The sequence below is a fragment of the Pan troglodytes genome, chromosome 10 (genome assembly GCF_028858775.2).
Source record: "Pan troglodytes isolate AG18354 chromosome 10, NHGRI_mPanTro3-v2.0_pri, whole genome shotgun sequence".
In the NCBI taxonomy this organism is placed as follows: Eukaryota; Metazoa; Chordata; class Mammalia; order Primates; family Hominidae; genus Pan; species Pan troglodytes.
In genome coordinates, this window is record NC_072408.2 from 29,759,636 (window position 1) to 30,034,670 (window position 275,035).

A 275,035-nucleotide genomic window follows, 5' to 3' on the forward strand; every position below is an offset into this window, starting at 1 on the left:
ACACCTAGCACAGATGAGTATTATTTAAGCTCTCCTTAAAAATGAATAAAACTTTATTTATTTATTTATGTATTTTTGAGATGGCATCTCACTCTGTTGCTCAGGCTGGAGTGCAGTGGTGCGATCTTCGCTCACTGCATCCTCTACCTCCTGGGTTCAAGCAAATCTCCTGCCTCAGCCTCCAGAGTAGCTGGGACTACAGGTGTGCACCACCACACCCGGCCAATGAATACGACTTTAAAATGTGAAAACAGAAGTGTTTCTAGTTAGAGTCAGAGTTGGAAATGGACAGAATGTATTTACAGAGAGGAAAATAATTTACTGTGGCTAAAACAGATGGTACACATAGGAGATAAGCCTGGAATATTATATGGGAGGCCAATCAGGAAGGCCCACTCCTAAGGGGTTTTGATCAACAGAAACTCTTAATTTTTTTTCTTTTATTTTCGGTAGAGATGGGGGTCTTGCTATGTTGCCCAGGCTGGTCTAGAACTTGTGGACTCAAGTGATTCTCCTGCCTCAGCCTCCCAAAGTGCTGGGATCACAGGCTACTGTACCCAGTGAAACTCTTAATTTTAATGCACTCAACTTTATCAGTTTATATTATCTAAAAGTCACCATCAAAAGAGTGAAAGGCAAGCCACAGAGCAGATATTTGCTGCACATAAAACCAATATGGGCCTTATAACCAGAATATACAAAGTACTTCTACAATTGGATATTCACGTGCAAAAAAACAAAGTTGAACACATATCAAAACATATACAAAAATTAATTCAAAATGGATCATAGACCTAAAAGTAAGAACTGAAAAAATTAAACTCAGAAAAAATCAGAGTCACTCTTAGATTAAGCACTGGTTGCTTTCATATATCAAAAATATAAATAACAAAAGAAAAATGGAGAAATTAGACTTAATCAAAATTTAGAACTTTTGTACTTCAATAGACATCAAGAAAATGAAGACAACTCATTGAAAACAAGATGTAGGGCCCCAACACAGACACTGAGTGGAATGACATCTTAGCAAAAAGGGCATCTTGCCCCCCAAGGAAAGTCTGAAAGAATTGGAAAACAAGGCAGAAGAGGAGCAGCGCATCCTCCAGCAGTCAGTGGTGAAAATGTATGAAGATATGACTTTGGAAGAGCTGGAGGATCATGAAGACAAATTTAATGAGGAGGATGAACATGCTATTGAAATGTACAGACAGCTGAGACTATCTGAGTGGAAAGCAACTAAACTGAAGAATAAATCTGGAGAAGTTTTGGAGATCTCAGGAAAGGATTATGTTCAAGAAGTTACCAAAGCTGGTGAGAGTTTGCGGGTAATCTTGCACCTTTAAAAACAAGGAATTTCCCCTCTGTGCCCTGATAAATCAGCACCTTGGTGGACTTGCCAGGAAGTTCCCTGGTGTCAAATTTATCAAAGCCATTTCAACAACCTGCATACCCAATTAACCTGTTAGGAATCTGCCCATGATATTTGTTTACCTGGAAGGAGATATCAAGGCTCAGTTTATCAGTCCTCTGGTGTTTGGCGGCATGAACCTGTCGAGAGATGAGTTGGAGTGGAAACTGAATCTAGAGCAACTAAGATAGACCTGGAGGCAAACCCTAAGAAACCGATTGAAGACATGTTGCTGTCCTCAGTGACGTGCTCTGTCCCCAGGAGGAAGGACAGCAATTCTGAGGGTGACTGAGGCTGCAGCTGCTGTAACTTGCCAAACTTTCTTGTGACAAATGGTCTGGATTTCTTTAAAAAGGAAAAAGCAAGAAGGAATGCTTTTGGGTTTTAGTTTTGTATAAATTATGTTTCATATCTTTTTATTTCAGAAATAATCATTGCTGGAAATGCTGTTAAATTTTTTGGAACTCTTCTTAAAAATTATAACATTTCCTTTTTTAAAAAAATTAAAGCCAGTTATTGGTATGGCACAAAAAGAAAAGAAAGAAAATGAAGACAACTCAGAAATATATTTTGTAAATTATGTATCAGATAAGAGACTAGTATTCAGAATATATAAAAAACTGTTACAACTAAACAATAAAAAGATAAACAACTCAATTTTTAAATGGCAAAGGATTTGAATAGGCATTTTTCCAAAGATGACATACAAATGAACAACAGTCATATAAAAAGATGTTCAGTGTCATTCATCAGGGAAATGTAAATCAAAACTACGAGATACCATTTCACACCCAAAAGTTGACTATACTTAAAAAAAAAACCAGAAAATAACAAATATTGGCAAGGATGTAGAGAAATTGGAACCCTCATACGTTGCTGATGGGGTTGCAAAAGGGTGCAACTGCTTTGAAAATAGTTAAGCAATTTCTCAAAATGTTAAATTTAGGGTTACCGTATGACTCAGCAATTCCACTCTGAGTTATATACCCAAGATAACTGAAAACATATCCATACAAAAATCTGTACATGAATGTTCATAGCAGTATTATTCATAATAGCCAAAATCTTTCACAAACAAGCTATGCAATGTTGAAGTCCCTGCAAACACCCCAAATACCCATCAACTGATAAGTAGATAAAGTGTTATATCCATACAATGGAATATTATTCAGCAATAAAAAGGAATGAAGTATTGATACATGCTACAACATGGATGAACTTTGAAAACATATTATGTGAAAGAAGACAATCACAAAAGACCACATATTGTATTAAACATTTATTTGAAACATCCAGAATAGGCAAATCTGTAGAGACAGGTAGTAGGTTAGTAGTTGGCTAGGGCTGAGGAGTGGGTATGGGGTAATACAAATAAAATAAAAATAAAAATTGATGGCTAGGCACAGTGGCTCACGCCTGTAATCCCAACACTTTGGAAGGCCGAGGCAGGCTGATCACTTGAGGTCAGGAGTTCGAGACCGGCCTGGCCAACATGGTGAAACCCTATCTCTACTAAAAATACAAAAAGTAGCTGGGTGTGGTGGCAGGCACCTGTAATCCCAGCTGCTCTGGAGGCTGAGGCAGGAGAATTGCTTGGCGGCATGCAGAGGCTGCAGTGAGCCAATACTGTGCCACTGTACTCCAGCATGGGTGACAGAGTAAGACTCTATCTCAAAATAAACAAACAAACAAAAACAAAAACAAAAATGGATTATAGTGGTGGTTGTACAACTCTGTGAGTATACTAGAAAGCATTGAATTGTAAACTTTAGTGAATTGTCCAGTGTGTGAATTGTATCTCAATAAAGCTGCTAAAAATTGAGGTTTTTTTGAAAAAAGAAATTGGTTATAATAAGAGTCATGTAATGTTTTCCTTTGGGGTGAATCTGGAGATTTTGATTAGAAAGGGACTTGTGAGACTTCTGAAATGTTAACAACATGCTATTTTGGGGTCTGAATGGTAGTTACATGGGTGGTTTTTTGTGTGTGATAATTTAAGCTGTACCTTCAAGCTTCTTGCAGCTTCTGTATGTATGTTTATTTCACAAGAAAACATTTATAAAAGTATACCAAAAAATATTGATTTTAAACAAATTTAAATTTAAAACAAATCTAAAGGAATGGGTTAATGATTTTATTTTGTCATTACTTGTCTACTATTTACCAGTGGCATGAACTGGGCAAGGCAGGCAACCTCTGAAAGCCTCAGTTTCTTCTCCCGTTAAACAGGAACCTATTATGTCTGTATAGTAGGCTGAACCTATAATTGTTAGTAAACCACCTTCCTTTTTGCCCAGAACATTATAGGCTTTTGACATGATCTAAAAATGTAAAAAGTTATCTGAGAAAATGCCCATTTTCTGGGCAGGAGGTGAACCTCCCTGGTCAGTGTGGCACAAAGAAAGGCTCAGTAGCATGGAGGAATGTTAGAAAAATCAAGTACAGGTGAATTTGGACACTGACAGAAAGGCAGCAAAATGGGGACAAGGAAGAACTGTCTTTGGTGGGTCCAGGTGTAGAGTCTTTTCAGCAGAGACCAAAGAGAGACCAGATTAGGGCTGGCAGTCAAGCACCAATGGGCATGCATCTACCTCTGAGACAACAGGAGAAATAGGTGTTCCCAAATCCTCGGGCCTTCGGGGATTGACCTATCTGGTAAGATCCAAATAAAATAACTCAGTCCTCCCTCTCATATAATTGCAGAAAGTCTAGTATCTCTACAATGTTTATCAGGGTACAGGGAGGGGGGAAGCTTTGTCTTTAGTGTTCATCACCTCCTACTGTGCTCAATTCTCCAACCCCACAGCTGTCTTGTTTCTTGTCTCTGCTGTCCTTTCTCTTTACCCTAAGCTAAGGCACAGCTCTCCCTCTTTCCCAAAGCACTGATAATGTAAACCTGCTCCATCTGGTGGTACCTAAGCCTTTTTCGAAGAGTTGGGGATAATGGGTCAAAGAAACTCAAAACAAGAAACTATTTAAATTACCATCAGGGAACAAACACTACCATTAAAATGCCTTTTCCTTCCTCAATGCAGGATAGCATATGAGTAGCCCCTTACTGGATGTGCCTCCTTGAATGAGTTACTTAACTGATTAGTCTTCGTTTCCTCCTTTGTAAAATGGTGATAATCCTAAATTTGCTTCTGGGATTCCTCTGAGGATCACATAAATAATGTATTTGAACACAGAATAGCTATTGATGTAGTAAATGATGCCAGTAGTAGTAGACGAAGGAAAATGAGTAATAGCATTAGATCTCTGACTTGGTGATATATTCTAGAGGCCCATTCCTTCCCACAGAGTCTGTTTTCACATCTAGTCTCTTCCCTGCATCTAGAATTACAAATCACAAGTTTCTTGGGCTGCAAAGGAAAATAGCTAACATTCCTGTTTCTTTATTATGTAGAACATTTTGGCTACCCTTTGCTCAATCCCATCTATCCAGCATAATCCAGGACCCTCTCTTTCCATTCCAAAACTTTCCTAAATACAGAACCCTGGGCCAGGCGCAATGACCCACACCTGTAATCCTAGAACCTTGGGAGTCCGAGGCAGGTGGATCACTTGAGCTCAGGAGTTCATGACCAACCTGGGAAACATGGAAAAACCCTGTCTCTACTAAAAATACAGAAAATTAGCCAGGCATGGTGGCGTGCACCTGTTATCCCAGCTACTTGGGAGGCTGAGGTGGGAGGATCACCTGAGCCTGGGAGGTCAAGGCTGCAGTGAGCCAAAACTATGCCACTGCACTCCAGCCTTTGCGATAGGAGTGAGACTCTGTCTAAACAAACAAACAAACAAACAAACAAACAAACAAAACATAGACTCTAGACCCTAGAGCTCTGCCTTGAAAGATTTAATAAAAACTGGCTGAGCACAGTGGCTCATGTTTGTAACCTCAGCACTTTGGGAGGCCAAGGCAGGTGGATCACCTGAGGTCAGGAGTTCAAGACCAGCCTGGCCAACATGGTGAAACGCTGCCTCTACTAAAAATACAAAAAAAATTAGCCGGGCCTTGTGATGCACGCCTGTAATCCCAGCTACTCAGAAGGCTGAGGCAGGAGAATCGCTTGAACCCAGGAGGCAGAAGTTGCAGTGAGCTGAGATCATGCCATTGCACTCCTACCTGGGCAACAAGAGCAAAACTCCATTTCGAAATTAAAAAAAAAAAAAGATTTAATAGAAACTGAAGATAGAGTTTTTTCTCTAAGCAGAACTCAAAGTCAGAGGACCTCTGCTCACCTTTCCCATAAGTCTCACTGGGAAGAAAGGCTGGCATACATTTGTTCTTTCTTTTGCCAGAACAACCCATCGGTGTGGCAGCTTAAATAGTTATTTATTCGTCCTTTAGCACATTCATATCATATCTGAGTTTATTTATTCAACAAATCTTTATTGAATGCTTATTTCATGCCTGACATTCTGCTAGGTACAGGTGAGCAGAGACACACCTGGAGCTCTCTTGGGGCTTTTAGCTGAGTCTGGGACACGGATATTCAATAATGACCAGAAACCCAATGCAAAGTGCAACAGTGATAAATGCTACAAAGGGGAAGTGTCTAGAGCTAACAGAGCACCTAAAACAGAGCTTTAACCTCATCTGAGAGGTCAAAGAAGGTTTTCTCAGAGGAAAGGATACAGCCCAAGCCTGAAGTCACCTTTCTGTTAATGTCCAGAAAAGAGGAAGAGTTCAGTGCATTGTGGGCAGGTGGAGCATTCCAGATAGAGGACACAGAAATGGCTTCCAACTATGTGGGAAACCCATGCTTTAGGGATTCATCATAGAACTCATGCAGATCATGATTGTTCCAAGAATTCTTTCCAGAATTGGCACAGATATGGGCAGAAAACCAAGGTGATGGCCAGGCGTGGTGGTTCACACCTGTAATCCCAGCACTCTGGGAGGCCGAGGTGGGCAGATCACCTGAGGTCAGGATTTCGAGACCAGCCTGGCCAACATAGTGAAATCCCATCTCTACTAAAAATACAAAAATTAGCTGGGTGTGGTGGCAGGCACCTGTAATCCCAGCTACTTGGGAGGCTGAGGCAGGAGAATCCCTTGAACCTGGGAGGTGGAGATTGCACTGAGCCGAGATCAAGCCACCACATTCCAGCCTGGGTGACAGAGTGAAACTCCATCTCAAAAAATAATAATAAAATAAAATAAAACCACGGTGAAGAAGCAAGGCCCTCCTCCACTTTACTGAATGTTGAGGTTGTGCCAAAGTAGTAAGAGTATCTCTAATACCAAAATCTCTATGCAGTATGCTCACACACACCGGGTTTACTTAATGTAGATGGAGTTTCCCTGACATACTCTGGAGAAATGGCTCAAGCCTATACACAGTCATTAGAAAGGGAGGCTTCTGTTATGTTTGCCCAAAGCTTACAGGAAATATCCCTTGCAACACACTCTGCCAGGAAACCATCTTTACGTAATTCCTCCCTGTGCTCCAATGGCACCTGTTGCATGTTCTGTCCATACACTTACCTCATGGTAGTTCATCATTTGTTGATATCTCTGTGTCTTAAAAGTTTGACAGGAAATATAGCTTAGTGTTTAACTATTTACTATGCTATGTTTAATGTTGCTAAGAACAATATTTTTCCTTAAAAACAGAAACTTAATACCTTGGCTGCTTTGGAGGCCCCTCAAGAATCTTGCATTTAAGGAAGTAACTGAAATATTAGAACATTTTGTCTGTGCTAAATGTCTTTGTATTGCATTTTAGTGGCTATTAATTACTAGTAAAATCACTTTCCCTCTCTTCAGCTCCCCTTATTAAAATCTCTGTGATATAAGGCAGATCAAGATGATCAGTAAGAATACATCATTAATTTTGCAACTGAAATTAAATGAAAATAAGTAGAAAAGAAATAAAGGTTTAGAACAGATATTTGGGATAATTTAGAAACATGTTTGAAATGAACTAATTAAATATTAACCTTATCTAAAGCTATTAAGCTAAAAATAGGAAAGCACCTTTCATATAAATTCAGTGATCTGAATTATTAATATGCAAAATTAAATGCCATGTTCAATTTCAGTTTTTTACACAAACATGAATATTGATATTATCCATAAAACCAGAAAGACCTTGCAATCATACGGTGCTTCGAGGCTTGTACAACATGGAGAATTTCAGTTTCCATTAAATAAACAACAAATTACTTTAAAAATTAAACAAAGCTGAATTTTTCAGAAAGTTGATTTGCTAAGTGCCTGCACTATTTCTTCCTGGAATGTAGAGAAAGTGACCCCTAGTGGAATTCTAATGAAGCATTCCTCCAGCTTTGTTCACTTATTTAGCCAATCAACAGATGCTGCCTGGCTGGGCTCTGGAGACAAAGACATGATTGAAAGTGAAGTTTAGGATGGTAGTTGAGAAGCAAGCATTTGTAGAAAAGATTGATCAGAGCTACGAGTGAGAGAGTGGAAGTAGTTAACTTGGCAATGGGCTGGAGGAGAGGGAGGTAGGGTGGCTGGACAGAGGAGGGTAGAAGTGAGAAAGGCCATTCACACAAAGAGCTTGAGCAGCTTGGTGCCTCCTGGAAACTGCCAGTGGTTTTATTTGGTGAGGAATGAGCACTTCCAGGAGAATTGATAGGGTTAGAAAAGTAGGCAAGGACCAAGCCATGACACGCGACAGGGTCTGGTCTTTAATCTGGTCTTTGGGGATAATGTCCCCCAAACACTGTTCGTGGATATTAATGGAGGTAACAAATACGCTCAAACCACAGTCAGAATGCTAGGATGAACCAGGCCTCCCATAGATACAAGAGACTGTATAAAAATGGGCTTCTTTAACTATTTGCAGCCCTCTGAAAGACCATGTCAGACAGACTAGAAGATTTTTTAAGTCAGGGAGCAAAGACAGAACTGGGAAGTGGCTTAGACACAAGAGGAACTAGAGAATAAGCAACAGTTTAAAATGTTGTGATTATGGATAGAAAGAAGAGCCAGTGGGCCCAAACATCTCTACAGCAAATACTCCCAGCTGACGGGACGTAGCACATGTGGTTGAGATCTTACGAATACCCAGCAGGGCTGGAGTGGCAGTTACCTTTAAATAACACCTCTGTTCACAGCAGCGGCGAGGTAAAACCCATTACCTTAATGACAAAAATCACAATTACTTCTGCACCAACCTAATAGAAGCCCAGAGAATGGCAGCCTCTGAGGAAACAGAGGAGGAAGAAATGAAGAAGGTAGAGGGGGAAGGGACAAAGCGGTAGAAATAGAATCAAGGGAGAGCCATCTCCTGGAATGGGAGGGAGAGAGAGAGAGACCTTCCAGAAAGTATTCAACAATATCAGATGCCGCAGAGAAATCAGGTGAGGTGAAGCCTAAATTTTGATCATTATGATTGGCAGCCAGGATGCCATGGATTTTCTGAGAGAGAGAAATGGTAATGGAGTGGAGGGCAAACCCTTTATGTAGGAGCTGAGGAACAAACAGGAAGTAAAAGAAGGAGCAAGCCAGCGCTTGCTTTATCAAAGAGCCTGGCTAAGAAGAAGCGGAAGTTACGTGAAGATATATGATGAAAGAAGGGGTTTTCCTCCTAAATATTGAAAAAGCTATGTTTATGTGTTCAGGAGAAGCAGACATGAAAAATAAGTGGCTGAAGATAAAGTAGGAAAGATGATTGATTGAATAAAGGACAGAAAAGGGATCAAGAGCATAGAAGAAAACATTTGGATTAGGCAAGAAGATAAGGACGGGAGGCGGGAGCGAGGAATGCATGTTCTGTGGATCTGTCCGTAAGCAAAAGCAGGAATGAAGAGTTAAGCCCAATACCTGCTATTTTTTTTCTCTGCAGTTGAAAGCAGAGGCAGTGCCTGAGAGCCAGAGGGATAGAAAAGGCAAGGAGGCTTGAAGAGAAGCCTTCTAACAACTGTTGTGGAGTAAGGGGTGATGGATGGCCTGGGACAAGCAAAAAGACCCCTAAGCAGCAGAAAGAAACTAACCCAAGGGGAACCCATGAATATGTAGTGGCATGTGTCTGCTGGGTGCTGTGGTGACTTTAACAGCACCCAGGCACAGAAACAGAAAACGCAGATCCCAGGGCCAGCATTTTGCAGATCAGATAAGGCAGAAAAGAAATAGGATGCTGCTAAAATAAAAAAAAAATTTTTAAATAAATAAATAAATAAAAATTAGGGACATAAAGCCTGAGGGTGGAGGTGAGGATGGTGTAATGATAAAGTAACAGAAAATGGAGACATGGAGGGGCCGGGGGTCTTGGTGTTGGAGGTCAGTTCTGATGGGGGCAACAGACTGAGAGCCCAGAGACAGGAGTTTGTGATTGAAGAGGAAAGCGCTAGCCATCTCTTGAGAACGTCTTATGTGCCTGGCACCATGCTAAGCACATCATCCATAGAATTTTATTTAATCCTTACAGAAAATCTATAAAGTTAATAGTATTCTCCTTACTTTACAGATGAAGAAATTGAAGCTCCAATACAGCAGCTAACTTGTGTGGTATCACACAGCTGGTTGACTTGCCCAAAACCTTCACATTTCCTTCCAGTGCTGAGAGGTGGAGCTATTGGGTGATGAAAAGGATAAGGGTGGCCTACAAGAGGGAACTGTTCTTCCAGAGTGGATTTCAAGGTCAGTAAAACAGAGAGCTAGTTTGTTTGCTTGTTTGCTTGCTTATTTTGCTTTGTTTTGTTTTTAGAGAACTAGTTTTGTACATCGCTGGCATGTTGATAATGGATGAGTAAACTATGGTAGCTGGGAGTGGGGATAAAGATACTAGCTAAGAGAGTAGATTGCATGTCCAGAAGCAAGGGTACTGAGCAGAGATGCAGAGGGTGAAATCACCAAATTGTATGAGCCCTAAAAGTGGTGACTGTTTTGTATGGGGCTGGGCAGCACTGCCTATGTAATTTGATGGGCGCTGTGCAAAACAAAAATGGGGGGCCTAAATATAGTGCCATTAAAGGTACTGAAATATGAAACCGTTTCCTTCTGCAGTCTTTCTCTCTCTTGACCTGTCATGGTGTTTTTATTTGATATTTCATTTCTTGTTTCCTCAGACATGGGGATATTTGCAGAGGGAGTGCAGAGACACCCAGTGGGGGCTCTGTCCCCTGACTCAGTGCATGGCCCACTGGCTTCTGAGTTCTACCTCCCCTGAAGTGCTGCACCCCAGCTGGAGACAGGGAGATCCACCTCCTCATTCCCACAGGCCACCGCCCCCACCCACAGCAGAAGGGGAAGAATCAAGGAGTGGCAACCTCCACATCAGGATGCCCTTGGGATCTGGATCAGTATTGGCAAGAGTCTGTCTGTTTTGAATGAAGTGTTTTGAGTTTTTCTAGCAACTTGGCTGGTAGCTACTGTTTCTAGCAGCCATCAGCAGACCAGACAGTAGCACATCAGTAGGGGATCCACTTGCATGCATCTCCTTGGGCTCACCATTAGGGGTTGCATGTAAGCTTCAATGACACAACCATCATGTGAAAGGTTAAGAGTTTTTAGTGCATACAAACCCTGGGGGGGTACACACCATGCCTGGAGGACACACACAGACACACACACACACACACACACACACACACACGACACGGTCAGCAAGCTCAGGCAGAGAGAGAAGGGACCCAGGGGCCAACGCCTTTACTGGGTACAGGGCATTATCCAAACAGATTTCCTGCAGGGAGTTTTAATTGGTGGGTTTAAAGCAAGCAGGTACTAGTTCCAGGAGGTCACGCTGTGACTGAAAGGTGGTCACTTTGAGTTCGAGGGCCAGTGTCTGAATGGTCTGTCATTTGCAGGAACATGAATAGAACTGGAAATCATTATGTTAAGTGAAATAAGCCAGGCACAGAATGACAAATATTGCATGTTCTCACTTATATGTGGGAGCTAAAATAGTTGATCTCATGGAGGTAGAGAGTAGAATGATGGTTCCCAGAAGCTGGGAAGGGGGTGCATGTGGGGAACAGGGTAGAGAAATAAAGAAAGATTGGTTAATGGGTACAAACATACAGTTAGATGGAAGGAATGAGTTCTGGCGTTCAATACCACAGTAGGGTAACAATGGTATATTGTATATTTCAAAATAGCGAGAAAATAGAGAATGTAGAATATTTGAAATATTCAATAGAGAATATTTGAAATATATGTATACAATGTGTGAATATTTGAAATACATGTATACAATGAATCATCACACATTGTATACCTGTATTAAAATATTACATGTATTCCATAAAATGTATAATATTATGTACCAGTAAAAAACAGAATGAATGTTTCGTTTAAAGAAAGCAGTGTGAAGGCTGGGAGCCCAGCTTGCTGGGTGAGAGATTCTTCCAGTTTTTATCTCTGGCTACCAGCTGGAGCCATTTGAGTGAGAAATAGTATTGGAAACTGTGTCAAGCATGACTGAGCCTTATTTCTGGAATGAAAAAGTTAAACTTGTATTTAACAATGGATGCTGAGGCAACATAAATTTACAAGCATTCACTACACTTAGCCCTGACAAGTTGCCCACAAACACAGTGTGGCACTGCCATCCTGGAGGGAAGATGGTGCTGCCATGCTCCACCCAAAGATGCCACCAAGGATGCTCACTTAACCTCTGCCCCACCTGCACCTGCATCCAGTCTCCCAACAGGAGCAGAGGGCAATGGCAGAACACAGGTGGGCTTGTTCCACTGACACGACCTGGTCACTGCCTGAGGATCTGACAGAAAGAGGCAGGCTGGACAGGACCCAGGGGGCAGGGAACAGGAGGCCAAGAACCTGACCTGGAGAGGTGGGGAGGCAGCAAGGGGCAGGAGCCCACATGAGCCAAGGCTTCGAGCCCCTGGTGCATGCCCCAGCATCCCATCAGACCTCACTGATAAAACACAAAATAAAAGGTAAAATTGTTGTATTCATTTTCTAGGGCCATCATAACAAAGTACCACAGGCTGGGTGGCTTAAACAGCAGAAATCTATTTCTGGAGGCTAGATGTCCGAGATCAAGGTTTTGTTTCTCCTGAGGCCTCTATCTTTGGTTTGTAAATGGCCATCTCCATCTGTCTTTACATGGTCTTACATGTGTCTGTCTGTGTCTTAACCTTTTCTTATAACGATATCAATCCTATTGGATTAGGGCCCACCCCAATGACCTTATTTAACCTTAATTGCCTCTTTAAAGGCCCAGTCTTCAAGTTAAGTCACTGTATTCTGAGGTACTGAGGGTTACAACCTTATAAGAATTTTGGAGGAGACATGAATTAGCCTATAATTGTTAAGAGTTTCAAGACGGTAACTGCAAAGTATGAAACCCCAAGCATGGGGCATCTGTGCACGAGGCCCTGTGTAACTGCACTGGACACATGCCCATGAGGCCGGCACTGTGAGATCAGTGGTGTAGGAGCAACAGTGTGGAGCTAGGAGGATCTGGCCCACTCCTCCCAGACCTAGAGGTGTTGGGCTCATGGAAGAATGAGCACCCTTTGCTGGGCAGAGTGGTAAAGGAAGCCAAGCAGTATCCTTGGATGAAAGCCGGGTTTTGTTAAGACAACAGAAATTGTCAATGCTGTTTTGTGTGTGTGTGTGTGTGTGTGTGTGCGTGTGTTTTGTTTTGTTTTGTTTTTGAGATGTAGTCCGACTCTATCTCCAAGGAGTGCAGTGGTGCGATCTCTGCTTACTGCAACCTCTGCCTCTCAGGTTCAAGTGATTCTCCTGCCTCATTCTCCCAAGTAGCTGGGATTACAGGCAGGCACCACCATGACCTGGCCAATTTTTGTATTTTTACTAGAGATGTAGTTTAGCCATGTTGGCCAGGCTGGTTTTGAACTCCTGACCTCAAGTGATCTGCCTGCCTCGGCCTCCCAAAGTGCTGGGATTACAGGCGAGAGTCACTGTGCTCGGCCAAAAAAAAGTCTTTAAATAGCTTGAGAATGATGTGGAGTTTCTTTGCAAGCAAGAGAACATTCCACTGGACAGAGTAAAAGTGTCTGGGAGGGAGGTCAGCAGCGAGTGAATGAACTCCAAAGGGAAGAGATGTATATGAGGATGAGAATAGAAGAGCATACACAGAACCAGTGGACTTTATATTTCATTACTTTTAACCACACTGGCTTTAAATTCCTTGAACTTAGAAATTAAATTAACACTTAATTGATCTTTAATTAAATGTTAACATTCCTTGATCTAACTGCTCCTGCACTTCACATACAAGCATAGTGTTCCTGATTGACCAGCAGAAGGACATTTCATGCTGATCTACCCTTGTTCTCTTGTGGTCTCTGTTCCAATCAATGCAACATTAGGAGAGGATGAACTATGAAGAGGTACCTTCTGTAGCTTTAGCATACTGCCTGTTCTTCCACATGGCAAACAAAATCATAATTGATATCACATTACAGTAGTACAAATTAAGCTTAGTCCGTTGAATATTTGCATAGGGGTCGTTATCTTCAATATCTTGTAATCACCTCTCCCAGAAAATAACAACAAAAGGCTTGTCTGCCTTTATATGAATAGAAATACAGGTGATTAATAAGTTTAAAGAAGTACAGCAGTAGAATATTACTACAGGAAATTAATAACATGTAAAGTGGAGATAAAACAACTTTCTTATACAGAGTTACATAAGGAAAATACTGATATATTGTTGCATATAGTTTTTGTTTCCTATTAAAATACCATTAAATAAGATTACAAAAATAAATTTTTCATCATACTAATGGCACCATTAAACAATTAAATAAATACACATTCATTGCAGAAACTTTAGAAAATACTAGTTGAGCATCCCCAGTCCAAAGATCTGAAATCTGAAATGCTCTAAAATCCAAAACTTTTTGAGTGCTGACATGCTCATTGAAGCCTTTCAGATTTTGGGTTTTCAGATAAGGGATACTCAACCTGTGTAGAAAAACAAAAGAGAATCCCAGCACTTTGGGAGACTGAGGCAGGAGGATCACTTGAGCCCAGGAATTCAAAACCAGCCTGGGCAACATAGGGAGACCCTGTCTCTACAAAAAAAATTTTTTTATAGCCTGGCATAGCAGTACATGCCTGTAGTCCCAGCTACTTGAGAGGCTGAGGTGAGAGGATCCCTTAAGCCCAGCATGTCGTGGCTGCAGGGAGCCATGATCACACTACTGCACTCCAGCCTGGGTGACAGAGAAAGACCTAGTCTCAAAAAAAAAGAAAAAAGAAAGAAAGAAGAAAGAAAAAGCAAGAAAGAAAGAAAGAGAGAGAGAAAGAAAGAAAGAAAGGAAGAAAGAAAGAGAAGAAAGAAAGAAAGAAAAGAAAAGAAAGAAAGAAAAAGAAAAAAGAAAAGAAAAAGAAAAAAAAAGGAGGACATCTTTATAATCCTAACACCACTTTCTTTTAGATATTTTTGTTTATTTTCTTCTAGTCTTTTTCCTATTATGTATCCATAAAGTTTCTGCCTGCAAAAAGTAGAATCCTATTTTACAGTGTTTAGTAATCTGCCTTTTACCACTTAACAATGTATGATGAACAATGTTGTGTGACATCACGTCAGTGACTGATTTTAGTTATAATTTATTTAACAAATTTCCTGTTGTTTGACATTTAGGTTTTTTTTTAAAAAAAAAAACTATTAACTGTCATAAACAATGCAGAAATGGACATCTATCTAGCTACAAACTTTTATACTTCTATGATAGTTTTCATAGGATAGATTCATAGAAGTGTCACTAGGGTATCAAAGTTTTTAAGCCTTTAAAAAAATGCTTTTAAACAGATAGAAAAGGTGAAGAACTAGTTTGAATAATTATTAAGCATTTCCATGTAGAACAGTATAATGGAAATAAGACCAGGACAAGTTGATTAGTCACTCAGCCCCTTTAAGCCTTGTCATTAATTAGGGTTGACAATGAGGTGTAAATGTAATTGTTCTTGGAGTTAAATTAGTTAAATTCTTACACAATAAATGTGACTAGAAACAAACCAGGTGGGTGTCCATGAATATATGAATGGGAATAATAGGAATTTAAATATGAATATAACAATCACCAGATATTTAGTGACATTTCTTTGGATCCTGGTTGGGCAGAGAGATGTTAGTTGACCACAACTGTACAGGAAATGGAGTGTGAGCAACCAAGTTGAAGGTGATCCTCTGGGACCTGTCCATGGAAGGTAGTCTTGGCTAACCAACCTCAAACATTATGGTTTCCTTAGAGGGCTTATTTCGCTAATGCAGGAGGTGGTCTCATGCTCCCTTTATTGAGAAATACTTAAGATCAAGTAATTCTTCTGTCCCATAGCATATCACTTGATATATAGCTTGCCTACAGGGAAATAATGCACTAATAGTTTGACTTGAGAATTTCAGTTGTCTGAAGAGTTGTATTTGTCATTAGAAAGCAGAAGTTTTAGTCCATTTGTGCTGCTATAACAAAATACCACAGACTGGGTAATATACAAACAATAAAAATTCATTTCTCACAGTTCTGGAGGCTGCGAAGTCCACAACCAAGGCACCAGCAGATTCAGTGTCTGGTGCAGACTACTCTCTGCTTTCAAGATGGCATCTTGTTGCTGTGTCCTCACGTGGTAAAAGGTGGAAGAGCAAAAAGCCTAGCTAGTTTCCTGGAGCCCTTTGATGAGGGCACCTCATCCCGTTCATGAGGCTGAAGCCATCACACTTAATCACATCTTAAGGACCCCACCTCTTAATACTATTGTAGTAGGGTTTCAATGTGAATTTTAGAGGGGACACAAACATTCAAACAATAGCAGTAGATAACGGGTACTCTGGTTTTTACCTATCTACGTGAACCTGGTCAATGCAAATCTACCATTGAGAGGTAAGCCCATTCCAATTCCAATAAAACAGAAATTCTGGCTTCTGAGATAGCAAGTGTAAGATGGACCCCACAAAACTCATCTAGGTGAATGCCACCTTGATAGAAGCCAGTCTGGGATGTCAGTCAGTACCATTGGGTGTGACCTGCTTTCATTAAACTACAGCAAACAGTGAACAAAATATTTCATCATGTTTTTCACTTTATTCAATAGATATTAATGGGTATCTAAGTCCATAGCCTGGGAGAGATAAAAGTTTTATCCCTGGAAAGAGACCCATAAATAATATGGTAGCGATAATGAAACAAAAGGCAAAATACTAAAGAAACATCAAAATTACTGAGGGAGAACAAGAGAGGGCGTGATTAATCACTTGGGGAAGTTTGGGAAGGATTCATGAAGGAAGTGGCATTTATGCTACATCAAGGATAGATCCATTTGTTTGGAGGTGAGGGTGGAGAGAGGAGGCATTCCAGGTAACTGGAACAGGTGTGCTAAGGCAGTGGTCCCCAAACTTTTTCACACCAGGGAACGGTTTCATGGAAGACAATCCTTCCACAGACTGAGAAGTGAGTGGTATAGTTTCAGGATGAAACCGTTCCACCTCAGGTCATCAGGCATTAGAATCTCATAAGGAGCACACAGCCTAGATCCCTCACATGTGCAGCTCACAATAAGGTTTGCACTCCTATGAGAATTTAATGAAGCCGCTGATCTGATAGGAGGCAGAGCTCAGGTGGTCATGCTCACTCACTAGCTGCTTACCTCCTGCTGTAACAAAATGACACAGACTGGGTAATATATACGGCCCAGTTCCTATAGGCCATGGACTGGTACTGGTCCGCAGCCCGGATGCTGGCGACTCCTATATAAGGCATGGAGATGAGGACCATGGCATGCTTTAAGAATCACAACACATTTAGTGAGACTAGAACAAAAGACACAAAGTCTGTGGGAAGGAAGTAGAAAGAAGATAGTGATGAAATATAAATGTTGGAAAGGTTGTTTGGGGCCAGTTTTTGAAGGTCCTTTAAGTGATTTAAAGGAATTTTGATCATATTTTATATTAAAGATAGAGAAATATATGTTGGAAAATGAGATGAAATCAGAGTTGCTTGAATTTATTTCGAAAGATTTTTTAATAATTGAAAAGATGTAAACCTGATAGAGACTATTTGGCAAAGGACTATGTGGTTCTGAAATTGCCTTTATCCTGTAGAGCACTTTTTAATCAACAATTTCGTGGATGATGAAAGCAGCTTTACCAAAGTGGTCAATGACACAAATCTGGAAGGAGGAGCCAAAAAAAATTTGGCTGATCAAATTAAGAATTTAAAAGACTATTTAATTCATGCATTCAAACAATGATTATTAAGCATCTATTATGTTTCAGGAAACTTTCCAAGTCCTTGGGGATCCAGTGGTGAAAAGTTAAAGACCTTGACTTCATAGATTTTATATTCTAAGGAAGAAGGCTGATGAAAATTAAGCAAATAAATATCTAATATAATGTCATGTCATGACAAAAGAAGTGAAGGAAATCACTATAATGAAAAAGACAACAGAGAGTAATAGCAGAGGGAGACATTCTGCAGGAAGAGAATTCCGGGCAGGGGACCAGCAAGCACAAATGTCCTGAGATGGGAACAAGCTTGGTCTGCGAGAAGGTGACTGTGGATAGAGCTGACTGGTCAAGGGGAAAGTGGTAGGAAATGGAGAGTTATCCAACTCGAGTTGGATCAATGAGTGAAAACAAACAAGACAGCATTGAAGTATGATGCAGATAAAATTGTTAAAAAATAATTGAGTAGTATTAAAACAATAAAAATGTAAGAGCTCTGTTTTAGTGTATAAAAATCAATTGCACAAGGAAAGGTTGAAGGAGATGTTACGAGCAGTTTATGTGAAAAAGACCCCAAGGCCTTGGTAGATCCACAAAGTCATAACTAGCACAGAATGATGGCTTCAACACACATACATGCACATGTGCATGCATGCATGCATCCACACTTACACAACCTTAGACTAAATTAACAGAACCCTACCCAAATTAAATAACATAATAAACGAGGATTCTTTTCATCTAGCATATTTAAGGTATTACATTGGATTTAGGATGACAAATGTTACTGGTTACTGATGAATTAAAAGTTTTCCCACTATTTTCTCAGGATGCAAGAAAAATAGAAAAAATAACCCTTTAAAATCATTGTAGGAATATACACAGGAGGAAAATTAGGCTTATTCTGAATGCCTCGGAGTGGAAGCGGATTAAGTCTAGTCTGAGAGAACTCTCAGCCAGGTAGATATAGCTGTTAATGCAGTGGGCTACCTGGGAAAGGTAATCACATCTCATCCACCTGCTTAGATTTCAAAGCAAAAGAGAATTAGACACGGGAGCCGGAAGAAAGCCTACCACGCTGCCGATAAAGGAGAACAATGACCTCAGCCGGGATCCAAACCTAAATGGGAGCTTCCGACAACCTCCCCTCCAGTCCAGCCTATGCTTTCTACACAGGTGAGGAGGCAGCAGGAAGTGAGGGGCAAGTAATCCCCAGGAGAGAGACTCAGAGCCTACCTATGCACCGGACCTGCCTCATCAGTATCCTGGTACTAACCCAGCCCCTGAAATGGCAGGCCTTCACCTTCTCACCATGAGGACATGCCACCTCTCCTCACAAAAGTAGGAAAGAAACTGCAGGAAAGCGGCAAAATGACTTCTTCCTCTCTTCTCAAAATAATGCTCTCCCTGGGACTTTTTCCAGCACATCCTGGATGAGAATTCATGAAAAGGCCTTCTAGAGAGGATATCTGCTTTCATCAAAAGGTGTACAAGGTTACTTTTATGTGCCTATCAATTCCTAATATTTTATTTAATTGATTAAAATGCTTAAGGCCTTCATCTCAGATAAAGTGTAAATTATTCAACCTGTTATTCAAAGGGCTCTGTGAAATACCAGATCTTATTTCTCCAAATTATTCTCTACTATTTTCTAACTGCCCTCCGTCAGTTCAGGCTCATTTACATGCTCGTCTGTGGTTTCTATGCTGTTCCATTCTGCCAAAGCCTACTTGGAATTTCCCTTGCCTTTCTTTCCATCTTTATGCCAGCAACATAATACCTATTGAATGCTTTGTGTTCATAGACTCCTCCCAAGAGCAGTAAGAAATACGAAGGCGTACAAGACAATACTTTTCAAAACAACTGGGTTCCAGATTCAGTGCCAGAAGCATTAAGTCTGGTGTAGGGGGTATTAGGTGGCCATGGCAACAGGGATGAAAGTTATGTGTGGGCTTTTCTGCATCGAAGTCTGATGTGGTTATCACTGTGGCCAAGTGCCTGAGCTGCCAACAGCAGAAGTCAATGTTGAGCCTTTAACTTGGCATCATTCCTCATGGGAACTGGCCTACTAGTTATTTGGTGACAGGTTGACTGCAGTGGGCCCTTCTAGCATGGAGGGAGCAGTGATTTGTCCTCACCAGATTTGATGCTTAGTCTGGATATGGATTTGCCTTTCCTGCCCACAGTGCCTCTGTCAGGACCTTATTTGGTAGGTTTATAGTATCCCTTTAAACACAGTTCTAATGCAGAACTCATTTTATAGTAAAATAAGTGAGGCAGCTGGGCTTGGTGGCTCACCCCTGTAATCCCAGCATTTTGAGAGGCCGAAGCAGGTGGATTGCTTGAGTCCAGGAGTTTGAGACTAGCCTGAGCAACAGAGGGAGACTCCTGTCTCTGCAAAAAAGTAAAAAATTTAAAAATTAAAAATTAGCTGGGTATGGTGGAATGCGCCTGTAGTCCCAGCTACTCAGGAGGCTAAGGTGGTAGGATCACTTGAACCAAGGAGGCAGAGGTTGCAGTGAGCTGAGATCACATCACTGCACTCTAGCCTGGGTGACAGACTGAGACCCTGTCTCAGAAAAAAATAAAAAATAAAACAGTAAAATATAGAGTAAAATAATAAGGCAATGAGGCTTGCACCCATGGAATTCTGCTGGTCTTACTGCATACTTCATAAAGCAGTTGGCTTTATGGAACTTTGAAATGGCCTGCTAAGAGCTCATCTATGCTGTCAGCTGGGGGACAACTCTGTGAGGCTTGATGACCACAGACTTTAAACCAAAGACCGATCCATGGTGTTCTTCTATTCACAGCCAGAATACAGAGGTCTGGCAACCAAAGGGTGAAGTCGAAATGGCTCTTCTCACTTTTACTTCTAGGTACCCAGTCATGTTTTGTTTTTGTTTTCTGTTTTTGACTTTCTATCTCTTCAACTCTCAGTTCTGCTAATTGAAAGGTCTTGGATCTCAAGTGAGAAATGATTCCATGTGGACACAATAGGGTTTATGCACCAGGGAGTTGAGACACTGTCATTTTGGGTTCTTCATGCCACTGAACCAAGAAGACAGAAAGAAGTCGTTCTATGGCTCTGGGTATTGATTGCAGGTATCAAGAGGAAATCAGATTTATGAACACAATGAGAGCAGGGAGGCTTAAGTCTGGAATCCAGGGACTTCTGGGTGCTAATGGTTCTGCAACCAGGAATGAATGTTGATGTAAAATCATAACACTCCAAAAAAGGCAGGATCACTAAGGACTTAGACCCTTCAGGAATGGAGGTGTGGTGCCTGCCATCAGGGAAGGAAGCCTAAACAACTGTAATGGTTAATTTTATATGTCAGCTTGACTTGGGTAGTAGGTAAACCATCATTTCTGGGTGTTTCCATGAGGGCGCCCCTGGAAGAGATTAGCATTTGAATTGGTGCACTGAGTAAAGAAGCCCTCGTCATGCAGGTGGCCATCAACCCAGCTCTTGAGGGCCCAGATAGAACAAGAAGGGAGAATTCACTTTCTCTCCTTGAGCTGGAACATCCAACATCTCCTGCCCTTGGACATCAGAGCTCTTGATCTCAGGCCTCTGGACTCTGAAACCAGTGCCCCAATACCCCCTTCCCAGGCCTTTGGACCAGGACAGAATTACCCCACTGGCTTTCCTGGCTCTTCAGTGTGCAGACGGCAGATTGTGAAACTTCTTAGCCTCTATAATTGTGGGAGCCAATTCCCATAATAAGTCTCCTCTTACCCATCTATATATATGCTATTGACTGTTTCTTTGGAGAACACTGATGGATCAGATAATAGGATCTTTATGAGGTCATAAAACATACTATTTTTGTTTATGGAAAAATATTATGATTTCTGATATGTAGCAGTTGCAGGTGATGATAGGGTCTAGAGTGTGGCCTTGGAAATAGAGGCTAAAGTGAAATGAAGTTGTAGTTTCACTGTAATTGATGAGACCTTTTAAACAGAAGGCAGTGATGCTACTTGGTTCATTCAACTGCTTTTGAAATTAGAAATGATAATGCTGGGATATGAGATAGAAAGAAAGATGGAGACATGTCAGAATATGTCTTCTAAAATACAGTGATCATTTTTCTATTAGGGAAATACATTTTAATGACCAAGATAGGCTATTCATAATCACATGAATTATTTCCCCTCTTCAAGCTGCTAGACAAATGCATAATGAAAATGTCAGAGATTGCTCTGCCGGCTGTCTCAAGTAATAGCCTTAGAGCTGTCAGCAGTGAGTTAATATAAACATGCATATTTGGCTTTGTAAGCATGCTAGAATCTTAAATTTTCCTCTAGGATATACAAAATTAAAACAATAAAAGGTCATAGATTCATATTTACCCTTGGCTGAAGTCATTGTGGCTGTTTTTTAAAATCCTGGGTTATAATCATAAGAAAAAGAAATATCATAAGACCCAGTATTTAATGGTCCAGCAACTGCACTATAATTAGCCTATACACATTTAGAATGACATGAAATTATAATTAGTGAATAATGGCATTAAGAACATTAAGAAGATTACTAGAGTAACCTCACTCTAATGTGCTGTTTAGAAATGATCCCATTTTACACTATATGTATTAGATTTCCTAAATTCTCTTTTGCTGAACTCTTTGCAGTGAGGGTACAGTTGTATCAGTCGGCATTTTCCTTCCAGAAAACACAAAGTAGCATCAAAATACTAATTTGGTATCATAAAAAAAATTGTGGCTCTTTTATGCTCTTAAAAACCAGCACTCATTTATCTTTTAGCTGGATCTGCCTAGGAAGTATGTTTTAAAATCATATTTACACACTTTCATAACTTAGTTGTGTGCACAAAACAGTCCCCCCAGCTAGAACTCAGAGTTGCTATTTTACCCTGGAGTATACTTTGCTATTTCCCTTTATAATTAATGCATTGTGAATCCCATTAGCATCGTTACACAGGTTCATCTCTATCTGCTGTAGAAAAACACTGTATTCAGTCACATTTCCTCTGCACTGTTGCAAGTTTTATTTTCAACTAAAACTACAGCAGGGTAAAAATTTTATGTAAACTAAAAATGGATAGTGGGGTACAAGTCTGGAGAATGAATACTTTGTGGTGGAAAATTTATCTCCGCAAAGATCTTCTCATTTAACTGCAGATAACTCCTTGAAGTAGGGATTTGTAAGTATAAATCTTATGGGTAATTTAAAAAAGATTTTAGCAAAATCAACTAATATTTAATTACAAAACACTCTCAGTTGTATACTGTGATCCGTATCTGCTTTTCTGTATTTCAGCTTATCTGGTTTTTGCCTCTTGCATTGCTTTGTCACATGCCTTCTCAAGACTTATTACTCAAGGGATACCAGACAAATCCATTTCGTAGCTTCAATTACTAAGGTAGGAAGATAAAAATAATAAAGAGCAGTGGAATAGAAGCATTATTACTAGTTGCTAGTTGCCACCAAGGGCACAACCAAGCAAAGAGCCAAGTAAATGTAGAAACGTAGAAAATGACTGGTTTTTTTTCAAAAACTTTATTCTTTTCTAATAAAAATGATATATGTTCATTATAAAAAGTTTCAAATACACAAGAGTCTGAAGAATGTAAAGATCACCCAAATACCACAGCCCAGAAAAAAAACATCCTTAACATTTGGTGAAGATCTCTCTATGAAACATACATTATCTTAAAATATTCAATGTTATAAATGAGCTCATATTCAACATATATTCTGTAGTCTGCTTTTTGATTCAATAATATTTTGGGAACATATATCCATAGCAATAAACATATATCTAAATATTTTTAAATGACAACTGCATGGAATTTATTTAATCCATCTTTTACTGAAGGATGTTTCAGTTGTTTCCAATGTTTTAATATCATAAACATCATGAAATATACCTTTGGGCTCATGTTTGAAGACCTGGACAACTTTTATTCATTAGGATAAATTCCTAAACAAACTGCTGGGTAAAGGTGTATCAACATTTAGGTTTTCATACATGTTGCCAAATTGCCTTCTAGAAAGGTTCTACCAATTTTCACTCCTGCCAGAAGTGAACAAGAATTCCATTTTTGTCAATTGCTTTATCTTTGCCAATATGGGAGGACAAAATTAATAATAATAAAATAAAATAACACATCTTTATTAGCTGTTTTCATGTTCAAATAGAGGATACTTTTAATTTTTAAGTTATTCTTTTTCAAGGCAGATATTTCCTGGACTTGAATAAAGTGTTTTTGGTTTGTATTCTCATTCCACCAGTAGTATGACTTAGGGCAAGAGCCAACTCCTTTATGCTTCATTTTTTTTTAATCTAATAGATCAAGGAAATGGAAACCGGCTCAATAGGTTGTTTAAAGCTTAAGAGATGTGTGAATGCACCTAGCACCTACTAGACACAACAATGAGCCTGCATTTCCGCAAGTAAGCCATTCCTACCTCCTTACCCCCCATTCCAATTAATGTTTGTCTATGAGTATTTTAAAATTCAAGAGCCAATGTAAAACTCTGTAAATATTATCTTGCTATTTATAGAGATGACCAGAAAAGTTTGCAATGATGCAGATGACATCCATAATGAGTCTCTTAAATGAAGGTTTGGCAGGCAATACAGGTCTTTTGAATAAAAATGTCTCCCAGGAAAATACTTGCAAGTCAAGCCCACAGACCATCAAGTATATATAAATGATTTGGAACGGGAAGACAGATACAAAACACAAAAAACATCAGTTTATTTCCTGCCAGAACACTGGTTTTTCATTGCTTAGACATGGTTTGGGAATATTTTCCACCATAGAGAAAATTTATAAGCAACACATACAACGACTAATCTTCTTTTCAAAGATATCTCAGATATTAGTATTTAAAATTAGTAGCTTTTATTCAAGAATGATGAAATGGAATAATTTAAGCAATGATTGATTATATTCTGAATACTAGAAAGATAAACTTCGGGTGCAATCTAGATGACAATCTTGATTCTGAAGATGCTTTGAAGGACTATTTGATTCATTCATTTTACAAATATTTGTTGAACCATATTATGCACCAGGTACTGTGCCAGCCATTAGGGATCCAAAAATGAGCAGGACATAGACCTTTCCCTCAGGGAACCTGCAGTTTTGTGGAAGAAGAAATATAATTTAACAGGCAACTCCAGTATCACGTGATAGTGACCTGAGGTTTGTGTAGGTGCCCCAGACCCCCGGAAGATGCCATCAGTATCCAAACAAATGCCCCAAAGAAACCACATACCAATAGAAGAATAGAATCTGTCACAATTGCCAGCCACAAAGCACACCATAAACTACTTAGTGCATATGAATAGCAAAGTGAGGTCCACCATGGGATTATCAGTTACACAACAGGACAAGGAGAAAACCTCTCTGAACCCATTTGGGAGAGCTGGCAGAGGAGCCAGGACCTATGACAGGAGAACCACCCTGAGATTTATTCACTCACATATAAGCTCCATGAGGGCAGTGAGCTTTGCTGGTTTCCATCTGCACTGTAGCCCCAGCTCCTAGAATAGTGCCTGATACAAAGGAAGCCATTGCTAAGTATTTATTCAATGAATGGAAGTTTGGATGGATGGATTCATTTAACTCATATCAAGTAACTGCAGTGGGTGCCTGTAGCAGAGAAGTTGTAGCAGAGGAGTAGGATAGTGAAAAAGGCAGGAGACATGGTACCTACTAAAAATCTGTGGAATCAACAAATGACTTTTCACATCCATCCCTTTTCATAGGAGCTTGAACTGGCAGTGACTCCATTGTGCAATTTGGAACACAAGAAAAAGCATGGATTTTGAAGTCAGACAAATGTGAGTTCAAATCCTGGCTCCTCCAGATCTGGAAGGACCTGATGGGAGGACTGGGAGGACTTGATTTTAGCAAGTTAGTTTCCTGACTCAGTGTCCTCACCTTATTATAAGATGGGATCCACACCTTCAGGGTGACTCTAAGGGTTAACCAGAAAAAAACATGCAAAGCTCTAGACCCAGTTCCCTTCACCCTTACCCCATTTTTCTGGCATTAGGGATGGTTGTGCACAGCTGCTGTGGATCCCCAATTCCTTGAATAGCCATCCTGAGTGCTTCGTCAGTGCTCTTTTCTATTTCTCTTAATTCCGTATCTCTTTTCAGAAACCTTCTCCAAGAAGCCTTCTTCATCCTCTCAAAAACGCATAGTAATCTATTCCTTCTTCTCGCCCTTTCAGCATTTACTTCGGTTGCATTGGTGTGTGGTTCAAATAACAGATGTCACTGAACTGTTGACTTGGGTAGATGCCCTGTCTTCCTTACTAAACTGTGTCTTACTTTGTACCTTAGTAGCTAATGCAGTGCTTTGCTTCTAGCAGATGCTTAATAAATGCTACTCATGATAAACCTCACTTCCTGTACTCATCAGTCCTCAGGTCATTAAAGTTGTTTTACACAGGGTGATGTGCCACCCTATAAAACTACAATATTATGCAGTGAGTCACAGATCATTACAACTCCCAAGAAGTCAATAAAATTGATTATGTCAGAAATCCCATACCTGTTTTCAAAAACAACAAAATGTTTTCTCCATGTGTTTGGGCATTATAAAATGGGACAAAAGCCTGAAGCTTAGTAAATAGGATCTGCCTGGAGGATTGCTCAGAGTGCATTACAAAAATGAGAGTAAATGAAATTATGAATTCATGTTTGCTGATCAGAGGGAACACCCGGAGACTCATTCTTGCTTTCTTATGTATCTTGGTCTCCACATCATGAAACTATAAAGGTATCCTCTTATTACCCATAGAAAGTTGCAACATTTAATTCATATCAACTAACGCTTATTAATACACCCACTAGAAGGCAAATCTAGTCAGGAAGACTGAATCACTCAACAGAAGATTTGGTACTTCCCAGCCACAGTGGCATCTGCTTACCACAACGTTAATCAGGTCACTGCCGGCTTATCTGACTTCATCTTTGAGGTGTCCAAAATAGTTATACTCTAGAAAGATGATCTAGTCAATAAGATGATTGGTCAACAATCTTTCTAGAGCTCCCACTCTGTGCTAACCAACATCCTATGTAATAGGATGAATGTAACAGAATGAAAAGAAAGGATCCTTTTCTCAAAAAACATACCAGTGATGGAAAGGTAGGATCTACCAATCTATAACAATTTAAGAGCACCTTAAGGCAGCGATTTTCACGGATGTGAAGAGCGGGCTTCACATCATTGGCATCAGCATCACCTGGGAACTCATTAGAAAGCAAAATTTCTAACCCCAGACCTATTGCATCAGAAGCTGGGTGGACCCAGCAATCTGCGTTTTTAACCAGCTTTCCAAGTCATTCTGATGCATACTACAGTTTGAGAAACCCTGCTTTAAGTCAGCTAAGCAAGTTCAAATCAACATAATACCAACAGATTATATGTGCGGAGTAACTGCATGGGCCTGGTGTTAATCAGAGCTTCCTTAATGACCCTTCATTGAATGTATTGGTGGGGGTCCATATTCTAAGTGAAAAACAGTTTAACACAGAGTCAATTCTTGATGATCTCTTTTGTGAATTATTAGTGGCAACTTCACATGATTCCAGGCTAAATTTCCCAATTCAGCCAATATAATCTCAGATTACATCTCTAAAATAAGCTAAATTGGGCTCAGAATGGTTTGCAATATGTAAACCAAATGTCAAAGACTTTTGCTGCTTCCTTTTATTAACATGTGTAATCAAGAGTTGCCAATCTAGCACAGGTCACAGGAATAAAAGTTATATGAAGTTTAGTCCAACCCTTTCATATGTGTGGTGATCAGATGGGGCAGAGAGCTCTGAGCAGCCAGATACTGCACAGAGCAGTGGTGGGCATGGGTTCTCCCAGCTGCTTACCAAGGGCCTGTATAAAGCCTGTCAATCAGACTAAGACTTACTGTGATTTTAATCTCACTTCGTGCTTTTTTGGAAAATTGTAACCCATGTTTCTGACCTTGGTCTGTTAATCTCACCCTGATTCCTGATGATTTTCTTCTTTGATTAGTTGTTCTTCAACATGGAATCTAATGTGAATATGATTAACCCAACCATACTGACTCACCAAGAAAATAAAATAAAACAAAAGACATGAGCCTATTCCTCTGCTGGACAAGAAACTAGAGGTTTACCCTTCTATTACAAGCTCCTTGGAGAGGAAGATTCAGTAAATCCTCTGAAAATTGTTTTCTTCAGTGTTTCTATCCATCATCATAAGGAGTCATTATCCTCCCTTTGTTAATTTATTCGGCAATGTTTATTATAGCTGAATTATTGATTATGTGGCTTCATAGGGGTAATTTAATTCAACTTAATTTATAAGGAAACACCTGCTCTGTGTAGGATGACACATTAGGCTCTGAAGAGATGGCCCTTACACACTCAGGGAGTATGACAGACAGAGTAATGGTCCCCCAAAGATGTCCATGTCCCAATTCCAGAAACCTGTGAATATGTTACTTTACACGAGAAAACGGACTTTGCAGGTGTAATTAAATTAAGGATCTGAGACACAGAGATTTTCCTGGCTTATATGAGTGGGCCCAGTGAAATCACAAAGGTCTTTATAAAAGACATGCAGAAGGGCCAGAATGAGAGGAAGAGGGTAGTGAAGATGCGGTGAGACAGAAAGAGAGAGGGAGATCTGAAATGTCACGTTGCTGGCTTTGAAGACGGAGGAAGAGGCCATGAGCCAAAGAAGGCAGGTGGCCTCTAGAAGCTGGAAAAGGCAAGGCAGTGAGTTCTCCCCAACAGCCTCCAGAAAGAATGCTAAGGAATTCTGACCTCCAGAACTGCAAAATAATTAATTTATGTTACTTTAAGTCACTAAATTTGTGATAATCTGTTACAAAAACAATAGAAAACTAATATAGGGAGTTTACAACCTAGTAAAAGAGATGAAGGCTGGGCGCGGTGGCTCACGCCTGTAATCCCAGCACTTTGGGAGGCCAGGCAGGTGGATTATGAGGTCAGGAGATCGAGACCATCTTGCCTAACATGGTGAAACCCCGTCTCTACTAAAAATACAAAAAATTAGCCGGGCGTAGTGGCGGGCGCCTGTAGTCCCAGCTACTCGGGAGGCTGAGGCAGGAGAATGGCGTGAACCCGGGAGGCAGACCCTGCGGTGAGCCGAGATTGTGCCACTGCACTCCAGCCTGGACGACAGAGCGAGACTCCATCTCAAAAAAAAAAAAAAAAAAAAAAGAGATAAGACAAGCAGCTTTGATATAATTCAGAAAGTGATAAATATAAAATAGAAATACAAAGAAATTGCTGTGGAAATACTGATAAAGGGAGTACTTCTGGTTGTAGAGATTAGGGAAGCTTCCAGGAGGTGGCTGTTTTGTAGAGCTCTGATGATTGGTAGGATTTCAAAAGAGGGAGATCCAAGAAACAGCAGGAATGAAGGCCCAGAGTTGAAAGGTGTAGATTAAACAAAAAGCTGACCTAGGCCCTTGACCAGCCATTTTCTCAGGAATAAAAATTACTTGATGGACATTTCACATAGTCTCCTTAAGATATAATAGGTCACTAAGTCTGTTTTTAAAAAGCTGTAATAATAGTCAATACAGGATAAACTGTCCTAAGAGTTTAGGATAGATCTTGGGAAGAAATCCCCTTTCAACACAGAGCATGCCGTAGCTAAGGGTGAACCTGGCTCATTTTCAGACAAGCAAGCTAGTCAGGGATTAACCAAAAAACAAGAGGGGTCAATCAGAATAACAAGGTGATTCTTTCCAAAGGTATCTATTAACATTTACAAATTAGACATTTCCTACAACCCTTGCAAGCAAGCTAAACCAAACGATGGAATCCAACTGAATGTTCTTGGCAGATGGAGGCTCTGAGGACTCACACTGAGGATGATGGAGAGGACATTACAATCCAGTCCCTTTCTGGTAGGTTTTGATTGTTTTGTTTGGCTGAAGTCAGAACCCATGATCTTAAGGAATTTTGAATGGCTCTAATTGAGCATGGATTTGGTCATGAGACAATTATCCTGATAAAACAATTTTTTAAGGCACTCTGTTTGAGGGTTTGGGAAAAAAGAAATGGAATTATCCAGATTGTTTATCTGCATCACCCAAACTCACTATTGATCATTCTCTTGGCATTGCTTATGGAGCCAATGTCTTCCCAAGGTCATACCTATGCTCAGGTGCCTATGCAATACTTGCTTTTTTCTTTATCTTCTGGTGGAATTTATTCTTTTTTGTACTGTTCATATTCATCCCAGGAAAATTTGGAGGAACAGCTGCTCTCCACTGGCCTGCTCCTGCAAGAATGCCCTGGAGCTTCTGAAGAAGGATCCATATTTACCTTATAGGGCCTTAAGTCCTGGGATGGAACTATATACTTTGGGAACCAACTTTCTTCACAAGAAGAACTGGGCATGTTGCAAGCTTCCTCATTTCTCTTGCTCTCTGGCTTTTTGTCCAAGCTCAGAAACATAACCTCAGACTGGCTGCATTCAAAAGGAGTTTTCTGAGTCATTCTGTCTATCCTCAGGCCTTCATCAGAAGGTAGTAAATTGTTATTCTGGCTTTCATCATCTTCCACTGGAATACTTGGTACATTCTCCAGGAATAGAGGAGAAGGACACCTGAAGGACTTTAGTGATGTGGGAGGATCTTCAGCAAAATACAAGCTGGCTTGAGTACTTTCAAGAGTATTTAAAACCTAATAACAAAGAAGCAAACAGACATTAAATTAAGTTTGAAAAATCTTTCCTTTTACCTTTTATCACTCTACCTATAAAGAATATTCTTTCATTTTCATGAAATTAGTTCAGCTATAGAATTTTGAATTAGAAGGGATCTTAAAGATTAGCTAACCCCCTTTATTTTGAGGAGTAAATTAAGTGACTTAAAACCAGGTATAAAAGAAACTACACTAAAGTAAATACCAAGAGACCTGACTTAAGCCTCAGATTTGCCACCAACTAGCTTTGTGAACTTGGGCAAGTCTCTACATTTTTTACTTCAACCATAATATGTGGAAGATTGGAAGGGAATAAGGAAATGGTGGGCCCAACCTGTAATTCTTAAATGCCAGTTTTTTGTTGTTGTTCTTGTTTTGTTTGTTTGTTTGTTTTGTTTTTTTTGAGATGGAGTCTCACTCTGTTGCCCAGGCTGTGGCGCAGTGGTGTAATCTCGGCTAACTGCAACCTACGCCTCCCAGGTTCAGGCAATCCTCCTGCCTTAGCCTCCCAAGTAGCTGGTATTACAGGCACGTGCCACCATGCCCGGCTAATTTTTGTATTTTTAGTAGAGATGGGGTTTCGCCATGTTGGCCAGGCTGGTTTCAAACTCCTGACCTCAGCTGATCCACCCACCTCAGACTCCCAAAGTGCTGGGATTACAGTCGTGAGCCAGGGCCCCTGACTAAATGCCAGAAGTTTTAGGGAGCTCTTTTAAAGTGCATATCCCTTGGTCCCAACATAGAGATTGTCATTCAAAAAATAAGGTGTTGAAGGTCCAGGAATCTGTATGTTAGAAGCTTCAGATGATTTGGATGTACAGCTAGATGTGAGAACCCTTGATGTAATTAATACACCATACAACATACCTTCATATACACACACACACGTAATTAAAAAAATACATATAGAGAGCTTTACAGTTTACAAAGTGCTTTCACATATATTATCTCATTTAACCTGTACAAACAACATTAATCATTCTCATTTTATAGATGATAAAGCCTGAGGCTCAGAAAAGGGAAGCAGTATCATTAGTCAGTAAGGTACAGACCTGCTGTTTGACACCACATCTCCGGGCTTCCAATTCTCTGTCCCTGCACAATATATGTCATAGCTCCTTCCTGAGCCCTTGGCTCCACACAAGTCTCACGGGTGGTGTCAGGCCTGGAATACAGCTCTCCTGCCTCGAAGGCCAGTGCTGTTTATATTCTGATTATGTCAACTCCTTGTTTAAAACCCTTGCATGGCTCTATGATAGACTCAGGATAAAATCCAAACTCCTAGAATGGAATTCATGTCCCTCTGTCATGGAAGCTTCTATTATTTTAACCACTCCAGGCTTTCCCTCACTGCTCCCCCTCCATGATGCTGAATTATCTGTGGTCTTAGCACCATGGGCTCCATCACCTTCGAGCCTTTGCAGGTATTCATTCTCTCTGCTTGGGATGTCTTTCCATCCTTACTGCTGCCTAAATCCAACCTGTTTTTCAGATCTTAGCTAAACCGTCACATCTATCAAAAAGCTTCCTTAACTTCCATGGGCTGGTGTGTATTCTGAATCCATGCTCCATGGCAACCTGGCCTTCTGTCTATCATCAGGTTTCTCTTGCTGGACCAACATTCTATGTTTACCGATCTGACTCCTCTTAACAGTGAGCTTGAGGGTAGTCATTGCATCTTGATCACTGATATATTCCCAGCACCCAATACAAAGTCTGGCACACACAGAGTAGGCATTAATTATTTGTTTATTTGTGCAAATAAACAAATAAATGAATGGGTGATTAAGTCTATGGATAGATTAATAAATTTTAGAAAATGGATAAGGAAAATATATGCTGCATTTATAATGAGCCAGATCTCTTAATGAAGACTGAACACTTTGGGAGGCCAAGGCGGGTGGATCACTTGAGGTCAGGAGTTTGAGACCAGCCTGGCCAACATGTGAAACCCCGCCTCTACTAAAAATACAAAAATTAGCCAGGCGTGGTGGCTCGTGCCTATAATCCCAGCTACTTGGGAGGCTGAGGCAGTAGAATCACTTGAACTGGGGAGGTGGAGGTTGCAGTGGGCCGAGATAGTGCCACTGCACTCCAGCCTGGGCAACAGAGTGAGACTCTGTCTCCAAAAAAAAAAAAGATTGAATAAAATATTCCCTGCAAACTGCTCATTTATGTCTTTACATTAAATTTTTTGTGGAGTCTTGGTTCCACCTAGAAATGACCTCTAACAGAGTACCAAATGATGTGGCTTTTTGACCTGGAAACACTATTATGTTGGAATTCTCTGTTGGAGGCTGGATTTGTCTCATTAACAAATAATTCACTTAGATACACAATTTATCTAGTTTAGATTTTCCATGGTTCTGTGGGCTCAGTTTTGAATAAAACCATGTATATACTCACTTCATCCATTGATGGTCTTAACTTTGCCCGCGTTGCAGCACACCAGCCTGCCAAACAGAAGAGCTTGGCAGAGAAATTCCGAGGGCAGGGAGGCACTTTCTTATCTAGAAATGAGAGACATGAATCCAGGCCTCTCTTCTCCATCAATTCTCTAAGGAGATCCCGCTTGGAAGAGAGGGAGACAATTTTATCACAGAGAACTTGATCAAAAAATGACCAAGAGATAGGTGCCAGGATGAAAACAATTCTTACCAGCTGGATATGTTTTGGATCATCTAACACTACTCTACATCCTGTTAGAACTTCCATTATTACCTACAAGGAATATATAGAAAGTCAGCTGTATATCTTAAAAATATACACACAATTTGTTGCAACTATTAACCATGACTATGAATATAGTTCATTCTGATTAACAACTTTATATTTTATTAATTGCTTGATTACACAAAATTAATATATAAGATGAGCTAACAGGAAATCAATGAGTCAAAAGTTAAAACTCTTTTAAAAATTCTTAGAATCTAGAACATTCTTGGCAATAAACTCTCCTCCTTTGTTAACTGGCAGTTGGTACTCACAATTCCAAAGCTGTAGACGTCTGTTTTAATGGAAAGTTTCCCCTGTCTGATGTACTCTTCTGGCATGTACCACAGATGTTTACTGCTGCTGCTGGTCATATTTATGGTACAACTCTGATGTTCTAGGTGGGACCGGAAGTGTGCCATGGCAAAATCAGTTAGTTTGGGTTGAAACTGATCATCCAAAAGGATGTTTGCACTAAAATTGTGATCAGGGACAAACAAGACAAAATATCATAAAGGCACTTCAGTGTAAACAAACATACTATAAACTCACCTTCTTCATATCTGGTTAATTCAAAACACTGTCAAAATAAAGCCAAACAAATTTCCATGAACTAGAGAACATTCTTTCATTTTTCTTAATGTACAAATCCAAGTGTTATCTGCAACCTAGAATAAAAACCTGACCTAGGAACAGTGGGCATTTCAAACTTAAAGATATATATGTGAAGTTGCTGGATAAAGCTGATGCTTTCTCACTAAGAGAAACTGAAGTTAACCAAAACAGCTTTCCTTGTGCTTTTCTTACACTTACGGAGAACATGAACTGAGTTTTAATCAGCTGATTATGTGTCTGTTATGTGCAAGAGCTGTGCTGCGAAATGCTTGGCTTATGAGCGCAGAGCCACTAACTTGGAATGATTTGAGGACTCTTTGGTAGTCCCTGCCCTCATGGCAGCCCTATCCCATGGTTTCATCTCTGTTTTTTGGTCTTTGAGTCTTATTTAAAATACAAATGTTTGCAGAGACAAAGGCAAAGTGCTTATAGTCAATATAAGCAGTTGTCACATTAAAAACCTTAAGAATCATCTGACATTTTGGCTGAGGGTAGGCATTGGCTTACTTTTACCTTCAAAGGGCTGTCAAAGCAGGAATGGGAAAGGATAAGCCAAGAGAGAGATCCATTTCCCACTGCATACAGCCAGGAGCTCTGCCTTTCCCTGGCTCCATGACCACCCACAGTTTCCTTCGCCATGTAAGCCTCAGTGCCCTCTCTCCTCTCATGTGAAATGAGGAGAACAGAACTCTGGCAGGGGGAAAACGAAGTGCATAGTGTACTCCCCAGCACTTGGTAATGCTCAAAAAATGGCAGCTAGGAGGAAGATTAGTAATCAATTCTAAGAGAACAGATGGATATTGAGAAGGAGGTGGGGCAGCCAACAGAAAGTCATGCAATTCCCAGCTTTGCTTAGGGCTCTTCAGAGCTTGCTCTTTATTTCCTGAAACCAAAGCATCTAATAGTACACCTGCCCATCCAAAATGCCAAGAGGCATATTTGTAGTACGACATGCTGTTACTAAAAGTGCTACAGCAACTGCCACGGGATATCAAGAAGTTCTTAATTCTGAACAAATTTTGGATCTTACAAAAGCTCCAGAAGTCTTTGCTATCCCTATACAGGTAGGTTAACGGGCAGGCCCCAGTTCCATAGGTCTGAACTGCAAGTGTTCTTACTGTTCAGAGGACTCAGAGTCCTACTTCTATTTAGAGAGTTTGGGGGAAACAGTTCAATGTATGAAGCTAAGGCCTTAAAGATTCTAGTCCAGACTTTGTCTAGGGCCGAGTTGACAACAGAAAAAACAAAGGCACTTCCGGTGGTCTTTTTTTTTTTTCGAGACAAAGTTTCATTCTTGTCCCCCAGGCTAGAGCGCATTGGCACGATCTCAGCTCACTGCAACCTCTGCCTCCCGGGTTCAAGTGAGTCTCCTGCCTCAGCCTCCTGAGTAGCTGGGATTACAGGCGCCTGCCACTACACTCGGCTAATTTTTAGTAGAGATGGAGTTTCACCATGTTGACCAGGCTGGTCTTGAACTTCTGACTTCAGGTGATCCACCCGCCTCGGCCTCCCGAAGTGCTGGGATTACAGGCATGAGCTACCGCGCCCAGACCCCGCGGTCTTTTAAGGATAAAGACACATTTTAAACTTTATTTCACTCCTCCTTCCGCTAAGGGTGGCAAGGGAATTGTAAAATCCAAAAAGCCCACCTTCTGAGCTCTAGGGCCTCTTATCAGCTGTGTGCTCTTAGCATTTATGGAAGGAAGGTCAGAGAGGCCTGGTTCCCAAGGCTCCTATCAATGAGCACAGTTGTCATTTCTCTCCTTGCCTTCTCCCTTCTCCCTGGAGAACCCAGCAGCTGCTAAAGCCAGCCTGGGCCTCGCACACCCCCATCTGTCACTCCTCACCCACTCTTACTTTCTCACTTGGAGAACTGTTGACTATCCTGACATACCTCAGATGAGGAACAGACTAGAGTCAGATCCGACTTCTCTCCAGCTCTAGATAAGAAGAGACTGTCAGTTCATAATCACTTCTTCCCTAGGTTGACTCTTCAATGGATCAGATCAAGTCTGAGGCTCCTGGAGATGCCCTGAGGGTTTCAGAGTCCTGGGGGCATTTGAATGCAGGCGTTTGCCGGTGGGCCAGGAGGCGAGGTGGGAAAAAAAGGTTCTCCAACCTTCATTGCCAGGACCCCACCTTCTGCCCTTCAACTTTGGAGTCACTTCTGCATGCCCCATTTCATTTCAGCACAGGGGGAGGGTGGGAATGTTCTGAATGGCAGATATTCAATGTCAAACACCTAAACATCTTCCTCTATCACAGCTCTAAAAAAAGGCATAGAATTATAATTGACAATGCCAGAATCATGAGACTGCAAAAGCTGAATTTTTGAAACACCAAAAAAAAAAAAAAAAAAAAAAAAAAATCCCTGAATCTTTTTTAAGTACAAAAAGGGACAAAAGAGCAACAGTAATAACAAAACCTTCAACCTAATTCATTTATTTGACCCATAGCAAAGCTGGTGGGATGCTTTCAGCAAATGGTGAGTCAGCTTCTGTGAAAGTTGGGCAGAAGGGAGTTGAGTAACCACAAACAATGCTTACACCATAAAACCCAGAGAGGACTTTGGGTCAGTGAAAGGCCATCAACAAGATGTGAAATTATTCTAGGGTACTGAATTTACAGTTTGAATAATGACAATCGGTGAAAAGATAAGTCGTTTTTCAGCTGACTTTAGTGTATAACATACATTTTGAGTCCAGTGATTTATTCTGTTCTAAATAAAGGTTAGCGGTAGCTGAGGAAGAAGGATGTTCTGTTTTAGGAAAGCGGAAATTGCAAAAGGCCCTTCAACGATCAATTTCTACCTTAATTCTTTTCCCCTGCTTCAACCTTAAATAGAATGTTCAAACACAAAGTGTCTTCAGCTTCCATGCAGGTCAGCTGAGTAAGTTAATCCTGTGGGGTGAAAATAAACTAACAAAATTAAGAACCTAACACAACTACAGTCATGGCAATATCATGCAAAAGGGCAGCCTGCAAGCAACTGTGGCCACCAAAGAGATAGATAAAAGACATCTTTGACCCATATCCATGGTTCATATCCTCAATTTCATGCTTCTACAATCGATTTGTTCTACTCTTTATCACAAGGCTATTTACCTTAACAGAGAGGCCATCCCCTCTCCAGATAATTCCTTTAACAGAATGATCATTGGTTGTACACTGAGGAAGTATGGAGAATCCTACACAGATGATGAGTTTGTAACCTGACTCTAGGATGTTACTTAATCTCTCTATTAGTAGGGGTCTCTAGGACAATTTTCGGGGGGACCTGAATCCCCCAAACAAATGCTACTTTGTAATGAGAATTGCTTTCTTTGCTCACCAGTTTATCTCCTAATTAAGTTCAATCCCTTGGACCTTAAACATAAGACAAGATGCTCCACCTAGATTATAATGCAGGATTTGAATTCAAGTGCAAATACCGTATTTGGCATGAAAGAGCATGATTGGTTTTTAAAGAGAGAGAGATATATATACCCACATATATATAATATATATACCGATATATTATATATATATATATATATGTGGGTATATATATAGTATATATATGGGTCCAGCAGTCCAGCGCCTGGGTGCCTGGAAACTCTCAGGAAAGGCCAGGACTCCACAGAAGGACCTAGGGAAGAGGGGGCAGGGAGCCACAGATTGGCTCCAGAGATAAAGAGGACCCAACGGCCCCTCTGGGACAGCCTGAGGCAACAGCACACATGTGCTGTCTGTATTACCGCTGTTGCAACACTGAGACACCCCTCACCAGATGCCCTGCCTCCCCTAACCAGATGAGGCAAGACTCAGTTTCTCCTAGAACCTGCAGGCTACTAAAACAGTTGTGCACCCCACCCCAACTTAAATGTGCACTGCATCCTGCCTGGAATGCTACAAATCTGAAACCCTTTATTCCCCTGTGGGACTGCGGAGCTTTCTCTTTCATCCCCGCTGAACCTAGGCAGGTCTGAGAGACACAGTATTCAAGCTTGTTTTTGCTTGTTGGTGCCTTCTGAGTCTAGGCACTCGGTGCAAAGGCCCAGTAAGGGGTGTTCCTCCTTTAATTGTGAAACTCCAAATCTACCCACAACTAGCACAACCCCCCTAAGCCTGTTTCCCTGTTGGTATAAAGATCTGATACTGCTTACTTCACGGGGTTCTTACCAGTATTAAATGAGAAAACGTAAGGAGTGACACTCACAGAGGGCTCAAAGTATGCTTTAAAGGATATAGGCTGGCCATTGTCCATCCTACATCCATTACCTTACCTTAAAATCCCAAAAGGCTTGGTTGCATGTCTCTAGAAGTCCAAAGACACCAACTCAAGGAACAAAAATACAGGGGGCTGTAGGATGTCCCTGGAGATCTGAGGACCCTTCAGTTAGTTAATGCCAACAAATTGGCTGAGTTTCAAATAGTTCCAGAGAAGTTCTGGGCAAACGTATTTTCCAGACATTTTAAGACAATGGAGAGACAGAAAAAAACTGGCATGTACCGTGCATACGTGTATGTATCTATGTGTATAAGTAAATGAATGTTGGGGATTAGAGTGGTGGCAAATAGAATTAATAGGGGAAATTTTAATTTATGTCATATTTAATTGTTTTGGCGTCCCTTAGAAAAAATCAAATTTGGATATTTTAGAAGAGGGGAGGCACTGGGGGAAAACAGGAAAAATCTGAGGAAAAAGAATTGTATATATCTAAAATTTTTCTGAAAGATAAAAATAGGCTTTTTGAGGGGGTTAAGAGGGAAAGGGAGGAGACTGATTAAAGAATCTTATCAGTCAAACAAAGAAAGAGACTTTGCATTCCCTGTAGGCTTTGACATGCCTGTTAAACACTGAGCTGGGCTCCAACCTTCCCGTCTGGGGATAAAGGCAGGAGGAGCCTGGGTCTTCAGGCAAGGGTGTCCTGGTCGCAGGGAGGGGCCAATCTGTGGCCCCCTATGCCCTCTTCCCAACCACTCAGTTTTTCTAGTCTTTTGGAAAGGAAATTACCCATGCACTCACTCACTCTGAACTTACATCTCTGATCAATTTCCATTAAAACAAAAAAAAAAAGTCCATTTTGAAGCAAATGGCTTCTTCTTTGTTTCTTTCCTAGACCATTTCCCTTGTATGAAAGACTGTTTCACTTGGCAGGAGACAAATGGCAATACTGATTAAAGAACATGATTTTATAGGAAACATTAGAAATGTTCACCAAGATTATCTCTTTGCTTTGGAAACATTAGCAGGAATGAAATGTCTGGGATGGAAAATGCTAAGGATAAAATGCATTTCCATTTAAAATAGTTCATAAATGTGAAAACAATTAAGCTCACTAAGGGCTAGGAGGGAAATAACAAGGAAATTTACTGCCTTCAGATGCTTTTAAGTGATCCTGTAAGTCAAAAACATCTTCGTTTCTCCAATAAAAATGTGAGGGTCTTTGGCCAAGAATATAGGCTGCAACTTTTCAAGATTCTTTTCTTTAAGTCCTTTCCTTCTCAAATTCCACCACCTGGAAGCAGGTTTTGTTTTTATAACATTCTCTTTGAAGAGTTCAAATTACTAAGACATTTTTTAGCTAAATAAACCCCCAGACTTGTTGAAAACACCTTGGAAACATGGGCATTGCTTCTCCTGTGGGTGTTTCTGAGCTGTGTCTTTGACAGCTTCTTCCTTAGAAAGCTATCTACTCTCACCGCTTTCCAGGCCCGATCTCCCCTTCAATGCCTGTTGCTTCTGCCAGGAGTCCAACGTCAGCATTTCCAGGTTTCTGCACACTAATTATGCTCTCCTCTCCTTCCCAATTTCCCTGTCTCTGCCGATGACACCAACATGCTTCCATTAATCCCAGACCTTTAATTCCTTAAAAAGTGCATGATGATTGGACTCACACAAACATGGAATGCAACCTCCCTTTTCCCTTCTACAGCCATGAGACAGAGGCCAGTCACTAATCTCTGTAAGCCTCAGCTTTCTCCTCTATCAAATGGAGATAATAACTATAATACCTGAACTCAGGCTTGCTGGGAGGATTGCTAACAAGTTATTCAGCAGGCGTTGATGCCAGGTGAAAAGTCTCTGGCTCTCATTGAGCTCTCTCATCTGACTGCAGTCTATCTGCTACCCTTAAGGTATTAGTACTTACTATGCAGTCAGGACAAACTATGCTTTCTGCTGTCTTGGCCTCTCCCCATTCTGTTCCCCTCATCTTGAAAATACTCTCCCCTGCTTTATTTTTATCTGAGTCCTCTCTGCAGCCACAAGATTCACTTCCTCCATAAACTTTTCACTTGACTGCTCCAAATTCCAGTGCTCCTCCTTTCTCCAAAATTCCTGCTGTACAGCTCCAACGACATTGTTTGACACCCACAGGGAGCCCACCTGATGTTGTTTACTTAAGCATAATGTTGAGTCTATAGAAGATACTAAGTAAATATTTGTTGATACAATAAATTATGTAAAGAGGATTTGAAACTGAGGGTAGCCCTAGACTACTCAGTATAGGAATGGTGAATATGTGGCTTAAATATTGCCATAACATTTATCCTCCCAAAACATCCTCCCATATTCTTGGCAAACATCAAAAATTTAGTTCAGAAAGCACCCACCATAGATTCTCTTTCAACCCTGCACGTGGGAAATCATTATCAATCAATCAGACATGGAACATGAGACAACGCTGACTTGTCATCACTGCTATAGAATCCTGCAGAGGAGGTGAATGAGGCCCACAGGGTTGACATGACTTGTTCCATGCAAAACCGCTTAATAGCAGGGCCAGAACTAACACCTAGCCCCACTATTTTTCTGTTTGGTGCTCTTTTGATTTACTACAGTTAACTGAGACATCTTTTTACTCAGCTACTCATGAAAGACTAAGAGACTATTGATTTCAAAGAGAAATGAAATGAGCTTTTATCTCCTTTTTCTTTAGCTGTATATAGATAATTCCAGCGGCAAATGGGCAAGTCACAGGATTTTAGCTCCACAGAAAGGAAGTCTGAATAATGAGAGCTGCACCCAAATGGAGCTGGACCCCCACAACATGCTGGGCCCACCATACAGCAAGGGTTCAAGTACAGGTTGGATGAAGCACTTTTCTCACATTGTGGGGGGATAATTACAGCTCATTGCCAGGCCTGGGTTGTGCTTTCAGTCTATCACCTCACTTCCTCCTCACAATGCTGGGAGAAGGTGGAGCACTGTCACCCCAGTTCCAGATGAGGTAAGAGACTGAGCCTCAGGGGATTAAGCGACTTGCCCAAGATCACAGTGCCAGAAAGTAGAGGAGTAGGGATTTGTACTGAGATCTATGTGACCCCAAAGGCCACACTCTTAACCAGTGATGAGAGACAGGGACAACAACGAGATCGCTAGGGTGGCTGGTAAAGAAGGGGAAGGACAGATGAAAGACTAGGGAGAGGGTGTTTCAGAAAAACAGGCATTTCAGAACTTTGACTAAAACCTGCTCCAGAGTGGGCAGGTGGCTGGAGGCACCTCCCTAAACATATCTGACCTCATTCTGATTTGGAAGCTGATCAGGGTAAAGTTTGGCCAGGATTTAAGAGAATACAGGGTCACGTTCTCCTGTAACAGTCCTAGACTCGTGAGTACAGAGCCCAGTACAAAAATAGGCAGGTGTAATGTCAAAGAATTTGACAGCAACAAGAGGTCACCTTAAGACTGTCTTGGTTGGCTCCGAATGTGCAAGTGTGAAAACTTCTGGCCACTCTCTGGCCACAGAAAGAGAAACAAGACCTGGGTCTGAACTCAGATTTCTTTTTCTTTTTCTTTTTTTTTAGACGGAGTCTTGCTCTGTCGCCCAGACTGTAGTGCAGTGATGCAATTTCAGCTCACTACAACCTCCACCTCCTGGGTTCAAGCAATTCTCCTGCCTCAGCCTCCAGACTAGCTGGGACTACAAGCACACGCCACTATGCCTGGTTAATTTTTTTTTTTTTTTTTTTTTTTTTTTTTTTTTGGTATTTTTAGTGGAGATGGGGTTTCAGCATGTTGGCCAGGCTGGTCTCAAACTCCTGACCTCAAGTGATCTGCCTATCTCAGCCTCCCAAAGTGCTAGGATTATAGGTGTGAGCCACCTCACCCGGCCTGAACCCAGACTTCTGGTGGTCTTCCCACATCCACATCCTCATCCTCCCTCCTCCCTGCTGAAGACATGAGAACCATTTCACTTTGCTTTAGACAAAAGATGTTATTCACACTGTGGGCACCAGGCTGCTGAATAATGATTTTCCAACTTTCATTTTAAAAACTATTTTAAAACCATAAAAATGACAGATTATCAAGCTTCTTTACTGATAAAATTAATTACAGAGAATGATTGAACTGATAAGGATTTCATTTAGTAACTTGAGACTGTCTTTTGGAACTTTTTCCAATTAATTGGTTTGAGACAGTAAGGTCTGACGCCAAGTTATTTTTGTCTAATAAATTTTATGTTATTGTTAGACTAGAACATACTTCTTTAAATACAATCTAAAGAACATAAAGAAGTAAAAAAATAAGCCATTGAAAAATAAGCTATAGGTTCTCCAACCAAACAAAACGTTGTTGATATTTCGGTATATTTTACTTTTAATATTTTTTTAATGCATGAATTTGTAGTTATACAAAGTTATAATTATATACTATACGCTACTTTAATTTGGTCTTTTCCACTTAATCTCACTTTATATACATTGTTTCATGCTATTTCATACTATTTAAAAACATAACTTAATAATATCGGCGCTGCTCCTCCGCTGCCGCCGGGAGAGTCGGCGACGCCGCCAGCTCCGCGCGCGAACTCCCGTCCATGGCACGCAGAGCGGCGGCTGCCCGAGCTGCTCGAGTCTCGCCCCGCGCCGCGCCGCACTTTTAGGCGAGTGCGGAGGTCGTGGGCGGAGGGGAAGTCAGCGCGGAGCTGCAGCCCCCGCCGGCCGCCGCCGCGCGGCGAGAGGGAGTTCCCAAAGCTGCCTCGGCCCCGGGCCCGGCCGGCCCCCTCCTTGCGTCCTCCCCCTCGCGGCGAGGCTGCCCCGCGCCCAGGCTGCCCCGCGCCCGCGCCCGCCGCCGCCGCCCGCAGCGATGATCTTCCCCAGCAGCAGTGGCAACCCCGGGGGCAGCAGCAACTGCCGGACGCCCTATCGCAAGCAGCAGTCTCTGGTCCCAGCCCACCCCATGGCCCCTCCCAGTCCCAGCACCACCAGCAGTAATAACAACAGTAGCAGCAGCAGCAACTCAGGATGGGATCAGCTCAGCAAAACGAACCTCTATATCCGAGGACTGCCTCCCCACACCACCGACCAGGACCTGGTGAAGCTCTGTCAACCATATGGGAAAATAGTCTCCACAAAGGCAATTTTGCATAAGACAACGAACAAATGCAAAGGTTATGGTTTTGTCGACTTTGACAGCCCTGCAGCAGCTCAAAAAGCTGTGTCTGCCCTGAAGGCCAGTGGGGTTCAAGCTCAAATGGCAAAGCAACAGGAACAAGATCCTACCAACCTCTACATTTCTAATTTGCCACTCTCCATGGATAAGCAAGAACTAGAAAATATGCTCAAACCATTTGGACAAGTTATTTCTACAAGGATACTATGTGATGCCAGTGGTACAAGTCGTGGTGTTGGCTTTGCTAGGACGGAATCAACAGAAAAATGTGAAGCTGTTACTGGTCATTTTAATGGAAAATTTATTAAGACACCACCAGGAGTTTCTGCCCCCACAGAACCTTTATTGTGTAAGTTTTCTGATGGAGGACAGAAAAAGAGACAGAACCCAAACAAATACATCCCTAATGGAAGACCATGGCATAGAGAAGGAGAGGTGAGACTTACTGGAATGACACTTACTTACGACCCAACTACAGCTGCTATACAAAACGGATTTTATCCTTCACCATACAGTATTGCTACAAACCGAATGATCACTCAAACTTCTATTACACCCTATATTGTATCTCCTGTATCTGCCTACCAGGTGCAAAGTCCTTCTTGGACGCAACCTCAACCATATATTCTACAGCACCCCGGTGCCGTGTTAACTCCCTCAATGGAGCACACCATGTCACTACAGCCCGCATCAATGATCAGCCCTCTGGCCCAGCAGATGAGTCATCTGTCACTAGGCAGCACGGGAACATACATGCCTGCAACGTCAGCTATGCAAGGAGCCTACTTGCCACAGTATGAACATATGCAGACGACAGCGGCTCCTGTTGAGGAGGCAAGTGGTCAACAGCAGGTGGCTGTCGAGACGTCTAATGACCATTCTCCATATACCTTTCAACCTAATAAGTAACTGTGAGATGTACAGAAAGGTGTTCTTACATGAATAAGGGTGTGAAGGCTGAACAATCATGGATTTTTCTGATCAATTGTGCTTTAGGAAATTATTGACAATTTTGCACAAGTTCTTGAAAACGTTATTTATAACGAAATCAACTAAAACTATTTTTGCTATAAGTTCTATAAGGTGCATAAAACCCTTAAATTCATCTAGTAGCTGTTCCCCCGAACAGGTTTATTTTAGTAAAATAAACAAACAAACAGATTTTTATCAAATGTTATGATGCAAAAAAAAAAAAAAAAAGAAAGAAAAGAAAACTTCAATTTTCTGGGTATGCACAAAGACCATGAAGACTTATCCAAGTGCATGACCGGATTTTTGTGGTTTTGTTCATTTTGTGTTTAATCTGTGTTTTTTTTTTCCAGCTGTATGAAATGGGCTTTCTGAAGTTTAACTAGTCCGACTTCACCCATGGTGTTCTGTGCTTGCAGTGCGAGTGTTGCTGTGATTCAGTGTTGCCGTCAGTGTCTCTCTTCTTAGCTTTCCGGCCTTTTTTTTTTCCGAGACGGAGTCTCGCTCTGTCGCCCAGGCTGGAGTGCAGTGGTGCAATCTCGGCTCACTGCAAGCTCCGCCTCCCGGGTTCACGCCAGTCTCCTGCCTCAGCCTCCCAAGTAGCTGGGACTACAGGCGCCCGCCACTATGCCCGGCTAATTTCTTGTATTTTTAGTAGAGACGGGGTTTCACCGTGTTAGCCAGGATGGTCTCGATCTGCTGACCTCGTGATCCGCCCGCCTCGTCCTCCCAAAGTGCTGGGATTACAGGCGTGAGCCACCGCGCCCGGCCTGTCTTTCTTTCAATGCAGTGTGAAGTGTCTTATCCTTTTCTATGAATTCCAATTTGCCTTAAGTCTTTTGATGCTGTAGCTGTTTCAGTAAAAGTTAGTTCAAACTAATGATGTAGAATGCTTTGACCAAATGAGCTGGTCTATTATGCCTTGTAAAACAGCAGCATAGGGCTTTTAAAAGGTAGTCAATAAAAGTTGCTGAAATTTTGGCTTTTTAAAAATAATAATAATAATAATAATATCAAAGGGTTAGGATAAAGTCTTTTGTGACTCATCACTCTGAAGCCCAAATACAGAAAAGAAAATAAAGGTAACAGCATCTTCCATTGTTCACTCCTCCAATAAAAACAGAGCCCTGAATTACTCAGGGAAAAGTCCACTGTTTAACACAGATTTTGAGATGTCCTTTTCTCAGCCAATTATCAAAGCCGTACAATAAAACTGCATCCCTCCTAGAAGCTATCTTCCCTTACATAGATTTAGAAAATTAATATGACAAAGGCAAAACAGGCAGGGATTTGGACAGCTCAGTCCTAAAAGCACTGAGCTACACACAGAGGGACCAACACTCAGGGAGGCCTAGGTTTAGAGCACAGTGGAGGATTCATTTAAAAGAGATTCAGGAGGGTAATCTAGGTCAGCCAATCACATCTGGCCGAGGCTGCTGGGGACTGACTGTCATTACCATCTGACAGGTGTTCAGTGGCCCAAATGAACTGAGTTAGTTTCATTCCAGCTTCTAGAGAACAGGTGTGCATATCACCAAACACGAGGGGGAAATCTACTGTTATAGTTGGCACTAATTAACATCTTTGCTGGCAGGCTCAGCAGAAAGGCCAAAAGTTCAATGGCTGTGGAAGGGACTGATTTGCTTTGGAACAGGCAGGGACACGTTGATGAGCCCTTGTGAAACCACAGTTCTCAAACAAATGCCCACAGCCATGGATCTCCATACCCTGACACATGCCTGGGTGGGCACATTCTATGGATGGGTTACATTGAAGTCCTTGAACTCTTTGGAACACTCAGAAAGGCAACAATTGTCAGCAGCCCCACCACCAAGTAAAATATAAAATACATTGCTAGATGCATTTCAAGCCTTGTCTCTTCCATAATATTCTTGTTTCTGATCAGATCTCTCTGGGTACTCTGTATCTTTGTTACCTGTTGGGCATTCTGTCTAGCAGTGTTGCTTAAATGATTTTTATAGTTCTGCACATCCAGACAAGTTCCTGGGATAGTGACCTGGAAGAACTGGCCTCCTGTTAAGTTGTGAGACCACCTAAGAGACTCTAGAACCTTTCCGTTTCCACCTATATCCTAGACAAGCTGCAGACTTTCACTAGAGCCCAGCTTGTCAAACCTAGTTCCTCAGCCTAGTCAGAATCCAAAGCTGCATTCCATCCCCTGCTCACCACAGTCCTCATTCTTCTGTAGTCTCACCTTATCTTATTCTCCAACCTTGTCCTTTCTTTTCCAACCAACTGATTTCTCTTGCTTTTACTATATACGTGGCAATTCTTTACTCTGTTCCTTTGAACAAATTATTGCCTCCACCAGGAATATTCTCTCCGCTTCTTTCAACCAATCCACTGCAATGACCCACTTTTTCCAAGACTTGGCTTGGAACTCTCTAACGAGAGGAAGCCTTCTCAGACCAACCACTCAGTGGGCATAGTTACCATTGCACTACACATTTTGTGTTTGTGTTATCTTTCTGATCACCAGGTTGAACCTTCAAGGACAAGACTATTATCATCACTGTCTCTCCCACTGTGGTCTAACACAATGCTCTGCACACAACAGATGTTCTATAAATATTTGTGAAGTAAGATGAATGGGATTGTCAAGATATTTAATAAACACTTTTTTTTTTAAAGTAGAGAATGGGGTTTCACCATGTTGGCCAAGCTGGTCTCGAACTCCTGGCTTCACGTAATTGGCCCACTTTGGCCTCCCAAAGTGCTGGGATTACGGATGTGAGCCACCACACCTGGCCAGTAAACATATTAACAGAGAAGTAATTTTTCTTAAACTAGAGCTTAGTCAGTGGGTCCACTTTTCAAACACTATAAATTGACGATAGAGGTAAGAGTGTTAAGTAAAAAGACTGATTGGTCACCACACTACTTGGCCTCTGTCACTGTGCCACTCCCACCACTTCTCAACCAGTCAGGACAGGAATTACCACTGAAGATGTATGTGCTCTTTGCCAAGGACCTTATGCCATTTAACCCTAGGAGATAGAAGCTATTATTCTACTACTAACATTTTGCAGAGAGGAAGATTGAGGCTTAGAGACATTAAGCAATTTGCTCAGAATCGCATTTTAAGTGGAAGGTCTCTCTGATTTAAACATTAGGGGACACTGAGCTAAGAGAAAAGGATGGGAGGAGGGTGGGGAGCAAACATGTGAAAAAGAAAAATCTTCGAGTCACATTTTTCAGAACTCTGTCCTGTCAAATCTTCCTTCATAGCTGTGGTGGCTGCCATGGTGCACTCTCCCACCATGACTCCACGCCGCCCCCCGACCCCTTCCTTCCCCACCTTGTCCTTCCCCACCCTACTTGGCTCCCTCCTTGGGTTCCAGGGAGGCTCTGGTTCCCCAGCAGTAAGAGTTGGCTAAAGATGGCTCACAGCTGAGCCACAGTCTGGGAACTGTCTTGGTAGAAGGGAGCTGCCTCACCCAGCCACATTACTGCTCCACAAGAGGGCTGGTCAGATGCAGGGGTGCAAAGCTCAGAGTGCCCTGCCTGCCTCTGGGATGTCTTTGATGCGCCACCCCAGCTTCAGTGCTTCCCCATGGCATGGACTGAGGCCTCTATGACAATAATATCCCAACTCAACCTCTCCAGCTGCCCAATCCTGCCTTTTTCCTTTCCTCGCTTCATTTGCTGTCCCTGAGAGCCCTCCCTTAAAAACCTCCTGCAGGTAAATCTGTGCTTCTGAGCCCGCTTCCTGGACCTACCTGAAGACACGAACCAACAGTGAGAAAGTGGAAATGAGGGCCCAAAGCCTGTGCTCTCACCAAATACCAGCAGAGAGACACTGTTAGGCACATCCAAATCACCTTGTCCAGTTTCAGCTGTGAAAAAGAACGGGACATGGGCAGAGCTTGCCTCTGCCTCCCTCCCTGCCCTGATGCTCCCTTTGCTTCAGTTAGTGACCCTCTGTCCCCATCTCCCATCAAGAGCCAAAACCCCAACACCTTCTCTTTTCTTTCTTCTTCAAACTCTGCATTCAGGAAAGGATTTGATGAACTCAGTCACACAAAAGGAAACTTAATAAAATTAATCTATTACTGCTTGGGGATTTAAAATAAGCTAATACTTATTTTAAGTTTAAACCAAAGGACAAATATGTTTAGCAACATTCCAGATATTTATTTACTCAGTAAAACATATATTTGAGCACTTAGTGTGCTCAGTGTTGGTTGCAAGCTGAGTGGAGGAGGGATTGTTTTAGGTTGTGGGTGGCCACCTCAGCCCTTTGAAAGCAATTCCAACGGATAACTCCACTGACTGAAGACCCTCATGGTCCCTCTATATTCAGGTCCCATAAGTGTGCATTAATTTTATGCTGATTCTACAAAGCCATTAGCAGTTGCTGGATTGCCACACTGCAACAGGCACAGACGTCTATGGGTAGGTCACCCCGCCCCTCTAGAACTAAGTAAAACCTAGAGTCTTTTCCTATGGAGTTCATTTCATCAGAAAAACAAGTAAGCAATCAGCTCCTTTTCTGCCCAAGTCAAAAGCATACTACAAGTTTTTTTCAAGATACTGGGAAATGGTTCAGAAGCAGCAGCAGCCTTTTAAATTCAGTCTTCCTTGATATTCAGCAAAGGTGTATTCATGTACTTTTGGACAGGTTGAAGATAAAGGGCAAATAGAAAAAAATTCACCGACGGGGGTATCTACTCTGGGTGAATGATTCTTTATGTCTAGAAGAAGAAATGTGGGAGATGTTGCTTCTAATTTTCTCATGTCTCAAAAATGAACATTGGGGTTGCTGCTTAGCTTGTCATAGGTTAATATATAAAGTTATGAGACAGCAGGCTCAGTAGGATGAGCAAGACACTGGAGACTCAAGGACAAACAATTTTTATTGCTATTTACTACTGCCAGCTTGCTAGGAATCCCCATTTAAGTTGCTTAATTTTTCTTTAAACTTCAGTTTTAAAAAAAGTAGATAAATACAGGTTCATTTCACAAAGTGCCATTAATAATTACTAAAATACAGATGCTTCTCAACTTATGAGGTTACATCCTGACAAACCCATGGTAAGTCGAAAATGCATTTAATACACCTAACCTACCGAACATCCCAGCTTAGCCCAGCCTATGTTAAATGTGCTCAGGACAATTATATTAGCCTACAGTTGGGTAAAATCATCTAGTGCTAAGGCTATTTTATAATAAAGTGTTGACTACCTCATGCAATTCATTGAATACTGTACTGAAAGTGAAAAACAGAATGATTGTATGGGGATACTCAAAGTATGATTTCTACATAATACATATCACTTTCGTGCCATTGTAAAGTAAAAAAAATCATTTTGTTGAATCATCATAAATTGGGACCATCTGTACACAGAATTGTCTATCCTACATTGTTCATTAATAATTACCAAAGATAATGTAAACTCTCTTTTTGGCAACATACATATAGCTTTTTAAATTTGGTAGACACATTTTCATTAATAAAAATATAGGATTTTTAAATACCTAGATGAGAATTCTTAACACACACACATACATACCAGGAGAACTACAGCAGAGAATAGTGTGAAGTATGACTCACATGTGAGGATAAAAGAAGCTTTCAGGTATAACCAAAAGCTCTGGAATAATTTACCTTGATATACTGCCACAGATGACCGAGCATGGTTGAACGTTGTGCAGGTAGTGAATGGCTTTGGATATTCCTATTAATATACTGATTCGAATGTGCCAAGGGAGTGGGGCCGTGTCACCCTAAAACGACAACAGCAATTGGTTTGGTTGCACTTTCTGAGTAAAAACTACCTATGTATTCATTACGCAGACATACACCAGAATAGAAGTAGATAGCAAGGTGGGGTGAGGTGGGTGAATCAACGTTTTGGTTTTCCAAAACCTATTTTTAATTCCAGATGGGTTTCCTTCTGCTACTGATGACAGTTCTAGGCCTCTTTTATAGACAACGAAAATACTCAATACTTCTCAATATTAGCTTAAACAAAACATAGCTAGTAAGGTAACACTGCTTAAAAGTTCATTAAATAAGATTTTTAAGTTACTTGTGGTACAACAGTATGAGTAATTGAGACAATCTGCTTTTATTCTCATCCTAACTGAAACAACCTATTTGGAATCAATTTTTAAACTTAACCTCCAAAGACATCTAACGAGGAATCATGACATTTATTCAACCTCCTTCTCTCTCCCCCTCTCTCTGTCTCTCTCTCTTTTTTTTTTTTTTTTTGAGACAAGGTCTCACTCCGTGTCACCCAAGCTGGAGTACAGTGGCAGAATCATAGCTCACTACAGCCTCCATGTCCCTGGGCTCAAGCAACTCTCCTGCCTCCGCCTCTGAAGTAGCTGGGACAGGTATGTGCCATCATGACCAGCAATTTATTTATTTATTTATTTATTTATTTATTTATTTATTTAAGACAGAGTTTCGCTCTGTCACCCAGGCTGGAGTGCAATGGTGCAATCTCGGCTCACTGCAACCTCCGTCTCCAAGGTTCAAGTGATTCTCCTGCCTCAGCCTCCTGATTAGCTGGGATCACAGCTGCCTGGCTAATTTTTGTATTTTTAGTAGAGATGGGGTTTCACCATGTTGTTCAGGCTGGTCCTGAACTCCTGACCTTGTGATTCGCCCAACTCGCCCTCCCAAAGTGCTGGGATTACAGGCGTGAGCCACTGCGCCCAGCCTATTTATTTTTTTAGTAGAGGCGAGAATCTGGCTATGTTGTCCAGGCTGCCTCTTTCTCTTTAGAGTCTGTGTCACTGCTACGGTGATCCTTTGTATTGAAGGATACTTTAATAAAGTTATACAAATTAAAATTATTTAAGGAATAAGAGTAGTTGATGCCAACTCACTGGAGGTACAGAATCAAATATAATATAACATGGTTGCCAAAAGATTTGCTGGGTTCTTACCATATAATGAGTAAGAACCCAACATGGTTACCAAAATGTTGCACAGAACACGTTAACTCAGGTATTTGCTCAGCCTTCTAAAAGTAAGAAATTAATCCAAGAAGTACTGCTTCCTTGGGAAACCCATTCTTGGCTTTCCCCTCATGCAAACACATCTTGCCTCCCAACTCTCCCAGACGGTTTCAGCAGCTCTCCCAGGGATTCAAGGGGTCAGAGGATCAGACAGAATAATAGATAGAACTTACTACACACTGCAATCTGTCAAAAAGTGTTCCATTTCTCATGTATGGATAAACCAGACAGAACTTCTCAGTCTCTGTAAAATATGCAGCCAACTCTAGTATGTTTGGGTGATGAAACCTTGAAACAAAAGATGTTTTAAAGCCATAAAATTGCTTATTCAGACAGGAAATGAACAACACACTGGTGTGGGGGTAGTAAGGTGGGATGGGGAATAGGCCTAAAGCAGAATATAAATTCGGCCGGACACATTGGGTACAGACACAGATTTGCTTTCCAAATTGGTCTAAAGAGTTCTAACGGCCAGGTGCAGTGGCTCAAACCTGTAATCCCAGCAATTTGGGAGGCAGAGGCTAGCTGATCACTTGAGGTCAGGAGTTTGAGACCAGCCTGGCCAACATGGTGAAACCCCGTTTCTACTAAAAATACAAAAATTAGCTGGGCATGGTGGTGAGCACCTGGTTATCCCAGCTACTCGGGAGGCTGAGGCAGGAGAATTGCTTGAACCGGAAGGCGGAGGTTGCCGTGAGCCAAGATCACACCACTACCCTCCAGCCTGTGCGACAAGAGCGAGACTCCACCTCAAAAAAGAAAAAAAAAAATTCTAACAAATACTAGTTACTGCTTTTGGCTGACTGTAATCATGTAAATATAAATAAAACATCCAAATATAAGGCGGAAAATTTCAAAAAATAAAGATTTTTAAAGATTTGTAATGTTGGAAAGTTTACAAAAGATAGACAACACCATTCAATATTAACTTATTTTTATCAGTATGAAAGACAACATGACTTATTAAGTAAAAACAGTGCAACTAAAATTGTTAGCTTGATTTATTTAAGTATATAAGTTTAAGTCACCAAAACATAAGAATAAAGACCATTTTCATTCATCCACTTATTGAGCACTACTATGTCAGCTACTGTGCTAGATACCAGCTACACAGCTGAAAAGAGATGTCAGTGTCTTCACAAAGCTTGCATTATTGTCTAAATCCATATGACTAGTAATGTTTGATGTTGAGAACATACCATTGATTTTAAATCACAGATTTCTATGTCAGTGTAGTATGTATTTCTCAGGCTTTTTTTTTCCTAATAATTATTTATTAGCTTATTAACAAAAACTCTATTCCTTGATTGTGTGTGCCATCACTATGAGCCCAGGTAACAACTATGAAATATAAAATGTGAAATTCACACATACTGTGAACTCGGTTTAATTCAAAAATTACTTATGGGACATCTACTGTGTTCTGGGCAGGCTTGGGGATATTAAAATAAATCTGTAAAAATGATTCTATTTATAAAAACCTATTATTCATTTCTGCAGTAGCAAAATTTTCCTATAAACACACACATTCCTACATATATTGTGTGTATGTGGCGGGGGAGGGGGATTCTGATTCCTTTTCTTCCTCTTACTTCAAGGAAGGAAGCGTGTGTGTGTGTGTATGTATACATACACACACACACAATACACACAGAGAAGTTTTTATTTTTAAATATATCAAAGTCTTCTGTGATACAATATCCCTACACCTATTATGATTCCAACTATATCTATGAAATGAAAAGCAGTGGATTGAAAGGAAATTGAGGTAGTGTATTTCACAGTCGGTGTATACCTGGTTGGTTCTCCTGCAACTTAAAACAATTCAGAGAGACAAATCTTTTGGAAGGCAGTAGATAGTGGACATCAGATAGACAGAGCCACGGCCTGGTGCTCTACTCTCTTGCTCAGAGAGGAGAAAAGAACATGTGTTTATTTTTAAGTATTACTGATCAAACAGAAAAACGGATACTTTAGAGGTTACCAAGGTATGGAACATGGAGATACCTTGGAGAAAGTTTGCTGGTTTTGTACCTATGGACCCATGCCACCCAACCTTTTGCTACAAATTTTTAAATCAGTAGGGTTTTAGATTATATACATCAGAAGGTTAGCAGATCTGATACCTTCTAAAATCACTTCAGCAAACGTTCTGAGTGCCTTGTTCAGACAAAATGATGCAGACCCCATGGTGTGGTAAACAGACTTGAACAACTAACCTGGGATTGAATCTCTGGTCTTTTTAACAGCTGTGTTAACTTGGGCAAGTTATTTAATCGCTCTGAGCCTGTTCCTTTAACTGTAATCAGTAATTAAAACATCTATTTCCAAGGTTCTTATGAAAATGAAATAAAAGGTTAAGCCAAAAGCCAGGTCCACAAAAATTATTAGCTTTTTCCCCTTCCCTCGAGAAAGGAGGGAAAAAAGGAATCAGAAGCCACATTCTATGGAGTTTACAATTCTGTTTAAGGTAATTCCCTTAATATTAAACTAAAGAAACCTCATCCTTCAGGTCTCAGCTTAGATATTATTTCTATCAAGAAACCTATTCTGCTGCTCATCCCCCAAGTTATCATTCCCTCCTCTGTGCTCTGTATTTCCTCATCTTATCACTTAAATTAGATTATTGAAATTGTCTGTTTACTTAGGGGCTTCTCTCCCAATCCCATTTCTGATAGTATATTCTAAGAGGAGAAAGCTGCATCTGCCTTAGTCACATCTGAGAAGATGATTTAGGAAATAACTTGGATCTTATAGAAAAGGTAAGATCTACCTCAGTTTCCTCATCTGCAAAATGGAGATAACAGGAGAATTTATCTCATTGGATGGTCATGAGGATTAATGAATTAACACATGTAAAGCACTTGAAACAGGGCCTAACACAAAATAAATATTAGCAAAATAAAAATGGTACCCCAGGAATAGCCAACATTATAAAATTATAAATCTCTCCAGATTAATCTATCAAGTTATTAAAATTGCATTAAAAATGCCGATAGAATTTTTGAAACCTAGACAAGCTGTTGTTGTAGTTCACAGAAAACACCTCACCAGACAAACAAATGGATCAGACAAATAAATGTAAAAAATGAAACCATGAAAGTACTGGGAAAAAATGGGAGAATTATTTTATTAGATTGGTGCAAAAATTACTGCGGTTTTTGCCCAGCTACTCGGGAGGCTGAGGCAGAAGAATGGCGTGAACCCAGGAGGAAGAGCTTGCAGTGAGCTGAGATGACATCACTGCACCCCAGCCTAGGTGACAGAGCAAGACTCCGTCTCAAAAAAAAAATAAAAATAAAAAAAAGTAATGTTTACTTTTAATGGCAAAAACCATGATAACTTTTTTTTTTTTTTTGAGACGGAGTCTCGCTCTGTTGCCCAGGCTGGAGTGCAGTGGCGTGAACTCGGCTCACTGCAAGCTCTGCCTCCTGGGTTCATGCCATTCTCCAGCCTCAGCCTCCCCAGTAGCTGGGACTACAGGCGCCCGTCACCACGCTTGGCTAATGTTTTGTATTTTTAGTAGAGACGGGGTTTCACAGTGTTAGCCAGGATGGTCTTGATCTCCTGACCTCATAATCCGCCTGCCTCGGCCTCCCAAAGTGCTGGGATTACAGGCGTGAGCCACCGCGCCTGGCCTCAAACCATGATAACTTTTAATGGCAAAAACTATAACATAAAATCTGGAATCTGCAAAAGAAAACATTGATAAACTTAACTGTCAGGCCTCTGAGCCCAAGTTAAGCTATTGCATCCCCTGTGACCTGCATGTATACATCCAGATGGCCTGAAGTAACTGAAGAATCACAAAAGAAGTGATATTTAAATGGCATGTTCCTGCCTTAACTGATGATATTCCACCACAAAAGAAGTGAAAATGGCCGGTCCTTGCCTTAACTGATGACATTACCTTATGAAATTCCTTCTCCTGGCTCATCCTGGCTCAAAAAGCTCCCCCACTGAGCACCTTGTGACACCCCACTCCTGCCCCCCAGAGAACAACCCCCCTTTGACTGTAATTTTCCTTTACCTACTCAAATCCTATAAAACGGCTCCACCCCATCTCCCTTCGCTGACTCTTTTTGGACTCAGCCCGCCTGCACCCAGGTGATTAAAAAGCTTTATTGCTCACACAAAGCCTGTTTGGTGGTCTCTTCACACGGACGCGAGTGAAATTACCTATATTAAAACCATTTCTACATGTCAAAACTATAATAAGCAAAGATGAAATGACAGTATGGTAAAAAATTATTTGCGTCTCATAACATAAAAATAGGCTGATTTTCTAATAGGAATTATAAAGTATTCCTTTGAACCATTAAAAAAAGCCTAATTTTAAAAAATAGGTAAGGAATATTATAAGCTACTTCATAGAAAATAAAATATATCTCTTAAATATATAAAAGGATTATTAATATCTCTCAGAAAAATTGATACTATGAGACTTGTTTTTTTGAGAGGCCTCAAATAAATAAAATATAAATGAAAGAGGCGACATTACAACCGATACCACAGAAACACTAAGGATCATAAGAGACTATTATGAACTATCGTATGCCAACAATCTGGAAAACTTAAAAGAAATAGATGGATTCCTAGAAACATACAATCCACCAAGACTGAATCATGAAGAAATAGAAAACCTAAACAGACCAATAACAACCAAGGAGATTGATTAAATAATCAAAAACCTCCCAACGAAGAAAAGTCCAGGACCATAGAGATTCTGGGTAAATTCTAACAAGCATTTAAAGAAGAATTAATACTAATCCCTGTCAAAATCTTTTAAAAAATTAAAGAGGAGGGAACACTGTCAAGCTTATTTTAGTAGGCCAGCATTACCCTCATATCAAAGCCAGATAAGAACACAATGAGAAAATGTTATATGCCAATATCCATGATGGCCATAGATACAAAAATCCTCAACAAATTTAGCAAGCTAAATTCAACAGAACATTTTTTGTTTGTTTGTTTGTTTGTTTTTGGAGATCGAGTCTTGCTCTGTTGCCCAGGCTAGAGTGTGGTGGCATGATCTCAGCTCACTGCAACCTCCGCCTCCCGGGTTCAAGCGATTCTTGTGCCTCAGCTTCCTGAATAGCTGGGATTGCAAGCGTGCACCACTACACCTGGCTAATTTTTATATTTTTAGTACAGATGGGGTTTCATCATGTTGGCCAGGCTGGTCTTGAACTCCTGACCTCAGGTAACCCACCTTCCTGGTCTCCCAAAGTGCTGGGATTACAGGCATGTGCCACTGTGCCCAGTCTTCAACAGAACATTAATAGGGAAATACCAGAGTCAAACAGGACTTATCCCTGAGAAGCAAGGATGGTTCAACATGTGCAAATATGTAAATGATACAACATATTAACAGACTGAAAAATAAAAATCACAAAACCATCTCAACAAATGCAAAAGCATTTGATAAAATTCAACATCCTTTCATGATAAAAACTCTCAACAAATTAGGTATAGAAGGAATGTATCTCAATGTAATAAATGCCATATATGACAAACCCACAGCTAACATCATACCTTAACAGTGAAAAGCTGAATGCTTTTCCTCTAAGTTCAGGAAAAAGATAAGTGTGCCCACCCTTTCCATTTCTATTCAAGATAGAGCTGGAAGTCCTAGCCAGAGCAATTAGGCAATAAAAAAGAAATAAAAGCATCCTAATTGGAAAGGTGGAAGTTAAAGGTGGCTCTGTCTGCAGATGACATGATGAAAACCCAAAAGACTCCACCAAAAAAACTGTTAGAACAATAAACAAATTCAGAAAAGTTGCATAATACAAAATCAACATATAAAAATCAACTATGTGTCTATATGCTAACAATGAACAATCTGAAAAGGAAATTAAGGAAATGATCCTATTTACAACAGCATTAAAAAGAATAAAACACTTAGGAATAAATTTAACCAAGGAGGTGAAAATTTTGTGCGTTAACAACTATAGGACACTGATGAAAGAAACTGAAGAAGACACAAATAAATGGAAAGATGCATTACATACCTGAATTGAAAGAATTAATATTGTTAAAATGTCCATACTACTCAAAGTGAGCTACACATTCAACACATTTCTATCAAAATTCCAATGCCGTTTTTCACAAAAATAGAAGAAAAATGCTAAAATTTATATAGAACCATGAAAGACCCAAAACAGTAAGTGAGTTTAAGAAAGAAGAACAAAGCCAGAGGCATTCACTTCCTGATTTCAAACTATATTACAGAGCTATAGTAATAAAAACAGTATGGCACCGGCATAAAAACAGACTCATTGACCAATGGAATAGAATTTAAAAAAAAATAACAGAAATAAACCTACATATATATCATCAACTAATCTTTGAAAAGGGCACCAAGAATATACAACAGAAGAAGAAAATTATCTTCAATAAATGGTGTTGGGAAAACTGAATACCCACATACAAAATAATAAAATTGGACCTTTGTCTTACACCATATACAAAAATTAACTCAAAATGGATTAAATACTTAAATGTAAGATCTGAAACCATACAAATCTGGAAGAAAACATAGGGAAAATTTACCTTGACACTGGTCTTGGCAATGATTTTTTGGCTATGACACCAAAAGCATAGGTGACAAAAGCAAAAATGAACAAGTGGAACTATATCAAACTAAAAAGCTTCTGCACAACAAAGGAAACAATCAACAAAATGAAACGGAAACCTATGGAATGGGAGAAAATATTTGCAAACCATATATCTAATAAGGTGTTAAGATACAAAATAGTGAGGAACTCATACAACTCAATAGCAAAAAAGCAAATAACCTGATAAAAATGGGCAAATGACCCAAAGAGATAGTTTTTCAAAGAAGACATACCAATGACTAAGAGGTATATGAAAAGATGCTTAACATCACTAATCATCAGAAAAATGCAAATCAAAACCACAATGAGATATCACCTCACACTTATTAGGATGGCTATTATCAAAAAGACAAGTGATACAAGAGTTGCTGAGGGTATGGAGAAAAAGAAGTCCTTGTATGCTGTTGGTTGGAATATAAAGTGGTACAGCCATAATGGAGGTTCCTTAAAAAACTGAAAATACAACTACCATAAGATCCAACAATCTCAGTTCTGGGTATGTATTAGTCCATTTTCATGCTGCTGATAAAGACATACCTGAGACTGGGCAATTTACAAAAGAAAGAGGTTTAATGGGCTTACAGTTCCATGTGGCTGGGGATGCCCCACAATCATGGTGGAAGATAAAAAGCACATCTCACATGGCGGCAGACAAAAGAACAGAGCATGTGCTGAGAAACTCCCCTTTTTAAAACCATCAGATCTTGTGAGACTTATTCACTATCACAAGAACAGTATGGGAGAAACTGCCCCCATGATTCAATAATCTCCGACCAGGTCCCTCTCACAACACATGGGAACTATGGGAGTATATTCACGATGAGATTTGGGTGGGGACACAGAACCAAACCATATCAGGGTACGTATGTAAAAGAAATAAAATCAGTATCTCAAAGAGATATCTGCACTCTCATGTTTAATGCAGCATTATTCACAGTAACCAAGACATAGACACAACTTAAATGTCCATTGACAGAGGAATGGATAAAGAATAAAGTGTGAGACACACACACACACACACACACACACATACATACACACACATGATGGAATATTATTCAGCCATAAAAAGAAGAAAATCCTGCCATTTCCAACAACATGGATGAACCTGGAAGACATTATGCTAAGTAAAATAAGCCAGACACAGAAGACAAATACTGCATGATCTCACTTATATGTGGAAGCTAAAAAAGTCAAAAGTAGAGAAGCAGAGAGTAGAAAAATAGTTACCAAGGGCTGGGGGTTGGGAAAAATAGACAGATGTTGGTCAAAGCAGGCAACCTTTCCATTGTACAATGAACACATTCTGGGGATCTAAAGTACAGCATGGGTGGTGATAGATGTATTAATTTGATTGTGGTGATCTTTAGACAATGTGTACATACTGTATATCAAATCACATTGTACACATTAATATATATAATTTTTATTTGTCAATTAAATATTTTTTCAAAAGCTACCCTGATAAACTATTTTCATCTATCAGATTGGCGAAAATTAAGAGGTAAGAATAAATACTAGGTTGGCAACAATGGAAAACCAGGCACTCTCATATGACTGCTTTGAAAGTAAATTGGTATAACTTATATTGGAGGACAATTTGGTATGATAAAATGCACATAACCATTTGATACTATAATTTTATTTATGAGAATTTATTTTACAGATATACTCAAATAAGTATGAAATAACATATATACAAGGTTTTCTTGTTGCAGCATTATTTCATATAATAAAATATTGGAACAAATCTAAGAAATTGTGAACAGTGGGTTACGTAAACTACTGTATAGAATATAATAGAATATGAAAATAAGCAATGTGTACAATGTGTTCATGTCACCTCTTGTGTTAAGGGAGAAAAATAAGAAAACAAAATACATATTTGCCTACACACAAAATATCTCTGGAAATATATACAAGGAACTGGTAATACTGTTACTTTGGAAAGATCAGCTGGGTGGCTGGATGATAATGGTGGGAGAAAATCTTTTCCTGGTCTATGCTTTTGTACTTTTGAAATTTTGCAATGTTTGAATCTTACTTTCATAAGCCAATAAATAAAACTCACATGTAAAAACTTTTTACTATTACAATTTTGGATTTCATTTTTTATTGACTAAGTGATATGTAAGCTTTGATGATTAGCCTCTACTATTTTGATTTCTGGTCTTCAGTATAAAAGAAAATGGATTCAGTATAATGCCTTCTCTCTTCAGCTTCCTCCCTGCTTCCCGACTTCACATCTTGGTTAAAAAAAAATCTGAAAAAGTTTCCTATTTGTAAAGGATGACAAGTGAACTCTACAGGGTTAGAGGCCTTCAATGAGGAAGGCTGCACAGCTGCAGATATGAATATGTATATGAAAACGAAGTCATTTCAATTTGTCTCCAAGGACTCTCAGACTCAGGAATGAATTCCAGAAAAATAATATGCACATCAAAAGCGCTTGATTTCTTTGTCTAAAACTCTCTTCCTGAATAGAGTTATACTGATGAAACAGCTTCTAGACTGGAATTTCTCTAAGGAAGGAGGAAATGGTGAAATATAGACCACTCTAATGTTCTAAGAATTACTATTCAGCCATGTTAGTCACACATGATTTAACCTACTTCCTTGTGACAGTTTCCTGTTAAAATATGTTCAAGTGAATTATGTAAATGATCTATTTTAAAATGTACTTTAAGGAATATACTAAAGCAGATATCAAAATTTATTCGAAGTTCTAACATCCAACCCAAATTTATTACATGTCACGCCAAGCTCTGTGCTGTAAAATAAAAAATGAACAGAGATGAAACCCAGGCACAAAGAGGAGGAAATTCCAGAGAAAACATACTCACAGTAGTAAAACTTCAAGCTCAGATAAAAACCTCTTCCAATGCTTCTTACACTGCATTTTTTTCTCCTACATATACAGAAAGACAAGAACAAAATTAAGGAAAGGATCTGTTTCTGGGATTCTTAACCCAGGGTCTATAGTCTCCCTAAATTAGATGAACTTTTTGGTGTAAACGCATATGAACACTTTTCTGGGGAGATGACATTTAGCTTTCAACAGATTTTCAACAATCCATTAGCCCCAAAAGAGATCTAGAACCAGTGTTCTTGAATTGAAAGTTTTTCATGCAGTGTATCGCCATGTTAACTCTTTCATCATATTTTGCACACATTTACATAAATTCAAAAACATTCTATGTATTCAAAGACAATCCCATGTCAGCTAGAACCTCCCCAACTTGATCTTATAAAGAATCCAACTTGTGTTATTTCTATTCTGCTGCAAAATTTCACTAATTTGGTGTTTATGACTTGGGTTATTTGGATATGTCAGTTCAAGTTTACCTTTGCCTTTTGAAAAGATGGGCTTACTAAGCAAATAAAAATATAACTCTTTACTTCCAAGAAGCTTTAGAAGATAGCCCAGAGCCTGACACATGAATATTTTAATGAGTTCGGTAACATTGTACTGAACACCTACTCTGTCCCTAGCACTGTTCTTGATGCCTTCATATATCTTAGGTCATTGCATGTCTCTGGATCTCAGGTTTCCAACTTCTACCAAAAGAGTTAAATTAAGTATGCTCCTAGGTGTCACCAGTTGTAACGTTCTATCATTTGCAAATTGCTAGAGAAGATGGAGTTTTGGAGTTCTGCCCTCAGGAATAAAGGGAGAGAAATTCAACAGGAATTTTGGAAACTATTTTCCAAGTTGAACTAGGAAGTCAGAAACAATAAATCAGGCTAAAAAATCATTTTCAAGGACCATTTTATCAGAATTTACATTTTACAAGACCATTGTCCTGGGAGCCAGATGGGTTGGATTTTCCGCCCATCTCTAACACTCGCTATTTGTGATTCTTTGTCAGTCACTTAACTTCCCTAAGGCCATAGTTTTCCAGTCTGAAAAATGAAGGAGTCGGTTTTTTTGTTTATGCTAATGTAGCACTCTAACACCCTGTTGCTTGAAATGTGGTCTATGACCAAAAAACCCCAGCTTCATTAGGAGCTGCTGAGAAATGGCAAATCCAGGGCTCCTGTCAGATCTGCTGAATCAGAATCTGCATTGTAAGATGATTCCCAGGTGATTAAAGTTAGAGAAGCACAGATCTAACACACCTAGTACAATTTCCCACCTCAGTCCCTCTAAGAAAAGTAATTGGTAATGAACCAATGTTACAAAACTGCATTTCTTTAACAATGTTCTGTGGCTAAGGCTTCATTAAATGCTCTCATTTTTTCCTGATGTGTGTGTGTGTGTGTGTGTTGGGGGGGGGGGGGCAGAGATAAAAGCCGAAGGGCAAAGTCCGGCCATACTTTCATTTACCACCTTAAGAGAAAGTTAAAATGTATGTAGAGACAGTAAGACTTTGTAAACACCTTGGTAATCTCAGGTATTTTTACTCGTAACAACTAGCAACTAAATTCTTGAAAAGGGTATGTATGCTTCATTCAATTTATCCAGCAAACATTTACTGAGCTACTATGGGCAAGGCCCTGTAATAAGGCACTAGGATACAAAGACAAATAAGAGCTCTTCAAAAAAAGCTGCCTAGTCCTTTGAGAGAGGTGGGTGAATAACGTAATGCTTTGATGCTATTGCTACACATAGGAGTGTCACCCAAACCACACTGGAGGGGTCAAAGACAATCCAGGAAATAACACCTTTCTTTAAGAAAGAAAGGGAAGGGGTTCTAGAAGCAATCAATACCATTCAGACTCATGGAAAGAAAACTCCCAAAAGGGAGTGTGATTTGGTGGCAGCTGCAGAGAGAGTAGGAAAGTAGACTGGACGGACCCTTTGCGGATGGGGTCCTGAGGCTCAACCATAAGACAATGTACAAATTGGGGCCAGGGACACATTGGCATTAAGAAACAGGCTTTAGCTTGGCCACCTCTAGAGCAACCACATTCTATTTGTTGAATAGTTGGGCCAGCTGATTGTTTCTTTAGCAGACCGTTCATCTTCTCAGTAATTTTAAGATGTCTATGTACAATTAAGTAGTACTAAATGCAATTTGGAGAAATGGAGAAATTAGGTAAATAATTTTTAAAACAGTACGGTAATGCAAGCTGCAAACTCGGAATCACCTTGAAACCCTCCTTCTTCCCCACTTCCCCAGTCCTATCCAACAGATAATCAGGTGTGGTCCACTTCACCTCGTCTCTTAGACATGCTTTCTCCTCTGCATCCTCACTGACTTTGCCCAGGCTAACAGCATTAACTCTCAACAGTGGCTACACATGTGAACCACCTTGGGACCTTTTAAAAAATACTGGTGACTACCATTTTTTTAAAAGTTCATTTTTTTAAAGGCCCATTTTTTTAAAAGTCAATTTTTTTAAAGGCTCATTTTTTAAAAAAGCTCCTAGATAATTCTAATATATAGTCAGGGTTGGGAACATGGGTTTATACCCTGTCCATTTCTTGGTTTGCACATCTGAAATATCCCTCTACCAGGTCTTTCTGCCTCCAGTCTGGTGGTTTTGTTTTGTTTTGTTTTGTTTTGTTTTTGATAGGGTCTTACTCTGTTGCCCAGACTGAAATGCAGTAGCGTGATCTTGGCTCACTGCAACCTCTGCCTCCTGGGTTCAAGCAATCCTCTCACCTCAGGCTCTTGAGTAGCTGGAACTACAGGCAGGCACCACCACACCCAGCTATTTTATTTTTATTTTTGTATTTCTTGGTAGAGACAGGGTTTCACCATGTTGGCCAGTCTGGTCTCGAACTCCTGACCTCAAGTGATCCGCCCACCTCAGCCTCCCAAAGTGCTGGGATTACAGGCATGAGCCACTACGCCCAGCCTGCCTCCAGCTAGCTCTTGCCATCTTTCCCCCAATTCTTCTGCCAACTTCCAATCCACTATCTAACCTAGAATCAAAGTCATATTTTAACAACACAAATCTTTCAGTCTCCTACTTAAAAATCACCCACAGACTTAATATCTTTCCAGCATCCTCTTCTCACTATCTTCCCTACGCCCAGTCCGCTGCACTGAATGAAATGCTATTCATGAGGAAGACCTACGTTTTCATACACACACCTCCAGGCCTCTGCAACTGCTGTTTGTTCCACTAGAAATGTAATTCCCCTCCTTTACTGCCTGCCAAAATTCTACTCATCCTTCAAAATCCAGCCGGATGGTTTCCCCATTTGTTTTTGAGAACTGTTTACTGAGTGGTTACTCTGGCCAGATACTCTTCTGGGTGCCAGACACAGCCCTCCTCTGGGAGAAGAGAGTCACTATCTTTTTTTTTTTTTTTAATTAGTACTTTATTTTTTAGAGCAGATTTAGATTTACAAAAAATTGAGAGGAAAGTAAGGCGTTCCCACACACATGCACACAGCTTCCCAATTATTAACATCTCACGCCAGTAAGGTACATTTGTTAAAATCAATGATCTTAAGTTGACATATCATTATTACCGTAGTTTACACTAGAGTTCACTCTTAGTGTGGTATATTCTATGGGTTTTGACAAATATATGATAATATGTATCCACCATTACAGTATCAGAGTAGTTTCACTGCCCTAAAAATCATCTGTGCTCTGCCTATTCATCTAACCCTTACCAAACACCCAGACACCATATTTTACTGTCTCAATTGTTCTTCCTTTTCCAAAGTGTCATATACTTGGAATCATATGGTATGTAACCTTTTCAGATAGACTTCTGATATGGTTTTGCTGTGTCCCCACCCAAATTCATCTTGAATTGTAGCTCCCACAATTCCCACGTGTTGTGGGAGGGGCCCAGTGGGAGTTAATTGAATCATGGGGGTGGGTCTTTCCAGTGCTGTTCTTGTGACAGTGAATAAGTCTCACAAGATCTGATGGTTTTAAAAACGGGAGTTTCCCTGCACAACTTCTCTCTTGTCTGCATCGTAAGGCGTGCCTTTCATCTTCTGCCATGATACTGAGGCCTCCCCAGCCATGTGAAACTGAGTCCATTAAACCTCTTTTTCTTTTTTTTTCTTTTTTCTTTATTTTTTAATTTTACTTTAAGCTCTGGACACATGTGCTGAACATGCAGGTTTGTTACATAGGTATACATGTGCCACGGTGGTTTGCTGCACCTATCAACCCATCATCTAGGTTTTAAGACCCGCATGCATTAGGTATTTGTCCTAATACTCTTCCTCCCATTTCCCCCAACCCCCCAACAGGCCCTGGGTGTGTGATGTTCCCCTCCCCTCTGTGTCCGTGTGTTCTTATTGTTCAACTCCCACTTACAAGTGAGAACATGCAGTGTTTGGTTTCCTGTTCCTGTGTTCGTTTGCTAAGGATGATGGTTTTCAGCTTCATTCATGTCCCTACAAAGGACATGAACTCATTCTTTTTTATGGCTGTGAGAGTTGCTATCTTTTATGTGCTTCTGTGATCTTTTGTACAATTCTCGCTAAAGTACCTCTTTTACAACAGTTTAATCTTTTGTTTACCTGGCTATTTCACCAGACAGACTGTGAGCTCCTTGAGGACAGAACTATGCCTTATTCATCTCTACATGCTCAGCACCCAGTCCATACAAGAGTTTAGTAAATGTTTACTTATTGTTGACCAACTATGAAGAAAACGAAGAGCAGCTCTTCTGTGTTTGTGTGTGGACCTATCTCTGACTGACTCCTGAGCTTGATCCTGGAATTCCCTTTCTGCTTCATTGGCTGCAGTCAATCAACTGTCTTCTGATCTCCTACTCTGTTTGTTGGTTTGTTGTTCCTACTCGAAAGCCTCCTCCTTCCACCCTTCTGAGTTGTGATAGAAGACAATTTATAAAGCAGTACCAAACGCCAAACTGTGGCTTAGCCTGTGAGGCTGCCTGGAGAGGACCCGGCTCATCCTAAAAATCCAAGAAAATCAGGGCAGGCTAGCACTACCTGACCCTCTTTAACAAAGTCCTGGAGACTTTTCAGAAGTCTTTTTTTTTTTTTGAGGTGGTGTCTCACTTTATCACCCAGGCTGGAGTGCAGTGGTGCAATCTTGGCTCACTGCAGCCTCTTCTTCCTGTGCTCAAGCGATTCTCCTGCCTCAGCCTCCCAAGTAGCTGGGACTACAGGAGCATACCACCACGCCCAGCTAAGTCTTGTGTTTTTAGTAGAGACAGGGTTTCACCCTGTCGATCAGGCTGGTCTCAAACTCCTGACCTCAAGTGATCCACCCACCTTGGGCTCCCAAAGTCCTGGGATTACAGGCGTGAGCCACCACACCCAGCCCAGAAAAGTCTTTCATGCTATAACATCTGGGGATGGAAAGCATTTAACTTCCTCATTCTTGCAAGACAGGTCTTTACTTCTCCAGTCATCTGAAATCATATCTCTTATTTCCACTTATAAAATTTTATTTTCAAATACCCCTTTCAATGTTGATGAAAAATGACATATTTTAATATGAAAGATGAACAAATAAGTGGAACTGATGTCCTGTGACAGTAATTCTTTCCATACCTGTTTAAATAATTTGACAGCATATGTTAGGTTTTGAATCTCCACTCTGTATACCTCAAAAATCTCTCCTTCTCCAATTAGGAAGTCTTTGTGGAAATTTCTAGTTCCTTCTATGATATTTTGAAAGCTGATGGAAGATTTAAGCAGTATTCCTTAGGAAGGAAAGTAGGGGGAAGATAAGTTAGCTAAGAATGAACATCACCATTATAACCAAAATTTCTATATTAGAAATAAATCAGAGTCCAGTGGAAGGTTAGTAGAGAAAGGCCCAGGAACCAAAGCCGAAGCCCACCATGTGCTCTCTGCACATTTACTTGGATCTAGTTCCCACCATTCCACAGAGCAAAGGGTTTCTTCGGACAGCAGCATTGTGATTTTTACCCCCTCTCAAAAGAGATCAGCCAAAGAGCTTAGTGGAAGAAATTCTTCCAAGATTCAGTTTTCTGGTCATTAGGTCAGTGTGTTGCTGTTGACCCATTATGAACCTAAAACTACTAAAAAATTATGGAAGTGGAAATATGGACATGACTAAGCAATATTCTCCAAGCATGACTGATAGAAACACTTCTCATGTGCCAAATCCTCTAACTGCCTAATTTACTTCCTCAGAGTAAATTAGAAAGATGATTCAGCCTTTTAAAAACTCACCCAAAGTGGAGATTGGGAGAAAACATGCAAACAGGAATCAAATACAAATTGAAAAGGGAAAGTTTGGCTATGTCCTTCAGAACCCAACTTTGGCTATATTTCCATAGCTAATACAAAATCCTCTCTGAAGACACTTAATGTTTGATTTAGACCTTACTGTTGAAGAACCAAAGCCTTATCTAACTTTCCTAATTCTTTTTTCAATGAAAGAAGCATCAGATCTAGTGGCAAAGACTAGGCAACGCAGCCTTAAATAGTCTTTAACATTTATCAGAATGATTCCAGGTGGAACTAAATTATTCTTCCTACTAATAAAGTAGGAAAGTTGATATGGAAGATAACTAGATTTTCATACTGACCTTCAGCATTGCTCTACAATCATCTTGAAAGATTTCTGTAATTGCTGTGAGCATTTCTAAAACTATATAAATCTCAACATAATTTAAAAAATGTTTTCCCATGACACACAAACATAGCAAATTTTACCAACAAAAAACTAAAACATCCCCCTGTGTGAAGAGACCACAATTTCATTCTTCATTAGCCAATGGAGCCTTAACATAGTCATATATCATCTATTAGAACTATAACTGTCAATCAAATTGAAGTTATTTTAATATCTATGAAATTTTATACCGAATCTGAATATAAATGATTATTGTGTTTATTGGGTATTTCTCCCTCTTAATTCACTTAAATGAAAGTATGATTTTAAAAAAATTGTTGGAAAAAAACTGGTTTTTTCATACCTTTTTCATTATGTTCAGGAATAAGAACATTATCCACGGTGACATTGGCTGTTTCCTAAGAGAAGAAATATATACTAAAGTAATTCCATTTCATACATCTAGAAAGAACAGAGCCTCAACACAAATCCAAAGCTCCCTGGGGACTATGCAGTGCAACAGAGTGCAACCTAATTTAAAAGAAAGCTAGCAGAAATCAAAGTTATTTCACTTTATTTAATAGCATTCATTGCCATATTTAAGGCTTTCACACCAACAGTAAAAACTCAAGTTTCAATGTCACAGTCAGTTAAAGTCAATTTTAAATTACTTTTAATGCTATAAAAATGATCACTGCTAGTTTGCTCTAATAAAAACTAACAGTGACATGCAAAACACCAACCAAAAAAGGAAAATTAAAAGCTGAGTTAAGACAAATGTATAAATCACAGCATCCTTAGTAGTTCTCAGTCTCATCTCTGACAGATCACTGAGAACAGAAAGCTCTTAATTTCTCAAATATTTATAAATCTCTAATTTCCTGAATCCTCAACTAGAGAATAATGAGAGAACCAAGGCATTTCTGATTTTTAAAAAGTGCCAGCAAATCCAGCATTTTTCTGCCTGCTAATTTCATTCCTTACACTCAATTATACATGCAACAAAGTTCAAGGCTCATTTTCTATGCACACATACTCTACCTTGAATAATATATTTGGAAATCCACCTTCCTGATAACTCTTCTCTGAAGGACTCAATACTGCTCCTGAAAGAGAAATACGGGAAGGTAGATACAAAAAAATTTTATGTCCCTAATGTTTTTCCTTTCTGAGACTCTGAAAATAAGTGTCTTGCTAGCCATTGTTCATTTCTAAAGTTTCATTCCCATGCAACATTACGATAAATTTGTGAAAGTATTATTTGTGAAGTATTATATTTGTGAAATAGCTTTCTAATTAACAAATGTTATACAAACATACTTTTGTTCACTTAAAACATAAGTAGTTGCCTTAATCTATTATTAACTTTAAATAATTTAAATAATTAAATAATAAACAAGTAATAAATAAGACAAATTATTGTTAGACATTAAAAATATTAAAGTACAAAGAAGAAAATTTTTAAAAAATTATCAGCCTTTTTTTTTTTTTTTTTTTGAGATGGACTCTCACTCTCGCCCAGGCTGTAGTACAGTGGCATGATCTCGGCTCATTGCAATCTCTGCCTCCACTTGAGAATGTCAAGTGATTCTCCTGCCTCAGCCTCCCAAGTAGCCAGGATTACAGGCACCTATCAGCATGCCCGGCTAATTTTTTTTGTATTTTTAGTAGAGATGGGGTTTTACCATGTTGGCCAGGCTAGTCTCGAACTCCTGGCCTCAAGAGATCTGCCTGCCTCGGCCTCCCAAAGTGCTGGGATTACAGGCATGAGCCACCCACCACACTGGGCCTTTTTTTTTTTTTTTTTGAGACAGAGTCTCGCTCTGTCACCCAGGCTGGAGTGCAGTGGTGCAATCTTGGCTCACTGCAACCTCCGCCTCCTGAGTTCAAGTGATTCTCCTGCCTCAGCCTCCTGAGTAGCTGGGATTACAAGCCCCTGCCACCATGCCCAGCTAATTTTTGTATTTTTAGTAGAGACAGGGTTTCACCATGTTGGCCAGGTTGGTCTCAAACTCCTGACCTCAAGTGATCCGTCTGCCTCAGCCTCCCAAAGTGCTAGGATTACAGGCATGAGCCACAGCGCCCAGCTGTGTTATCAGCATTTTTGCACATATATTTTTAAATGTTACAATTATGATATTATATCTTCCTGGGTTAGTTTATTTTTTTATATCATCTTGTGCCATAAAGTATTGGAGGTGGTGTGTGTGCGTGTGTGTGTGTGTGTTTGTGTGTGTGTGTGTGTGTGTGTATCAATGACAAATACTTACCACCCCAAATGTCGACTATAACTTCTATGTGGCAGAGTCTGGACTGAGGTAATTTATGTAGCTTCCTACAAAAGAGTAAAACCCTGCCATATTTTGCTGTCATTTCTAACATTTTGTCTCAGACTAGAAAACTTTCATTTTCTAGTCTAGCTTTCTTCTTTCTAGATTATCTTATAGTGTTTCTTAAATTATTTTGCTTAGAAAACTAGCAAGAAAGCATAACCAATCAATAACAAATTTCCTTGATAACACTATAAACCAGCTAGACTTAACAGACATCTATAGAACATTCCATCCAAAATCAAAATATACACATATTTCTCAAGTATACATTGAACATTTTCCAGAACAGACCTGACCTTAGGCAATTAAATGAACCTCAAATACATGTGTAAGGATTAAAATCATACAAAGTCTATTTTCTGATCATATTGAAATACAAGCAGAAATCAGCAGCAGAAGGAAATTTGGGAAATTCACAAGTATCTGGAAATTAAACAACAAAATCGTAAATAACAAATGAGTTAAAAAAGAAGTCATGAGAGAAATTAGAAAATACCTTGAGATGAATGAAAATGAAAACACAACATATCAAAAGTTATGAGATGCAGCAAAAGCCACGCTTAGAGGGAAATTTATGGCTGCAAATGCCTACCTTAAAAAAAGAAGAAAGGCATCAAATCAGTAAACTAAACTTTCACATTAAGGAACTAGAAAAAGAAGCACAACCTAAACTGAAGCAAGCAAAAGGAAGGAAATAATTAAGATTAGAAATAAATGAAATAGAGGAATTTTTTTTTGTTTTTTTTTCTTTTTTTTCTTTTTTTTTGGAGATGGAGTCTCACTTTGTCAACCAGGCTGGAGTGCAGTGGTGCGATCTCAGATCACTGCAACCTCCACCTCCCAGGTTCAAGCAATTCTCCTGCTTCAGCCTCCTGAATAGCTGCAACTACAGGTGAACGCTGCCACGCCCAGCTAATTTTTTTGTATTTTAGTAGAGATGGGGTTTCACCGTTTTGCCCAGGCTGGTCTCGAACTCCTCAGCTCAGGCAATCTGCCTGCCTCGGCCTCCCAAAGTGCCAGGATTACAGGCTTGAGCTACCTCGCCGGGCCGAAATAGAAGATTTTTTAAAAAGAAAACTCAATAGAACCAAAATTGTTTCTTTGAAAAGATCATTAAAATTGACAATCTTTTAGCTTAACTGACCAAGAAAGAGATTCAAATTACTAAAATCAAGAACAAAAGAGGGAACATCAATACTGACCTCACAGAAATAAATGGAATTATAAAGGAATATTATGAACAATGATATGCCAAAAAACTAGATAACTTAGATGACATGGACAGGTTTCTAGGAAGACACAAACTATTGAAACTAACTCAAGCAAAAATAAACAATATACATGGACTCATAACAAGAGATTGAGCTAGTACTTTAAAACGTCCCACAAAGAAAAGCCGAGGCTTAGATGGCTTCGCAGGTGAATTCTACCAAACATTTAAAGAAGATTAACACCAGTCCTTCACAAATTCTTCCAGAATAGAAAAAGATAGAACAATTCCCAAATCATTTTATGAGACCAGTATTATTGATATCAATGCCAGATAAAGACATTACAAGAAAACAACAGAACAATACCTCTTACAAATATAGATGCAAAAATCCTCAACAAAATACGGGCAAACTGAATCCAGAAGCATGTAAGGATTAGATACAATGACCAAATGGGATTTATCCCAGGAATCCAAGATTTGTTTAATATCTGAAAATCAATCAATGTAATACACCACATTAACAGAATGAAGGACAAAAAACACATGTTCATTTCAATAGATGACAAAAAAGCATCTGAAAAATCCAACACCCTATCATGATAAAAGCCCTACCAACAGAAGAAAATGTCCTCAATATGATAAGGGCCATCTACAAAAAACCGACAGTTAACATCACTAATCGTGAAAGACTGAATGTTTTACCCTTAAGGTCAGGAACAAGATAAGGATATCTGGTCTTGCCACTTCTACTCAACATGCTAAAGGTTCTAGCCAGGGCAACTAGGCAAGAAGAAAAAATAACAAACATACTGAATTTGTGTAGGAAAAAATGTGCAATCTGGGGGCTGTATGGGCACTAAAAGTCATTATTTCTTTTGCTGTTTGTGAAAAGAGAGATAATCCTTCATTGTCATATAAAATGGAAGATTGAAAATGGCTCTCTTAAGAAGAAGCCAGTAGAAAGCTGTGAATTTTGTGTCAAAACTGGAAAACAATTGCTGATCATTGAATTATAAATACAAAATGTGATACATAAGGACATGCATGCCAGAAATATAATAACAAAAAATAGAGATTCTAGTTTCTTGAGCAATTTTGTTATGTCCTGAGATCTGAGAGAATGCTTTACTGATGTGAAGAAACCACCTAGCAGCAGCAACCTGAATTGTAGGCATAGTACCTGGGAGGAAATAAAAGGCCCATTTCAATATGACTAGGAAAATCCAAATCTACAAAGTGATGCCTGGAAGCTGGAATATAAAAGCCCCAAATTCCTCTAAAATAAAATCAGTTCCACAAAACAGAACAAAATTGCAAGGAAAGGTGGGCAATAACTGATTATTTAGATAACTGATAAATCTGTCCACGGTGGCAGCATAGAAGGACTAAATCATTTTATGCATCTTTAGTTAGGAGCTCCAACTCCTAATTTAATGAGTAGCTATGATAGGAAACCCCTGTTGAGCAAGCTACACTTATGCTTCCAACAAATCATCACATCTCACTTTTAACAACTACATAATTAACTTTTTCAAAATTGTTATTTAATTTGAAACATCAACTCAATCAATTACAATTAAATAATGCTATTTTCTTTAGTAAAGAAGTAAGGTGCTATCCTCCTCTTCACTTCAGATTTACCTATCTCTTTGTACTAGGGCAGTAAAGTCTTTTTACCAATCGGCTACTCTCACATCAAAAAAAGAAAAATAAATGTTGCATGTGCAACAGACTAAGAGTTAACCAAGAATGTGGAATTTTTGTCTACTTACAGTCCACATTATTCTCTGCTGCACAAATAAACAACATAGAGAGTGAAAATATACCCTAAAATTTATTCCAGAACACTGAAGTATAAAACATACCTGTGTGTCCTATTAAAGTGGCGTAAGTTTGTATTGTGAACAGCAAGCCATGTGGGTGGTTTCAGTGGCTGGGAAAGGCTCAGATAATGAAAAGGCATTGCATTTACAGTTCCCAGGGACTCACTGAATTTCACTTGCTCAGTCAACTTCACAGTGAAGTATTCTGCTGCCCTAAACTAAGTGAAGAAACAATGTGCAAAAGACAAAGGGGATTAGCCAAGTTATATGAATAATATCATGGTGGAAGTCTATTAGGAACTAATATCCCAATAATAGGAAAGATCAAAATAAAAGTCAATGTGAAGCTACAGTTTTCTGGTACAAATCTCTCAAGATTCCGTGTGTGTGTGTGTGTGTGTGTGTGTGTGCAAGGGCTCATGCGCACTAAATATATTACCAAAGAACATGTGTGCAAATACACAAAACTAAAAATGCGATCTATGAAAAGAGCCAAAGAATAAAGGTGTTGATTCAAAAGAGTTTCCAATCTAAGAGCCTTGGGTCTATAACATAAGACCCAAGATCATTATTGTTGAAATGAATACATCTAAGTGGAACAAACAGAACAGGTGATGTTAGATTATTTCACTGACAAAGAATAAATGGAGAAAACTTCATGAGCTTTATTGATCATGTTGTTCTAAATATAAGGCATGACACAGACTCAGAAATAGAGAAGACAAAGGGAAGAATTAGGCTACTGTGGAATGGGTAGTAACAAGTAAGGCAGGGTTAAACGCTGTGGTGTAAAAACAGCAGTGAAGATAAAAGAAACATCCCCAGATTATTCTGGAGGTAGGTACAATATAAAATATTAAATATAGGGAGAAAATACAATTATATTTTTAACTTGTAATATATAGTAAAACAAAGAATAGCATGATCTGTATCTCAAATATTGTGATTCCAACTATGTTTATGACTCAAAGAGCTTCAGAGTTTTTGACAGAGAGCTGATTCTATTAACTGCTAAAAATGAAACATTTTTAAAAGTGTAGTTTGTAAGTAAAAGTAAGTTAAAAAAACAAAACTATAAAGTGATAGAAAGAAATATGTTGTATAAGTTAGGTGATAAGGGAAGAAAGTGTCACAAGAAAATGTGAAGCTGGAAAGTCCCTTCCAGATAAAAGCCACAGGTAAGGAAACACTGACACAGAGCATGAGTCAATGTCTTGGATAAAATGCAATATTCAAATTTACAAATTACAGTTCCTATTACAGATTAAGAGCCACATTATAAGAATCAGCATTTACCATAGTTTGTAATTAAATGAATAGCTCGACGATGTCCCATCTCCTGGAGGACCTGTAAAAGGTCACCGATGGTCTTGTTTTTCTGTGCCCAGGACCAAAGTAATTCTCTTGTTCCACTTTTACCTTGGTCTACATACTTTTCAATATGACGAACATCCAGCCAGCTGCTTGAAAGTCTCTCTGCTGTGGAAATTGCAATATAAACAAAGAATTGTTTACTGTACTTTTATCAAAATACTTGTTTTTGTGTACCTTATGTTTTATTTCCTCTTATTTATAACTTTAACTTTCCTCTTATTTATAACTTTTATTTTGAACTAATTTGGAATATACTCACCTGCCTTCTGCTAATGTTGACATCTTACTAACCACAATACAATGATCAGAATCAGTGATAACTGCAAACCTTATTCTAATTTCACTAGTTTTTCCACTAATGCCTCTTTTCTGTTCTAAGATCCTATCCAGTTTTCCATATTATATTTAATTGTTCCTTCTCCTTAATCTCCTCCAATCTATGATGGTCCCTCAGTCTTTCCTTGTCTTTCAGGACAGTGAAATGATATTGTCCTTCTCAGTGCATAATATCAAGAGGTTTAAGATAGCAATGTCTTATCAATAATAATGTTTATTTTTATCATGCAGTGAAGGGACTGTCTGCAGAGCTTCTCTACTATAAAATTATCTTTCTCTTTATAATTAATAAATATTTCGGGGAAGATACTTTGAGATTATGGAAATACTCTGCTTCTCCTCGGATTTGGGCCACTAATATTTGCATCCACCAGTGGATCTTATTTATCATAATTATTACTACAATATTTGCTTAATGGTGATTTTTCTATTTTCCCTTTTTCCTTCATGAACTGTTTGGTAAGAAACAGCTGTCCCTTCTCCTACATTTATTTATTTATTTATCCAGTTGTTTATTTATATCTATGGGCTCATGGATATTTATTTTACCCTACAGGTTAAAATCCAGTACTATCATTAATAATTTTGTTGCTAAAATTATTCTAGCTTTGTCCAATAGGTTGGTTGGCTCTTGTGTTCTTTTTTTTTTCCTTTTATTTTTATTTTATTTTATTTTTTTGAGACAAGATCTCACTCTGTCACCCAGGTTGGAGCACAGTGGGGCAATCTCAGCTCACTGCAGCCTCCATCTCCCAGGCTCAAGCAATCCTCCCACCTCAGCCTCCCAAGTAGCTGCAACTACAGGTGTGCACTGCACCACCATGCCCAGCACATTTTTGTATTTGTGTGGGTTTTTTTTTCTTTTTTGGTAGAGATGGGGTTTTGCCACACTGCCCCAGCTGGTCTCAAACTCCTAGGATCAAGCTCAAGCAATCTGCCCGCCTTGGCCTTCCAAAGTGCTGGGATTACATGTGAGAACTACCACGGCAGGCCTTTTGTGTTCTTTTGACAAGCCCTATCTTTTTGTGAGTATCTCCTTATTTTCTGGCTCTACAAGGTGCTCCAGGCTCATTTTGTATTTTCCCCTTTCCAGGACTGGAATTATTTGTCTAATGATCTCTGGTTTCTTTATTGGACAATGGTGTATAGAAGCTCAATCCTGGTGCCAGAATTGCTCATTGTGGCCAGGGTTCCATTGCTTCTAGGCCCTCCAAGAACACAGAGCAAGGAAATATAGGTATGTACACTCATCCGTGGATCTCTATTCCTCTATCAGTAGGCGCTTATATTAAATACCAAGAATTTATTCTGATGCTTCTGATTCTAATCCAACATCACAGGGTATATTTCAGTCCTTCCTCATTTGTAACTTTATTCTTGAACAGTAATATTATTGATAATATATTTACTCATTTGTTTAATTCTACAATGCACATAAAGTGCTTTCAGAATTGCCAACCCATACCCCTGTGAGACACACATTAGCAAAATCAGAACACAATAATTCTTTCTGTCCTTAGCATAAGCGCATCCAGTTAAGATGCTGTGTTCCAAAGTACTTAGATTAATTCTTTTCTTCCTCACCCCTTCAGTGTGGTTATCATTCATTCGTAATACAGTTAGATTCAGCTGTTGAAGGTTTGAGAAATGGTGTTTTGTTCCCCCCGTCTTCCCATTGAACACTTTTGAGCAATTAAAAGCTAATATCTGGGTAAAATCAGGGAAATGTTTTACTAGGATACTAGGCTTTAAATAATTCAATTAAGGTTTGGCATAAACATCTTAAAACTGTACAGAAAGTATATGAGTTTTTATGGTGCCCTGATTTAACAGGATTCTTCAAGCAAAAATTTATATTGCCTTTCTGCACAACTTCCAAATTTTAAAGTGTACTTTGAGGCAAAGCGGGGAGAAAGAAAGCAAATGACAGAAAAGGTGGTCTTGTTCCTATGATAATATTCCCAATCTGGAATATTGAGCACTAAAATTAACAATGTGTTTTGGGCTTTTGGTGGTGATGGCACCATCCTTTCATAACTTTACCTTCCAGAGAAACTAAAAAATTTAGGATCCTGGATGCAAGTCTGTGGATAAAATCCCACTGTTATCTGAAGGTGGTCATGGGGGACCCCCGACACACCACCATAACTGGCTTTAGGAGCTCAGCATCCTTTCATCCTGCCACACACCAATATGTGGAAGCTGCCCTCCAGCAGGAACCAAGGTGGTCTCATAGGAGATAGGACTCCCCTGTCCACCAACGGGAGACTTCAAAGGCAGATGTGCTTTTAAAAGGCAATGGTTGTTCAGATCTCAGAAAAATGATAAGTCTTGTGAAACTTTCTTCTGTTAAAAGTCTGTTTTGGGTCCAGGCGTGGTGGCTCACATCTGTAGTTCTAGCACTTTGAGAGGCCAAGGCGGGAGGATCACTCGAGGTCAGGAGTTTGAGACCAGCCTGGCCAACATGGTGAAACCCCATCTTGACTAAACACAAAAATACAAAAATTAACCAGGTGTGATGGCGTGCACTTGTAGTCCCAGCTACTCAGGAGGGTGAGGTGGGAGAATCACTTGAACCCAGGAGGCGGAGGTTGCAGTGAGCTGAGATCATGCCATTGCACTCCAGCCTAAGCAACAGAGTGAGACTCTGTTTCCACACACAAACACACAAAAGTCTGTTTTAGAGTCCAAACGTCATTAATTTCTTAGGGAGTTTCTACACCAGTTACAATATTTGAAATCAAGCCAGCAGAAAGGCAAATATCTTCTGCCTTAATATGGCATCCCCCCCATGCCCAATTTTTCGTTCTATTAGCCTTTGCTGGAATATTCAATTTACCTTAACTTTATGCTCCCACTGAGGCTGTGAGTAAATCCTGAAAATTGAAAGTGTTCACAATATGAAACCATGACTGGCCCTCTTTCTATGAGCTAAAAATTGACCTGGTAGACATTACTAGTGCTGCCAATACTTCCAACCCTCTATCCCATCATAGAGGATTCCATTTCCCTGCCCTTTCAGGTTAGGCATGCCTCTGTGTCTCTTCCAGCCAGAAACACTGAAGAACCAGGGCAGAATTCACTACGTGTTGACAGGGGGCTGCCTCAAGATCAAAGCAGCCTGAAATGCTGAGTCACTACCTGGAGGAGAGTTTGCTGGACTCTCAGTGTTCTTCCTGGGAGCAAAAAGTAAACCTCTGCTATGTTAAACCACTGAGATTTTTGGTGCTGCTTGTTACTGCAGCATAACTTAGTTTATCCTGACTGATATACACAAGGTCATATCTTGAATTTTGTTACTCTGTTACAACTTGTACCAGAACAGAGTTAAATAGAGTGGCAGCATTTGCAATTACATATCAAACAAGGGAAGATAAAGTTGAGATGTTCTATTTGAATGCATGTTTAGGCTGTAAGGAAAGAAAAATAACTAGAATAAAATGTCTGACATCATTGAGTTAGAATGTCTTTGCCCTTCCTCCATATTTCAAGTTCTGGCAAGAATATATTCATTCCTCATCTCTTTGAAGAGATGATGATTCACAGAGGCAAAGACTATCCAAATGCCAATATATGTTTTAGATAGCTTATCATTTTTAAAAGGAAGCCTTTAAAAAGCAAAAATATTAGCCAAATATAGTAATGTTATTTTAATATATTTCTTTCTGATGAGGTAATCTGCCTATATCATTGAGGCACATTTTTTATAAACACTTTATTTAGCTATTTCTAAAAACTCTTAAGAGAAATACTGCAAATCAGTGTAGTTCAAACATTTGTTGAGTATCTGCTATATGCCAGCAATACAGTAATTGTATGCACTAAGTGTGGGTTGAGCATGAAGACAGGCCTCTAACTAAAGATGAGAACAGCAGGGAAGGCTTTCTGGAGGGGTGGCTTCTGGAGCCTGAGCTATGCCATGTCTAAAACTGAGTACTTCCAAAGAGAGGCCAATTCTTAAAGAAGTATTGGATAGAGTACACTATCCTGGGGAGGAAAAAATAATCACTACAGTTTCAGATTGAAAACAAGACAAATGAATGAGTCTGAGCCCCGCAGACTATCCTGCTTTCCAAGGAAAAAAGTTCTTAGTGAAAACAGAGCATTCCCGTGGGCCTCTGGGTGAGTACAGGAACACATGTATTTAGTGGTGGCACTGCCATCGACCTATGACACAACTCCAGGCAAAACACAGCCTCACTGAACAATCTCAAACTTCTTAATAACAAATGTTCCTGTAGTCCCATCTAATACATATAATAAATCTTCTTGCTCTTCCCTGGCCTGTTAATTAATTATAACACTTCTTATCTTTAAAACACTTCCCACTCTCAAAATGAACATTCCAACAAGAGAACTCTAAATATCAAATTTCAGCAAAGGGAAAGTTTAGGTTTCCACATTTTCTATTAGAACATTAATCGAGGCTGGGTGCAGTGGCTCACGCCTGTAATCCCAGCACTTTGGGAGGCTAAGGCAAGAGCATCGCTTGAGCCCAGGAGTTTAAGACCAGTCTGGGCAACATGGCAAAACCCCATCTCTACAAAAAATTTAAAAATTAGCCAGGCTTGGTGGTGTGCATGCATCTATAGTCCTAACTACTCGGTGGCTGAGGTGGGAGGATAGCTTGAGCCCAGGAGGTTGAAGCTACAGTGAGCCAAGATTGCACCACTGCAGTCCAGCCTGGGTGACAGAGTGAGACTCTGCCTCCAAAAAACAAAAAAAAACAAAAAAAAAAAAAAAGGAGAAGGAAAAGAAAATTAATTGACTAATATTTACATAGTATTAGGCATCCTGTATCATATAAATTCATAGTAATGAATATTTAAATAATAGACTTCTTCATTTTTCTTTTGTAAACTAAAATCGTTCCTGCTACCCTTTGAAACTTTGGGATAAGACATATGCACATAATTTAACAAGACTGAAGGGAGAAAATGCTTTTGTGGACTACCACAGCCAGGAAAGGAAAGGAAGGGTAACCAAATACCACCTAGCTTTGCAATAGAAGTGTCGTGCCGTGGGGCAAGGTTTAACTAGGCTAAAGGAATAGAAAAGGGTATGTCAAATGGGGAATTGTTCCAGAAACAGTGAAGACGACACAAGAGGGCAGAGGGAAGGCCAGAATGCTTGGAGCAGAGTGTTCACGTTAAAGAAAAGGTGAACAAGCTCCATGAGGTCTCCATGTTACCTTGTATCTGCAGAAACATGCTTAGCCACATAGTACACGTTCAATATATTTTTGCTGATTGACAGACAGAGGCCCTGAGTGTTAGCATATGAACTTAACTTCATTCTGAAAGCAATGGGACCAATTCAGATTTCTGAGAAGGTGATGCAAAGATGGAAGCTTTACCTTTTGGAAGATGCATCGGGTGGCAATAGTAGCAGGAGTCTCAGATAAAATATTTATACATAAAAAGGTATAAACATGTTCTAGCTCACAACAATTGCCACAGTAGGAAAGGCACAGTTTATAGCTATTAAGGAAATCCAGAGTTAACATTTCAAGTCCCAGGGAATGTCAGCTTTTCATTCCATACTTTCCATAAATTCCATTCTCTGTTTGTTTTTTTTTGATTCCTGAATTTCCCTTTTAAAAGTGCAGCAGGCCATGACTCTGGGCTGTCCCGTCCTGTGACTTGGCTGAGAAACTGCTAATATCAGATGCTTTCCCTTAAGCACATTTCTGAGATTCAGCTGGAATATGAATGAATAGATGCCAAATGAGCTGGGGTTTTAAGTTCTCTAACATTGACCGGGGCATATAGTTCTGAGTTTGCACCACATCTAAGGAAAGCTAGATTAGACAAAGGCATTTTTTCTAATAGCAGAAGTTCATGGTAAAAAACTGATCCAGACTGTTAAAATGAATACTGCCTGCATGCATGGATTGCTTCCAGACTGGAAATGAAATATGTTTTCTCTTTTTCCAACTGGTGATTCACAATGCAACCTTAATAGCTTTTCTCTAATGATGATGCATTCTGAATAGAAACATTGCTAAAGAGTATTTTTAGCATCCATAAAATGTATACTTCATTTAGATCCAATTCTATAAAATAGCTCCAATCTGATACAACAGGAATGCAAACTCTCAACATGTTAATTACATTCTTCAATATTTATCATTTTCTTCAACTCTCCCTTACTTGTCCCCTTTCAGAATATAGGACTTTGTTTACTCGCAGTACATATCAAATAAAAATACAGAGAAAAGTTCTCAATGACTAATTATGTTGATAAAGTTAAAAGCATTCTAAACTGAAAATACAAATTAAGAAAAACATGCTGTTAGTTAAGCATTGTTTAAAACCATTTTTTGGAACACAAATCTTTGTTGAAAGTCGTATTGGAGTCACATAAGCCAAAAAGTCAACCTAAGAAGTTCAGAAATCAGATGCTCAAAGGTCCTTGAAGGCTGTTTTGAGAGTGCAGGACTGACTGTTTTCAGTTGCAGAAATCACGTCTCCATATGCAAATATGTCTCTGAAGGGGTTTTTTTCAAATAATGCAACACATCCGAGTTTGGAATCTTTGTATTTGCATACAACCACATGCCAAAACCCCTGCAAAATTAAGACTCCATTCTCACAAAGCTTGTTTTTAGACACTGTAAGGGAAAAAGGAAAGATGTCTCTTTCTTTCTACAAAGCATGCAAAAAATTAGACAATTTTTTAAAAGAACTTTTAAGGTTAAAGATACTTTTAATTCCAAAAGAGTAAAACAAAAGTCAAAATTACAAGTTAGATCTATTCGTCATACCAGACTGTAAGCATTAACACTTACTAGTTAATATATTTTATAAGAAATAGTTCTTATTCATACTTAAGCTCATGTGTATGTTTTACCCCTTGCCTGAGTAGGACTCATAACTGCGGAGGGCTGTGTGTGACTTCTCAGGTGCCCCTCTGTCTGTCCTGCTCTCTTAATCCTAGACACAGGTAAGAACCCAACATTAACTACCTCTGGGAGATAATTCACCCTCAACACCAAGGTTTCAGTCAGAAGCTATGTAATTTCATTCCCAGGTGAATATCAATACTATTTCCCCACACATTCTTCCCTTGTTAAACTTTTATAGGTCTGTTGTCTACACTAAATTGGAAAATTCTTACAAGCAAGGACTAGGACATTGTATTTACAGTGCTTTATCAAAGATTCTGCCCAACAAGGTTTTTAATAGACAACACAACAAGGTTTTTAATAGACATTTGTTGATTCATTAATTTATTCAGAACGTACATATTTACTGAGTGCCTGCTCTGTGCCAAGTACAATTTTCGATGCTAAGAGAGTCAGCAGGAAACAAAGGAAGGAAATATCCCTGCTCCCTTGAAGCTTATTTCTAGATGAAGAATAAACAAATAAACATATATATGTTTACATATATATATAGTTTATTTTATATATACATAGAGATACTTACATACATGAAGTATGTGAGAGGTGATAAATGATATAGAGAAAAATAAAGTGGAAAAGAGGCATAAGAGAGTGGTGGGGGGGTGTCAGTTTTAAAAGAGTGGCCACGGCCAGGTGTGGTGGCTCACACCTGTAATCCCAGCACTTTGGGAGGCCGAGGTGGGTGGATCACCTAAGGCCAGAAGTTCGAGACCAGCCTGGCCCACATAGTTAAACCCCGTCTCTACTAAAAATACAAAAAATTAGCCTGGTGTTGTGGTAGGTGCCTGTAATCCCACTCGGGATGCTGAGGCAGGAGAATCTCTTGAACCCGGGAGGTGGAGGTTGCAGAGAGCCAAGATTGCACCATTGCACTCCAGGCTGTGCAACAAAAGCGAAACTCCGTCTTAAAAAACAAAACAAAACAAAAGAGTGGTCAGAGTAGGTAATAGTTAAACAAAAACATGAAGGAAGTGAAGAAGCAAGCCTACAAGTTACTGGCAGGAAGAATGTTCCTTGCGTGTTCAAGGAACAAGGAGGCTAATGTGGTTGGAGTCAAGCAAACAAGAGGGAGAAGAAAGTGAGAAAAGCCACACAGGACTTCAGGGTTTGCTCTGACTGGCCTGGGAAGCCGCCAGAGGGTTCTGAATAGGGCAATGATAGCATATGCTTTACAGGCATCACAGGCTTGCCAACTGCTGGGCTGAAAAGACACTCAAGGAGGTCAAGGGCAGTAGCAGGGAGTCTGAGCCCAGTCAGCCAACTGCTAAAATAGTAGAGGTGGGAACTGATGGTGGTTGGTGCCAAGATGGCTATGGTGGCAGTGGTAGGAAATGGTCAGATTATTAGACAGATCCTGAAGGCACAGTCAGCAGCATCATTTACTGAGAGATAGGATGTGGTTTGTGAGAGAAAGTGACAAGTCACAAAAGGCTAATATATTTGGCCTGAACAAATGAAGAATGGAACTGCCATTACTGAGATGGGAAAACTTTGGGAGGGCTGGGGGAGCATTTCTGAGCTGTTAAGTTGGAGATGTCTGTCAAATAGGCAAATAGATGGATGAAGATGACATTCCAGAGGGAGACTTGGGCTAGAAATTTGGGAGTAGTATACAGATTGAATTTATGTGAATTTAGCAGATAAACAGAAGAGACAAGGTCCATGGACTAAGCCCAGGAGCACTCTAAGACATTGAGATAAATCTGTAAGAAGAGAAGAAATTAAGGAGCATGTAATTTTTTTTTTTTTTTTTTTTTTTTTTTTGAGAGGAGTCTCGCTCTGTCGCCAAGGCTGGAGTACGGTGGTGTGATCCCGGCTCACTGCAACCTTGGCCTCCCAGGTTCAAGGGATTCTCCTGCCTCAGCCTCCCAAGTAGCTGAGATTACAGGCACCCACCACCACGCCCAGCTAATCTTTTGCATTTTTAGTAGAGACGGGGTTTCACCATGTTGTCCAGGCTGGTCTCGGACTCCTGACCACAAGCAATCCACCCGCCTCAGCCTCCCAAAGTGCTGGGATTACAGGCGTGAACCACCGCGTCCGGCAGGGGCATGTAATGTTCTAGAGCGGAGAAAGCACTTCAAGAAGAAAGGAGAAAGGAGTGATCAACTATATCAAATAAGATCAAAACTTTGAACCAACCATTGGATTTAGCTGTAGTGACTTCAGATGACAGGACTTTCAATGGAGCGGTGGGAGGTGAAACCCTGACTGGAGGGGTTCAAGGAAGAATGGAGGACCTGGAGTATAAATAGCCCTTTTGAGGAATTTTACCATAAAGAGGAACAGAGCAGTGGGGTGTTAGCTTAGAGAAGTGAGAGCTAGACATAACATTGTCTAACTAACTTGTGACAGAAATAACACAGTGGTCAAAAAACCAGGCTTACCTGGGAGCGGTGGCTCACATCTGTAATCCCAGCACTTTGGGATGCTGAAGCAGGAGGATTGCTAGAGCCCAGGAGTTTGAGACCAGCCTGGCCCCATCCATACAAAAACTTCGCCAGGTGTGGTGGCATGTGCCTGCAGTCCCAGCTATTTGGGAGTCTGAGGTGGGAAGTATCACTTGAGCCTGGGAGGTCGAGGCTGCAGTGAGTTGTGATTGTGCCACTGCACTTCACCCTGGATGACAGAGTGAGATCCCATCTCCAAAACAACAACAGCAACACAAAAAAAGCAGGCTCTACTGCATATGGTGACTTCCTTCCAAAAAGTAAGAAACAGAAAGAGAGGGAAGTGAAGTAATTTTACAGGGCAGATATCTGACAGACGCCATCTCAGCCATGGTTAACATAAGCAGTGATAACTCCTGTAAATAGTACCGACCCTGGATACAGGTCAGTACTTTATGGTTTTCCTCCCCCAAATCCATAACCTCAGTCTGATCATGAGAAAAACATCAGACAAATCGCAGTTGAGGAACAGTCTACAAAATAGTGGATAAGTTCCAACCAATATTCCTCAAAACTGTCAAAGTCATCAAAAACAAGGAAAGTCTGAGAAACCATCACAGCCAAGAAGAGCCAGAGGATACGACAAATAAATGTAATGTGGTATCCTGAATGGGATCCTGGAACAGAGAAAGGACATCGGGTAAAAGCAAAGGAAGTCTGAATAAAGCATGGACTTTAGTTAATAATAATGTGTCAATATTGTAATGAATGCAGCACACTCATGCAAGATGTTAATAATGGGAAACTGGGTGCGGAGCGTACGAAGGATGTAGAGTATCCATGAACTCTTCCTACTATCTGCTAAACTTTTCCATAAATTTAAAACTGTTCTTAAAAAAATACATCTAGGCCAGGCGCGGTGGCTCACGCCTGTAATCCCAGCACTTTAGGAGGCTGAGGCAGGCAGATCACCTGAGGTCGGGAGTTCAAGACCAGCCTGACCAACATGGAGAAACCCTGTCTCTACTAAAAATACAAAAAAAAATTAAGCCGGGCATGGTGGTGCATGCCTGTAATCCCAGCTACTCGGGAGGCTGAGATAGGAGAATCATTTGAACCCGGGAGGCGGAGGTTGCGGTAAACTGAGATTGCGCCATTGCACTCCAGCCTAGGCAACAAGAGCGAAACTCCATCTAAAAAAAAAGATAATAATAACATAAAAAAACACATCTATTTAAAATTTAGAAAGAAAAGAAAAGAAAAAAAAGAACATAGAATATGCAGTCTGATCATCTGGTTAGAATCTTAGTGTGCCATTTAGAAGACTGTGACTCAAGGCAAGTTACTTAAATTCTCTGAGAATCAGTTCACCTATCTATAAAATGGAAATAGGAAGAGTGTCTACCTGATAGAACTGTTGTGATAAGTAAATGAGATAATCCATGTAAAATGCTTACCACACTGGCCAATAGTAAGCCTTGACAGGAGGTAGCTTTATTATTATTACTACTATTATTTTGAATCTTTATTGAATATACAAACGCACACTTAATGTGATTTTACATTTAATTTTTAAAGTAATTATTAATGATTTATATAATAATTTCCCTTTTCTTTCTTGAGAGGAAGAAAATTGAATACAGCCTATTATATATCATTTGCAAAAAGCGTTTCTCAGTACATCGTAAGTGTTGAGAGGTTTTACGGTGTCAGCTGCTCCAAATAATTTAATTTAAATACCAATCTATGGTAATGTAATCAGATGAGTTGTCTCCAGAGGTTCTGTATGTACTACCTTATCATGTCTGTAACGTAAACAACATATTTCATTTGGGCTTTTGGGCTCTTGCTTTCACTAAAAGCCATAAAGTCATCAATGATAACCACAGAATATATTATCTTGTGATTACATTATTTTTAATAACAATACTTGACAAAAGTGATTTGAAGAGTACTATGTAGAATATGTTTAAAAATAAAAGTAATTAAATGAAGTAATGAAAGAATGTAGTAAAATATCTGTTATATGAAGACACTATTAAAAAAGAGAATTTGGCCTAAGCAATGGCTTATCAATCAGGTTGTGCATCAGACTCACTCCTGGGGTTTGACAAAAAATGAAAGAAGGGGAACCCTCAACCCAGACTTACTGAATCAGCAGCTCTAGGAGTGGGACCTGCATCTGTGTATTTAAAAGACTGCATAGGTGATTTGTATTTGTGAATGATTGGCTTACCTTATCCTGCACACACTGGTCATATCATATAGGCTGCTATATGAGCTGCCTTTGTAAACATAACCTGACACTCACCGTCATCAAGAATCATGATCGGCTCGAGAGAGCTTTACTTAGTATATTACAGTTGTTTTCTACATTTAAGCTTGGGCTGTCAGCTGTCCTGAGCATACAAAGGACTGCCTCTTTGATTCAGTCCTCTGTCACTCTCCTTCCCCTCTCGAAGGTCAAGTTTTCCCTACCTGCACCTCTTCCCCTCTTTCTCCCTTCGCTGTGCCCACAGGAAAACTCGGCATGTTTAGCACAGGCAGTTGCCTCAACACCCTGAACTGGGCTAGCCTTGCCTTCTTGCTGAGCCAAGAACTTGTGCAGCACCTGGTCAGGGCCAGCTCAGTAGTCCAGGCAGTCAGTAGGCATGACCACCTGCACAATGAATTACAGCTGAAGTATCATGGAGTAAACATTTTAGACCCTTTCCCTGGGAGAGAATGAATACACCAAGGGACAACGGCCAGCTTATATATAAAAATAGAACTCTGCAGGCAATGTACATCAACCAGTCCAAGAAACCAACCTACTGTCTACAGTATCTAACAAGTTAAACTATCAGTAACTGGGTTAAACTGTAGCAACTAGCCCAGGCAGCCAAACAAGAACCCCTGTAGCAACCTGTCCCAAATGGCCAGGACTTGAATAATTACTGACCACTTCCTCAATTTTTGCTCCTACTTCCAACTTAGGGCCAACCAGAGAAAGCCAATTATGTACCCCTAAACAAACACACAAAATACCCCCTTTAGGTAGCTCAACTACAGCTTCCCCATATCAACAGCCTCCAATCAGGACATAGCTGAAGCCTTCTTCTCCCACCCTCCTCCATCCTCTGTCTGCTTTTGAGTTTCTGCCAAACACAAGCAATGGTGGCTGGCTCCCTTGCTTTGAAAAAATAGCTTTTGTTTGTTCTCATTTGGGGGGTCCTCATTCATTTTCACCACTAGGAAAATAGGGCTGCATGCTTGAAATGGATCACTGAATTGTTCTTTGATGCCAGAAATGTCTGTACTTTAGGGAGGCTGTTAGATGTGGCCAGAAAGAACACAGCAGTAAGGGGAGAAGTGTAGAGTGGCTGGGGTTAAGGACATAAGCCTTGGATCCAGACTACCATGGTTCAGATCCTGGCTCTTCCACTTCCAGCTGGTGAACCTGAACAAGTTACTTAACCAATTTGTACCACAGTTTCCTGACCTGTTAAAAAAACACTGGCGATGATAATGACTCACAGAGTAATTGGAGAAGTTATATGAGACAAGCCATGTAAAGCATGAATATCTGGATTTCAATGCTATCAACAGAAAGAGAGAGAATAATCTGCCTCACTAATTTACCACACCCACCTGGCCCCATTCACCAACATTAAACTGGACTAAAAACACTTTTCTTTCTCAAAGTCAGTAACTCTAGGAAATCAACGGGTATAAATACTGTCCACGCCAAAATCCATCTCAAAAAGATCTGATGGAGAAGTGACCTTATCCCTCAAAATCCCTCAAATGCACACTGGAAATCTCGTTTTCTAGAAATCAGACTTTTTTTTTTCTTAAGGGCCATAACTTAAAATTACAGAGCTTAAAATATATAAACATTTTTTGTATAACCAGAAGCCCATTGCTACAATTCAAAGACTGTGACCATACTGTTCATCAGTAACAAAGAAAACTCTCCTCTTAGGTCTTCTGCTAGTCCTGGTAAGAAAAATCCTATTTCAGACCATTAAAGCTATTTTGACATAATCATGATTCTTTTCAATAAACATTAAACATGACATTGTGGAATATCAAATCTAACCAAAAATGCCTGTACTTAACACAACAAAGATTTTTGTCCGAATTATCTCTGGCTACACTCAACACTTCCAGCAGGCAGTTGCTCAACTTTCCAATGTCTGCACAAAATACAGTTCTGAAGCCATTTTTTTAGATTAAAATAAAAAGCCACTCTTTAGCATAAACCTTCATTCAACGAAATTGGGTAAATAAGATTTAATTAAGAAAATTAGGAGCCGCGTTCATTGCAAACCGTAGTTTACTTTAGCATTTCACTTGTAATTAAGTTAGGGGCTTAGGGATGCATTGAAAACACCAAAGGATAAATATCTCAAAGTTCTAAAAATGTCTCAATACTAAAATGATGTTCTGGGGTGATTTTGCAAGGACCAGAAGACATCATACATTGCGAACCCAGTGAGGGTGGCATCGCGGACGAACAGAAGATGCTTTCACGCTGGTTATCTGTCTTTCCCAGGCCTCGGCTCCCTTGACATTGCAGCGATACCCAAAATTCTTTGAAAGAGAAGGGAGGGAAGGCATCTGGGTCTCAGGGAGTCTCTGCATCCTCCCCAGGAAAGGAAGGGGCCGGCTCCCTGGCGGGAACCTCCCGGAGGCCGCGCCAGCCCCGCGAGGGACCCCAGCCATGCAGGGCGACGCCGAGCGGGCCCCGCGGCGCGCTGGGCTCCCCCGCCGCCCCCGGCCGGTCCCCGCCGACTCACCCAGGCCGCGCCAGCCCAGCGCGCCGTCGCAGCTGTCCAGAACCGCGCAGAGCTCTCCGAGCAGCGCGGGCGGCAGGTCGAACAGCAGCGTGTGCGCCGACAGCGCGCCGCGGGCCCCACAGTTCCCCGCCATGGCTCGGTTGCCCGAGCCCCGGGGACGAGGCGGAGCCCAGGTCCCTGCACGCCTGCGACAGGCCGTTACACAACCGCGGAAATCCTGCTTCCACGACGGCAGCAGAGCCCTAGGAACACGCCGTTCTCCGGTCACTGCAGGGGCGGTGCCCACGTGACGCAAGGCGCGCCTCGCCCGAGATGCCCCTGCGTCCGCCTGGCCAGGCCTGGGGGTTACCCGACCCGGGTTCTCCCTTCTCTGGCTTTGCGCCCCTTCACACCTCTGCGGTGGGGACGGAGCTGCCGAGACAAGCAGAGTGAGAACTGGAGAAAGCCCAGAGCTCAGAGCTCCCAGGAGCCCACCGTGCCCCACGGCTAGGCGGTCTCCTGGTGTGGACGGCTAGAGGTGTCATTACTTCTTACAAAAGTTTATTTTTGAAAACTTCTCCCTTCCTTCCTTCTTCCCTTCCTTTCTTTTCTTCCTTTTTTCTTTGTTTTGAGTCAGGTTCTCACTCTGTCGCCCAGGCAGGAGCGCAGTGGCACTATCTCAGCTCACGGAGCCTCCACCTATTGGGCTCAAGCGATCCTCCCACCTCAGCCTCCCGAGTAGCTGGGACCACAGACGCACGCCACCAGGTCCGGCTAATTATTTTTTTTCGTTTTTCGTAGAGAGGGAGTGTCGTTATGCTGCCCAGGCTGGTTTCAAACTCCTGGCCTCAAGCGATCCTCCCACCTCCGGCTTCCCAAAGTGCTGAGATTCAGGGTGTTAGCCACTGTCCCCGGACTACTTCTTTTTTATCCTGTCAGAAAAGCTATCCATGTTCATCGAGGAACACGTGGAAAACCCAGAAAAAAAACTGAAAAAAGAAGATAATCACTCACAACCCCACTCAGCCCATCACACTCTAAATGTTTTGACACATTTTCCTCCCAACTTTTACTGAATTTAAACAGATAAAAATGTGCATATATGGGATTATTATTGGAAAAGATGAGTGTAGATACCAACAACAGAAAAACAGAAAAGACACCAAATCAGAGTAAAATTATGTTCGTTTTCTTCACGAGGCGGCCTCTCCTCCATACACCTACTTGGTTTTAATAAATTTTCTTCCTCATGGGCTTCCTTGATGAAATATCGTTCCATCACTTTTTCCTTCCTCAAAGTGCTTCACACAATCTTCCTTTTTGCCTTCAACATGGAGTTTAAGTAAAATTATTGTTTTGAAATCTTCACGGAGTTTAAGCAAAATTGTTGTTTCAAAATCTTCTAGGTCACATGAGGCATGCTACCAGTGACAAAAAGTTGTTTTGAAAGTGGTGAGAAAAATCTCAGCCTTAGTGACTGGAAGAGTGGGCAGTGGCCATCAAGTGAAAACACCAGAGGTGTTTTGAAACCTCTCAGATTGTAGTCTTTGGAATAGCTGCCCCTAGAGATCACGAGTGATGAAACACTATCATTTCATGCCCCTACCTGAATGGTCTTGTCAGTGAAAATACTCCATAAAAATGTATCTAAAAACTGGCAAAGCCCATACTGTGTGGGCAAGAATTTCAATATCCCGTTGTTCAAGGTTTTATTGTCAATCTGTACACACTATACACCTACCTACCTTCCTTCCTTCCTTTCTTCCTTCCCTCCTTTCTTTCTTATTTTTTTTTTTTTTAGTCGCTCTGATCGCCCAGGTTGGGGTGCAGTGGTGCGATCTCGGCTCACTGCAACCTCCACCCCCTGGGCTCAAGCCATCCTCCCACCTCAGCCTCCAGTGCAGCTGGGACTACAGGTGCATGCCACCATGCCTGGCTAACCTTTGTAGTTTTTGTAGAGACGGGGTTTTCCCATGTTGCTCAATCTGGTCTCAAACTCCTGGGCTCAAGTGATCCACCTCCCTAGGCCTCCCAAGGTTCTGGGATTACAGGCATAAGCCACCACACCCGGCCCTCTATACATCTCTTAAAGGGACTACCTGAACATGCTGAGCAACAGAGGCAAAAGGCCATTAATTATTTGGTAGCTTTTGAATTGCTACTCCAGGGAGGCAAACTCACTCAGAGGAAACAGGAAATCACTGCAGATGAGGGAAGCAATCAGAAAGGCCTGCTTTACCAGATCTTGTAATTTACCAAGAAGCAAGGATCCTAAGTGAAAGCTAGAGTATGTGAAATTTCCTGTATTTTCAGTGTTGGCAGTTGTTCTCAGACCATGTTCCCTTCCTATTCCTAAAACTGTCTTGAGTTTTGATTTTTATATCATCAGGTTGTATCATCATGGTTGCTATCAACTGCTGATCTCCCCGACTCCAATTCCTTCTCCTCGTTTTTAGACTCTCTAGCTCCTGGCTCATTGTTGCTCTCTCCAGTACTAATCCTGTCTTAGTTCTCAGTGATTTAAAATATATGTAGAATAACTATTCACAATAGCAAAGACATGGAATCAAGCCAAATGCCCATCAATGATAGACTGGATAAAGAAAACGTGGTATGTATACACCATGGAATACTATGCAGCCCTAAAAAGGAATGAGATCATGTCCTTTGCAGGGACAGGGATGGAGCTGGAGGCCATTATCCTCAGCAAACTAACACAGGAACAGAAAATCAAATACTGCATGTTCTCACTTATAAGTGGGAGCTGAACCATGAGAACACATGGACACTTGGTGGGGAACAATGCATACTGGGGCCTGTCAGGGGAGGGGGTGGGGGAGGCAGTGAATCAGAAGCAATAGCTAATAGATGCCGGGCTTAATACCTAGGTGGTGGGATCATCTGTGCAGCAAACCACAATGGCACATGTTTACCTATGTAACAAACTGCACATCCTGCACATGTACCCTAGAACTTAATAAAAGTTGATGAAACAAAATTAAAACACACACACAGACACACACACACACACATATATATATATGTAGAATAGATGGTGATCTTTCCAATGCCCTGGCCTCTCATTTCCTTGACTCCTCTTCTCTGGTGACATTGTACTCCACCCAATGCTCCATTTCAGACACTCACTCCCATGAGCGTCCCCTAGAATTTGTCATTATCAATAGCTGCATCCCATCTATAATTTCTTTCATGAATCCACTATCTGATCATACCTCCTGTCTTTCTAGCACATTCCCTCTAGTACTCTGACCCCAACAATCCTGTCCCTTCACCAGATATCCAATCCAAAATCTTGCTGCCTCTTTTCTGGCTCCACCTTCTTGACATCCTCACTTTTCTGCTTATCCATTAAGTCTGTGGTCAATTATTTTATTCACTCCTTTGCATATGCTCTACATTCCCTTGCTCCTCTCTCACTTTGTTGAGCTCTCTTGGCAAGTTTGCAATCCTGATTAAATCCAATTTTCTAAGTTGGCTCCGCACCCATGCACCTGAGTGTAGCTGGGGAACGGGGTGGAAAACCAAAATCCTGTTAATTGAACTCAATTTAAAATCAAGGCCAAGACTCTCAAGTGGGTCCTTTATGCCACTGGACAAGCATACTATGCACCTTTAGCCCATGCATTCTTCTGGTCTCCTTGAAAGCTATGCTATACTTTCTTTTTTCTCAACTCCCATCATCCTGTCTTCCACCAATTATCTTGAGAATATTTATTGAGAATACTGATGCATCAGGAAAAAACATCCACGGAATCTCACTACTACATCGAACTATCTACTAGCATCTGTGCCAACATACTCTTTCTTCTTGTTTTCCATGGATGAATTATCTAGGGTCCTATGTAAATCATTATACTTCGTTTGTGCACTGGATCCTATCCCTATTACCAATTCAAAGGCATCAAGGGCACATGCTTTCCCTGGTCCCTGTTACCTGATGTTTTTCACTCTTTACCACCTCAATTCCATCAGCATACAAATATGATGTTGTTTCTTTCAACTTAAACCAAAAAGTTTTTTTAATTTTATTATTATTATACTTTAAGTTTTAGGGTACATGTGCACAACGTGCAGGTTTGTTACATACGTATACATGTGCCATGTTGGTGTGCTGCACCCATTAACTCATCATTTAGCATTAGGTATATCTCCTAATGCTATCCCTCCCCACTCCCCCCACCCCACAACAGGCCCCGGTGTGTGATGTTCCCCTTCCTGTGTCCATGTGTTCTCATTGTTCAATTCCCACCTATGAGTGAGAACATGTGGTGTTTGGTTTTTTGTCCTTGCGATAGTTTGCTGAGAATAATGGTTTCCAGTTTCATCCATGTCCCTACAAAGGACATGAACTCATCATTTTTTATGGCTGCATAGTATTCCATGCAAACCAAAATTTTTGATGCCACTTCCCCCTTCTGTCTTTGGCCCCAATTCTTTGCTCCCCTTTGCAGTGTCAAGCTGAATATTCTCACTGTGTCCAATGTTCTCCTCCCATCTTCTCTTAAACCAACTCTAATTAGAAGCACCCCTCCCACTTTACTCCACTAAAACTATTCTCTTCAGGGTCACACATGTCCACATCATTGCTACGTAAAATAATTAATTTCCAGTCCTCACTTACTTGACCTATTGGTAGTTTTGATACAGTTGATCACCCCCTCCTTGGAAACTTTCTTCATTTGACTTCTAGGACACCACATTCTCTTATATTTTTCACTTACCTCATTGATCACCCCACAGCTTCCTTTGCTGTTCCTCCTCTTCTCCCTGAACTCTAAATGTTGGAGCACCCCAGGACTCAATCCATGGTTCTTCTCCATCTGCACCCACTGCCTTGCTGATCTTAATCAGTTTCAAGGCTTTAGGTACCATCTATATACATCTATATACCACAGACTACCAAATTTATGTTTTTAGTCCAGACCTCTCTCTTAAATTCTAGAGTCATGTCCAAAATTGAATTCTTGATCATGCCTCTTAAACCTACTCTTCCTGCATTCCTCCCTGTCTAGGTTAACAGCAACTCCACCAGCTGGGTACAGTGGCTCAGGCCTGTAATACAAGCACTTTGGGAGACTGAGGCAGGCAAACTGCTTGAGCCCAGAAGCTCAAGACCAGCCTGGGCAACATGGCAAAACCCTGTCTCTACAAAATAATAATAATAATAATAATAATAATAATAAATTATTAGTAGCTGGGTGTGATGTTACACGCCTGTAGTCCCAGCTACCTGGGAAGCTGAGGTGGGAGGATCACTTGATCCCAGGAAGCCAAAGCTGCAGTGAGCCATGATTGTGCCACTGCACTCTAGCCTAGGTGACAGAGTGAGACCCTGTCTCAAAACACACACACACACACCCCCTCCAAACAATGCTCCCCTGGCAACTCCACCCTTCCAGTTGCTTGAACTAAAAACTACGGAGTCATCCTTGACTCCTCTACTCATTTGCAGCTACCAGTGTGACCCCATGTTCAATCTACCAGCAAATCCTGTCAAGGCTATTCAAAATGTGTCTAGAGTCTAATCAATTTTCCTCACCTCCACTGCTGCCATTCTGGTTTGAGACACCATCAAATATTGTCTGGATTGTTACAGTAGCCTCTGAACTAAGGATAGCTTCCACTCTTGCTTCCAGCACTGCAGTGAGATTGACTCTTTTAAATCCTATCTGTGTCTCTCCTTTGTTCAGAAGCCAGCAATGGCTCCTAATTTCAGTCAATAAAAGTCAAACTCTTTATATAATCTGCATTCTTTCTCCCCTTCCCACTCTGCTGCTTTGCCCTCTGATTTTGTTTCCTTATTCATTGTTCATTCTGCTTTAGCCGCAGTATCTCCTTGCTGGTCTTTGAACACACAAGAGAGAGCCCCACATTGGAGCCTTTGCACTTGCCACTCCCTTGCCTGGTATGCTCTTCCCACATGGCTAAGGTCTACTCAGACCCCCATAATTAAAATTGCCATGGTCCATGCACTCAGATTGGGGCTGAGACATGATTGAAATTGGTCCAATAATGTATGAGTTGGGGAATCATATTTCATTCAGATCTTTTCTGGATCAGAATAAGAACATGTAGCAGCTCTGGTCATGGCAGGGAACCGTTTTGCAACCACATGGACATCAATATTAGAATGAAACAAGCCCTGGGAATCATGACAGGAAAAACCTAGTGAGAGGAAAAACCAAGTCCTTGCTAATGTCATTGAGCAGTTCATTCATTCTATGCCTGGAGCCTGTCCTACTTGTGGTCTTATAACTATATGAGATAAATTTCCTTTTTAAGCCAGGAATCTTGTGATTTGAAGCCAAACGCATCCTAGCTGACGCACTAAGTGGGCACTTGGTAATACTCTCTGGTTTGTTGAGCGCCTACAAAACCTATGGGAAGAAAACTAATCCCTGTCTAAACCTGGAGTTCAAATGTATACACTATATCTGGTGGGATGTGAGATGTATGTGAAAACCAGATTGCAGAGAGAGGCAGCTGAGACCCTGAGATAAAATAAATGTTGGGAAAGAATGATTCTGGCAGCATGGGCAGAAGCAGTCTGAAGTCCTAGAAGTTCATGAAACTGGACTAGAACCCATGTAGACCCAGACACTTCAACCCCATCCTACCTTCCCAATGCCAGCATACATATTATCCGGAAAAGAGAGGACTATGGTTAAGTCACAAAACTGTTCCACTATGTGACATAGCCCTTTGCTGTGGGATCCTCTCCAACATCCCCCGCCCCCAAGTTTTGGATACCAGAAGAATAAAGTGTTTTCATCCCAGCTGGAAAGAAGAGAGCAGTGAACTGCAAAGACTAACAAATGGAAATGCCAAGGAAATCCTGAAGGACATGGTGACAATGGCACAGATACACAGTAATATCAGTGGCCAAGCCCCAGCTAAGCACAGGCACAAATCCTCAGAAATCTAGAAACAGGTGAGGGAGAAATGAGGTGAGGCAGACAACAGCTCTTAATATACATGAGACAAGTATCTTGGTAGTAGCTATTTTTACAGCCACCCTTAGGCATGGATGTTCAAAAGACTCTCAAGCTTGTGGGACCGAGGATATTTCTGGTTTGGGAAGTAATTTCAAAACACAGATCAAGAACCTATCCCATATTTGAGCTTCATCACTTACCTATAACCTACGACCTTACCCTAGAAAGTTATATATACACTGGGGTTCAAGGATAGAGTAAAGATCAGGAATGGGGTGAAGACATTTGTGGTACACATTGCTTGGTTATTTTATTTTATTTACATTTTTTTTTTTTTTGGTAGAGATGGGGGTCTTGCTATGTTGCTCAAGCTGGTCTCAAACTCCTGGGCTCAAGCAATCCTTCCACCTTAGCCTCACAAAGTGCTGAGATTATAGGCATAAACCACTGCACCTGGCTACTTGGTAATTTAAAAAAATGAATTGAATGTTTCTTAGGCTTTCATCACAATGACCTCATGAAAATAACCTGTAGCCAGGAGCCATGGCTCACATCTCTAATCCCAGCAATTTGAGAGGCTAAGCCGGGAGGATCACTTGAGCACAGGAGTTCATGACCAGCCTGGGCAACGTGGAGAAACCCCGCCTCTACAAAAAAAAAATATATATACAAAAATTGGCTGAGCATGATGGTGTGTGCCTGTAGTCCCAGCTACTTCAGACGTTAAGGGGCGAGGATTGCTTGAGCCCAGGAGGTTGAGGCTACAGTGAGCCGTGATCATGCCACTGCACTCCAGCTTGGGTAACAGAGAGAGACCTTGTTTAAAAAAAAAAAAAGAAAGAAAGAAAAGAAAATAACATGTGCTCATTATTCCTCCAGTTCTATATGCATGTGTGTGTATATACATATTTACATATTATATACACAGATAATATATAATATTTTAAAATAACATTCGGTTTGTGTTCTCTTATAACTCAATCTTTTCCCATTTAATACATGAAAAACATTTTTCTAAAAATCGATTATGTCACAACATGATATATACTAAAATTTTAACAATTATCCTCTTAGGATTGATGGAGGAAAAGAGTATTCGGTACTTCATTTTCTTACTTGAGCTTTTTGTGTTTTCAAAACTTTCTACAGTTATTATGTATCATCTCTGTGATTAGAAAATCCTCAACTCTAAAAAATAATTTCCTCCAACACTTTGTGATTGATCTCATTTGATTGTTTTCTTTCTAAACCATTTTCATGGCATTTTTCAGTTTAGGGTATGTTGCTATGATAACATTTGCCTAGTCACCACTGACTTTTAAAAGTCTGATTTTTATGTTTGAATAACTTTCAGCCAAGGGCTTTTTATAATTCCAATATTAGCTAAAGTTTTTTTTTCTTTTCTTTTCTTTTTTTTTTTGAGACAGAGTCTTGCTCTGTTGCCCAGGCTGGAGTGCAGTGGCGCCATCTCAGCTCACTGCAAGCTCCACCTCCCGGGCTTACGCCATTCTCCTGCCTCAGCCTCCCAAGTAGCTGGGACTACAGGTGCCCGCCACCAAGCCTGGCTAATTTTTTTGTATTTTTAGTAGAGACGGGGTTTCACCATGTTAGCCAGAATGGTCTCAATCTCCTGACCTCATGATCCGCCCGCCTTGGCCTCCCAAAGTGCTGGGATTACAGGCGTAAGCCACCGCGCCCAGCCTAAAGTTTTGTTTTTGAAGCAAACATTTATTTACCCCTAGGAACCCCAGACATGTGGGAAAAAAAAATCTGAGATTATGGCTAAACATTTTCTCTTTCATTAAAATACTCAGATTGCTTACAATTTGAGACTGGAAAACGACTTAGAGGTCCTAGTCCAACTCCTACAGTTTACAAGTGACACAACTGCTGCTGGCCATAAGAACTCTGGGTGCAATATTTATTGGAAAAATACTTACAAAAATGTTTATACAATAAAAATATTATTTAAGATATCCAAAATTTCTTTGGCATATAATGAACATAAATCTTGTGTATTTTCACTCTGAAGGATTTGACTTTCTGTCCAGGTGTGGTGGCTCACGCCTATAATCTCAGCACTTTGCGAGGTTGAGGCAGGTGGATCACCTGAGGTCAGGAGTTTGAGACCAGCCTGACCAATATGGTGAAACCCTGTCTCTACTAAAAATACAAAAATTGGCCAGGCATGATGGCACACACCTGTAATTCCAGCTACTTGGGAGGCTGAGACAGGAGAATCGCTTGAACATGGGAGGTGGAGGTTGCAGTGAGCCGAGTTCGCGCCACTGCACTCTAGCCTGGGTGACAGAGCCAGAGTCCGTCTGGAAAAAAAAAAAAAAAAAAGATTTGACTTTCTTTTCCTTGTCACTGAATAAATCTGCCAAATAAACCCTATCTTAGTCCGCTCAGGCTGCCATAACAAAATCCCACAGACTGCATAGCCTAAAAAACAAACATTTATTTTCTCACAGTTCTGGAGACTGGAAGTCTAAAATCAAGGTGTTGGCAGGGTCCAATTTCTGGGAAGGCTCTCCTTCTGGCTTGTAGATGGCCCCCTTCTTGCTACACCCTCACAAGGTCTTTCCTTGATGCATGCATATGGCAAGTGTGAACTAGCTCTCTGATGTCTCTTCTTATGAAGACATTTCATATAAAGACACTAATCCTATAGGATCAGGGCCCTACCCTTATGACCTTATTTAACCTTAATTACTTCCATAGATGTCCCATCTCCACATACAGCCACTCCAGGGGTTTGGGCTTCCACATAAGAATTTGGGTTGGGTGATAGGGCTTGGGGGGGTGTTAGAAACATTCAGTCCATAACAAACTCTCTGTGCATAATTTCAAGAAATGATGTTACATCATCAGGTTTCAGAGTATACATCCTAACAACACTTGGTCATTCATTATCCACATCTTCCAGTCTTTCACAGCAGTTATTGTTCCTCTTGTTCTTCTTGTACAGAATTTATTACATTGTTCTGAAATTTTATGGAAGAGTAAAGCTTGGATGTAATCTGGTGCCTTTATAATGAAGACAACAACAAAGGTCTGTATGTACAAATATTCAGCATATTTAGGTTTAAAAATCCTAGTAATTTTTCAGATCAAATGTCCTCAAGACTCATTCTGACAATTTCACATTTACCCTCTCATTACATACCATCGTTCTTGAATTTTTGCCTTTTTTGTCCTCCATGATGATACTCAGTATTTTTTTTTCCTACATACTGACTGTTTCTTCTGTTTTCTTAACTAGCTCTTCTTCTGGCCTGTATAATGTACCCATAGGCTGAATTTGTTGATCTTCTTATTTTGTCTTAGAGGTTTCATATAATCTCATTCTTCATCTATCAATCTCTAAGTCAACTACTTTGATGTTTGTGTCATCAGCCCTAACCTGCCCTGCAGATTCTCTTCTCACCTCCTGCATTTATTAAACAATTTCATTTGGATTTCTTGCTTTCATCTCAAATCATCATGTCCCAAACTGAATATTTCCTAGAAAATCAACTTCCTTGTTTCTGGTCACATGGGCCAAGGTAACTCTGAGTAATTTTGACTGACTGATTAATACTATCTTCAGAAGGATTTACTGAGCACCTCGTAGTAGGTACCTATATCTAATAAGTCACCAAATCTTGTTCTTCTGTAGTATTTCTGATATGTGTCTGGGTCTTTTCCAATTTGTTTGTTAGTTCATGTTTGAGGTTTTGCAGTATCTCTTACCTGGTGAACCCCTACTTATCCTTTATTACTCAATTGAAAAGCCACCATTTCTGTGTTGCAGGTTGAATTGTTTACCCCCAAAATGTACGTTTAAGTCCTAATCCTGAGTACCTCTGAATGTGACCTTAATTGGAAATAGGGATGCTGCAAATGCAATCAAGTTAAGACAAGCTCATATTGGATTAGGGTAGCCCCTAATTCAATGACTAGTGACTTTATAAGAAGAGAGAAATTTGGACTTGGAGACACAGAGGAGGAAAAGGCCATGTAACAACTGAGGCAGAGATGGGAATGATGCAGCCACAGCCAAGGAACTCCAAAGATTGCTGGCAACCACCAGAAGCTGGGAGAGGTGTGGAACGGATTCTTCCTCAGAGCCTTTAGAAGGAATAAACCATACACAGACATCTTGATTTCAAACTCTGGCTTCCAGAACCGTGAGAGAAGAAACTTCTGTTGTTTCAAGTCACTCTTTGTGGTAACTGGTTACAGCAGCCCTAGGTAACTGAAACACTTTATAATCTCCATGAAACCATTTATAATCTCCCCAGAGTTAATCATTTCTTTCTAGGTTCCATAACATTCAGTACTACTTTCCATCAGAACTCTTTTTTTGGTATTGTTTTCCTGTGGGTTTGTGGAGCATTGGTGTGTAGCAGAGGAGTCAGTCATCTCTGTGTACTTTGCATGCTGCTTGGCACAGAGTAACTTCCCAATAAATGTCTAATCAATGAAAGAAGTGATGACCTTGCCTTCAGCCAATAATAATTACAACTACCATTTAGTGAGCACTCACCATTTGCTAGGCACCGTGTTACTACTTTACACGCTATGTTCTGACAACAATTCTCCAACACCAACTGGGTGTCCTGCAATTCATCCCAATTCTAACACTACTGACAGATTCCACAAGTTAAGGACAAGGTCCATAATTTCTAACACTAACTACCCAGAGTTAATGCAGACCCCACAAGTAAAGGTCTTAGTCCCATGAATCAGCCCCCACTTCAGATGCCAGCTGCAAGACTCAGGTATCTCTAATCTATCTGAATCTCTGCCTAGCTAAATACAAATTTGAGAGTCCCCATGATTCCCTCCAAGTTGGATAACTCACCAGAACAATTCACGGGATTCCAGAAAGTGCTATGCTTATTATTACCATTTTATTATAAAGGACACAAATGAACAGCAAGATAAAGAGATAGGGCAGCAAGGTCTGAAAGGGCACCCAGGACGCAGCTTCCATGCCCTTTCCAGATGCTCCACCCTCCCAGAGCATCAATGTGTTCTAGTTTATTTGGCTGTAAATGCCCTTGTTCTTTTTAAGTAATCCACGAGCCTTACAAATCTCCACTAATCTGGCCACTAAAGTTGAGCTGTAAATAAAATTTTTAAGATAAAACAATTTTAAAGATAATTGCAACTCACATCTCCAGGACCTTTAATGTTGAATGTAGGTTAATATCCAAAAGCCAAAAACAAAACCGTTTTGTGTTTTCTGGCAATCCAGAAATAAGGACAGAATTGTAGTTTGAGAATAGTCCAGAAGATGTTTTAGCTTGGGGTTTGAGAGCAAACACAAATGAAAAGGAGGTGAGAATGATGAAGAGATGGTTAGAGGGAAGAGGAAGCATGCAGATAGGTCTTTAAAAATCAATAAAATTTCCTTTGGATTAGTGATTTTATTTACAAAGCACTTTCCTTGAAATTATAGCTTTAAAAGAAATAGAGAAGCATTAGATTACTGAGTTATTAGATTTCATGTCTATAAGTAAATGCTTTATTTTCATAAGATAGCTTTCTTATCTAAACTGAGAAGGAGCAAATACTTTTTCACTTTTTTACGACAATTTTTAAAATTTAAGTATAAAATATACACAAATCCTAAGTATAAACAGCTTGCCTCATTATCAAGAAGTGAAAGTTATGTAATCAGCCAGGAAACAGAACATTACTGAAATCCTGGAATTCCTTCTAAGTACCTCCTCCTGATGATTATGCCTTCCTCGTCCCCAAAGATAAACAGTTTCCTGATATGTAAGACCATAGATTACTTTTGTTTGCTTTTCAGCTTTACATTATTCTTTATGCTATTCTATATATTCTTTGCATTTGATTTCTTTTGCTTAGCATTATGTTTGTAAGCTACATCCATGAACATGTCAATTTGTTCATTTTAATTGTATAAAGTATGTGATTATATGAATATAATTTATTCATTTTTTCCAATAGTGGACAATTTGAGTTGTTTCTAGTTTTTAGCAATTAAGAATAACGTGGCTATGTATATTCTTGGTTATGTCTTTTGTAAACTTGTGCATGCATTTCTATTGGACACATACTCTACTTAGGAGTAGAACTGCCAAGTCATAGAACTTGCAGTGTATGTTCACCTTTGGTAGATACTGCCAATTTTCTAAAGGAATTGCTTCATCTACATAATTTGTGGGGCCCAGCAAGAAGTAAAAATGTTGGACCTCTTGTTCAAAAAGCAGGAAAAAGCCCTATTAAAGATACTTAAATATTAAAGCTTTTTTGTTTCTTTTGCAATCTCTTGACTTGCCATGATGTTTTTTATTTGCTATTTAATGTAGTAAATAAAAAATCATTTAAAATTATTAGCACAAATTTTGCCATTGATATTTATATTTTGCAATGATAGTTTTTTTTTTTATTAAGCTCTTGGTATTTATTAGCTCATTTAGTCCTTATGGCACTCTGAGTTGGATATTATTTTCTTTACTTTTCTTTTTTTTTTTTTTTTTTTTTTGAGACGGAGTGTCGCTTTTGTTGCCCAGGCTGGAGTGCAATGGTGCGGTCTCGGCTCACTGCAACCTCCGCCCCCAGAGTTCAAGCGATTCTCCTGCCTCAGCCTCCAGAGTAGCTGGGACCACAGGCATGTGCCATTGCGCCTGGCTAATTTTGTGTTTTTTTGTTTTGTTTTGTTTTGTTTCTTTTTTTTCTTCTTTTTTTTTTTTTTTAGTATTTATTGATCATTCTTGGGTGTTTCTCATAGAGGGGGATGTGGCAGGGTCATAGGATAGTAGTGGAGAGAAGGTCAGCAGATAAACACGTGAATAAAGGTCTCTGGTTTTCCTAGGCAGAGGTCCCTGCGGCCTTCAGCCGTGTTTGTGTCCCTGGGTACTTGAGATGAGGGAGTGGTGATGACTCTTAACGAGCATGTGGCCTTCAAGCATCTGTTTAACAAAGCACATCTGCACCACCCTTAATCCATTTAACCCTGAGTTGACACAGCACATGTTTCAGAGAACACGGGTTTGGGGGTAAGGTTATAGATTAACAGCATCCCAAGGCAGAAGACTTTTTCTTAGTACAGAACAAAATGGTGTCTCCTATGTCTACTTCTTTCTACACAGACACGGTAACAATCTGATCTCTCTTTCTTTACCCCACATTTCCCCCTTTTCTTTAGGACAAAACCGCCATCATCATCATGGCCCATTCTTGATGGTGGCTGTCTCTTCGGAACTGTTGGGTACACTTCCCAGACCAGGCGGCTGGGCAGAGGCGCTCCTCACTTCCCAGACGGAGCGGCCGGCGGGGCAGAGGCGCATCTCACTTCCCAGAAGGGGTGGCGGCTGGGCAGAGGTGCTCCTCACCTCCCAGATGATGGGTGGCCAGGCAGAGGCGCTCCTCACCTCCCAGACGGGGTGGCCGGGCATAGACGCCCCTCACCTCCCAGACGGGGCGGCCGGGCAGAGGCACTCCCCACCTCCCAGACGAAGGGCGGCCGGGCAGAGGCGCTCCTCACTTCCCAGATGGGGCAGCCGGGCAGAGGGGCTCCCCACATCCCAGACGATAGGCGGCCAGGCAGAGATGCTCCCCAGTTCCCAGACGGGGTGGCGGCCAGGCAGAGGCTGTAATCTTAGCACTTTGGGAGGCCAAGGCAGGCGGCTGGAAGGTGGAGGTTGCAGCGAGCAGAGATCACGCCACTGCACTCCAGCCTGGGCAACACTGAGCACTGAGTGAGCGAGACTCCGTCTGCAATCCCAGCACCCTGGGAGGCCGAGGCGGGCAGACCACTCGAGGTCAGGAGCCGGAGACCAGCCCAGTCAACAGGGTGAAACCCCGTCTCCTCCAAAAATACAAAAACCAGTCAGGCGTGGCGGCACGCGCCCACAATCCCAGGCACTCGGCAGGCCGAGGCAGGAGAACCACGGGAGCCTGGGGCAGGGAGGCTGCAGCGAGCTGAGACCACGGCAGCACAGTCCAGCCTCGGCAACAGAGGGAGACCGAGGGCGAGGGCGAGGGCGAGGTAGGAGGGAGGCAATGATAGTTTTAAATACAAATTTAAAAGGGCGTTTAATGCATATCTGGAATCACCAAAATGACACAATTTGTATTTCATAGCTTGTACATATTTATTTCATTCTTATAAGAACTGTGGAAAATTCACACAAAATTAAATCAATTATTTTTATTTCACTTCTTGATACATGCAAACTATATCAACACTCTCTACCTTCAGCTTATTGCAAAGGATAGCCTGAAAAGAAAAGGAACTATGATTGCCATATCTTTCCCTTTCCTTCTGTGTCTTTGAGTGTAAGTGGTTGACATTTACAGGGAAAGAACACAAGTAAAAAACTATGTGGGCCGGGCACGGCGGCTCACGCCTGTAATCCCAGCACTTTGGGAACAGAGGCGGGCAGATCACGAGGTCAGGAGATCGAGACTATCCTGGCCGATATGGTGAAACTCCGTCTCTACTAAAATACAAAAAAATTAGCCAGGCATGGTGGCGGGTGCCTGTAGTCCCAGCTATTCGGGAGGCTGAGGCAGGGGAATCGCTTGAACCCAGGAGGTGGAGGTTGCAGTGAGCCGAGATCGCACCACTGCACTCCAGCCTGGCAATAGAGCAAGACTCTATCTCAAAAAAAAAAAAAAAAAAAAAGGATGTGACAGCCTGTAATCCCAGAGCTTTCGGAGGCCAAGGCTGGAGGATTGCTTGAGGCTAGGAGCTCAAGACCAGCCTGGGAAACACAGCAAGACCCTGTCTCATAAAATTGAAGAAATTAGGTCCAGGCACAGTGACTCACATCTGTAATCCCAGCACTTGGGAGGCTGAGGTGGACGGATCACCTGAGGTCAGGAGCTTGAGACCAGCCTGGCCAACATGGTGAAACCCCGTCTCTACAAAAAATACAAAAAAGTTAGCCGGGAGTGGTGGCAGATGCCTATAATCCCAGGTACTTGGGAGGCTGAGGCAGGAGAATCGCTTGAACCCGGGAGGCGGAGGTTGCAGTGAGCTGAGACCTGCGCCATTGCACTCTAGTTTGGACGACAAGAGGGAAACTCCATCTCGGAAAAAAAAAAAATTAGTTGGGCATGGTGGCATGCATCTGTAGTCTTAGCTACTAAGGATGCTAAGATGGGGTGAGCCCTTAAGCCCAGGAGTTTGCAGTGAGCTATGATTGCACCACTGCCCTCCAACCTGGGCAACAGAACAAGACCCTATTAAAAAAAAAAAAAAGGATGTGAAAAGATTCCTTGGTCATTCATGTTTCTTAAAACATCATTGCCTTCTTTCTGCATTCAAAGTAAGTTCTTCTCGGTAAGGAAAGCTAGGCCTCTTGGGGCTGTCAGTGCCTTCTCTTCTCTTCCCTTTACTAAGTCACAGGTGTGACATGCTTATCTTTTACTAGCTTTGAGTCTAGCTTAACTCCCATACATTGCAGGTCTAACAGAATTCTGTGCTCATGGGACATGCTAAATGCTTAAATGCAAATGATTGGCAGGAAACAGTGGACATCCACATTGTGCATACCTCTTCTATTCATGTTCATGTTCCATTGTACTTTCAGACTTCACTTACAAAACACATGTTCAAAGGCAAAATTACTAAGTATTTCAAAATGGTGACAGCTGAGCATTAAACCAAGTGCAGAGTACTTCGGAGTCCAGGGCTCTGTGCAATAGCATAGGTTGCACACCTTTTAAATCAGCACTTATTTGAGTTCTAGATAATCCAGTTTTGCCAACACTTGATATTATCAATCTCTTAATTTTAATCATTTGGTGGGTGCTTAGAGATATCTAATTTTGGCATTTATTTACATTTCTCTGATCAACTTTTCATATATTAGCCACTTGGCTGTGTGTGTGTGTGTGTGTGTGTTAGGTTCCTGTTTCAGTCTTTTTTCCTTCTTTTTTTTGTTTTTGAGATGGAGTTTCGCTCTTGTTGCCCAAGCCAGAGTGCAATGGTATGATCTCGGTTCACCACAACCTCCACCTCCCAGGTTCAAGCAATTCTCCTGCCTCAGCCTCCCGAGTAGCTGGGATTACAGGCATGTACCACCATGCCTGGCTAATTTTGTATTTTTAGTAGAGATGGGATTTCTCCACGCTGAGGCTGGTCTCGAACTCCTGACCTCAGGTGATCCACCCGCCTCAGCTTCCCAAAGTGTTGGAATTACAGGCATGAGCCACTGCGCCCGCCTCCAGTCTTTTGTCTATTTTTCTATTGACTGTCTTTTTTTGGTCTGGATTTGTAACAATTGTTTTTGTATTCTGAAAAGGAGTCTTAGGTAGGTTATATGTATAGCAGATATCTTCCCCTACTCTATGGCTTCCTTTTCACTCTCTTATGGTATATTTTGATTACTAGAAATTCCTAATTTTAATATAATTTAATTTGGCAATCTTTTCATTTGAAGTTAAGTGCTATTTTGTATCTGGTTTCAGAAATCTTTGCCTTCCTCCAATCATATTCTCCTGTATCATTTTCTTTTAAGTTTTATTGTTTTTGCCTTTCACATTTAGATCCACAATCTATCTGGAATTTATTTTTTTTGTAACTGGTAAGAGGTAAAGGATCAAACTTTGCTGATGCTGTTTTTTGTCAATACAAAGGTGGGTTCCCAATTTAGCTCCAGTTTGTCCTCTATAATAAATTCCATTATTACGGCAGGGCAGAGAAAGAGGGGATGGCTTCAGGTTAGGATGGGAGAGAAAATGGATTACATTCCCAGTGTCATCTGAAGTAAAACTTTTCTCAGATTTTTCTCAGCAAGCTTTTTAAGTCCTCTCACCTGGAGAGTGACTAAAGTGATAGAGGCCATATCCCATTCACCTATCCATTCAACAAACTAAAGTAAAACGAGGGGCCAGACACAGTGGCTCACGCCTGTGATCTCAGCACTTTGGGAGGTCGAGGTAGGGGGATCACTTGAGCCCAAGTTTGAGACCAGCATGGGCAACATGGCGAAATTCCTTCACTACAAAAAATACAAGAAATTACCTGGGGGTGGTCACCTGACCTCAGGAGGTCAAGGCTGCTGTGAGCCGAGATAGAGCCACCGCACTCCAGCCTGGGTGACAGACTGAGACTCTATCTCAAAACAAACCAACAAAAACAAATTAAAATGATATGCTTGTAAAATGTTTGTAAAATCATAAAAGATAAAGTGTTTTTTTGTTTTGTTTTGTTTTTCTTGTCATTGTGGAAGTGAGGTTAGTTCTTTTGGCAAAGGCTTCTGAGAACATCAAGTTTAAGGATTTAGTTTCGGAATAGACTCTTCCACAACTGTTCTGAATTCCACTTGCTAAGTGTTCGGGTGTTGTGGTTAAGGTGAAGACTGGGCGATGTGGGTAGATCAGAGTAAACTCATCAAAACAATTCCAAGGGACCCTAGGATGACACTACTCTGGGTATGTCTACACCTCTTTATATTGGAATGACAACAATATCATGAATATTCACTCTAATCCATTGTATTTGCCACCATCATCTCTCTCTTACAGTAATACAACTTTATCCCTTTTTCTCTGCCTTTGGTAATGGCCCTCTTCAATGTATTCTACTTCTGGCCTAGGATGATCTGGCCTTTGTTTATCTATCCAGCCTCATTCTTTGCCACCTGTCCCCTACACCAGCTGAGCTTCACCGTCTCCCTCTTTGCAGACGTTGGTCCCTTGAGGCCCAGCCTACATCGCTGCTCTTTCTCTGGTTGGCTCCTACTTGCCTTTCGGGATTAAATATTACTTCATTCAGAAAGCCTGGTTTATAGAAAGTGCTCAATAAATGTAGGTATTATTATTATTTTAAAATAATAGAAGTGAAAATGCATCCTCGGTGTGATTATTGAAAAAGTGGATGAATGAGATGGGTATTTGTTGAGTGGATGGGTGACTGGGACATGGGTTCTATCACTTTAGCAACTCTCCAGGTGAGAGGACTTAAAAAGTGTGTTCAGGCTGGGCGCGGTGGCTCACGCCTGTAATCTCAGCACTTTGGGAGGCCGAGGCGGGCGGATCACGAGGTCAGCAGATCGAGACCATCCTGGCTAACATGGTGAAACCTCGTCTCTGCTAAAAATACAAAAAAATTAGCCGGGTGTGGTGGCACATGCCTGTAATCCCAGCTACTTGGGAGGCTGAGGCAGGAGAACCGCTTGAACCCGGGAGGCGGAGGTTGCGGTGAGCCGAGATCGTGCCATTGCACTCCAGCCTGGGCAACAAGAGTGAAACTCCATCTCAAAAAAAAAAAAAAAAAAAAAAAAAAAAAAAAAAAAGTGTGTTGAGAAAAGTTTCACTTCAGATGACGCCGGGAATGTAAACCGTTTTCTCTTCCATTCTAACTCGGAGCCATGCCCGCTTTCTCCGCCCAGCTGGAATTTTTGAAGCGAGAAAATCGACTCGCTGGGGGTTCGCCCGCCGACGCCGCACGGCTTGCTGGGGCTGGGCTCTTCCTCGCGGAAGTGGGGAGGAGGCGGTTGCGGTTAGTCGACCGGGACCGGTAGGGGTGCTGTTGCCATCATGGCTGACCCCGACCCCCGGTACCCTCGCTCCTCGATCGAGGACGACTTCAACTATGGCAGCAGCGTGGCCTCCGCCAGCGTGCACATCCGAATGGGTACGTTGTCCCCTCTCCAGTGCCTCCCAGCCGCTCGTCTGCACTGCTCGGCCTCTAGAAGCCGACTTCCGGCTTCCGAGGGAGAGCGGCCATCTCCTGGGACTCACAAGGAATGCTCACTGAGCTCCCGGCCCTCCTTCTCCGGGTACCAGAGGACTGGCGCCCTCCTCAGGGAGTCGGGGAGGCGCTTCCTCCCCTCCTCGCGGGTGTGGGAGGGCGCCAGGCCCAGAAGGCTTGCGGCTGTCCTGTGTGCGCCCCGGCTACCCAGCGGGCGCCGCGGTGTAGGAAGGGACGGATGGAAACCGCCGCAGCCTGAATTTGGCATCTTGAAGTGAAAAGAAACGTGGTGGAAATGAGTCGGTTGATCACTGTGACGTACACACGAGTGGAATCCACGGCCTGATGTTTTTGTTCTGTGGGGTTTCGCGTTACAGGCTTATATTTACCGTCCTGTGCTAGGCTGGAAGCTCCCTGACGGCACTATTTCCTCTCCGCAGGGCCCAGAATGCAACAGGTCTTTGAGTATTATTGAGGAAGTTGCTCAACAAAGAAGCTTCCTAAGTCAGTCTAAATGGTGTTTTAAGTTATTACGTAGTAGCCAATGGGCAGAAATTTTTGAATTTAAAATGCTCAGCGTCATCTACGTGGAAGCCATTGCCTGCTCTAGTTTGGTCATTTGATCGCCGAAACAGCCCCAGACTTGCAGCCTGTTTAGGCAGCTGGAACTTGTTCTGGAAAAGGAAAGATGAAGATAGTTCTGATGTGCTAAGAATCTTAGTGCCTAGAACTTGTTCTGGAAAAGGAAAGATGAAGATAGTTCTGATGCACCAAGAATCTTGGTGCCTAGCATTTATATTTTTGGATTGAATTTTGAAATTATTTTGGCAAGTGAACTCAGCTTTTTAAAAAAAAAAATTAATTGTGGTAAAATACAGATAACAAAATTTACCGTCTTAACTATTTTTAAGTGTATAGTTCAGTAGTGTTAAGTTATTCACATGGTTGTGCACTGTTAAAAGAAAAACTTTAGACACATTAAATCTAACGGAGTTTGAGCACAGAATGATTTGCGAATTGGGCAGGTCCCGGAACCAGAATAGGTTCAGAGTGATGAGTCCTGCCGCTTGGTGGGAGAAAATTTATAGAGAGAGAAAGTAAAGTGAGGTACAGAAAATAGAAGTGAGGTACAGAAAGAGTTGATTGGTTACAGCTTGTTTTTTGCCCATTTGAACATGGTTTGAACACTTGGCCATCTTTGGCTGAAACTCAGTGATTGGTTCAAGCGTAGGTTACAGCCTGTTTACACATTCAGTTAGGTTATAGTTCACTATATACCGAGAACCCCTAGGCCGAACTTAAAATATCTAAAGGGATAGCTTTAGACTAAACTTATATACCATCCAATATCCAGAACTTTTTAATCTTGCAAAACTGAAACTCTATACCTATTAACTCCCCATTCCTTCCTTCCCCCAGTCCCTGGAACCACCATTTCACTTTCTCTCTCTGTGAATTTGGCTACTCTAGATACAATCAGTATTTGTTTTTTTGTGATTGGCTTTTTTCAATTAGCATAATGTCTTCAAATACATCCATATTGTGGCATATGTCAGAATTTCCTTTTTTTTTTTTTTTTTTTTTTTGAGACAGGGTCTCACTTTGCCACCCAGGCTGGAGTGCAGTGGTGAGATCACTGCTCACTGCAGCCTCTACCTTCTGGGCTCAGGTGATCCTCCCGCCTCAGCCTCTCGAGTAGTTGGGATTACAAATGCAGGTCACCATGCCTGGCTAATTTTTTTGTACTTTTGGTAGAGACGGGTTTCTCCATGTTGCCCCGTCCGATCTTGAACTCCTGGACTCAAGCGATCCTCCCACCTCAGCCTCCCAAAGTCCTGGGATTACAGGCATGAGCCACTGCACCTGGCTGCAGAATTTCCTTTTTAAGACAATAGTATTACTTTGTATGTATATACCAAATTTTGTTTATTCATCCATTGATGGACATTTGTGTTGCTTCTACCTCTTGACTACTTTGAATAGTGCTGTCATGAATATAGGTGTGCACATACCTCTTCAAGACCGTGCTTTAATTCTTTTGAATATATACCCAGAAGTGGAATTGCTGGATTGTGTGGTAGTTCTATTTTTAATTATTTAAGGAACGGCCATACTGTTTTTGATAGGGGCTACATCATTTTACATTCTCAGCAACAGTGCACAAGGGTTCACCTTTTTTCTACATCCTTGCCAACACATTCCGTTCTTTTCTTTCTTTTTTAAAATGAAAATAGCCATCAAATGAGTGTGAGGTGGTATGTCCTTTCGGTTTTGATTTGCATTTCTCTAATGATTTAATGATGTTGCACATTTTAAAAGTATGCGTGTGGGGCATTTATACATTTTCCTTGGAGAAATGTTATTCAAGTCCTTTGCCCAACTAATTTTTTAAAAGCAATTTTAGGTTCATAGCAAAATTTAGCAGAAAGAACAGAGTTCTTATATACCCTTTCTGCTTTTCCCCAAGCCTCTTGCACTAATAACGTTCTGTACCAGAGTGGTATGTTTGTTAGAATCAGTGAACCTAGACTGACACCTCATTATCACCCAAGACCAAGGTTTACGTTAAGGTTCGCTCTTAGTGTTGTATATTCTATGAGTTTGACAAATGTTTAATGACGTGTATCCACCATGATAGTATCATACAGAATAGTTTCACTGCCTTCCTCTGTGCTCTGCCTGTTCATCCCTCCCTTCCTGCTGATCTTTTATTGTCTCCATAGTTTTGTCTTTTCCCAAATGCTGTATAGTTGGAATCATCATGTAACCTTTCAAATTGGCCTTTTTCACTTATAATATGCGTTTAAGGTTTTCTACATGTCTTTGCATGGCTTGATAGCTCATTTTTCTTTAGTGCTGAATACTATTCCATTGTTTGGATGCATTACAGTTTATTCATTCACCTACTGAAGGAAATCTTGGCTGCTTCCAAGTTTTGTCAATAAAGCTGCTTTGTAAACATCCATGTGCAGGTTTTTGTGTGGACATAAGTTTTCAACTCATTTGGGTAAATACCAAGCAGCACAATTGCTGTGTTGTATAGTGAGAGAATGTTTAGTTTCATAAGACATCACCAAGCTGTCTTACAAAGTGGCTGTACTATTTTGCACTTCCACCAGCAATGAATGAGAGTTCTTGTTGGTTCCACATACTCGTCAGCATTTGATGATGTCAATGTTTTAGATTTTGACCATTTAATAGGTGTGTAGTGGCATCTCCTTGTTGCTTTAACTTGTAATTCTCTAATGACTTGTTGAGCATCTTTTCATATACTTATTTGCCATTTGTGTTTCTTCTTCCTTTTTCTTTTTCTTTCTTTTTTTTTTTTGAGACAAAGTATCACTCTGTCTCTCAGACTGGAGTGCAGTGGTACAATCACAACTCACTGCAGCCTCAATGTCCCAGGCTCAAGTGATCCTCCCACCTCGGCCTCCTGAGTAGCTGGAACTACAGGCACATGCCACCATGCCTAGCTAATTTTTTATATTTTTAGAAGAGACAGGTTTCGTCATGTTAGTCAGGCTGGTCTCAAACTCGTGGGCTCAAGTGATCCACCCACCTTGGCCTCCGAAAGTGCCGGGATTACAGGCATAAGCCACTGTGCCCAGCCAATCAAATGAGAAAAGGGCAGTCTCTTCAACAAATGGTGTTGGGAAAATTGAATATCCACATTCAAAAGAATGAAATTAGATGCTTACCTTAAACTGTATACAAAAATTACCTCAAAAAAGATCGAAGTCCTAAATGTAAGACCTAAAACTATAAAACTCTTAGATAAAAACATAGGAGGACATTGGATTTGGCAATGGATTTCTTGGGCATGACACCAAAAACAGGCAACAGAAGTAAAAATAGATGGATGACATCAAAATTTAAAACTTCTGTGTATCAAAGAACACATTCAACAGAGTGAAAAGGCCCATAAAATGGGTGAAAATATTTGCAAATCATATATCCTATAAGCGGCTAATATCCAGAATACATAAGGAAATCCTACCATTCAATAACAAAAAACAACCTGATTTTAAAGTGAAGAAAGTCAAGAAAATAAGATAGACTACATACTGGGAGAAAATATTTGCAAAAGATATATCTAATAAAGGACTGTTATCCAAAATATACAAAAGAACTCTAAACAATAAGAAGACAAATAGCCTGAATAAAATACAGCAAAAGACTTGAACACATACCCCACTAAAGAAGATTCACAAGGTTGGGTGCAGTGGTTCACGCCTGTAATCCTAACACTTTTGGAGGCCAAGGTGGGAGAATCACTTGAGCCTGGGAGGTCAAGGCTGCAGCAAGCTGTGATTGTGCCACCGCACTCCAGCCTAGGCAACAGAGTGAGACCATGTCTGAAAAAAAAAAAAAAAAAGGATCATATATACCAGGATTTATTATTGGAGCTCTGTTGTATTCCATTGGTCTGTATGTCTCTGTCTTTATGTTAGTACCACACTGTTTTGATTACTGTGGCTTTGTAATAAGTTTTGAAATCAGGAATGTGAGATCTCCAACTTTGTTGTTTTTTTTAGATATTGTTTTGGCAATTTGGGGTCCCTTGACATTCCACATATATTTTAGAATGGATTTTCTATTTCTGTGAAAGATGCCATTGGGATTTTGTTAGGGATTGCATTAAATCTACCCAAAGTAGGTTACTTTGGGTAGTATGAATATCGGTTTTCCAATGTATAATGATGGATGTGTTTCCATTTATTTGTGTCTTTAATTTCTTTCATCAGTGTTTTGTAGTTTTCAAATTTGTCTTCTTGGTTAGGTTTATTCCTAAGCATTTTATTCCTTTTGATGCTGTTGTAAATGGAATTGTTTTCTTAACTTTCTTTCCAACCTTCTCATTGTTAGTGTATAAAAATGTAACTAATTTTGCATGTTAATTTTGTATCTTGAATCTTTGCTGAATTCATTTATTCTAACAGTTTATGGAATCTTTAGGGTTTTCTACATGTAAGGTCCTGTTTATGAACAGAGATAATTTTACTCCTTTCTTTCCAATATGGATGGCTTTTATTTATTTTTCTTGCCCAATTGTTCTGGCGAGGACTTCCTGTACTATGTTGGATAGAAATGGCAAAAGCAAACGTCCTTGTCTTATTCCTGATCTTAGAGGAAAAGTTTTCAGCTTTTCACCACTGAGTAAGACATTAGTGCTGGGCTTTTCATATATGGCTGTGGAGGCCAAAGTAATTCCATCTTGGTTGCTAATCTGCCTTGTTGACTTCTGACTAACCCCAGTTCCAGGAAACCCTCTAAGATTTCCAATTTATCTGTGGTTCCTTGTATAAGAGCATGTACTTACCATAAATCCTGTCCTTAGGTCAAAACAACCTTGATGTTGTCTTCCTTCAGTTGTCCTACAATCCCTTCTGAATCACCCTTTCCCTCTGGTATATAAGCCCTAGGTCAGGGGATTTATGGCCTGTAGATCCACTATCTTTTCTCTGCCTGAGACAGAGACACAGAGATGGCTTCTGTTCTTATGTCCCTATTAAATGTTTTTTTCTAAGAAAATGGATTTGCCAGCCTCTCAGCTTTCTTGGAATTTGGGGGTAGGTTTGCATAGAACTACTACTGTGGAAAAATGGCCTTTAATATGTTGAGGTAGTTTCTTTCAATTCCTACTTTATTGAGAGTTTTTATCATGAAGGTTGTGGAATTTTGTCAAAAGCTTTTTCTGCATCAGTTGAGATGATCATGTTTCTTTTTCCCCCAACATTCTGTAAATGTGCTGATTACATTGATTAATTTTCATGTATTGAACCATCCTCACAGTCCAGGAATACTGGTTGGTGGTGATCTATAATCCTTTTAATGTGCTGTTGAATTCTGTTTGCTAGTATTTTGTCAAGGATTTTCACGTCAGTACTCATCAGGGACATTGCTCTGCAGTTTTCTTGTAGTGTCTTTGGCTTTGGTATCAGGGTAATGCAGGCTCCATAAAATGAGTTTGAAGGGTTCCCTCCTCTTCAGTTTTTTGGAAGAGTTTGAGGATTTGTGTTGAAGCTCAGCTTTCTAAAGTATATGTCTTTTAACCAATAAGACATTCTCAGATTCTGTCTGATAGGATTTGGCTCTGTGTCCGTATCCAAATCTCACCTTGAGTTGTCATTCCCATCATCCCCACGTGTTGTGGAAGGGACCAGGTCAGAGGTAATTTAATCACAGGGGCAGTTACCTTCATGCTGTTCTTGTGATAGTAAGTTCTCACAAGATCTGATGGTTTTATAAGGGCCCTTTCCCCCTTTTGCTTGGCATTTCCCCTTTCTGCCATCATGAGAAGAAGGACATGTTTGCTTCCCCTTCCACCATGATTGTAAGTTTCCTGTGGCCTTCCCCCGCTGTGGAAATGTGAGTCAATTAAACCTCTTTCCTTTATAAATTACCCAGTCTCGGGGAGTTCTTTATAGCAGTGTGAGAATGCACTAATACACCATCCATCTGTAAAATGAACAGTGACGATGTGATATATTAGAGTAATTAAGAACTAGTACTGCAAGAAATAGGAGTGCATGAGAACCATTTAACTCATAGATACCCCAAGGAGAAAGAGTCCCTGCTAGTCCCAGAAATAAGGAAGAGAGACAATGGGTCACTTCAGGGAAGGACAGGGATAGAATATGGCAGCCATTGAAGCAAGTTAAATGAGTAGAGGTGGTATCCGGTGTGTGAATAGAAGGCATTCATTAGAGAGGCCTTGGTGACTCAAGGTACCACCATTAAGGAAACATTTGAACCATTAACATACATTTAATAAATAAAAATATTTTTTGGACAACCCCTTTCTAATGTATGTAAAGACAGTGAGATAAATAAAAGTTTTGGAAGTCACAGTCACTGTTCTTAAGGCATTAGTTAGGTTGGCCACTAGCCAAACTATGATAGCAGCATAATTAAATTCTAAAGCGCCAAGTTTGGAGGGAGTCTGGGGAAGGAATCAAGAGTGTGTTGTTGAAAACAAAATAAAGAGACAAAGCTGTAAATTAAACATTTTGTTTGGGAATAACAAAATTGCAACTTGGGATATACGTGCAGATTGGGGTGGTCTGCAGTATGTCTGAAGAACAAAGAGAAGGTTGGGGATTTTATTAGAAAGAACAATGTTATGTATCACTTTGCAAGAACCTTCGTTGGCACTACAGAAGCGTTTGGGAACTGGCAAACAACTATTTTGATAGTCACAGCAGATTGTTTCAGCAGCTGCTAGGTAAAACCAGGCTATTCACCCCGAATGAGTTTTCCCCCGGCCCCTTGACTGTGATTTAGTTGGGTATGACATATAATCACTTTTACAGTGTGAACTGGAATAATCTAGGAGAGCTGTAAAAGGAAGTGAAATGCCAGTGGAGGGCTGAGTTTGCATACAGTTGTCCCTCTTTATCTGTGGCAAATGCATTCCATGTTGTGTTAATACAATAGCTATTAATAAGATAGAACAAATATAACAATATACTATAATAAAAGTTATATGAATTGGTCTTTCTCAGAATATCTCATTGTAGGTAATATTTCCAGACTGTAGTTGACTGTGGGGTAACTGAAACCTTGAAAAGCAAAACTGCAGACAAGAGAGATCTACTGTTTGTGAAGGGAATTCATGGGGTGGAGATGGGGGAGACAGAATTTGTGATGAGGCATGGAAAGGTGGGAATGGCATGCCATACATTATAGTGAGAAGAATGGCCTTTTTTTTTTAGTGATGTTAGGGAATAGTACAGTGTAGTAGAAAGAGCCCTGGATTTAAGGGTCTGAAAATTAAACACAGTCTTAGTTGACAGCAACGTAGAGAAGCAGGTTACTTTGCCTTTCTGATTCTTAGATTGCTTATCCGTAAAAGAGGCATAATTGGCTGTTCTTCCAACTATATCAAGTGGTTTTAACGGTCAAGCAATTATTTTATTTTAAATACTCCTCCAATGTTGGCCTCCCAAAGAGCTGTGATTACAGGCATGAGCTAATGCGCCTGGCCTATAGACTGTTTTAAGGAAAGAATTAATTTTATTCTTGATTTACTTCTACGTCCCTCACGTCACTACAAAAGCTGATTGCAATAGCAGATACTCAGTATTTGTTCACCACAAATATTTAAATTATGCAGGAGCATTTTATTAGGAGTCCTTATCACTAGGTTGGTAACTTAAGCTGACTACACCAGTACTAAATAAGTGGTTCTCATTTGTCTTCAGTGCGTTACTACTTAAAAGGTTAAAAATGCTCCACCAAAAAAAAAATAAATAAATAAAGTGGCTGGGTGTGGTGGCTCACGCCTGTAATTCTAGAACTTTGGGAGGCCAAGGCGAGCAGATTGCATAAGTTCGAGACTAGCCTATGCAACACGGTGAAACCCTGTCTCTACCTAAATACAAAAAATCAGCCAGGCGTGGTGGCATGTGTCTGTAATCCCAGCTACTCAGGAGGCTGAGACAGGAGAATCACTTGAAGCTGGGAGGCGGAGGTTGCAGTGAGCCGAGATTGCGCCACTACACTTCACCTTGGGCGACAGAGCAAGACTCCGTCTCAAAACAAAACAAAGCAAATTAGCTGCTTGTAATGTGTACATTTCCTGAAAGATACTTTTTGAATAATATACATCTAGAATGTCAAGGTTCATTGGTGGAAAACAACAAATCATGAAGCTACTAAAAAATTATGTGAGAAGGCCCGTCGGGCAAGTGAGGAACGCCTCTGCCCGGCCGCCGCCCTGTCTGGGAAGTGAGGAGTTCCTCTGCCCGGCTGCCCAACTGACAGGGATGTGAGGAGCGCCTCTGCCTGGCCGCCGCCCCGTCTGGGAAGTGAGCAGCGCCTCTGCCCGGCCTCCCGCATCGTCTGGGAAGTGATGAGGGCCTCTGCCCAGCCGCTGCCCTGTCTGGGAAGTGAGGAGTTCCTCTGCCCGGCCGTCCAACTGACTGGGATGTGAGGAGCGCATCCGACCCGCCGCCGCCCCGTCTGGGAAGTGAGCAGCGCCTCTGCCCACCCCCCACCCCCCCGCCCCACCGTCTGGGATGTTAGAAGCACCTCTGCCCGCCTGCCGCCCCATCTGGAATGTGAGGAGCGACTCTGCCCAGCTGCTGCCCTGTCTGGGAAGTGAGCAGCGCCTCTGCCCGGCCGCCACCCTGTCTGCGAGGTGAGCAGCGCCTCTGCCCGCCCCACCCCCTCACCGTCTGGGATGTTAGGAGCACCTCTGCCCGCCCGCCGCCCCATCTGGAATGTGAGGAGCGACTCTGCCAAGCTGCCGCCCTGTGTGGCAAGTGAGGAGCACCTCTGCCCGGCCGCCGCCCTGTCTGGGAAGTGAGGAGCGCCTCTGCTCGGCCACTGTGCAACCCTCCAAGTGTGAGGTAACAGCCTTGTGTGTGATCTTTCTGCCCTCCCCAAGTTTGCATTTTCGACATTAAAGTTTACTTTTTAATTAAAAAAAATTATGTGAGAATGAATTTCTGAGTATAGTCTCTTACTTGAGCACTTTTACAGTGCTGATTAAACTAGTATATATAACTAGTCTATTGTAATATATACGTGATATAGTCTGTTAAGCTAGTTTATTCTGCAGTATTTCATAGTTTCATAGTATGTATATACCATAATTTATTTAACCATCCCCACTTGATGATTGTTACCTTTTTTTTATTCCTTCAAATAGTGCCTCAGGGAACATCCTTCTATATCTTTGTAAATTTCTCCATTATGACTTTACTATAAATTTTTGGAAGTGAAATGATAGAGTCAAAAGAGTATGTGCATTTTAAATTTGATTGATTTAATCAGTTCTCCAGAGAGATTGTACCTTCAGCAAACAATATATGAGGATACCTTCTGCACCCTCAGCCACACTGAATATCATCAGACTTTTTCATCTCTGGCAATCTGGTAGATCAGGGATGGTGAACATTTTCTACAAAGGGCCAAGTAAGAAACATATTCAGCTTTCTGGGCCATAAGATATCTGTTGCAGCTCCTCAACTCTGCCATTGTGCAAAAGCAGTTGTAGAGGATATGTAAGTGAGTGTGATTGTGTCCCAATAAAACTTCAGTTACAAAACCAGGTAGTGGGCTGGCTTTGGCCCACGGGCCATACTTTGCTGACTCTTACGGTTGGTAAAAAATGTAATCATGTGTTAATTTCTATGTCTTTTAGCTATGTGAGTGAAGGTGAACATTTTCCTTTGTTTACAAAACTTGACTAGGCTGTGTCTTAGATGTTAGGGATCTAGTGGTGACCAGTGTCTCAATCCTCCATAGTGGTCATTTGGATGGGGCAGTAGGAAAGACAGACCCTAAAGAGGTAAGCAATAAATAACCCTCTAGCGCTGAAGAAAAGAAACAGGTGTGAGTAGAAACTAGCGTTTAGGGTGGCAACTATTTTAGTTAAGGAATGGCCAGAGGAAGAACTCTTAAGGGAGATGGCGGGTGGATTGTATGAGAAGGAGCTAGCCAGGCAGATTAGCTGTCTATTGCTTTGTAACAAATTGCCCCCAAATTTTGTAGCTTAACACAGCAAGTTATTTATTACACACAGTTTCTGAATGTCAGGAATTTGGGAGGGTCTTACCCAGGTAGTTCTGACTCAGGGTCTCTCATGAGGCTCCAATCAAGATGCTGGACTGGAGGCTCCAGTCAAGATGCTGGACTGGAGGCTCCAGTCAAGATGACTGCAGGACTGCAGTCACATGAAGGCTTGACTGGGCTGGAGGATCTGCTTTTGGGAAATTTCATTCCCATGGCTACTGACTGGAGGCCTCAGTTCCTTGCCACATGAACCTCTCCATAGGGCTGCTTGAGTGTCCTCATGACATGGCAGCTGACTTCCTCTGGAGCAAGCAATCCATGGGAGAACAAGGAAGAAGCCTCAGTGCCTTTTATGACCTAGTCATGGAATCACACACATCATTACATCTTCCTTATTCTGTTAATCAGAAGCCAGTCACTAAGTCCAGTCCATACTCAAGGGGAGGGGATTTAGGTTCCACCTTTTGAAGCTAGTGCCAAATAATCTGTAGCTGTATTTTAAACCACCACAGTCTTCCCTCTGGTCACAAATTATTTGTCTTCTATATGCAAATTAAGATCCTCCAAAATACCCCAGTATAGCATCATCTCAAAGTTCAGAATCTCATCATCTAAATCAACCCCAGGTGTTGTTGAAGCTCACTGGGTGTAGCTCCCTAGGTGTAGTTCCTTAAATACAGCCCCCCTCAAAGACTTTTAACCTAAAAAGACAAATGATCTGTACTGCCATAGTCAACATCCAGTGGTGGATAATATGAGGTGGTATTTTTGCCAATATAATTCTTCAGAAAACTTAGTGGGTGTCTTGTGATTCTCACTGGGTTTCATTCCATTCAATAAAAGCCACACCCAAAAGTGTCTTAGCATGATCTTTGGCTAAGACTGCTGAGTGACAACTTCCTTAAGCTTCTCAAAAGTTCTATTGTTTGAATTTTTTTTTTTTTTTTTTTTTTTGAGACAGAGTCTTGCTCTGTCACCAGGCTGCAGTGCAGTGGTGTGATCTCGGCTCACTGCAAGCTCTGACTCCCTCCGACTCCCTGGTTCAAGCGATTCTCCTGCCTCAGCCTGAGTAGCTGGGATTGCAGGCACACGCCACCACACCCAGCTAATTTTTGTATTTTTAGTAGAGACAGGGTTTCACCATGTTGGTCAGGATGGTCTTGATCTCCTGACCTCGTGATCTGCCCGCCTTGGCCTCCCAAAGTGCTGGGATTACAGGCATGAGCCACTGCACCTGGCCTGAATGTTTTTTTGAGGCACAATTTTGGATATTTGTGAGGTCTTAACTAAGGATTTTACAATTATACTCTTTATGTATTTTTTGATTACCTGAGTCAGAAGCCTTTCTTTTTTTTTTTTTTTTTGTGAGACGGAGTCTCACTCTGTTGCCCAGGCTGGAGTGCAGTGGTGCAATCTCGGCTCACTGCAAGCTCCGCCTCCCGGGTTCACGCCATTCTCCTGCCTCAGCCTCCCGAGTAGCTGGGACTACAGGCGCCTGCCACCACGCCCGGCTAAGTTTTTGTATTTTTAGTAGGCACGGGGTTTCACCGTGTTAGCCAGGATGGTCTCGATCTCCTTACCTCGTGATGTGCCCACCTTGGCCTCCCAAAGTGCTGGGATTACAGGCATGAGCCACCATGCCCGGCCCATCTTTTTAACATTTCTTCCTTTAGCTCTGTATCTCTTCTATTTTAGTATAAACAGCAAGAAGCCAGCAGGTACATTCAACACTCTGGGAGTCTCCTTAGTTTGATCACCTACTTCATTAAGCACATTTTCTACTTTTGATGTTACCATAACTAACACTGTTGCTCAACTTTTTCTGAGTATATAAGCATTCTCTTTCCTCCAGTTTGCATATAATTTTACCCACTTTCCTTTAAGCCCTCACCTGCAGCAGTCTCAAAGGCATTAACTTTCTACAAACAGTTTCTTCAAGGCTCTTTTAGCCTTCATCTCACAGATCTGCCAGCTTTCATCTATTGCCTGATTCCAAAGGCTCTCTCCCATATTTTAGGTGTTTGGTATGGCAGCGCCCCACTTCCAAGTACCAAGATATATATTCTGTTTGTGTCACAAATTACCCTAAACCTTAGTGGTTTAAAAGAATAAACATTATCTCAGTTTCTGAGAGTCAGGAATATGGGTAGTTTTAGTTTAGAGTTTGTCCTAGGTTGTGGTCAAGATATTGGCTAGTGCTGGTCATCTGGAGGCTTGACTGGGGATGAAGGATATGCCCCCAGACAGGCTACTCACAGGGCTATTCATAGGAGTCCCTAGTTTCTCGCTGGCTGTTGGCAGGAGACCTCACTTTCCTCCCACATGTGTTTTTCCATAGGGTGCCCTTAGTTTCCTCACAACATAGCTGGCCTTCCCTGAGTATGCATTCTTAATGGGGTGCTATTGACCCCATTAGATGATAGTTGGATGTAAAGATCTAAAAAAACTTAAGATTTTATAATGGTGTATATCCTTCCAAAGGGCGATGGTGCAACAGATATATAGTATATTTGTGGCATTAAAATTTTATTGAGGGGGCTATTAGGAAAAAAGTACCTAGAAGGCTACTTAGGCGGGGAATAATGAAAACAAGGTTGAGAAACACTGTCCCAGAGGAAATGATCCAAGAAAGAGCAGGAGGAAGCCATAATGCCTTTTATGACTTGGTCTTAGAAGTAGCACCCTGCCACTTTTGCATCATTCTTTTTGTTAGGACTCACTTGAAGGGAGTGTCAAAGAACTGTGACTTACCTTAAACCACTACTTCATGTAAAGAAGGATAAGGGCATTCCAAGTAGAGGAAAGAGCAAGTGCAAAGGCCCTGAAGCAGGAAAGTGACTAATGTGGGTAAAGCATGGTGAGGAAGAGAGAGAGTGCTGAGATGAGATTGGAAAGGTTCTACATCATGTAGGACCTTGTAGGTCCTATAAAATCTTTCACATTTTATTTTAAGTGGAACGATTATTTAAGTATTTAAGCAGAGTCACATGATATGGTTTACTTTACATAAAAATCACTTTGACAGTGTGTGTAGAGAAATAGGTGGGACAAGAGTGAAAGCATGGGGACCAATTAGAAGGTTCCTCCAGTGGTCCAGGTGAGAGATTAGGCACACTTTGACTAGGGAGGTAACAGAGGAGACCAAAAGAGGCAGATACGTTGTACTTTCAAAGGTAGAACTACAGTAGTTGCTGATAGATTGGGAACAGGGAGGGGGTAATCAAAGATGACTTCTATGTTTTTGGCTTGGAGGATGTTGGTGCTGGTTATCGATGAGAAGACTGGGAGAACAGCAAATTTGGATAAATGAAGAGCTCCAATTTTGGCCATGTTAAGTTTTGAGATGTCAAATAGAAGGGAAGAAATCAGGACTCAACAAAAATTGGAAAATCTTGCTGTTTGACTAGTATTCTTTTCATATTGAATCTTTTATATTTTCCTGAAAGCTGTATATGCATGTCCTTTGCTACTTTTTATATTATTCACAATGGGTGTCAATACTGCTTTTGCCTGGGATTTGGCTCATGATACTAAAGCATAGAAAAAGTTATGGTCTGGAATATCTGCATAAGGAGAATTTTTTAGTATGAACTTAAAGGCTTAGCACAAGTTTCTTTAAAATGTTTTTAATTGCAATAGTAATACATACTGCTGGTATCTAAAAAATACAGATTAGTAAAGAACTGAATATGAAAATTATCCTTAGTAATACTGCCCAGGGTATACGAACACCTGGATGTATATTATTCTAGTCTTTTATTACATATGCACTTGTGTACATATACACATATACAAATAAACATTAGATCTTAATGTGCACATTGTTTTGAACTGTAAATCAGTTTTACAAAATGGTAAGAAATAACACTAATTTCCACTGCTTGAGAGAATATATATCATATGGATTGGGTTTGAGTTATATGAGGTACATAATAGGGTATCAAAAGTAAAGAATACATTCCAGGGCCAGTCACGGTGGCTCCTGCCTGTAATCCCAACACTTTGGGAGGCCAAGGTGGGTGGATCACTTGAGCCCAGGGGTTCAAGACCAGCCTGGGAATGTGGTAAAACCCCATCTCTACAAAAAAATTAGCTGGGCGTAGTGGCATGCAGCTGTAGTACTAGCTACTGGGCAGGCTGAGTTAGGAGAATTGCTTGAGCCCTGGAGATTGGGGCTGCAGTGAATCATGATCATGCCACTGCACTTAAGCCTGGGTGACAGAGTGAGACCCTGCCTCTCTCTCTCTCTCTCTCACACGTGCGCACACACACCCCATCCTGGTGTGGGCCTGTATTCCCAGCTACTTGGGAGGCTGAGTCTAGAGGATGGCTTGAATCCAGGACATGGAGGCTGTAGTGTAAAGAATATGATTTTTTTTCTCATAGCCCAGAAAATCCCTTGCAGGTGTAATGGCTTGACCTTTGGTTTAATAATTAAATTTGCAGAAAGATAGCCCAAATAACATTGTCCATGCCAGTAGTATATTCTTTACTCTGCTTTTATGAAAAAGATAGAAATGACCTCCCAAAGCATTCAGACATCAGGGCCTTTTTAAGAAAGTAAGTCATAGATCTGTTGTGGAGTTGAGAACTGTTTATCTCTAAGCCAAAATACAATGGACACTCAGTGTTCTTATGAGTCAGTGGTTAAATCATATGCCCAGTAAAATCTGTTTAGGACATCAGGAAAAACTCACTCTAGATTTTGGAAAGAGTGCCAGAGGGAAAAATTAAGATTTAATATTTGGGCATTTTGATTATTAAATCCTTAGTATTCATGAAAATTCCCTTATTCCTGTGAAAGATTTTGTTTTTTTTTAACTTGATATTTGGCTGACATGCCATCAAAGCACTTCACCCTTCCTTGGAAAGCCAGGTCTTTAGTAGGAATGTTTTTCAAAAGGAACATCCACCATCTAATGCTCATCTACCATGAGCATTGCCATGATAGGCAAGAGACAACATCACATTTTCTTTTGTTGGGTAAAAGTCATTCAACATGATTTTTATTGCCTGCCTAAGCACAGTCCTCTAAGCAGTGGCTCCATTATTCTGTTTCATTTCAGAATAATACTTTTTCTCTTCCCTGACTAGTAAAATTTACCCTTCATTAATTTAATAAAAATTTATTTAAAAGCAAATAAAATTTAACGACTGTTTATTCAATGCCATCCACTAGGCTGAGTGGTGGGGGTAAGGAAATGAATTAGGCTTCTTCCCGATTATTAGGGAGCTTTTGGTCTTTACAGTCTAATGGGGGTGAAGGACAAGTAGACTTATCAATTATAAAGTGATTAATGGTATGTTTAGGGTTCCTCAGGAACATGAAGGAGAAACATCTAATTCAGAATGGGGAACTGAGAAAGGCTGCATCTTGAAAGATGATTTGTAGTTAGCCGGAAGTGTGAAGGGAGAGGGATATCACAGAGAGAAGGTGGGAACTGTTATTAATGTTTTATTTCTGAAGGTGGTAATGAGTTCTTGGAAGTTCATTGTATTATTTGTATCACTGTATATCAGAAGACTTTAATAATAAGCATTGAATCATTAAGCCTTAGAGGTGATTTCTGGGTATTGATAACAAAATATGAAAGGATTTTCTATTGTATAGAAACTAGAGTCAGGGGTACTATAAATGAGAAATAATAATAGATGAGTGAAAGTAAGTTTATATATTACTTGCCTTTTCAGGATAAGTTTCATTTGGGGGAAATAGTTTTACTATTTTTGAAATTAAGACATAAAAAAACTTACATTTATATGCTTTCTATTTCTCCTTTTCAGATTCAAGATATAATCATTCTTTTAAAATGTTCTGCTTTTAGTCTTTTGCTATGTTGTATCCTGCTGTGTACAACTAGGCATTTAATACATTTTTCATTTTGATGAAAACATTTACATTTTGGCCCACTAATTTTTTTTAGGCTCATGCTTTTTGGAGAGAGGTTTAGATATCTCTTACAATTTTTAAATTATTTTGGAAGCTTTGTATTCTTGTCTAGTTTTAGTTATACATTACATTATTAGGAGGAAAATTAGGAAAGAATACATGTAAAAAACAATTTTTTAAAGAGGAAATTTGATTTTACTGTTCTATGATAAATGCTTAAGAAAATAGTAATGTATTTTTTTTTCTCTTTTAGCCTTTCTGAGAAAAGTCTACAGCATTCTTTCTCTGCAGGTTCTCTTAACTACAGTGACTTCAACAGTTTTTTTATACTTTGAGTCTATACGGACATTTGTACATGAGAGGTAAGGTAATGAGATGGTAATGAATAATTTTCAGACATTGCATATGATCAAAAAGGCATATTATAAACAAAATCCACTTTTTTTCTATTAACTTTTGAGGTTAAAATGTAAAAAAGGTTCATTTACTCTTATAAGCCTGATTAGTTTTGTTTTGATGAAGAAAAATACTCCACAACATGGTATTTACCTCTGAACTTTTTAGCTTCAGTTTCTTAGGGTTAAACCCTCAGTAAAAATTAAGAATTTTTACTGCATGCCATTTTTAAAAGTCTTAATTTTTAAAAACTTTATTAGACTATATTCCCTGTGCTCAAAGCCTAAGACAGTACTTGAAAAATAAATGTGCATTCATTTTAGTTTTGGCTCATGACTAGCATAATTTCACCAAGAAGTTTTCAAAAGAGCGCCACATGATTCATCTCTGATCTTTAATCAGGGATGAATCATAATTATTTCCATGATACAGTTTCGTTATATTAAAGGAAAGGAGAACTAATGAATATTTTCATAGAAGTAGAGAATTTCTGTCCTCCCTTCCCTTCTCCCCACCAAAGGGGAGTCTTGAACTATTAGTTTGCTATGTGAGGTAAAATTCTTTAATTTAAATTACAACCATATGGCAAATATCCTAAGAAAGTAGTTGTTATTTTTAAATTTCTTTATTGTATAATATTAGTATACTAATTGCAAACATTATTCAAATATGATAGAAGTTTATATGGTAAAAAGAAAAAGTTACCCCCATTCATTTTGGGCTCTTTTCTTTGTCTTGAGGCTCCTTTCTACCTTGTACTCCTCAAATTTTCCAGATATAAAATAATTTGATAGTTTGGTGTGGATTATTCCAGATTTTTTTCCCTGTACTTTCGTAAACATATAAAATAGATAAATTTTATTAAATTGGATAATACTGCTCATGCTATTTTTTCTTTAACTTGAAACACTTAATATTATATCTTTCAGTCCTGCCTTAATTTTGCTGTTTGCCCTCGGATCTCTGGGTTTGATTTTTGCGTTGACTTTAAACAGACATAAGTATCCCCTTAACCTGTACCTACTTTTTGGATTTGTGAGTACTCTGACTTTCTCTATTCCCTTAACAATTATTCCTGAGTTTTAAATAAATGCATATATAATACATATATAACAATGGCAGAACAAAATTAATGAGTTTTTTTTAGAGTACTTTAGGAAATTACTTGTAATTTTATAGTCTTTTAAAACTTTTAACAGTTTATTAGTTTCAAAGGTTTTTCTATTAATATTAGTATGTAGTGGAAAAAATGCTGAATTGGAATCAGATGACCTGGCTTTGCTGCTATCTGATTATGTGACACTTGGCAAGGCATTTATCCTTTCTGTGCCTAAGTTTTTTCATATGTAAAATGAGAATTTTAAAGTAGATAAATCCTTGTGATACCTTCTACCTCTAATATTCTATTATTTTCTTGGGAGAAAATTATGTTGTGGCTTTAATTTCATAAAATTCAAATTCTTAATTATTAACTCTTCTTTGTTATTATCTTATCACTCTGGTCTTTTAAAGAACCATTTTGCTCAAATTATGTGCATTAGTAACTTTTTTCAAAATTATAGTTGGGAGAACCCAACTTTAAGTCATGTATGTTGAGATATTTGTGAAAATTAAAACCCAAACTACCACTTATGAAAATTCAGTTTAGAATATGACCAGAATAAGGGGATAAGCCTCAAGTTATGTGTCTAAAAAATTATTTTGCCTCTTCTCATCCAGTATGACTAGATTCTAACCTAAAAATTTACTTCAGAACATTCCAAACTAATATTAAGAATACTTGGGTGGGTGCAGTGGCTCATGCCTGTAATCCCAGCACTCTGGAAGGCTGAGGTGGGCAGATTGCTGGAGTCCAAGAGTCTGAGACCAGCCTGGGCAACATAGTGAGACCCCATCTCTACAAAAAAATACAGAAATTAGCTGGGCATGGTAGTGTGCACCTGTAGTCCCAGCTAGTTGGGAGGCTGAGGTGGGAGGATCACTGTAACGGGGTTGCGGGGTGGAGGCTGCAGTGAGCTGAGATCATGTGACTAAACTCCAGCCTGAGTGACAGAGTGAGACCCCATCTCAAACAAACAAAAAAAGAATACTTGTAGTCAAATACGAGTGAGAAAAGCTATTGATTAGATTAAAATGCTTTAAACTAAAAACGTTTATGAATTCTGATAATGAGTTTGTGTTAAAATGAAAAGCTGATGACTTTGAAAGTTTCAGTAATAGGAAAGATTATTCATTTAAATCTTAAGTTCTTTTGTTTGCAAGATTGTCAATTCTAACTCAAGTTATCGCAAATAACAAGGAGTTTAAGGATGTAAAAGCTTGAGAACCCACCAACCCAAATCCTCTTCAAGAAGATGAACTGGAGAACTGGAGGAAGATTCCAGAAATGATGATATCATAGGAAATTCAGTGACAAATGTTTGTGTTCCCCTCTCCCTCGTTCTATTACATCTCTTCTCTACCTCAGTTGTCCTTATACATTGTTTTCCCTTTTTCTATCTTTAATTTTTATATGACCCATTGTTTGCCCCCAGAGTCATTTAACTTTAGCTCCCACTGCCATTGCTTCAATCTCTGAGTTCAGATTCCTGAGTCAGAAAGAATCTGGTCCAGGCGTGGTGGCTCACGCCTGTGTGATCCCCGCACTTTGGGAGGCCGGGGCAGGCATATTGCTTGAGTTTAGGAGTTCGAGACCAGCCCGGGCAACATAGTGAGACCTTGTCTCTGCAAAAAATACAAAAATTAGCCAGATGTTCTGGCACGTGCTTGTAGTCCCACTACTTGGGAGGCTGAGGCAGGAGGATCACTTAAACCTGGAGGTGGAGGTTGCAGTGAGCTGAGATTGTGCCACTGCCCTCCAGCCTCAGTGACAGAGTGAGACCCTGTCTTAAAAAGAAAGAGCGGGGTGGGAGGGAGGAAGAAAGGAAAAGGAAGGAAGGAAGGAAGAAAGGAGAGAGAAAGAATCTGATTGGTACACTTGGTTGTTGGCACAGGTCACATTGTAGGCTGTTAGTCAATATATGGGTTGCCAGGCCTTGGGTAAGAGCCAACTCCTGGCCTAGTCAGCTATGTCTCAGGAAAGAGGAAGTATAAAAAAAAAAGGCGGCCATATAGAATTCCTCTTCGCATCTACATGTAGCCTCCTCTCAGAAAGACTGATTTCTGTGTGGGAAGAGGGTGTGGTTCAACTTTTGCCCAGCAGGGAGAGGTACCACTAGAAAAGCATCAACCAAATGCTTATAGGCAAGATAGTCGCTGATTGTTAAATCTATTCATCATGCCCATAGCTAAAAATGGTTTAACAAATAAGTATGTACAATACATTTCCTTAAATTACTCAGGGACCTTTAACGTTAGGAGTTTTTTGGTCCTGATCCACCAAGATAAGAAAGGAGGTGAATCTTATCTTCCCCTAGTAGGAGTGTGTGTGTGTGTGTATGCATGCACATAGACAGACAGACAGACAGATAGATAGTCCTCAACTTAGAATCATTCACCTTAATGTTTTCCACTTTTATGATGGTGTCAAAGCAATATGCAACCACGAAATTTCAGACTTCAAGCATTGGTGATTCTTTAACCAAAGACACTCTGAGCTACATTTTTGACTTACGATATTTTCAGCTTACAGTGGGGTGTATTGGCATGTAACCCCAATGTAACTCGAGGAGCATGTGTGTATATGTTTTAAAGGGGCATTATCATGTTTTCCTAGTCTTATCTTAACGCCTATTTATACCATCCTGTTTCCTTAGATACTTGAATGTGTATGGGATTTCTTTCCTAAAATCTTGTCATAAATAGCAAGAATATAGTATAATCATGTTGCCCCCCCCAAAAAAAATTTCTTTCTTTCTTTCTTTCTTTTTTTTTGGAGACAGGGTCTCTCTCTGTCACCCAGGCTGGAGTGCAGTGGCACGAACTTGGCTCACTGCAACCTCTGCCTCCTGGGCTTAAGCGATCCTCCCACCTCCGAGCCTCCCAAGTAGCTGGGACTACAGGTGCACGTCACCATCCTTGGCTAATTTTTTTGTGTTTTTAGTAGAGAGGGGGTTTTGCTGTGTCACCCAGGCTGGTCTCAAACTCCTGGACTCAAGCAATCCACCTGCCTCGGCCTCCCAGAGTACTGGGATTACAGGTGTGAGCCACCATGCCCAGCCCAGAAAAAAATTTCTATCATCTTTTGCTACCATTTTTGCTGGCACTACTAAAAGCATTAAAATGTGACAGCAGTTCCATTGCCTCCACGTCTATGTACAATTTCTAATACCATTTTTGCTCTGGTGCTGATGGTTTCCTGATATCAGATAGGGTGGAGTACAGGGATGCTTCTACCAGGAGTATGATTATACAGCCACTGCCTTTATTTCTGGCTTTGCCTTTGTGATATGGTCTATCAGATAATTGATAAAATCTATCTAGAGTAAGGATATAAGACAAAATAAAGATACTGTAATTAAGGGGAAAGAGAGGCTAGAGGACATGGCTCAGTATCCCCAAGTCTTTTATTTAGGATATGGGTTCAGCTACTTCTGACTTGACTTAAACAGTGACAAAATAACAATGGCTTAAACAAGATAGTTTATTTCTCTTCATGTAAAAATTTGAATGACAATTTAGTGAAGGTGACAAGGGCCCACGCTTCTGCTAAGGTCCAGGCATTCCTAGAGTGGTATATGATAGATCATATGGTATAAGATAGATCACTTCCATAGCCACAGAGTATCCAGTTATTAATACAAACAAATGAGAAGAGGAAGGGGAGAGCAAGTCTGTCTTTGTTTTTAGAGCACAATCCAGAAGTTGAATTCCTATCTTAGTCACATTAAATTGGCTAGAGTATCGTTACGTAGTCAGACCTAGCTGCAAAGGAGACTGAAAAAATGCAGTTTAATCTGAACAGCCATGTGTCCAGGTAAAAATTCTGTTATTAGGGAAGAAAGAGAGAATGAATATTGGGAAACACTTTCAAGACTCCCACACCAAAGTACTACCTAAATATTTTATTCTTCCTATGTTTGTGTGAGGTATTTTTTATAAATGTGCACATAATTTTGCAATTGTATTTTTATTTATATTACACAGTAAGAAAAACAGAATGTTCTATATTTATAGTCTTCCTGTCACAAATATGCGATTAGAGCTTAAAGAGTCATAGTATCACAATTAGAATGTAAATATTCCCACTCAATATATTGAGGTCTCATTTTCATTATGGTGGGTTTACTAACTGCCCCATATACTTCGCAGGGCTGCTTTGAAGCTAAAATGAGATCATTCATATGATCACATTAAGCTGCTAGAAATTAGAAAATGTACATGAGATAGTATAAATTTTACAGTCATTAATTTAAGTTTCTTTTCATTAGACGCTGTTGGAAGCTCTGACTGTGGCAGTTGTTGGTAAGCCGTAATTGCATTTCTATATGTTATAATAACTTTTTAATGTAGATAAATCTTTCAGGTAAAAAGGTATTTGGGGCTAAAGTTTAACATCATGGAATATCATATTTCAGAAATATAGCATAGGACGAAAAATTCCTAAAGTATAAGCAAAAGTTAGATATTTATCGTTTACATATTTCAGCTGAGCTTAGAAGTGGAAAAGAAAAAGGAATGGAGAACAGTATTTCATTTGTTTACCCATTTAGAAAAATAAGACAACTATAGCTAATCTTTTCCCTAATTTAAAGTTATCCTCAAGTAACTGAGAACATGTGTTTTGAGCCACGTACTTTGATCATATGTATGAGCTTAACTCCTTTAACTGGCCTGTGCCGAACTGAACTGTGCTTTAACATTATATCCTCATATTTTATCAAATGGCACTGCAAGAAACAGTGGTAATTTCTGCTCTGTATTTCATGTTAAATATGTGTTTGAAGGCCGTTTCTGTTATAATTACTTGATGTACCCTATGTAATGCCTCAAATAAAAAATTTCAGTAAATTAAGAATAGAAATTCTGATTGTCTCAAAATGGTTAACCTTGAGTACCAAAAAGGTCAGAGTTAATTATTACTCTCCATAATAGCAAGTTGTTTATCCTTATAGTTAATATATTTAACTCTTCCTACTTTGTCATTAGTTTTTTTAACCTTTCTATGCCAGTTTTGTTTAATCTGTATGTTTTTGTAATCTCTTTTTAAAAGAATCAATATAAATAAATAGTAATAAATAATAAATAGGATTGAAGCTTCTTAACATAGAAAGGAAGTATTATTAATATTTACTTATTATTAATGTTACTTACTATTAAGGTTATCAAATCCATCTCTCCCTTCTCCAACCCCTACTATGTAAAAAGAATGTAGGAGACAGATTCATTTCAGGATTATTGGAATTGGGGGTAGAAAAACATAGATGAGGTAATCTGAGAACATTATTTTCCTCAGTAATTGCAATATCTTTTCAACCTAATCGTATACTTAAATTACTGACAAGAAGCAAAATGGACTTCATGTCTTATCTTTTCCATGTTCACCTTCCTAATCCTGTAATGGCATAAACAGAGAAATTCCAATCATGTAGCATTTAATGATAGAAAGAACATGAATAATTACTCCCTGAAAAATTAAAAATTACTTAAATGGCTTTGGGTTCAAAGCAGTTAACCTCCAAGAGGTTATAACTTTGCAATTTATTAAAATGTTAAGGAGTTTTATTACAATAGCCATAATTGACTGGATGATTATTCTAAAATTACAGAAAGGAATTTGGCATATATTCAGTAAACCCCAAAATAATGTACTCCAAGATAATACACATTTGGATATAAAGCAGTTAGTGGTTGGTTTCTGTCCTCTGCAGGGTAAGTGAATGGTAGGCAACCCCAGACAGCCCCAATATTTTTCTTTCCCAATTTCCTTGATTTGGGCTGATAAACCAAGTATAACTAACTAGATGATTGCTGGAATTGCTGCTACTGTCCCGGAATTCCCAGCCAGGCAGGAGACCCAGAATCATCCTTATTGATATTTAAACCATAATGGACAATCACCACAGATGGTGGTAAACTGTGCCTGGGACAGAGATGGCTGAGAATCACTCTGCCATACCTGTAAAACTCCAAACTGACTACAGGTGTAATAGCTCTCCAGCCATTTCATTAACTTGGTAATAATGTGACCTCTGATTTTGTATGAATGAATTTTTTTGAGACTGTTAATTGCATTATGGGTGTGGTTTCACTGTACCCATGTAGTCAAGGATGGATAAGAAATCTTTTCTAATTGTTTTTATTGGCATAAAGTACAGGAGAAAATGAAGCATTTCTGTAAAATGCCAGAAAAAGCTGTTTTGTATTGAGCATGTTTATATGCATGTTAATCAGTGTTTTAATTTTACAGTTACTTTCTATGATGTATATATTATTCTGCAAGCTTTCATACTGACTACTACAGTATTTTTTGGTTTGACTGTGTATACTCTACAATCTAAGAAGGATTTCAGCAAATTTGGAGCAGGGTAAGTTGTATATATTCTTGCATATAATAGATAGATGTCTTTAATTATTATAGGTGGTTTTGAGGAATGTGCTACACTGTTATTTTTGGGTACTGTCTTTTAAAATGGAGGATAATAAGAGATCATCTCTTTGAGTACTAGGGCCAGGTCCTACTCCCAGAACATACACAGAAATGGAAAGTGGCTTTGACTTATTTGCTTCTCTCCTATAGTGAAAGGGAAGTGAATTAAAAAAAAAAAAGCTTTCCAGAGAGTTTAAGCTTGTATGCTTTATTAACATTATGGAATTTACTGAAATTATTTCAGTCTTTGTCTTAGCATAAATGTTACCAAGACCATCCACGTCTTCGTGGAAAAAGTACTGTAATTAGTACAGGTACTGAAAGGGTCTGCATGAACTTTAAGACCTTTTGATCCATCTAGATTAACCTGTATCCTTCCTCAAACAAATATACGGAATGATCCTTTTTATATTAGGATTATGGTACAGCATTGCCCTCACCTGGTAGGAATGCATAGACTCTTTTCTAAGCTCACAGTGGCTTCCTGTTGGCACAGTCACCCAACCATTTTCTTTTTCCTGTTACAACACTATTTACAAAACTCTGCTCTTGCTAAACTTTCTTTCCTCCCCCACCCCTTTTATTCTGGTAATCCAGAACACCAGAAGTCTCTATTGAGATAAAATATAGTTGGTCAGCCAACACTGACAATTGCGCGAGCTGCTTAAATAGTTTCATTAGAATGGAGTTTGATTTAGGGAGAGGTAACATTTTCTATTTTCTTTTCCTTCTTTGGAAGGATGTTTCATACATATTTGTGTGGCATATATGATGAAAGGTTTGTTCTACTTCCTCTTCTCAACCCAGTCTCCAACTGTTCCCTCCCTTTCATTAATTCCAGTATCATCTCTCTTAAATCCTTTTCTGGTAAATCTGCCTTATATTTCAGCCTCTTCATAATAAATTTACATTGATTGATAAAAATGGTATTACAGTGATCATATATAGATCTGAGACCAGATATTTCTGAAGTGCGTCTGTCTGTGTCTGCTGTTTCTGATAATTCTTATGATATTTTCTTTCTTTAAGTGTTCAGTTATTTTCAACTATGTAATTGTCCTTGAAAAATTATTTGTTGAATTTCTTTGAGGCCTTGGTTGAAGGTGCATTTTCCATACAGTATTTGGGTTTTCGCCTAGCATCTGGGAAAACTATTGGATTGGGTCCACTTGAAACTAAATTCATGGCTTACGATGTTTTCCCAACCACACAGGTGTTCTTCAGTTAGACTACAAATCAGCAAAGGGATAGCTTGTGGTGACAGTTTCCCAGGGATGGTTCTTCTCTGCCCCCACCCCGCAATTTACCCCTGCTTAGTGCATTGATGACTTTTCTTGTAGTTGGGCAAATTCAGCTACAGTACTATGATTACTTCTTTGGGTTTCCACTTTTACCTAGATTTTGACTTGATAATTCCATTCTACCTTGACAGTTATTTGATGTTTTTAAGAAGGTATTCTTTGTTTTCTCTTTTATGCATCATTTCAGTAGTTTCTCGGGGTGGGACAGGGGCAGTAATTAGTCTGGAATAGTTCTTACTTGCTGTAGTACTGGAAACGGAACCCTTTCAAAATTGCCTCTTACCTGTATTACTACAACCAGCCTCTCTATTCTCCAGTCTTAACAGTTTCCAGCCTCTTTTCCACCAAGCAGTTGGGTGATACAAAAATGGAAACTTGATTACAGTATACCTATTTAAAACCCTAACACTTCACTACTGCTCTTGGTATACAGCCCAGTTCTCCATTGAATCACATCTACTGCTATTAGTTACTGGATATTGCCATGTAATGACTCTCTAGCAAAATCCTAATAATAATTATACTTTGGTCAGTATGCCATAGATTCAGCTACTTAAGAGTAGCACTTTATTGCATTTTAAATAAAACTTAATGGCACTACTACTGTAACGCCTCAAAGCCAAAGTGGTTGTGGAAGCTGAGTGCCAAAATGGATATAAAGACCGAGGGAAAAGATTTTCTGTGAAAACATTTTCTAAAAAGTGTATAGGCTGTTCCTTCTGACCTGTTTATGGGACATAATAGGGACTGAAGAAGTGTGTTAAATGTTTGGATGTATGGTAGTATCAGGCAATGGTGGCAGTGCTTCATAGATTGACTTAAAGCTGTGATGTTTTTACAACATCATTATCCTGTGGTAATTCTGCCACAAAAGGAATTAAATCTCAGAACTACATATGATAACTATGGCAACTGGTCATTGGTGTGCTAGAGTTGCCTTGTGCCAGCTTATGAGGCATCTTGCAAGTCAGTTGTTAAACTGCTGGAAGCTTAAAGTAGGCCATGGAGGATGTATGTACACCACAGAAATTAAGAAGCACTACAAATCAGGGCTCATTTTCTTTCCTAGAAAGTCAGTTTACTGGTACATCACTGTTTGTAAGTTATTTTTTATTCTGTGCTTCTTGTTGAGAGGGAAGAGGGTAGGATTTGTCAGTCCTCTAGATGGAGTTGTTAGAATAGCAAAATCAGCACTATGTCCATGGTATATCTTATCTATATTCTCAGAAAATTTGCTCTCTTTGATGCTTAAATATTTAATGAGATGTGAGTCAGAGTAGAGTGAACTAACAACTTAGGCAGAATATTTGTAGGACATGACTTTCAAATCTTTACCTGTTACAGTATCTACAGAGAATGCTGTCATAAACTGACAAGTCTTAGGCTGAATTTCTTACCAGAAACTTACCAAATGGAGCCTGTGACCCTAAATAACCGTTTTAGTGTGTGTACACTTAGGTTGCTGGGTGGGGCATGCTGCTTAACCAGGGAGCCTAAGTGTGTCAGATTTCAACTTGGGTGTTGTAGTGGAGAAAAGGTATCTGTTTTAATATGTATTGTCAATAGTGTCTGATCAGGCTCAAATGTAGGATCTTGTCCAGTAAGTGAATAAGAGTAAATTAATGTCCAGTGACCTCTGGCAGCCCAATCCTAATGTCTTATTAGAAGCCCACAAGAATTGGAGAGGATTTTTCATGGGTCTCTTGTGTTTCTGAATGTCTTGTGAATGATGTGCTGACTGCTCTTTGTTCCAGACAATCTTTTTAAGGGTTTTTTTTTTTTCCAATAGTGAACAGCCTGGAAAGATAGAAATAGTGCTCACTAGAGCAGAGGGCAAGCATGTTTACTTTCCATTATAAAAAAGACTTGCTTCCCTAAATTCAAGGTTCCTCTCTTGTAACACAACCCACTGTGTGTGTAGGTGTCATGTGGCCCTCTTAGCATCACCTGGGCCCTGTCATAAAAATGCTGATACTACTGTTATTACTGTAAACTGTCCTTTATCTCAGACCTAGGAGCTTGATGCATCCATGAAACTGTGCCAGGCTAACTTGTTCGCCTGCAAGTAGGGTAATATCTCGGATGCTGTAAGTTCTTAATATCACCTTCCCCATACCCCATGGTGCAGGAACTTTGGAATTTCCCTAGGCTTTAAGAATGAAAAAGCAAATCCTAAGTCCCTTTCAGTCCTGAAGGATCTATATTGTGAGGTAGCATGATACCTCATTCTCACTTAGGTATGCCAGATGTATCCTGAGAAATTTTAGGGCCATTTCAGAGAGACAGCTGAGGACTAGATTCTCATCATGCCTTCATTTCACCAAATGGCATTACAATAAATAACTCTGTTATTGTAAGAGAACTTATTTTGTATGAGTTCAGTCCTTTTGCATTTATTTATTTATTTTTTAATGGTATCTTGGTAAATGTTCTTTGTGCACTAGACAAGAATGTGTATTTTGCTGCTGCTGTCGGATGATTTGATAAATGTCAATTAGGTAAAGTTGGTTCACAATGTTAAGTCTTCTATTTGCTTACTAATTTTCTGCCTACTTGTTTTATCAATTAATGTGAGAGGGGTGTTGAAATTTCCAACTACAAGTATGGATTGGTCTATTTCTTATGTAAATTGTATAATTTTGCATCATATTATTTTAAACTTCATTTTTAGATGCAGAAACATTTAGGATTGTTATGTACTCTTGGTGAACTGACCCCTTTATCATTATGAAGTGACCTTCTTTAGCTCTAGTAATATCATTGCCCTAAAATCTATTTTGTTATTAATATAGCAACCCCAGCTTTCTTCTTAATTTGTGTTAGCATGTTAGCATCGTCTATCTTTTTCTATCCTTTTATTTTTAATGTATTTGTGTCTTTATATTTACAAGGTTTTTTTTTAGAAATCATAGTTGGATCTTGGTTTTAAAAAATCTAATCTGAACACCTCTGCTTTTAGTTAGTGTATTTAGTCCATTTACATTTATTGTGATTATTAAGATGGTTGTGTTTATCTTCTTTATTGGCTTATTAGCTATAGTTCTTTTAATTAGAGGTTGCTCTAGGTTTTATAATACATGACTTTAAATTATTAGTCTATTCTCAAATAATATACCATTTCATGTATACTTGTATCTCCTTTTCCCTACCTTTGTGCCATTGTTGCCATAACTTTTAGTTCTACATGTTATAAACTCCATAATACATTATTATTTTTGCACTAAAAATTATATTATCTTTTAAAGGGATTTTAAAAATAGAAGTCCTTTTATGTTCACCAATGTATTTGCCATTTCTACTCTTCTTCATCTCTTCATGTACATCTAAATTTCCACCTAATATCATTTGACTAAGGGACTTCTTTTTAACATTTCTTATTGTCTGTTGGTCATCTTTTGTGTCTGAAAAAGACCTTTGTCTTTATTTTTGAAAGTTATTTTTGCTGGGTGTAAGATTCTAGGTTTTGGGGTTTTTTTTCTTGCTTTCAGTATTTTAAAGATGTCATTCCACTGTCCTCTGACTTATGTAGTTTCTGACAAGAAGTCTACCATCTTTCTTATATTTATTCCTCTGTATATGTTTCCTCCACACATACAGAGCTACTTTTACCATTTTTTCTTTATCACTGGTTTGCAGTAATTTGATTACAATATTCCTTGGTGTGGTTCCCTCCCCCTCCACTTTTCTTCTGTTTCTTGGATCTGACAATGTAAAGTTTTCCTCAAATTTGGAAAAAAATTGTTTAAGAGATGGGGTCTTGCTGTGTTGCCTAGGCTGGACTCGAACTCCTGGGTTCAAGTGATCCCTCCACCTCCTGAGTAGCTGGGATTACAGGCACACACCACTGTGCACAGCTCAAATCTGGGAAATTTTTGGCCATTATTTCTTCAAACATTTGTCTGTCTCCCCTTCTTTCTCCTTTGCTTGAGACTCCAGTTACATCTGTGTTAGACTTCTAGATGTTGTCCCCTAATTCACTGTTCTGTTTTTTTTGTTTGTTTGTTTTTCTTTGTCTTTTTCTCTCTGCGATTCATTTTGGTTAGTTTCTGTTGCTGTTTTCAAATTTAGTAATCTTCTTCAGTGTCTAATCTGCTATTAATTCCAATCAGAATATTTGTGTTTCATATATTGTATTTTTAATCAATTAAAGTTCAGTTCAATTTGTGTCTTTTGAAAAAAAATAATATCTTCCATTTCTCTCCTCCTCATGATCATTCTTTCCTCGATCTTGAACTAGGGAGTATATTTTTAATGTCATTATCTATGCATTCTATCATTGTGTCATTTCTGGATTTGTTTCTATTGATTGTTTCTTCTCCTTGTTATGGGTCATATTTCCTTCATTCTTTTGCATGCCTTTATAATTTTTTATTGGATGCTGGTCATTATAAATTTTACATGGTTGGGTGCTGAATTTTGTTGTATTAACTTTAAATATATTTGGCATTGTTCTCCTAGGATGCAGTTAAGTTCCTTGGAAAGTAAACCTTTTGAGGCTCTGTTAGGCAGGTCCAGAACAGCTTTTAGCTTAGGGGCTCATTTGGCCCTAAGGGTACTGCTGAGACAGTACCCTTCAGCATACTACTCAGTGCATGTCTTACGAGGTCTTTCTACTCCAGCTTGTGTGAATGCAAACTATTCCCAGTCCTGTGTGAACTCTGAGGATTGTTCTGCCTGCTTCTCTATTGTGGTTCTTTCTCCAGCCTTGGTCACCTCCTTAACATGCATGTATTAATCAGAATGTAGCTACAGATTCTAGGGGAATCCTGTGCATACACCAGAGTGCTCACTTTTGGTAGATAGTTCTCTTCTTTCTGATATTCTGCCCTGCAAATTCTAGCTACCTTGGCTTCCCTGACCTCTGAATTCTTGTCTATTCAACTCAAGGAGACCGCAAGTGACTGTATGGGTTCTTATCCTTACACGCTGGCCTGGAAACCCTCTGTAGCTGGGGCAAATATAGACTTCACTTTCTTTGTATCCTTTATCTCAGGAATCCCTGTCCTGTGCTGTTTGCTGTCCAGTGTCCAAGAACTGTTGTTTCATATATTTTGTCTGGTTTTATTTAAGGAAGGAGGATAAATTTGGCCTCTGTAATTCCCTGTGACCTGAAGCAGCTGATAAGTCCCATATTTTATAACAAAAGACTGACTTCTTAGATGTCCTTTCTCATATAATTTATACTCTCTATATATAACAATTGAATTGTAACTCATAAAATTATAGCAGTGTCAGATGTGTCCATCAATTAAGTTCCATAATACATAAGAATAAAATGGAAAGTACATTGTGAACTTCGATAGACATGTTCACAGAATAACTTGTTATTACTTGGTTTAAAAGTGCAATCCTATTTCATTTGTTTATATATTTTCTAAAAGTTTTTATATGTCTCTGAATTAAAATACTTGTAATGATATTTCTGCTTTTATCTGTATTTTATGTTCCAAAACTTCACAAATTATACTGTTAACTAGGTTTGTATACCATAAAGACAAATGTTGAATAAATAGCTGTTCTTTCAATTTCTTTGAAAAAAAGATCCAAGATGGGCATTATATTCATTGTATGTTTACAAATTCTTACATTTTAGTTATTCTTCAGCAAAAAATCCAGATGGATGTTTTTTTCAGAAAGTGTTGAATGGGTTTACAAAGTTTTTTTGTAAGGAACAATATTGCAAATTACTAAAATTGTATTTTTATAGGCTGTTTGCTCTTTTGTGGATATTGTGCCTGTCAGGATTCTTGAAGGTAAGTTATGTTATAATGGCTAATTTGAAATATAATTCTGGCTGTGTCAATATAAATAACCTCAAAAAGCTATAAGAGATACTCTTATGATAGGACACTTAGTTATAATTATCCAGAACATTTGTATATGGAATGATTATAGAATTATCCCTTTAGAAAATCAGGGTCTTGTGTTGGTCCTTATTATTGACTGAAAAAAAGATGAATGAATAAATGAATTAAATTACATAGAAAGAGGCCCTTGCTTACAACTGCCAAGCTCCAGTGGCACATTTAATTGTGAAAAACGAAATATATTTTTAAAGAATTTATATGTGGAATGCTGTTTTTCAAAGTGGGTAATTTAGTTTAATGGAATATAACCACTCATTCATCCTTCCATCCAACAGAGGCAAGTTTGGACCTGCCTTGCCTTTTTCTGCTTTTAACATTTGTATTCAAAGTTGTACACCATTGTCAAATGTGTAATGTAGCAGTAAATCATTAGAGGAAGTAAGTTAAGTTCTGTTAATACTGTTCTCAAATATAAACATATTTCTTTAATCTCTTCCCTATAGTTATTTTTTTATAGTGAGATAATGGAGTTGGTCTTAGCCGCTGCAGGAGCCCTTCTTTTCTGTGGATTCATCATCTATGACACACACTCACTGATGCATAAACTGTCACCTGAAGAGTACGTATTAGCTGCCATCAGCCTCTACTTGGATATCATCAATCTATTCCTGCACCTGTTACGGTTTCTGGAAGCAGTTAATAAAAAGTAATTAAAAGTATCTCAGCTCAACTGAAGAACAACAAAAAAAATTTAACGAGATAAAAGGATTAAAGTAATTGGAAGCAGTATATAGAAACTGTTTCATTAAGTAATAAAGTTTGAAACAATGATTAAATACTGTTACAATCTTTATTTGTATCATATGTAATTTTGAGAGCTTTAAAATCTTACTATTCTTTATGATACCTCATTTCTAAATCCTTGATTTAGGATCTCAGTTAAGAGCTATCAAAATTCTATTAAAAATGCCTTTCTGGCTGGGCACAGTGGCTCACGCCTGTAATCCCACCACTTTGGGAGACCGAGGCAGATGGATCACGAGGTCAAGAGGTCGAGACCATCCTGGCCAACATGGTGAAACCCCGTCTCTACTAAAAATACAAAAATTAGCTGGATGTGGTGGCACACGCCTGTAGTCCCAGCTAGTCAAGAGGCTGAGGCCAGAGAATCGCTTGAACCTGGGAGGTGGAGGCTGCACTGAGCCAAGATCACGCCACTGCATTCCAGCCTGGTGACAGAGCGAGACTCAGTCTCAAAAAAAAAAAAAAAAAGTTTTTCTTCCTAAATTAGCCACGCATAGCAGTTTGCTTGCAATTCAAAAATAATTTTATGAGTAGATAAGAATATCAGTTTACCGTTGTCTAGTGATTTTATCTAAATTTTCCCTGAATTATTAAGTAATATTGATTTGGCTTTGATTCTGAAGTAGTAGAGTCTTTACCATTATAAACTGTAAATCTCTTTTTACTTAAAAGGAAAAAAATGTAAAAGATAAATTCCACAGAGAATTATTCAGTATTACATTAAAATGTTAATGACTTTTTATTTTAAATTGTACTAACATTAAAAGTCTGCCTGAAAGTCAGATATTATGACAAAATTTGACATTAATTGTTTTTAAAGTATAGATTTCATTTGAAATTATAGAATGCTAATGTGCTTAGAGGACACCAAATATACTGGGTCATCAGCCATTAAGTATATCTATTTCAAAATTAAAATATGTGGGAAATATTGTCTTGTGGTTTCATTTGTGTTGGTCCACACAGCATGTTAGGTCAGTGTACCAGTAACCAATGAAATTTTGTCAAATTCCCTCACTGTACTAGTTTGTTAGGCTGCCATAACAAAGTTCTACAGCTTGGGTGGCTTCAACAAGAAATTTGTTTTCCCACAGTTCTGGAGGCTAAAAGTCCAAGATCAAGGTGTTAGCAGGGTCGGTTTCCTTTGAGGCCTTTCTCTTTGATTTGTAGATGGCCGTCTTCTCCCTGTGTCTTTAAATGGCCTTCCCTCTGTACTTGTCTGTGCCCAAATTTCTTCTTCTTATGAGGACACCAGTCATACTGGATTAGGGCCCACACTGAGGACCTCATTTTTCCTTAATTATCTCTTTCAAAACCTATCTCCAAATACAGTCACATTCTGAAGTGCTGGGATTAGGATTTCTTCATGTGAATTTTGGGGGGACTACAACTCAGCCCATAACACCCCCTAAGTATTTCCCAGCTATTAAGTTGAAATAAACTTGTAGTATCAATTTAAGCTTGCATGATTTGTAGATGTAAATTTGACTTTATTATCATTAACTGTTGAATTATCAAGTGCATGATGCAGTGCAATCAAGTTTAACATAGCATCGTGGGTAAAAGCATCTAGATTAGAATCCTTGCAGTCCAACCAGGTGCTTAAGTGACATTTGGTGAATTATTTATCCTTCCTTAGGTCTTTTGCCTCATCTTCATAATGGGAATAATGATGTCTAGCTTATTGGGCTGTTATAAGGATTAAATGAGATAGATAAATAAACTAAGTGCTTAATTAATGTCAGCTGATGGTATTAATACCATTTTCAGTTCAAAGGTGGAATGGACTGATTTGTGACTAAAGATTCTGTATAAGCAAAAGTAGATCTGACATTTTTAAAATGTAAAACAATGCCATTCTTTTCACTAAATTATTATTTAGAAAATAGTTATTTTCCATAAAAATGCTAACATGTAATAAGTTTATCCTTTCTAAATGACTTAAATTTTCCAAAAAAAATTGTTTTAATTTCTGATATGATCAATATAATAAGCGTGTAAAGGAATCCCAAGACCAAGAAGTTTGAAAACCTTTGGTACAAAATATTACATTTTATAAATCAACCACTGATTTATTCCTGTGTTCTGTCAATGAATTTTATGTGGTATGTAAGTCTGTGTATGTGTCCCACTGTGTATAGGTATGAGTTCTTCTAGGTAGGGAATATACCTCGACCATTTTAAAGCATTGCATTAAGTAAAGGTGAAAATACACAGACTCCAGAAATATTAATAGAAAGTGGAATTAGGGCTGGGCATGGTGGCTCATACCTGTAATCCCAGCACTTTGGGAGACCGAGGCGGGCAGATCACCTGAGGTTGGGAGTTCGAGATCAGCCTGGCTAACACGGTGAAACCCCGTCTCTACTAAATATACAAAATTAGCTGGGCGTGTTGGCGCACGCCTGTAATCCCAGCTACTCAGGAGGCTGAGCCAGAAGAATCACTAGAATCCAGGAGGCAGAGGTTGCAGTGAGCCAGGATCGTGCCACTGCACTCCAGCCTGGTGACAAAGTGAGACTCCGTCTCAAAAAAAAAAGAACATGGAATTAGCAGGACTTGGACAGAGCAACAGGCAACTCAGTGTGCAAGGGCCAAAGGAAGAACAGCTAAGAGGTAGGAGGAAAATGAGGAAAGAGCAATATCTGAGAACTTCTGTATTTCTTGAATGTAATTTGGGAAAAGAGATGCAGTAGGCCGTATACACCTGCCTTGATTTCTTCTCAGACCTAGCTTCAGTCTACTTGATGCATTGCCAGGGATTAGTGGTCAACAGCCAGCTGCAGGCCTTTTTTTGGAGCAGCTAAGGACTTAGATACTTTTTGCTTTTTCCTTTCATTTTTCTAGAGCTTTGTCTTGAAGTCCCCATTATCTAGGGAATGGGCAACATGGGGTCACTATCTGAATCCCAGAAGTCTTCCTGTTCCTTACTAAGTGATTGTGCAGATCAGGGATTCCATGGGAGAGGCCTGACTGCAGGGGCCCCACTGACTGTTCTGCATCATGTAGCATGCCTTTTGGATGAGAAAATCAGTCTGCTTCCTGTAAGGTATTCAGGGCCACCCACTGTGCCTCTAGTTCTATATATAGGCTCCTTCCAGCTCTGTGATGAGCCACTGCAATGTTTAGTTGGACCCTTAAGCCTTGTTTGTCCATTAGGAGATAAAGTTTCCCAAAAACAGTAGTTTAGTTTCCTTCATCTTTGCAAATTCAGCATAGTGCCTATAATAGAGTGCATATTCAAAGGCATGAATGAAGGAATGAATTAGACTTTTAAATATACTAAGGCCACTTAACTCTTCTAGAACTGCTTTTATATAACTGGTGAGGGGACATAAGTAAAAAGGAGTAAAAGGGTGTTTTACTCAGCTGTTTAAAGCACTTGTAATGCTAAATCATGGCATGGTATTTTAACAACATGACATTTTCATAATAGGTAAATTATTTTTTCTGGTGCCAAGTGCCTATTCAAAAGTCTTGTCCTGGTATGTTAAACAAGATACAGTAAATATGGACTATCAGAATATAAGTTTTCTCTAAAATGCAATGTGCACTTATATTTTTGGGTGAGGTAGCTAACTTCTCATTTGAAAGATGAGGTACAGTATATGGTTAACTTGTAAAACAGAAATTCACTTGCTTTATAAGAACGAAATCTCATTTAAATAAACCAGGTTTCTTAGGCATGCTTCCTTTTTTTTACATCAAATGTTCTAGGTTTTTTTCAGCCTCTTTAACCTTGCTATATTCTGAATTCAGTAATTTCCATACTATGCATGGTTTCATAAAGGACACAAATTTAAAGAAAAAAGGTACCCATAGATTGTCTCAGAACCCCTTTTTCTGGCAACCAGCAGGAGTTTACCAGGCCATCATTAAAGACATGTTTTTTGGGTATATGTCGTAAATCTCTAGAAACATTGCTTACAAATAGTACTGTGTAGCTATACTTTTGAAACTATAATGTAAAAAGGGTGCCATTTGTTGAACTCTTACAGCATCAATTAGGTTGTATTATGTTCACTTTAGGGACAAGGAAATTCAGGCCCTTATGACATTAATTACTCACCCATATCGTTCACAAGTGTTGGAAGCAAGAATACAACACAGACCTATATGGTTCCAAAGCCTATGCCAGTAGAAATAGTTGTACAGTAAGTGTTATTCGTGAGTTAAGACAATCGTCCTAGGCTTAGCATTGTGTCTGATATGTAAGTGATCAGACAGGTAAACATTGATAGAACTGAAATCCTTTGATCATTTTACCCTTTAAATTCTTCTCTGGGGTAGGAAAAGCTTGTTTTCTGTTTTTGGTAACCGCTTTGAGTATAACTGACATGCAATAAGTTCCACATATTTAAAGTGTGCAGTTTGATACGGTTTTACATATGTGTACATCTGTGAGGCCATCACCCGAGATGAGAAAATGCACAGGCTGCAAATAAAAATGATCTCAATACGGCCTCTGGAAGAACACCTGATCTAGGCTGACTTGATCTAAGGAAATACATGAGTATCATGTAAAGGCTGAGGTCAGATCTAAAGGTCGGCTCGGAGCTCCCTATCTGACAAGTAGGGTCCCCTGGCCAGGTTCACTCCATAGGTTAGTCTCGGGGCTACCCTGCCCACGTCCGGAAAGCGGACCTACCTGGGGCCTAACCTTGACCGGACACCCGTCAGCATTCTCCAAATCCGACTTCGACACCTGTATGGGACGGACCAAGTTTCTAGGTCCGCGATCACACCAATGGCGGAAGCTCGTCAGCGCCCGGGTTCCAAAATCCCGCCTCTCAAGGCTTCTTGAGACATTTTGTCTCCCGGCGTGCAATGCGTCCGCCCCGGGTGGCCTCCGCCCGGAAGACGGAAGTGCAAAGACTTCCGGTCGGCGTGAGCCTGAGGTGTGGGTGTTCGTTTCTCAGGTGAGTTCGGTTCCTCACCGGTCCAGTGAGACATGGGACTTGGGGCTTGATTCCGCCACCCTTGGAGAATTTCGTTTCTTGACACTCGCTGGGCTATACTTGAGCTCCAGTCCGGAGATGCAGGCCTTGTTGAGGGCGAGGGTTCCCCGTGCTCTTCTTGGTGGGGGCCCTCCGGCTTCCGAGTGCACTGGGTAAAGTGGAGCCCACCCCTGTCGTTCACTGCCGCTGAAGTTAACTTCGGCCCTCAAGGTTGTTTGCCGCCCGCTTTCCTAGCCCCTCTCAAGGGTTGAGTTATGTAGACAAGGGAGCGGAATGACTTTGTGATTGCCGGCGTTCAAAAAATGTTAGTGGTTCGTTCAACAAGTAGGCAAAATTCTGTGCACTGGGCGACTCAGCAGTGAACAAGACCTTTCCCTCTACCTTCGTGGAGTCTACAGTCTGGGGAGAGGGTCGGGGGGCGTGACAGAAAACAATGGTTTCAGGTTGTAACACTTAATAAGCAGGGAAGGGAGCTTACGGAGGTCAGAGGAGTCCTTTCTGAGGTATCGAATGAAGGAGCAAGCCTTGAGAAGAGCAGTTGCCAGGCATAGGGACAGCAAATATGAAGGCACTGACGTAGAGATAGTTTGGACTCTTTACAGACGTAGTTGGTGCCTGCGGGGATGGGGATGGAGAATGAAATGAAATAGAGTTGAAGGAGGCAGGGGACAGATCACAAATGACCTTGTAGATCTTGAATATATATGAGGGAGGAGGTCTTTAAAGAACTCGAAGAAAGGCAGTGGATGCTCTTTTAAAAGATCACACTGAGCACCTTGTGGAGGATTTAGGGCGGAACTGAGTGGAAAGAAAACAAGAGTAGGAATAGATAAGTTTACAGTCGTTAAGTTGGCTTGAGAGGATGGATAATGAAGATGAGGTGAAGTGTTTATAAAAATCATTTGTAATTTGTAAGCTGTTGCATAAATGTAAGGTGATGACGCGCTTGCATTCTGGGGAAATTAAATTTCTGTATTTTGTAAAGAAATTCAGCCGGGCGCGGTGGCTCAAGCCTGTAATCCCAGCACTTTGGGAGGCCGAGGCGGGCGAATCACAATGTCAGGAGATCGAGACTATCCTGGCTAACACGGTGAAAACCCGTCTCTACTAAAAATACAAAAAATTAGCCGGGCGTGGTGGCGGGCGCCTGTAGTCCCAGCTGCTCGGGAGGCTGAGGCAGGAGAATGGCGTGAACCTGAGAGGTGGAGGTTGCAGTGAGCCGAGATCGCGCCACTGCACTCCAGCCTGAGACACAGAACAAGACTCCGTCTCAAAAAAAAAAAAAAGAAAAAAGAAATGCAAGGTGCTTTCAGAATTGCTTTGATTTGTAGTTTGCTTATGACCACAAGTTTGATTAGATATCTTGTTATTTAGTGACTGTATGTACCATGTTGATCTTCATATAAGTTGCATGTTAAGTCCTAAAAAGTGAACAGATTGAAGAGTTTTACTTTTCACTTGTTTTGTAGAGATGCCTGTTGGCCTGGTTTTCTAAGGATTTGCCTTATTTCTTTTTTGTATTAAAGATTTGCTTTTGAATGTGTGTTTTTGTTAACTTCAGGTAAAACATGGCTAAAAGCTTACGGAGTAAGTGGAAAAGAAAGATGCGTGCTGAAAAGAGAAAAAAGAATGCCCCAAAGGAGGCCAGCAGGCTTAAAAGTATTCTCAAACTAGACGGTGATGTTTTAATGAAAGATGTTCAAGAGATAGCAACTGTGGTGGTACCCAAACCCAAACATTGCCAAGAGAAAATGCAATGTGAGGTAAAAGATGAAAAAGGTGAGTGTGCTTCTCCTTTTTCTTTCTCTTTTTTTTTTTTTGAGGCAGGGTCTCCTCCCTCTGTCACCTAGGCTAGAGTGCAGTGGTGTGATTATAGCTTCCTGCAGCCTTGAATTCCTGAACTGAAGCGGATTCTTCCCACCTCAGCCTTCCAAAGCACTGGGTTACAGGCATGAACCACAGTGCCCAGCCCCTCTGCGCTTCATTTAAAAACAAAAAAAAATCTGTCAAGCCTGTTCATGTATATACGTATGTTTTGGATTATTTAGAGTGGGTCTTTGGTGCTTATACAATAGCCTCCATGTCTCAGGAATAAACAGTTCTACAGGAGTAGACAAATCTAGGCATACTCTGGTTGGAAGGGTACACAGTTCACTCAGGGCCTAGGCAGCATAGGTCTTCATTTTACTCTTTGTAAGATCTAATTCCCATTCTATGAGTCCTATGCCCTTATACTATTATCCTGAAAATCACAGGGTTTCACTATTTATTTTGACAGATTCTAGGAACCTTTGTGTCTTAATCATGAAGTTGGAGGATATATATATAATGCTGCTTTTTGCACATTTAATGCACCAATTTGGCAGCAAACTAAATTAAGTATTCGCAATACCCAGACTTTAAAATAGAAATACATTTATTTGATGTCTTATGCCCAAGGAAAAGAGCAGTATTTCTCAATCTCCCAACCTTAGGGGGTTTTTTTCCCTTTAAAAATGGCTGTTTTTAACTTTTTCTTCTTCCCATTTCATCCTTCTCCCACTCCGTATGAATAAAAATTACAAAAAGCATTTTACTTCAACTTCTGTGAGAAAAAGGGGCCAACCAAGAAATATCCTCATCTTTCCACTACCCAAGTCTGTAAGAATTCAAATGTTGTATAGTCTGTTTTCCCTTTTTTATTAATGTTCTCTCCAAGGCCAGTTTCTCCACTTGTGTTCTGAATCCTCTCCACCGTTAACATTCTCAGGGGTTGTACTCATGCATCTGCCTTATCAGTCTCCTCCACTGGGTCATTGCCAACAGCATAGATGTGTTCTGGGATGTTCAATGTCAAAAGAAAGAAAGAAAAATTTCTCCCTTGATCTCAAGTTCTCTCAATCTGCTGCTTTATTTCAGCTGTCCTTGAAACTTTTTGAAACACTTGCCTTCACTTGCTGTTTTCATTTCCTCACACACACATCACCCCTCCCTATTGGTTCTTTTTTGTTGTTGTTAAGGCAAAATCCACATAACATAAAATTAACCATTTTAAAGTGTACAGTTCAGTGGTATTTAGTACATTCATGTTGTGCAACCATCACCTCTAGTTCCAAAACACTTTCCTCACCCTAAAAGGAAACTTAATACCCATTAAGGAGTCTGTCTCTCCTCCTCCTACCCCCAGCCTCTGGCAACCACTAATATGCTCTTTTCATGTGTGAATTTACCTGTTTTGAATATTTCTTATAAATGGAATCATATATAATGAGACCTTTGTGCCTGGCTTATTTCCCTTAGCATGGTGCTTTTGAAGGTCACGCACATTGTAGCATATATCAGTACTTCCTTTCTTTTTAAGGCTAAATAATAGTCCATTGCATGTACCACATTTCATATCCATTCAACAGTTGCAGGGCATTTGGATTTCTTTCCCCTTATGGTTGTTGTGAATAGTGCTGCTGTGAACATTCAGGTGCACAAGGTTTTGTTTGATAAGTGGAATTGCTGGGTCATATGGTAATTCTTTTTAATGTTCTCCACATCAGCCACACTATTTTACATTCCCACCTGCAGTGTTTGAGTATTTGAGTTTCTTCACATCCTCACTAATACTTGTTTTCCATTTTCGGATTATAGCCATCTTCGAGGGTATGAAATAGATTCTCATTGTAATTTTGATTTGAAGTTTCCTAATGACTAATGACATTGAATGAAGTGTTTTTTGTTTTTTGTTTGTTTGTTTTTTGTTTTTTGTTTTTTGAGATGGAGTCTCACTGTTGCCCAGGCTGGAGTGCAGTGGCATGATCTCGGCTCACCACAACCTCTGCCTCCCAGGTTCAAGCAATTCTCCTGCCTCAGACTCCCAAGTAGCTGGGAATACAGGCGTGTGCCACCATGCCCAGCTGAATTTTGCATTTTTAGTAGGGTTGGGGTTTCACCATGTTGGCCAGGCTGGTCTTGAACTCCTGACCTCAAGTGATCCACCTGCCTCAGCCTCCCAAAGTGCTGGGATTACAGGTGTGAGCCACCACGCCCAGCTGAACATTTTTTCATATGCTTATTGACCATTTGTATTATCTTTTTGGAGAAAGGTCTACTCAAGTCTTTTGCCTTGTTTTTCAATTACGTTGTTTGTCTTTTTATTATCGGGTTGTTAAGAGTTCTTTATATGTTCTAGATACCAGATGCCCACATCCACTCTTGATTCTTTCGGATTGATCCTGTTTTCTTTTCTCTCCTCTTTTCTATTTCTTTTGTTATACCCTCTAATTTCCTTGACCTTGTATTCTGGTTCTTATTACTTGGTTTTCTCTTATATTTTTAATTTCTAAAAGTTTTTCTTTTTTTTTTTTTACTTTTTTTTTTTTGAGATGGAGTCTCACTCTGTCGCCCAGGCTGGAGTGCAGTGGCGTGATCTCGGCTCACTGCAAGCTCCACCTCCCGGGTTCGCGCCATTCTCCTGCCTCAGCCTCCCGAGTAGCTGGGACTACAGGCGCCTGCGATCACGCCCGGCTAATTTTTTGTATTTTTAGTGGAGACGGGGTTTCACCATGTTAGCCAGGATGGTCTCGATCTCCTGACCTCGTGATCCACCCGCCTCGGCCTCCCAAAGTGCTGGGATTACAGGCGTGAGCCACTGCGCCCGGCCTACTGTTCCTTTTTCATAGCTTTGTGTTCTTTGTGTTTTGTAAATGCCCCTTGAGTCATCAACTCTGTGTTCTAAATGGGCATATATCTTCTCCTAAGGGTATTAATTACAATTTGCTTTTGAAATTTTTATTTATGGTATGTATTATCTGTCTTTCCTCTTGGAATTCCCTCCCAAGCCCTTCCATTCCTTTACTTTTGTCTCTTTCTTTCATATTAGAAGCTTTTCTCAAATGTCTGGTGATCGGTGGTCATTGTTTGTATTTAAAAGTGTGGCACTACAATGATGATTGGAAGCTGGAGGGAGACAAGGTGTGGGAGAGGGTCTGTCAACTGCTAGATGTATAGAAGATTTGGAATGGCTCCAGGAGGTTTTATTCGGAGATCTCCTATATCAGAATCTGTTAAATCTTTTTTTTTCCTCATCATCCCCAGAGAGAAATTATCTTATGTCCTGCCTGGGGAATTCTGGATGCCCTTATTCTTAGATATTTTAGGAGCTAAAGGGTGGTGGGACTGAGACTGAGGGAGTCTCCCCATTTAGTAATCTATGTGTTATCAATTTGGCTCTCATCTCTACCCTCAAGTTCATGTTTTTCCTTATTTCTACTCTTTCAACTGCCTGCCTGATTTCTTAAGCCGTAAACCTAGTAGTCATCCTTGATTCCTCTTTCCTTTATTCCCCACATCTAAACCATTAGCAAGTCTTACTGATTGTCCCAAAAATACATTAGAAATCTGTATCCATTTTTCTCCTGCTTTCACCTTGATTCAGAAGGCCGTCATCTCTTGCCTGTACTATTATAGGAGCCTTTTTACTTCTCTCTTCCGCTCTTGTTCCCTTCTCATTTATCTTCTACATATCCACCAGTGTGATCTTTTCAGAAGGTAAATCAGTTTATATCACTGCCATGCTTAAAAACCTCATTATCTTAACATGTTCTTACCAGCGCCTACCAGTTCTTTTTTTGGGGGGGAGACAGGATCTCACTTTGTTGCCCAGGCTGGAGTATAGTGGCTGTTCACAGGCGTGACCAAGCCCACAACATCCTTGAACTCCTGGCCTCAAATGATCCTCCCACCCCAGTCTCCCGAATAGCTGAGACTACAAATGCCTATAGATACTATACCTGGCTGAGGTTTTCTTTCTGTTTGCTTTGTTATTCTCCCGTCAACAGAACACTGTAAACTCCGTGAGGGCTAGGAGTTCATATGGACCACTATATCCCCATAAACTAGAACAGCACCTAAAATAATCATTCGACACCTAGTTATTGAGTGGCTGTTATATACCAGACACTATTCTAGATACTGTGGAAACAATGGCGAATATCTAATATAATGCCAGGTAGTCGAGATAATAGAAGACTTTGTGTATCCTGATAAGGAGGTCCCAGTGAGGGACTCTGAGCATGTCCTTCACAGTGGAGAAGGTGATAGGTGTATCACAGCATGTTTGCACTGAGCTTCCTGCCAAGTCTCCTATCAGTAGAGCTGGATCTCTGGGTGTTACCTAGCTAGGAAAAGTATGCCAGCCCCAGGATGTGTCCAGGTCTTCTCTGTTGAGTGCCTGTCTCTGCCATTACAACCCTGCTGCTGACTACTCCATCGAGTTCATTAGAAGTTCGTTCTCAGTTCATTATAATTTAGTTCAAGTTCATAAGAAATGGCCAGTCATTCCTAATCAGTTCATTACATCTAAGGTGTATCCCTTAGAAGTGTAGGTATGCTTACTGAACTCAAGGAATCACTTAATATGAGAAATGTTGTTGTAACTCACATGTGCTCAGAACCATATATCTACTAATGTACTAACTCAGAGCCATGCATCCTAAATGTTTCCTATTTAACATTACTATTCTAAGGAAGGACAGTCATGCCAACATTCTTTAGAAAGTTTTTTTCTTCTCTATTTTCGGTCTACCTTCAGTTCTAATGTTCTGATGTTCTCAATGCATTAATATGCTTTCACAGGGTGGTTTTTTTCATACATGGTGTTAATAGTTTTTCCATCTTTTTATGCAGATGACATGAAAATGGAGACTGATATTAAGAGAAACAAAAAGACTCTTCTGGACCAGCATGGACAGTACCCAATATGGATGAACCAAAGGCAAAGAAAAAGGCTGAAGGCAAAGCGAGAGAAAAGAAAGGGGAAAAGCAAAGCAAAAGCAGTGAAAGTGGCAAAGGGTTTGGCCTGGTAGACTCTTAAAACCTTGGAAAATGCCACATGGGATAGATGACGGATTAGAATGTATACACCTGTATACTTTGATTTCAACTGCCACCAAATGAAAACCATTTGTTTTCCTATTTTAACTTGGCCTTTTTTCTTCAATTCAAACCCAGCATAACTCCGCAAGTTTGTTTTGGGAACTTGAATAAAATATTTTCTTGGATACATCCAAGCTCTACTGATACTTTAATTGGATGCTACCCAATATCCAGTTATAATCAGGCCTCAATGTTCTGTCAGGTATTAATATGGTTAGAATTGTTCTTACAACTGGTAATTATAGTCAATAGAGATAAAACAGATGATGTACTGACAAATTTTTGTGAACTTAGATTTTAAAGAAAGTTGTTGTATAATCATATCATTTAAAAATACTACATTAGGGCTGGGCATGGTGGCTCACACCTGTAATCCCAGCACTTTGGGAGGCCGAGGCAGGTGGATCACGAGGTCAGTTCGAGACTAGCCTGGCTAATACGGTGAAACCCCATCTCTACTAAAAATACAAAATTAGCCGGGCATGGGGGCGCGCACCTGTAGTTCCAGCTACTCGGGAGGCTGAGGCAGGAGAATTGCTTGAACCCAGGAGATGGAGGTTGCAGTGAGCCGAGATTGCCCCACTGCACTCCACCCTGGGCAATGGAGTAGGACTCTGTCTCAAAAAAAAAAAAAAATACAATATTAATGGATCTTATAAAGTACTTGTGTGGAGCTTTGATTCCACAGAATAAAAGATATTTTGTGTGTAGATCTTCAAGTTTGATTTTTTTTTCTTTCATGTATGCTTAAGGTTTTTTAGTCCTAGAGAAGACCAGATTTCAATTAAATGTTTTCTTGTCTTAATTTTAGGTAGAATATTAACATATACAAATCAGTATGCTTTTTAGGAAATTAGAACATTTCAGGTTTTTCATGGAAACTGATTTAATGTTCTTTAGTGTTAATATTGTGTGGCCTAATATAGTATCATGCAGCATTCCCCAGAGTGTGTTCTTCAGTATCAGTTTCCTCTGGATGCTTGGTTAAAAAAAATAAATTGTGTTCACATCGATTTGGGAAATGCTACATACTTGAAGATTTACAAAAGATTTTAGTTTAGGATTAGAATAGTCCTACAGGGTTCCAGCAGCAAAGAAACCTGTTTAGCGTCTACTCTTTGAAACTAGTTTTCTGAGAAATGATTTTTAGTTAAATCTGTCTTACTACAGTTTGCTAAATTCATTTTTATTTTACTTTTAGTTAAGCAATCTAAACTTAGCATTCCCTCTGAATTTCACTATAATCAGATTAACCATCTCATATGTTAACTGGAACAACGAAATACTTACTGAGTGCCTAGTATGTGGGCCAGGGACTTTCCAGATGCTTGGGACAGATTGAATAAGATAAGATTTCTGCTCTCATAGGGCTGAGAGCTGTGTATCTGTTTAGAAGAAGATGTTAACTTCCCAGGAGAACTCAAGTAAAATGTGAAATAGAATAAGGCCACTTGGTCATGAGGTCACAAACTTTGTGCCAGGCACACTGCTAAATTGGGGCACAATACATGGACATGTATTGTAATAAAGAGGACATGACCCAAATGTTTCAGAAAATTTAAGCTTATAAAATTTGATGCCAGTAAACTCTTGGAATTGTTTAAATATAGTAGGCTTTTCTTATTTTTCTCAATAGTTTATTGAAAAGTTGGTAGATAACTTTAAATGCTTAAAATTTCTTAACAGCTAAGAAAGATATGAATTGAAAGATGTCATTCATGATCTTTGTTGCCTTTGGTGTAGGTATGAATAACAATAGCATTTGTGAGGGAAAAGTGAATATGTACATTTTTATTCATAAAATAAAAAAAATTGCAAACAACCAGTTAAGCCACTGACAATATCAGCCTAAATACAGTAGCTGAATTATTTACGTTTTTTTTTTTTTTTTTTTTTGAGATGGGATCTCACTCTGTCACCCAGGCTGGAGTGATTGGCACAAGTGTGGCTCCGCTGCAACCTCCACCTCCCAGGCTGAAGCGATTCTCCCACCTCAGCCTCCCCAGTAGCTGGGACTACAGGTGGGTGCCACCACGCCCAGCTAATTTTTGTATTTTTGTAGAGACAGGGTTTCGCCATGTTGCCCAGGCTGGTCTCAAACTCCTGGACTCAAGTAATCCCCCTGCCCCAGCCTCCCAAAGTGGCGGGATTACACGCGTGAGCCACCACACCCGGCCTAATGTAGACATTTTTTATGATTTTTGAAAAAGGGGGCCAGGCACCAAATTCTAACAATTTGGGAGGCTGAGGCAGATGGATCACCTGAGGTCAGGAGTTTGAGACCAGCCTGACCAACATGGTGAAACCCTGTCTCTACTAAAAATACAAAGTTAGCTGGGCATTGTGGCAGGTGCCTGTAATCCCAGCTACTTGGGAGGCTGAGGAAGGAGAATCGCTTGAACCTGGGAGGCAGAGGTTGCAGTGAGTCAAGACCACACCATTGCACTCCAGCCTGAGCAAGAAGAGCGAAACTCCATCTCAAAAAAAAAAAAAAAAAGTCTACATTCGTGATATTACACAGTTGGCACTTATTTACATTTTGGCAGCATTGTCAGGTAGAGACCAATGCCAGGGTTATGTTCATGTTTTCTGTGGCTGATAACCTCTAATTTGATTCTGTTGATAGTAGCTTTGAGCTTTCATCCAGAGCCTCTCTGATGTTAGGATTTTCACTTCATTGTGTCCAGTCATGAAGTTTGTCCATTCAGGATTTAACTTGAAAGTTAACAAAATCAAAAATCAAAGCACCATTACCAAAAAACATATTTGGGAATCATGTTCTCAAGTGTCACATGGCCTCTGGAAAGGCGACTGCTGAAGAGAAGTTTACTGGCACAGTGTTGTCAGTACCCTCTAAGGCACTGAGTTCCTGAACACTGCCAGCAAGATTCTCCCCACCTCCAAATATTGGCAGGAAATTTAGACTAGCATTTCAAAATTAGTGCAGGGGTATGGTCACATCTTTGGCACTTTATTTTTAAAGATTACAAATCGAGAAGTATAGCATAGTCCTTTTATCTTTTAAATAATTAGCTTATTTTTTTGAAATTTGTTATCTTTTTGACTGACATTTTCCAGAGAATTGCTGTAAAGCCACAAGATGGAGCTCAAGCTAAGCACCAAATCATTTTGGAATTAGATTGAGTGAGCTAAATCACATTAGGAATTGAATGTAACACTTTTTGTGTTTTAAGAAATTAAGTCTGAAATCAAAATATAATTTAAAGATGATCAAAACTGCTTCAAGTATTAACTCATTTAATCTGCCCAGCAATCTCATGAGTTTGGTACTAATGTTATCTGAGTTTGGTACTAATGTAATCTCTGTTTACACATGGGGAAACTGAGGCACACAGGCCATACAACTAAAACTGAAATCTGGGATTCAAATTTAGGCAGTGTGGCTCTAGAGCCTATACTCTTACAATGCCATTCTGCCTCTCAAGGATGTGCAAACTCTTGCTAAGAGAGAAAGGTGATTTTAGGATAGAATACCTATTTTTGGGTCAACCTGTGATAGATTGGGTTCATGTGGGCTCAGGATCAGATAAAGAGCAGGTTTAAGTAGAATAATGATGTACAGAACCCTCCTCAAATCTCTAGGCCTAAGGCAGACTGGATTTCCTCAGGTGACACTTCATTAGGAATGGGCTGACCAATCCAAAAGGGGAAGGTGTAGGCCATGATCAGTAGTTGCCCAAGGTACTAATCAGAGAAGAAATGCAAACTGCAGTTGAAGCTCTAAGGTAGAATCAAGTAGTGGTTTTGACCACATCCTGTTTTCTACTGTCACATTAGTGTAGATATCTCTTCCCACTATGTAATTCACATCAAATAAGGATGCAGCAGTATATATTTGCTTATTAGGAAATTCAGATATTTTCAAAATTTGGATCCGTGTTTCTGGAATATGGCTTAAGAGTTGGAGAAGAAAAATAGCTATAAATGACTTGAATCAAGTATCTGAAATGGACTGGTGGTGATGGTGAGGGGCAGCAATGTGTAATTTAGGGAAGTGCTGACCACAACATAAAATTGGGAGGAATCTAAGGCATTGCCAAATTTATAAATACTACAATAGAAATGCAGATGCTAAGCTGTTGGCTAATCTTACTAGTTAAGTGACTAACTTCTGATGCCATCTGGCAGAGTGATTCAAATTTGTGCTAGACACAAAATATATGTCTTTTTCCCTCTATTTGCCTGCATGTATTAATAAAAACACCGTTGCAGTAGACACATACCAATTTTACAAGGAAATGTTTAGGGGTGAGGTGGGACTGTTAAATACTTACATCAGGTCAAAGGTCACTCTGCTGTTTCCAGAGGACTGTCAGGTAGCCAGGAGGCCCGGGGCCACTTTTGGGCCTGCTTACAAAACCCTAAATTTTCCGCAGTTGAATGCCAAGAGTCTTTTGCAGTTATTTTAGAGCAGGGGAAAAAATACAATGTGTTGCCAAATGAGCTTAATTTGGTAGGCAAGCAGTAAAAATAACCCAACAGCCAACATTTAGAGAATGCGTACTCTCTTAAATGCTTTACGTGTATTATTTAATCCTTAAAACACTGTGGGATCAATACTTTAATTATCCCTATTTTCAGATGAGAAAACAGTTTGAAAGGTTAACTAAATTTACCCAAAGTCATGCAACTGCTAAGTAGTGAGCAAGCCGCCTGTCCCAGAGTATAGAATGAATACCTACGATGGAAAGCTACAGAGAGACAGACTTTTATTTGATTTAAGGAAGCGCCTTCTAACCAAGATTTTGGGAGCTGAAATGGGCACCTTGGGAGCCTTGAGGTGTCAGTCTAAGGTGGGCAGGCATTTGGTTGGAATGTAGCAAAATGGATTCAAACATTGTACAGTTATCCTTCAGAATCTATCGGGGATTGGTGCCAGGATCTTCACAGATACCAAAATCCACAGATGCTCGAATCGCTTACATAAACTGGTGAAATATTTGCATATAACCCATGCCCATCCTCCCATATATAGTCATATGTCACTAAATGACTGGGATGTGTTCTGAGAAGTGTGTCACTAGGTAATATCGTTAATCATTGTGTGAATATCATAGACTGTACTTACACAAATCTAGAGGGTATAGCCTACTACACTTAGGCTATGTGATATAGCCTATTGCTTCTAGGCTACAAATCGGTCAAGCAAGTTACTGTACTGAGTACTGTAGGCAATTGTATCATAATGGGAAGTATTCGTGTATCTAAACATAGAAAAGTTACAGTAAAAATACAGTGTAAAAGATTAAAAAATGGTACACCTGTACCACTTATGAATAGTGCTTGGAGGACTCGTGCTTGGGGTGAGTCAGTGAGTAAGCCATGAGTGAATGTGAAGGCCTCAGACATGACTGTATACTGCTGTAGATTTTTTTTTTTTTTTTTGAGATGGAGTTTCACTCTTGTTGCCCAGGCTGGAGTACAATGGCGCAATCTCAGCTCACCTCAACCTCCACCTCCTGGGTTCAAGCAATTCTCCTGCCTCAACCTCCCGACTAGCTAGGATTACAGGCATGCACCACCACGCCCGGCTAATTTTGTATTTTTAGTAGAGATGAGGTTTCTCCATGTTGGTCAGGCTGGCCTTGAACTCCTGACCTCAGGTGATCCACCTGCCTCAGCCTCCCAAAGTGCTGCGATTACAGGCGTGAGCCACTGTACTCGGCCTGCTGTAGGCTTTATATACACTGTGCACTTAGGCTACATAAACTTATAAAAAACTTTCTTCAATAATAAATTAACTTTAGCTTCCTGTAACTTTTTTACCTTATAAACGTTTTAATTTTTTAAACTGTATGACCCTTTTGTCATAACACTTACCTTAAAACACAAATACATTGTACAGCTGTACACAAATATTTTATATTTTTATAAGCTTTTTTCTATTTCCACAATTTTTAATTTTTTAATTTCTTTTTTTACTTCTTAAGTTTTTTTGTTAAAAACTAAGACACAAACACATTAACCTCCATCTACACTGTCTTCCACCTCCACAGCTTGTCCCACTGCAAGGCCTTCAGGGGCAGTAACAGGCATGGAGCTGCCATCTCCTATGAGAGCAACACCTTCTTGTGCAATACCTTCTGGAGGACCTGCCTGAGGCTGTTCACAGTCAACTTTTTCTTTAAGTAGAAGGAGTACACTCTAAAATAAAAAGTATAATAAAGCCATAAACCGTAGTCATTATTATCAAGTATTATGAACTGTACATAATTGTATGTGCTATACCTTTATGACTGACAGCACAGTAGGTTTGTTTACACCAGCATCACCACAAACACGTGAGTAATGCATTGCACTGTGATGTTAAGATGGCTACAGTGTCACTGGGCCATAGGAATGTTTCAGCTCTACTGTAATCTTATGGGGCCACTGCCTATATTGACTGAAATGTCATCATGCAATGCATGACTGTACTTTAAATCATCTCTAGATTACTTATAATACAATGAAAATGCTATGTAAATAGTTGTTATACTGTATTTAGGGAATAATGATAAGAAAAAAAGTCAGTACATGTTCAGTACAGATGCAACTGTAGTTTTCTTTTGAATATTTTTTATCTCAGGACGAAGCCCCAAATGCAGAATTCATAGATACAGAGGGCCAACTGTTCTTGGAATTTGGGTTGAAAGCTGTTAAAGTTCTTTTCAGCCAAAAAAAAAAAATGCCTTGTAATAAATTGTCATGTTTGAAATGTATCATGCTTGTTTTGCTCTACATGGTTTTTTGGTACTACATAACCGTAGACTTAAGTATCTTTTTGGTGGAAATAAAATATGAAATCTCTTTAATTTTGTTAATGTTAGGTCTGGTATTCATTCCATTAAGTTCCACTTTAAAGTATGGAAAAATGTTATAAACATCTGCTTTAAACAATGAATGGTACTGCAATAGTCCTGTAAAAAAAATGAATGGCGTAAAGTCCTTCGAATTTTCATTTAAAGAATGGCATAGCTTTATAATACATTAAGTTTTTAATATGCGGAATGTATTTAATATCCTAAAGCGATGAATTGTCTTGGCATTATGCTATCTTATGAAACACTTTCTTACTCTCACATTGTGTCTTTATAGTTTTCAATATCAGCAAAACCTCTAAATAGTCTTAGTTGGGTGTTGTGTATCATTGTACAGTAACTGTTAGTACATGTGGTAGTTCTGATCCATGTAATAAAGTACATTTGTCATGTATCTTGTGATCTGCATACCTTTCAGCTGTTACTTCATAAATCTGTTCCATCAGAGAACTGCTTTGTACAGCAGTGGTTGAAGCTGCTTTTAATAAACTAATATTTTGTGTCTTTTATATGTAATCAACAGGGAGTATTACAGACTTGTGCCTCTGTGGAGAAACTTTCCACTAAACTAGTTTTCTCTTGACAATAATGGAAAAAAAAATTGCATGGGAAAAGCACAGATGTTCAAGAACATATGTTGTTTGCTCCTAAAAGTCATCTTTTGTATTATTATGGATATATTTTTTTTAATGCTTTAGAGAAGAAATGGTTTGAGATATGTGATCAGGAGAAGACAGTTACAAATCTTATTGAGAGACCAACATTGGGTGCTATTTGTTAAAATTCTAAAATCCATCTCCTTGCTCTCACAAAGAGATAATGTTCTTGAGCAGAGCTGTAGGCAGTTGGCTAAGGATTGGTCATTCCCACATGCTTCCTTCCTTAGACATACACAATCTGCTTCAGTTTTAGTCTTTGTTCTGTCCCAAACTTCAAATTAGCAGTGTCTTCACAAAAGCAGGTATTTAATAATTCAAGTAAAAAGTGATTGCCTTTATGCCCTTTTGCCCCTTGAGTTACTGGATATTGTCTTCCTTGAGCTGTAGAAATTTGCTCAATGAGTCAGATCTCTACAGACTAGGCAATTGATTATTGATAAATGCATAGGAAAATATTATTGGAAAATGCTTAAGGGAGCTGTATGCCTTAGGTGGGGTTGGTATGGACATCCTTTATAAGCCTATGAATCTTTAAGAAGAGTTGCCATAAAGAGAATGGGAACCAGCTGTTCCAAATCTCCACTGAGGAAACAGGTTTTAACTTAGCAGAAAGGATTTGGGTTAAATGTAAAGAAGAACTTCCTGAATGTGAGTGTTATTTAAAGCCAGGTATGGATTGAAAAGAGGTCGTTTGAGTTGTCTCTAGAGGACAAATGGAGCATGCGAGAAAGAAATAGAAGGGGCAGGGAGAGAGATTAATGCCCATTTAATTGAGATGGCTTAAATGTAATTCTGCCCAATGGCTCCGAGGCCTTTTTTCTCCTTTCTGTCACCCACACCCCAGGTTATGATGTTTACAAGGTCAGAACTGAAAAGTCTGCTTTAGTCATTAGAACCAAAGTGCTACAGGACCCCTAGGTCTGGAGGTCCTTTCCATGTAATTCTTACTTGAAAGGAAATGCTAAGGTGTGACCAATGGATGAGGAAACGGATCTATGCTTAATTTTCCACCCTTGTCAGTGTACACACTCACAGTGCCAGGGAGGGATTTGACATTTAGCCATTTCTGGAAAGGCAAGTGACTGGTAGGCTGAGACCACTTGGGCTTGGGATGAGTGGAGGGCTGAGGAGGGATGGCTGCCAAGCCATTGCTGGACATGTGTCAACTGGCCATTTTGAACAGGAAATTTCTAGGGGTTGCAGATCAGACTTGGCACCTGGAATTCCAGGAAGCAGAGACTGAGAGGACAGGAAAAATGACCCTTTGCTTTTCGTTTTCTCCTGCCTGTCACTGTGTCCTGCCCCTGCTCCCATTTGGTGCTCTCCTTTCAGGAATTGTTATAAATTCTTTTCTTTGGATTCCTTTACTTTTAGCCTTTCTCCTTCAGTCTGTTTTTCTTATAGGTTTTTAAATTTTTTTAAAAAAATAAATCTTGATTGATTTTTTTGAGACAGGGGCTCACTCCATCACCCAGACTGGAGTGCAGTGGCATAATCATAGCCCTCTACAGTCTTGACCTCCCAGGCTCAAGTGATCCTCCTACCTCAGGCTCCTGACTAGCTGGGACCACAGGGGCATGACACCATACCTGGCCAAATTTTTTCATTTTTTTGTAGAGACGGAGTCTTGCGATGTTGCCCAAGGTGCCTGGGCTCCAGTGATCCTCCTGCCATGGCCTCTCAAAGTACTGGAATTACAGACAGAAGCCATTGCACAATAAAAGATTTAAGGCTGCAAGTCAAACATTAAAAAAAAAAAAAAAACACCAAATTTAGTTATAAGTGCTTTTTGTTTATAAATAACCCCTAGCATTTTTCTTTGTGGCCCAATGACAATAATAGAAACAGGTTTCATGCTTCTGTGCTGTTTCTCTTTATCACTTTTTCTCTTTCTTCCTCTTCATTTCCCTCTTTTTTTTTTTTTCTTTCTGCATTGGCCTCTACCGTGTGAGTATTAACTCTAATTTCCTCCTTGGGCTCAAGTCACTACTCTTCTTGCATTTTCTCTCTATCTCCCTCCCACTCATTCCTCCCATACACCTCAGTCTTTCCACTCATTATGTTTTTCTTACTCTTCCTTTTCACCCTTATCTTCTAATAACTGGATTCAATGTGAACTGAAAAAATGCTTTACAACAGGGGTAGGTGCTATGGTTTGAGTCCCTCAGAATTCATGTGTTGGGAATTTTGTCCCCAGTTTGCTAGTGTTGGGATGTGGGGCATTGAAAAGGTGATTAGGTCATTAAGTGGGATTAATGCTGTTCTCGAGGGGCTGATTTAATTCTCGAGTGAGTGAGTTTTCCCTCTCCTGAGACTGGATTAGTTACTGCAAAAGCAGGTTGTTATAAAGCTAGCCCACCTCTTTGTACACAGGCTCACTTGCCTGTCCTCTTTTCTGCCATGCTATGGAGCAGCAAGAGGCCCTTGCCAGATGCGCTAACCTGATCTTGGACTTTCCAGCCTCCAGAACTGTGAGCTAAGTAAATCACTTTCCTTTATAAATTATCCAGTCTCAGGTATTCTGTTATAGCAACAGAAAATAGACTAAGATAGTATGCAAATGGGCTGGCCCTTTGTTTTTGTAAAAAAGTTTTATTGGCACAAAGCCATGTCCACTTGTCCATGAATTGTCTATGAATAATTTGTGCTACAAAGGCAGAACTGAATAGTTGTGACAGAGATTCTTGTATAATCAGCAAAGCCTAAATTAAAATTTGGCCTTTTAAGAAAAAGTTTGCAGACTGCTGCTTTAAAATATTTTCTATAGCAAGAAGTACCACTAATGAAAAGAAAAATGAAAAGTAAAAAAATGAAATATTTTCTGTTTATTAAATGAAGGCTTTTGTTCTTTATTTGAAAATTCAGGTGAGTTGGATCTGGTTTTATGTTTCCATCCTGTTGCATTTTATATTTGGAGAATCCCTCCAAGTTTCTTATTGGAAGGCAGTTTTATTTAAAAAAAAAAAAAAAAAAGACAAGCTTACCCTCACTCTGTATCAACGCAAGGCAGGTGGTACCAAAGGTTGTTTGTATGTTTAGGTGTGTTCCCCATCTGCCACCTCAACTAAGCTTCTTTTAGTCTTTGGACTTAAAAAAAAAAAAAAAAAAGATTGTCCCATTGTAGAGCTTTTTTCACAAATCTCATAACTCACTTTTCCCTTAAGTCTACAAACAATTTTTGAAAATGTTAAATGCTGGAGAAAGAACTCTTTTAATTTAATATGGCACCTAGAATACTGGCACGTGTAAAGACATTCCAATTTAGTTTGATTTGGTGGGTGGTCTAGCTGAAAATACACTTACAGGTTGGTTTCATTAATATGAAATTAATATGGACTAAAATAGTCATAGCATTTAAGGCTGGAAAACATTTTAGAGATCATCTATTTTAACTTGTGCTTCTTAACAGATGAGGAAACTGAGGCCAATTTCCCCAAGAGGTTAGTAGTTCATGGCAGAGACCAGGAGCCCAAGAGTCTTTGTATTCACAGACCAATCTTTTTCAAAACCATAAATAGGTGACAATTAACCACACAAATAATAACATTTGGACTAATGTCAAAATTAATTGTATTCTTTTCTATAAAAAGAGGAGCTGTTAAATAAAGCTATGGTGTGTGACTAGTGATCTTTTCTGTAGGTCTGTTTCTACCGTAGTTAATAACCAATCCTTTCCTATTGGTGGCTGTGCCTCTTTGTTCCACAGGTAGTATAACATCTTTTACTTGAAACAAAACAAAACAACAGTAACAAACTTCCCCCCTCCCCCATGCCCTCCATCAAAGGCCAGATTTTTTTTGTTTTTGTCTCTACTCTTTCCCTTCTAATTCATCTTGTGTGGTTGTCAACTTCTTTTTCTTTCCATAACTTTTATTGTTTTTTCTCATAAAAGTAACACATGTATGTTGTAGAAAATTTTAAAACCCAAGAAAGTATAAATGAAATAAATCATTCATAATCCAACCACCCAGAGAATGTGTAGCTCTGTGTATATTTTCATAATTGTCTTAATACTGTATAATTTTATATTCTGCTTTCTTAGCTTTATATCATGGGGATTTTTTTCCCATGCTGCTGGAAATTTTTTAAGAGTGTTGTTTGAAAAGTTCCCTCATTCTGTCTTGTGATAAACTATATATTTTTTTATTTGTCTACTTTCGGACATTTAATTTTTTTCTGGAAAAACTTTTTTTTTTTGGCTATTAAAATACTTCTCTGTAATATTAATGACCTACATGTAAGTCTAATCCTTATCTGATTATATTCTTGAGGAAGGGTTCTAGAAGAGTATGAACTTTTCTTTAAGACTCCTTATCTGTATTGCCAAACTGCTCTCCTGAAAGGCTGAAACAATTAGTAATCCTTCCAGGAGTGTGTGAGTGCTTGTCTGGGGCACCCTTGAAGGGTTGTAAAATTTAAGCCTTTTAAAACATTCCTTTCAGTAAGTCATTCTCCTGCTAGGAAACTTCCCATGGCTGCAAGACCAAATTGAAGCTTCTTAGCATACTCTCTTCCATTTCTTCACTTCCAGTTGATTTCACAACCACTGCAATCTGGCAGGTCTAACATTATATTGATGTCTAATACCAGGAGTGACAAATTGGTACCCTTGCCCTGGAGAGACTTTGTACAGTGTTCTGCTTTGTTTTTTTGATGAGATTGTTGCCTTTAGATGGGTCAGACACTTCTAAAGTGATCTCTAGCTAGACAGTCCCTTTTGTTTGACACACACTGACCGGCCCTGGGAGGAAACTGCCTTAGGTAAACCCATGCCACCTACGCTCTGTAATCTCTTTTCCTCGCACACTCCATGGCTGTCACTGCCAGGGCATCTTGGCTTCTACTGCTTTTTCCTGAGAGAAAACAGTAGATATTTTATTGTGGTAAAATATACAAACATAAACATTTATCTTTTTAATGATTTCTAAGTGTGCAATTCAGTGGCATGAAGTACCTTCACAGCGTGGTGCAATCATCACCACTGTCACTACTGTTTCCAGAATTTTTTATCATTTCAAACAGAAACTCTGCACCCATTAAACAATTACCCCCCATTCTCCCCTCCCTCCACCCCTAGTCTCCAGTATTCTGCTTGCTCTCTCTGAATTTGACTACTCTAGATACCTCATATAAAGGGAATCATGGAATATTTGTCCTTGTGTGTCTGGCTTCTTTCACTCAGCCTCACGTTTTCAAGGTTCTCTATTATCCATCTTGTAGTATGCATCAGTACTTCATTCCTTTTTAAGGCCAAGGAATATCTCATTGTATGCATATATCACACATTGTGTATCAGGTTATCTGTCAATGGACAGATATATATTCCTCTGATTATTCCTCTGAGATGATTTTGAGGCCCACAGTGCCAGCTCACTCAAATTTGCCATTCTGAGAACTCTTTTTTTGTTGGTCTACCTCAATGTCATATAACAAGTGACAAAAACATAAGGGGCTGGGAGCAGGAAGGAGCAAAGTGAGATTCACAGGCTGTATGAATGTGATAATGATAAATTTTTACTTTTTTTGTAAAAAAAGAATGATTTAAAAAAACTCTTGGTAAACAATTATGACATAGCATTCACATTTTTGGTAGCAGATTTCAGGTGTTTTCAATACTTTTCAACTGATACAAATAGCTTTTTTCATTTGGAGAGTTGGTGGTGGGAGATGCACAGAGACCCTCAATGCTTTACTTATGCAGACTTGTGACATCTATTATTATTATTATTATTATTATTATTTTGAGATGGAGTCTTGCTCTGTCACCCAAGCTGGAGTGCAGTGGTGCAATCTCAGCTCACTGCAACCTCTGGATCCTGGGTTCAAGCAATTCTCCTGCCTCAGCCTCCTGAGTAGCTGGGACTACAGGCATGTGGCACCAAGCCCGGCTAATTTTTTTTGTATTTTTAGTAGAGATGGGGTTTTGCCATGTTGGTCAGGCTGGTCTCGAACTCCTAACTTCAGGTGATCTGCCCACCTCGGCCTCCCAAAGTGCTGGGATTACAGGTGTGAGCCACCACACTCGGCCATGACATCTATTATTTTGTTTGATGATTTAACTTCTGAATTTTGGGGGGTTGTATATTTCATAACTTTGGCACTATATTTTAAGTTTCCCCAGGGAGGAGACCATTCTGTGGTTTGATACATCCTACATTAAAATCAGATAAAGAATGTGCATTTCTTAAAGGACCTGATACATATTTGAAACTCCTTAAAATCTTTCTTTTTACTTTCTGTTTCTTCCAGCATTACCCAACACGATATCACACAGATAGCAGTCATCCCATAGTTTACTACTTAATAAATTGGTTAGTCTATTGATTCCAGCTTTCCAAAGGGCCTATTATTTTAAAATATTTGACACTAGAATATTTGAACTATTTATCTTCCCTATAACCACTGATATTCTAATTATGATATATTCGGTCCTGATCTTGAGCTATCACACAAAGTTATCAATTTCTAACAACCCTGCATAATGAAAAGATTTCAGGGGCAGAAGATGAAATTTTTTCTTGCCAAATTATATCTTTCTCTGTGGGCCTGTAGTAATTTGCATTGCTGGTTTACGTAGTACAATATTTTAGTGTGTGCTTATTATACTATCTTAACTCCCTGAGATTTACCAAGGACAAATGTGATTTTAATATTATATTGTATTTCATTTCACAGGTTTGTTTCATAACCTCAATAGTTATTTCTAGTTGTGATTCTGTTTCCTTTCTAAATGTGTTAATAAAATGCTTGCATTAAGATTGGCTTGACTCCAGAATCTGATATGGTCATGCTTCAAGTAAGTGATAAAACTCATGACAATATGGCACTTGGAGATGTTTGAATGCATCCTAACTATACAAGTGGGGAAATTCTTAGGTCCTTACAGAGTTAAATTAAGGTCAGACCTGGTTTCCGACATGAAGTTCAGATGTATTGGCAGATCCCCATGCTTGCATTTATTATACTGTAATTTGGAGCTTAAAGAGTTATATCCAGTCCATCCCCAACATCTGGATAGTGTTTATAACGATCACATTTGATCCTAATGTAATTTTGTTGGGGAATTCACTAGAATTCCTCTGTTGGCTACATTACAACTGAACATGAGATCTGCTAAAATATTACTAAAAAACTAGTGAATATCCATAGAGAATACAAAAATAGTTAGATTTCATCTCCCCTCCCCTTCCCTTCCCCGGCCAAGAGCCACTAGCCCATCATACTCCCCTATCTGGGCTTCCTTGTTTCCATTGATAGAATGGGGGTGATGCTTTAATAGCAGCTAACATTTGTCAAGGGTTTTGAATCCTGAAAAGCAGAGCAGGCACAAAAATCTTTCAAGGATGATTATTGTATGTGTGCAACCGCAATGGCAGTGTCACAGACTCAACGGATGTAGATGACATGGGCTTGATGGCAATTTTTCCTTTTATTTTCATTTTGATTTAGATGCTATTGCATAGAGTTAGGAAGACATTATTTGGGAAAGTAGAGCCAAAGGATTGGTTTAACCACCCTTCCCCCATCAATGGACGCCCCAAATGAATCAAACTGAACCTTTTAAGGTTGTAAAGGGAGCCTTTAATTATGTGAGATTGACAAGGGGGACATTTGGGAAGTTTGGCAATGCAGTTTCAGGGCCTCCCAGCCCTGCCAGCAGGAAGATTATTAACATATTTCATGTAATTTGTGCATTGCTATGTACCCTCCTCATGAAATAATTTTAGCATTCAAAAAGAGACAGCTGGGAAGAGGAAAAGACAGATAGGGAAGGACAGAGACTGTAAGAGTCTTTAGAGAGGGAAAATTATTTCATTAAATCTAAAGAGCATATGCTTTTCTGATGTATACCATATGCAAGTCTATGCAAATTATTTAATAGCACTGCACTCAGAGTAATTTCCATTTCCTCCCTAGCTTGTGACGGGACTATTCCTTTTAATCAGATTAGATGACATTCTCCGCAAACTTTTGGGGGTTTTAACTTAATTTGCCATGCTAAGTAGTTAGGGTAATTTGAAATAAAGCAATCAGTGGGCAGAAAAGAATGAAGCCAAACCTCATTTCTGTCTTTGAGATGAGAGGCTGGCCGGCTGTGTGAGCCTCACAGGACTTCTTTCTCTTCTTCTCTCCTGCTCCTCAGCACCTGAGACCTCAGCAGAGTTTCCAATGGCCAGTTGTGTTGTTTTGATGGCACCTAATCAGGTCTGTTTCCCATCCATGGGGCTCGCGTGCGATGCTGCATTCCATTAGGCCTCCACTGTCACAATTTATGGTGCTGCCTCAAGTAATGATGGAAAAATGAATTCACATTCCTTAAAAAATTTTTCACCTGGGGAGGTCATGGACACCTAAAGGGGTCTTTGAAATGGTCTGAAGGGGCCCTGCAGATATTCCATTCTAGAGGTTCTGGGGAAAGGGAGCTATAATCATCTAGTACCATGGATGGGCAAGAGTTATCCAGGAAAGTCCTGGCAGGAAAGAATTCACATGGGACGCACGCCTGAAGGGACAGCAACCGATCAAGGGCGGCTGTGCTGCAGTAGTGCCAGCCCTTGGCAAAACTGTGAAGCTTGTTTTGGGGCATTGCTCACAGTTCTGCAGGCGGTGTGTTTGTTGCACAATCCCAGAGGGTCCATTGTCTTGTAGTCATAGGGCGATCTGTGTGTTAATACCAGATTTTTCCAGCAGATGGCAGTAAAGGGTCTTGAGGAAGGAGTGACTTCTAAAATCTTATCAGGTTGCAGTTTGGACTAGACTAGAGGGCCATTGGCCTTCCCTTTCACGGTTCTCTGTTTTACGGATGGCGGTGTTTGAGGAAAGGGAAGATTTTAATTGCTTAAACGAATTCCCTGCAAAGTGTTAGCAGATGAGGTTTAAATATCATCTATATTAGGGCTGTTAGGGATTTACTAGCCACCAAGATATAAAAGAGAGAACTTTAATGGTGAAATTTCATGCACTGAGACAAAGAGAAAAATTTGCTTTTTCCTTTCTTTCCTTTTTTTCTTCACACCCACCTTCCTTCCAAGACAATGCTTCAGCTGGGATCTTGGTTTTGAGGCACCGAGGTCGGCTCCCAGGATCTGTTCCTGTAGCACATGGAGGCACTTCTTATCAAATATTTTTGAACGTAAACAGGCTGCAATCAATTAACTCTTCAAAAATTACTAAGGGCAGGCCGGGCGCCCAGCAATTTGGGAGGCCAGGGTGGGCGAATCACGTGAGGTCAGGAGTTCGAGGCCAGGCTGACCAATATGATGAAACCCGTCTTTACTGAAAATACAAAAAAATTAGCCAGACATGGTAGCATGTGCCTGTAATCCCAGCTACTGTCTCAGAGGCTGAGACAGGAGAATCGCTTGAATCTGGGAGGCAGAGGTTGCAGTGAGCCAAGATGGCGCCATTGCACTCAAGTCTGGGCAACAAGAGTGAAACTCCGTCTCAAAAAAAAAAAAAAAAAAAAAAAATTACTAAGGACATCATATAACCAATCCAGGATCCTTCCTACATGCAGGGAGGAAAGAGGAATAAAGTTTTCTGAGTGCCTACTGGGTCTTTCCTTTCATTATTTTTCTTAATCCTGGATGCCATCCTTTTAGGTGGTTATCATTTTCCTCATTTTACATAGAAGTAAATGGGTAGTCAGAGAAGGTAAGGCACCTCCAGGAAGCCTCCCAGTTAACATGTGGATTGAAATCTTTTATTTATTTATTTTTATTTTATTTTATTATTATTATTTTTTAATAGAAATAGAGATGGATGTCTCACTATGTTGCCTAGGCTGGTCTCAAACTCCTGAGCTCAAGCGATCTTCCCCTCTTACCTCCCAAAGTGCTGGGATTACAGGCGTGAGCCACGGAGCCCTTCCTGGATCCAAATTTTCACCTGTCTGATCCCAAAGCCCAGCCTCATGTCAGTAGAGTGCTCTACCACATAACTACTAAAGATGGGACTAAAGGTGACTTCTTTTTTATTATTTTGAGTTTTTTGTTGTTGTTGAATAGGCAAAATATATACATGTACGACAAATTCAAATACTCAGTCGCAAATACATTTCTCTGGTTTCATGCCTTGTCTAGGGCCACCCTCCCACAGGCAACCATAGTTATAGTTTCCTATGTAGTCTTTCAGAAACGTTTTGGGCTTTTATAATATAAGCATATACATATATATCCTTTTTTTCCTTACATAAATGGTAGCTCACGAAACACACTGTTGCGTCTGTCTTTTTTCACTTAACAGCATATCTTGGAGGTGGGCTAAATAATTCTCTTTAAGAGCTTCAGAGTTGGAAATACTTTCCATCTTATGTATGTACCATAATTTTATTTAACTGAAATTGATCTATTTAACTGATATATTTATTCAAATGAGATTGATGAACCTTACAAAGATTACATTGTTAAATGACCATATTCCACTCAGTGTAGCCAGCCTTCAAAACCTTGCTGATGAATGAATGCCTCAAAATTGCAATAAGCGTATGGCTTCCCAGAGTGACTTAATATCGGGTATGCTTCTGAAAAGTTTATTTTGTGCTTTAAAATGTCTTCTCATTTCTAACATATGCATTTGCATGTGCACACACATACATTCTCACCACTTGAACCAGAATTAAAGGTTACCAATGAAAGAGACCAGGGTCTCAAGATGTTCAAGAAAAGTGAGCAGTGCTTATTGGATCTTTATCCCTCTTTTATAGTAGTGAGACAATAAAACAGAGTCTGTGGTCTGTCTAAACCTCAACTCAGCTTCTTTGGAGTAGGATGATTTGGATCAGTAAGAATAAAGTAGGAGTAGATCAGCCTTCCGGGAGAGACAGAGAAGGAAATCACAAAAGAAGCAATTCTATAATCTCTATAGATAAAGAAGGAAATTCCTTTTTAATCCAGTAAACTTTAAGCTCTTTAGATAGAAAGAGTCTTTTCATGGCTAATGTGAATGCCAGTCTGCTTTCTATGTTGACATCTTACGAATTGTAACTCTAAAAGTGCTCAGGGACAAGGTTCTCTACAAAATTAAAAAAAAAATTAGCCAGGTGTGGTTGTGCACACCTTTACTACCAGCTACTCAAGAGGCTGAGATTGGAGGATCGCTTGAATCAAGGAGTTTGAGGCTGCAGTGAGCTATGATCACGTCACTGCACTCCAGCCTGGGAGACAGAGAGAGACTCTCTCTAAAATTTTCTTTTTTTAAAAAAGGACCCAGGAGTTCCTTAAAAGATGGAATTTATATCCCATTAGCTTTGAATGCTCCCCAGAAGTTATAGGAAGCTTCTCTGTGTGTGTGTGTGTGTTTGTGTGTGTGCACGTGCAAGCGCGCGTCTGTGTGTGAGAGAGAGAGAGACAGCGAGAGAGAGAGACGGAAACAGAGACAGACAGAGAGAGCACACAGCAATTATTCTCCCAATATCCACCTGTATTTAATGACAGGCCCTGTCTAGGAATTTCCAAGATGTCAGTGGGATATCCATGATGATGAGACTTTCCAATATTCCACAGTTACGTAAATTTCTTCCTTTGTTGTATACTCTTTATTCAAATGGCAAATCTATTTGCCCTATTTCCCAGAGCTGACTTAACCCATTGCAAGCAGCAATTTGATTTGGAAGTCTAGGATCAAGGTTGGTATCCTCCAGCAACAACTGTTCCTACTGCTCCTCCCCACACCGTGGGATTATTCACACCACATGCACTCCATCTCTGTACTCGTCCCTTGCCCTCTTATCTTAAGGCTGTGATACAAACCTCTGGATGGGTGGAGGCCTCTTGCCTTTTCTGGTTGCAAAGGATCTCAGAAATAATGACACTAAAGCAGAGGGGGCAGACAATGACCTCCACTTAACTTGAAGCAGAAGCTGCCAGAATGGAGGAGATACAGGTGAAGCAGTGAACAAATGGCATGAACTGGACGATACAGAATCATGAAATTTTAGATTTGGAAGAAACCTTAGAGGTCATCTAATCTAGTGGTTCTAAAGCATGACCATGGGCGTGGACTGAGAAATATTCACACACACACACACACACACACGCATGCATCAGCAGGAACAAATTTTTGCCACATCATGCAGGTGGAAGAAATGTTACATCTATTTAAATCAAATGAAGTCAGGTCTGATCAAGGTAGGGAGACTCTCCTTTTCTTTGGGTGGTATAAGTGTTTCTGGGGACTTGTGTAACTGGGGACACAGTTAACTGAAATGATGTTGCATGAGGAGCTCAGTGGCTTATAATAATAAGCCAGCAAGCTTATCATTGTTATAACAATCAGCTCAAACTCAGTGGCTTATAAAAATAAGCATTGCTTTCTTATGCTCACAGGTCTGCTGGTTAGATGAGGGCAGATAGGTTTAAACTATACATTGGGTTCAGCTGTGCCCCATGAGTCTTTCATTCTCCCTCAATCAGCAGCTATCCAGGACATGTCCTTTTCAAGGAAAATGCCAGGAATGCAAGAGATAAAAGAAACAAGGCAAGTCCACTTCAAGCCTCTGTTTCATTCACATCTACCAACACAAGTCACATACCCAAGCCCAGTGCAGGGGTGGGAAAGTACCTTCACCCACAGTGGGAGGGCGCTGTGAAGCTGCATGGCAAGTGGCATGGATGTATAGCCTTCTTACAGGTTAATAAATGTCTTAGTCCATTTGTGCTGCTATAACAAAATACCTGGATGATTTATAGGGACTGGGTGATTTATAAATCCTAGAAATTTATTTCTCACACTTCTGGAGGCTGGGAAGCCAAAATCAAGGCATTGGCATCTGGTATCTGGTGAGGGCTGCATTATCTAGAGGGGAAGAGTGCTGTGTCCTCACATGGCAGAAGGTGGAAGTGCAAGAAGGAATGAACTTCTGTCAAGCCTCTTTATAAGGGCACCTAATCCCACTGCAAGGGACACATTCCAACTATGCCAGTGGAGAGTTGGACTTATAATGCCACTCTTCATCTGGATTCCAAGACACTTCACTCATGGTTTTCTGCCTGTCTCACTGGAGCTTCCCTCTCAATTTCCTTTGTGGCTCCTTCTTCTCTCCACAAGCACTCACCATTGGAGAGTCCCAGGGCTCATTCCTTTCCATTGACTACTCTCATAGCTGTAAATACTAAGGACACCCATGGTTCCATCTCCGACCAGCTCTCCTGAGCTCCAGAGGCACAATCCCCTTGAATGTCTAACAGATGTCTCAAACTCAAGTGTGTCCCTTCCAAAATTGCTCTACCTACAGCCTTCTCTCAAAGTGGAAAATCCATCTTCCAATCATTTAGGCCAACATCCTTGGAGTCATCATTGAATCTTCTCTTTCTCTCACATCTTTATACAATTTCTTGACAAATGTGATTGGTTCTACTTTCAGAATTGAATCAGCATCTTACCACTTTTTAGCATCCTCACTAATTACCATCTTTGTCTACGCCATGGTCATCTCTCATCTGGACCACTAAGATAGCCTCCAAATAGGTCTCCTTGTTCTTACTTTGCCGATCTATTGTCTACTCAGAGCGATCCTTTTGGAATGTAATTCACATCCAGTTATCTTCTGCTCAAAACCTCATTCCATCTAAACTAAAAACCCAAATCCTTACAATGCCCTATCATTTTTTTACACTTTATTTCTCTGACAATCATCTCCTGCTGTTCTCTTCTTCACTTACTCTGCTCCAGCCATTCTGGACTCCTTGCTGTTTCTTAAACACATCAGCCATACTCTTGCTTTAGTGACATAGCTTTCTCTTTCTCAAGCACTTGTCCTCTAGGTATCTGCTGCTCTCAGATATTTGCCCCAGATATCTCTCTCACCTGCTAATAGTCTTTGCTGAATGTTGCCTTCCTAATGGGACCAACTCTGGCCAATATATTTAATATTGCAACCTGACACCCCTCCCCAATCCTGCTCTAGTACTCCTGATTCTCCTTAACCTATTCTGCCTTCTCTCTTTTCATAACACTTATCACCTTTAAGCAACATATAACTTACTACTTTATTAGGTTTATTGTTTATAGCAAGACAGTTTGTTTGAAAGGCAGAGGTAAGGCATATCTTTTTTGTAGTCATGCAAAGATTCCATATTTGTTAGCAGTGGCCTTCACTTGGTGCAAATGCATAATAACTTATAGAGTCTACTTCTTTTTCTCATTCACCCATGATAATAAAAGTAGAACTATTTGGTGTTTAGGCAATTGTAAATGTGGGCTCTGAAAATTTCAAAGACATTGCACATATGGACATTGAAATCACTCAATTAAATCTGATCATGCTAATAAGAGAATATTAATTTTATTATAGTTTAAGTGAAAACACACAAAGATAACTCCAGAGAGCTCTCTGGACCTCCAAGAATACATCTATGGACCCTGATTTTGGAAAACACTGACCTATAAAATAATTCTTAAGCAGATTAAAAGGTCACCCAAAATAAAGCCCTGAGTGTGAAGTTTTTGGAATGTTTCTAACACTGACACTTGTTCACTCTGTGAAACAAAACATATCATGCTATTCCTCCTGACACCCACAGATCAAGTTCAGAGTATTAGATAAGCAGGTTGAAAAGAAAAAGGGAAACTAGTATTTATTAATCATCTAATAAATGCTAAGTGTTTTTGTATATACTGTCTCATTTTTATCATTTCAACAAAACTACTCAATTATTTTCCTATTTTCACAAAACAAAATAAACTCAAAGAAGTCCAATGACTTGCCAAAGGTCACGAAGAAAGTGGTTGGATTTACAAAAAAAGAAAAAGAAAAAGAAAAAGAAAAATTTTTTTTAAATTTTACAAGTTCTAAACTTAACAAGAAGTTGCAAGAATGGTACAAAGCACTCTCTCTGTCTTTATATATATATATATTTGCTATATATATATATATATATATATATATATATATATATATATTTTTTTTTTTTTTTCTCAGAGAACTCATTCCAACTTTTCCAGCAAATAATCCAATCTAGGGACACAAGTTGCACTCCATTATGTCTCCACACCATTTATACTGAAACAGATCCTCAATCTATTCATGACTTTGACATTTTTGAAGATTATACATCTGTCATTTTGTAGAATGTCTCTTGATTTGTGCTTTTCTAATGTTTTCTCATGATGAGACCCTGGTATACATTTTTTGACAAGATATCATGAATGCTGTGTTCTTTTCAATGCATCTTACTGACAGGCATGTGATTTTTTTTCCCTCTTACTGGTGGTGTTAACCTTCACCTCTTAATTAAGACTGGGGTATCTTTCCGGCCTCTCTACTGTAAAGTTACTTTTCCCCTTGTTATTAATAAGTATTGGGAGGGCAGTTCCAAGATGGCCGAATAGGAACAGCTCCAGTCTACAGCTCCCAGTGTGAGTGATGCAGAAGACAGGTGATTTCTGCATTTCCAACTGAGGTACTGGGTTCATCTCATGGGGCTTGTCAGACAGTGGGTGCAGGACAGTGGGTGCAGTGCACCAAGTGTGAGCCAAAGCAGGGTGAGGCATCACCTCACCCAGGAAGCATAAGGGGTCAGGGAATTCCCTTTCCTAGCCAAGCAAAGCTGTGACAGATGGCACCTGGAAAATCGGGTCACTCCCACCCTAATACTGTGCTTTTCCAATGGTCTTAGCAAACGGCACACCAGGAGATTATATCCCATGCCTAGCTCAGAGGGTCCCATGCCCATGGAGCCTTGCTCATTGCTAGCACAGCAGTCTGAGATCAAACTGCTAGGTGGCAGTGAGGCTTGGGGAGGGGCGCCCACCATTGCTGAGGCTTGAGTAGGTAAACAAAGCAGCCGGGAAGCTTAGACTGGGTGGAGCCCTCCACAGCTCAAGGAGGCCTGCCTGCCTCTGTAGACTCCACCTCTGGGGGCAGGGCATAGCCAAACAAAAGGCAGCAGAATCCTCTGCAGACTTAAATGTCCCTGTCTGACAGTTTTGAAGAGAATAGTGGTTCTCCCAGCATGGAGTTTGAGATCTGAGAAAGGACAGACTGCCTCATCAAGGGGGTCCCTGACCCCCGAGTAGCCTAACTGGGAGGCACCCCCCAGTAGGGGCAGACTGACACCTCACACAGCCGGGTACCCCTCTGAGATGAAACTTCCAGATGAAAGATCAGGCAGCAACATTTGCCATTCAGCAATCTTTGCTGTTCTGCAGCCTCCGCTGCTGATACCCAGGCAAACAGGGTCTGGAGTGGACCTCCAGCAAACTCCAACAGACCTGCAGCTGAGGGTCCTAACTGTTAGAAAGAAAACTAACAAACAGAAAGGACATCCACACCAAAACCCCATCTGTATGTCACCATGATCAAAGACCAAAGGTAGATAAAACCACGAAGATGGGAAAAAAACAGAGCAGAAAAGCTGAAAATTCTAAAAATCAGAGTGCCTCTCCCCCTCCAAAGGAATGCAGCTCCTCACCAGCAGCAGAACAAAGCTGGATGGAGAATGACTTTGACAAGTGGAGAGAAGAAGGCTTCAGACGATCAAACTACTCTGAACTAAAGGAGGAAGTTCGAACCCATCGCCATGAAGCTAAAAACCTTGAAAAAGGATTAGACAAATGGCTAACTAGAATAACAAGTGTAGAGAAGTCCTTAAATGACCTGATGGAGCTGAAAATCATGGCACGAGAACTACGTGTTGAATGCACAAGCTTCAGTAGCCGATTCGATCAACTGGAAGAAAGGGTATCAGTGATTGAAGACCAAATGAATGAAATGAAGCGAGAAGATAAGTTTAGAGAAAAAGAGTAAAAAGAAACAAACAAAGCCTCCAAGAAACATGGGACTATGTGAAAAGACCAAATCTACATCTGATTGGTGTACCTGAAAGTGACAGGGAGAATGAAACCAAGTTGGAAAACACTCTGCAGGATATTATCCAGGAGAACTTCCCCAACCTAGCAAGGCAGGGCAACATTCAAATTCAGGAAATACAGAGAACACCACAAAGATACTCCTCGAGAAGAGCAACTCCAAGACACATAATTGTCAGATTCACCAAAGTTGAAATGAAGGAAAAAATGTTAAGGGCAGCTAGAGAGAAATGTCGGGTTACCCACAAAGAGAAGCCCATCAGACGAACAGCGGATCTCTCAGCAGAAACCTTATAAGCCAGAAGAGAGTGGGGGCCAATATTCAACATTCTTAAAGACAAGAATTTTCAACCCAGAATTTCATATCCAGCCAAACTAAGCTTCATAAGTGAAGGAGAAATAAAATCCTTTACAGACAAGCACATGCTGAGAGATTTTGTCACCACCAGGCCTGCCCTACATGAGCTCCTGAAGGAAGCACTAAACATGGAAAGGAGCAACCGGTACCAGCCACTGCAAAAACATGCCAAATTGAAAAGACCATCGATGCTAGGAAGAAACTGCATCAACTAATGAGCAAAATAACCAGCTAACATCATAATGACAGGATCAAATTCACACATACCAATATTAACCTTAAATGTAAATGGGCTAAATGCTCCAATTAAAAGATACAGACTGGCAAATTGGATAAAGAGTCAAGACCCAGCAGTGTGCTGTATTCAGGAGACCATCTCATGTGCAGAGACACACATAGGCTCAAAATAAAGGGATGGAGGAAGATCTACCAAGCAAATGGAAAACAAAAAAGGCAGGGGTTGCAATCCTAGTCTCTGAAAAAACAGATTTTAAACCAACAAAGATCAAAAGAGACAAAGAAGGCCATTACATAATGGTAAAGAGATCAATTCAACAAGAAGAGCTAACTATCCTAAATATATATGCACCCAATACAGGAGCACCCAGATTCATAAAGCAAGTCCTTAGAGACCTACAAAGAGACTTAGACTCCCACACAATAATAATGGGAGACTTTAACACCCCCTGTCAACATTAGACAGATCAACGAGACAGAAAGTTAACAAGGATATCCAGGAATTGAATTCAGCTCTGCACCAAGTGGACCTAATAGACATCTACAGAACTCTCCACCCCAAATCAACAGAATATACATTATTCTCAGCACCACACCGCACCTATTCCAAAATTGACCACATAGTTGGAAGTAAAGCACTCCTCAGCAAATGTAAAAGAACAGAAATTATAACAAACTGTCTCTCAGACCACAGTGCAATCAAAATAGAACTCAGGATTAAGAAACTCACTCAAAACCGCAGAACTACATGGAAACTGAACAACCTGCTCCTGAATGACTACTGGGTACATAACGAAATGAAGGCAGAAATAAAGATGTTCTTTGAAACCAATGAGAACAAAGATACAACATACCAGAATCTCTGGGACACATTTAAAGCAGCGTGTAGAGGGAAATTTATAGCACTAAATGCCCACAAGAGAAAGCAGGAAAGGTCTAAAATTGACACCCTAACATCACAATTAAAAGAACTAGAGAAGCAAGAGCAAACACATTCAAAAGCTAGCAGAAGGCAAGAAATAACTGAGATCAGAGCAGAACTGAAGGAGATAGAGACACAAAAACCCTTCAAAAAATCATTGAATCCAGGAGCTGGTTTTTTGAAAAGATCAACACAGGCTGGACACAGTGGCTCATGCCTGTAATCCCAGCACTTTGGGAGGCCGAGGCGGGCAGATCACAAGGTCAGGAGATCAAGACCATCCTGGCTAACACGGTGAAACCCTGTCTCTACTAAAACTACAAAAAATTAGCCGGGCATGGTGGTGGGTGCCTGTGGTCCCAGCTACTCAGGAGGCTGAGGCAGGAGAATGGCGTGAACCCGGGAGGCAGAGCTTGCAGTGAGCCAAGATCGTGCCACTGCACTCCAGCCTGGGAGACAGAGCAAGACTCTGTCTCAAAAAAAAAAAAAAAAAAAAGAAAAGATCAACACAATTGATAGACCACTAGCAAGACTAATAAAGAAGAAAAGAGAGAAGAATCAAATAGATGCAATAAAAAATGATAAAGGGGATATCACCACCGATCCCACAGAAATACAAACTACCATCAGAGAATACTAGAAACACCTCTATGCAAATAAACTAGAAAATCTAGAAGAAATGGATAAATTCCTCGAGACATACACCCTCCCAAGACTAAACCATGAAGAAGTTGAATCTCTTAATAGACCAATAACAGGCTCTGAAATTGAGGCAATAATTAATAGCTTACCAACCAAAAAAAGTCCAGGACCAGAGGGATTCACAGTAGAATTCTACCAGAGGTACAAGGAGGAGCTGGTACCATTCTTTCTGAAACTATTCCAATCAATAGAAAAAGAGGGAATCCTCCCTAACTCATTTTATGAGGCCAGCATCATCCTGATACCAAAGCCTGACAGAGACACAACAAAAAAAGAGAATTTTAGACCAATATCCCTGATGAACATCGATGCCAAAATCCACAATAAAATACTGGCAAACCGAATCCAGCAGCACATCAAGAAGCTTATCCACCATGATCAAGTGGGCTTCATCCATGGGATGCAAGGCTGGTTCAACATACACAAATCAATAAATGTAATCCAGCATATAAACAGAACCAATGACAAAAACCACATGATTATCTCAATAGATGCAGAAAAGGCCTTTGACAAAATTCAATGGCCCTTCATGCTAAAAACTCCCAATAAATTAGGTATTGATGGGGCGTATCTCAAAATAATAAGAGCTGTTTATGACAAACCCACAGACAATATCATACTGAATGGGCAAAACCTGGAAGCATTCCCTTTAAAAACTACTTGCACAAGACAGGGATGCCCTCTCTCACCACTCCTATTCAACACAGTGTTGGAAGTTCTGGCCAGGGCAATCAGGCAGGAGAAAGAAATAAAGGGTATTCAATTAGGAAAAGAGGAAGTCAAATTGTCCCTGTTTGCAGATGATGTGATTGTATATCTAGAAAACCCCATCGTCTCAGCCCAAAATCTCCTTAAGCTGATAAGCAACTTCAGCAAAGTCTCAGGATACAAAATCAATGTGCAAAAATCACAAGCATTCTTATACACCAATAACAGACAAACAGAGAGCCAAATCATGAGTGAACTCCCATTCACAATTGCTTCAAAGAGAATAAAATACCTAGGAATCCAACTCACAAGGGATATGAAGGACCTCTTCAAGGAGAACTACAAACCACTGCTCAATGAAATAAAAGAGGACACAAACAAATGGAAGAACATTCCATGGTCATGGATAGGAAGAATCAATATTGTGAAAATGGCCATACTGCCCAAGGTAATTTATAGATTCAATGCCATCCCCATCAAGCTACCAATGGCTTTCTTCACAGAATTGGAAAAAACTACTTTAAAGTTCATATGAAGCCAAAAATGAGCCCGCATTGCCAAGAGAATCCTAAGCCAAAAGAACAAAGCTGGAGGCATCACGCTACCTGACTTCAAACTATACTACAAGGCTACCGTAACCAAAACAGCATGGTACTGGTACCAAAACAGAGATATAGACCAATGGAACAGGGTCCTCAGAAATAATACCACACATCTACAACCATCTGATCTTTGACAAACCTGACAAAAACAAGCAATGGGGAAAGGATTCCCTTTTTAACAAATGGTGCTGGGAAAACTGGTTAGCCATATGTAGAAAGCTGAAACTGGATCCTTTCCTGACACCTTATACAAAAATTAATTCAAGATGGATTAAAGACTTAAATGTTAGACCTAAAACCATAAAAACCCTAGAAGAAAACCTAGGCAATACCATTCAGGACATAGGCATGGGCAAGGACTTTGTGTCTAAAACACCAAAAGCAAAGGCAACAAAAGCCAAAATTGACAAACGGGATCTAATTAAACTAAAGAGCTTCTGCACAGCAAAAGAAACTACCATCAGAGTGAACAGCCAACCTACAGAATGGGAGAAAATTTTTGCAATCTACTCATCTGACAAGGCAGGCTAATATCTAGAATCTACAATGAAATCAAACAAATTTACAAGAAAAAAACAAACAACCCCATCAAAAAGTGGGCAAAGGATATGAACAGACACTTCTTAAAAGAAGACCTTTATGCAGCCAACAGACACTTGAAAAAATGTTCATCATCACTGGCCATTAGAGACATGCAAATCAAAACCACAATGAGATACCATCTCACACCAATTAGAATGGCAATCATTAAAAAGTCAGGAAACAGCAGGTGCTGGAGAGGATGTGGAGAAATAGGAACACTTTTACACTGTTGGTGGGACTGTAAACTAGTTCAACCATTGTGGAAGACAATGTGGCAATTCTTCAAGGATCTAGAACTAGAAATACCATTTGACCCAGCCAACCCATTACTGGGTATATACCCAAAGGATTATAAATCATGCTGCTATAAAGACACATGCACACGTATGTTTATTGCAGCACTATTCACAATAGCAAAGACTTGGAACCAACCCAAATGTCCATCAATGATAGACTGGATTAAGAAAATGTGGCACATATACACCATGGAATACTATGCAGCCATAAGAAAGGATGAGTTCATATCCTTTGTAGGGACATGGATGAAGCTGGAAACTATCATTCTCAGCAAACTATTGCAAGGACAAAAAACCAAACACCACATGTTCTCACTCATAGGTGGGAATTGAACAATGAGGACAATTGGACAGGAAGGGGAACATCACACACTGGGGCCTGTTGTGGGGTGGGAGGAGTGGGGAGGGATAGCATTAGGAGATATACCTAATGTAAATGATGAGTTAATGGGTGCAGCACACCAACGTGGCACGTGTATACATATGTAACAAACCTGCACATTGTGCACATGTACCCTAGAACTTAAAGTATAATAATAATAAAAGAAACCAAAACAACAACAAAAAACAAACAAATAAATAAATAAATAAATATTTTCTAGGGAGATACTTTTAGGTTATACAAAATCTAATTCCTCACTTTTCATTCACCAACTAGTTTTGCATTCATTGATGTTTTCTGCCAGAATTAATTATAACTTAGTGGTTGCCAAATGGTAGCTTTCTAATTTGATCATTCTTTCTGTATTTTTTGGCATGGTTTCTACTTTAAGGAAGAGGTTTCTCTTCTGCTTTATTCACTCATTCGCTCATCCATCCATTCATTCATATCAGTGTGGATTCAAAATAAGTTGTAATCTACTACTATCATTACTTATTTTGATGTCCAAATTGTCCAATATTTGGACAGCAGGATCCCCTCTAAATAGGTTTTGAATCCATGTCTTTCAGAGCTGGATATTCTTTCCTTATACCCTTTAGATTCCTATAAATAAAGAAAAAGTAAAGCAAAATTAGAAAAGCAATGAAGTAGGTGTACTGCCTGGCATAGATTCCTCAGGCTTTGAAATCACCAGTTCTTAATTCAAATCCTGGCTCTCTCTTGTCTTAGTTGAATGATACTGGGCAAGTTGTCTGGCTTGCTCTGCCCTCATTTACTTATTTTAAAGTGAAGGGGATAAGATTTATCCTAGTAGGTTGTAAGAATTACAAAAGATTATGTGCTGTGTTTAAAAGATATGACACAGTGCCTGGCACACAATTAGTATGCAGTAAGTGGTAGCTATTGCAAACTATTAATAATTATAAGCCACACTTTCCTCACCTCTAAAATAGGGACACAAATCTATCTCCCAGAATTGTTTAAAAGATTCAATGAAGCAGCATATGTAAAACCACTTAGCACATATAAGTACTCAAAAAATGTAACTATTATGATTAATATTATTATTCTCTGAGCTTCGGTTTCATTATCTATAAAAGGGCAACAATTTGCATGTCACTGACTTGTTGTGAAAATTAAATGAAATTACATGTGTAACACTCCCAGCCCAGTGACTGGCCTTTAGAAAGTACACCATAAATAGGAATTAATGTTATTGAAAAGCGGACTTAAGACATCTGGAGAAGTTTTACAGAGGCAAAATAGCGCTTCAACTAAAGAAAATCACTCTTGCACTTATGTGCATGTGTGAGTGTGTGTGTACATGTGAGCATCCATATGAAAAGCCAAGGCCTCTTGCATATCTCTCTGAGTTTGAATCTCTTTTTTTCCTGGATCACTATGTGCTGCTCTGGGTTGAAGAGAAGGCATACTTAAAAGTAATTTGTTTGGTCAAGTGCAGTGATTTAGAGATGCACTCACATTCCCTAACCTCATTTTTATCCACTTGCCTCTAACGGGGATTCTAATCAGCCTCCCCACTGATTTACTTCACTTCCTGTAATAAAAGAGCACTCAGAATTGACATGAAAGCCAGGGAAGCGATCACCAAGGGATCAGCACCTCAGCTGAAATGGATAGAAGGCGATTTTAATAGTAAAAGCAACAGATCAACATGAATGTTTGTAAGTTAATAAGTCCTGCATTTGTTTAAACTTTCTGTTTTCATTTCAAGCAAATAGCATTCAGTGGGTCTGGAGCCAAGCAGGTCCAACACCAAAATAACTTTCTCCTTCATAACTAGGGCTGGTAACTGGTCTCAAAAATAGGGAAATAGTGCTGGGAAAACCCCACTGACAGGTTGTCTCAGAGAGAGGTTCAAGTGGCTTGATGCCAGCCTGGTAACTACCCCATCTTACTCATTCATAGCAAATGTCAAAGACATTTCATAACCAAACATTTTATAAAAATGGCATAGTAAATTCAATGCTTTAAACACAGCCTGGGAGGTGCTGAGGCTCAAATAACAATGAATCAGAAACTTTTTTTTTTTTTCCTGACGACATGGCACATGTTGACTATTTTTTCCCCTTATGTGTTTTTTTTAAAATTTTTTCTCGTCTTTCTAAATTTTTATTTATTGATTTATTGATTTATTTTTGAGACAAAGTCTCACTCTGTCATCCAGGCTGGACTGTACTGGCATGATCTTGGCTCACTGCAACCTCCATCTCCCAGGTTCAAGCGATTCTCATGCCTCAGCCTCCTGAGTAGCTGGGACTATAGGCATGTGCCACCATGCCTGGCTAATTTTTATATTTTTAGTAGAGACCATGTTGGCCAGGCTGGTCTCGAAGTCCTGACCTCAAATGATCTGCCCGCCTTGGCCTCCCAAAGTGCTGGATGACAGGCATGAGCCAACGCCTTAGCCTTTTTTTTTTTAACTTTATTTATTTATTTATTTTGGCAGGGTCTCACTCTGTCACCAAGGCTGGAGTGCAGTGGCACTCTACCTCCTGGACTCAAGCAATCGTTCTGCCTAATTTTCTTATTTTTATTTTTATTTTTTTGGTAGAGACGAGGTCTTGCTATGTTACCCAGGCTGGTCGCGAACTCCTGGCCTCAACTGGTCCTCTTGTCTTGGCCTCCCAAAGTGCTGGGATTACAGGAGTAAGCCACCATGCCCAGCCACAAGATTTGGGAGCTATTTGTTTTTGGGGAGCCAGGCACTGTGCTTAACATACTACATGGGAGCTAAATGATAAGAACTTGGCATGGTGCAGTAGCTCATGCCTGTAATGCCAGCACTTCGGGAGGCCAAGGCAGTTGGATCACCTGAGGTCAGGAGCTCAAGACCAGCCTGGCCAACATGGCAAAACCCCATCTGTACTAAAAATACAAAAATTAGCCAGGTGTGGTGGCACACGCCTGTAATCCCAGCCACTTGGGAGGCTGAGGCAGGAGAATCACTTGAGCCTGGGAGGCAGAGGTTACAGTGAGTTGAGATCACACCACTGCACTCCAGCCTGGGTGACAGAGCAAGATTCCATCTCAAAAAAAAAAAAAAAAGAAAAAAAGAAAAAGAAAAAAAAGAAAAAGAAAAAGAAAAGAATCTATGAACACAAAGAAGGCAACAACATACCTAGAGTCTACTTGAGGTGAGGTGGGAGGGTGGGAGGAGGGAGAGGAGCAGAAAAGATAACTATTGGATCCTGGGCTTAATACCTTGGTGATGAAATAATCTGCACGACAAACCCCTGTGACACGTATTTATGTAACAGACCTTCACGTGTATCCCCAAATGTAAAATAAAAGTATAAAAAACACACACTACACAGATTATTTAATTCTCACAACAATATTGGGTGCCAAATACTACTAGGTTGGTGCAAAAGGAATTGTGGTTTTTGCCATTAAAAGTAATGCAAAATCGCAATTGCTTTTGCACCAACCTAATATTAAAACCTCAATTGCTTTTGCATCAACTTATTATTATATAGTAGAGAGGCCAGAAAGTCTCAATTTATGGACTAGGAAACTGAGGTAAAGAAAATGCTTTTGCAAGGTCACCCAGATGATGATTCAAGGAGGTTTCACAGCGAGGCAGCCTAATCCTGGAGTTCAAGCTCTTACTCTCTTCTAAATACCAGACAGGTTCGATTTCTGTTATTACTGCTCTTTTATTTTTGTACTTCTCTTGGATTATGGAGCTGTCAGTTGCACTGGGAGTTGATTTCGAGCCAAGTAATGATACAGACAATGCTGAATAACAATTGCTTCTGAATTCTTTCTGGATATGGACCACTTACTGATACCCTGCGTCCATTCCCAGCTCTCAGACTAACATGCAACATCAGTGCAAGGTGTGGAGGTACTGGTCAGACATTCAATTTTCAAAAAAGCTGCCTTTAAGGCACCTATTTCTTTTGTTACTAAGAATTTTTTTTTCAAAAACAGTATTCATCTATGTGGCTCTCATTTTGTTTTTTAACCTCCCTGGGCCTCTATTTATGAATCTGTACTCAGAAGGGTTGCACAAGATGTCTTATAATATTCCCTCCAGCTCTGACCTGCTGAGTTTCTAAATGACTGGATAACGATTTTATTATTTCGATTCCTCTCCAGGAATCTTCCTCTCCCGACCTGCCCTTTGGCATTTTCATTTTTTTCCTTCTTGAAATTGCGTCCCTTTCCCTCTTTCTCTATCTTTTCTCTGTTGATTTGTTTCCCTTATGCCTTTCCCTCACTTCCTTTTTTCCTCCCTCTTTCCTTCAACTTCCTTTCTCTGCCACTTTTTCTCTCTTGCCTTCATCCCCTCACCTCCTCTCGTCTCTCTGATGATTTCTCTCTTTTCCCCTCTCTCTCTTCTCTGGATATTTTCTTCTCTCTTTCCCTTCATCACTCTTTTCTTTCTTTCATTGAACTCAACATGCCTTAATTTTCCTTTGCTGTACTCTTTAGATCCCAGCAGATCCTTGGAATATAACAGGAAATCAGTTACAGGAAATTCAGAACGTGTGGTACCTTTCTTTAGAAAAAGACCAATGAATGCTTGGAATAGCAGGAAGTTTAGGCACTGAATAGATTACCTTAGTTTCTCTGTGCTGCGCAGATAAGCTCATTGTTCTAACTCAATAGAGGCATTTTTTTTTTCCTGGATGTGCCATGTTTCTGGTGTTCTTCTAGAATCATCTGGGCTCCTTCTTGTAGTAAAAACAGTACTTTCAAATTGTTAGCTTTATTTGGAAAACTTTAAAGATAATCTTTAAAAGCCCCAGGCTAAAACTCGCACCTCTATTATGTTCCTTTATCCAGTCGAATAGTTGCAAATTATATGAGCTGGATTTGGATCCTGAATGGACACAACAGAAGATGTCAATATTTTATCTTGTATTCTTTCTCTGAGCTTCACAAATCTGTTTTGTATCCCTTCATTTTTGGTTAAATTATTGAAGACATATCATTTTCTGAAAGTCTTCTTAGTCCAGATTTCTTAGGCAGAAAAACCGCCATCTTGTTTTGGATAATGAAACCTCCGTCTACCATACTGACACGTGAAGTATTAGTTGGTTTGTAGCAGTGTTTTCATCATCATCAAATCTTTCGGGACACATCCATTTTTTTCTATGTCTCTTTTCTGTGCCAACTGAAGTGAGACTGGCTCTTTAAGATAAAACAATGTTTGTGAACAACCTTTATTTTTTAAATCACTTATGCTTGTAGAATGTGTTGTTTAAAATTCTCTTTGGGGTCCAGGACTTTATGCTGTATGCTCTTGGAAACACCACGGTCTTTTCCAAGTTTCTATTCTTATTTCTCAGGGAGAGAGACTAATTGTTAAAATGATCAGTATGCTTCTGATATTGTTGCATAAGTCATGTGAATAGGGGCCCTGCTATGTTGCCCAATCTGCCCTCGAAATCCTGGGCTCAAGTGATCCTCCAGCCTCGGCCTCCCAAGTATCTGGGAAGACAGGCGCATGCCACTGTGCTGGGCTCATGTGAATATTTTTAAGGACATACAAATAAACCTGTGTTTGATGTAAAGGGTGAAGACATTATCTTTGATTCCCAATTTCTACCAATTTTTTTTTTTACATAAGCTTTTTTTAGCCACCTCAGGCAATCACAGCATTTCAAAGGGGCTAGCTTGATACTTGGTTGAAGAGGGACTCTATCCTCCTCTGAATCTTGGATTCTAGCCTCAACATACACATCAGGTTTGGAATTTAATTTAATTCTTGGAAAATGGTTTCTTCATAAATTTTTTTTAATAAAAAAGAGATTTTAGAAGTATGATCAGGTGGTCTCCACACAGAGACATACAGGACACTTCCTGATTTGTGGACAACCCCCTTGGGTAAAACGGCCATGATTGCTCAGTCCCCAGCTTCAACAACAACTGGGGCAGCTCTGAAACCCTCTGGCTGTGGCCGAGGTGGACTTACCTTCAAAAGCGTCAAGGCCGGTGGGAGCTCTGAACTCAGAGCAGCTCCACAGGGGGCTGGGCAGGATGATAAATGGATTCTTTAGTGTTGTGTGGAATGTCCACAAGAACCCTTTTGCACCTGAGACACAGAAAACATTAAAGGGGCCGGGCGGCACAAGCTTGGCTTCTGAAAGATAAAATACCATAAAATGAGCATGCAGTCATTGGGCAGATCATGAAGGAGGAAGGCATTGGACCTGCTCTTCAGGAAGGGACCTCAAGAGAGAACTTGCCAAAAAAATCTCTTGGGAAGGTGCACATCTTCTGCAGCCTGCAGTAACCTCCTGGCTTCTGCAGGGCAGAAAGGAGGTCTCTTTTTTCAGAGAGATGGCTGTGTTGGCACCAACACACAACCCCTTCCCTCGTTTCTCATCGGCATCACTTTACTGGGAATGCTGTATGCTCCCAGGATGGTATTTCCATGAAGACATAGTTGGCCAGTCCTGCTCCCTATCCTCAACCTGATACTCAGACAGTCCCAGACAGAGCAAGGCATCGGGTTGCAGTTACACAGCAATCTGATGTGACAGGGCAGTACGCAGCTCAGGCCTCGTGTCATTAGAAACATCGCTGTTCAACCGGGCTCGGTGGCTCACGCCTGTAATCCCAGCACTTTGGGAGGCTGAGGCGGGTGGATCACCTGAGGTCAGGAATTCAAGACCAGCCTGGCCAACATGGTGAAACCCGGTCTCTACTAAAAATACAAAAATTAGCCAGGCATGGTGGCACATGCCTGTAATCCCAACTACTCAGGAGGCTGGGGCAGGATAATCGCTTGAACCCAGGAGGCAGAGGTTGTCATGAGCAGAGATCATGCCATTGCACTCCAGCCTGGGGGACAGAGCAAGATTCTGTCAAAAAAAAAAAAAAAAAAAAAAAAGAAGAAGAAAGAAAGATCGCTGTTCAAAAACAAAATGCCTTCTCATTCTAATAAAACTCAACAATCTGGATGTCCTTCTGTGAAAAAGGAAATCAACACAGATGGCATTATCTTAAAATTGGGCCACCATTGAAGCTATGGATCAGTGGCAACATGGAGTTTGGTTCCTACCGAAATCAAAACTGTCCCAATCCAGAGTCAGCCAGTAGATGGCACCCTGAGCATCTGACATAAAATCTAAGGCTGAGAATATTTATCTTCACCAAAGCGCTTCTCAAAACATTAAGCAAAACTTTGACTGAAACGCAACCGTATTTGGACAAGCAGGTTTATTTTACTTTAGTGCTGTGTTATTAGAAACATACATATGTGTGTGTATATATTTTACTATCAAACCCTAAAGTTATGGAAAATATCCTTGATGGTTAGGATGGACTGTAAACTTTTACAGTATTATTTGCAGGCAGATTTTTCAATTTCTTATTTAAGCCAGCTTTTTCTTAATATGAGGTTTAGTGGTTATGTGTCATACCAATGCTCAGGAAAACTCAGGAGAATATTTTTGGTTATCTAAATACCCCTGTGAAAGAAACGCACTCATAGGAAGAAAGAGAAATGCAGTGCGATACTTTGTGTGTTTTTAAAGAACAACTGAAATAAATGTTTCTATTTTGCTATATGCATCTATGTGGAATTATGTACACAAACACGTACAGCAAGATCAAGATGAGAAGATATATGGATATAGTTTAGTATAGGAATGCCACTCTATCTCAGATTCCAGCCCACACTCAAACCTAAAGGTTTTAGAGTAGGGAATAAGTCTTAGAATTTAGTGATAGATATAGTATTTGGAAGATAAGCAATCCTTTAACCAAAAAAAAACCATTGCCTTGAGTGGAAAGTCTGAACAAAACCTTCCACTGTCTCTGTGTGGATATTTTCTTACTGGGTAAGTGGTCAAAGAAGATGTGGTGGAGTACAAACAAAAACTAAAGGACAGATTGGAAGATCAGAGACTCAAGTTGCATGACAAAACTATTTGAGACTGAAGCAAAACTGAGGACCAATAATCAGAAGAACATTAAGGAGAGACATGAAGCAAAATTGGGGACCAATAATCAGAAGAATATTAATGAGAGATAGCAAAGTTCCAGAGGTACACATAAGAGGAGAAACTGGGAGCCCTCAAGACTCAAAACTAAAGGCACACACAACTTGTGGGCAGAACAAGATGAGCTTCCTGGGATGAATGTGTTTTGCTTGTAATTTTGTTCCCTTTGAAGGTGCAAGGGCTCCCTCAGGGATGCCTCTTTGCCCTTCTCAAGGGCACTCTTTCCTTTTGTATGCAGCGACTGACAGACTTACTGATCTCTTTGTAATCACAAATATTGACTCCCATTATTTATTCAGAGTTTATTTCATTGCTAGCTTTGACACTTGACACAGAGTTATATCTTGCAGATGGTGAAATAAATACTCATTCTTTGAGGTAACTGGATATCAAAGGGAAGTAGAAGTCCTCGGAATGTCCAGAGAGGGTGAGCAGGTGTTGGGTGTCTGTGGGAATTTCAATTATTTGAGTTGCAAGTTGGTTTGGGAAACTCCTTCAAGAAGTTGAGTGGCAGGTAAGGACAAGCTGGTGAAATCCTGGTCAACAGATTTCACCCAAGTCCTGTTGTTAGCAGCGATGGAGTCTCTAGTGTCAGTAGGAGCGCTGACCTATGGGGGAAAGTGCCCTTGTATATGGCATTGGGACACAGATTCAAATGTCCTCAGCTTTAGGAGTCTGTATCATCCTTTCCTGGGGCAGCCATGTTTTCATGAGCTCATTGGCCTTCCTGGCGCACAAGGATGAAAATAGTAAAAAGGGGGCCAAAAACAAAGCCATATTGACCTCAGTTGAATTCCAAAGATGAGGAGAAAGAAGTGTTAAAGTTTGCCAAATGGAAACAGAAACTAGTCTGTGGGAAAAACAGTTTTATTTTCAGTCTTCCAAATAGATCTTTCAAATGGCAAACCATAAAAACTAAATATGAACACTATTGAGGAATTGCCTGAAATACACAAAAAGGGCCCAGGCCATTGTTCCAGCAAACAGTTAATCATGAGACCAATATATTGCTGTAGTGTCCCCAGGAATGTTTAAGACTTTTAAAAGGAGAAAGCATAGGGAGAAAAATATGCCTAATGGCTGCTAAATGACAAAAACAAGCTAAGTCTGATTCTCCCCACCTCACAGGGGAGTTAAAAGTATTGGAAAGCCTGGGAGTTTCCTCAGTTCATTCAACAAGGAATATTATTGTCTAGTGCTATCTCGTATCCAAGCTGGTTTTGAGTTGTTGCTCCCATACGTCCTGTGTGATTTTCAGCAAGTTGCTTAACCTCTCTGAGCCTTAGTTTGACAACTGTATCTATCTTAAAGATTAAGGCATGTTAGTAATGAACATAGAAATATTATTAATATTACTAAATATTTATTGAATGCCTACTATATTCTAAACACAGCTCACTTTTTAAAAAGTCCATAAGTATTTACATCTTAGATGCTGATTCAGGGCTTTGTATCATAGGGAAGTTATTTTCCTCAAAGGCTGAGAAAACCAATATGCCAGAGTTAATTTGTAGGGTCCACTAATGACAGGTTATTCTTCCTTTGGTAAAAACATTTAAAAGTAAAGGGTTTGTTTGTTTGTTTGTTTGCTTGTTTGAGACAGGGTCTTGATGCATTGCCCTGGCTGGAGTGCAGTGGTGTGATCATAGCTCATTACAACCTGGAACTCCTGGACTCAAGTGATCTTCCCACCTCAGCTTCCTGAGTAGCTAGGATTACCGGTGTGCACCACCATGTGGCAGGCTAATTTTTTTATTGTAGAGGTGGGGTCTTGCTATATTGCTCATGCTGGTCTCAAACTCCTGGCCTCAGGCGATCCTGTCACTTAGCTTCCCAAAGTGTGGGGATTACAGGTGTTAGCCACTGCACCCAACCTGGATTATTATTATTATTATTTTAAAGAGTAAGAAAGAGAGAGACATATTGTTGGACTTTCCTTATATGCTTTTTGTTATCTTCTAAATTTTCTTCTGGATCCATTCCTCCTACATTCTGAAACAAATTGCCTTATAGGCACAAATAGCTAGTGGGGACTGCGGTCCAGCATCCTATAATGGAACTGCTCCTTAAAATGATTGTATTTGGCGGCTCAACATTTGCCAGCCACTGCCTTAAATCACAGAACAGATCAATGTCTGTTGTATTTTTTTGACTTGGCTTTCTACTCCAGTCAACAGAAATAATTCATTCTTTGAGAGACAAAGAGAGAGATTCAAACTAAAGTCAGATAAGATATTGCTACTTAACAGAGTGCATTCCATGTTGGCACATAGACAGCTTTTCCCTCATGCGGCCTTACTTGTACACCAACTATTAGAAATAGCTAGAAAAATTAAAATAATTATATGAATTCTCTTCTAACAGCCAGAATTATTGCTGCAGAAATTTGTCAACTTGGAAGAAGGGTAATATCATAGTCTGCCCTGCTGCATCTGATATAGATAGTTCCTTTTATTTGTCTAATATCTTGATTTTTTATATTTTTGAATGTGTAGAATTTTTTTTTCAAATATGCTCTGCCACTTTTCATAGTTTCTAGTTCTCCAATGATATATTTTGACTTGGTTTTTATTTCCTTGTAAAAAATAAGCATAATTATTTTATGGTCTTCATTTGATACTTTCTATGTCTTTGGTATTTGTGGGTCTGTTATCTGTTATTTCTTTTAGTGGTCATTTGCAGCGCCCTGTTTTCTTGTGTGCCTGGTTATTTTTGGCTGTGTGCTGGGCATCATATTTAGAAAAATGTATTAGATATACAGACTTTAGTTTGAAACTCTCTTTGATGCCTACAAATCAATTTTGCTCTACAGTACGTTATTTTGTTTCAACCATGAGCCTGGGAACAAGAACAATATGGGACCACCATAATACACCTTCAAGGCTTGAAGTTTCATGAACTACCCAGATGATGCTAGCTGTATATCCATGTGAAGGCTGGGTTACTCCCACATCATCCTTACTCTGATCTAAAAGTAAGAGAGAGTTTATCAGAGTCTTTGCCTTTGGTAGGCTCCAGGCTTTTACTTTCATCCTGTCAAACTTTGAAGCCCACTCAAAGCATAGTTTAGTTTCAAAACTTGTTTCTTATGGATCAACAAATGCCCTCAGGGCAAAGCAGCTTTGAATGCTAGGCTTACCTCTCTAGGGTCTTGTCTTCAACTTGATTTTGGCCCAATAATACTACCCTATTTTGTTAGCTTCTTGATGCTTTTTAAGATGATACTTCCACTCTTTTAATTTGCATCAGTGGAAAGATTGGTTTAAGTGACTTAGTTCTGCCACGTTTGGAAGATTGCTGATGCTCTAGGGGTAAGTAATGGGATTCTAAAAATGGGTATGAACACGTGCTCAATTCAGAAAATGGTACCTATAAAATAAAAACAAAACTAAATAAAAATGAGGAGTAATATGAATGTCACAAAGAAGGGAAAATAAAGCCTGAATAGTTTTCTGTATATAGCTTCTAAGTAGTGTGAAATTTGGGAGGCCTTTCTTCAAATAGAATTTGGAAGCATGCTTGAAAAATCTGTAAGTTTATTAGTTACTTTTGCTGTGTGATAACCAACTGCAATACATACAGTAAGCATGTAGTTTTTTCTCATATGTCAATGGGTTGGCTAGGATGCAAATGGAATTCAGTTCTGCTTATCATGCCTGGTTCTAGTGTCCAAGCAGGAGGAACAACAGTGAATTGAGGCATGTTTTTCCCATGGCAGAAGCCAAAAGCTCCCAGAGAAGTGAGTGGAACAAGTGATGGTTTTTAAAGCCTAAGCTAGGAACTGGTGCCCTATTACTTCAGCCCACATTCCATTGACCAAAACAAATCACTTGTTTGTGCCTAACATCAGTGGAATGGAGAGGAAATCCAAAAAGTAATCGAATCTACCAAGTAGGTCTTCCAATAAATTGACATGAGGTGGTGGTGATTGTAAAGTACCAAGTATTTGGTACAGATTTGGTGATATGAAACCATGCTTTCAAATGCTAAAATTCGATGAACTGTTTCTATAAGTTTTCTTTTTCTTTCTTTCTTTTTTTTTTTTTTTTCTGAGACAGGGTCTCACTCTGTTGCCCAGGCTGGAGTGCAATGGTATGATCTCGGCTCACTGAAACCTCTGCCTTCTGGGTTAAAGCAATTTTCCTGCCTCAGCCTCCTGAGTAGCTGGGATAACAGGCGTGTACCACCATGCCTGGGGCTAATTTTTGTATTTTTGTATTTTTTTTTTTTTTTTCAGTAGAGACAAGGTTTCACCATGTTGGCCAGGCTGGTCTCGAACTCCTGCTCTCAGGTGATGCACCCTCCTCGGCCTCCCAAAGTGCTGGGATTACAGGTGTGAGTCACTGCACCTGGCCTCTATAAGTTTTCTTAAAGCTCCACATATTAATGGTAATCGTACACATCTAGAGCATTTCCACATGAACTCCTACTTGCTAATGCATATCTCAAAATGACTAGATAATCATTTAAGGTATTCCCTACCCTCATAGACATGACAAATAGTAAATATGTTCTTAATGTTGACCTTTAAAAAATGTAATTGAGGCTGGGTGCGGTGGCTTACGCCTGTAATCCCAGCACTTTGGGAGGCCAAGGCGGGCGGATCATGAGGTCAGGAGATCGAGACCAGCCTGGCTAACACAGTGAAACCCCGTTTCTACTAAAAATACAAAAAAAAAAAAAAAAAAATTAGCCAGGCGTGGTGGTAGGCACCTGTAATTCCAGCTACTTGGGAGGCTGAGGCAGGAGAATGGCGTGAACCTGGGAGGCGGAGCTTGCAGTGAGCCGAGATCACGCCACTGCACTCCAGCCTAGGCGACAGAGTGAGACTCCGTCTCAAAAAAATAAATTAATAAAAAATGTAATTGAATTCCTTCAATTCAGTTTTTATGTCTGCTATTCTATGTTTTAATATATAAGATCCCTGTTTTGTTCTCTGAACATTCTTTTTTTTTTTTTTTTAATAGATTTCTATTCTTGTGTTACAACTGTTTTATCTTTCTTAGGCTTTCCAGGGCACTTTTTGACTTTTTTTTCTACTGTGTAGTTTGTTTCCCCTGCATTGTTTTATTCTCCTTGTTTGCTTGGGCCTCTGTTTTTTGCATTAGAGGATTTCTTCAAAGGTCTAGTGATCCTTATTGTCTGCTTATATTAAATTTGAACTTTATCCTGCTGATTGGAAGCTCTGTGCATGTGGGAGTGGTTTGGAGTGTGTGGACTAGTAGCTGGCTGGGCCATTTTGTTGAGGATTTTTCTCAAAAGCTAATCACATAAACTGGAGAAGACTTTTCCAGTCTCTTGCTTACATTTCAGGGTTCTGGAAGCTCAATGGGAGAAGAAATCTGGGTAATCTCAACATAAAGAATGTCACTTCTCTCTTACTCCCTATGTCTTCAACATAACATCATTGCACTTGACTGAGCCTGGTGTCCTCCAGTCTGGAGACCCTCTGTTTTATTCTCTGGAGATTGAGCCTCCTGTCTTCTGCTGGGGTGGAAAAAGAGCAATTAATTAACTGCATGGAGTGGAATAGAAGGATCGGTTGAGGGATTAATTACTTCTTAAAGAGATTTCCAACAGTTCTGTTTTCAGTCTCATCCTCATCCCTGCTACCAAAGATGTTGTGCCACCAATATTTAAGCCTTTTGTGGGTCCCCAGCGTAATTCAAGATGCTCGTCAGCATTCCGAGTTGTTGGCTTAAGTTTTAGCTCTCAAGTCTGCCAAATGCCTTTCCATTTGTCCAACAGCTTTCTCGCTTCCAAAATTTTGTTATTATTGTTTTCTCTTTCTCTTTATACTTGTGGGTATACGCTTTGAAATTTTTTCTTTATTGTTGCTTTAGTTAAGTCTTGGGAGAGTGCAGAAGCTAATGCCATCTTCAGCCAGAAGCCTATCTGACTTTCCCAGGTGAAGTTTATTCTGCTTCAGTCTGTAACCTGTTTGACTGGATGTAAATTTCTTCTCAGTCATTTAGGAGGCTTCTTTCCTGCTATGTTATCAGACAGGAATCATGGTTTAAAGCAATAATTCCATCACTTTCATATCAAGGGCTGCTCAGTTTGATCTTCGGTGTGCATGAACTACAGAAACTGCTACATATTACCCACCCTCAGTGAGTATTGGGAGTGGTATTGGGAAGTCCATATTATAAGGCCAATTTATGGGCTTAGAAATCCAGTATTGATTTCTCTTTCTGAGCTGAAAATGGCAAAGAAGATAGCAACACTACATTTTTTTCTTTATAAATTAGCTCTCTGCCTCTCCTTTCCCATGGAGCCTCTCTTCCCACTTCTCCCTTGTTTCACTGTTTTTTTGTTTTTGTTTTTCTTGTTTTTATTTACTGAATGATGCCCTCTGTCCTGCCTGGGCCCAAAACACTGACCCTGTGTGAAGAGAGGCCTTTTGATGTTGGGGCCATCCATGGTCCTTCATGGTTGTATTTCCTTTCTATCACTGGGTCAGGGGAGGGGTGGGGAAACCAATCATTGGGTCAGCAAGTGTTAATGAGCCTTCTGTCTCTCACTGCACCACATCACTCTCCTATCACCCCAGTACTTGCTGGCTTTTGCTGCAGCTACAGGGGTAATGGTAGAATTGAGTCTCTATATTGATAAGAAGTAGAGCAAGTGTATGACTGAGGTCGCATTTGAGGGGGACCTCCACACACACCCACTCTGTATTGCCTGTTTCTCAAATCCTCCAATCTTATGGACTGTCCAGTCTCACATTCATAGATAGAAAAACCAGGATGGGCCGGGCGCGGTGGCTCACGCCTGTAATCCCAGCACTTTGGGAGGCCGAGGCGGGCGGATCACGAGGTCAGGAGATCGAGACCATCCTGGCTAATACGGTGAAACCCCGTCTCTACTAAAAATACAAAAAATTAGCCGGGCGTGGTAGCGGGCGCCTGTAGTCCCAGCTACTCGGGAGGCTGAGGCAGGAGAATGGCGTGAACCCGGGAGGCGGAGCTTGCAGTGAGCCGAGATCGCGCCACTGCACTCCAGCCTGGGCGACAGAGCGAGACTCCGTCTCAAAAAAAAAAAAAAAAAAAAAAAAAAAGAAAAACCAGGATGATGAAAAGGTGTGGATATTTCTATGTTAAACCATTGATACAGTTGAATGTATATGTTTATTTAGATGACTGATTCTTAACTGAATGAGGTAAGTCAAATGAGAGACTTATTCAAACCATGTGTTTTCCAATTCTAGTATGACATCCAAGGGATATGGTCCTCAGGTGAAAAAAACTCTGCCATAAAATGTCACTGTTGTGGATGAGATACATCCTATCCTTTGGGTATTTTTTGATTAGGAAAATCTTGGGAACAACCAATCCTAAGTGACCCTCTTCTTGAGGTTTGAAAGGATAGTGTCCTTTTAGTTCAGAACAATTGGTTTTGAAATACATGGGGAAAGTTTAATTTATTTAGTAATCAGAAAACTTCCAGTTAAAATGCCTTGTAGTACCATTTGAAATTGGTAAATTGTAAGATTGACAAATATAATAAAACATTCATTACAAATGTAATAATACTGGGTAGATTTCTGTGTAGATTAGTAAAATTTTCTAAGAAAGCAATATCACAATATGTCATCAAGATTCATAGGACAACAGCCCCAATATTAACTATAATTATAATTGGAGGTGCTTACTGTGTGTCATATACTATGCTAAATACTTTATATGAATGATTCCATATAAGTCTGTCAACAATCTTAAGAAGTAGATATCTTCATGCGTCTGTCAACAATCTTAAGAAATAGATATCTTCATGCCCATTTTACAGATAGGATATGGAAATTCAGAAAAGCAGGATCGGTGACATGTCTCAGGTCACATAGATGACTGAGCTGGGATTCGAACTCAGGGATATCTGATTTCAAATCCCATGTTTGTAACTCTTTTTGTGTATTTTACCTCTTTGTCCCAATAATCCTACTCTAGGAAATGTAATCTAAGGAAGTAATTTTTTAGAAAAAAACCCTGCATATACACAGATGTTTACTGCAGTGGATTGTATAATAGTAAATATTTGGAAACCACATATGTTTTGAGATGGTTAAGGAAACCATAGGAGATTTGCTCAAGGGAATATTATGCAATCACTGGATCAGATAATTAGATTGTTTTTATAACAATAAGGAAAGATTTTTATAATTATATAACTTTTAAAAAATCGAATGCAAAATGTTGTTTATCACCAAGATTTCAACTATAAAAAATATATGTATGCATAAAAACAAAGACCTAAAGTCACAAAAATAAAATAGTTGTCAGGCATGAGATATTTTTTTTCAAAATTAAAAGAATTTCTTATGGAATTGGATACAAAGAAATCAGTTTTAGTATTTCTGCCTCAAAACAGCAGCAATTCATAAAAATAGCAGTGAAGTAAAATAAACTCTTGGCAATACTTATTGTACAGATATACTTCTTTGGGAAATATGAAGACCTGCAGGATGGCACAAGATTGGTAATTATCTATTTGTGTATATATCTCCCTCACAAGACTTGACTTCTGGGGTAAGGAGGACCCTATCTTTGTAGTGCATATAGTTTTTGTTTTATCCATTCAATGTTCATTCCCCCTTTTTCTGATGACAGCTGCCTAATTTCTTGTCTCCACTCTTACCCCCTGCAGTTTGTGGAGAGCTGACTCCGCTCCTGGCTTTGGGTGTGGACATGGAACCAATCAGATCTGTAAACCCAATTTCATAATTTTTGACAAACCAGCTTTAAGAAAAAAAACTCCCTTTCTACTGAAGTTGCTGAGAAGATGGGCTGTAAGCATGGAGTTCTGGCAGCTCTCTTGCCAACATGAGGGCAGAAATTGGGAGAATGGAGATAACACTGAGAAAACCAGAGTCAAAAGGTAGAGAAAACAAATGTAATTGATATTATCAGAGTCCCTGGATGCAACTATGTCTGATGATAGAATAGGCATCACTTTTATGAGCCAGTTAAATATCTTTTATTTTTCCTGTGCTAAATTGAGTAAGTTTCTGTCTTTTGTATCTAAGAGATTTATATACTATATTATTCATCACATTTTCTTTTAGGAAGACATGAAGCATAGGACAAAGTGCAAGAAGAGGAGGGGCAGAACAGAGGTTGAGCTTAGGCTGTCATCTGAAGGTAGAAAGAAGGGGGGGATTCTAGAGTGTTTTGAAGGTCAAACAGTGGCATAGGCTATCAAGAATCAAAGGGACAAAGTGACATTGCTGAGGCTTAGCCTTTCAATCAGGTCCATTGTAGGTATACTAACCAGGGGAAACCAATGACCCAGGTCTATTCTTAGCACAGCTGTTAACTCAAGAAAGCTTCTTGGAACTTGGAGCTCTCTTAGAACCAGACTTTACCTGGTTACTAATTTACCAGGTTACTAATAGTTTTGATCCTCTTTGAACTTGCCTTATGCTTGAATCAAATTGCCTTATACTTGAATCAAATTGAATCAAGTAGCCACTCATCTGATGCTCTGAAGACCATCTTCATAAAAATCCTGTAGCTTAATAGGCTTTGTGCAGACAGTACAAGAACTGTAACCCATTGGAAACTAACCTCATCAAAAACAAAGCAGAGATATTGCAAAAGCAGAGGTGGAAGAGAAAGCCTCAGGGCACAGATAAAACCACCTATTCGCCCATGGGTAAAATCAAATTCCTCTTGAAAATGAAAATTCTTTTCCCATCCAGAGTGCATTCTCTTATACCATGTACTCAAGACATTCAGAGAAATTCCGTTTCTTTTTCTCCAAGAAAAAAAGTTAGTTTCATCCTTCTGCACTGTGAATTTTGCCTCTTTTGAAGCAAACGGTACTGTTGAAGAATGGCGACTTGGTACGACTGGCGATACAGATGCTTAAATAACAATAGTGCAAATATTTTAGAGGGGATTGTAAAGCATTCAACATTTTTATTTAAACTCAAGGTTTATTAAATACTTGCCTCAACTCATGATAAGGCATTTTCCTCTCTCTGCCTCAGCCTCACAAATCATATTTCATAAAGGACATCATTCTTAGAGTTTTCAATTCATGAAGATATGGATCCTTGAGTTGATTAGAACATGGGTTTTAGAGTGAGCTGGACTTCAGGTCTAGGTTCCACAAAACAGTACAGCGTGATCTTGCGGAAATTTCTCAGTCTTGATTTTTCTCAACTGTAAAATGAGGCTGCTACTACTTAATTCAGGGATTGCTGGAGGATTACACAAAACATTTTGGGTGCAACAGCACTTGCACAAATAAGCACTACACTAGTTGAAGGGTTAACTGATGCTATTATTATGTAAATCAAAAGGCCAAACTTTTCTGTAGATTCTTCCGTCTACTGCAAGGACTCAAAGAAAAGGCAGCACATTTTTTGAAGCTCAGAAGTTCTTTTTGATTTCTCAGTTTTGAAAATAAGAGATGACTTCTACCTTCAAGAGAGAATTGAGCACATGTCCCAAAGATGCTGTTTTAGAGAAATTGGGTATAAGTTAAAATTTTTCTTGTAAAATTATATTTCAAATATGCCTTGGCCCACCAGTCAAAGGATCCTAATGCTAACCTCTATTGTAAATGGCAATAGATTGCCATTGTAATTGTTACAATGGTTACAATAAATAAATAAATAAATAAATAAATAAAATGTAACAATGGTTTCAATGGTTACAAATGAGGTTACAATGGTAACCTCAATTGTAAATGGCAATTGATGGGCTATCTGGGGTCAAATCCTCATCTTTGCCACCCCAGCTTCCCCAGTCTCTTCTGCAACACATTTCCAAGAATCTCCCTCTTCACTTGTTTCTGGGCCTGAGTGGGCCAGTGCGAGATCCATGGTGAGATCTAGAAGGGAGAAGAGGAGAGACTATTACTCTCCAGAGGCAGTTTCAGGCCAGCGTGTGGGCTGATCACACATGAATGGTCTATGGTTGCTACTGGGTGAGCTCCTGCTGATTACCTGCTTTGGTCCTGCAAGTGGCTGCTGTAGTTGGTAATGGCTTTTTGAGAGTCATTTGCTTTAGTGCAGGCTGAGAGCCTCCGGAAGAGCTCTTGAGAACCGCTCACATAGTCTTGCAGACTGGGATAACGGGTGATGGCTTCCCTGACCTTTGTTCCCCAACCCTACCAATGTTTGTGTAAGCCTCTACTTCCCTCCATTAAAGCCCTTCCTCCATAGAGTGACTTCTGTTTTCCTGACCCAACTTTAACCAAAATGGACAACATAGTGTATTGAACACTAAACTTAGAGTCAAAAGACCTTATATATTATGGTTATTCCATATCATCCCATATTGGCCTAAATCATTTTTTAAAGGAAATTTTCATTTTCCATTTGTGGATGTAACATAATTCATTTAACCAATCCTCTGTTGAAGGACACTCGATTTCTCATTTCTGATTTTTCTCTGTTTTAACACCAATGAACATCCTTGTACACTTTGCACGCTCATGTGAGCATATCTGTAGAATAAATTTCTGGAAGTGAATGCTGTGTCCCCAAATAGTAGTATCAATTCCAAAAATAGTATGTAGTTTTTACTTTTGTCCTTTAGAAACCACCTGTGTGATTAGGTAAATTAATTAATCTGGGCGGGGCATGGTGGCTTACGCCTGCGATCCCAGCACTTTGGGAGGCCAAGGCAGGTGTATCATCTGAGGACAGGAGTTCGAGACCAGCTTGGCCAACATGGTGAAACCCCATCTCTACTAAAAAGACAAAAATTAGCTGGGTGTGGTGGTGGATGCCTGTAATCACAGCTACTCGGGAGACTGAGGCACGAGAATCGTTTGAACCCAGGAGGTCAAGGCTGCAGTGAGCCAAGATCGTACCACTGCAGTCTAGCCTGGGTGACAGAGCAAGATTCTGTCTCAAAAAATAAAAAATAATAATAATCTGTGTTTCACTTTTTGTGTCGGAAACCCTCTGACTTTTTCTAAGAAAAATGTTTTCTGTTATTTATGTCTAAGGTAGTAATAGCAATAGTAATAGTGATAGTATAATCACTGAAATCTATTTTCTTTCCAGAGGATCAAATTTAAAATATCATAAAAGTATTTTCCTTCTTTTGTATTTAAAAGTATGTATATCATTCAAGGATATCTGATTGAACTTTCACTAAAGTGCATCAGGAAAGGTCCTGTTACTGTGTGTGAGCTGGGATACAGAGGTCATGAGGTGAGATCTCCTTGTTTCATCCTTCTTTCTTTCTGCAATGCCAGGACTATGTGGGAGGACAGTGTTTACATTTGTGGCCGGATATATATTTGTGTGGAAAGCAAGAAATGCTTGAAGCATTATTTCAAGTTCATAAGAAGTGTGTGCTGTTATTCCTTGCAACTACTATCAACACATATGGCTTCCACAACAAAATTTTCCCCCTTTTTTCTTTATCATCACTGGATGGAAATATACAGCTTACTGCTAAGATCATATTTCCAGGTTAGTGAGGTAAGAGTTCCTAAATCTTTATTTATTTCAGATCTCAATTATGAGGCTATATTGCAAGTTTGATAGTGTCTAATCCATCATAAGTACTCAATAAGTATTTGTTAAAAGAACAAATGGTTGCATTAACTACAGAATGCATTGCAGTGTATTTTTCCACTATAAAATTTCTACACCTTGAAGATATCAAAAAAGTTTCCTATATTCCTTGCCATTGTTTTTCTGCTCTCAGTTTAAAGACAGCTTGCCTCTCATGATCAACTGCAGAAAACTTTGTGGTTTTTTGTGTTTGTTTGTTTTTGTTTTGTTTTGTTTTGAGACAGGGTCTTGTTCTGTTGCCCAGGCTGGACTGTGCAGTGGCATGATCATAGTTCACTGCAGTTTTGAACTCCTGGACTTAAGCTCAGCTGGCACACATCACCATGCTCATTTAATTAAAAAAAAAAAATATATATATATATATATTAGCAGAGACGAGGTCTTGCTATGTTGCCCAGGCTGGTGTCAAACTCCTGGCCTCAAGCAATCCTGCCACCTTGGCCTCCCAAAGCGTTGAGATTACAGGTGTAAGCCACCTCAACCAGCAGCCTCCCTTCTTAAAAAATAGAGATAGGGTCTCATTCTGTTGCCTAGGCTGGAGTTCAGTGGCACGATCATAGATCTCTGTAACCTAGAACTCCTGGCCTCTGCCTCAGCTTCCCCAAGTGCTGGGATTATAGGCATGAGTTGCCACACCTGGCAAGTGCAGGAGAACTTATAGAATCTTACAGAATTGGCCGGGTGAGTGGCTCACACCCGTAATCCCAGCACTTCGGGAGGCTGAGGTGGGAGGATCACTTGAGGCTAAGAGTTCGAGACTAGCCTAGTCAACATGGCAAAACTCTTCTGATAATACAAAAAAAAAAATTGTCAGATGTGGTGGCATGCACCTGTACTCAGAGCTACTCAGAAGGCAGAGGCAGGAGAATCAATTGAACCGGGGAGGTGGAGGTTGCAGTAAGCCGAAATAGCACCACTACACTCCAGCCTGGGTGACAGAGGGAGACTCTGTCTAAAAAAAAAAAAAGAAAAAGAATCTTATAGGATTTCTGGGTTAAACTTCTTTTTTAAAAATGCCAGAAGATATGCTAGCTGTTTTTTGAATGGAATGTTGTTGCACCTTGCACCTCCTTTTTTTTTTTTTTGAAATGGAGTCTCGCTCTGTTGCCCAGGCTGGAGTGCAGTGGCGCAATCTCCGCTCACTGCAAGCTCCGCCCCCCAGGTTCATGCCATTCTCCTGCCTCAGCTTCCCGAGTAGCTGGGACTACAGGCACCCGCCACCACACCCAGCTAATTTTTTTCTGTTTTTAGTAGAGACGGGTTTCACAGTGTTCACCGGGAAGGTCTCGATCTCCTGACCTCGTGATCCGCCCACCTCAGCCTCCCAAAGTGCTGGGATTACAGGCGTGAGCCACCGCGCCCGGCCGCACCTCCATTTTTAAGAAGGACAAAATATCTTTGGAACAGCCAAATAAGTGAAGAGTGTTGAACTAATTGGAAGAAGATGAAACTTAATGGACTCCCCTCTGCTCACTTTTTTCTTATCTTTGGATTTCATTTTTGAATAATTTTATTTGGAGAATGATTTGGTGATACCCTGGAAGAGATTTGAGGAATTAACTGTAATGGCCAGTTGGTCGCAAGCCACGTAACGAACCTCACATGATTCAGAGTGTGAACCATTCCTAAAACGGAAATTAGAACTGAAATTTTCACATGTAGACCTAGCGCTAATGGGAAATCAACATAGAAAAAGTTACATTGCAACTGAAAACATTAGGCTTGGAAGCCAGACACATCACACTTTGATATCTTACAAGTTGAGTCACTTTAGCCAAACAAGTTTCCTCATCTTTACAACGAGGTGATAATGCCGTCCTCCCAGGGATGCTAATAGGCTGAAATAAGACAAACAGCTTGCAATAGACACATCCTGATATTCTTCGGTTATCATTGAGTGTGTTTGCAGGTTGAAGAACTCAGACAAGGAATGGATTTTTATATATTGGTCCCTCTCGCATTCAAATTTGTAGTTAGTAGATCAACAAAACATAGGCTTGATGAACCAACCCTTAAAACTATAGATACTGCCTTGTAATCTGTTCCTACACATTTATTTCTTATAACAGGGCTTAGGAAAATTTCTCTTTCAGTTTTAATGTTTCTCACTTGTTAAGTGAAGGTGTTCGCATAAGAGGAACTTCTAGGTTCCCACAACTCTCTAAGAGGAAGCTTATGCTGTTTTTGTTTCACTGTTGGTCCAACACAGGTCACAACTTTGGATTATTTTCCCTCCCAGTCCTGAACCCTCTTGGAAACACCCTTATTCTATGTCACCAGCCCCTATCCCTTATCTTGATAAAAAATTTGTTCAGATTGTATCTTTGGCCTGTCTATAATCTCAAAATAGGGGAGCCTTAAACACACATTCCTAGAATTTAGAGATAGCAATTTGTGAAATCATTAAAACTAGTCACAATTTATGGCAAAAGTTTAAAAAACAAAACAAAACTTGTTGATTTCATTCACGTCTAGAAAATATTGTATTCATTTTTGTTTTAACCTCAGTGTTAGAAGTGAAATATGCAGACTGTGAAGCTGGTAAATGTTGGGGCATATATTTAAGGCAAAATACACTGTAGTCTCCTCAAAGCGCAGGAAAGAACAAAACTCTTATGCCCTGGATGTATGCACTGCACTGTTTGTAAAGGAAAACAGCTTCTCTCTGGGCCCAAGAGAAGCATGAAGTGGAGGGACTGGAATCCCCCACAATGCAGTGATTTCCTCTTTTTCTATTCTTAGGCCACAGCAGTCTCTAAGGATATGCTAACATGTTCTTTCCTCACCAAACTCCCTGAGGAAAGGGTCCAGAGGAATGGCTCATATCAAGGGTCCTAGAACTTGGAACGAGGAAACCTAGCTTGGAGCCAGACCTAGCAACTAGAGGGTAAATCCAGTTTCCCCAGTAACACCCCATCCCTCCCTGGGTGCAGTCCCTCAGCGATTAATCTAAGCTTCTGATACAGGTTATAGGGGCAAAGAGATAAAGGGCTAGAATTTCCAAGACTGGGTGGGGTTGAGGCTCAGAATTCTCAGCCTATTCCCCCCAGGGCGTACCATGCAGTTAGCCTGCCAGTGTGGGGGTGGTGGGCAGCAGGGAAAGTAGTGAGGGTGAGCTATGCCACTCACAGAAAGTCAAGTTGGTAACCAGTATGGGGTTACTTATGATATCGAGAAAGGGGCCCCCACTCCCACATCTTTTGCACCATAGCCCCCCTCCCTGGTTAGCCTAGAAATGACCTGGACTCCAGCCTTCGGCTCTCTCATCTGCCTGGCACAGCCCTGCTACAGCAGCATCCTGAGGTGGAGGGCTCATCTCAGTAGCTCCCCCTTCAATAGCCAACTGCTCTTTGCTGAACAGTAATGCACTATCTCAGTCTGTTTTCTGTTCCTATTACAGAATACCTGAGGCTGGGTAATTTACAAATAAAAGAAATTTGTTCCTTACAATTCTAGAAGCTGAGCAGTCCAAGGTTGAGAGGCTGCATGTGGTCAGCTTCTGGCAAGGGCCTCATGCGGGGTCATAGCACGGCAGAGGCGCCACAGGGAAAGAGGGTAGGAGACCAAGTGTCAGCCTGAGTCTCTCTTCCTCTTCTTAGAAAGCCTCCAGTCCCATCATGGGGGCCCCACCCTGAGGACTTTATCTAATCCCAATTACCTCCCAAAGGCCCCACCTCCAAATACCATCAACATATGAATTCTGGGATTCCGTTTCCGACATATAAAATTTGGGGGACACATTAAAACCATAGCCAATACTAATTTCTCAGAGCCCTCCAAAATATATTCCTAATTGACCTCTCCTTCTATTTTCTTTTCCTTCCCAAACTATATCCTCTATTTCAAGAAACATCTTTATGTAATTCCCAGAAATTACTCCGTGTTTTCCCACTTTCAGGCCGTTGCACTTACACCCTCTGCCTGTTTGCCCCCTGAATACTTGCCGGCAGAGCTTGCGGCCACAGTGTTTGCCCTTAGATAACTTTGCCACAAAATATCTCACTTTCATTGTTATTATTTTTGCATCGCTCTTGTATAGTGACCTTGGAAACAAAAGACATCATTCTATTTATAGCATTCTGGTTTTAGTAATCATATTTTCATTTAAAAAATATAGTAATTTTTGGCCAGGCACAGTGGCTCATGCCTGTAATCCCAGTACTTTGGGAGGCTCAGGCGGGCGGATCACCTGAGGTCGGGAGTTCAAGACCAGCCTGACCAACATGGAGAAACCCCGTCTCTACTAAAAATACAAAATTAGCCTGTCGTGGTGGCTCATGTCTGTAATCCCAGCTACTCGGGAGGCTGAGGCAGGAGAATCATTGGAATCCGGGAGGCGGAGGTTGTGGTAAGCACAGATTGCACCATTGCACTCCAGCCTGGACAACAAGAGCAAAACTCTCTATGAAAAAAAATATATATATGTATATATATTTATTATATATATACACACATACATATATATGTATATATGTGTATATATATGTGTATATATATGTATTCAGGAGGCAAACAGGCAGAGGGTGTAAGTGCAAGGGCCTGAAAGTGGGAAAACACGGAGTAATTTCCGCAAATTATGTAAAGATGTTTCTTGAAGTAGAAGATGTAGTTAGGGAAGGAAAAGAAAACAGAAGGAAGGGTCAATTCGGAATATACTGACTTTTGGGAGCCCGCTTCGGCCTCCCAAAGTACTGGGATTACGGGCATGAGTCACCACGCCAGGCCAAAAATTACTATATTTTTAAAATGAAAGTATGATTACTAAAAGCAGAATGCTATAAATAGAAAGATGTCTTTTGTTTCCAAGGTCACTATATAAGAGCGATGCAAAAATAATAACAATGAAAGTGAGATATTTTCTGGCAAAGTTATCTAATACATATATGTGTATATATAATATACACATGTGCGTATATATAATATACACATATGTGCGTATATATAATATACACATATGTGCGTATATATAATATACACACATGTGCATATATAATATACACACATATGTATATATGTGTATATATAATATACACACACATGTATATGTGTATATATAATATACACACATATGTGTATATGTGTATATATGATATACACACATATGTGTATATGTGTATATATGATATACACACATGTGTATATATGTGTATATATGATATACACACATGTGTATATATGTGTATATATGATATACACACATGTGTATATATGTGTATATATGATATACACACATGTGTATATATGTGTATATATGTGTATATATGATATACACACGTGTATATATGTGTATATATGATATACACACGTGTACATATGTGTATATATGATATACACACGTGTATATATGTGTATATATAATATACACACGTGTATATATGTGTATATATAATATACACACGTGTATATATGTGTATATATAATATACACACGTATATATGTGTATATGTAATATACACACGCGTATATATGTGTATATAAAATATGCACACGCGTATATATGTGTATATATAATATGCACACGCGTATATATGTGTATATATAATATACACACGTGTATATTTGTGTATATATAATACACACACGTGTATATGTGTATATATAATATACACACGTGTGTAAATGTGTATATATAATATACACACACGTTTATATATGTGTATATATAATATACACACACGTGTATATATGTGTATATATAATATACACACGTGTATATATGCGTATATATAATATACACACGTGTATATATGCGTATATATAATATACACACGTGTATATATGCGTATATATAATATACACACATGTGTATATATGCGTATATATAATATACACACATGTGTATATATGCGTATATATAATATACACACATGTGTATATATGCGTATATATAATATACACACATGTGTATATATGCGGATATATAATATACACACATGTGTATATATGTGTATATATAATATACACACATGTGTATATATGTGTATATATAATATACACACATGTGTATATATGTGTATATATAACATACGCATATATGCGTATATATGTGTATATACGTGTATATATAACATACGCATATATGCGTATATATGTGTATATATGTGTATATATAACATACACATATATGCGTATATATGTGTATATATGTGTATATATAATATACATATATGCGTATATATGTGTATATATGTGTATATATAATATACACATATGCGTATTTATGTGTATATATGTGTACACATAATATACACATATATACACATATATGTGTATATTATATGTACACATATATACACATATGTGTATATATGTGTATATATGTGTACAGACAATATAAACATATACGTGTATATATGTGTATATATGTGTACATACAATATGCACATATGTGTATATATGTGTGCATACAATATACCCATATATGTTTATATGTGTACATACATATACACATATGTGTATATATGTGTACATCTAACGCACATATGTGTATATATGTGTATGTATAATATACACATGTATGTGTATATATGTGTATGTATAATATACACATGTATGTGTATATATGTGTATGTATGTGTATATGTAATGTACACATATGTGTATGTGTATATGTAATGTACACATATATGTGTATATATGGGTATAGGTAATGTACACATATATGTGTATATATGGGTATAGGTAATATACACATATATGTGGGTATATATAATATACACATATGTGTATATATGTGTCTATATAATACACACATATATGTGTATATATGTGTATATATAATATATACATATAGGTGTATATATAATAGACACATATAGGTGTGTATATATATAATAGACACATATGTGTGTATATGTAATAGACACATATGTGTGTATATAATAGACATACCTATATGTGTATATATAATAGACACACCTATGTGTATATATAATAGACACACCTATATGTGTATACATAATATACATATATATGTGTATATATCATATCTACATATACGTGTATACATAATATACACATATATGTGTATATATAATATATACATATACGTGTATATGTGTTTATATAATATACACATATATGTGTATATATAGCATAAACATATACGTGTATATGTGTATATATAGCATATACAATTACGTGTATGTGTATATATAATATACACATATACGTGTATATAGTGTATATATAATATATACATATACGTGTATATATGTACATATATAATATATACATATACGTGTATATATGTGCATATATAATATATACATATACGTGTATATATATGTATATATAATATATACATATACGTGTATATATGTGTATATATAATATATACATATACGTGTATATAGGTGTATATATAATATATACATATACGTGTATATATAATATATACATATGTGTATATATAATATATACATATGTGTATATATAATATATACATATACGTGTATATATGTACATATAATGTATACATATACGTGTATATATGTGTATATATAATGTATACATATACGTGTATATATGTGTATATATAATGTATACATATACGTGTATATATGTGTATATATAATATATACATATACGTGTATATATAATATATACATATACGTGTATATATAATATATACATATACGTGTATATATAATATATACATATACGTGTATATATAATATATACATATACGTGTATATATAATATATACATATACGTGTATATATGTGTATATATAATATATACATATACGTGTATATATAATATATACATATACGTGTATACATGTGTATATATAATATATACATATGCGTGTATATATGTGTATGTATTCTATATACATGTACGTGTATATATGTGTATGTATTCTATATATATGTACGTGTATATATGTGTATGTATTCTATATACATGTACGTGTATATATGTGTATGTATTCTATATACATGTACGTGTATATATGTGTATGTATTCTATATACATGTACGTGTATATATGTGTATGTATTCTATATACATGTACGTGTATATATGTGTATGTATTATATATGCATGTACGTGTATATATGTGTACGTATTCTATATGCATATACGTGTATATATGTGTATGTATTATATATGCATGTACGTGTATATATGTGTATGTATTATATATGCATATACGTGTATATATGTGTATGTATTATATATGCATATACGTGTATATATGTGTATGTATTATATATGCATATACGTGTATATATGTGTATGTATTATATATGCATATATGTGTATATATTGTATATATAATATATACATATGTGTATATATAATATACACATATATGTATATGTGTATATATAATATACACACATACGTGTATACATGTGTATATGTAATACACACATACGTGTATACATGTGTATATGTAATACACACATACGTGTATACATGTGTATATGTAATATACACACATACGTGTATACATGTGTATATGTAATATACACACATACGTGTATGCATTTGTATATGTAATATACACACATACGTGTATGCATGTGTATATGTAATGTACACGTATACGTGTATGCATGTGTATGTATAATGTACACGTATACGTGTATGCATGTGTATGTATAATGTACACGTATACGTGTATGCATGTGTATGTATAATGTACACGTATACGTGTATGCATGTGTATGTATAATGTACACGTATACGTGTATGCATGTGTATGTATAATGTACACGTATACGTGTATGCATGTGTATGTATAATGTACACGTATACGTGTATGCATGTGTATGTATAATGTACACGTATACGTGTATGCATGTGTATGTATAATGTACACGTATACGTGTATGCATGTGTATGTATAATGTACACGTATACGTGTATGCATGTGTATGTATAATGTACACGTATACGTGTATGCATGTGTATGTATAATGTACACGTATACGTGTATGCATGTGTATGTATAATGTACACGTATACGTGTATGCATGTGTATGTATAATGTACACGTATACGTGTATGCATGTGTATGTATAATGTACACGTATACGTGTATGCATGTGTATGTATAATGTACACGTATACGTGTATGCATGTGTATGTATAATGTACACGTATACGTGTATGCATGTGTATGTATAATGTACACGCATACGTGTATATGTATGTATAATGTACACGCATACGTGTATATATGTGTATGTATAATGTACACGCATACGTGTATATATGTGTATGTATAATGTACACGCATACGTGTATATATGTGTATGTATAATGTACACGCATACGTGTATATATGTGTATGTATAATGTACACGCATACGTGTATATATGTGTATGTATAATGTACACGTATACGTGTATATCTGTATGCATAATGTACACGTATACGTGTATATCTGTATGCATAATGTACACGTATACGTGTATATGTGTATGCATAATGTACACGTATACGTGTATATGTGTATGCATAATGTACACGCATACGTGTATATATGTGTATGCATAATGTACACGCATACGTGTATATATGTGTATGCATAATGTACACGCATACGTGTATATATGTGTATGCATAATGTACACGCATACGTGTATATATGTGTATGCATAATGTACACGCATACGTGTATATGTGTATGCATAATGTACACGTATACGTGTATATGTGTATGCATAATGTACACGTATACGTGTATATGTGTATGCATAATGTACACGTATACGTGTATATATGTGTATGTATAATGTACACGTATACGTGTATGTGTGTATGTATAATATACACGTATGCGTGTATGAGTGTATATATAATATATGCATATGTGTATGTATAATATATTCATATGTGTATATATAATATATACATATAAGTGTATATATAATATATAGACATATGTGTATATATAATATATACATATATGTATATATGTGGACATATAATATATACATATATGTATATATGTGGACATATAATATATACATATATGTATGTAAGTGGACATATAATATACACATATACGTGTATATATGTGTATATATAATATATACATATATGTGTATATATGTATCTATTATATATGGATATATGTGTATATATGTGTGTATTATATATACATATATGTGTGTATATGTGTATATATAATATATACATATGTGTATATATAACATATACACATATGTATATATAATAGACACATATATGTGTATATATAATATATATACATATATGTATATATGTGTATATATAAGATATACCCATATGTGTATATGTGTATATATAAGATATACGCATATGTATATATGTGTGTATTTAATATACACACATATACACACATATGTGTATATGTGTGTATATAATATACACACATTTGTGTATATGTTGTCTATATAATATACACACATTTGTGTATATGTTGTCTATATAATATACACACATTTGTGTATATGTTGTCTATATAATATACACACATTTGTGTATATGTTGTCTATATAATATACACACATTTGTGTATATGTTCTATATAATATACACACATTTGTGTATATGTTGTCTATATAATATACACACATTTGTGTATATGTTGTCTATATAATATACACACATTTGTGTATATGTTGTCTATATAATATACACACATTTGTGTATATGTTGTCTATATAATATACACACATTTGTGTATATGTTGTCTATATAAGATATACACATTTGTGTATATGTTGTATATATAAGATATACACATTTGTGTATTTGTTGTATATATAAGATATACACATTTGTGTATGTTGTATATATAATATATACACATTTATGTATATGTTGTATATATAATATATACACATTTATGTATATGTTGTATATATAATATATACACATTTATGTGTGTGTTGTATATATAATATATACACATTTATGTGTATGTTGTATATATAATATATACACATTTATGTGTATGTTGTATATATAATATATACACATTTATGTATTTGTTGTATATATAATATATACACATTTATGTATATGTTGTATATATAAAATATACACATTTATGTACATGCTGTATATGTAATATATACATTTTTATGTATGTGTTGTATATGTAATATATACATATTTTTATGTATGTGTTGTATATGTAATATATACATATTTTTATGTATGTGTTGTTTATATAATATATACACATTTTTTATATCTGTTGTGTGTATAATATATACACATTTTTATGTATGTGTTGTTTGTATAATATATACATATTTTTATGTATGTGTTGTTTGTATAATATATACATATTTTTATGTTTATGTTGTATATATAATATATACATATTTTTATGTATGTGTTGTATATATAATATATACATATTTTTGTGTATGTTTTGTATATATAATATATACATATTTTTATGTATGTGTTGTATATATAATATATACATATTTTTATGTATGTGTTGTATATATAATACATACACATTTTAATGTATATATTGTATATATAATATATACATATTTTAATGTATATATTTTGTATGTAATATATACATATTTTATGTATATATGTATATATTGTATATATAATATATGCATATTTCATGTATATATGTATATATTGCATATATAATATATGCATATTTTATGTATATATTATATATTGTATATATAATATATACATATTTTATGTATATATGTATATATTGTATATATAATATATACTTATTTTATGTATATATGTTTATATGTAATATATAAATACGTTATATAATATATGTGTATATATGTATATATATGTGTATGTATATATATAGAGAGAGAGAGTAATTCTTGATTGCTGAAAATGTCAAATCCTAGAAAATGTGACATTCCTATACGTGATAACATTGTTCTCAAACAGTTGTTAGCTGAAGATTGATGAATCTGATTTTTTTCTGAAATAGACTATTTCAATGAATCAGACAATTCTGATGTTAGTTCTGTTTAGAAATAACTCCAAGAACAGTTTTTATATTTTATTTTCACATTGAAAATCAGTCAGATTTTCTTCAGCCTCAAGGAGTGTGTTTATGTCAAATTAAATGAGTGCTGGCAGAACGCTGCACTTTTTTTTTCTAAGTGGAGAAAGGGTTAAGGCTCTTTCCCTGCAAAATATCTTCCCCTGACATGTTAACTTATTAAAAAATGTGTTCTTCCTTCATAAAAATCTTTCCTGAACCTTCTAACTTGGTGGAATTTTTTTCTTTCTTTTATTTATCTGTTCTTTTATCATTTATGCCATACAGTTAGAAGTCACAGTTGATGGCAGGTTTATCTTACTCATCTTTGTACACCCAGCACACATGTCACAGTTTCTTAATAAACAGCTCCTGCAAAGGACTGAGTTGAATTTACTTTGCTTACCACTACTACAGATACGACCTATCAAGCATGGTGCCTGCTCTGGGAAGTCTTAGAAACATGTTGAAAGAGTGAAGACATTCAGAATTAATTAGATAGCCAATAAGAGTCTATGAAAAGGTCCAAATTAGTGCTACAGACAGTGAGGACTAAATGAGTTCTTGGAGGAATGCATTTCATCTGATAGACTTGAATTTGGTCTTGGTGAATGGATTCCTTCCTTCCTTCCTTCCTTCCTTCCTTCCTTTTTAGCTAAACGCCCCAAGTTTCTTTAACCATCCCTCATATGACATCATTTCTAGATCCTTCCTCATTCTGATGGCCTCTGAGGACTTGCTCTACCTAGATGAGGTACCCTTTTTAAGTGCATCTCCAGAGTTGAGCACACTGCTCCAGATATATTTCCAGGCCAGAGGGCAATGGGACACAACCCTACCTCCCTTGTCCTGAATTTCTGCTTCTGTGAAGGCAGTCTGAGACCACACTGACTGCTGGCTCTTACAGACAGATGAACATGTGAACATTCCTGCCACTTTGCGTACTGTGAGCACTTTGAAACTGTGGTTCTCCACAGGCTTTTATGAGCACTAATTAATTAAGCATCACTACACCTTGGTGAGGATTGGGGAATCACTTCTTTTAGCATGGAATCACAGGCTGTTCCTGCATGGAATGCTAACATCATGCCCAGCTTTGAGACAGAGGGCTAAGACTATTGTATTCAATTGAAACTGCAGGGGGGATTTTAGGGAGGCAGAATGTAATTACTTTAGTTGGACTCCGGCCAGGATTCTGGAGTTAACACAACTGCTCTTAGAAAGTCTGCCATAAGATCTCTGGTGACCACAAATGGTTAGGTCTGTGGTTTTAAGTTTCATACAAAAGGTAAACAGCTCAGTGCAGACAGTGCCCCCTAACACCACGCGGGGCATCGATTCACATGGACCCGGAGAGGAGAGGCCACCTACTGAATGCGAAACACCATTTCCTGAAGTACCTACTTGTTCCTGGGAGGTCTCTCATCCTTGCACCAAAGCAGGCCAGCCCTTACTTAGCTAGAAAGAACTGACAGGCTCACAGCACAGAGTGGTATGGCTGCCAGACTAAATTATGTGCTTGTCATTTTTCTCTGTGTTGTCCAAGATTCCAGCAACAAAACAGTAGGGAACTCCCCATACACATTTTTGCTCAAAACACATTGGTTTCTCCTCTCTGTAAAGTTCCTGGATCCCACAGTCCAAGTTAAACACAACTGGAATTTCCCTATAAGTCAAAAACAATATTAATTCTGAGCCCGCATATTTTTCTTCCTGTAGGGTATGTACACATTTAAACCCAGCACATGTTGCAGACAATCTGCAAATGGTAAAAAGCTCTGGAGGAACAAACAAAAAAGGAGAAATGCAAGAAAACATATTTTTAACAAGAGAGCAGAGGAGATTTGGTGGGATGTCTGACCCAGGAATGAGAATTTTCCTCTGTGGTCTGTTGAAGGAAGAGCAAAGGCTGGCATTATGCTGCAGATTGACGGTTGGAGGTTTCTCTACTACACAAATCTTCAATGATGGTTCTTTCTCGGTGAGAAGCGAGGAGATTCTGGTAGACTATTAGCATGGCACACAGCTGAACTAATGAGTCCCTGACTCTGGCTATAAAGGAGATACTGACATCCCTGTTTATCTGAAGTCTCAAGATCACCATAGTCATCTTTTTCAAATTAAAATGGCAATACAAAGTTTTGTAAATGTTAGCTCTTCTAATTGACAGTGGCTTGTATAATTAAAATAAAGTCACTACTATTTTCTCTTGTTTTCTTTTTTATCACTGAAAGTTCATTTTTCAATAACTCAGACAAGGTCTTCATTTTTATGAAGACCCATGCTGACCCCTAAATATCCGATTTTTTTTTCAGTTAATGTTTGTGCCCATCTGGTTTGAATTTAGCATTCTTATGAGTCATTTCACTGTGATAGGAACACTCTGCTGTAGAAAACTTCTGTTAATATTTTAACATTTTAAATCAAACACCGCATAGAGCATTACCTAAGTCTCCTTGCAATTATGGAAAATCGAACATTTGTTCGTGGTTCCTGCCTTTGCGTTTATTTTCTTTAAATTGAACATAGTACATGGTAAATAAGTGCATATCCCATATGTGTGTTCAAATGCTTTACCGTCTTGGGTCAACGTAGACTTTTGCACCTTCCGAACCTTCTGGAGGCAGCCTTTGCCTGAGGAAGGCTGAATAATTCTATAGGAAGTCAGATGGTCTTCACTTCTCATGGCTGACAACCTACTTAAAAGGGCTCGATTTATTTTTCGATCAACATTGACTTTATAACATACATTTTACTACCCAAATTTCCTGATTTTGAAGCTTGAACTCATTTTCCTTTTACTGCTGGGCAACATTTCTCAAGGTAGTCTTTAAGGCGAAACGAAGGAGGAAAAAAATGCCAGAAATCTCTTTAAGAAAATACAGCAGTGTCTCCTCCACCTTCTTAAGCGAGTGGATGGTTCCCAGGGAGGCTAGATTTGGTTGTGTACTTAGTCTGTAAATTGAATCTGCACATGGGATGGACATAATTTTACTTAAAAAAATAAAAAGAGGATTTTGAATTATTATTTGTCTATATTAAAAGTGAAGTAAGCATGCCTTAACTTGCCAAGCCATTTTGTCCTTTATTTGCTATATGTAAAATATTTCATCCTAACTTTGGAAGAAAAAAAATCTCCGTGGTTTAAATCAAGTGCTTCAGTAAGGAGCAGGCCATTTTTGAGGTATGTATGAGTTCTACACTTCACCTAAGATATAAATGAGCTCCTGCTCTGAATGAATAATAGGATTTCACTCCCCTGTTCCCCCATTAAAGTTTCTTGAGTTTATTTCCTAATCTGCAGGACTAAAGCTTAACAAAACAAAGTGCCTTACCTGGGCTCTGAGCACCAATTCCTTAAGACAACTTTATTCTAGTTCTCATTACATTTTAGTTCTCTGATGGCGCTTGGAGACGTTTAAATCAAAATAGGAAAAATAGTAACCGTTGACTCACAGAGGTGGAGCTCAGTTTTTCAGTCTTTGTTCAGGCAAAACATGTGTTAGAGCCTACGAAAGCTTTGCAAAATCCAAATCTGGGGATTTTAGCAGCCACATGCCATAACTGCAGATCACAGGCTCTGGGCATGACGAATACGTTTGTACTTCCCATTAGCCATATTGTTGCAACCGAATAAAAAATGTAGTCTTTTTCACACAATTTAATTAGAAGTACCAGATGTGGTGTTGTATGACTGATGTCAAAATATGACACTTTTATGTAAACACTTTAACTTAATCAATCAAGTAAATAGCTTTCATTATTTTAAAGCATTTCAAATCTGCTTGGTACAAATGCATTATTTTTGTGTTATGCTAAATAGATCATGGCCAGCTGCAGCATTATTAAGAGATTAGGAGAATAAAGTTAGATTTTGCTATATTATTTTTCAAGGGCTGGCCTTTACAATTTCCTTCTCTGGGAAAGACGAAAAGAAGACAGGGTTAGAAAATCCTTTAATTTTGTGGTGCCAAAAAAAGTTCTTGAAAAAAAGCTCTTTCTCCACCCCCATCAAATGTTATTAAATATATCTTTGCATTCTCCAACACTTTTGGGGGAAATCTGTTTTTTCTCTTGTTCTCTATATAGTAAACAGTTCATTGCTGAAGTAGCACACCCTCAGCAACATATTAAGTGTCCTAGAAGTTTGATACTCCCGGGAGTACAGCCTGGGAACAGAGCATTCAAAAACTAAGTCGTTAGTTTCCAAGCACCTTTCCTTATCCTACCTAGTCTGAATTCTTTGTCAGTTCAAATTGCCCTATATCACTAGGGTCAATTTAACTTTATCAGCAAAAATTGTGCCGCTGCCCAGAGATGTCCCTCTGTGAAGAGCAAAAGCTTGGGGGAAACAACAGGAAACTAAGTTGATGCAAGAAGCTCAAGGTTACAAGCGTGAAATGAACTATAGTTATATGTTCCAAAAGTTGTGTGAATCTTTGTGTGGTATTCACAATGAGGGGGGCTGAAATGGCACTCTGTGGAAAATACATCAATTTAAGAAGATGCAAAAAGGAAATCAACTTTAGGCTTCTTCAGGGCAACAGTGGCTCAGAAGGATGTTTGAATGTGTGTTTCTAATAAACCTGTTTCTCACCTGGCCCTGATTCCCCTAGTCCTCTTTTTCTTCCTTGCACTGGGATTTTGTGACAAAAAGAATTATTTTGGAGAGAGAGTGGTTGGGAGAAGCACAGTGGAAATGTAGAAGCTGATGTACATAAGGCCAGTGTTCTAGAATATTCTACAACCTCCATCCTTGATATACTTTTGGAACAGTTATTCCACATTGTACCATTCACACTACAGTTTACAAAAAAACAAAAACAAAAAACAAAAAAAAAACCATGTTTCCTGCAATTGGGCAAGGTAGTGGTTGTGCTTGTGGAAACTGAGTGAGGACAAAATGAAAATGAGAACATTAGCCTTGAGGCCCTGATTTTCCTTTAAGAACTATTGGTAGAGAGGAAATCTTCTGAAGAAAAGAGAATTCAATCTATAGCTTATATGTTTTTTTTCTTATTTATTATGCTGAAGTCAAAACTTTTTTGTTTGGTTAAAACAATGGGATTGCTTTAAAACTCAAAACAGAACTCAGAATAAGCTGAATCAGTACATAATTTCTTCAGAATTCAGTTTTAAAAGCCAGTCATAAACTGTGAGTGATTTTGTGTAGAGAGGTGGGCAAAGTTAAATCCCTGCCTGGCGTCTTGAAAAAGGTTTGAGATTGTTGAAAAGCCCATGTGCGCTGGGAGGCTCTTAGTTCATTTCCATGCCAAATTGGGTCTGTTTTAGTCAGAGTAGCCTCCAGGGGTTCCAAATTAGGAAAATGCTGAGTGACCCGTGATTCAGCTTCATAATCATTTCTAAGTAAAAATTTAGTAATTTTAGCTCTTTGCTGCATTACCCAGAACCTGAAGCATCAGAAGGCTTTGATCAATCTCTTCCTAAGGTCCCAGTATGAAGGAGGCCTCCCGACTCCCTCTTCGGCGCCTCCCGACTCCCTCTTCGGCACCTCCCTCTACCCGCTCCTTCCCTCCCTCCCGCCTATGTTTCCTGTGTTCCCTTTATCAAGGGCTACTTAATTTACTGATCCTACTTAGGTTGCAGGCATTACCTGAAGAAAACAATGAGTAAGGAAACCAAATGAACTTGCAAAGAAGAGGTGTGGGCTTTGTCCTCCAAATGGATTAATTTTCTGGACCACACACCTTGAATGCGATCATTTGGGGGGCCTGCTTTTTAGGCCACTTAAGCTGGGGAACCGGGTTTTTCACGTGTTTTGAAAAGCTACAGGAGTCAGGTTGGCATTCAGATGATTTTGCTGTGTGAATCACGAAGTGCAAGAAGTCCTGGAGGGATTTATGTTCCCCTGTCTCCGCATTTCCCTCCTATATATATATATTTTTTTTTAAGGCATCTCTGTTTACTTTGGCAAATGCATACGTCTAACTTTAAAGGTGGGTGGAGGAATTCAGGGAAGGAAGTGTGTGGGGTGGCGGGGCCAGGGAAGTGCAGTGGGCCAGCTGCCACCCTGCTTTGCTTTGCTGGAAGAGCAGAATCATCATCAAATGAATGTTTTGGAAATAATGTTTTTTAAACAGACAGAGACTGTAGAATTCTTTCTATTTCTCCCCCTTTCCCTCTGCCATCTTATGCTGGATTGGGGCAGGCAGATGCTGAGAGAGGACATAGGATCTTCATGGTGGATTCATGAATACTTCAGAGGTTGCTTCTAGAGCAAATAATTCCAAAAGAGTTTCTATACCACTGCCAATGGTGATTGTTTAGGGTTTGAATACATTTTTGGGGTCTGTTTTGTAGCATCTTATTTTTTAGTGCTCAGCTTATATGGCAGTTTCCAGAAGATACTACTCTATTGCCAATCAATAAAGAGTTAATTTTTTTTTTTTTTTTTGAGACAGGGTCTTGCTCCATCGCCCAGGCTGGAATGTGACCTCTGGGGCTAAAGCAAACCTCCCACCTTCGCCTCCTGAGTAGCTAGAACCACAGGGGAGTGCCACCATGCCTGGTTAATTTTAAAATTTTTTTGTAGAGAAGAGGTCTTCCTATGTTACCTAGACTGGTTTTGAACTTCTGGGTTCAAGTGATCCTCCCGCCTCAGCCTCCCCTGCTGGGATTACAGGCATGAGCCACTTGTTCATTATTTAATAATTAAAATGAACACTCATATTGCATCCAGCTCCTTCCTGTTTCAAAGTCTTTGCAAATGCTCTGTTTAGAATATTTTTACCTAACGCTACCTGATCCCCACGCCTCTCAACAAACATGCATTCATTTTCCATGGGTCTCAGCTTGAACGTCATGTCAATGAAGCCTTCCTTGACTCCTCCAGGCTGGGCTGACAACACCGTTACATCTTTCTGTGTGATGTACCTCTTTGTGATAACATGTATGTCAACTGTAATTTATTAACTCTTGGGCAATTAGTTATTTGTTTACCACTGGGCTTTCCTGCTAGATTGTAAGACTCTGAAAGCAGGACTGAATCTTGTTCACCACCATATCTTCAGGGCCTGACATTTGATAGATAGTCCATGAGTACTTGTAGAATAAATGAACGAACAAATGAGTGCCTGGCTTCCTACCAGATGACTGCTACTGTGAGAGAATTGCCACCATTTATGGGAGACCAATAAACTGCTAGCTCCAAACAAAACCACAATCATAATGGTTACCCAGAACCGTGAAAAGCCAGTTTAAACATATTCATGGGAAATTCAACAGCAGAAGAAAAGATAAGGAGGAGGAGGGTGTGTGATGGTCACTATGTTTCTCTGCAATATGCAATTAATGATTCTTTGCCATTCTGTTAAGGAATCTGAGTCATTTTCAAAGATCCTCACCCTTTTATGGTGTCCTTTCCCTTCAGATCTAGCAATATGTGAATACCTAGTGAATTTGTATGTTGAGAAACTAGCTACTCTGAAATGCATTCACTCATTTATTCACTTACTCATTCAAGTGCATAGTGAGTGTTGATTATGCAGTATCACAATTGCTAATGGGAGACATTGGGTAAAACACTTAACCTGCATGTGCCTCAGTTTCTTAAGTGTAAAATAGGGTTTATAGGATAAATGAGATAATACTTGCAGTAAAGCTTTTAGCACAGTGCCTGGCATACAGCAAGCTTTCACAGCTCGTGAATGACTGGCACTGCAATGTTCAGGAGGATCTTTCCCTTTCTACAGTCAGCCAAGTTGATAAAATGACCATCAAGAAGAGTTTCTCACTGCACTCGTTCTGTGCTATGGCTCCCAGCTTTTCACGTGTTTTGGCAGAGCTACAGCATGTTCACATCACACCACTCCCAGCAGCATTTGTTTTTCTGCCTCTGTGGTCAAGTGCCGCATGGAGTCCTCTCATTTATACCTTGGGGAGTTGGAGTGGCAGGACAGATGGTGTGTTGGCCATTTGCTGTCGTGCTCGGATTATATTGAGCTTAGGTGCTGCTGGATACATGGTTGAAGGTTTAGAGAAAATTGTTCACAATCTGTGAAGCATGTGAATTATATTCCTGTGACATTTAAAAAATTCTTGGCAGAGGAAAAAGTGTTGAGTGAAAGGTAATAATCCGCTGTTACCTTCCCCTTCATTTGACTGCTATAATAGCTGTTGGAAAGGCCTTTGAAAAATCTGCTGAATTAGACTCTTGCCATTGTGCCTCCCATTCGTTAGATAGCCTCCTTATTCTTCTGTGCCATTTCCCACTGGCGGTCTGTGATTAAAAAATATTTTGAACACGGGCAAGCAATTGATGTTCAGTCCCCCAGTGATTCACTTCTTAACACAATAGGTTCTGCGTGAAATTGAGAACAAGTTTTGGTCATTACTTTTATGGGGGAACATGTTTCACAAGTGTCTGCTATTTCTTTAAAATTCTATCTCAGCCTTGTGGGAGATTATTTTTTGTTTATGGGAAAGTTTGGATGATGATATAGAAGTCTCTATTCAAATTTTTTGGAGACTTTCACCCAGATGGAAGAGGAAGAAAAAAAAAACCAACAAACCCTCTGAGACTTCATAACTTAGAACCATGCATATCATTTGTAATTTTTTCTAAGATGACTTTCATATCATTTGTAATTTTTTCTAAGACAATTTTCGGCAGTGCTCTTACTTCCTTCTTGATTTTTCTCTCACTTGTATCTTCACACTGACTGCGTTTATAAATACAGTTAATACTTACATTACACTTTTTTATGTATCAGGCATTGCCTGAAGAATTTTACATGAATTAACTTCACTGACACCTTACAACAACCTTATGATATAGTGATATTTTTAATATTATCCTCATCCGTAGGCAAGGCAACAGAGGCAGAAATAACTAAAATAGGCCACTTAAGATCACAAGCTAGTAAGTAGGGGACCTGGGTATTTGAACACAAGCAGTCTGGCTGCAGAATAGTGCCAGCCCTTAACCATATGCTTCATTACCTTTCACATCCCAGTATATGCAAAGCAAACCACAGACAGCCTAGCTCAGGCCCAAGGACTTCACCAGTAATTACAGAACCTTGCAGAGAAACCAGTGGCCTCTGGGTCTCAGTGCTGAACACTTTGCTCGTGTGCCCTTCAGTAGGCCATTCACTGAGCTGAACTTTGCTGCTTAAAGTAATACATCTTGGCTGGGCGCAGTGGCTCACGCCTATAATCCCAGCACTTTGGGAGGCCGAGGCGGGCAGATCACAAGGTCAGGAGATCGAGACCATCCTGGCTAACATGGTGAAAACTCGTCTCTACTAAAGATAAAAAAAAAATTAGCCAGGTGTGGTGGCGGGTGCCTGTAGTCCCAGCTACTCGGGAGGCTGAGGCAGGAGAATGGCATGAACCTGGGAGGCGGAAGTTGCAGTGAGCCAAGATCACGCCACTGCACTCCAGCCCGGGTGACACAGCGGGAGTCTGTCTCAAAAAAAAAATAAAAATAAAAAAATAAAGTAATACATCTTTAAAGATCAACCCAGTCTTTGTGGAAAAAGCTGTTAATGGAATAAAGTATTAAGAGAACTTTCTTCTCAGTGATGCACCCATTGAAGAAGGCAATTATTCAGAGTTGTATTTAAAATGTATAATTTCTTTTAGGCTTATAAATGCAGATCCTGTAAGTTAAAACAGATTGATGTGTGCATCTTTCTCTTTTTTCTGAGTAGTATTATTTTAAAGTACTATATGTCTTAAATTGTGTTTTTCAATGTTAAAGATTGTCATTAAGTGGAAACATAGAAATTCTATAATGTGACAGGCACGGTGGCTCATGCCTGTAATCCCAACACTTTGGGAGGCCGAGGCAGGTGGATCATGAGGTCAGGAGTTTGAGACCAGCCTGGTCAACATGGTGAAACCCTGTCTTTACTAAAAATACAAAGATTAACTGTGCGTCGTGGTGGGCACCTGTAATCCCAGCTACTCGGGAGGCTGAGGCAGGAGAATTGTTTGCACCTGGGAGGCAGAGGTTGCAGTGAGCCAAGATTGTAGCATTGTACTCCAGTCTGGGCGACAGAGTGAGACTCTGTCTCAAAAAAAAAAAAAAAATTCTAGAATGAGTCGACTCAGGCCATTAGAAATGGAACTGGCCAGTTCTATCATTTGCCTTTTCATGTTTGTTTGCCTTTTCATGTTTGTTTGTTTGTTTTAATGAATTCAATTTCCTAAACTCTTATTTGGTCCAGTAGGATGATACGTTAGACAAAGACTGAGTTTACTGACTTCAACATCTGTTTTAAGAAATGTGCCACTCACCTTTAGTTGGAAGCTGCTAAGTTTTACCCCTAGAATGAGGTACACTTTGAGCAGTTAAGGTGAAGATTTTACCAGGCCCTCTTAAATGTTCATACCTTTTATACCTTCCTGAACAGAGCTCTGGGGATAGAGCAATGTGGTCTTGGCTATTAAAGATAGTGGGCCAGGAACACCTGGTCACAATAAATATAGGATCCTTCTTTCAGCTTTCTCTGTGGTCTTAAAATGAATCTACAAATTTAAAAATGTGTCATTTCCAGGATTATGATAATCCTAGGTAATGAGACACTTTCACAAACCCTACATTGTCAATCTGATGCTTGCTCATTTAAAAGGCCATATCCAAATGAGATTGAATTGTGTTAACTGTACAGTTTCCTGAATTCAATTCATGCCAACACCAAAAAGACTTAAATCAAGAATGTTTACAAGGTATCTAATTATAAAATCATAAAAGCAAATGAATTTATTGAATGTTATTTTAAGAAATTGTCCACCACTCTGAAATCCTGCAAAATCTTGGAGAGTAGAAATAAATTAGGGCAAAGTCCAAATATCTGTGGGCTTCAGCGAGTCTAAAATCTTCTTTCCAAATAATAACATTTATTGGTATGTTTCTAATTTATAAAAGTTATTCATGCTTATTTTAGAAAACTTGGAGGGAAAAGGAAGAAAACAAAACCATTTTCGATCTCTCTCATGCTTGAAATCTTGTCATCCAAGAAAAAAGCAACTGTGTGTATTCTGTTGAGGGTCCTTTTTCAAAGTGACTACATTATTGAATTTAACACGCGTTCGAATTTAAAATACAAACAAGAATATCTGATAACAGCAGCAATTACAATGACTCTATACTATAATTTCTAATGCTAGGACACTCCAATTTAAGATACACCTTTCCTTATTTACTTTTTAAAAGTTACTTTTTCCAATTGTGAAAGTTACATTTTAACTATGGAAAATTCGAAGAGCATGGGAAAAAAAGTCACACGGTCATCCTTACTTCTTCTCAGGACAAGCAGTAATATTGATCTATTTTTATCTAGCGCTAAAGCTTTTCTTTCTTTCTTCAGCAGGTGCTTTCTCAGAAATAGGTTGCTCAGGTCCTCTTAGAAAGGCAGGCAGATTTGGCAACGTCAGATCCTGGGCCAGTATTTGGCAGACTAGCACTGTGTTAGCAAACAGTTTCTAACAACTGTGCTCTCTGGGTAGGACTGTGGGTGGAGTGTCTAGGAAGGGAACTGAAAATGATCTGTGATGAAAGCAAATTCAAATATGTTGGGAGCTGAGTGATCTGTCTATCCACAGCTCATATTTGCCACTGGTACTTCTTTGATTGAGATAAGTGTCATCTTGTCCTCATTCCAGCTTGTGCTTCACCACAATGTAGTTTTCATTTCCCAATCAGCTTGTGAAAATAACCAACCCAGCCTAATTGAATCAGGCACATAGTAGGTCCTATATAAATGCGTATTGAGCTCAACTGAAGAAAACTAAACTTAGAATCTGGATGGCAGTCTTATTTAAGAATATCAAACAGTTTTGTAGAAAGACCTATAACTGGGGCCAGGTGCGATGGCTCATGCCTGTAATCCCAGCATTTTGGGAGGCTGAGGCGGGTGGATCACAAGATCAGGAGTTCAAGACCAACCTGGCCAATATGGTGAAACCCCATCTCTAATAAAAATATGAAAAAGTAGCCTGGTGTGGTGGCATGCCACTGTAACCCCAGCTTTTCAGGAGGTTGAGGCAGGAGAATTGCTTGAACCCGGAGGCGGAGATTGCAGTGAGCCGAGATCGCACCACTGCACTCCAGCCTGGCGAAAGAGCGACACTCTGTCTCAAAAAAAAAAAAAAAAAGAAAGAAAAAAGAAAAAAAGAAAAAGAAAAAAAGAAAGACCTATAATTGGACTTAGTGAACGGATAGATCTTTTAAACAAATGTGGACATAATTTGATATGCACTGAGTGAGGTGCTGATGATGACAATGGAAAAGGAGAAAATGGAGGAAAATGTGAAGGCCAGAAAGAATTATTCATTCAGCAAAGCGTTATGCTTATTTCAGTATATACACATCTGCACCTGTATACCTGTAAATAAAATATTTTACAAAAATGTCTTGGGCTGTGGTGCTGATAAGCTTATTTTTAGAGAAAAAGTAAGAACTGAAAATGCCAAAATATAGAGAACGTCAGATGCCAAGAAATATGCTCAAGGAATAGAAAACCATAATGAGAAAAATGTTACATTTATACATCAGCAGAAATCTTATTTTTGCTTTCATGAATTTTAAAGTTGCATTGATTTGACTCAACTCATTTCATTAACATCTAATTTCTGCTTAGGACTATTAATGACATGCAAATGACTTATCTGAAATGAAGGCCAGCCACTCATATGTTTGGAGAATTGTTTTTCATTCATTGGGAAATTCCTTTAATGTTTGGAAAGTATTAGCTGTGGATACTGTCTACTTAGCACAGAAAATCAAATCTGTGAAAATTCTTCTGGTTCAGCAGGTGCTCTTTATCATCTCTGAGGTCCCAAGACTCAGAGGGTCTACATTTCTGAATGGGTGACCTGGGGACTACCTATGTCAGAATCACCTGGGTACTGACTTCATGCACATTCTGCTTGATAGCATGGAGATTCCTGGGCCTCACCACAAGTCAACTAGAGGAGAATATTTAGGTATGAGGCACCAGAAATCTGGGTGATGTTTATGCACACCAAAATTGGAAAGCTGGTGTATAATAAATGCTAGGAGATATTTGTTTAAAGTTCCTAAGTTATGTAAATCCAGAAGAGAGAAGAAATGGAGTACACTGGTTCTTTCACCAAAGGGAGTCACTTACCCTTTAGTCTTAAAATTAGTTTGAACACACTGAGAGACAGATTAAAAAAAACCCACAAGCAGAGGGTGAACTGATACTCAACAGAGGAGAAAACCAGGAGGTTTACTTCTCCAATGAGTGATTCTGCTTTTTGATCATTGCAATAATAATGATCAATGCCATTTTTTGATTCCTACTTTATGTTCAGCCCTTTCCATATACAACTGTAGGGGATCTCACCTGATCTTCTCAATAACTCAGTGAGGCTGATCCATCTAAATAAAGATGATGAGGCCACTGAGGTTCAGAGAGATTAAATAATTTGGACCAGGTCTCCCTGCTAGTAAATTGTAGAGATAGAATCTCTTTGATTCTAGAACCTGGGATCTTAGCCCCCAAAGCACAGTGCATTCACGACTTTTATAAACCACAGCTTTGGGTGCACCTCCTCGGGAAAGAGCTTTAATTGAAATGTTTTGTTCCCCTCTTCTCCGCCTTTCTTGAATAATCTACCTTGAGCAGTTGGTGTCACACACAACATTTTGGGACCTGGTAGCCCTGTCAAAACCACAAGCAGAGAGAACTCAACACTGGCTGTTGCCATCTCCCATTGCTTTCCAGATTTGGGGCTTTACTATTCTTTCTAATCATGATGTAGGACAAGATGTAAATGCTGACTGTGAGTAGCGAGACAGTGCTAAGTCAAAAAAAAAAAATTGTAAGAATGCTGGTAATAGTCTGTGTCATGGTCTAGGTGCTGCTTACATGGATAGATTCAGTTTGTGAAAATTCAATAAGGTGTCTACTCATGAAATATGCACTATTCTGTTTGTGTATTACACATAGATAAAAATTTTAAAAATAAACAAAATTTGTAGTCTTATTTTGAATTATGTAATTTAGCTGCTGAAACTCACCACCTCTGGCCATCTTCCACTGGTCCCAACTCCCCCTTTTGTTACCAGATCAACAAACAATTTTCTGGTGAGAAAATGGTAAGGTAATTGTTCCAACAACTGCAAATATAAGTATTTGTTAGACCAAAGACTCAGAGTGGAAGTTAACCCTGGTGAAGGAAATGGGCTGCTTACCTGTTAAATTCTTTTCATCTCTTGGTTTCAGTAATCTTAAAAGTTTTGCACTTTTTTCTATTATGTTGACACATTGTGTACTGAGTGTGCAGACCTGAGGCATCTTGAGTGTGCTTTAAAATTTTTTGCTTAAGTAACCCACAAGACTCCTACATTCTTTAGTTTTGCCTGTATTGAGAATCAGCAGTTACTTTTAAGTTTTAATAAGTTTCACATGTTTTGTAGTGAAACTGTGTTTGGTTAATTCCAATCTTTAATTAGTAGCCTCTGGATTGGTGTATACCAGACACGGGGATGTTATTAGTGCGAACTGAAAGCTATGTGTGTTCCTCCATAACAGATCAAAACAAACCTTGTGTGCTCTGACAGCATTAAACCCCACTGAGACCTGACCAGGATATGGTTTTCAGTTGTAAAAGAAAATTGTAATTCACAAGTCCTTGCCAGATGTTGTACCCCAATATCTCAGCTTCATTACATCTACCCCAAAGTAGGTGGTGATATGAGGGTTACCCAAAAGGGACCTGTTTGGTTTTTAAAAAATCATTTAAAAATTAGGTCATCGAAAATATTTAAAGTGGGAAAATTGGTGCATCTTGTTTTTTTAAACTTTTTAATTAAAAAACTTCTGGGATGGCAAATTTTGGGGAATGTAAATATTACTTTACAGTTTAGAAGATAGCTTTGAAATCCTCATATATAAGGTACATTTTCTTGACAATGTTGAATCAAGAAGAAAATTTGCATCTACAAAATATAAAAAGATATTAAGATAAAATAAGTGGAAATGAGCAAACTTGAATGAAAACACAGATTAGGGATCTGGTGTCTGTTTCAAGAAGCAAACGAAAGAATTCTAAGATTTTTCTTATCTCGAACTTGTGCCACATTGTGGATGCTACCAAGTGCAAAATTACAAAAACTTTGATTAGCTTGACCAAGACAAAAAGAGCTAATGCATTTTAAAAAACTAGTTTGATTGGCAGTGGCCTCTGAAGTGTGGAAAGGTATCAGATAAAGTTCAAATGCTAACGTAAATGGTATATTTACAAGTGGTTCATGTGGTTATGTCAGGATGGTGAGATTCCACCTATCTTGGAGTTTAACACATGACTGTGAATGCCTAGACTCCTAGGCAATTTAGATGCTCTTTCCTTGATCATTCTGTTACACGACTTTGGCAAAATATACATTTTGTACCTTACATTTCTCCTTTCTGAAACTATTAGATTTCTGAATGTTTTCTTTGGTTAGACAATTGGTCTTCTTCTAGCACTTATTTCAATATAACTTTAATATAATTTCACAGTAATATATAATGCAGATGGTAAAATATAGTAGTAGCTTTCACCTTATAGGCAAATCATATTTTATCTGGTTGCAACTATAAAAAGTTATTCCTGAAGGAATGCCATGGTAAGAGTTTCCCCCTCCTTCCCCCACAGTGGGATTTTACTGTAGTAAAGATCAATGTTAAATCTTGGTGATTGAAAATTTAAGTTATATATATTCCCTATAAAGAAGTAACTACAGAAAGCAACTCCATGGGTCATCTGGTTATGAACATAACTTGACACTAAATTCCCTCTTGACTAATTTGAAAGATACCACTATGTTCCTTTGTTTTTAGAAGCCCCCAATTGCCTGTCATTGACAAAAGAGCAATGTTTTAAAATGTGGTGGAAGGATGTTCTTTTTTAAAGACACTCCCCTCTCTCTTTTCACGCATTTTGAACTTATGAGGAAGCAAATAATCACAGGCTGAATTTCAGAAAGAGTGTTTTCTTGTATCAACACCAGGAGCAAAAGATTTTTTTTTTTAAACAGGCTTTTAGGATCCCCAGTGCTAATTCCTGTGTGTGAACTAAGCAATAAAACCACACAGGCGAACTCGAACTAGGCTCTGAGGTTGGAGAATAAATTTAAACCTTCTTTGGAATTTTTCCTTTTGACTTGTTTTATTCTCCAGATACAACCACAGAAGTGGAATTCATTGCTCTTCATGCTGTGTATAAATTGTTGTTGGCACCGAATTTTTGAATGATATCCTCTAAACATCCTTCAGAGGGATAGAGTTTTTTACTCTTTCCTCTCCGTTTTAAATTTAAAAATTTCAATGTCAAGAATTAACGGGATTGAAAGGTCTCTTCATGGTTTATTATCTGTTCAGAGTTTTCATTAACAATTCATTTTGGAAAATTTACCCGCTTTCATATTAAAACAGGTAGATAATGAGTTCCTCGTTTTATCTTGCTATGTTTTCCTACAGTGAAAAAGATTTAAAATCATTTTCTATAACTCTAAACAATCTCCAGCCCTTGAAAGGCTATTAAATACAGAAACCAAGAAAAATATGTTTTTTATAATCAGTAATACCTTAATATTTTATGAGGACTATAAATATGTGATTCTGTTGGTATTTATTGTTAGGCTAATGAATTGTTTTAATTGCTGCTGAATTTTTGTAAAATTAAAATTGAGAAGCATTTTAATTCAAATTATTATTTTTATTAACACAAAGAGAAGTACTAGTACCTCCTTACTTGTGGAGTGCATGTGCATGTGTTTTGAAAGACAAACCTCCCATCACTTCTCCTTCTACCTCTTTGTAGTACAGAGTGGTACAGTTGCAACAGCAGAGGAGTTGTTCCTGACTTCTGGTCTTCATCCTGCCTCATGCTAGCAGTATGACTTTAGGTAAGTCCCTTAATTTCCTTAAGTCTCAATTTACTCAGCTCTAGAATAGAAGAGTTAATAAACACCTGCCTCAAGGGTTGTTGTTAGTGGCTACACATCTTGTGCACTGTAAATGATGTGTTACCATGTTACCAACCAGGGATAAGTATCTCAATAAGTAGCTCTTCTTTTGGCTAATATATTACCTAAGGCAATGCGGAGATAGTGGTTAAGTGATAAGCCTTTGGAACTAGACATTCCAGAGTTCAAAACCTGGTTCTGTGTATTAGCTCTAACAAACTTTGACAAGTTTCTTTATCTCTCTGACTTTCAGATTCCTCACCTGTAAAAAGGGGTTAATGAAAATACCTCAAAGAGTTACCAAGAGGATTAAGTGAGATAATATATACATTTGGCACTTAGTATGTGCCTGATATTTAGTAATTGCTCAATATATGGTATTATGATTTTGTATTTGCCAACAGTAATCAGTCTTAAGTTCCCCTTGAGTAATTATAATCATTACTTGTTTTAAAAATGATGTATCAAGAATTTATACCTGTGTTTATGCAGATGAAGCAACTCAGTAAATATTTGCTGAGTGAATACATGACTTTCTTCAATGTGGATTTTTTTAAAAAAGGTACTTTGTTACCCAGCAAATGCTCCACATTTTAAAAAATATTTTCATAGAGGCTGGGCTGTTTCAGCCTTCCAGCACTTTGGGAGGCTGAGACAGGAGGATTGCTTGAGGCCAGGAGTTTGAGAACAGTCTGGGTAACATAGGGAGGCCCTGTCCCTACAAAAAAATTTTTGAAAAATTAACTGGGCATGGTGGTGCATGCCTGTAGTTCCAGCTACTCAGGAGGCTGAGATGGGAGGACTGCTTGAGCCCAGGAGGTCGAGGCTGCATTGAGCTGTGATTGCACCACTGCACTCCAGCCTGGGTGACAGAGAGAGAGAGACCCTGTCTCAAAAAAAAAAAAAAAAAAAAAAAAAAAAAAGCATAGGATAGTTATCAATCAAGGCATATCTACATAAGCTGCCAATGATTATTTCACCACAAAACTTCAAACAAAGACATGCTTATCTGTTCTTTGTTCAAGGACTTTAGCCTAAGATAGTTCTTTAGCCACAACATAATTATCTTTATACAATACTTTCCCTTGCAAACAATTTCAAAACAGCAGACTGCTTGCTGTAGGGACTTCTCTTACTGCTTAAGAAATTCATCAGAAAAGTAGTCATTCAACAATTGTGGAGATTATTTAAAAATGTTTTTCACCAAAAAACACGGTAAAGGAACATTTTGAGAGTAAAGTTAGTTTTCCATAAAATAAAAACAAACGTCAATTTTCTGTGAGATAGATCACACTAAAAAATAAAAGTCCACAGATTATTCCTGAATCTTATTGCACCCTCTGTTTTACCTTTCATCACCACAAGAACTAACAGCAGCTGAAAGAGTAGAATTGCACAACCAATTGTGTACATAAATGCTAACAAATAGTGAAATAGCCAAAGGGTAAACCCCGGAAAGAAGAGGTATCAGAGACGTGGCTAGTACACATATTAAGCAACTATACCCTGGAATGTTGATGATAATTTATTGTTTAAGGAGGCTCTTTCATGAGTCTGACAAAGATGACACTAACACTGTACTGCTGTTTATCTGGTCTTACTCACTGATGGAGCTCAAGGTCTTTTTCCACATGCTTGAGAAGTTGGAAGCAGACACTACCTTTTTTTTTTTTTGGAAGAGGAAGAAGGGAAGAAAGGCGAGAAGTTAGAGGTATCCCAGTGTTTGCAGGTTACAGCAGAAGATGCTGGCAGCAGATTTCGTTAGCTGAAGCAGTTTGGTGTTTGACTCAGCTTGCTGTGCGAAGCGCCCTGTAGACGCTGCTCCACTTTTAGACCTTCTCAGGAGGTTTTCTCTTGACGAGTAGATCCCCAGGAGACTCCCAAATCACGCCATTTTGCCTCTCCTTTTGCCTGGAAAAGTCCTCATCCTCTTCTGACCTTGGGGACCTTCTGTTTTTTTCAGAGCCGCTCAAACATCACTTCTTCCATAAAGCCTTCCTTCGCCCGGTACACCTCCGTGCACCCCCATGTGCTAGCATGGCTGGTTTCCAGGCGCTGGTCATATATTGTAGGTGTGTCAACCAGCATTCGTCTCATTGTATTGCAATCAGAGGTTTCCATGTCATTCTTCCACTACACTACTGGGCAGGGCTAATGCTGGCTTCCTGTTTATATGTTCACCATACAGCATATAACTTGGCAGACGGGAAGCCCAAATTTAACATAAAATAATTGAATATAAATGGAAATTAAGAAGTCTTTATTTGCATCTTGATGATGTAATTGTTTTATAAGAAAGCTTAAGTACATGGTCTTTTAGGAAATTCTAAACCTGAATACTGATGGAGAGATTAAAAAATTAATTTTAAAGTGAAAAGTACTAATTATAGTGGCATTATTATTAGGTGCTTCTTGAAGAAAAATTCTGAATTCCAAAAGTTAAAGAAATATGGGGTTAAGCAAAATTAAAAATAACATATTTGAACTCTAGATTTTACCAGAGCCTAGTAGATATGTGTATTTTATTTTCTTACCTAAATCCTAAATTCTTCTAGGGGAAGGAGATTTTTACTTCTATTTTCCAACAAGTAGGCACAGTGCTTGATACACAGTTAATGTTCAGTAAATGTCTACTTGACATCACACACACACACACACACACACACACACTTCACCACACATCTTGAGAATCATCAGGAAGCCTAGCATTATTTTTGGCTAGGGTACGCATAAAAAGACATCAGCTTTTCATTGAATACCACCAATATATAGTTAATTCATGAGTAAGAGAAGTGTCATGGTCTGTGAATGATTTGGGGTCTGTGCTCCCAAATTCCTGGAAGCCCAATGACTACAATTAGAGAAACACAACCTCAAGGGTGTTTTTCCAATATGGATCTTACATTTGCTGTTATGTTTACATTTTTAGAAATGCTGTAGCTGTGACTGTTCTCAAAAACTAATGCCATGTGAATTTGCCTCTAGTTTCATGAATGATTTCAGATGTGAGAACTTCTCCAGAAAACCTGCTTTCTCTATCTGGGTGAGCAAAAGAGAGAGAAAATACAAGAATTTCTCTTGTGTAGTACTGACTTCCTCTGTGGCCCCAGAGAAGCCATTTGAACTTTCTTCTTTAGTTCCTCCAGCTGTAAAATGGAACTAATAATGACTAATAATGTATTTCACAAGGTAACAGTGAGGATTAGTCAGTGTTTCAAGGCGGTAGGCCCCAAGTATGAAATATTTGTATAATGTCAAACTCTGACCAATGTTTTTCTATTAGATTGGGTTGTCAAATCCCCTAACTTCATTTAAACAGCCAAGTCAAATGACTTGCAAGCAAGGTGCCATATTTCTCTGTTAATAATTCCATTTTTCTGACAGAGAAGTTTCTGGGAAACAATAGCATTTGGCGTTAAGATAAACAATGTAAATTGTTATCCCAGCTATACTGCAACTGTAGGCAGACCCCACAATTTCTTTGCTTCTCTTTTTCCTTTCAGGTCTGAAGCAAAGTATCTGTGCCTGACTCTTACAGGATTGTGAAAAGTAAAGAGGTTAACATATGGCCAATGCTTTAAACTCTGTGGTGAAGATGCCAGAGAGTAATATTCTACAGATGGGAAAACTGAGTCCCAGAGAAGCAAACAGGCTTGACTTAAATCATGTGACAAGTGAGTATCAGGAAAAACATTCAATACTCTGGATTATAACCAGTTATTTTGGCCTTATGGCTTCCTAAAGAAACAATACCTATAGAGGCAGAGTTTTCCCTTCCCACTTTCACGAGAGTGGGCTTTCTTTCACCTGTTGAGATAGCTTTTGCTTCGTTCTAAACTGGCGCACTTTTTTTTTTTTTTTGCTGAGTTTTCTCTCAGCAAAGAAGAGGAGGTGGCTAGAACTTGTTGCCAAGGAAAAGAGCCTGATTAGAGCGTCCAATTGAAGAGTTCTTATTGGCTGCCAAGAACACTGTTATATGGCTTGTAGAAATAAATCAAAGTCTCGAGAGGAGGCCAGAAAGTCAAAGAAATGCTGTTAAATCTTGAGTCCTGTATGATGCTGAAGAAATAAAGGGAAAATATAGGGTGTAAATTGAGTTGTAATTCCAACCAAGTCAAGGCAGTCAGTTGTGATGGCCAAACAACAGATGCATGAAGGCTTTAAAGGACAAAAAATGTTAGACTCTGGCTGCTACCCAAACACCCTTGCCGCTGAAATCAAAGAGTCCAATATTCTTGCAGAGACAAAATCTTAAAGACAAAGCAGCAGACACTCCTGGCTAAAAGGGTTTGCAATGGATATATTGCCAGTAATCTTAAACCCACTCAGCAGAGACTGAGTAGGCTTGGGAAGCAAACAGGTTTTGTAGAATGACGAATTTTGTATAATGCCTAACATATTATTGGCACTCAATGGCCTCATTATTATTCCTTCGAGTATTAGTTATGTAGCACAACAGTATATGAACACAGGACTCCCTGGGTGGGGAAGAAAAGAAACTGGCACGATTTCTTCAAGTTTTCCCTGCTGGTTCCACCTCTGGGGGTCTGGGCTGAAAGGACAGGGAAAGTCAAAAAATAATATCTGACATCTTTTTATTGCTTACTATACCCCAGGCCCTGTGCTGAATTTATATGCATTATCTCTTTTTTGTTGTTTTGTTTTGTTTTGAGACAGTGTTTCACTCTGCCGCCCAGACTGGAGCACAGTGGCGTGATCTTGGGTTACTGCAACCTCCGCCTCCTGGATTCAAGTGATTCTCCTGCCTCAGCCTCCCGAGTAGCTGGGATTATAGGTGTGAGCCACCACACCCGGCCCATATGCATTATCTCATTTAACCAACATAATAATTCTATGAGGCTTATAAGCTATATTTTTTAAGATGAGAAAATGGGCTTAGATAACTTGAAAGATAGCGCAGTCACTAGGAGCTTGTGCTCTGTGGCCAGACTTTGTGTGTTTGAATCCCAGGTCCTCCAATTCTGAGCTGTGTGACATTGCGCAAGTGACTTAATTGCTGTCTCATGTATAAAGTGGTGTGAAAATAAGCACTTATCATCGTTGTGATAATTAACTAAATTAATAGACTCGAAGCCTTGAGAAGAGTGCCCAGCACACAGTAAGTACTGGATAAATTACTTGGTGAATACCAATCAAGATTATAAACACAATTAAAAACAGTGTAGTGGCAGACCTGGGCCTAGAACTCAGGTCTCTCTGAAGCCGGCGACTTTTCCCTCACCCTTTCCCTCTACTGCCTATAGAAGGAAAAGAGAGAGGATGTGGCCGGGAAAGGCAGAAGCAATGTTCTGAAGCAATTTCTAGCTGCTCAGCAATAGGAGAGCACCAGAAAGGGAATGTCTTCCACATTCCACCCCTGGCCCGTTCTCACCCTCACTGATTGTATTTACTTTATTTTTATTATTTCCAATTGCTATCACGGAAAGCCAAAAATGAGAGTAGCACAACACTACATCCTTCCTTTTGTGCTGTCTTGGTAATGCTGTCCGTTACTGGTATATCCTCCCTACCAATTCTTGCCTGTCCTTTGCATCCAATGCTTCTCTTGTCAAAAAGAGAAAAGAAAGATGGTTTTCCTGATGTTTCTCATGAGCAAATAGCTTCAGAGGGAAATATCATCAATTCTATTCAGGGTTTTAAAGGCATGGGCATTTAGATGTTGAAAGGGCACTGTCTAATGCAATTTTCTTGACATAACCCTTTGGACTTGGCTTCAGTTTTGATGAAACCCACAGGAAAGCTCTCATCAGCGGCTTGGACAGACAGCTCTTCTCTCACAGCCCTGCCGGATCACCTGCATCGGGAGTGGAGGATGAATCACGTCCTCTTATGCTTGCAGCTACCAGCAGTACTCTGGCGGCAGCAAAGTCCAAGGCTCTCTGTAAGACTCCAAGTAAGTTGGAGGTCCCACATCTGTTACAGAGGGAGTTGGAAAACTCATGCTACCAGTTTAGAGGACTAAGGCAGTTATTAAGATTTTTATTTTAATAATGATTTAATTTTTTAAAACTCAGGACCATAAGAAAATGTTCACATGAATGTATTTAGAAGGTTTTCAAATTTTAATGCAAGAAATTCAATGGATTCAGTCCTGCTGTCAGGCTTCAGCTGAGATCACATCCTCTTTGATTCTCCAGTATGAGCTGAGAAACACCCTTATGGGAGTATGGCTGTTAAAATGATACAGGCAGGGGCCTGCCCAGCAGTTGTTGGAATGTCTTTCCTGGGGCCAGAAGCATCTTGTTGTTCTGCTGCAGATGGTTACCACTTTGCCTCAGCCCCCACAGGTTAAAGACCCAGCAAAGACCTCCTACCTGCTGGGTAGGAAACCTGGACTTACAGGTTTGAGTTGCCAAAGGGACACCAATTTGGACACACTGTGATTATTTCTATATTACAGCCGAGCCTCCAGAACGGGTGGGTAATGCTTTAATTTTCTGGAAGAGGATACATTCAAAAAGTGACCTCCTCAAGGACCTTCTTAGTTCAGCCAGTGGTCAGTTGTACTATCTAGTCTTTGTGTTTTTTGCAAAAGTATATATTAACTGGATATAAATTAATATGTGTTAATGATACAGGAAATAGAAAGAAATTATTTAGGCAGATAGTGAGGGTAAGAGAGTCCTTGGCAAGGCTTCCCTTTTAACACAAAGCAACCCCCAAATCATTTCTTTTCTAACAAAGAGCAGCCTGAAAAATTGAGCTGCGGACACAGATAAGCAAGCTGGAAGCTTGCACAGGTAAATGCCAGCAGCTGTGCCAACAGAGTAGGGCTACCTGGAAGCCAGGTATGTTCAACATGGAGTCTTCATCTTCCCTTTTCTTTGTCACCACCTGTGCAGTAAAGAACCAGGCAACATGGCACCGGCCAGGTAGATAACCCATCTGCATAATAAAAGATTAGGGTGCGGCGGTCCACTTCTTTGTGCACTATGTAAATGGCACACCTGGTCCGACCAATCTTTTGTGCCCTATGTAAGTCAGACACGGCCTCCTCAAGCTCATCAACAAAACCTTCTGCATTTCACTACGGAAGGGGAAACCTGTTTTTCCAGGACCTCTCTTTCTGCAGCAGAGAGAGCTCTTCTCTTTCTTTTGCATATTAAACTTCCACTCTGAACCTCACTCTGTGTGTGTACGTATCCGTCCTAGTTTTCCGTGGCCATCAGACAATGAATCTTGGGTATTTACCCTAGACAAATGACACCGCTTCATTAATGTTGGAGCAAAGTGACCCCACATTTTATGCATGGAGTCCAAGAACTTAGCCTTCACTGGCAGACCACAGAGAACACTGAAAGAATCTGTGGCACAGTGTCCAGGGATGTTTAGACTCCGTTACCCACCTGTCCGCAACATGGCCAATGTTTACTGGAACAAACCTGGGAGCTACTCAATGTTTTTACTTCAGAAACTTTGTTGGAAGTGTTTCAATGGCTCGAGGTTGGCCGCACGATTTCCTCAGGCCTTGAACAGACCTGTTATCTACAAATTCAGCATGTTCTACCCAACATCTAGAATCATTTAGTCCAAACTCCTGCCCAGTGGGGAAATCTCTTCCACAATAATTCTGATAATGAATATACCCCAGGGCAGCACTCACTATGCACAGGGTTTGAGAGAATAAATAATCTTTACACTGGATCAAAGCTTCTTAAGTGAAAAATGATAAAAATGTGAGGTTGATTCATCAATCCACTGTTAATTCCAGGCTACTATCCAATTTGCTATTATGTTTGATCTGGCTTGCTTTTCTGCTGTCTTTATAAATGGCTCTTTAGAGCTGGGAGTGCGTGTGGAATTATATTTATGTTAATTTTCATACTTCATAGTAAGCTCAATCAAAGAGTTGTTTTTTGCTTGAGAGAAGTTGAAACTAACAATCTAAATGAAACAATGGAGTCATCTACGCATTTTTCTTATGCACGCTGTTGTCACTGCCAATGTTGCTGATGGGCAAAATTTATGATCGGAGGCTACTAAGGTTTCCTAATCAGCAAGCCACTTCTTCCCGTACCTTTTTCTCCTAGAAGTGTGAAAAAGTCACTTTACATGCTGTTGGAAAAATGTCTATTTGTCCCGTAGAGAAGTTCGCCAAAACCTATTATCTGTTGAATAACCAAGACTTGTCTAAGGTAAAATTGCGTTCCAAAACATTTGGTCTCAATCAGAGACACACTTGTGTTCATTTGCTTAAAACTGGGTGCAAGTTTCCAGGATATTTGAATGGAGGCTTCTGTATTATCATCCAAGCTATTATTGGCTTCTCATGTCCCTAGATCTTTTAAGTATTCATCTTTGATTTAGACATTGGCAATTCTCACCCTAAAAAGAAAATGTTTTAAAACTGTTTTTCCTATCAATGGGTGATATATCATGTAGCCCATTTCCCCATGAAAACAATGCTGCTAGGCAGAGTTTCTCTTTGTTCCAGGTTTTTCACGTTAACGTGGTCTGCGTAGTAAAATCGTTACTAGTGAAGGGGGTGCCAGATTTGTGGCACGGCCCATAACACACGTACATTAGTGAGACCACACACAGATCAAAAAGATAAAGGCACGCATTGCTTTTGAGCAATGACCCGTGTGCCAAAAATGAGGTTTCACCTACAAGAGACCAGAAGAATGTAAGGGTTTTAGTCTCAGGGAATCAAGAGTTTCATTTTTTGTTCTAGTCTATGTTTTAAAAGGATGATAGGACATTATTTAGCCCCTTTGATTGTTCTTGTTTCACTATTTGCAACTGAAAAAGAAAAACAAAATGCCTTCTTCCTCCCTCCGGTAGCCACTCTAAGAAGTGCAGCGACACAGTGAAGGGCTAGGAACTTTGGCTGGGGGGCCATACTGGCTGGGCTCACTTCTGCACTCCTCACTGTGTAACTTAGAGTCTCAGTTTTCTGTAAAACAGGAACAATAGCTGCAACTACTTCATGAGGTTGTTGTGAGAATTAACTGAAATAATACAGGTGCTCAGCACAGTACATGGACCCTAGTAGGGTTTCAATTGCTATTGTTACAGTAAAATGTTATTATAATAACATCATTATGCTCCGAAAATTAAATTGCATAAAATGTGGCATCAATTTGCCCCCAAATTAATAAATATTAATATATTCTTAGTCAATCTGTACTGTTGCAAAAAGCACAAAGAAGATTAGATAGTACAACTGACCACTCGCTCTATGAGGAGGTCACCTCTTGAAGACATCCTGTTCCAGAAAATCAGAGTCACCCACCCATTCTCCAGCTCTTTATAGGGGTTGGGCTGGAGTATAGGTACAATCACTGTGTGTGCAAATTGACTTAATTAGGGAGGGGAGGCATTATTCAAGGTGTTACTTGTTCAATTATTAAGGTTGTTGTCTCAAACCTGCTTTTAACCTTTCTAGTCAGTGACTGTTAACCCTGGATGCACATTAGAATTACCCAAGGAGCTTTAAAGACATAGTGATATCTGGCCCAAGATGGGAGCAGCAAAATATAATTACTCAGACTTGAGTTCAGATCTTGTTACCATCACTTTTTAGTCATGTGACCTTTGACAAACTATTAACCTCTCTGTTGCCTGATCTGTGGGATGAGTGGCGGGCGGGGGACATCATTGCAGGGACTAAACCATGTATTTAAAGCTCTGGGCACACATCTTGGCATGTAGCAGGTATCCAGTAAATACTTGGTATTAGAAACCTATTTTCTCTGAAGACCCCAGCCCAAAGGGTCCCCCCACCTCCACTGAACTCAGTTATGAAAATTTTACCTTGAAATATAGTCTTGGGCAAAAACTAAGGAAGGTTTCTTATTTTACGAATGAGAAAACTAAAGCACAAAAGAGTTGTTCAAAGTTACATGGCTAATAATAAACTAGAACCTGAACCCAGGTCTCCTAATTCTTTGACTATTGTTTTTCTTCCTGTTCCATAGTTCTTAATCACATAACCCCAGAAGCCTCAAATTCTGGCCCTGGATGCCGGCATCAGCCTCATATTTTTCCAGTCCCTTCCAGCCTTAGCTTTGTGGTGCAGCAACACCAAATTGCTGTTTTCTGATACTCATAATTACTGTTTCTCACCTATTTGCCTTGGCTTATGTGATCATCCCTGCCCTGCCTGAAATGCTCTCCTTGCCTTGGTTTTCTAGCAACTACACTAACTTCTGCTGCTGACCATCAATGATTAACTGCTACAGCAATTGTCTTCCCATTTTAAACAGTTAGAAATGAGACAAAACGTCAGACATTGGACAACAAGATTTTAATCCCTGTGAGTAGGAAAATAAATGGGATGAGCCCTGTGATTGCCACACCTTATACCTGGAGGCAGTTTCCAGGATACTACCCATGGTGGAATAACCAAAACAGCCTAGTGGTCTTGCTAAGTTGAAGAGACAGAGTTTAAAGTCTGGGGAGACTGAGGAGGCTAGAATTTGCAGGGGAGTTTACCAGAAAGAGGAAACTAGATAGAAAGGAAGCTCTGGAGATCTGCAGAGCACTTACCCCATGTCTTTGGATGAGTTTTATTGATCTGCATGTGCTCGTGAAGACACTATGAAGACTGCGGTGAAGAACTCCCTGAAAGCACAGGCTGAACAATACCTAGAGCTTACAGAGGACTGGGAATACTTTGCATTTCTACCAGCCTGAGTGGAGAAACCTCAAAATACATAGTGCATTGGGTGAAGTCCTCAGATGTGCCATGCCTTAGTAGTGGAGTAAATTAGTCCTATAATAAAAGCTGCTCTGGAACCACCATACAAAATGTAAAAATGAGCCTTTCATGAATCAAACTGATCTGCCACGAAATCCAATGTTCTTTAAAGAAGAGAATACAATCCAGCACCCAATAAAATAAAATTAACGATATCTGTAATTCAAATAGTAATTTGTAGATATACCAGAAAGTGTAAAAATGTGATTTATAACAAGAGAGAAATTAATCAGTAGAAATAGATCAAGAAATGACAGAGATAATGGAATTAGTAGGCAAGGACCTTAACAAAGTTTATCCTATGTTTAAGGATGTAAAAGAGAACATAAACACTATGAATAGGGAGTAAAACATATTAAAAAGACCCAAATGAAACTTATAGAGATGGAAATATGAAATAAAAAATAAGCTGGATAGGATTACCAGCATCTTATATGATGCAGAAGAAAAAGTCACTGTACCTGAAGACATAGCAATAGTAACTATCCAAAATGAATCACAGATTGGAAAAAAAAAAAAGGGCCAGGCACGGTGGCTCATGCCTGTAATCCCAGCACTTTGGGAGCTGAGGAGGGTGGATCACTTGAGGCCAGGAGTTTGAGACTAGCCTGGCCAACATAGAGAAACCCCATCTCTACTAAAAATACAAAAATTAGCCAGGCATGGTGGTTGGTGCCTGTAATTTCAGCTATTTGGGAAACTGAGGAGGAGAATTGTTTAAATATGGGAGGTGGAGGTTGCAGTGAGCCGAGATTGTGCCACTGCACTCCAGCCTGGGTGACCAAGTGAGACTACATCTCAAAAAAAAAAAAAAAAAAAAAAAGAACAAAAAAGACTAAAAGCAAATTCACACATACAGAGAGCCCCAGTGAACTCTGGGATCTTATAAAGCCATGCAACATATGTGTAACTGGAGTCTTACAAATGTGATGTGGGTGAAACAGAAACACTATTTGAAGAAGTGGCTGAAAATTATACAAATTTTATAAAAAATGTAAACTCATGGATTCAAAAGGCTCAACAAACTCCGAACAGCAGTAATATAAAAAAAATCACACTAAGGCACATCATAGTTAAATTTCTGAAATTAATGCCAAAAAGAAAATCTAAATCACAGCCAGGGAGAAAAAGATACATTATGTACAGAGATATAAACTTGAGAATTATAGCAGGCTTCTCGTCATAAACCATGCAGGCCTAAAGACAATGGAAGGTCATCTTTTAAGTGCTGGAGAAAAACAAAAATCTGCCAGCCTGGAATTCTATACCTACTGAAGATTTTTTTTTAAAGATAAAGGCAAAATAAAATTTTTTTCAGGTCAATAAAAGGCGTGTGATGGTTAAGAAATGTTAAATGTTCTTTTAGCAGAAAGAAAATGATACTAGATGGGAATTTGGACCTACAGAAAGAGATAAAGAGCACTTAAATGGTAAATATGTGAGTAAATATTTAAAAAATGGGGTTTCCCCTCATTTTTCATCTCTTTTGCATTTATTCATCCTTCTAGGAAGAAATCCCATGCTTCTTTACCACCTCTTCTTAGGTCAGGAGTGACAAACTCAACTCTCTACACAGGCTTAGATTGATAAGGTAAATGAGTAAAGTCTGTGTATACTTATAAGGAATAGTGGAAACAGTCGCAAACTGTACAGTGCATGTCTTATTTAAAAGGAGTATCCATTACTCAACTTCAGCTTCTAGTTGCTGGGAGGGAATTGAGCCAAACTCTTCTTTTATTTAAATGTAGCAATTAATTTAAATCAACCAAAACCCAAAACTCCATGGACTATAGTCAGCTGTTGGGCCACTAGGGTGCAATTACAATTTTAGGTATTCTTCACTTGTGCCCCTCGTAGTCTCAGAGCACTGGAGAAAAGTTTAAGAGTTAAGCACTTTGACCAAAATTTTGGTGGAGTACTCTGTATTTGCACCAAAAATAATTTGGTTTACTTTGTTTAATTCAGTTGATAAGTTTATGCTATCCCTAATGTGAAAAAGTTCTGTAAGAGTCACATGTGTGTTAAAGCAATGTGGTACTTTGGTAGCTACAGCCTTACTTCAGTGCGTTTATTTTTGTAATAGATGAAGAAACCACAAAGCATGTCCCGCAGCTTCCCTAGGAAGTACCTCTCTTAAGGTAATTTCACAGCGATGCATCTGTCACTGGGAAATTTTCTGTCTGAACATGAATGATGAAGGTATAGGTAGGGATCTTTCTTTTTTTTTTCTTACAGTCCTTACAGGTCTTTTTTTTTTTTTTTTAACACCTATTATGCCATGAATTCATAGGGAATAGTTTCCAGCAGCTCAGGCTCCTTCCCATTGGTTCTCACAAAGTGTGCTTCTCTGGGTGGAGCAGACTGGGGCTTCAGTTGAACCCAGGTACCTTTCTCTTTGTCTTCTTTCTTTTTCTGATCATTTTCCTTCTCGCGTTTCAGGAAGCCATCTCGGCTTTTAGAGTGCTTAATGTGCTCAATATGCACGTTAATTCTCTTGACAAGAATCTTGCCCTTAACTTGTTTGTTTACAACAATGCCAACAGCATGCTGGGTAACTGTAGACTCTTCCAGTTTTGCCATGGTGACACTTGTGGGGCATTCCTTTTTGAACAGTACCCATTCTCTTATGTCTACAATATCATCTTTCTTATAGATTCGCATATACGTGGCCAAAGGAACAACTCCATGTTTTCTAAAAGGCCTAGAGAACATATATTGGGTGCCTGTCTTCTTTCCCTTTGTATTCGTCATTTTGGTGAATTACTGGAAGATGGTGGTTCCGGCCGAAAGGGGGATCTTTCTTTTTATTCCTTCCCAGGCTTGCTTTTCTTCCCACTTCCTCCACCTACTCCTATCCCTCCACCCTGGACTTCACTTCATTCTGCGCACCTCGTCTCACCATTAAAAAATCAAATCGACAGATCAATGTTTTGGAAGCTGCCCCAATGCTCAAATGAGTAAAAATAAAATATTGATGGCGATCAACATATTGAATTCTTTATTATGTCCCAGGTAAATGACATCATGTCACTTAATGCTCACAATAATCTGATACAAGAGTACTTAAAACAATCTCCATTTCACAGATAAAAACACTGAAGCTCAAGGTTTCACAGCTCATAGGTTCTGAAATCGGACTTTGTGTTCTTACTTTCTGCATCCTTGCTCCTCAAAGTATTGTCAACTGAAAGTTTACTAGAAAGGTAGTATCTCAGGCCTCACCCCAGACAACTGAGTCAGAACCTGCATTTTAGCAAGATCTCCAGGTTATTCATGGGCACATTCAAGTTTGAGAAGTCCTGTTCCACACTGCACCACCTCTTTCTGGGTGTGCCTCCTGATAGTGCCCATCCACCACTTGCCTGGAAGCCCCAACACACTTCCCAGTGTGCCCAACTTTCTCTCAAGAGTGATTTATGCAGCAAGCCTTTGCTGGTGGAATTCCATTGTGTTGACTTAAACACTCACCCCGAGATCCCTCCCTTCTTCCTACTCTCAATCCATCATCATGTCTCATTTTCTATTTTTGGACACAGCTCAGGGACATGAAGAGGGAGGGCCGGGCTTGCGGCACTGGAGGGTTGCCTGACCAATAATTTCTCCTAGTGGCTGCTTCTGGCCCCGTGTGGGCCATAGAACAGTGCTATGGGTGGGAAAGCAGGAGAAGCTTCATAGGAAATACCCATCAAGCAAAACCTTTGGCAGAACTGAAGCCATGGAAGTTGTTATGGGTACAGAGGACCATGGATGCTGGCAACTTTATTAAAGCTTATTTTCACACTGATATCACTCACAAGCAAAAGTCTGACCACTACATGCACTTTCGAATGAGTCCAAAAGTCTGTGGAACTGAGTTATTATAAAAATGGGTTCTCAAAATACTGTATAAAGTCAAAGTTGTTGGATAGTCAATGAAAAATAATTTTTTCAGTTAAAATAGCTCATACGCATTGGCTTTGAAATGGCAGAGGTGACAAAGGATGGTCTTATGATGTCATTCCAAGGCCCATGATGATAATAAACTATTTACTTATTTTTTCTTCTTTTCAAGAGGTAGGGTGTCTTCAAGCTCTCTCTTTGCCATTTCTCTCTTTAGAAACCTTTTGTATTCGTCACCCGGCTTTGGTGGGGGTCTAAGTTAAGCAGAAAAGGCTGCTGTAGAGAGATGAGAGGAATTCTTTTCTCCTGAGACATGGCCAGCTGGGGCAGAATGCTGGTGCAGAGACCAAGCTTTCTGCCAACAGAATAGAGCGTGGAACTGTAACATACTCTTTAATGTTGTTGTAACTTTATTTTCCACTTTAAAGTAATAGAAATTCTTCCTAGAAATAATGCTGTTTAGTAAAGACAGCATGGCATAGCTGACTAAAGCCATATCTTTGAGCACTTGCCAACCTTTGTAGTAAAGGGACATTTTTCATGAGCCTCCTGCATTCACAACATCAGGAAATGATGGAAATGTCTTTATCATAGAATCAAAGTGCTCAAAAGGGGCGCTGTAAGATCATTCATTTTACATATTTTGTTCTTCAAAGACAGGCAGACATCCTAATTTTTTACAGAGATGAGAGGCAGTGAGGTATAATGAAAAGAATAAGGCTTTAGGCTGATGCCAATCTTGAAATGCATCTTAATTCTATTATTTATTAACAAGACTTTGGGGGAATTGTTCAACTTTTCTGATTTTTAATATTCTTATATTTAAAAATAAGAAAAAAGACACTTTTGTCTTTTGATCCTGAAAACATGCCTGCAAGTTGATTGTAAGATAGTGAAACAATGGATTTAATATAAAAGGGGCAAGGGATCCTGTTTTGATATAAGTCTTGCTTTTTAGACACAATAGTTCAATGATTAGAATTCTAACATCTCCCACACATTCTCTAATTTTATTTTTCTTTGTAACCGAATGTGTAGTCAACATGCTTAAGTGAGCGCCTGGCTGAGGTTAGAGACATCACTTTTAATATGTCTAATAATTATTATTCTTTTCTGTATTATATTAAGTTCATGATACTCCTGTTACTAGTATTTAAACCTTTATTATTCTATTTTCACAATTTTTAATAGAAAAATTATGACAAATTACAGTAAAATATTCAAATAATTGCACCAATATTAATCTTTGTTTGGATCACTGAATTCACAGAAGTTATTTCTTAAGGGTAATTATTGTTAATTACTGTTGTTACAAACAAATTCCAAATCTCACTGATTTAGTTTAATTTTTTTTCTCATAAAAAGTCCAGTCCAGTGGACTTTGGGAGGCTGAGGCAGGAGGATCACTTGAGTCCAGGAGTTCAAGGCCAGCCTGGACAACATAGCAAGACCCTGTCTCTACAAAAAATTAAAACATTTCCCAGCCATGGTGGCACACACCTGTAGTCCCTGCTACTTGAGGCTGAGGTGGGAGGATCACTTGAGGCCAGGAGGTAGAGGCTGCAGTGAACCATGACCATGCCACTGTACTCCAGCCTGGGCAGCAGAGGAAGACCCTGTCTCTAATCTATAGATTAGATAGATAGATAGAGAGATAGAGAGATGATAGATAGATAGATAGGTAGATAGATAGATAGATAGATAGATAGATAGATAGATAGATAGATAGATAATGAGAGACAGAGAGTCCACTGGGGCTGATCTTGCTTGGGCAGCTCTTCTTTAAGTTGCCAGACTCAGGTGTCCTGGCATCTTCCCTCAGAGACTCTGTTATCCAGCAGAGCCTCCCCGGGAGGCCTGTGCTGGGTCTGCTTTATTCAGCAGCCAATGAGCAAAGAGAGGGATTCTCACATCCCCTCCCCATCCCCTTCCTCCTCCTCCCTCTCCCTCCCCCTCCCCGTCTCCTCCTCCTCCTCCTCCTCCTCCTCCTCCTCCTCCTCCTCCTTCTTATTCTTCCTTTTGAGACAGGGTCTGGCTCTGTCACCCATGCTAGAGTGCAATGGCACAATCAGGGCTCACTGCAGCCTCCACCTCCTGTACTCAAGAAATCCTCCCACCTCAGCCTCCCCAGTAGCTGGGACTGCAAGTGCATGCCACCATGCCTGGCTAATTTTTGTATTTTTTGTAAAGATGGGGTTTTGTCACATTGCCCAGGCTGGTCTTGAACTCCTGGGCTCAAAGGATCCGCTCACCTCAGCTTCCCAAAGTGCTTGGATTACAGGTGTGAGCCACAATGCCGGCCTCTCATGGGTCTTTTTAAGGGCCAGGGCTAGAAGTACACACTTGACATTTGCTTACACTTCATTGGCCATCAATTGTCACAATATGCCATCTAGATGCAAAATGATTGGGAGATGTAGTTTTTCCATGTGCCCAGGGGAGAAACTAAATGGTTTGGTGAATCCACAGCATTGTCTGTCTAGAAACAAGGCTGTCAAACTGAATTATTAGCCAGCCAGCAGCCACCAGGGCCCTCAAAAAGTTTGTTCATCAAAACTGATGTATAAAAGCGTGGTTTTAGTATGTAGTAAGCAGTGTATAGCTGTCCACACATGATATATGGAAGTTGAATGCATGACAATTGGAGATTATCCGTACGTCTTATTGCGCAGAGTTAATGCCTATTGCTGAGTTGCTGCAAAGAGTCAGTAAGATATTTATGTGAAAATGCCTAGCACAGAGTTAGTATTAACATGCTGTTCCCTGAGCTTTTTTTAAAAAAACTAGATTCTTGGCTGGGCATGGTGGCTTATGTAATCCCAGAGCTTTGGGAGGCTGAGGCAGGAGGATCACTTGAGCCCTGGAGTTCAAGGCTGCCATGAGCTAAGATTGCACCATTGTACTCTAGCATAGGTGACAGAGCAAGACTTTGTGTCTAAAAAAAAAAGAAAACCCAGAAAAGGATTCTTCCACAGTATCCTTTAATAAACTCATCTAGTGATGAATGGGTTCCAGCTAGAGTCTGCAACTTCTTATACATTGCCAAAATTGATTTTTCTACAGTTTAATCATATTTATTTTGAATGATTCTCATAGAAATAGTAAAACATCTGATCATCACTCTTCTTATACTGCTCCATCAATGTCAAAGCCATCTGGCCATCTGTAAGCCTTTTCTTCTTTTGACTCATTTAAAACTTTTTTGATATGTCTATCAGTTTTCACATATGACTCAACGTACATTAACTGCTATTTTCTTGAGGCTTTTTATGTGTGAAAACTGGGAGATTATAGTAGTTTCCTACCTGAGAAACTTGCCATTGACTTTTATTTCCCATTCAAAAATGAATATTTATTTCTCCATTGCTCTCCATCAGTTAAGAATGTGTTTGTGTGAAAATACCTCAGGAAAACAAAGGTTGCTTCACAAAATTCAGAATGTTAATTTATCCCAGTGGGCTACTGCTATTGGAAAGTTATCAGCCATATCATCAGAACCAAAGGTTTTAAAAGAAGTAATTTTATATCAAGAACTTATGAGTGTTACCTTATCCTTCCCTTTAATCTTGTTTTCATCTTAAAAGTAGAGTTTTCCAAAACCTACTGTCTTCTGGGCATAAATCAGAATTTTCCTGAGCCTTCCTTCCTGATGTGCACCTAGAATTCAGATCCTCATGAATCAGCAGCCACCTCATAATGTGAATGCTCAAGAACAGAATGAGGAACAATGTTCTCCCAGGTCTGGTCTGAATTTGGGAGGGCTGACTTGCCTAATTTTAGAGGTGTTGTGCCCAAGAGGAATGGAGGCCGGGTTTCCTTGCTTCTTTACCAATCTACTTATCGGTTTCCTGTTCAACTCCCTTCCTTTGCTTAGTAGGTTTCTAGGTATTCTCATTTATTAATGTTAAAAATACCTTTTCAAATGAATTACTCACTTACACGTCCAAATTTAGGTTTTCATTTCCCAGTTTTATCACAGCTGGCATAATGAACCATGTCAAGTTTTTAAACTATATTGTGACAACATTTAAACTCGTTATGCTTTGCCTGTGGATGTAATTAAGACAGTGTGTTTGGTATCAGTTTATTCTTAAAAAGCAAAGTAAAAGCAGATGAGGTGTATTTATAGACTCATCAGCCAATGAATGGATGAAAGAGAAAAAGAAATTAATGGGGAAATGTCAGCCAGAATAGAGGAGGGACCCACTGAGAAGTTCATTTCCAGACCAACTATTTGGAATTTAGTCCAAAGACAGCTGTCCCTTGATTTACAGTAGGGGGAAAAAATGACATTGTAAGACTATTGGGCCTCAAGTTAAGAAGCAGGCAAAGAGTAACATACTTCAAATAAACTTCTGCAGTTGGGATGGGGGCCCAAGCACAATGCTTACAGTCAGGACCCTATCTGGAGGTGCATGCCTTCCTACAAAGAGTGGGGCTTAGAAAAATCTGGGAAAGAAGGAAAATCTGTAGGAAACATAGAAGATTTGGAACTTGGTCCTGGCCACTTGAAAGCTGTTTTGGTTTGAAGCCAAAGCCCCTAGGGAGTGGGGGGATAGTGGGGGTAGAGTGAAGGGGGAAGTAAAGAAAAGTGTAGAAGATAAAATTGTAGTATAAAACCCCAACCCAGGGAATTCAGTTTCGAGAACCAACAAAGAAGAAAAACGAATTGCAAAGCTTAAGGGATACAGATTCATTTCTTTGTGTTTTCTTGAGAGCTTGGGTAGTATATTTCTTTTATTGTAAAATGAAACACAAAAGTTTTCCGACATTCTGAGGCATGCGTCTAACATTAGACACAGGTGAGGCAGAATAAATCTGCATTGTCTTGAGTACATGTAAAAAGGCAGCATGAGGGGAGGAAATATGGTTGTTTTGGCATCCTGTTTTTAACCACCCATATTTCAGAGTCTGGGAGAAATGATTTGGGCCCAAGCAAAGTCCTGTGGTCTGCAACACTTCAGCTAGGGTGAAGGGGGAGCAGAGGGGAAATGGCTTCACCAGTTCTCTTCCCCAAAACGTCTAAAGGAATGTTCATTATGACTTTTAGAAGAAATTCCTTTGGATTTTCATGGGGGAGCAACCAAGAAGAGTTCTTCAGAAACTCGGATTTAAAAATTCCTTTTCTAGAGAATTAAAATATATTAATAACAGGTAAGTTTAATTCAGAAAAAAATATATTCTCTGGGAATTCATAAAGCAACATTTCTTTTGCTTGATATAGGTACTTGTCTCTAGATCCTAATGTACCTGCATTTCTGAGCCATAGTTTTGCTTCTCCATATATCCCTAACCTCTTTTTCTCCTTCCTCTTCCTCAGTGAATTTGACTCATGTAGTTTGTTGATGTGTGTGAATGTGGGCTCTTGGTTTAACTCTCTCTTTAGAGACAGAGAATAAGATAATATAGGAAAGGAAAAAGAAGAAAAGAGGGAGGGAAGGAAGGAAAAGAGGAAGGGAGGAAAGAAGGGAAGAAAGAAAGGGAGGAGGGAGGGAAGAGATGGAGAGGAAGGAAGGGAGAAGGAAAGGAGAGGGGAAGGAAGGAAGAAAAAGGATCAAGACATAACAAATCCATTTGCTTCAATCATGTAATCAAACCATTCCTATTTCTGAACACTCCCTCAGCTGTGGCACATCTGGAGATACTGAGGAAATGAGTTTACAGAGCTTTGAGCTTTGTTTCTGCTGAGTTGGCTGTTCTGTTATATAGATAAGGTGTGTGTGTGTGTGTGTAATGTACATTTAATTCACAAAACAGTTACCTGATCATCCAGATCACTTTATAGTTTAGACTCAAGCTTCTCAAACTATCTGTGGCAAAGGACCAGTTTTTAAGTGTCCAATCAGCCACAAACTGGTGTTTTAATCAAATGTAACAAAAATGTATTTCTAGAAAAATTAAATTTAAAAACACCCCAAATCGTACAAAATGCAAGCCTCTCATACTTAATATCAGATTCAAAAGACAGGCCAGGCACAGTGGCTCACGCCTGTAATCTCAGCACTTTGGGAGGCCGAGGCAGGTGGATCACCTGAGGTCAGGAGTTCAAGACCAGCCTGACCAATATGGTGAAACCTCATCTCCAGTAAAAATACAAAAATTAGCTAGGCGTGAGGGCGTCTGCCTGTAGTCCCAGCTACTCAGAAGGCTGGGACAGGAGAATCACTTGAACCTGGGAGGCCGAGGTTGCAGTGGGCAGAGATCATGCCACTGCACTCTGGCCTGGGTGACAGAGCAAGACTGCATCTCAAAAAAAAAAAAAAAAAAAAGACAAAAAAATTTCATGTCAGATGACTAGAAAAGTTTCTAAGTGCTCACTCACAGTTTTGCTCAACTCATTGCAGTGTGGTGCCAATCCACCCAGGGCCAGCACCGTCCAGGGAACACCGTTTGCATAGTACCAGTGTAGATGTTCTATAAAGAAAAGGTCTCTAAACAAAAGGAAAGGGATAACAGTTTATATTTTTTAAGTTCAAAGTTATTAACTTACTATTGATGTATAGACAACAAGATAAATTCCAGTATTTTTCAAATAATTTCTTTTAAAGAAAACATTTAATTGCCTGGACAGTGTTGATTTTTAAAAAATCACTGAAGTGTTTGCTTAAGTAAAATAAACTATATACATGGATTATCTCTGTTATCATATGGGCCCTATTTGTATTCAAGCACTGGAAGAATGAATTGATTTTAACACAAATAGTTTTAAGAATGAAACCGTTTCTAAAATGTAAATAAGGGTATGGTATTCTGAAATGCATATTCAGCTGGTTGACATGACATACACATTCTTGCATGCCATGTTATTTTTTTTTCAGCTCATCTTTCTTTACTCAAATGTAATGAATTAATGTAGACCATTGCCTAATTTAATGTTGACTGAAGTAGTTTGAATTCACATATTGGGTTGAAATGGCCAGGAATATTGTAGAGCACTGAAAAGACTCTAAGTGAATTGCATGTTTTCATCTTAAACCATAAGACTTTTACCAATTCCCACTGATCTCAAGTTGCCCTAACGAACTTTCCACACAGAGGCTAATAGAATTTATGTCCCTAAAAGCAGTAAGTTAAAGAAATGAAAGCTTAAGTCATAAAGAAATTCCCTGGCTATAAATTTATTATTTGTAAGAAAGAATTTATTTTTTAACAAAAAAAAAAAAATGCAGAGCAGAGCTATTGCATATCATCCCCACATGGAACAAGTGGTGAAAGGACTGTTGGGTTATGGAAATCATATTATTGTTATCATATGTTTTCCTTAGCTGCGGCTATCACAGAGAACATTTTGGGGAGGGTAGTATTTACAATGCTCTATTGTTTAACATCTCATGTTAGGATTCTGTTTCAATAGTAGTTTATCACCATCACATATATTTTTTTCTTTCTAGATTTGACTTTAGATAAATGTCACACTCCAGTAAAGAGACTTTAAGAATTACTCAGTAATCAAACCATGTGAATTCAATGGTCTACAGGCTTGGAATCTTAAGAAATTGCTGAGTAAGTAAATTCTGGGTAGTGAATATGGAAAGCATTCACATACATAAACATGTAATTAAAAATGGAACTAACATCCATTGAAGAGAAATAAACTGACATGAATTGGCTTTATTGTGGCCAGCGAGAGGAGCTGGCTCTCTGATGGCTGAATTAGAGGCTGGGACAGAATGTGAGAGATTAGTAGGGGACTTTTTGGGTGGCATGTAGCATCCAGGTGCACAAAGGTTTGGTGTTGGTGTATGACTTCGGACACCTTGGGATGCTGAAACTTCTTAAAAGTTGGGTGCAGCACACCAACATGGCACATGTATACATATGTAACAAACCTGCACATTGTGCACACGTACCCTAAAACTTAAAGTATAATAATAATAAAAATTTTTTAAAAGTTGACCTATTTAAATTGTTTGCCTCCCAATGGGACCCTTCCAGTGTTCCTAAATGATAGAAACCATCCAGTTTTGTCAAAACACATGCATAAATCTAAAGGGTTCTGTGCTCTGTGAGAGGCAGTTTTGTGGAGAAGACAATCATTCTCTCTGTCTCTCAGTTGGATCTGTTTTGGACCCCAGGGGGTGATTTGCCATCTTTTGGCACATTCTGGGTCTCTGTACACTGTTTCTGCTCCCATTCTTGCACTTGTTAATATATAGCCCCCAGCTGGTTGCTATCTAAGTGCCACTCACAATCCATATTTCTACAGTGATGACATTGGCTGCCTCGGTCTTAGGAACTGCCAGAAATAGCCACTAACCAAGAGAAAGAGAGCAAGGATTAGCCCTGAATAATTGGTCAACGATGCTGATTTCGTTGGTTTCCTGTTCCTTTTGCTTCCTGGAAAATACAGACCTACAAAGCAAACATTGTGTGTGGGTTGATGCTACAGCATCGTCTGAACTTGGAAGGATGATCATGGATTCTGATGCCTCGTGGTCTCACTACAGGTCTAATTTTCATGTGTTTTAGGAGTCTTGGGATTAGGTTATGTACTCTGACTCTGGGCAAATGGAAACATCAGGCAAGAATTATTTATCTCATAACATTTCTTACAAGGTATTAACTTTTGGACCATTTTGGAGAAGATGAGCAAATTCATTTCTCAAGACCAGCAGGGTTGGTTGCTATGAGCAGGCCTGGGTCAGCACATAAGACCTGCCCTTGCTGACCTGGGAAGTTTCTATATATGATGAAAATCTTTTTCATAATCGGATGATGGTAACTGGCAGGGTGTCACTAGATTATGTAGATGATGGTTTATGTTAACAACAACTATTTTGTTAAAAAGTATTTGTTGAACTTCTACTTTGTGAGAGGTCTTCTTCCAGGTGCTGGGCAGTAGTACCTCTTCATTGTACTTTGAACTCTTTCTTTGTTATTTTATTTCATTCACATTTGTAAGTTCAGCCAGAGTAAAATCTTTTCTTAACTCAAATTTTTATTTTGAATTGAGAAATAATAATTGTATATATTTATGGGGTACAATGTGATGTTTTGATATATGAAAACATTGTAGCATGATTATATCAAGCTAATTAACATTTTTATCACCTTACATAGTTACCATTTTTATGTAGTGAGAACATTTACAATCTACTTTTTAAAGCAATTTTGAAACATGTGATACATTATTAACTGGTTACCATGCTGTGTAACAGATCTTGAAACTTATCGCTCCTGTATAACTGAAACTTCGTCTCCTTTCACCAACATCTCCCCATTCTATTCTCCCCACCCTGCCCCTCAGCCTCTGGTAATCACCATTCTACCCTCTATGTCCACGAGTTTGATTTTTTCAGATTCCACATATAAGTGAGATCTTGTGGTATTTGTTTTTTTGCACCTGGCTGATTTCACTTAGCACAATGTTCTCCAGATTCATCCATGTTATTGAAAATGACAGAATGTTCTTCTTTTTAAAAGTTGAATAGTATTCCACTACATTTTTTAATTCATTCATCTGTTGATGGACATTTATGTTGATTCCGTATCTTGGCTATTGTGAATATTGCTGCAATGAACATGAGGGCACAGATATCACTCTGAGGTGCTGATTTCACTTCCTTTGGGTATATACCCAGAAGTGAGATTGCTGAATGATATGCAAATTCTATTTTTGTTTTTTTGAGGTGCCTCCACACTATTTTCCACAATGGCTATACTAACTTACATTTCTACCAACAGTGTAGAAGCGTTCCCTTTTCTCTACATCTTTGCCAACATTTTTTATCTTTTGTCTTTTTGATAATAGCTGTTCTAACAGGGATGAGATGGGAGCTCATTGTCATTTTAATTTTCATTTCCCTGATAATTACTGATGTTGAGCATTTTTCATAAGCCTACTGGCTATTTGTATGTTTTCAAGTAGCAAAATATTGATCTGACTGACTCTCTCTCTTTTTTTTTTCTCCCTCTCTCCCTCTACACCCCACCCCACACACACTCCATTATAAATATTTATGGAGGTTGCAGTGGGAAAGACAATCATATAACTCTACCATTACTTGCGTATATTTTAAATTATTATCTGCAAGACTTCTTGAATCCATGTCCCGATAAACAGAAATGTTTTGATCTAGACTTTGCTGAAGTATATTTCAAGGTGGGAAATATTGGTTATTCATTTCAAAAATAGTAATAAGTAACACATTATGTTATATTGCTGAGGTGTATAAGATACAGAACTGTAGAAATCCAAAGAAGGAAATACCTTTAAAGGAAGCTCTCCATGGAAACCTATCAAGCTATGAATTTAAAGCATGCTAAGTGGCTTCTGGCAAAGCCACATCAATGGAAAGGTTTATCACTTAACAATGTCCACACACGGAATGCCATAGTTCTGTGGGAACTACAGCCAACGACTCATAGGTTTTCTGGACAGCTACACAAATGTTTTCTTTTAGTGTGATACTTAAAGTATTTGACTTTAATTCTGATATTTTCTCTCATGCCTCCACATCTGAAAGAATTCAACGCTATCTTTATTTGAAGTCTGTCCTGGTTAGCAAGCTGGCTGGTGGTGATGTATCACATACCGTGGTTTCTGTGATGTGGGCTGCTGACTATGGAAAGATGAATGAAGATCACAATCACATTAAGTTTGAGGACTATGGTCAGACTTAAACCATTATCCTTGAGGTGTATGGCTGTTGATTTATCAATGTTCTCATTTTTATGAAGGAAATCTTCTCAAGGTTGCTGTATGCTCTGTGTGTGTTGTATGTCAAATAAGGTATAATGTTATGTTCTCTCATAACTTCATAAATAAGAATGTATTGCTTTGAGAGATGGAATAAAATGACAAGTTTTATTTGGCATCTATATATTTAAGAGTTCATGAAGAGATTAATGGTTGTTGGCCGCTGGTCAAATTTCTTTGATGTACACTATTTTTTTCCACTAAAATTCTGCACTTGCCACTCCCTGGACGAGTTACCCACACATTTATGTACATAAATTATGGTGCATTTATTACATCATTTCCAACCTAGCTGGATAAAAGCACAGTGGGATTTTTTTCCCTGTGTGCAATTTCCATTTTGGTGGCATTTCTGCTTCCTAACAAATTCCAGACAGTCAAAGTAGACACCCAAATTCTGCTTTTATGTATTTCAGCTTTCTGTGTTCACCTACACTTTGTTTGGGAGATGTCCTACAGGGAAGTTACTTAGATTTATGAATATTTGATGAGCTTTTTGCAGAAATGGGGGTCTGGAGACTCATATAATCTCATTGTATGTAGTATACTTTTTCCTTTTTTACTCTGTACTTCAATTTTTGATAACTTGGATGTGGTATTTAATAACCTATTGACTTAATTTTATTATTTACTAATAGTTTCAACTTCGATCTCTTTCGGAAGGATGTTGTCGGAAGGATGTTGAAAAAAATCCAAAATGAGTTCTGGAGCAGATATAAAATGTATCTCCTCTATTCATATATCTATATATATACGTTGATCTTCAAAGATAGGCCAACTTTCTAACTTCTGTCACTTTATTAGCGTGGAATGCAAAGGTGCTCAAATGCCCTCAAGTGGTCTCAGCCCACATTAACCTCTTTCTGTTACTTCTTTTCGTTATTTCTCTGCATACTGAACGCAGAATTTGGCTTTTTCTGCTGCTTAAAATTAACATCTAACGGAGGAGTGTCTACGTGTTTTTGTCCTGGTGTTTCTCATATTTTAATACTAACACAGCGCTGAATAATGTTTGCTGTGCAAATAAAAATTTAAACAAATGCCAGACCGATAAGGTTAGTTTTTTGACTTTGCCTAAACAATAAACAAAACAAGAAACACATTAAAACCTAAACATGCAATCTCTCAAAGTAAAAAAAAATTTTAAAGTTGTACTCAACATACCCACTTATGGGTTAAGGATATAGTAATATAAATTTTATTAGATTGAGGAAGAAATCACTCTACCCTCTGAAAAGGTGTAGATAGTCATATAATTCAGTTAGTCAGTTTAATGGGCTAGGCTCCCGGGTTCATGCAAATTCACAGAGAAATCTCAGAGCATAAAAATTTTGGTCAATAGCTTTATTGTTATTATTGTTAGATGGAGTCTCGCTCTGTTGCCCAGGCTGGAGTGCGGTGGCGTGATCTCAGCTCACTGCAACCTCCACCTCCCAGGTTCAAGTGATTCTCCTGCTTCAGCCTCCTGAGTAGCTGGGACTACAGGCACCCGCCACCATGCCCAGCTAGTTATTTTTTGTATTTTTAGTAGATACGGGGTTTTACCATATTGGCCAGGCTGGTCTCAAACTCCTGACCTCAGGTGATCTGCCCGCCTCAGCCTCCCAAAGTGCTGGGATTACAGGCATGAGCCACCATGCCCAGCCTGGTCAATAGTTTTAACTACCAACCCCATGTAATTTTTACTTACCTTCAGTCAACTGATTTGCTCTTTGGTGGAGATATTCAGAGGCTAGGTGGAGATAGAGGTAGCCTTGAGGGTGGGTGTGGAGAAAGAGCCCCTAAACCAACAGACAGGAAAATATCTGAAAAGTGACTACCATATATACAACACAGCCAATTCTGATACTAAACTTTCTACTCTAAGAAAATCACTTCCATTAAAAAACAAAAAAAAAGCTAATAAACAAAGGAAAGCTACTCCAGCTCTTAGGATTAATTAAGGAATAATTATTTGCAGATAGAGTTTTTGTTTATGCAAAGCTCCTTCTCAATCCTTCTCAATCTTTTTTTTAACTCAGTAATCTCGACTGCATTGAAAACTAGCTCACTTAAAAAATTGTTTTAGAACAAAGTTTTAGTAGATGTACTTTGTGTGTTTTATACAGTTTGTGCGATGCATATTGTAAAATGCTATAATTACATTTTGTAGTGATGTTTTTCCTTTCTACCATGTAAGAAATTCTGTTTTCTTATTCCCAAGGATAAAAATATGGTGGCTTTTTTAATTTGAACCAATCTGAACATTATGCTCAGAGCCAAGCAGAATAAGCAAAGCTTATTTACTGAAAGGAATATTAGGATAATGGGCAGTATTGAAAAGTTACTTAAAATTAACATCTAAAGGAGTAGTGTCTACATATTTTTGTCCTGTCAGATTTTCTGCTATGTTAGCAAAGGCAGAAAAGTTTAGGTATAAATGAAGAGAAGGAGAAATAGTATATGAGGTTAAAGAAATGAATAATATCTTCAAATAAGGGCATATAAAAAAAGAAATGAATAAATGGTATGTAATAAGAGAAATCCAATATTATATCAAAACTTCCAAAGAGGCTCAGAGCAAGAGATGACATTGTCTTTCAGCTCAACTATGCCAGATGCCAGAAAGGGTAAAGCTCTATGTTTGCTGAGACTACTCTTGCTCTTGGACCCTGACAAGATTGAATGGGAAGGCTGCAAACCTGAGTGGCCTTGCTCTGAGAGACATATTCACATGACATAAGAGTGGACTGGACTAATTATTAAAGATTAAATGGGATTCCAATAATTTGCCAGTACCATTTGAGTTGTACATTTTTTTAATGTAAGGGATCTGTGTTGGAGGATAGGGAGTGAACTGTTATTTTATGGGATATATATTGGGTCCTTGTTTCCTGGCATTCAGCTTCTAAAGTCCTTGGAATCTCCAAAGTAATAAGTGTGTTTTTGAATGCTAATGAGATTACTGGTGACTGGCAACCTTTAGATGGCTTCAGGATGAGGGCTGGTCACAGGAAAGACCAAGGCAGGATTAGAGGGTTGGGACTTCAGCCCCACCCTTCAACCTCTGGGAAGGAGAGAGGGACTGAAAGTCAAGTTGATCACCAACAGCCAATGATTTAATCAATTATGCCTATGTAATGAAGCCACTGTAAAAACTGCAAAGGACGGAGATCGGATGCACTTCTGGATAACTGAACACGCGGAGGTTCTTGGCACGGGGCACACCCAGACAAGGCATGGGAGCTCTGTGTCCCTTTCCACATGCCTTGCCCTATGCATCTTTTCATCTGATTCTTTGCAATTTCTTTTATGTTAAACCGATAAATGTAAAAAAAAAAAATTCAATTAATTCCACAAATATTTACCGGGAGTCTACCACAAGTCAGGCACTATGCTGGTCACTGTCAGCACATAAGACACTGCTCCCAATGACCTGTGACATTTCCAAATGATGAAACCCTTTCTCATAATCAGATGATAATAATGGGGGCAGGTCACTAGATTATGGAGATTCTGGTCATGGTGACAATAACCATTCGGTTCAAAAAATAATCACTGAACCTCTCCTTTGTAACAGGCCCTCTGCCAGGTATTGGGCATAGTACCTCCTCATTGCACTGTGAACTATTTATAGTATTTTTTGTTATGTTATTAGCATTTATAAGTCCATATCTAGTAAATTTGGGTCAAAGAGCTCAAAAGAACTGCCTCCAGTGGGCAAAATCTTGATTTGACTGGTCATCTTTTCCCTCTCTCTTTCCCTCTCTCTCTCTCAGTCTCTCTCTCTTTCCCATATACACTTGCACACTCCTCTACTCTGTCCTCATCTGACAGGATACAGGACGGCAACACTCCCTGCCCTCATGGAGCTTATATCATAGTGGGAGGAGGCAAACAATGCACCCAAATAAATAAATTACGTGGCTATTATTTATTGACAGGGGATAAGTACCGTGAAGAGTAATAGAGGAGGGAAATGGAATGAGCTGTGGAGGAGGGGAGGTTTCATGATTTTAAATACAGGTGGTGAGAGAAAGTCTCGCTGGGAAGGGACGTTTGAGCAAAGCCCTGAAGAGGGAGAAAGGGAGATCCCCGTGGGTATTCTGGGAGGAATCCGTCAGGCACAGGGAACAGGGCCACCAGCGTGTCTGGAATGAGTGGGCGAGGGGAGCAAAGCAGGAGAGAGGCAGAGGAAAGTGAGGTGAGTAGATGGTCAACAACCATGCATGTGTTTGCCAGGGGACCATAACAATGCAACAGACTGGGCGGCTTAAACAACAGGCATTTATTTTCCCTCAATTCTAGGGGCTAGAAGTGCTAGATAAGGTGCTATCGGAGTTGATGTCCAGTGAGGCAGCTCTTTCTGACTTTCAGACGGCCACCCTCTCGCTGTGTTTTCCCACGACCTTTTCTCTATGAGCATGTAGAGAAAGATCTCTGGTGTCTCTTCTTTTCATAAAGACACTTGTCCTATTGGATAGGAACCCTCCCTTTTGACCTCATTTAGCCTTAATTATCTCCTTAAAGGCCCTAATCTCCCAATATAGTCACGTTAGGGTTTAGGGCCTTGGTATGGTTTGGCTGTGTCCCCACCAAAAATCTCACCTTGAGTTGTAATAATCCCCACGTGTCAAGGGCGGGGCCAGGTGGAGATAATTGAATCATGTGGGTGGTTTCCCCCGTCCTGTTCTTGTGGTAGTGAATAAGTCTCACGAGATCTGATGATTTTATAAACGGGAGTTCCCGTATACAAGCTCTCTTACCGGCCGCCACGTAAGATGTAACTTTGCTCCTCACTCGCCTTCCTCCATGATTGTGAGGCCTCCCCAGCCATGTGGAAGTGTGAGTCAATTAAACCTCTTAACTTTGTAAATTACCCAGTCTCAGATATGTCTTTATTAGCAGCGTGAGAATAGACTAATACAGGCCTCAATGTTTGAATTTTGGGGGGATGTAATTCAGCCCATAACAATCCGCAATTGCAGAATGTTGTAATTTAGAGTGAGGTTAGCGGTGGAGAGACATGATTGCAGTTTCTTTTTGAAAGGATCACCTTGTTTGCTGGAGATCTGGGAGACCGGTTAGAATAAAATGGGGCAAGGTAGTGACGGTGGTGGACCACATAATGTGTAGTATCTATTGTGCAGATGAATTTGAGCATAATCTGGATGAAACATTTGTCATGCCCTTGAGCTCTTCAGTGAGCCTCTTAATTCCTTTGTGTACTAACCTCTGATAAGACTGCTGTGTCTTAATCTGTTGTAAAATGAGTAGGGAATTTCAGATTAATAAAAATTAATAGTCAAAATATCAAAGCTTGCTAATGAAACTTTAAAATTTAGAATAAAATGTGTTGCTTTATTCCTCATAGGATGACACTTTCATTCACTGGCAATCTAATAAGTTATCTTGAGTAGCTGGAAAAACAGGTTACAGAGTGCGTAACTGGGAAATCTATACGTGTATATTTTGACTGAAAAATCTGCTTTTCTCCCATCTTCATGTGGCTGGCTTTTTGGGGGCATTCAGGTCTCAGCTCAAAATCTCCTCCCCTAAGAGGCCATTCTTGACCACTCAATCTAAGTTATTTCCTGCTGTTACTTTCCATCCCATCACTCTGCTCTGTTTTCTGTCTAACACTTTTATTCTGATATTTTCTTGTTTGTTGTTCATTGTCTGCCTGCCCCTCCCAGAATCAGCATTAGAGGAAAGCAAGATCTCTGTCTTGTTCACCACTGTGTTCCCAGCATCTAGAACAGTGCCTTGTGCATAGTAAAAATTCAATAAATATTTGTAGAATGAATGAAAGAATAAAAGAAAAAATGCAGAAACCCAGTCATGTAGCTAACCAAGACTTAGAAACCGTGTAAGGGGAAAGAAATCCCTTCTGTGTAGTACAATGTTGAAGGTTGACAGGGACCACACAGTAGAAAAAGGGCTGGGCAGATTTCAGGGCTAGAAGGTTTGTATTTTTGATAGTTTATGTGCAGATCTGGGAGTCCAGAGATTGGGGGTTTACATCTGCTCTATCTCCGACTCACCGAGTGACTACGGTACAAATCATTAACTTCCGCAAGCATTAGTTTCTCCATCTGTGCGGTGTTACCAGCTAGTTTAAACATTTAGAAACCTTCATTGGCAAATATGACTCTATTTATGCTTTTTCTTTTGGGAGATTGAGTGCTTTGTGGGAGCGAGCCCTGCTTTTCCCTTTGGTTTCTGAACTGCATCTCCTTGGCAGGCAAGTGATTAATTCCCCTGGATTCCTCTTTTGCTCCCTTTCCCAGCCTCTCCCAGATAGTGTCCGCATGCAGTGATCACCTTGAGACATGCTTTGGATTGTCATTCTTTGCCTTCATTCCTTTTTACTTGCCATCTGAGCTAGATGAATCCACCAGCTTTCCACCACGCAGTTGCTTAAGCCTGTGTCAGTACCAGAGGGAGGCATATAGCTTTTCCTCCTCTCCCACTTGATAGTACTCAGACTTTAGGTCTTTTTCCCAGATCCAAGATGCTCCTCATGCACCTCCAATTTTCCTTCCCTGCCAACCAGATCTACTCTGCCAGGAGGAGGCCTTGGCCCTGTGAACAGATGTTGGATAACTTTCTTCTTGACGTGACTGCATTTTCACCCCTTAAAAGTCAACCTTCCTTTTAGGTTTGGCTCTGGGCTCTGTCCTCTAGCCCTGCCTGACTCTGAAGCTAGAGGGATATTGGGCATGACAGTTAAGAACTTACGCTTTGGACTCAGCCAGACTTGGGTTAAAATCCTAGGTACACTACTAACACTGTGACCTTGGGAAAGTTACTCAACCTCTCTGAGTCTCAATTTCCTCATCTGTAAAACAAAGATCAGGAGGGGTTGTAAGAATTAAATGATATGATATGGGCCAACAATTCGGCACAGAGCCTGGCATGCAAGTCTGGTAGTTGCTATTATCAATTACTCGTGCCTTCTTCATCAAGTCAGGAAAATCCACCTGATAACATTCTATGCTTACTCTTCTTGGTTCCAGGGGTTGTTATTGAGGGCTTAACATTTTGGTTTAAAAAATTAATCTCCACCATCCTGAGACCTCTAAATTGGTACCATTAGATAATCAAACAGTTTCACCTTAGGTATATAATCTACTCATCATCTTGCCTTTGACAGCTAGTGTTGTTGAGGTACTTTGGCTGATGCTTAGAAATGCAGTCCTGGAAAAAGAAAGTGTGCTATCTAATGCAGTGCCTACACAGGCAAAATCAAAGATAAATTGATGTAATTTCCTGGAGAATGAGGACCATAAAGGCAGCTGATCTGGACAATTCCAATTGGATTATAATGTGAGAATATATGATGGACTACTTAAATTTTCCTCAAATGTTTGGTATTAGGAATATCTTTAAAAATTATTTCATTCTGAAACTGGCCTGATCTAATCTTTTCCATGAAAAGAATGTTGTATTGGCTTCTCACACAGCCCAGATTGATGAAATATTTGCTTAGTCCCATGGATGGAATTTCCTCTAAATAAGGAAATATCTCAACAGGGACATTTAGTATATGTTTTCCAACTTATCATGTAGTGCGGCAGGTTTTCTTCAGTGGCATGTAATGGTACTTTCTGATTTTAAGCTCTAATTTATCTCGCAGATTAAAGCAATGAAAGGGGTCAGAATCTATTGGTGTTAAGAAGTCAGCCTCAGCACTAAGAGAAAGAAGGAAAGAATGAAGGAAAGAAAGAACAATGAAAGCATTGTAAGAAATATTTATATAGCAAATGTTACAGAGAAAACCCCAAACCAAAATGTATTTCAAAAAATGTTGGAGGAAATGTTATATCTTTTTATGTGCTTAAGAAAACAGTTAAAAAGAACTTCACAGCATTGGGTCTATTAAGCACATTTATTCCAGTGATTTCCCAGATATTTCCAAGTTCCATTTAAAACAGAAGTCTCCTATCAAGGAATCCTTTGAAATTATTTACTCTTTTATGGTTGTAAAGTATGGAAATGTAATGCTTTTAATGGAAACCCTAATAAACGGCACATGCTACAAAGTGTCTACTGATGTACTTTATAGGTTAGGATTCTTACATCACACTGACTTGCCAGTCTACATTCCTGGTCCAGTGAATGCCCCAGTGATGTAGAAGTGGATACGTGGAAGGGAAAGTTCAAGCAAGAATGGCATGGACCATTTATGCTGACCAGAAAGATATGGCAGCCAGAGTGTATCTGATAGGCAGCAAACTGTGCCAGTAGCCTGAAACAGAATTATTTAGATTAAGGACTTTGTTTTGTTTAAGAGATGGTAAATTGGTGAGCACCATAACTTGAAAACAATTTTTCTTATGTTCAATATAAAGGAGTGTTTTGTAAAAAACCTGGCTGTGAATCTCAGGAATAAAATAGTATGTAATATTTTAGCACATATTTAATTGGCAACAGAAAAAGTAAAACCACTTGACTTATAAGGTTAAAATGGTTTTCTGAATAAAATCAACTCCCAATCAAGAATTTTTTTTTTTTTTTTTTTTTGGGGGGGGGACGGAGTCTTGCTCTGTCGCCAGGCTGGAGTGCAGTGGCACAATCTCGGCTCACTGCAACCTCTGACTCCCTAGTTCAAGCAATTCTCCTGTCTCAGCCTCCCAAGTAGCTGGGATTACAGGCACGTGCCACCGTGCCCAGCTAATTTTTGTATTTTTAGTAGAGAAGGGGTTTCACCACGTTGGCCAGGATGGTCTCGATCTCTTGACCTCGTGATCTGCCTGCATCAGCCTCCCAAAGTGCTGAGATTATAGACATGAGCCACCGTGCCCAGCCCAATCAAGAAAAATTAATGTTCTCCTTCAAATGCATATTTTTATATAAAATAAATATATTATAAAGTTATATATCTTTAATTTTATTCTGAAATAATACTAGCAGTTCACAAATGGATATTGTCCCCCTGGCAAATCTTTTTTTCATTAAAATGTTTTTAAAATATTCTAAGTTGGGATATATTTTAACTTAACAATTCAGGCATTCTGCATTAAATAGGAATTGATTTATTGACATTTGATAGATTCATACTCACATTCCATGGTTTAAAACTCTTGTTAAAATGTCGTTAATAATCTGTGGGTATATATTTCAAATAACTGTCATTATATTGAGAGTAACTGTCATTAAACAGAGAGAATTAAATTTAATAGAGTAGTTACTAGATCTTTAAATACCAATGGGTGATTGCAAGCAGATTTATTGAGGCTTTAATCATGGATGAATAGATTCATGCCTTTTCAGCAATAAATTTATTTTGTTTCCTTTGTTTTATTTTTCTATGTAAAGTAAATGGTTAGTAGGCATTTAAACTGGTATTGTATGAAAAGCTAAATGCCAATTATGTAGTATTCAAAATATATGGAATACATTAGACACTTCAAGACAGTTCAAGACTGTACATTAATCCTTTATGAGCTTGGAAAAGTCCACCCTTGGCAGAAACTCAGAGAAGCCTAGAAATGAATGGCTGTTAGGAACAGAGGGATAAGAAATTCACCTGATTTTGTTCATATTTGCTACTTGGTACAACAGTTGACTAACTACCTTTAAGATGTTTTTGATACTATGGGTAAAATATCAAAGGCGGATACTTTAACAACATTGTTCAGAAACCTTAGCTTGAGTCACTCAAACTCTCATTAGTCTGATACACTCAAACTCTCATGCTTTCCGTTTTGTTTCATTTTAAGTAAAAAGACATATCTCTCAAACTATCTGGAGGGGCTGATTTCTTTTCACCGCCCTTCAGCCCACCCCAACCCAAGTTTGGAGCATTTTGTTAGATCACTTTGATCTTCTGTTTGACTTCTGCTTCATGGAAAAATGCTCATAAACCTTCAGAGAAAGGCTTTCTTTACTTTTAGCTTTATTCAAGAATTATAAACAGTGGACAGATCTATAGCAAAACGATTTTAAGAGCACTTAGGACCCACATGCTAATTTATTTGCTCACCACCAAAAAGAGGCTTGTTTGGTAAAAAGTTTAAAAAGTTCAGCTTTGCTTAGTGAAAAAGAACTCCACTTTTAAGTGGCTAAAAGTATTGTGTTTCAGGTTCCTTTTTTTAATATTAAGATCTCTAAAGCAACAATCTTCTTAAAGATGTTATGCACAAGCATTGACATGACATTTGAAATGGCTTCAAGAGTCCTGTTACTCTTGACATGCTGGCAAACACTTCACAGATGTGCATTCTTGTTGCAGCCATGTCAAGAGAGGATACAAAATCTGCGACTACAAACAAGTCTCTGCATGTCTTAATCCCAGGGTAATGGTAGGCCACGAGACATTAGGGTGAGGGCAACCTATTCCTTCTAATCCATCATTATTCCAGCCTTATTGCAGCTTCTCCACAAATTATGGGATTGACCCATTGAGCTCTACATTCTTAGATGTTGAATAACAACTGTGGTTTCAGATAAAAACAAACAAATGAACAAAATGATAAACCATTGCCATTTGGCATTTTGCAATTCTGAGAATGTCTTTCCATGTAGCAAGTGAAAAAGGACTAAAGACTGTTTACACTACTGATTTTTAAAAACGTAGTCCTCTAAACCTCTGTTGGGCTTGTAAATTTATGTCTCCTGGGCTGAATAAGTACTATTGAGAGGTTTTATTTGGAAAATCACTTAATTTTATGTAAAAATTCAGATTTCAGCTTCTCTTAAAAAGTCAGATCTGACCACACTAGCATTTTCTCTGGCAATATCAACTGACAGTAGTAGTGGCTGCGCATTTTATAGAGACAGTTTAATTTTTATAATTTTCCTCACTAACCATGACACTGGGCTTCTTGACTCATTTACCCATGGCCCCCCAGATGGCATTTGAGTCTTTGGCCCCTGTAGCATATGATTACTTTGAAATACCAATACCGGTACAGATGTATGAGGGAGTCTGCAAAGTTTACGTTGCTATTCTGAATAGATGTTATTCCATTCTGCAGAACTGGACCTTTTCTTTAGCAGGATATTATTAGATGAGGCAGAAGGTATCAGGGAAATCTACAGAATATCTTTCCAATAGGTGTAATTCGGTAACCTTAGTTGTTACCAGTGGAGTGAAGTGAGGTGAAGAATTATATTCTGGGTTCAGTGGAAGAAGCATCTTTTTCTGTGTTGGCATATAGTATACAAACCCTCAATAGAAGGCCAGTTCCAGGTGGACAGAGACTGGGGTTTCTTGTTGAATCCCATGTACCTATAAGAGTATTTGTTGCACATAGTAGGTGCTCAATAAATATTTGTTGAATAAACTAGATGGATTATTTATGGAATGTCCAAGATTCAGTTTAAACAAGACATATAAAATAATCATTATTATTACTTTTTATCAAGTGCCTTCTATGTATTAGGTACTTTGCAAATATCATTTCATTTATCTCTCACAAGAGGTAGACATTGTTGATCCCATGTTATATATGGGGACATTGAAATTTAGAGATTTCTAATTGTCTAAAGTCTTGTGCCCAAAAACAGCAGTGATTTTTATTCAAGTCATTTTGACTTCAAAACTTGTTCTTTCTGTTGCTACTCCACATTTTCTTTTAAATGTAAGATCATACTTTAAAACATTAAGCAAGAGTGATTATGAATAAGCTCTGTCCAAAGGACACCAAAACATCTAACGAATTGCTGACATTCATTCAATCAACTGTCTTGGCTTTTTTTATTTCACAAAATCCACTGTTCAGCTGAGTTTACTGATCAGTTCTGGACCTTGTGGGGGAGCAGGGTGAGTGAATTGAGCATGCAAAAGTTAATCTGTGAACCAGATCAGAAAGGGTATAAGACACACACCCCAGGTAGAACCAGATATTCAGCCTCAGGCTCTCTTCTCTAAGCTGCCAATTGGCCTCCCTGACCCCATCCTATTTCAGCAGAAAGCCTGAAGGGTTGAATTTCCTCTAGGCCTCCCCTTTGACCTCTGGTTTGTCCTACTATGGCTTGAAAGCCTAATTCAGACTTGCAAAGCTCTCAGTCGTCCTTGCTTCCTGCTGACTGTGTCTGCTTTGTCTCAGATCTTCATTTTTGTGTGTCTAGCTCTGGCGTGGTAATCTTACTCCAACTCTTGATTTCTCCCTTAGCTTGACAGTTTTTGGTTGTGTATTTTTGACCTTGCACAGTAGCCAGACCGAGTTAGTCCAGTCACAGGGGTGCAGCAGACAAGACTCAAGGCCCTTGACTTATAGTTGAACTCATTTGAACTGATCAATTTAGCATGAGGCTGGAAGAGTTGTTTAACTTCTGTTCCCCATGATTCCATTTGCCTCCTCTTTTCATGGAGTTGTGGGGATAGCTTTAATGGTGCTTATAAAGTCATTAATTGAAAAATGATCATGAATCTAAGATAGTGTAGTAATAACATTTTAAACTAAATTTGTATGAACTTAATATCTAAAAAATAATTCTGTAGGTATAACACAAACAGTATTCACACACAAAGGTCAAGTAATTAACCAGTTGCAGTGGCTTACACCTGTAATCTCAGTGCTTTGGGAAGCTGAGTCAGGAGGATTGTTTGAGCTTAGGAGTTCAAGACCAGCCTGGGAAACAGAGTGAAACTTTATCTCTGCAGAAAAATTAAAAATTAGCTGGGCATGGTTCTGTGTGGCTGTAGTCCCAGCTACTCAGGTGGCTGAAGTGGGAGAATTGCTTGAGCCCAGGAGGTTGAGACTGCAGTTAGCCATAGTCATACCACTGCACTCCAGCCTGGGTGATGGAGTGAGACCTTGCTTTGAAAAAATAAAAATCTAATAATTATGAAGCTCAGAGTGGAGAATCAAAACTGAAGCAAATGTAGAAAATGATAGAGCTGTGAAGTCATCTGGGCCTGGAATTTTCTTTGTTGGAAGGTTTTTCATTAAAAATGAATTTTTAAAAAAGATATAAGACTAATCTATTTCTTCTTGAAGGAAATTTGGAAGCTTGTGTCTCAAGAGATGTGTCCATTTCATCTAAGTTGTCAAATCTATGGATACATAATTGATTTTCTATTATTCTGTAAATAGCTGTAGGTTACATAGTGATATTTATTCATCCATTTCTGATATTTGTAATTTGTGTCTTCTCTCTCTTTTTTGACAGTTTATTAATTATATTAATTAGTAATATTTCCCATAATTTTTCTGCTATCAGTTTCATTGACTTCTGCTCTGATCTTTATGATTTTCTTCCTTTGGGTATACTTTGTTCTCTTTATCAAGTTTCTTAAGGCAAAAGCTTACAACACTGATTTGAAATATTTCTTCTCTTCTAATATGAGCATTTCAGTTCTATAAATTTTCCCAAAAGCATTGCTTTGACCACATCTTGCAAATTTTGTTGTTTTGTGTTTTTATTTTTTATTCAATTCAGAATATTTTCCAAATCTCCTTATAACTTCCTTTTTGATCTGTAAGTCATTTAGAAATTGGCTGGAATGCAGAACAACCACCAAGATTTGTGCACTGGTCACTGTGAAGTTCACTCCTGTTTTTTGTTTCTAACTGACCCCACATGTTCTAGCCCTGTCAGTACTCCCAATGTTCTCTATGTGATAAGAGAAACAATCCTCCTGCAAAGAAGGATTTTTATTTGCCCAGCAGTAGGAAATCTCTAATGATCTCTAATGGTCTAAACTTAGGATATATTCCTGCCCTTCCCCAGAAGGTTTTTCTATTCCTTTCCCCAGCTATAATGGGTCTCTATCAGTGCCCTGATGGTGACATAGTTTTTGTTGTTGTTGTTGTTGTTTTTCCCTCAGCGGGATAAGGCTTTTTTTTTTTTTTTCCTGAGGAAAGAAAAAGAGAGAATGGTGGGGAAGTTGACTATCCATCTCCAACTCATTTTTTTTCTACTACAGAAATTGTGGGTCCAGGGAAATTATCTCTGTGTGGCACTATGCTGGCTTGAGGAAGGTGCAGTGTGGTTCAAAAGAATTTCTCCTCTTGTCATTTGATTGCAGCTTTTCTAGGTTCTTCAGTCCAAGGGGGTGTCACATTTACTCCCAGTATTCAGGATGGTATTTTTGCCTGTGGATAATTGCTAGTTAGAGTTCTTGAGGGTGAGAGGGAATGAAGCCAGACAATGCCGATTCATCATCATGCTTTCATCATTCTCCAGTATTCTTCATCTCTTTTATCATGCTTTTCATTCTAGCATTTTTCTTATAGTTTCCATCTTTTTGCTGATCCTTTCCTTGTGATCATGCAAATTAATGACTTTTTCACTAGATCCTTTAACATATTAATTATAGTTGTTTTAAAGTTACTGTTTGATAGTTCCAAATTATCTCTCATAATTGAATGTAGTTGTGTTAATTACTTTGTCTCTTAATGATATATTCTCTTTATGTGCTGCTTTGTGTATCTTGCAATTTTTGGTTGAAAACTGGACACTTTTTTGTAGACAGCAAAGACTGAAGCAAATATTTATGGCTTTTTGCTAGGCTTCTAGTGTATGGGATTGATTCAATCAAGTCAGGAGTTAGACTGGGTGTATGCTATCTTCCTGTTATGGTTACTCTCAATGTGTCACAGGCTTCAACTTCTAGCGTTACCTTGTGCTTAGGTGGAGAGTAGTTTGTCAGAGGGTTTTTCTCAATGTCTGCTTTATCCTCAGATTTAGGTCTTCCCTTTGTGCCTATGCTTTGTTAAGTTCTCTTTCAATGCTCTTGAAGACTGCTATTACTTGTTTATTGAGCTTGCTAGCCTGGTGTTGGGAGTGGAATGGAGGCATTGTTTGCTGTTCTGGTTCAGTCTCAGTCTCAGATAGGTGCTCTGTCCTTGGGTCTTAGAGGTGAGGCTTTCTCTGTGATATTTTTATTTGCCCAGCAGTAGGAAATCTCTAATGATCTCTAATGGTCTAGACTTAGGATATATTCCTGCCCTTCCCCAGAAGGTTTTTCTGTTCATTTCCCCAGCTACAATGGGTCTCTACCAGTGCCCTGATGGTGACATAGTTTGTTGTTGTTGTTGTTGTTTTTCCCTCAGTGGGATAAGGCTTTTTTGTTTGTTTTGTTTGTTTGTTTGTTTCCTGAGGAGAGAAAGAAATGGGTATATCTTCAAGCCTTTGCCTCGGTGGCTGCTCTTCTCCTCTGCAAGTCTGTACCACAGTGATGTTTTCCCTGGAATCTCATCCTGTCTTTAATTTTTCTCATGAGCACTCAGCATCTGTGGAGAAGAGCCTGCAAGTGGATGTGAATTCCCCTTATGTTTGTGGCTCTCAGTAGTTCTATACTGTCACTCTAAACTCTATACCCTATACTATCCCATTTGACCTTTAACAGTCTGTTAAAAATTTTGGCCGATTTTTTTCTTACCAGCTTGGATGGTATCTGGTGTTTGCTGCAGGCAAGCAGGTACTCTCCTTGAAGGCACCTGTCTTTCTTTGAATTTCTTAAGTTAGTTGTGTCTGCCTTGTGACCATAGCCCTGTGACAGATTCAAGAGAAGTTATAATTTTGTAAATTATCTTTATTTTCTTATTGGTTATAAGTGTGGGATGATATTCTTTCCTGCTTTCTACATCCAATAAAGGATCCAGAAATACTGTTTCTTGATTTACAAGAAAATTTATTTCTAGGTTTTTAAAACATCTACAGGTAATAAATCTCATTTTATAGACCAAGTGTCAGCAAGGTCATTTTGGACCTCAAGGAACAGACAACCCAATCAAAATACCCAAACCAAAAGTTTTAAATTATCTCATTTGAAGAGAACAGTGGAGGTACAAGGTTTAGTTAAACTTTTCAGCAATTTTGTTAGGGATCTAGGTTCTTTATATTTTTCCATTCTGGTATTCTCAGGATATTGTTGTGTTCCCTTAGTGTAATTTCCCCCAATGTCGCAAGATGACTACCAATGTTCTGTGCATCACATCCCTGCAAACATATCCAGAGCAACAAAAAAGCAAAAATAAATACAAAAAAATCAATAAAATAAAAACATAAGAAAAATCAATGGACTCGTGTCATTATATTTTAAGGAAAGAAATGTCCCAAGAAGTCTCTCAGCAAACTTTCTACATGTCTTATTTGAAAGGGTTGGGTCACATGTCCACTGCTCAATCAATAGCTAGAAAAGGGATGGAACTATCAAATTTGATTTGACCTCATCAAAGGTCACTTCTGAGCTGGGAAGAGAACAAATTTCTGTGAAGCACCCGGCCACCTGACAGCTGAACAAAATCAGGATTCTATTTTTAGCAAAAAAGAATGTGGGTAATGACTGTTCAGTGATTAGTGTTGCCTGGTAAAGTCCATAGGCATAAAGATGACAAGCTTTGGAGTCAGATGTATCTTGGTTCAAATTCTGGCCCTTTGAACTTTGGGAAGTACAAAAGGGACAATACTTTGTAAATACTAAATATTTGGTATTTGTCTTTTTTCCTCATTTAATTATGTTTCTTGGCATTTATTTTGCTATTATAGCCCAGGAAGGGGAAATACCTTGTTATTATAGCCCAGGAAGGGGAAATCTGCCTCAGGAAAACAGAAGAAATGATTTTGGTTATGGTAGGTGCACAGAACATAGCAGCTATTGTTATCCTGCCAATAAATTGTAATAATACATTTAGCTGATGGCTTATTCTAATTACAGGTACTTTGTTATGGCTGCACTTTCCATTTTGAGTAAAGATGGGGAAGAATTTCCTAGCTCAAGTGCAGAGTGGCAGGCCTTTAGCTGACCACGTTTTATGCAATAGCAAGAGACAGGGACATATGGCAGATATAACAATTTATGGCTCTGCCATTAATGGAGAGGATTCTACATTCCTCTGTGTTCCAGGTGAGACATAGCTATGGAGCATGGTGGTCTAAAGAGGTACAACAAAAGTAAGAGAGCTCTTCAGGAACTCATGTTTATCTTTTCATCCACAGTGATGGGACTATACAATGAATAGGAAAAATAATAGCACCAGCCGTGTAATAAACAGTTTAGATAAATCTACAAAGACTCCTATTTATCTCTCATTGTATCATAAGAATAAGATGGTGGTCAGGTTAAAGTACATTGCATTTACAACAAGACTCAAAACCAAATGAGTTTTATTTATTTATTTAGACAGAGCCTTACTCTGTTGCCCAGGCTGGAGTGCAGTAGTGTGATTTTGGCTCACTACAACCTTTGCCTCCCAGGTTCAAGCGATTTTCATGCCTCAGCCTCCCCAGTAGCTGGGATTACAGACATGCACCCCCACACCAGGCTAATTTTTGTATGTTTAATGGAAATGGGGTTTCACCATGTTGGTCAGGCTGGTTTTGAACTCCTGACCTCAAGTGATCTGCCAGCCTCAGCCTCCCAAAGTGCTGGGATTACAGGCGTGAGCCACCACACCTGGACAAATGAGTCTTTTTTGCAGATCAGTCACCAAATATGTTATTTTGCTTTGATTTTTCAAAAGTGTATGCTTAGTTTTATTAATCTCTCAATGTTTATTTCCCCCAAGACCTTAGATCATGTCACTTTGTTCTTAATCCTGGAATAGTTTTTCTATATTGAAAGTGTAATAGTCCTTCTGCAAAAATACAACGGAACCCCCACCCATAATTTGGCTTGGATGCAGAGACTGATGATGCCACATATATACCGAGAGGACATGAAAAGTTGTGATACTTACATGACTGAGGCATTTCTGGAAGGAGCAGAAAAGGAATACCCGTGGAATCTGAAAATGGCTTAAAAGACAAGGAAAGGAGATGGGTTTGGTGCTTTTACAGTGTTTAGGTGGTGGGTCTGGGCTGAGGGTTCCTGTGCAGGCAAAGGACTTATGTGGTTTGAATCTCTCACCAGTGCCAAAGGAGAGAACATCCAGAATTTCTTATCAGCTTACTGACTTGTGGGACAGGGGAAGGAGTGAGGGGTGAGGCCTAAAAGCTGACAGAAGTCAAACATCAGAAATGGAGTCAGACTTATTGTGAAAATGAGATATCTAGAAATGTACATCCTTGAATAGGGATGCACCAGATATTTGGGTCCCTTGATAGTTGGGTGAGAAAGTTATAGAAAGCAGGATGAAGAGGGGAGAGAGAAGGGAATGAGTAATCTAACAAAATCTTTTGCCAGCATGAGTTAATTATTTTGGTTCTGAATAAAATTCAGATGTATTCCTTTTGCCTACTGCCTCTTCACGATCAGACACCTGCTTCTCTGCCTGCCCCCTCAGTCTCTCTGTCATACACTAAGCTTTGGCATCAATGAATGCCCTTTTATTTTTTAAAATGGTTTAAAATTATGATATATTTTACACATACAAAAGAAGTCTTGTGTTTTTTTATGAACCGTTTTAAAAAATACATTCAGATACCCACCCACAACTTAGATTTTTAAACATACAGTTGACTTTCTTTCTTTCCTTCTTTCTTTTTTCTTTTGTTTTCTCTTTTCTTTTGTCTTTTCCTTTCCTTTCCTTTCTCTCTCTCTCTCTTTCTTTCTTCTTTCTTTGTTTCTCTTTCTCTTTCTTTCTTTCTTCTTTTTTCAAACATAGTCTCACTCTGTCACCCAGGCTGGAGTGTAGTGGCATGATGGCTCATTTTAGTCTTGACCTCCTGGGCTCAGACTATCCTCCCACTTCAGCCTCCCAAGTAGCTGGGACCACAGGCATGTACCATCATACCTAGCTAATATCTTTTATTATTTTTGAGAGACGAGGTCTCTGTATGCTTTCCAGGCCAGTCTCAAACTCCTGGGATCAAGCAGTCCTCCCATCTTGGCCCCCCAACATGCTGGGATTATAGGTGTAAGCCACTGCACCTGGCAGTTGATTTTCAGTATTTGCAGTAGCAATGTCCTGCAAAGTCACTGTGAACACTGAGTTACTGAATACTGAACCACTGCTCTTAGGAGAAACACAGGGTTAGATTCCTGTGAGCCTCAGATCAGTCACATTTTTATCAACCAATCGACACCTAACCTTGCTTTGTATGTGTTTCTGTTTAAAACGCTGTATTTCATATATATGGTTAATTCATTAACATTGAACTCACAGCAACAGCACTATAACTTGACTGAATGAAGCTTAAATGTACAGTTATTTTCTCCAAAAGGGAAAGCACAGCTTTCTTCACTTAGGAACACTAGACACTAGTACTTGAGCAAAACATTTGGGGGCTATTTTAAACAGTAAAATCACCAAGAAAAAGCACAAAAATGCAAAAAAAAAAAAAAAAAAATGTCACTGGATGGACCACAAAAAGAACACTTGTTTAGAGTATGATAGATAAAAAGAAGGTAGAGTGTGGCCTCGTTTCACTTCAGCTGGGAAAGTGTGCATCAGGTGATTCAAATTCTTCACCACTCAATTCTTGTCCACAAAGAAC

General features: G+C 39.3%; 4 protein-coding genes, 2 long non-coding RNA genes and 1 pseudogene across 15 annotated transcripts; 6 read left to right on the plus strand and 1 right to left on the minus strand.

Moving 5' to 3' along the window:
* Positions 1 to 984: 984 nt before the first annotated feature.
* LOC100614744 (phosducin-like protein 3) lies at positions 985 to 1,700 on the plus strand (annotated as a pseudogene).
* Positions 1,701 to 24,248: 22,548 nt separating this feature from the next.
* On the minus strand, positions 24,249 to 144,868 carry IRAK3 (interleukin 1 receptor associated kinase 3). 8 transcript variants are annotated; one of them, XM_063786388.1, is made up of 15 exons: positions 88,176 to 88,339; positions 73,684 to 73,866; positions 72,430 to 72,605; positions 70,929 to 71,052; positions 69,289 to 69,353; positions 68,060 to 68,124; positions 67,383 to 67,437; positions 65,986 to 66,137; positions 60,386 to 60,450; positions 51,096 to 51,210; positions 49,559 to 49,677; positions 33,242 to 33,440; positions 32,913 to 32,975; positions 32,661 to 32,825; positions 24,249 to 30,233 (listed from the first exon to the last, which is right to left on the minus strand). In XM_063786388.1, exons 4-15 carry the CDS (start codon positions 70,988 to 70,990, stop codon positions 29,757 to 29,759), a joined length of 1,602 nt encoding a protein of 533 aa, XP_063642458.1. In that variant the 5' UTR covers positions 70,991 to 71,052; positions 72,430 to 72,605; positions 73,684 to 73,866; positions 88,176 to 88,339; the 3' UTR covers positions 24,249 to 29,756. The 8 variants fall into 8 exon arrangements, with proteins under 8 accessions (XP_063642458.1, XP_063642460.1, XP_063642459.1 ...); XM_063786390.1 differs by lacking the exons at positions 69,289 to 69,353; positions 70,929 to 71,052; positions 72,430 to 72,605; positions 88,176 to 88,339 and adding exons at positions 111,968 to 112,132; positions 144,673 to 144,868; XM_063786389.1 differs by lacking the exons at positions 69,289 to 69,353; positions 70,929 to 71,052; positions 72,430 to 72,605 and adding an exon at positions 83,392 to 83,700 and having other exon boundaries at positions 88,176 to 88,459.
* LOC112204986 (RNA-binding motif, single-stranded-interacting protein 1-like) lies at positions 41,530 to 46,591 on the plus strand. The gene has a single exon (XM_063786391.1). The coding sequence runs from the start codon at positions 42,655 to 42,657 to the stop codon at positions 43,867 to 43,869; it is 1,215 nt and encodes a 404-aa protein (XP_063642461.1). The 5' UTR covers positions 41,530 to 42,654; the 3' UTR covers positions 43,870 to 46,591.
* On the plus strand, positions 107,390 to 140,056 carry TMBIM4 (transmembrane BAX inhibitor motif containing 4). 2 transcript variants are annotated; one of them, XM_016923080.4, is made up of 8 exons: positions 107,547 to 107,720; positions 117,558 to 117,698; positions 124,442 to 124,550; positions 125,514 to 125,619; positions 129,954 to 129,987; positions 131,933 to 132,050; positions 139,121 to 139,166; positions 139,724 to 140,056. In XM_016923080.4, exons 1-8 carry the CDS (start codon positions 107,624 to 107,626, stop codon positions 139,928 to 139,930), a joined length of 858 nt encoding a protein of 285 aa, XP_016778569.1. In that variant the 5' UTR covers positions 107,547 to 107,623; the 3' UTR covers positions 139,931 to 140,056. The 2 variants fall into 2 exon arrangements, with proteins under 2 accessions (XP_001162654.2, XP_016778569.1); XM_001162654.7 differs by lacking the exon at positions 117,558 to 117,698 and having other exon boundaries at positions 107,390 to 107,720.
* Positions 144,854 to 152,014, plus strand: LLPH (LLP homolog, long-term synaptic facilitation factor). Of its 2 annotated transcripts, none has more exons than XM_522457.9 (3): positions 144,854 to 144,943; positions 146,544 to 146,761; positions 151,637 to 152,014. In XM_522457.9, the coding sequence occupies exons 2-3, from the start codon at positions 146,551 to 146,553 to the stop codon at positions 151,813 to 151,815; spliced, it is 390 nt and encodes a 129-aa protein (XP_522457.2). In that variant the 5' UTR covers positions 144,854 to 144,943; positions 146,544 to 146,550; the 3' UTR covers positions 151,816 to 152,014. The 2 variants fall into 2 exon arrangements, with proteins under 2 accessions (XP_522457.2, XP_016778570.1); XM_016923081.4 differs by lacking the exon at positions 144,854 to 144,943 and adding an exon at positions 145,172 to 145,192.
* Positions 152,015 to 153,579: 1,565 nt separating this feature from the next.
* On the plus strand, positions 153,580 to 159,100 carry LOC134807556 (uncharacterized). The gene is made up of 2 exons (XR_010148278.1): positions 153,580 to 153,906; positions 157,903 to 159,100. It is a non-coding gene; the product is annotated as an uncharacterized LOC134807556 (long non-coding RNA).
* Positions 159,101 to 248,730: 89,630 nt separating this feature from the next.
* Positions 248,731 to 255,844, plus strand: LOC112205038 (uncharacterized). Its single transcript, XR_002938909.3, has 4 exons — positions 248,731 to 248,895; positions 250,073 to 250,176; positions 252,414 to 252,525; positions 253,229 to 255,844. It is a non-coding gene; the product is annotated as an uncharacterized LOC112205038 (long non-coding RNA).
* Positions 255,845 to 275,035: the final 19,191 nt, after the last annotated feature.

What these genes read in the sequence shown, in the direction of transcription:
- LOC112204986 (XM_063786391.1), top strand. Translation starts at nt 42,655, where the DNA reads ATGATCTTCCCCAGCAGCAGTGGCAACCCCGGGGGCAGCAGCAACTGC.
- IRAK3 (XM_522458.9), bottom strand. Translation starts at nt 88,308, where the DNA reads ATGGCGGGGAACTGTGGGGCCCGCGGCGCGCTGTCGGCGCACACGCTG. An exon ending in TTGACAGATTGCAGTGTGTA is followed by an intron (nt 49,678 to 51,095) that starts GTAAGTTCTATC and finishes TTGTCGTTTTAG; the next exon opens with GGTGACACGGCCCCACTCCC. An exon ending in ATCTGTGGCAGTATATCAAG is followed by an intron (nt 33,441 to 49,558) that starts GTAAATTATTCC and finishes TCACAATTTTAG; the next exon opens with TGCAAACATCCTTTTGGATG.
- TMBIM4 (XM_016923080.4), top strand. Translation starts at nt 107,624, where the DNA reads ATGGCTGACCCCGACCCCCGGTACCCTCGCTCCTCGATCGAGGACGAC. An exon ending in CGGACATTTGTACATGAGAG is followed by an intron (nt 124,551 to 125,513) that starts GTAAGGTAATGA and finishes TATATCTTTCAG; the next exon opens with TCCTGCCTTAATTTTGCTGT. An exon ending in TCTGACTGTGGCAGTTGTTG is followed by an intron (nt 129,988 to 131,932) that starts GTAAGCCGTAAT and finishes TTAATTTTACAG; the next exon opens with TTACTTTCTATGATGTATAT.
- LLPH (XM_522457.9), top strand. Translation starts at nt 146,551, where the DNA reads ATGGCTAAAAGCTTACGGAGTAAGTGGAAAAGAAAGATGCGTGCTGAA. An exon ending in TGAGGTAAAAGATGAAAAAG is followed by an intron (nt 146,762 to 151,636) that starts GTGAGTGTGCTT and finishes CTTTTTATGCAG; the next exon opens with ATGACATGAAAATGGAGACT.